Below are 224,743 nucleotides of genomic sequence, written 5' to 3'. Positions count from 1 at the left end.
CCGAGAGCAAATCGCTGTAATACCGGAGACCGCCACAGGATGGAGCCCGAGAATAAGGCGCGGTGATACGGGGGAACGCCACAGGATGGAGCCTGAGAGCAAATCGCTGTAATACTGAGGATCGCCACAGGATGGAGCCCGAGAGCAAGGCGCGGTGATACCGGGGAACGCCACAGGATGGAGCCCGAGAGCAAGGCGCGGTTATACCGGGGAACGCCACAGGATGGAGACCGAGAGCAAGGCGCTGTAATACCGGGGACCGCCACAGGATGGAGGCCGAGAGCAGTGCGCGGTAATACCGGGAATAGCCACAGGATGGAGGCCGAGAGCAGTGCGCGGTAATACCGGGAATAGCCACAGGATGGAGGCCGAGAGCAGGGCGGCGCATCATTGATGTGAAACAGCAAGAAAGCGCCACAAGAGGGAGGCTAATTTGTGCACAGCAAGCTCCCACAAACAGCAATGTGATAATGACCAAATAATCTGTTTTAGTGATGTTGGTTGAGGCATAAATATTGGCCCCAGGACACTGGGGATAACTCCCCTTCTTTTCTTCCAATAATTCAATGGAATCTTTTATGTCCATATGAGAGCAGACAGGCCTCAGTTTAATGTCTCATCTGAAAGGCGGCACCTCTGACAATGCAGCACTCCCTCAGCACTGCACTGGAGTGTCAGCCTGGATTATGTGCTCAAGTCTCTGGAGTGGGACTTGAACCGACAACAAAAACAACAAAAACTATAGCACCTTTAACGTAGTCAAATGTCCCAAGGCGCTGTACAGGAGTATTTTAAGACAAAAAATTTGACACCGAGCCACATCAGGATAAATTAGGGCAGGTGACCAAAAGCTTGGTCAAAGAGGTCGGTTTTAAGAAGCACCTTAAAGGAGGAAAGAGAGGTAGCGAGGTGGAGAGGTTTAGGCAGGGAATTCCAGAGCTTGGGGCCTAGGCACCAAAGGTTGAGCGATTATAAATCAGGGATGCTCAAGAGGCCAGAATTAGAGGAGCGCAGATATCTCGGGGGGGTTGTGGGGCTTCGGACCCAGCGGCGAGAGTGCTGCCCACTGGCTGACTGATCTTCCAAAATTCCCTATATTCTGGAATGGTCCCAGCGGATTGGAAGGTCACAAATGTAACCCCGCTATTCAAGAAAGGAGGAAGAGAAAAAACAGGGCAACTCCAGGCCAGTTAGCCTGACATCAGTCGTCGGGAAAATGCTGGAATCTATCCGCCCAATCACCCAACCTGTCCAAATCATCCTGGAGTTTCTCGGCATCCTCCTCACAGCACAAACGCCCACCCAGCTTTGTGTCGTCTGCAAACTTGGAGACATTACATCTAGTTCCCTCGTCTAGATCATTAATATATATTGTGAATAGCTGGGGTCCTAGGGCCGATCCTTGCGGTACCCCACTAGGCACTGCCTGCCACTCGGAAAAAGACCCGTTTATTCCAACTCTTTGCTTCCTGTCTACCAACCAGTTCTCTATCTAAGTCAGTACCTTACCCCCAATCCCATGTGCTTTAACTTTACACGCTAATCTCTTATGCGGGACCTTATCGAAAGCCTTCTGAAAGTCCAAATATACCACATCCACTGGTTCTCCCTTATCTATTCTACCAGTTACATCCTCAAAAAATTCCAGTAGATTAGTCAAGCACGATTTACCTTTTGTAAATCCATGTTGAGTTTGTCCGATCCTGTCACTGTTTTCCAAGTGCTCTGCTATTACATCTTTTATAATGGACTCTAGCATTTTCCCCACTACCGATGTCAGGCTTACCGGTCTATAATTCCCCATTTTCTCTCTACTGTATGAATGTCTATTTCCTATCAAGAGACTGAGGTCGACTCAGGCAATCAAACAAACGATGTTTAATGTAAAACTAATTGAGTTTAACAAACAGATGCAAGAAAATACGAATACAGGTCTAGTCAGTTTGGAGGCTCCACGAGGACTGCTTGGGTGGTCCCGTGGCTGGCGTCACGACGTCATGACATTTTTCCCACCGGTGGGGGATCACGTGATGAACGGCATGACGTCATCGCATTTGCCCGCGCACTTAAAGGGACCGCGCTCTGTACATGCAAACAGTATATACAAAGATACAGACTCAGGCTGTAGTTAACATATTGTTAAAGGGAATTATATATATTTGATCAGAGTCCCTTTGTGGCTCCACCACATGCGCCCCCCCAGAATTGTCTTTAGCAGAAAAGGTGAAACGGCAAGGAGGTCTGACAAGCCTGTCAGAGCGACTTCTGTACACTTGGAGCGGAAGCTGATGGACGGCGGGCGAGCTGGCGGGCAGCTGCGCTTGATCTGGCACGGCGACTGTGGGCGGTCGGCCACGTTTTGGCGGCTGTGCGGCCTCGACCGGGCGGTCAAGGTCCAAGTGTGCCGGCTTCAACCGGTCAACCGAAATGTGGTCCAGTTACCCCCGATATCCACCGAGAAAGTTTTGTCTCCCGGCTCTAGCACGCGGAAAGGACCAGTGGAAGGGGCCTTGAGTGGATCCCGATGAGCGTCGTGGCGGATGAACACATATTCGGCGTTCTTCAGCTCTGCTGGGATGTGGGAGCTCTGAAAGCCGTGATGCGACGTAGGTACTGGTGCAAAACACCTGGCTGCCTCCTGGTGGCTGATGAGTTGATTGGATGCGAACCATGGCTCTGTTGGAGTCGGAAGGAAATCCCCTGGTACGCGTAGCGGCTGGCCATAGACGAGCTCTGCCGAGGACGAGCGAAGATCTTCCTTGGGCGCCGTGCGAAGACCCAACAGGACCCATGGTAGCCTGTCCACCCATCCAGTGCCTTGGAGGCTGGCCCTCAGTGCAGCTTTGAGCGACCTGTGAAACCGTTTGCACAGGCCGTTCGCCTGTGGATGGTAGGCTGTGGTGCAATGTAGCTTGATGCCGAGCCCCTGAGCCACTGCGATCCAGAGCTCAGAGGAAAATTGCGGTCCACGATCAGAAGAGATGTCCGCCGGTACCCCGAAACGGGCGACCCAAGAGGAGATGAATGCCCTGGCTACATCTGCCGAAGTGGTGGATGACAAGGGAACTGCCTCTGGCCATCTAGTGGTGCAGTCTACCATCATAAGGATATGTGTAAACCCATGAGAAGGTGGAAGTGGCCCCACCAGGTCCACATTCACGTGATTGAACCGTCGCTCCGGAACAGCGAAGGTGGCCAATGGAGCTTTGACGTGATGCTGCACCTTGGCCTTTTGGCAGACCACGCAGGTGTTGGCCCAGTCGCGGACATCCATATGCATGCCCCGCCAAACGAACTTGGATGACATCAGCCTTTGCGAGGCCTTCATGCCAGGGTGTGACAACCCGTGTATGGCGTCAAACACTTTTCGGCGCCAGGCGACCGGCACGATAGGGCGAGGATCTCCTACAGAGACGTCACAAAGTAGCGTGCTGCCTGCGGCGTGGAATTTGACGTCGGCCGCTTGGAGGCTAGAGGGGCTGGTTCGGTAAGCTTGCACCTCTGGATCTGAGGCTTGATCCGCAGCCATGAGGGCATAGTCGATGCCGAGCTGGACTGCCTGAACGGTCGCGCGGGAGAGGCAATCCGCCACCAGGTTGTCTTTACCGGCCACGTGCTGAATATCAGTAATGAATTCAGAGATAAACGTTAAATGACGCTGTTGTCGGGCTGACCACGGTTCGGCAGTCTTGGCCATAGCGAACGTTAGTGGCTTATGGTCTACAAAAGCAGTGAAAGGACGTCCTTCCAGCAAGAACCGGAAATGGCGGATGGCCAGAAAAAGAGCCAGCAACTCCCGGTCGAAGGTACTGTATTTCCGCTCGTTTCGCCGTAGTTGATGGCTGAAGAATGCCAGCGGTTGCCACGTTCCATTTACCCACGGTTCCTGCACTGCGCGGATGGCGTAGTCTGACGCGTCGGTGGTGAGGGCGATGGTGGCACCGGGCAGTGGGTGCGCCAGCATGGTCGCATTGGCGAGGGTGCTTTTTGTGTCAACGAACGCCCGGTCCATGTTGACCGTTCAGCTTACCGGGTCCTTGCCAGACTTGCCCTTGAGGGCCTCGTACAGGGGCTGCATGAGCAGAGCTACCTTAGGCACGAAGCGGTGGTAAAAATTTACCATCCCGAGGAACTCCTGCAGGGCCTTGATGGTCTGCGGGCGCAGAAAGGATGTCACTGCCTCTACCTTTGCTTGCAAAGGCACCGCTCCCTCCGATGTAATGCGATGTCCCAGGAAATCAATGTGGGGCAGACCAAACTGACACTTGGCCGGGTTGAGAATCAGGCCGTGTTGGCTGAGGCGACGAAAGGGGATGCGTAGGTGCGCGATGTGTTCCTCCTTATTTCGACTGGCCACGAGGATGTCGTCTAAATAGATGAAAAGGAACTTGAGGTCCCGCAGCACGGAGTCCATGAGGCGCTGGAAGGCCTGGGCAGCATTCTTCAACCCAAAAGGCATCCTCAAAAATTCAAAAAGGCCGAATGGGGTGATGACTGCGGTCTTCTGCATGTCCTGCGGGTGTACCGGGACCTGGTGGTAGCCTCGGACCAGATCCACCTTGGAAAACATGGTGTTCCCAGCCAAATGGGCAGAGAAATCCTGAATGTGGGGGATTGGGTATCGATCAGGAGTGGTAGCGTCGTTAAGTCGCCGATAGTCGCCTCATGGCCGCCAACCGCCGCCAGGTTTCGGTACTATGTGGAGAGGCGAAGACCAGGGACTATTGGACCGGCGAATAATCCCCAGGCGTTCCATCGTAGCAAACTCCGCCTTCGCGACCGCCAGCTTGCCGGGTTCGAGGCGCCGGGCCCGCGCATGGACCGGGGGGCCAGTGGTGGTGATGTGGTGTTCCACACCATGCTTCATGGCCGTAGAGGAGAACGTAGGTCTGGTCAGGTCCGGAAATTCACCGAGCAGGCGAGTGAACTCGTCCGGAGTTGGGAAAGCTCAGGAGACGGTGCGCGACATGGTGGTACCATGGTGGCAAGGAATGGAGTGAAACGTGGCCGCGTTGATCAGCCGCCAGTTCCGCACATCGACCAGGAGGCTGTTGGCGCACAGGAAATCCGCGCCGAGGATGGCTTGTGAAACCCTGGCCGTAACAAATTCCCAAACAAATTGCTGGCCGCCGAAGCACACCTGGACCCGCCGTTTGCCGAAGGTCCGGATAGCACCGCCATTAGCCGCTTCGAGGGAGAGGCCGTGCCTCCCAGCTTGAATATCAATAGCGGACGTGGGTATAATGCTGCACTGTGCGCCGGTGTCGCATAGGAATCATCGACCAGAGATGGAATCGGTGATGAACAGTAGCTTGCCAGAATTTCCGATTGCCATCGCAGCCGTGGGGCACCCGTCAAACCCGTTCTTCTTTTGTCGGAGTTGCAGTTGTTTTTTTTTGGGAGAGAAGCTGCAGGGAGGGCGGCAACATCTGGCTTTCGCGCCAAACCGCGCGTGGTAGGAGCACAGCCCCGAAGGTGGAGGAGCTGGTGTGGCGTCTGTGGGGGATGGGCACCTCGTGGCAGCGCAGTACTGCTGCATCACCGTGAAAATCTTGTCCGCTTCGGCAGCAAGCGCTGCGCAGTCTGAGACTTCGGACCTGGCCAGGGCAGCTTGTACTTGCTCCGGTGACTGACTGAGGAAGAGCTCCCTAAAGAGGAAGCATTCTGGTTCAGAGCCCAGGAGCGTGAGCATTTGGCTCATGAGCTCAGACGGCTTGGAGTCCCCGAGGCTGGGCATAGCGAGCAGTCAGCGGGCGCGCTCCGACTTCGTGAGCCCGAAGACCTGTAACAACCGCGCCTTGATTGTTTCATACTTGCGGTCGTCCGGGGGGTTCTCAAGCAGGCTGACGATCCGCGACGCGGTGGAGTTGTCAAGTGCGGAGACCACGTAAAAATATCGGGTCTGATCCGAAACGATGTTCCGTAATGCAAACTGGGCTTCGACCTGGATGAACCAGGCGGTCGCTTGTTGCTCCCAGAATTGCGGTAGCTTCAATGCAACGGCGTTCGTTTCCATGCTTCGTTCCTTCTGCGAAAACCGTTCGCAAAAGTCGGGGTCACCAATGTAGGAATGTCTAGTTCCTATCAAGAGACTGAGGTCGACTCAGGCGATCAAACAAACGATGTTTAATGTAAAACTAATTGAGTTTAACAAACAGATGCAAGAAAACTACGAATACAGGTCTAGTCAGTTCGGAGGCTTCACGAGGACTGCTTGGGCGGTCCTGTGGCAGGTGTCATGACGTCATCATGTTTTTCCCGCTGGTGGGGATCACGTGATGAACGGCATGACGTCGTCGCGTTTGCCCGCGCTCTTAAAGGGACCGCGCTCTGTACATGCAAACAGTATATACAAAGATACAGACTCAGGCTGTAGTTAACATATTGTTAAAGGGAATTATATACATTTGATCGGAGTCCCTTAGTGGCTCCGCCACACTACCATCTTTTTTGAATAGTGGGGTTACATTAGCTACCCTCCAATCCATGGGAACTGTTCCAGAGTCTATAGAATTTTGGAAGATAAAAGGGAAATTGTGTTTGACACATTTATTAGAGTTTTTTGAGGATGTAACTAGCAGGGTAGATAAAGGGGAACCAGTGGGTGTAGTATATTTGGATTTCCAAAAGGCATTCGATAAGGTGCCACATAAAAGGTTATTACACAAGATTAGGGCTCATGGGGTTGGGGGTAATATAGTAGCATGGATAGAGGATTGGTTAACGAGCAGAAAACAGAGAGTAGGGATAAATGGATCTTTTTCAGGTTGGCAGGCTGTAACTAGTGGGGTGCCGCAAGGAACAGTGTTGGGGCCTCAGCTATTTACAATCTGTATTAATGACCTAGATGAAGGGACCGCGTGTAATGTATCCAAGTTTGCTGATGATACAAAGCTAGGTGGGCTGTGGTTGTTGGAGGTCATTCATCTCAATCACATGACATCACTGCAGGAGTTCCTCAGGGCAGTGTCCTAGGCCCAACCATCTTCAGCTGTTTCATCAATGACCTTCCCTCCATCATAAGGTCAGAAGTGGGGATGTTCACTGATGATTGCACACTGTTCAGCACCATTCGAGACTCATCAGATACTGACGCAGTCCATGTCCATATGTAGCAAGACCTGGACAACATTCAGACTTGGGCTGACAAGTGGCAAGTAACATTCGCACCACACAAGTGCCAGGCAATGGCCATCTCCAACAAGCGAGACTCTAACCATCTCCCCTTGACATTCAATGGCATTACCATCGCTGAATCCCCCACTATCAACATCCTGGGGGTTACCATTGATCAGAAACTGAACTGGACCAGCCATATAAATACTGTGGCTACAAGAGCAGGCCAGAGGCTGGGAATTCTGCGGCGAGTGTCTCACTCCTGGCTCCCCAAAGCCTTTCCACCATCTACAAGGCACAAGTCAGGAGTGTGATGGAATACTCTCCACTTGCCTGGATGAGAGCAGCTCCAACAACACTCAAGAAGCTTGACACCATTCAGGATAAAGCAGCCCACTTGATTGGCACTCCATCCACCACCTTCAACATTCACTCCCTCCACCACCGGCGCACTGTGGCTGCAGTGTGTACCATCTACAAGATGCACTGCAGCAACTCACCAAAGCTCCTTCAACAGCACCTTCCAAACCCGCGACCTCTACCACTTAGAAGGACAAGGGCAGCAGATGCATGGGAACATCACCACCTACAAGTTCCCCTCCAAGCCACACACCATCCTGACTTGGACCTGTATCGCCGTTCCTTCACTGTTGCTGGGCCAAAATCCTGGAACTCCCTTCCTAACAGCATTGTGGGTGTACCTACACCATATGGACTGCAGCGGTTCAAGAAGGCGGCTCACCACCATCTTCTCAAGGGCAATTTGGGATGGGCACTAAATGCAGGCCTAGCCAACCAGTGACGCCCACATCCCATCAATGAATTTTTAAAAAAGCTGCGAGGAGAACACAAAGGGCCAGATTTTCACTGTGCCGTGAGGCAGGCTTTCAGGCATGCGGGGGGCAAAAATCCTGAATTCGGGGGTCCCGACACCATCCCACCTCCACGTAAGTTTCAAGGGAGGCGGGTACCCGCCCCGCACTGGGACCCGCTGACCCGAGGCGGGAAGGGATTAGTGCCAATTAACTGCCTGTTAACAGGTAGTTAACAGGCAGTTTTTAGCCTAATCCCTATTTTGAGGGGTGTTGTATGGGATTCCCGATGGCTCCAAACCACGCCAGGTTAGAGCAGGCGGGCCGTCGGGTTGAAGGAGCTGGAGGGGTCACGATGTCGGTGTTCAGGTGAGTGATGGGTGCATGAGTGCAAAGGTAGTGTGTCTAAAGCATGTAAAGAAGTTTTACTTACCTGTACTTACCTTAACAGCCTTTCTAGGCATCGGGAGTCCATCACTCAGCCGGAACTGAAAGCTGAACGGCTGCGATCTGTCAAAAGTGACAGCCTTCAGCTTTCAATGCTGGTGACAGTTCTAACTGAGTCTGCGTAGAAGGACTCAGGTTAGAAGTCAGTCTGACAGTGTTTGACAGCTTCAAACAGCTGTGAAACGCTGATATTTCATCTGTCAAAAACTCTTGACAGATGAAATTTCAGTCTGTGATGTCACCTGTTGCCGGGTGGCCCTTAATTGGCCTGCTGAGCCCGCTGGGCGGGCTCAACAAGGTCAATCAAGGGAAAATCACGTCGATTGGCCGGACGTCGATGGAGGCGGGACTAAAACCCGAAAGTTGCAGTCCCGCCTCCTTCCCGACAGCTTAAGGAAAATCCAGCCCAAAGAGTCTGCAAAGGTATAGATAGACTGAGTGAGTGGGCAGTGAGGTGGATGCTAAGATGTAGGGAAATGTGAGGGTATTCACATTGGTAGGAAGAATAGAAAAACAGAATATTTTTTAAATGGTGAGAAACTTTCAAATGTTGGTGTTCAGAGAAATTTGGGTGTCCTCGTGCAAGAAACACAGAAAGCTGGCATGCAGGTACAGCAAGCAATAAGGAAGGCAAATGGCATGTTAGCCTTTATTGCAAGGGGGTTGAAGTATAAGAGTAAGGAAGTCTTGCTACAATTGTACAGGGCCTTGGTGAGACCACACCTGGAGTACTGTGCACAGTTTTGGTCTCCTTATCTAAGGAAGGATATACTTGCCATAGAGGTGGTGCAACGAAGGTTCACTAGATTGATTCCTGGGATGAGAGGGCTGTCCAATGATGAGAGATTGTGTAGAATGGGCCGATACTCTCTGGAGTTTAGAAGAATGAGAGGTGATCTCATTGAAACTGTAACGTCCGTGTGTAATTGAGACACGGACTGCAGGAGTTGGTTATAACAGGTGTTTACTGAATGGAGACAAAACTGGAACTACTATGCAAGGTTACTACACAGGCTTATAGACAGGGGTGGTCACTACTGGTACTGCAGTATACAGGGGCTGCAGAATATAGTTCCTTCTTCAGGTTACATACACTACAATTCCTCCCCTTTTAGCTAAACAGTACATAACATTCGATTAATAATTAAATAACATATTTACAATTACAGTTGCTATATACATTAGCTGAAGTTAAGCAATTATAAATTCAGTCTTTGAGGAGGCTTCCTGATTCTGTCCGGATAACGCCTCTTTGGGGTATCAGGTTCTTCTGGCAAAGTTGATTCGGAATCAACGTCGTTGTTTGGTTCGTCTACTTCCAATATCACCGATTCTGAGGTAGATGCAATTGGTACTTCGGTTTCATCACCAGGTGTATCGGATCGTGGTGTGGATTTGACGTTTTCCAGTGACTCTAGAATCTGGTCAGCATGGCCGTGTGCATATCGTTCCTGGCTGCCATTTCACTGTGCGGTCGTCCCGGGCCAAAACTGGTTGACCTATCTTAAAACTCCTGGTTGGCCTTTCATTCATATTCTGAAACTGCCTGTTCTCCACATCTCTTCTGATGTTTGGCTTAACCAAATCCAAGCGGCATCTTAGTCTTCGATTGAAGAACATCATGGCTGGAGTTTGGTTGGTAACCGCATGTGTCGCATTCCGGTAGGCAAACAAGAAGTTATCCACCTTGTGTTGTAGGGGTATGTCTTCATTACACATTGCCTTGATAGCCTTCTTGAATGTTTGAACGAACCTCTCAGCCAATCCATTGGTGGCTGATATGGGGCAGATGTGTAATGCTTAACACCATTGTTCTTTAAGAACCTCCGGAACTCTTCAGACACAAACTGTGGTCCATTGTCAGAGCAAATCTGTTCAGGCAGCCCATTTCTGGTGAATATGGTTCGTAAGACTGTGATAGTTTTTTCTGTGGTGGTTGAGGACATTTTTATTACCTCTGGCCACTTTGAATGTGCATCCACCGCAATTAAAAACATCGAGTTCATAAATGGACCAGCAAAATCAATGTGCACCCTTTGCCATGGAGATGAGGGCCACTCCCATGGATGTAGAGGGGCTTGTGGTGGGGCATTTTGGACCTTCTGGCATCCTGTACAGCTCTTGGTCATCTCTTCGATTTCTCTATCGATTCCCGGCCACCACACAAATGCTGTGGCTAAGTTCTTCATTTTTACCCCTCCCAGATGACCCTCATGAAGCTCATTGAGCACTCTATCCTTCAATTTGGGTGGAATTACTACTCTGGATCCACACATCAAGGTTCCTTGGCACACTGACAGCTGTTCTCTTCTCGGCGAGAATGCTGGCAACAGTGGTTCGCCATGTGCTGGCCATCCCTTCACCGTTAAATCATAGACCCTGGAGAGTGTCGGGTCATTTCGTGTTTCCTTTTCTATGTTTGCATTCATCACAGGTAGACATTCGACTATGGTCGAGTGGAATATCTCCACAGGATCCACTGCAGGTGCTTCTTCCACCGTTGGCAACGGTAGGCGCGACAATCCATCAGCATTACCATGCTGTTTAGTTCCTTTGTACTCGATGTCATATTGGTGTGCCCCTAGGAAAAGGGACCACCTCTGTAGCCGTTGTGCTGTCATTATCGGGACACCCTTCTGAGGGTTGAAAATGGAGACAAGAGGTTGATGATCAGTTAGTAGAGTAAATTTCTGACCGTGCAGGTAGTGATTGAACTTCTTCACCCCCCACACCAGGCTGAGGGCCTCTCTGTCAATCTGGGCGTAGTTACGCTCGGCTGAAGTTAACGAGCGTGACGCAAAATCTATCGGCCTCTCTGAACCATCAAGGAATTTATGTGACAGTACCGCTCCAATGCCGTAGGGAGACGCATCACACGCCAGTCTTATCGGTAGTGATGGGTTGTAGTGAGCCAATACTTCTCTTGAAGTGATCAGGTCTTTACACTTCTGAAAGGCCCGCTTACATTCATCGCTCCATTTCCATGCTACTCCAGTTTGTAGTAGGGCGTTCAGTGGGTGCAGAATTGTCGACAAATTCAGCAAAAACTTATGGTAGTAATTCACCAATCCGAGGAATGACCTCAGTTGCGACACATTTTCAGGCACTGGAGCCTTAGCTACCGCTTCAATTTTGTCAGGGGACTTATGTAACCCCTCTTCATCAATCACGTGGCCACAATACGATATCTGTTTCTTAAAAAACTCGCACTTGGGGCGATTGGCTCATAGCCCATGTTCTCTTAGTCTAGTGAGCACCTGCTCTAGGTTGGCAAGGTGTTCACTGTCATTTTCACTTGTCACTAGGATGTCGTCCAAGTAACACTGAGTCCCCGGAATCCCTTGCAGGACTTGTTCCATCGCTCTTTGCCATATCGCCGGAGCTGATGCTACTCCGAATACCAGTCGATTATACTGGTAAAGACCTTTGTGAGTGTTTATTGTAAGATATTTCCTAGAGGATTCTTCAACCTCCATCTGCAAATATGCTTGTGCTAGGTCAATTTTTGTAAAACGCTTCCCTCCAGATAGTGAGGCGAAAATATCTTCTATCCTCGAGGATACTGTAGTGTGAAGGACTGGGTTCACAGTCACCTTGAAGTCCCCACAGATGCGAACCTTCCTTGGCTCCTCAGACTTATTGTTTAACGTTTTCTTCATGACAGGAATGATGGGTGTCGCCCACTCGCTCCAGTCTACCTTAGATAACACGCCTGCATTCTCCAGATTCTCCAGCTCTGCCTCGACGGCTGGGCGAATTGCATACGGTACCGGTCTTGCTTTGAAAAACTTGGGAATTGCATTCTCTTCTATTTTTATCGAGGCGGTTACGCCTTTAAGAGTTCCCAGTCCTTGTTGAAATACCTCTTTAGCGTTAGCTAAGATTGTTGACAATCGTCCAGGTGTGACGTCGTCATCCTTTTTACCAGCCACAGTCAGTGCCTGAATGGAGTGCCAGTCTAAACTTATCTTTCTGATCCATTCACGTCCCAATAACGGTGGTCCACCATCTTGCAGTATGTACAGATACAATTTCTGTATTTCCTTGCCGTTGTATTCGACAGGCACCCTTATTTTCCCTCTGGGGTATACTTTCTGCCCCATATACGTCTTCAAGACAATGGATGTGTCTTTCAAGGGTATGTGTGAGAATAGCCGCTCATAGTCTCGTCGATTCATGATGGTCAGGGCTGATCCTGTATCCAATTCCATTTTGTCTTGGGACCCTGCTATCGTGAGGGTGACCCAAATGGTTCGGTGATCCTCTTTTGTGATTACGTTGTGTAGTTTGAGACAGCTTAGTCTCTTGTTCCCGGATTCACTATCGCTCTTCTGGTCTTTGGAACTACTGTCCGTCATCTTTTGTACTTTCCTGTACTGTTCCTTAGTAGCCTTTTTGTTGTCGTTAGTTTTCTTCCCGGACCTGCAAACTCGTGCAATGTGTCCCATCTTTCCGCATTGCCTGCATGTTTTGTCCTTGGACCAGCAGTCCTTCTGGTCATGGGTTGTTCTGCCGCAGCAATAACATTTTTCAAATCCCCGTGTCATTTCATGGGTGCCGTATTCCTGTGGCTTTTGCTGTATTTCCGCAGCTCCCCTTGCTGCTGCTTTGTACGATACTGCCACGCTGAAAGCCTTATCTAGCGACAGCTCTTTCTCTGAGAGTAACCTCTTCTGGGTTCCTTCACTCAGGAGTCCACAGACAAGTTTGTCTCGTAGGGTATCTGCCAGTCCTGCTCCGAACTGGCAGTGCTTCGATAGCCCGCGTAGTTCCGTAAGGTAATCAGCATTGCTCTCATCTTTATGCTGATTTCTCTTGTGGAATTTAAATCTTTCTGCTATCAGCAGCGGTGTAGGATTTAGGTGTTCCTGTAGGATATCAACAATTTTGTTAAAACTCTTCGCCATCAGTTTGACTGGAGTGATCAGGTTCCGCAATAGGCCGTACGTTCTTGCGCCCATTAAGTTTAGTGGTACCGATGCCTTTTTCGCATCGGCTACTTCATTTGCCTTGTAATATACTTCGACTCTTTCCACATGGTCCACGTGGTCCAGTCTTCTATTGCATTATCGAAGGCAGTGATATTGCCAGTCTTCGGCATCTTGGAGATCTAAGATGGCGCCTCCCGCGCTTTGCCTTCTTCCCCAATTGAACAAAATGGCACCTCCCGCACTTTGCCTTCTTCCCCGCTGGATTAAGATGGCGCCTCCCGCGCTTTCTGTCTTTTCCGCTGCTGCTAGCGCTGTTGCTGGCGTTTTTATGCCTTGATGGCGACGCCCTATGGTCTTCGCGCACTTCCCCCCCGCGCTGCTGCCAACGCCGCTCTCCACGGTCCCCGTGGCAAACTGCAGCTCCTCGCGGCTTTCTGCGCTTCTAATTTCTTTTATTTTAATTACTGTTCCCGTCGTCAGAGCAGACCCTATGGGACACTTTCCTCCCTCTTCTCGGGTCTGTACGCTGCCCGGCTTCGTAGCACCGGCCGCGCCCTGTGTGCTCCACCCTCTCTCTCCTCTTCCCGACAATGCTGCTCGGCCCCGTTGAAAAGCCACCCGATCGAGCTCTAGCCCGCTGCAGCCCAGGAAGGATCAGTGTACTACCTGCCACCAGCCCGATTAGCTGGAACACCATAGACTGGATAACCAAGCCCAGCTCTCGACAGCCTCTCCTGCAAATCTTCGAATTCGATGAATCAGAGGGCGGTTGCCCACGGTCGACGCCCATTTCTTCTGTTTGTTTTTTTTTCTTTTTGGATTTCTTCCTTCTGGCCTCGATCTCTAACAACTTCGCTTCAGGGATGGATCCCCGTGAGGTGGTGCAGAACTGTAGGTAAGTTCGGATCTGTTCGTCGCCAGTGTAACGTCCGTGTGTAATTGAGACACGGACTGCAGGAGTTGGTTATAACAGGTGTTTACTGAATGGAGACAAAACTGGAACTACTATGCAAGGTTACTACACAGGCTTATATACAGGGGTGGTCACTACTGGTACTGCAGTATACAGGGGCTGCAGAATATAGTTCCTTCTTCAGGTTACATACACTACAGAAACTTACAAGATTCTGAAGGGGATTGACAGGGTAGATGCTGAGAGGTTGTTTCCCCTGGCTGGAGTGTCTAGAACTAGGGGCATAGTCTCAGGATAAGGGGTCGACCATTTAAGACTGAGATGAGGAGGAATTTCTTCACTCAGAGGGTTGTGAATCTTTGGAATTCTCTACCCCAGAGGGCTGTGAATGCTGAGTCTTTGAGTATATTCAAGGCTGAGATTGATAGATTTTTGGACTCTAGGGGAATCAAGGGATATGGAGATCGGGCGGGAAAGTGGAGTTGAGGTCGATGATCAGCCATGATCTTATTGAATGGCAGAGCAGGCTCGAGGGGACGTATGGTCTGCTCCTGCTCTTATTTCTTATGTTCTTAAAGAGAATGGGACCAGACCGGACCTGGGCTAAAATGTCGATACTTTAAAGTGGAAGCAGAAACCACCAAACATAAACCAAAAGAAATGTCTCGTGTTTACTGTTTGAGTTGAGATATTTAATGAGCAGCCTGATGTCAGCAACAGGTTTCTTCAGTGTGTTTTTATGCTTCAATTTTTTCTGTCTGCTTTTGTGTAGCTCATTAAAGAAAAGCCAGCAGTATTTTCAGAGGCCCCAAAATTATTACCAGAGACTGATTTCTCTGATGTTGTGGGAATGTTGTGTGATGCAGCAGCTCACAGATTAGAAATGTTGGCTACCATGACTGTCTTATTTTGGATAGTGAACCATAGGAAAATTCATTGCTCAGAATATATTAATTATCATTACAAATATTTATAGCAGTGAATTGACCACACTGGTACATCCTGCTGAAACTTCCTGATGTAAATCTTTTCAGCAGCACAATTGGAAAAGAACATCTTTGGAAATATATATGAAGGAAACAAAGGAACACCTTCCATTTATACAGTGCCTTTCAAGAGCTCAGGACGTCCTAAAGTGCTTCACAGCCAATGAATATAGTCACCATATCACATCAAAAATGGTTTAAACAGCTTATACCATGAATTATTTTTGGAGTGTAGGAACTGTTGTACAGATTGGGAGATCTGCCACAATTTGAGCTTTAAACTAAGTTTAGAAAAGAAAGACTTGCAATTCTATAGCGCTTTTCACGACCACCGGATGTCTCAAAGCACTTTACAGTCAATGAAGTACTTTTGGAGTGTAGTCACTGTTGTAATGTGGGAAACACAGCAGCCAATTTGCACACAGCAAGCTCCCACAAACAGCAATGTGATAATGACCAGATAATCTGCTTATCTGTTGATTGAGGGATGAATATTGGCCTGCTCTTCTTCAAAATAGTGCCGTGGAATCTTTCACATCCACCTGGGAGAGCAGACGGGGCCTCGGTTTAACATCCCATCCGAAAGACAGCACCTCCGACAGTGCGGCACTCCCTCAGCACTGCACTGGAGTGTCAGCCTGGATTTTTGTGCTCAAGTCTCTGGAGTGGGACTTGAACCCACAACCTTCTGACTCAGAGTTTGGATAATTTAGTTAAACCCTGGAACAACTTAACAAACAATGCTTTGCTGGGGGACTGTCGGATCTTTCTAGGATGAGGTAAGGTGGGCTGAATGACCTTCCACATCTCTAACTTGTGATCTTGAAGTCTCCTCAAAATCTTTCTTTTTAACCATGCCATCAGTGACCCCTGTGAACTCTTCTAACTGCTGGATATACATTGCCCCCTGGCCCCTGTAGTGAAGTGCTTGGGGACATTTTGATCTACTAAAACATGCTATATAGACCCAAGCTGTTGGTGTGTTGGAATGAGACCAGTTTCTGCCTCAGTACTTGCGACAGTACAGCACCGGTTAGAAATTAGAGATCGCAATTCCAAATACTTGTAAGTGAAAGACAGCAGCAAATTAAGGTGTGTTATATCTGCTCTTTTATTTAAAAGAAACACTACAAAAAGTAGAAAACAGCTTTTGCACCAGGACTAAACACTCTTACAAATGCTTACATATCACCCCAAGCTGAATGACAACATTAAACATCGCAGTCTCAAACACTGCTTCCTTCTCTTAAGGTTCATAGTTCAGCACAAGCTGATCAAAGCACCCAGTTTACAACAAAACTAAGCTTTTTTTTGTTTATACAAAATACAATATTTACTTTTCCGATACAGAACGGCGTACAACTATATATCACAGATGTATCTCAAGACTAAAGTTTCAACAAATAAGGCCATAATGGTTCAGAAACAAATATATCAAATAATCATTTTCTTTTCACAACTCACCCAATATTAATGCAACGTGTAATAAAGATTATAATTACATACAAAAGCACAAATTTTTGTTTTGTTTTTCAAAACTATATGTCATTTTGAGTTACAAACTGGTACAACAAATATATTACAAGTGCCTCAATTAACTGCAAAATACATTAATCACATCACACACTCTTTATCTGGAAAAGGAAAAACAAAAATCCTACAAATGATTTTAATTTAATATTGAGGGTTAACAAAAGGCAACGAACTGCTCTGCCATCAGGCTGGTCATGTCGGCCAGAATTCTGTGAAGGAAAGTGAATCATCGCATTGGTGCCATACAAGCAATGAAAGGAGCATGGTTCCTGTTAACACCATGTCTGCGCATCATCTTCCCACGGACATACCTTCAGATGGTTTGACAGAGGCACTTATCTTAGTTTGAGGCGGTATTCTTTAGTCATTCTCTAACATACTAGAACTATGAGGCATCAACTAAGTTCTGCAGTGCAGGAAGAGGTTGAGAGAATACACCCCTCACAACAGAGGTAAGGGTCCTCTCAATGAACATAGTAGAGCTTCGTAAAATCAGCAATTTCTTGCTAAAAGGAAAGACAAATGCAGTGATGCCCATTTCTCAAATACTTATTCATAATTTAGATTTTTATATGATGCAGAGTAATATTCCCCTAAATATGAGTGGGCTAAGCAGGGTACTGAAAAGTGCCTCAGTATAAAGGCTGCTTGCATTTAATGGTTTGCTATCTGAATCAAATATACGGGAAGTGATATCTGTTATAAATGAATACCTGGGTTGGGAATTTCCTTGGAGTTGGTACCGTTCCACCGCTGTAACTGCTGGAAGTGCATGGAAAATCCCGTTTGCACAGGTAATCCCGTTGCACTTCCAGCAAAGTTACATTAGCAGAGCGGGAGCAGTTCCAAGGAAATTCCCAGCTCTGGTCTCTTAAGAGCTCTGTGCTTACAGACTTCACTCCTGGGAAACTTAATTCTGCCAGCTCTATGGGTGGAGGGAACACCAGTCATCAGATCAGGCCGATAGGGGATGAACTGTGGCCATGAAGTTGTGATCACAGCGAGACCCAGAGATTGACTCACATCCCACCTTGACTGAAAAAGGATGTGCAAAGGTGATAATACAATTTGCATAATTATGAATGTGGGATATGAAAAGAATCTGGCAACAGATTTGAATAAATCATTGGATCATTAACCAGATAATAATTTTGTACAGAACATAAGCTTCCAGCTACAGTCTATTCCTATAATTCACAAAATTGTTTTATGGGCTAAAAAAATTTGAATTATTAGATAATTTAATCATCAGGAGTAAACTGTATTATCCAGGTCATTGTATATACCGAGAGCTGTGTTCCTTTGATAAAGAAGGGGTTTTAGTTCAAGAGTTTTACCCTTTGTGCATATACTGCATCGTGTTTGCTTCTCCGGTTCATTCACTGGGTAGTAAAAGTGGAATTCTTGGTACAGTCTAATGGCCCGCCTAATTGGGAAATCGGTAAAAAGTGCACACAACTTTGTTTGATACAGAATTGTTTACAGCCACCGTGGGAGGGAGGGTTTCACCTACTGTCCGAGATGGTTCACACCCAACTCATAGGAGCTGCACATATCCATGCTTGACTGTACAAATCACAAATGGCTCACTCACAAATGGAATTTTCTACTTACCAGATGAGCCAAGTGCAAACTGAGCCATCTGTAAAACTGCTTCCTTGTGCAACATGCATTAGGGATGGTTTGATATTTGTACATTTGCACTTGGATCGCAGAGCGTACATTAACGGTTTTAAAGTCGTTCACCATGACGCAATTTCATTGGTAATTTTTTGCGAAACACCATATTCAATTATCCAGTGGGGTTTAAGATATAAAGCGCCTCAGTAACTACCAAAAAGAGCTACTTCTTCCTGTGAATTTAATATGTTGACTTCCAAAATGTTGCTGACATTTTCCTGTTCTCAAACTTTACCTGAACTCTGAAGACAAGGCCTCCACTAGCCGTGACACTCAATCAATATGGCCAACACTCAGTATGCCCATCGCAGGTATGTGATCTGACTACAGCCAGAGATCGCCCGACATATGTCATTTATAAGGGCTGTGGATGCTGAATCGTTGAGTATATTCAAGGCCGAGATCAATAGATTTTTGGACTGTAGGGGAATCAGGGGATATGGGGATCGGGCGGGAAAGTGGAGTTGAGATCAAAGATCAGCCATGATCTTATTGAATGGCGGAGCAGGCTCGAGAGTCCATATGGCCGACTCCTGCTCCTATTTCTTATGTTATGTTGATCAGAAGACACCTTCAATGCTGTGGGAAAACAACCCCCTTCCTTCCCAAGAAAAGCTAGCCCAAATTGGAAAAGTGCATACTTTAGGGAACAACAAAGTGTGAATTCAAGGTCTTGAACTTGCTTTTGCCAGTGGCGATCTATCGATGTGAATCACACATGGTAGCTGTCTGGCATAGTGTTCTTGAATGCACTTTATTTAAAAGGCACATGCAGCATGTTCTCCTTTCCACAGGACAGGGGAGATCTCAATTCCAGAAATTCTTTCTCACCAAAAAGTTAAAAGTGACATAATTGCCATTTTATAAATTAAAAATCTCTTACACCATCACAAGTGAGATAGCCATTAACATTCCAACCTGGGAATGAACAGTTTCCTTTTTATGATCAAACAGTCCAATCAGACAATTGAATTTTGGGCAGTCACTGTCAGATTGAACTATTCAATTCGATAATGAGACGTTTACACACTGACTGTCAGGATAAGCTGCTAAGAGTGTACAGAAAGTGTAAAACTGATGGCTGGCTCACAGTGTGTAACAGAAAAATATTCCCAAAACACTGAACGAATAAAAGACAGTTCTACTGACAAGTAACTGATTGCCGACCTTTCTAGTATTTATAGTAGGACTATAGTTTAATTCAACCTTTTCACTCATAGTACAGATGTTGGAAAGCCCACTCTCCTATTAGAGTACCTTTGCTTCCTTTCAAGAGACAGTAAGATGGAGATACATGACTGTATTCTGAGACTGGTGATTGGCATCATCAGCTGAACAGCCGAGGCAACACAGCAGGAGCACAGAAGGCAACTACATCCAAATATAACTTCCTTATAAATACCTACAACTGTATTGGAGATGATGTGATTCACATGGGATTTCAGGACAAACAGGATTTGTATACTGGGAGCCTTCACTGGTTTGTGCCATGTGCAATGTTCTGAAACCATTTTAAACCTCACCCATCAATGCAACTACTTAAGTTGCAAGTAATGGTGATTCTCCTGGAGAATAGAACTGCTGTATCCGATACATAACGTTTTCAGTTACGGAGGGCCATTGAATTACAACACACCTAGAATTATTTTAGCTCTTCCAATGGCTCCATGACTTTAATCACGGAGTAGTTGAGTCATACAGACATCAGGTGAGAGCGGGCTTGGGCTCTGCTGTGATGCCTCCTGCAGTCAAATGCCCAGCCAACACTAACAGTGAAGGTTCACACATGAATAATGGCCATTTGGCTGGAGTATTGGAGGTCGCTATTACCGTGGAATTTGGGCTAGTTTTACGTCCATTCACAATCAGTACACGGGAAATCTAGCCCCATCTCCGAGTCAACACATTCAGAAGAAGTAGAAGAACTGGTAGAGAAATTAAACAAGTAAAAGGCATGGGGGGATAATTTTTAGCAGCTTATTTTTAGATATTTTAAGCTTAACACTTAAGTTAGAATCCAAATAGCAGCAATTATTTGGCTCACACTTTACAAGCACTACATGGCAAATGTAGCAACTAAGTATAACCTGATTAGGGTGCTCGGAGATGTAGTCCAATTCCAATCTGATGGACAATTCAAACTGGAGAGTAGCTCATGAGTATATGCCTCTTACTGGCTCACTGGCAAGAAGCACAGTGAATCCAGTTATAGTGATTGACTTGGCCAGTAACCCAACTGATCACTGAAACCAAGTGATAAGAAAAGCAATCCATGTGTGGTGTGCTAGCTGAATAGTGCTCATTTACACTTTAAACAGCACAGCAGAGGGAACTGGCCCATAGAGGCCTTGTGGCAAGCAATGATTCCGAGTCACTGCTGGGGTATAGCAGTGGAAGGGGGTCACTCCTGATGTCCTTATCTGGGCCTTTTGAACCTAGGTTCAACACTTGTTGCTTTGAAAGGTATTCAGCACTGAAACCAATGGGCACTGAAGATTTATGAGGAGAGCTGGAGAAGTTGTATGAATAGCAGAGGTTCTAACACCAACTCTTCAACCCTATGTCCACACAGAATGCGACTTGGTTGGTGCTTTAGGGTAGCATGGTCCAAGGAGTGGCCACAATGTCCTATGGGTGACTCTATCCGACCTGGCGTGCTAATGTTTTTGCCTTTTGAGTTCAAAACTAATTCCATTTCTCACCTGCATTGTGTGCAGGACCAGGCAAAACTATCATTTGTTTCAACATCACTTTTCAGTATTTCAAGAGTTCATAATGAGTCCTCTTGAGAATTTCAAGGAAAAGTCTATGCAAGACGAGAAGACAAGTCTAGTACCACTGGTGGGTGCAGGCTACTAGAAAAGCTGGTTGCAAAAACATACAGGTTTTAAAAGGCAGCTGTTGACACCAACTGACGCCAAGGTAACTTCAAATGCAGCAGCAACAACAAAAAAAATAGGGGCACAGCTAGACTAAAAAATAACTTGACAGGAAATAAAGCATGCTCCAAAATCATTGTACCAAGACTGCAAGGACAGAAACAACCACAAAAAGACTTAAAAGAACATATTTAAAGAGTTGCAAGATTAAGTAGGTAACTAATTGATGATTAACCATTGCAAAAGACCCAAATTAACAGTGAAATGGAGAGCTTTTATCCTAGTGTTGGAAAAGAAGCACAGATCTCAAGTTAATAAGATGTTATATGCAAGAGGGGTTGGGGATGATCACAGGACTTCCATGTCTGCTTCAAGATAAAAAAGGCTTAAGGTGAAAGTGTTCAATTGGGTAGCAGCCTTTTAATTTGTATGTGTAGTATACATGAATGAGGGAAAACCTTTTATAGGTCTTCAAATACCTGTTTCCAGGGATTTAGACTTCAAGCAGGATGCCAAACAAATACTAATTTATTGAATTACAGGAAAATTCTTAGCGCCTGCTCTGTAGCCTTGCCTCCTTTATTTTACATGTAAGTAAAGTGTGGAGGAGAGGGAAACAACTATCTCTGTCTCATTATTTAAATGCTCACCTTCTTAGTAGGCTTTCTTGGTGTTCTAGATTTGAATCCAGAATAGCTTTTTTAAACTATGTATTTGGATAAAGGCTTTGATGCTGGTGATAGGGATCCAATGTGAAATAACTTGTTCAATCTCAGCCCAATTCGCTAATGGGTATGGGCCCCAAAGCACAAAAATACCCAGAATTTGACACAAATTTGTCATCTCACAAAGAGGCCACAATGATGGATAGTGCAGGAAATGGAGAATTTTATACATTTACAAGGTTCTGTTCCAAGGATGGGAAGAGGGTTTGTTAAGGGAGATTACTGCTGTACATCTAATCCATGATAAACCTCAAGTGCGTGTTTGGTTTTAAAAATGGTCTCAAAAGTGGAGAAAAGTGTTCCATTCCCCAGGACTGGCAATCTATACCTTGATGAGCACATTCTTTCTCCAACCCCACCCCCAGTAATTTAAGAAAAAACAGGCTGTCTAGACACGACATACAAAGCAGAATTGGCAGATGAGGGGGCTTCACTGTATTTGAAATTGGACAATAATTATGCGTCAATGGATAGGATATAAGATAGCTGAAATCTGACCCAAATCAGGCCAACGATAGGTGTGGTGTACGGTATGTGATTTGGTGGGAGGGTGTGGTAACTTCACAGCTGCTGCTCTTAAGGTAGTTCAAAAATCAGAGTCTTCAAAAATCTTAGCAAGTTCAATTTTGTACACTAGTAATCCAATTCAAACATATAACCAATAATACCGTCCCTAAGTTTTGAACAAAGGTATAGGGGTAGAAATTCATCATGGGCGGTGGAGCAAAACAGGCAGTAATACACAGTCCGTTATACACAGCCCGAGGGAACGGAGTATCAGATGCTGCGTACAACGGGCGGCTGATCCGATACCACCCGCGTTGCGCCACCTCCCGAGACGAATTTCTACCCCATAATATACCGCAAATTGCTACCAAGTGGCTTTATACTGCAGTTTAATAGAAAGTTTCTAATTCAATTGGTTTCCTTTTATTGAATCTGGCCACAGTTCTCACACTTTATCCGCCTGAAAACCACCTTTTTGTGACACTCTGCTGATCTAAATGGACATCATACACACAAAAAGAAAATTCTCTAATGCGAAGAGCTCATTTAAAAACAGATAGTGAAACTGTTTAATTGCACTTAGAAAAGAACAAGACACACAAAATAAAAGAATGAATTCCAATACATACGAAAATAGCCGGTCCAGCTTTCTCCGGCGTTGCCTTATTAAAGTTTGTACAGACAAAAATAGATATATAATTAGTCACAAGAGATTTGAGGGAACTCTATTTCTGAATGAATTAACAAAGTTGAATGGCCAGTTGCTTATCTGATTATCTTCTCAGCTTTTGTTGGAGTTTGGCTGTGTACTGTGGGCAGTGCCAGGATTTCCAAGCTGAAACTGACACCTGCCCACATTGGCTTCTTTAGATATGACCAAACTATGGAAAAGAATAGTCAAGCAATCTTGTACTCATGGGGGAGCTTTCTTCCTGAATTACATCATCATATTGAAAGAAGCCAATAAGATTCAGCCTTGAGATGGATTTTGGAAACAACACTGTAAACCAGACTGGAAGAGAAAATCACAGCACTAAGTGTTTTTTCAGCTCATCCACAATATAAATTAAAACCAAGTTTACTTGGGTATATCTTTTATCTGAAAATAACTGATCTAAAAAAAATGTAATATAAACTTTTTTCCCCAAATTAAACTCTATTAAAGGTTTACTAAAGATTTAAAGAAATGTTTTGGTCATTTCTTTATATTGTCAAACATCTGATTATACCAGAAAATGATCTGTTGTTTATAACTTATTGCACCTCTTTTTCATTAGTTTAAAGGGGAACTCCAGTCACTTTACTCGAACTGCCACTCACCAACTTATAATTCCCCTTTCATCGTCAAGGCCACTGGTTTATGCTAATGATAGAAAAAAGACAGCACTGTAGAATGCGAACCCTGAACTCTAGTTAAAAATCCTCAAAAATAATATATAAAAACAGAATTTGATCTATTCAGTCACTGTATACCAGCAGTCCTGCCCATAATAGGCCTTCAAGTAAAAAGGCTAAAGGGGTTGACATTTTTCAAATAGGTTTCCCAGAATCAAACACATACGCTACTGTTCAGGGGTGAGGCCACCTGCGATTGTGCGGTTAAAAAAAGAGAAAGTATTTTCGTGAAAGTTAATTATATGTATTGGGGATATAGTTTAATGGCATCAACAGAAATGAAGTTAATATCTTATGATTTGCCTTTCCAACACAAAGTAGAGGAATCGTTTGTGGAAACAGATAAAGTTGGCTTTGTATTTAATATTATTGGATATAAGATTCTGAAGGGGATTGACAGGGTAGATGCTGAGAGGTTGTTTCCCCTGGCTGGAGAGTCTAGAACTAGGGGGCATAGTCTCAGGATAAGGGGTCGGCCATTTAAGACCGAGATGATGAGGAATTTCTTCGCTCAGAGGGTTGTGAATCTTTGGAATTCTCTGCCCCAGAGGGCTGTGGATGCTGAATTGTTGAGTATATTCAAGGCCGAGACGGATAGATTTTTGGACTCCAGGGGAATCAAGGGATATGGAGATAGGGTGAAAGTGGAGTTGAGGTCGAAGATCAGCCATGATCTTATTGAATGGTGGAGCAGGCTCGAGGGGCCGAATGGCCGACTCCTGCTCCTAATTCTTATGTTCTTACAATACAAGCACCTTGAATAATTTACTTTTTGGGTCGTTTTCCTGAAGGGTCCCTTTAAGAAAAGGCAGACCACCAAAGTACAGTGTAAAACCATGTTTATATGAGCCACCTTTACTCTGCAGGATCCAACATACTAGTGCAAACGTTTCAGAATTGAATTAGTCATGTACTTTACTGCTTCACAATTTTGCACTCAAGTCTCAACTGACCAAACTGACAACTGCAGTACGCAGCGATCTAGGATCCATTCGGAATCACTGTGAATGGCTTCAGCATCAGCAGACGGACTGTTTCTACAGCACAGATCATTGCCAAGATTCTGACTTTTAGCACGCAAGGGTGTTCAGCACTGTATCAACTGGGATGTTTCATACAGAGCTTGGGCTCAGATCGCTGACACCCCTGCAAAACTGGCAAGAAATAATTGCAGGCTTCTAATGTTACAGCCGCAAATAGTTTAGATTGGTCTGAAAATCTGCAATCCTTTTTTTAAATTTTTTTTTTAACTATTACGTGGCCTGAAAACAGTGCAGTACTTCATAATTATCATCAGGGTCAATAAGACTCACCTTAGAGAGAGACTTTGGGGGTCATTTTAACTTTGGTGATAGTGGAAAACAGGCGATATTGGATTGGCCATTCACTGTACACTCCGCCCGATCTACATTTCTACTGAAGCAATGGAAAGGAAGAATCGGGCAGGGCCAGTCAGATAGCGCCCGTGTTACGCCATTGCCGAAAGTTAAAATTACCCCCCTATCCCCAGGCTGAGTTAGAGGCATACAGTTATCCTGTTGCCACTTTCCATCCATCTACTGCAAACTGTTCCCACTGCTAAAATAAAATAAATTCAACATTTTAAAGAAAAAAGTGCTTTATTTTAGTAGAGGGAACTGCCCACTGCAACATGAGGTGTTAACTTTGAGTACTGAGCTCAGGCAACTATCACCAGTATGAACAGGGTATCAAAGCATCCACATGCAGTGCTTCACAATATGGCGGTCAGATGAATCAATTGCAGGGAGCAAAGCATGCCCAGAGAATTGTATCTCATGGCACTGGTAGTACGTTTGGAACGTTGCAGTTGGGCTCCTGTTTAATCACTAATCTTAAAGAGGAAGCAAAGTTGAGGGGAGGGTTTTTTCCAAAGTACTCTCCCTTTTTATAGAAGAAAAGGACAAACGCATCAATTTTTTTTTGTTGAGAATGAAACTTTTTCCTCCCTTGTGTGGAGTTTCCATCCCTATTACAGCGAACTACTCCAAGCATCCAGGAGTGATTGCATTAGAGGCAGCATGGGAAGGACTTCAAAGCAGGCCAAGAGCTGCCTGCTCCCAGTAAACCCTGCTGCAGGGTGGGAATTGTGCATTCTCAGAGTCAAGCAGCTGTGGAATGGCCCTCACGCTGGACTGAAGTTTGGGCCTCCGCTGTTTCTAATGGAGTCGCTCAGGGATCCCTTCAACTGACATCACTAGAGAGTAGTCTAGCAGAGGGAGATGGTGCATTCTGGCAGGTAAATGGACATTTTCTAAGTGGCATCAAGTAAGTTTGAGGTAGGTTTGTTTTCTTCTTTAAAAAGTGGAGATGCTTTGAATAAAAGGTAATGTTCCCGAGACCTTCCTTCCACTTTTAGTAAATGCTCTAATCATTTAACATTATTTATGAACATGTGAAAAGGCAAGAAGATAGTCATGCCCCACATGCTTACCCTCCCCAACTATTGGTAATGGTAACTGCCAGAGGGCTACACAAAAGAAAACAGTGAAAGAAGAAAGCAATGATGCCAGCTATTAAAATGATGTGCACCTTCTCAGGCCAGTCATATTGCAGGAACTAATTCATCACAGTACAACCAAGACCCAGCATTACCTCTTACCTCTGAAACCAAAAACAGTTTCGTTTCCAGAGTCACCGGCATTACAGTTGTTGAATACTTAAACGTCCTCCAACATTTTATGTAGATTTTAAAGGTAGAAAATCCTCGGCACAAATTGTAATAACATTTCCTGCTAGCAGCTAATCAAGGCACAGGTACATGTCACACAGTTTCCTTGCTTCTCCTGACATTTTCTGTTCACTGAAGTATTAGCATTATTATGGCTATAATTTACACTGATCTAGACATATTGGTCAATGAGTGCATCGTGACCGCTGGAAAATTCTACACAACGACACCTGGGACTGAGATTATATCCTTTTCAATTTTGATGAGCAAACTTGCCCAATGTGTAAGTGGCTTCAGTGTATCTCCTCCTCTAATTGGTCTGTTTGTTTCCCATTGCCCATCTTTCCCTGGCCCTCCAAAACATAGCTAGTCACTTCTCTTCATTCCTGACTTGTAGCCAGTTTCCATTTTTTCACTGTCGTTTTTCAGAAGTAATTTTCAGAGTTCTGGCTTGTGCCAGATGAAAAGTTAATTTAGGTGAGGTAAAGTAACTTACTTTTAATGGTTATTAAAATTGCTAGGATTTATAAGAAACTAACTCTTGGTTAACTCTTTGGGAACTGGTGTACTACTTCTGCATCCAAATACAAAAATATAAAGTGATTCAAAGCCCTGCAGATTATTCTATTCAGCATTTATGTCCTTACAGACTACATTGGAGACTGCTGCAGCATTCAAGCACTGTGCTCTAAAATAGGAAATCCTAGTCTGAATTTATACTCTGGCTTCTCTAAGAAGATACATTTCTGTAAGGGAACAAACACTAGTTCAGGGTGGGACTGCTCATTTAATGGAGGGAAAGTAGAGCGAGAGAAAAAAGCCAAGACTTAAAAAAGCAAGCTAATGATCAACGGATTGTGACAGCGCAGGGCCTGAAGAAATCGATGGAACTGACAGAGGTTATGTGAAAGTCTTGCAAAGTGAAAAAGCTGGCTGATTACTATCAAGTGACTCCTGCTAGAAAAAGTGTGTGTGTGTACACATTGGGCTAGGACAGCATCAGGTTCAATTGTGATGCCACACATGGTCAAGTGGCCTGTTGACACTCACTGTCTAGGCTCACACATGAAGAATGGCCACACGGGCGAGGCATCGCAGCACTACCAGCACCGACTGTAGTCCAGCACGGGTCAGTATCTTCAGCAGAGGAGGGCAGAAACTGCAAAAAAAATTAAGAAAAAATATAATTTTCTTTAAAATGTATGTATTTTTTTCAATAGGCAGGAGTCCCAAAGAGTAAAAATGGTTATTCACCATACACTTTTGATTGACAGTTTGATAGAGCTTGGAGGACACACATTGTCCACTTTAGCTGAGAGTTCCGAATCTTCCGCGGACAAACACAAGGATCCAAATTAACACAAGGAAGCCAGACAAATAGCAAGCTCACAGTTCCTTGCAATACAATTTCTCTATTAACAGTGTTTCCTAGACCACTGGGCTGTTTGTAGTTTTGGTAATTACACAGGGCAGCAGTGCTCGATGAATCACCACACCGTGCTTCTACAATTCACCCACACGCAAGAAAACAGAGCCTGAAGTTAGTTTTGGATTGGCACAGGTGAACTAAAAAAAGCAGCACAAGCTCAGATTTGTGGTCCGGAATTATGATTTTCCCTTGTACTGTATTATGATTGTGTTTTGTCCCTTAGCAAAGAGGTCAATAACCAGGGGCATAGAGTTAAAGTAATTGGTGGAAGGATTAGAGGGGAGTTGAGGAGAAATGTTTTCACCCAGAGGGTGGTGGGGGTCTGGAACTCACTGCCTGAAAGGGTGGTAGAGGCAGAAATTCTCATCACATTTAAAAAGTACTTGGATATGCACGTGAAGTACCGTAACCTACAGGGCTACAGACCAAGAGCTGGAAAGGGGGATTAGGCTGGATCGCTCTTTTTGGCCGGCACAGACATGATAGGCCGAATGGCCTCCTTCTGTGCCATAAATTTCTATGATTCTAAGATGGTGCTCAAATATATTCACAGGTAGATTGAAAAGCTTAATATTTTGCACCGATGTGAATACAGTTGGTGTCATTATCAATTTCAACATAATATATAGCATTAGGAATGGCAGTGTTACACAGGACTCTTCACAATGATCGCTTACAATCTCACAATTCATTGATTTACAAGGCATGGCAAGTCCAAACAGAGCAAAGGTCATCAGGACTGTGGCAGAGAAGGCAATGAAAGACAGTGATGTTAGACCTAATGCTCTATTCCATTTTACTGTAACCTTTTAACGGGACATCCATGCGGAACAGAACAGTAATGAATCTGTACTTCAAATGGAAAGCAGAAACTCAAAATTCCATTAATGACATTGCACAACGACATAAATAATGAAATGATGTCTAGAAATCATACAGGAAGATATAGCAGCTCCTGAACCTTGTGTCAGTAGAACAGCAAAATGGTGTTAGTTGTTGAATTTTGCTATTCACCGATTATATCATGTCACTGGCAAAGCTACGACCCAATGGATTTGCAACCTAATATTTTTTTCCTGTTGCCTAGCAGTCTTGTTTTTATTCCAATCAGGTTTTATAGTGGATAACAAATTCCTATAAAAGCTCTAGTTTGCAATCTGTGAATTAATATAGCATGACTAACATTTTCAGTGAGCTTACCTCCTATTTTCGAGCCCTCTCTGAGAGACTCCAGGTTCATGCCCTGTGAATTGTATATGGACTGTATAATAAGGAGCGCCTTTAGATTATCTGAACTCACAATTCTGGCATATTCTGAAGTTGCCAGCCTAGATAATGGGGGCCTTACTGTATTTAATAACACTTTTATAGTATGATAAATAAAAAAATAAGAGGAGTTTCTTGTTACATCAGGGAAACAACTGTTTTGGGTGTCTTCCCATGAAAGGTTAAGGAAAGGAAATGAGCATGCATCACTCTTTCACCCAGAATTCCTCATTTTTTGGGATAGTGCTCCATTGTGCTCTAAGTGGTCAATTCTTCAAGCCCATCAGCAGTAACTCAGGCCACCAGAAGAGGGACACAGAGTCAAAGGACAAAACAGTAACATGGAAAAATGTATCATATCTGTTAGGTTTCACTTGAAATAAAAGCTCATTCTATGAGCAGTAAAGGTAAATAAATACACCATTAAATGGTTAGTAATTTACCTGTGTGAAATTCAAACAACTCATGTGTGAAGTCAGTATTTCTGTTTCACATACCGCCTACTGCCACTGCAGGAAATACTACTTAGCCTTTCAAAAAATGCCTAATAAAGATGTATAGCTTTTAAAATAAACTAATGTAATAAAAACAAAAGTTCATACAATAAGCAGAAGAGCTCCTCCAAGATTGGCTTACCTGAGGGCCGTTCATTAGTGTGCAAGTACCATCATGTTCGTCAATCTGGGATGAGTTATCTTTGATTCAATTCATCCCTGCGTCCCCTAACTAACCTGCGCTTTCCTGGCAGTAGGCTAATTGATGATTATTTTACCTGGATTAAGCTGCTTGTGTGACCAAGCAGCTTGTAATTTGAATATTCAAAGTAACATGTATAAGCTGACCTAGTAGGTTCCACAATTCATCTTAACCAAGGGTGCATCAGAGGCCCAAGGGCCAAACACCCTAGTTCCTATTACAGTATTGTACAATATTTAGTAACGCACTTAGAAACGTGCCTCATTTCATTTGAAATCTTCCCAGTATTTTCATTAGAAATTCTAATGGGATTTTCAATTTTCTCTTTTGTGTTATTCCAGTGGCAGCAAACAATATTCGCTGATACTTTTATTTCCCTAACAAAAACAACATACACGCTGCTGAATGAGATGAAATTGTGGTGTTTGGGCAATAGGTTACTGTCCTACTTGGCTCCCATGGTTTTCAAAGAAAGAATGTAAATAGCAGGATGCAAAGTGTGCAGCACAATACTGAGCTTGATAAAGCTTCAGTTCTATATAATCTGTGAGCGGAGTATCTTTAAAGTTGGTAATTGTGTAAAGAGCAGTCATTTACCAATGTACTCTACTCCTAGTGCCCAATTTTTTTTTTAAGGAAATTTTTTCTTTTATTTTTTTTAATAAAACTCATAAATAAATGTTGAACTAAAATAATTTTGGTAGATCTTTGAGATTCATGATAACTATAGACAATGTCTTTCTATGCGATGGCCATTAAATGCCAAGGATGGTGAGTGAACTGTGTGAAATTCAAGCGAAAGCGTTCCTCTTTTTGTCCTACGTTTTATTCTCAGTTGGTTGGTGGTGCTTGGACGAACACTCCCCTCGAATCTGTCCGCGGCAGTTTGGCTGGTGGCTCCATGGAGTCTGTCACTAATGTGGGTTCATTGTCCATTGGAATTTCTTGTTGGCTGTCATCATCACTTTCTTCTTCCTCCTCTTCCTCATCTGATTTAAACAGAACAGAGGGTCAAAAGGAAAAGTAATGCAAATTCAGGCTTATCATACACAAATCTTATTATAATTTGATTCTTCCTCTATCAAAATGGATTTCTTTCATTCAGGACACTTTTTCTTCATTCTTTCTGATGGCTGTAATCCCCTTCCCGCCTCCAAGGAGACGGGACCCGGCGCGGAACGGCTACCCGCCTCCTGGCAAGATGGCACGGAGGCGGGTTGGGGGCAGGTTGGACACCCGCCTCCAAGTTCTGCCATTTTCCCAGCAGTCCTGCCTCCAAACTCGCCTCCCAGGGCTGGCAAGATCGCGCCCAACGTGTTCAAGGACTTTAGACAGTAAACGGTGATTGGAGATGAGGAGTACGTGCTTAAAAAAATGCAGGCTCAGTGCTAATTACATATAGACAGAAATTACAACACAGAAACCGGCCATTCAGCCCAACCAGTCTATGTTGGTGTTTATTCTCCACACGATCAGTAGTCCTAATCCCAAAGGTAACATTGGGATAAACATTATCTGACTGGGTCCTGTACATAGTCCCAAACAGCAGGGTTAATTAGATGGGGTGACAGGCCTGTTTCATTCCTATCTTCTCATGCTTTTAGGTATTTTCACAAATATCTTCCACATGGAACCACAGGCCATGCTATAGAAACATAGAAGATAGGAGCAGGAGTAGGCCATTCGGCCCCTCGAGCCTGCTCCGTCATTCAATAAGATCATGGCTGATCATCCAAATTCAGTACCCTGTTCCTGCCTTCTCCCCATATCCCTTGATCCCTTTAGCCTTAAGAAATATATCCAACTCCTTCTTGAATATATTTAATGAATTGGCCTCTACTGCCTTCTTTGGCAAAGAATTCCACAGGTTCACCACTCTCTGGGTGAAGAAATTCCTCCTCATCTCTGTCCTAAATGGCTTACCCCTTATCCTTAGACTGTGACCCCTGGTTCTGGACTCCCCGACCATCGGGAACATCCTTCCAGCATCTAGTCTGTCTAGTCCTGTTAGAATTTTATAAGTTTCGATGACATCCCCTCTCATTCTTCTAAACTCCAGCGAGTACAAGCCTAATCGACCCAATCTCTCCTCATACGTCATTCCTGCCATCCCAGGTATCAGCCTGGTGAATCTTCGCTGCACTCCTTCCATGGCAAGAACATCCTTCCTCAGATAAGGCGACCAAAACTGCACACAATACTCCAGATGTGGTCTCACCAAGGCCCTGTACAACTGCAACAAGACATCCTTGTTCCTGTACTCAAACCCTCTCGTTACGAAGGCCAACATACCATTTGCCTTCTTAACCGCTTGCTGCACCTGCATGCTTACCTGCAGCGACTGGTGCACAAGGACGCCCAGGTCTCGTTGCACTTCCCCTTCTCCCAATCTATTGCCATTCAGATAATAATCTGCCTTCCTGTTTTTGACAGCAAAGTGGATAACCTCGCATTTATCCACGTTATATTGCATCTGCCATGCTTCTGCCCAATCACCCAACCTGTCCAAATCATCCTGGAGTTTTTCGGCATCCTCCTCACAGCACACACTATTCCAAAGGACTCGCTTGCACATAGATATTTTAAGGAGTTTGAAGGACGTTGTGGACATTAGGGATAAATAACTGGCACTTAGCAGTGATGACCAGTCAGCGTGCAGTACCAATACACAAATGAAATAGGCAATCATCATTCTCAATCGGGTGGTTGTGTTCCCGAGTCCACACAGATGCCCAAATCAGAGTAAGGATACAAGGCAATCTGTGGACTGAAAATAAGAGACTCGCAGTCCAAATGAGGATCACTTGTGCATCCCCGCTGTACAACAATGTGCCTTTCATCCTCCAGATTTGCAGAAATAATTAATCTGACCCCAAAGTATTGGCTTAGAAATCTTCCAATGCTACAAACGCAACTGTAAAATAAACAGAGGTGTTCATTATTTTGTGTCCAAGTACATTACCTACCTTTGTCAGGGTCCAGAGGGTTTAAAGCCCGTCCAAGATCAGCAAACTACAATACAAGAGAAGAAAAAGTTTTATTTTGCCTTTAACTCATTGCAATACAAAACTGGAAGAGAGCTGGAGCAGCAGCTCAAGTAGCTGAGTGCTTGACCAACAACCAGGTGTTTAAGAGTGCAAGTTCCACAGCCGCCTATTTCTTGCAGCCATGTGGTGCACAGAATTGGGATGGGTTTTGTTGGCTCTTAATCAGGCTATCAGATGGGACTGAGGGGCTCTATTGGGTGAAGGAGAAATCTGACGACCAACTTAAATAGGTCAGAATGACATAATGGAGGAACCAACAGCCAGCTACAGAAGGGTGTACAGTGGTGAGAAACCTCCATGGAGAGAGAAACAATGGGAGGGGGAAAATTAAGTGAATTCTACCGATAAGATCTGTCATAGATGCTCAGCCAGAGGACATCACAGTGACATTGTTACAGAACACTGACTGAATCCCAATGGTCAAGTTAAAACTTGGTTACAGCCCAAAATAAATAGGCATCAATAGCACATACCAGTTAATGGGAGCATGTAAAAGAATGACTTTTTCAAGCACTGGCTATTTTTCCATCTACAGTGTTTTCTTTTTTAGGAAGAGTTGAGTAAAGGGAATCTTTTGGTCAGTACAAGGTGCTGCCATTAAGAGGTTTTTGCTGCATGCTGAATTTATTTGAAGAATTCCATTTTTATTCCAGATTTCCAGCTTTAGTTTTAGTGTTAATGTATGTTATTTTAGACACAATGGGGGAGAAATTGGGTGAGTAGCGCCACCTGTTAGCGCCTAAAGAGGCAGTCAGTGGCTGTAGCGCCACTGGCTGCGTCTGCGGCGATATTCAGTAGGGGCGCTAATGGTGGCGTTAGGCATTTGCGCTGCGCCGCCACCGATGACGTCATCAGTGTGCGCAGCGCCCCAATCGTGCCCCGTTCGCGATATTTGGTAGCGAACGCCGCAGTTGCGCCACTCGCTACCCGCGCCCGGTTCACGGGGCCTTACTGTGCCGGCAGCGGCGCAAGTTAAGGTGGAGGTGCGGGGCGGCCGCCTGCCAGCACCTCCGTCCCCGGCCTCCTAACCCCCCCACCGCGGCATTGCTGGCTGTTTCCCGAGAGCCCGGCACTTCTCCTTGGTGCCGGGCTCATTTGCCGGCACTCGCGATCGGGGCTCGCGCTGTTGCAGGCACCTCCCCCTTAACAGTGGGAGGAAGGCCTGCAGTACCGCAGCGTGCCGTGCCGCAGCGTGTGGCGCTGCGGCACGTTGCGCTGCGATAATCAGTTTCAGCGCCCTAAGAGGGACGCGGAGCGCCTCGAGCCTCGCCCCGTGTCCCTCGAGCGGCACTGAAACTGAATTTCTGGCGATCGGTATCACTCCGATCGCTGCGCTAAATCCTGCGCTCAGGCGACTTTTGCCCCACTTTGGCGCCCCAACCCAATTTCTAGGCCAATGAATATAGACCATTCCTTTCACACAGTCTCAACTGCTGGTTGAACTTATAGTATTATTCCAGCTCATAACAGAGTGAGGTGGGAAAAGAGTGAAAACAGTTCTTCCAAAATGGGGATTTGGCTAGAGTGGAAATTTAGGCGCACAGGGGAAAGGAGTATAGTAGTTTAAGTGAAATTATAAGTGGATAAAGAATATTAAACTTAACTACAGCTAAAATTCATAAATATACATAGAAATTGCAACATGGAAACATGCCGTTTGGCCCAATCACTCCACATGAGCAGTCACCCTAATCCCATGTGCCTGCCCTGTTCCCATATCTCTTCATTCCCCTTTCCTTCAACCATCTTTCAAAGCTATTCTTAATTGTTTGCATTGTCTCTTCTTCAATCTCTAACCCACTATGAAAAAGGTTTCTCCTGCTCTGTCTTAAATCTCTTACATTTAATCATATATCTATGTCTCCTTGTTCAAACCCCCCAGCCATTGGAAACAGACAGCTTCTATTAACTATGCCCTATCCTTTCATAATTTTAAGCACTTCTATTAACTCACCCCAAAACCTCCTCGGTTCTACTAAATACTGACGCAGTTTTTCAAGTCTTTCTTCATATTTGTAGTTTCTCACACCAGGCAACATCCTAGCGAGTCTACACTATATCCTCTCTATTGCCTCAACATGAAGTGGAGCCTAAAACTGTACTCCAACGTGGTCTTACAAAGATTCACCATTATATTAGTGTTTGCTCAGAATTAGTTAAATGTTGGAATAATTGCTCAAAGAGTGAAATAAAAATGTGCTTTCAATAAAAGTATTGTTTAAATAAAGTAATTGTAAAATGTTAGAAAAATAAGTCTTAAAACACACGCATGCACACAAACACATCATCATATATTATGGGTCCCATGAGCTGTTTTTGAAGGGAACGTGGATCCCTGCTGAGAGCACAGAATCAGTGGCCTAGAAATTGAGTGGGGTTAGCGCCCAATTAGAGGTGCTAGAGGGCCTTGCGCCGGAATTATAGCCGCTTCGGAAATTGATTTGGGCCCTACCATCGGCGTTAGCCGGTAGCGCTGCGCCGGCACCGATGACGTCATCGGTGTGCGCAGCGTCCCGGTTGCCGTGGTAACGCGGCCGGACGCCGAAATTCAGTTGCGGCCGCCTCGCCCGTGGCAGCCGCAACCAACGATTTTTCAAAAGTTTCTTGCTGGACTTAGCGCCGACGCATTAAGGTGGCGCGGCGGCCGGCCGCTTTCCCGGCGGCCGCCTGCCCGCACCTCCCTCCCCGGACTCCTCCACCACCCCCCCGCGGCACAGATGTGTGTGGGCCTCGAGCCCGGCACTTCTCCGAGGTGCCGGGCTCATTTTTCGTGCGATTCCACCGGCCAGCGGTCGGCTGCAGGCAGCTCCTCCTTAACAGAAGGAGGAGGCCTGCAGTACCCCAGCCTGCCGCACCGCATCGGGTGCCGCAGCGGGGGATTAGCGCCGCAATCCTGCATTCAGCGCCCATTGCGAGGCGCTGACACCCTCCATTAGCGCCCGCAGCCGTCTGGGCGCGGCGCAGCTGAATTTTTGGCGGGCGCAGTGGCAATTAACGCTGGCGCTAAATTTCGGGTGCTACAGCCCTGGCGGAGGCAAACTCAATTTCTAGGCCAGTGAATTTACCCGGAGCTTTTTAATTTCAAAAAGAAACTCTCAAAATGGTAAATTTAATGCTTTACTTACAAAATCTGCTGCCACGTATCTAGACCTATAAGACATGTTCTGGAAAAACTCATCTTCTAACACTGTTTTTAAACTACCTGGGAAAGCTATTAGCCTTGCCTACAGTGCATTCTGAATGGGTGGTCCTAATCGCAGCCAGCTTTCGGTCTTTGGCCAAAGTTTATAACTTTCCACTAATTAAAAATATCTTATTTATGAGCCAAAATTCTGCATACAATTAAAAATGTAACTGTTTAAATAAGACAGTTTTCCCCTGTAAATATTCAAATTATTGCACTGTGCTCTATGAGTCTATTCCTGTCTGTCCTGTACAGGTCCTGAATTTAGCAGGAATGTGATTAACCATTGATTGTCACAATAAATACTTTTACCATGTTTTACAAAATCAAATTATGAATTAAAAACATTTTGTTGATTGCATGAATTTGTCATTTTGTACAAATATACACAGATGGATACTTTTCACAAATTTACAAATGCATTTACTAATATTTTTTAATTAGATTTTTCACTATTTTTACATATTTAAATTAGTAGTTATTTATTATTGTACTTGGAAAAGTGCACAGTATTTCAACAACTGCGGGCAGCTGCACAAGGTTTAGCAAACAACATTTACATTGGCCAGACTTCAGCACACAGATAAAAATTAGTACAAAGCCATATGAAATAATGAGCAATGTTCCCTGTAGGCTGCACTATGTCCTGTGCGGCCGGTTTCTTTCAATGCGCGGTCCCTTTAAATTTGTGTGTGCGCGCGGTATTTCTGATGTAAAAGCTTGTGAGTGGCCTGCGCGGGACCTTCCAGATTACTGCGTGACCGCACACACGCACAGCTTAGAGGGAACATTGATAATGAGAACCAGATGGATGCAGGAGAATATATGCGACTTACCTCACCCATGACAGCAATGGGTGTTTCTCCCTTTGCCTGTGCCACTCGGTGTTCTATCAAATAGTACATGTATTCATCATATAGAAGTCGAATGAGATGAAAGGACCCAAAACTTGCTGCACTCCTCAAAGTCAAATCCCGAATCACCATTGAACTGAAATAAAAAGAGAAGCTGTTTCTGAAGTCCCTTTAAATATGTTTTTAATGAAAGTTCCTTGCTGCCTGCTCTGTAAAGGTATGTGTTTATTCTTGAAACCTTCAAGTATCCCACATCATTTCTTGGCTTGGAAAGAAGACAAAGTGCTATAGAGCAGTAGATGAATGGCAATAGCTTTTATAGCTGATTTCCATTTGCCACCTACTCCTCAATTATCTAACTATGATGTGAACTTGAGTCATATGATCATGGTGTAGCATCTTGCTGTAATTATTTATGCAATTGTTCATTGTCCTTAATGTAGTTATATTCACAACATTCAACTCCAGGAAGTTAAGGCATTAATATATTGCCCAATAAATATACTTACAGAATTGATTTGGACAGAAGATAGATCATTCACAAATCCTGCCTATTTTATACTTGAAGTTTAAATCTGGTGTAAACAGGCTTCATGCCAATAAACAATCTGTGATTTGCTATCATCCCAAGATCTGGAATAGTTAATGAGAGATTAGGCTTGGGCACCAGACCAAGGGGTTCACTTAGCACATTTTTGATTGTTTTTAGAAAGATCTTCTAGTTACTACTATTCCTCACCTCTGCAAAATCATTTCAAAACTGTATATTTGGATAAATGAAAATGTAATGACTTGAGTGAATTTAGTGCTCAAGTGCTGATATTTTCCCTGTTCCACCTAAAGGGGAGGATGCCACGGGTGGACGGAGATGGTCTTATACAGGAGCATGTCTTGGACTTACTTCAGTCGACTTTATAATCTGAGAAGGAGCCAAATAGCTTAATCACTGTCAATATGAACACCATTTTGGGAGAAAGAATTATTCATAGTTATTTACCAGGAGACATGCGAGGAAGTGTACGGAGTGGATACAGTTTAATGGGGAGCGAGACAAGAAACCAACTAGTTCAATTTGAAGTGCTCCACAGAATCGAATAGACCCCTCCACATCTACATAAGGCAGGACATGAAAATTTGAATAACTATTGGTGTCGATGATCTCATGTAAGTACACTCATACATATGCCATGAAGTTGCTTTAAAGCAAAACTCTCTGGATTAAAAGATTAGACAATGTGTTATCCTAGCACTGATAAATGTCCAGGAGGCCACAGAATTTTCTTTTTGGCAAAGAGGGATCCAAGACTCCCAGTGCTGGTTACCCTAACCAATACAGTCACAATATTAGTGTGGATAAAAAAAAGTTTTGTGGGGTACATTAATACATGGGGATGTATTAATATATTGCCCAATAAATATACTTACAGAATTGATTTGGACAGAAGATAGATCATTCACAAATCCTGCCTATTTAATACTTGAAGTTTAAATCTGGTGTAAATAGGCTTAATGCCAATAAACAATCTGTGACATCGTGAGGACATGAATGGGGGTTTTCTAATGCAGCTATCTTTCCTCCTTCATCTTTCTTTAAACCACATACTTGTGTCCAGAAATGACACCAGACAAATCTGAGGAAGCAGATCTGCAGCTGAGGGATGGCGTTATGCAAAGTGAGGTAACACATTGGATGCTACAGGTAGAGAGGTGGTCCCTTCATAAACAACCCGTGCATGGCTAAGAATAGCTGATGTTGCTGCAGCACAAACTTTTCACTCTGAAAGACATGTGTACAAACCTAAATGCTCCTGGTTAATATTGTACAAAGGCGTTGACATTTACGCATCAATATTCCCCACATGAAGCTGAGGCTGCCTTGAATGTCTAAGTATATGAAATAGAACTATACAGTGTAACAATAACTGTTTACTTCAAGTGAGTGAAATGCATTGATGCCATCTCACAATTCAAATAACGCACATAAACCTCCTGTGCTTCATGACACATGGACCCTCTCAATTAGATTACCATTTAATAATGCCCTCCTACCTATGGAGGACGATACTATAAGACCTACCTGTAGAAGGACCACTTGAGCAGGAACTGTTTGGCTGCCTTGGGGAAACTGGGACTGCCATGATATGGTTTGAGGACCTGGGTTACCACACTGTCTAACCAAGATGCCCATTGCTCCAGGGAGTTCTGCTGCTGCAAAGTCATCTTAAAGTCCTGCTCCAGCCTTTGCACCACACCATCCTCACAACGACACACCCACGAGGCTTGCTCCTGAGAAAACCAATGTGTTACTATTACATGTAAATCTGCTCATCAAATGTTAACAGATTTTCAAATGGCTTGGCATACAGCCAGGGACCCCTCTCACTGCAATAATGTCACTATCTGCAGGCTGATTTAGCTCTGCTGATTAGTTTCACACTACACGAACTCATAATCAATGTAGCATCAGCTCCCGAGTGGACCTGGTGGTGTAAATCTGACCCAAGTCACAAGTCACAGTTTGGCTCTGTTGATAGCATCCTCTCCTCCGAGTCAGGAGTATGTAGATTCAAGCTCTGCTCCAGGACTTCAGATAAGCCTGACACTTCAGTACTGTACTAAAAGAATACTGGCATTGGTCACATGAGAAATTACTACAAGGCTCCATCTGCTTGCTTTGGTGGTTGAGATGGATGTTAAAGATTCCATGACATGACTCTAAGAACAGAGTTTTCCCACGGCTCTGGCCAACATTCTTCCCCGAGTCCACACCACCAAAAGCAGATTATTGATTTCATTGCTATTTGTGGGATCTTGCATTAGCACAGTATAAACAGCAGATGCCATGTGTACGGGACTGTCACCACACTGCCTGCCATCTGTCCTGTTCACCTTGGATTCTGAGGACTCATAGTTCTGGTCTTTTGTTCCCTCCCAATGTTTTTTTCTTCCCCTCCCTCTCTTGAAAGCATGTCATGCTGGGGTATAGCTTCCCAAATGTTGGGAGGGCTCTAGATCCTTCCCCAAATGACCATTCTCCATCTACAAGTATGGACAGCTACTGTTCTGAGGCTATTCTACCATGAGATATCAGAGTCAAGACCGATCCTGGCCTTACCCGACTTCTACACAATGTCACTTCCAGCAGGGGTCAACTAACGGATAATGATTAGATGAGGTAACCCTGGTCAATCCTTCTTCTCCCCAAACCAGGGACACTAAGTCCACATAATTGTCCCTTAACACTGCCTGGTTAAGATCAGCTAACTTACAATGGCCAGGGGTGAATGTGAAACTTTCCTTTGGCACAGTGCTAGTTACCTGAACATTTGCAAAATCTACCCGGTTTAAATCACTCAGCATCTGGTTAATCTGTGCAGTATTCTGCAGCACAGCACGGGCTGCCTGAGCAAGATGGTTTAAGGATGTGTAACGTCTCAAAGTCTGTGCAAAGGCACTTGCTGCTGCCACCTATAGGAGTTAGAAATGAACAGCAATGAGTATTTAAGGTGCAAATACATCTTCGAATTTATTAACAATGGGCCAATGGTGTGTGAAAAAGAAACAGTTAAGGACAAATTTATATTCTGGTAGAGGGCTGTAAAACGTAAAGAGTACAATTAATTTAAAAGTGCTACAATTCTAAAAGGAACTACACTTCGAATAAGCCCTTGTCCTGCAGATCTTGAAACAATGTGCAATAGAGCAGGGTGTCTTGCTCAAAGGGCAAGTGGAGCTCATGTTCTGTATCAAAGTTGGCACAAACAAAATGACCTCTAGGTCAAATGGATGGTCATATTTGAGATGATGGAGTGAATAAGTGCTATTTGCTGCAGCTACCTGCAGGAGTTATAGTTGCTTCAACAGGGCCTGCTGAATCCTAGTGGCCAGTGGTGATATTCACTTCTTGTTTAACATTTTACTTGCAGTTGATGGTTTTTGCAGAAATACAATCATATAAAAGTGTTAAAGCTGTATTTGTAGTAATATGCATTTCTTTTTAGGGATCAAAAGCATATCCTTCAACTGTCCTGATTTTGTGGGTCAATTTCAAGGCTGTCCCACTATCCTGACTTAGAATTTTAAATGTTCCTGACACTATTCCAACTTTCAAGACTTCCTTTTAGAGTTACAGGAGTCAGATGAAGAAAATATGTACTTAATTATTTCTCAGAGGGATTGATACCTCATTGTACTTTGATGGGCTGTAACCTAAACGATGTACCAAAATACAGTAATATGTCAATCATCTGATGAGGAATGCCAAACAAACAAACGAATCAGATTCCAGGTAAAAACTTGAACACACAAATCCAAATCAAAAATCAGGATTTGGATCTGCGCAAACCATAACAATGCATTAGAAACACAAAAATAATACCAAACTGAAACTATTAGGTTATTTAATCCATCTCAACTCACATTGCCCCCTTTCATCTGATGTCATTGCCCCCCTGTCCTCCCTAAAGCCCTCCCTCCAATATAAACTCTCCTAACCATATTCATGGCCACTCCCTCGACCTGGCCATCTCACATGGCTTATCCATTCCCATGGTCTTGATCACATACAAGGCCATCTCCAACCACTTCCTTGTATCTCTTACCATTAGACTGTTTGCTACCCTAGATTCCTATTCGGCCCGGAACTGAGTTTCTAATCCCATATCCTCTCCATCACAAAGACCGCCTACTTCCATCTCCATAATATCACTAACATCCACCCTGCTTCAGCAAACCTGTTCCTGAAACTCTTCTCCATGCCTTTGCTACCTCTAGACTCAATTAGTCCAATGCTCTCCTGGCCACCCTCTGCCCTCCATAAACTTCAGCACATCCAAAACACAGCTGCCCCTAACCTATCCCACACCAAGTCCCGCTCACCCATCACCCCTGTCCTTGTTGACTTCACTGGCTCCTGGTGCCTCCAATTTAAATTTCTCATCCTTGTGTTTAAACTTCATGGCCTTGCCTCTCTCTATCTCTGTAGCTCTTCCAGCCCGACAACCCTGCCAGAACTCACCATTCCTCAGACTCTGGCCTCTTGTGCATCCCATTGTTCCTTTGGCGGCCGTGCCTTCAGCCATCTAGGCCCTCCCTAAACCGGTCACCTCTCTTTTAAGACCCTCCTTAAAACCTACCACTTCGACTAAGCTTCTCATTACTCCTAATAACTCCTTCTTTGGCTTGGCACCCATTTTTATCTGATTACACCTCTGTGAAGTGCCTTGGGATGTTAGAAATTCAAGCTATTGGTGTAGTTTAAATATTCACGTCCTTACACATGGTAACATTTGGCTCATTTCAGTCATTTTTTCCTGACATTTAGGGTTGTGTTCCTGATTTTCAGGTTTGCCAGTTATAAAGGTACAAGTGATATGACTCCATCTTGTGTAGTAGTATTGATTTTGACTGATATCAAGCCACAAACCTTTAATTAGATTAGGCTGATAAAATGACCATGGTCATGTTTATATTTGTCTCTCCCAAATCTATACTGCATTTGCCTTGTGTCAGATTGCACAGCAGAGAACTGAGAAACCCATCCTACCTTCACACGAACCATTTCTTCAGGAACGTTCATCATAGCATTGGTTAACCAGCTTTCCAAACTTTTTGCAAAATTCCGAATTGCTTGAGTCAAGGCACCTGGAGAGCGATTAATTGCAGTCAGTAGCTGTGGATAATGATTCACAGTGCAAACTGGCGCCAAAATACACATCTACAAAGTGGATCTAGTCATAATCCTAAATAATTACTGATGAACTATTTAACTTTCCTGGAAATACTCACTCGGGATAGGCCGCAAGACATCTGGGATAAGGATCTCCACCAGACCTTGGTAAAGCATGTTATCACAGTATTTCGTCCACTTCAGGGAAGGCTCATACTTACAGAGAACAACCAGGCATGACTTAGGGAGGCGTTTCTCAGCTTCATCATGACTGCAAAAAACAAACAACAATGAGTTGACAACACTCTGGGATATTGCCAGTGACCACAATTTTTTTAGTTTCCTTTTCAATTCCTAAAGGGGGGCCTGGCAAAAAATATTAAACATTTTCTAAAAACTAATCTAAGATGCCATACTGTTGGAATTAGAGCTCAGGTTTATTATTTTCCTCCAGCTCCCCCCCCCCAACCTCATCTGTAGCTTACCCAGTCTCCTTCCCACCCTCACTTTTAGAATTCCTTTCTCCTGCAAGATGTTTTGTTAATCACTCACACTGACAATCCTGAGCCATCACTGGACTGGGAAGAGTTGTATCGCCAAAACGTCTTCCATAAGGTTTCAACCAGAGTAAACTGTAGGTTCACCATCACATCCAGGATTGCCTACAGAGACAAAAGGGAGAATACATTTGAAGAGGTTATTGCTATTTTAGTGCTAATTCAGGTTGTGATGCCATTAATAAATAAAAAGGGAATATGAATTAAGAATGCATTAATTCTAGTAGATTCACTGGTTAACTTCAGTATAAATGAAACCCATTATGAACTCTAGGGTAAGTAAAGCTTGACTAAATTAAAGGTTTAGGATAAAGATTGAGAGGACATAAGTAAGACAAAGACCAAAGTAATAAATTGGAATAAAGCTAATTTTAGTGGGATGAGAATGGAACTAGGGAAAGTAAACTGTCAAACAAAGAAATAGAACAGCAGTGGGAAACATTTAAAACAGTGGTCAATAAATTCCTGGAGAAATATATCTAAAATGCAAGAACAAACTAGCCAGTAATGACTCACCATGGAAGAGTAAAGAAATAAGGGCAAAATTACAACTAAAGAAAAAGGCATACGCTAAGTACATAGACAACAAAGGAGAGGATGACAAAAGGGAATACAAAAAGATTAGAAAAGAAGTCAAAAACTAATTAGGAAGGCAAAGAGAAACTACAAAATTAAATGATCAAGGAATATAAAAAGAAATAGTAAAGTATTCTATGGACACATAAATAAAAAAATAAAAACCAGATCAGGCCACTAAGGGACACACACGATAAACTCACAGTTAATGACAGTGAAATGGCAGAAATATTAAATAATTACATTGCCTCGGTATTTACTAGGGAGGCTAACAAGGTGAACATGACATTAGATGAAGATCAAAAGAGATATAAAGACATTTAAAATAGAAAGGAGATAGAGGAGATAATTGAAAAATGAATTAAACTTAGAGAGGATAAAACCCTGGTCCGGATGGACTGCATCCGTGCATATTAAAAGAAGTTAGGGAAGAGATAGCAGAGGCACTATTACATATATATATAAACATTCATTAGAAAAGGGAATAGTGCCAGAGGACTGGCAGACAGCTAATGTGATTCCTATATTTAAAAAGGGAGATAGAACAAGTCCAGGGAACTATAGATCAATTAGCTTAATGTCAGGGGTAAGAAAAATAAAGGAATCCTTACTCAAAGATGTAATAGAAAATATTTAGAAACTGAAAATATAAGAGTAGTCAGCACGGATTTCAAAAGGGAAGGTCAGGCTTGACCAACCTTATTGAATTCTTTGAAGAAGTAACAGAAAGGGTAGATAAGGGTAATGCAGTAGATGTAATATATTTAGATTTTTCAAAAGGCCTTTGATAAGGTACCACATAGTAGACTCATGACTACGGTCAGACATGTGGAGTCAGAGGATAAGTAGCAGAATGGATAGCAAGCTGGCTACAGAACAGAAAACAGAATAGGGGTTAAAGGTAGTTATTCGGACTGACAAAAGGTGGGGAGTGGTGTTCCACAAGAATTGGTGCCGGGACCACTGTTGTTCGCCATTTACATAAACGATTTGGACTTGGAAATCGAAAGTATAATTTCAAAATTTGCAGACACCACCAAATTGGGTGCTTTAGTTAATACAGTGGAGGACTGCGATAAATACAGGAAGACATTAATAAACTTGCAGAATGGGCATATAATTGGCAAATGAATTTCAATATAGAGAAGTATGATGTAGTACATTTTGGTAGGAAGAATAAGGAGGCCAAATACTTCTTGGAAAATATGTGTCTAAATAGGGTAGAGGAACAGAGGGATACAGATACACAAATCACTAAAAATAGGGACGCAGGTTAATAAGCCCACAAAAAAAACAAAGGACTGGGGTTCATTTCTAGAGGGATAGAATGGAAAAGCAGAGAAGTTATGTTAAATAACTGATGAAGGGTCACAGACCTCTGTTTTTCTCTCTCCACGGATGCTGCCTGACCTGCTGAGTGTTTCCAGCAATTTCTGTTGTTATTTCAGACTCCCAGCATCCGCAGTATTTTGCTATTGTGAAGTTATGTTAAATTTGTACAGAAACTTGGTTAGACCACACTTGGAGTACTGTGAATAGAGAGGCACTGGAGAAGGTGCAAAAAAGATTTACTTGAATGATACCAGAACTTAGAAGGTTATACCTATCAGGAAAGAATAAACAGGCTGGGGCTCTTTTCTCTAGAAAAGGGAAGGCTAAGGGGGTGACCTGATAGAGGTCTTCAAGATTATGAAAGGGTTTGATAGGGTAGACATAGAGGTGTTTTCACTTGCAGGGGAAGACCAGAACTAGGGGCCATAAATATAAGATAGTCACTAATAAATCCAATAGGGAATTTACGAGAAGCTTCTTTACCCAGAGAGCGGTTAGAATGTGGAACTCATTACCACAAGGAGTAGTTGAGGCAACTAGCATAGATGCATTTAAGGGGAAGCTAGATAAACACATGAGGGAGAAAGGAATAGAAGGATGTGTTAATGGGGGTAGATGAAGAAGGGTGGGTGGAGGCTCATGTGGAGCATAAACACCAGCATGGACCTGTTGGGCCGGATGGCCTGTTTTTGCGTTGTAAATACTACATAAATTCAGGATTTGAGGGTTAGAAGATACAGTTTATGTTAAGGGTGCCAAGGAAAAATAAGAAATTTAGTCAACTTTTCTTTTCGTAAGGGGGTAATAGAATTGTGCAACAGATTATCAATAAGGTGGAGCAGAAAACCACAGCAGATTTTAAAAAGGACTGGATGAATTCCTCTTGCGTAAAGGAGAAATAGCGCTCTTTTTACTTATTCATTCACGGGATGTCGGCATCACTGGCAAGGCGAGCATTTATTTCCCCTCCCTAATTACCCTCGAGAAGGCGGTGGTGAGCCGCCTTCTTGAACCACTGCAATCCGCATGGTGTAGGTACTTCCCACAGTACCGTTAGGGAGGGAGTTCCAGGATTTTGACCCAGCGATGACGAAGGAACGGCGATATACAAGTCAGGATGGTGTGTGACTTGGAGGGGAACTTGGAGGTGATGATGTTCCCATGCGCTTGCTGCCCTTGTCCTTCTAGGTGGTAGAGGTCGTGGGTTTGGGAGGTGCTGTCGAAGAAGCCTTGGTTGAGTTGCTGCAGTGCATCTTTTAGACGGTACACACTGCAGCCACGTTGTGCCGGTGATGAAGGGAGTGAATGCTTAAAGTGGTAGGTGGGGTAACGATCACGCGGACTGCTTTGTCGAGCTTCTCGAGTGTTGTTGGAGCTGCACTCATCCAGACAACTTGAGAGTATTCCATCACACTTCTGACTTATGCCTTGTAGGTGGTGGAAAGGCTTTGGGGAGTCGGGAGGTGAGTCACTCGCCGCAGAATACCCAGCCTCTGACCTGTTTATGTAGCCACAGTATTTATGTGGCTGGTCCAGTTAAGTTTCTGGTCAATGGTGACCCCATGATGTTGATGGTGGGGAAATCAACGATGGTAATGCCATTGAATGTCATGAGGAGGTGGTTAGACTCTCTCTTGCTGGAGATAGTCATTGCCTGGCACTTCTGTGGCATGAATGTTACTTGTCACTTATCAGCCCAAGCCTGGATGTTGTCCAGGTCTTGCTGCATACAGGCATGCACTGCTCCATTATCTGAGGAATTGCAAATGGAACTGAACACTGCAATCATCAGCAAACATCCCCACTTCTGACCTTCTGATGGAAGGAGTCATTGATGAAGCAGATGAAGATTTCTGGGCCTAGGACACTGCCCTGAGGAACTCTTGCAGCAATGTCCTAGGTTGAGATGCTTAGCCTCCAACAACCACAAGCATTTTTCTTTGTGTTGGTATGACTCCAGCCAGTGGGGTGTTTTCCCCTGATCCCTATTGACATCAATTTTACTACGGCTCCTCGGTCAAATGCTGCCTTGAGATCAAGGGCAGTCACTCCCACCTCACCTCTGGAATTCAGCTCTTTTGTCCATGTTTGGACCAAGGCTGTAATGAGGTCTGGAGCTGAGTGGTCCTGGCGGAACCCAAACTGAGCATCAGTGAGCAGGTTATTGGTGAGTAAGTGCCGCTTAATAGCACTGTTGACAACATCTTCCATCCAACTGATGCTTGAGAGTAGGCTGATGGGGCGGTAATTGGCCAGATTGGATTTGTCCTGCATTTTGTGGACAGGACATACCTGGGCAGTTTTCCATTTTGTTGGGTAGATGCCAGTGTTGTAGCTGTACTGGAACAGCTTGGCTAGAGGCACGGCTAGTACTGGAGCACAGGTCTTCAGCACTACAGCCGGAATGTTGTCGGGGCCCATAGCCTTGTTCTAGAATCATGTTAGGGAACCTGCGAAAAGTCTGGAAAGGCAGGCTTGATAGACCAATGATTTTCTCCTGCCCAAACATTATTATGTTACTAAATAAAAGTTTTAACTTTTATGCTTGGTGTTTAAATTGGAGATTTTAATTGGATGCGTCAGGAAGATATCACAATACCTCACAGTGCTCCCGATAGAGTAGCTGGAAAGCCTTGACGTGTTCCATGGTAATACCGTCTGGCAATGTCTTTCCCTGCATGTCTATTTCAATAAATTCTGGTAGAGCCCGAGAGGCATCTGTAATATATTATACAATGAAGAATGCAATCACAAGATAGTTTGCTGGCAATAAAGGTTTCAAACACTGAAAAGTGAATCTGCCGTAGTCTTGATTAATAGTCAGGCCACTTGTGTTGGTTGAAAGTGCTTATTTTATCGTTCAGTGGTCACACATTTGAGTTCTAAAGCTAGCCAACAATGGAATCTGTCAACTTCAAATGCACAAAATTTAGCAGACCATCAGCATCTAACTGGAAGGAGATGGGGAGAATTGGCACTAATCGTCAATCTGCTACATTTGTTTGGTCAGTTACTGAAAAGTCTTGGTGATGGTCAGGGCGATGGTAACCACTACACTGCTGACTGGAAGTCTTGTAGGCTGGAGATGGCTGTGTAAAGTTGGTCTACTTTTTCAAAGAAAAATATTGATAATGCTCCCTCAAAAAAACACAAATTCATATTTTGTAATAGTGTGCAGTAATATTTAACCCTGGATAATTGATACTTTGATAACCAGAACAGGTTAAGTTGTGAGGAGAACAGGAGATGGTCTTCAGAATCAAAAATAATAGAGCATCACATAATTCATTGCGTTTGATGTTTCCAACACAAATTCCACACTTCTGTGTGACCATTAGCCCTGTGAGGCAGTTTTTTGTTTTGCTTGCTCGATCAAGTTACAGACTCTAGACTTTTCACCTTGAACAGCTCCCAATGGGAGTACAAATGATGCCCAACATTAATTCATAGGCATATGAAGAAATGATTTTCAACAATATATACATTTTACAAAAGTTCAGTAAGGCCATCGCAAATACTTCACTCAGATTTTCCACAGTCATTTATTCACGTACATTGTCATTACTTTCTGTAACGCTCAGATGCATGCCTAATAATGAAATAAAAGATGTGTTCTAACAGTGGGAAGAATGAGACACCGCAATATCCAGAGAAGCCACTAAAAGTAAAATTGTATAAAGAAATATTTTGTTTAATCTATTTCACTGATGAGGTGAAGAGAGATGAAATAGTCAATATCAATACGTTACCATTCATGACTACCTTAGTTTGCAATGCAAAATATATCTATCTGCATCGGTTACAGTGGAATTGAAAATCCAGGTTAGTGAAACTGTTCTGGTAACTTACCCAAGAATTGCTGATACTGCTGGACCTGCGCGCTGATGTCTGACAGGCCACCACCCTGCTGTTGCCCAACTCCCATACCATTTGTCATCCCCTCCACCTTCTGGATGGGCTTGAGTCTGCAGCAGGAAGGAGAAAACGGACTGAAATACAGTCCATTCCTTAATGGTCAAAGTAGCATTTTCAAAAACAAAAAATGAAATATAGAATAAAGCTTACTTTTTCATTGCTGCCATTTGATCCCAGAATTGTTATGCAGGGATAATGAATGCTCTGAAAGGAGCATTCCATCATAAATGGTCTCCCAAACACTGACATTGGTGCAATAGTGATTTGGAAGACTATATCAAACATAACCCCACAGTGCCATTACTAGGTGTGCCATGTGCTGTATTTACAATAAAATTTAAATAGAAATCACGCAGCTTCTCACCTTATATTATAGTAAGTTTACCATTGCGACTACAACAGCAGTGGGCAGCAAATTGCAGGACACCATAATGCCCAACATGCTACTGACACTGCAAATAATCAAGAAATTGGAATTCTTCATTCAGGATTGGCGGGATGTGACACGTGGTGTTCCCCAAGGATCTGAACTGGGGCCTCAGTTTTTCACCATATACCTGAATGACTTGGATGAAGGAATAGAGAGTTGTATATCCAAGTTAGGAGGCACAGTAAGTCATATGGATGGGAGCAGGAAGTTACAAAAGAACTTAGACAGACTAAGTGAGTGGGCAAAACTATGGCAGATGGAGTACAATGTGGGGAATTGTGAGGCCAATCGGAATAGTTTCTTAATAGTGAGAGACTAGTATCTGCAAAGGAGTAAAGGGATTTAGGAATCCATTTACACAAATCACTAAAAGCTAGTACACAGGTTCAATAATGTAATCTAAAGGCTAATGGAATGTTGGCCTTTATTTCAAGTGGGTTGGAATTCATGCTTCAGTTATACAGAGCCTGGATCAGACCCCACCTGGAGTATTGTGTTCAGTTTGGGCACCAAACCTCAGGAAATACATATTGGCCTTGGAATAGGTACAGCACAGATTCACCAGAATGATACCAGGGCTTAAATTATGAGAAATAACAGAAAGTGCTGGAAACACTCAGCAGGTCAGGGAGCATCGAGGAGAGGAGAAAGAGTCGTTTCAGGTCGAGGACCCTTCGTCAGAGCTGGAAAAAGTTAGAGAGGAGAGATTTTTAAGCAGGGGCAGGGAGGAGGGGAGGAAAGAATAAAGGGAAGGTCTGTGATAGGATGGAAGGCAGGAGAGATTGAATGGCAAAAGGGATGATAGTGCGAGGCAAAAGGAGAGGTAATGGGACAAGTTAAGAAACAAAAGATGGGGATAGGTTGCATAAACTTAGCTTGTATTCCTGAGTTTAGAAGGTTGAGGGGTGATCTAATCGAGATGTTTAAAATGATAAAGGGATTAGTTAGGGTAGATATGGAGAAACTATTCCTCTGGTGGGGGAATCCAGAACAAAACAGCATAATCTTACATTCAGAGCTAGGCCATTTAGGAGGGAAATCAGAAAGCACCGTTTCGCACAAAGGATAGTAGAAATCTGGAATGCGCTCCCTAAAAAGGCTGTGGAAGCTGTGCCAATTGTAATTTTCAAACTTGATCGATATATTTTTGTTAGGTAAGGGTATCAAAGAATATCGACAAAGGTAGGTAAATGGAGTCGAGATACAGATCAGTCATGGGTTTGGGTGGAGGTAAGGAATAATAAGGGGGAAAAAACACTAGTGGGCGTCGTCTATAGGCCTCCGAACAGTGGCAACTCTGTTGGACGGAGTATCAATCAGGAAATAGTTGAGGCTTGTAATCAGGGAACATCTATAATTATGGGGGATTTTAACTATCATATTAATTGGACAAATCAAATTGGGCAGGGCTGCCTTGAGGATGAGTTCATTGAGTGTATTAGGGATGGGTTTCTTGAGCAGTATGTAACTGAACCGACCAGGGGGCAAGCAACCTTAGATCTGGTCCTGTGTAACGAGACAGGATTAATTAAAAATGTCCTAGTAAAGGATCCCCTTGGAATGAGTGACCATAACATGGTTGAATTCCATATTCAATTAGAGGGTGAGAAGGTTGGATCTCAAACAAGCGTGCTAAGCTTGAATAAAGGAGACTATGAAGGTATGAGAGCGGAATTGAGTAGAGTGGATTGGGAAAATAGATTAAAGGGTAAGAAGATACATGATCAGTGGTGTACATTTAAGGAGTTATTTTACAACTTCCAAAAAAAATATATTCCACTGAGAAGAAAAGGGTGTAAAAGAAAAGGCAGCCATCCGTGGCTAAGTAAAGAAATTAAGGATAGTATTCGACTAAAAACAAGGGCATATAAGGTAGCCAAATCTAGTGGGAGGATAGAGGATTGGGAAAACTTTAAAAGACAGCAAAATATAACAAAAAGATTGATTAAGAAAGGGAAGATAGATTATGCAAGTAAATTAGCAAAAAATATAAAAACAGATAGTAAGAGTTTTTATAGTTATATAAAAAGAAAAAGGGTGGCTAAAGTAAATGTTGGTCCCTTAGAGGATGAGACCGGGAAATTAATGGTGGGAAATATGGAGATGGCAAAAACACTGAATGAATATTTTATATCAGTCTTTACAGTAGAAGACACTAAGAATATCCCAACACTGGACAAACAGGGGGCCAAAGGGGGGGGGAGGAGCTAAACACGATCAAAATCACTAAGGAAGTGGTACTCGGTAAAATAATGGGACACAAGGCAGATAAATCACCTGGACCTGATGGCTTACATCCTAGGGTCATGAGGGAAGTGGCGGTAGGGATTGTGGATGCATTGGTAATAATTTTCCAAAACTCCCTGGACTCGGCAATGGTCCCGGCAGACTGGAAAACTGCTAATGTAACACCCTTATTTGAAAAGGGCAGTAGACAGAAGGCTGGAAACTATAGACCGGTTAGCCTAACATCTGTGGTAGGTAAAATTTTGGAGTCCATTATTAAGGAGACAGTAACAGGACATTTGGATAATCATAATTTAATAGGACAAAGTCAGCATGGTTTTATGAAGGGGAAGTCATGTTTGACAAATTTGCTGGAGTTCTTTGAGGAAGTAACATATAGGGTGGATAAAGGGGAACCAGTGGACGTAGTGTATTTAGACTTCCAAAAGGCATTTGACAAGGTGCCACACAAAAGATTATTGCTTAAGATAAAAAATCACGGGATTGGGGGTAATATTCTGGCATGGATAGAGGATTGGCTATCTAACAGAAGGCAGAGAGTTGGGATAAATGGTTAATTCTCAGACTGGCAATCAGTAACTAGTGGTGTTCCACAGGGGTCAGTGCTGGGTCCCCAACTCTTTACAATCTATATTAACGATTTGGAGGAGGGGACCGAGTGTAACATATCAAAGTTTGCAGATGATGCTAAGATGGGGGGGAAAGTAGTGAGTGAGGAGGACATAAAAAACCTTCAAGGGGACATAGACAGGCTAAGTAAGTGGGCAGAGATTTGGCAGATGGAATACAATACTGGAAAGTGTAAGGTTATGCACTTTGGCAGGAAAAATCATAGAGCAAGTTATTATCTTAATGGCAAGAAACTGGAAAGTATTGAAGTACAAAGGGATCTGGGGGTCCTGGTGCACGAAACTCAAAAGGTTAGTATGCAGGTGCAGCAAGTGATTAAGAAGGCCAATGGAATGTTGGCTTTCATTGCTAGGGGGATAGAATATAAAAATAGGGAGGTATTGCTTCAGTTGTACAAGGTATTGGTGAGACCGCACCTGGAATACTGCGTACAGTTTTGGTGTCCATACTTAAGAAAGGACATACTTGCTCTCGAGTCAGTACAAAGAAGGTTCACTCGGTTAATCCCGGGGATGAGGGGATGGACATATGAGGAGAGGTTGAGTAGATTGGGACTCTACTCATTGGAGTTCAGAAGAATGAGAGGCGATCTTATTGAAACATATAAGATTGTGAAGGGGTTGGATCGGGTGGATGCGGGGAGGATGTTCCCGATGATGGGTGAAACTAGAACTAGGGGGCATAGTCTTAGAATAAGGGGCTGCTCTTTCAAAACTGAGATGAGGAGGAACTACTTCACTCAGAGGGTGGTAGGTCCATGGATTATGCTGCCCCAAAAAGCTGTAGAAGCTACATCATTACATAAATTTAAAACAGAAATAGACAGTTTCCTAGAAGTAAAGGGAATTAAGGGTTACGGGGAGCGGGCAGGAATTTGGACATGAGTCTAGGTTCGGATCGGTCATGGGCCTGTGGGTAGCGGAGCGGGCCCAGGGGCCGTGTAGCCTGATCCTGCTCCTATTTCATGTGTCTAATTCTGTTAGATTCAGGAGATGGTTCTGTGATAGTGGATTGGCGGTTAGGATCAGATCAGCCATGATCTTATTGAATGGCGGAGCAGGCTCGAGGGGCCGATTGGCCTACTCCTGCTCCTATTTCTTATGTTCTTATGATCCAATTGAACTGGCTTGAGGGGCTGAATGGCTGACTCCTGTTCCTATGTAGGATCCATCAAATAGCCTGGTAAGTAGGAAATATCATGCAATATTTCTTAGATTGGGATAGTCAAGAAGCAACGTTCCTTTAAGATGAAAACTGCGGTCAAGCGATTTGCTCTTAACTGCCTTGCTCACTGTCTTTACTGTATTTTAAAAAATCACCTGAAGCAAATTTGAGCAAATACAAAGTGCAGATACAGGGAGCCAATGGGTTATTTGACTCTGGAATAAGGATTGTTGGATCGTTTCATAAGCTTTTCTTCTCATTAGTCAATAGCAGAGATTTACTGGAAACCGTTTTGGCAAATGTTAAGCAATACCAGATCTTTGTGTAGCTTGGAAGCTCTAATGGATACCACTATAAAAAGAGCAAATACATCCTTTATTCTGGAAATTGAAGAGTTGGCTTCAAGGTATATACTTCCCTAATCTGAATCAGCTGTTGATTCAGAATTGATGCAAATCATCAGCGGGCAGCGTGAATGGGATCCTTCTCTCGCTCACTCACCTCTGTTTCTGTGTGAATGGCTGTTGCCTTATGGCCAGGTGCTGCTGATCCTCTATCAGTCGAATAAGTGGTGAGTTTGCTTTAATGCGAAGCCCATAATAGTGATACTTTGAGTTTCCCCTATAAATGGAGGAAAACAGTTGATACACAGTACAGTAGCTTGAGGTAATTTCCTAGAAAATGCATACATGGTATTTACATCTACATTCTCTATAATAAATGAATCCTTCCTGTTGATTCCACCGTCAAACACTCCGAGTCATAAATTGATTGATTCTATTGGCCAATATTTGTACTGAAGCTTCAAGGTATTGCTTAAAAACAGCATAAAATGTATTTTGTTACACAGCAGCTCTGAGGCATCCCTCAGAAATCAATCCAGAACTAACCTGACGATTCCAACTGAAAACGAGGAATAAAAGGAAAAATGGCTGCAAATAAATCACAATTCTATGCTGCTACTCCTATTCGCAGTTGTTCAATGTATTTCTTTTACTTTGCCTTTCTTTTCCTTGCCTCCTTCTTGTAATTGTTAGAACTATATAGTCTTTAATTTATATTTGTTCTTCCAATTTAATAGTTCTAGTCCTACTCATTTCTTCCGCAAGTCTTGCTTAATGTCACAACCTTGTTCAGTACTACACATTTGTTAAAACTTGACAGAAAACAGCGTTACTGATTATGCTAAGATTTAGTCTTATCCTTTTTCGGTTTCTGCAGAATTCTTCCCCCCCACTGTTCTTAACTACTTTTTAGACATGCCAGTCTTTAGGTGCAGTACCTATTCTGGCCACACAGTGGTGCTACCACACAATGCCAAAATTATATATTTAAAGGCAACATTAAAATACAGAATCTCTTGTTTCAGCTCTATTATCACTCATGCTATCATCCTCAGAGTTACATAAAGTTAGTTTTTGTGGGAAAAATGGTAATACGATAATCTGTTTTAGTGATGTTGGTTGAGGGATAAATATTGACCAGGACACTGGATAACTCCCCTGCTCTTCTTCGAAATAGTGCCGTGGGATCTTTTACATCCACCTGAGAGAGCAGACAGGGCCTGGGTTTAACGTCTCATCTGAAAGACGGCACCTCCGGCAGTGCAGCACTTCCTCAGTACTGCACTGGGAGTGTCAGCCTAGATTTTTGTGCTCAAGTCTCTGGAGGCGAGAGTGCTACCAACAGAGCCACAACCGACACTGTTATCACAAATTTACATAAAAACATTATTACAATGTTAGCTCATGGAAATTTGTTCTGAAAGTTGCAAAGGACAGGTCCTCAAAAAGTTTAATTTGGAACAGGAGCAGACCTGTAGGTAACTTACATTTGAGCAATGGAATATTTCCTAATGTTAGTCCATCCATTTCAAGTTTAATTAATGACTTCTGAAACTCCCATTAAGCAGTGATTCTGAATTGCGCTGAACTCCCTGTTAGAAGGATAAAAGGGAAAGCTAACCGTGTGCCAAGTCTCCGGGTCCGGAGTCCCATGAATACTGATCGTATCAGTTTGCCAAATGAGGCAGCATTTACAGGCTCCAGTTTCTGCTCCTGACAGTGCAGCAGGTAGTGGCAGTATAGAGTGCTTCGGGGCAAACTCACTCCTTCCGCTGTTTCATAGTTATCTAATAACCACTGAACCTGTGCAAGAACAAGAAGAATGGTTTTTCATCATTTTTATTCATTATTTTCTTGCAACACTATTTTATTGTGAATTTAAATTAAGGAAATCTCTGGTTTGTCAGACTTTATATTTGTTTAGGGTTACTGGTAAAAAGGGCTACATCAACAGTACAATGTTAACTTTACAATGTAACAGGCTGAAAGTCCACAGGAGAGGAACAAAAGACAATAATTCATGCATGATAATATTTCTTTAACATTCACTCAGAGAGAGTGGCATTCCACAAGTAATTTAAAAACTAATTGATCTGCTGTTGCAATGCTCATGGATAAAAATAAAATAAATTGAGGTAGATTTTCAACTCGCTGCCTGGGCGCAAAATTGGCGTTGCAGATCAGCTGCTGTTATAGAAACCGTCCTATTTTCATTGATTTCAGTGGAAATGAAAATTGGGTGGTTTCTAAAACAGAAGGCTGATCGGCAACACCATTTTCATGGCCGAGTGGAGAAAATTGAAAATTGACCCCATTGTCTGCACTTTATAATTCTGTCTCCCTCTGTCTTTCTGTTTGTTTTGCAACCGTTCTCTCTGCATCTCTATTTTTCCCACTCTTTTTGGCTCTTTTCTCCCTCTTCCTCTCTCCCTCTTTCTGTAAGTCTTTCCACTCATTGTCTTTCTTCTGTATATCTCCCTCTGACTGCTCTGTCTGAAGGTATAAGATCCACACACACATTAATAACGTGTCACTGTTTCTAACAACATTAGTTTCACAGGCATGGGTGATTCCTGTGTGTTTAATGAGAATAATTTAAAAAAGGAAAAGAATTGTGACAAAGCTCTCTGGAGCGGATCTGTCCAGTAGAGAAAACAGTCCGGTATTTTTATAAAGCACTCCAGTTTATTTTGAATCAAATGCGAGGCTTTGCACACAAAAATATTAGTACCTTGTACACTGTTTTTTGTGTCACAGTTTGCTGCAATATGTCCTAAAATGTCTAATTCACTGTCTGTTACAAAATCCTGCACAAGGTAATATTCTATTACTTCTACAAGATGTTCCAATGCAATAAATGGGTGTGATGAAGTGGTATTAATGCTGTTATACAGCCACAATTAAATAGCAACATTGGTACACTATATCCACCGTGCCTGTTTTTATAATGTACAGAAGAAAGTGTATAGTCTTGTAATGCTCGGGAAAAAGTTCCCCTGCATCACTGGCACCTGCACTCACATTCCCATGAGGAGGTTCGCCATAATTCGTCACATTCTATCACATTACTCGACTCAATACTAAATATGGAAGACAGACAGCAAACCATTAATTATTAAAATATTCGTGATTTTGTATATTATGTTTTATGGGAGTATCTTAGTGGCTATAACACAATCTGAGGGTTCAAATGACTACATAAAGCATTGAGGTATCACTTTTGCAATTTACAATATCATGAGAACTGTCAATTGGGATACAGCCACATAATGCTCCAAGCAGTTATTGTTCTACATATTAAATGCACAACAAACATGAATAATAAAACTCTCATTTGTTTACTTCATATTTATTCCCAATTTTATCCCAGGTGCTGCTCGCCCACAGATAGCATCCTTCAGCCAGGAGACTAGGATGGTCTGGTGCGCAGATTTCTCCACGACTACTGTCAATGCTTTTCCATGACACAACAACAGAAAATACACTTGCTGTGCAGCAAGCTTATTATCTGTTTTTTTTTCCAAAAGAGCATCCCAAATTAGAAATACATTCCATCCAGCAAAAATTGATTAAATTTGGTCTCAAAAGTGGCATGCAATTTAGAGCGACAGGCAGTCCTGTGACCCAGACCGTTGACCATCTGGTTGGGAGGCAGGTGTTCTAACATTTGTGCTACTGGACCACCCTTATTGAACAATACAAAACAGAAACCCCAGGGGAGTCAGCACTTGGAAGAGTTGACCAGTGACTCACTGTGGCTGGAGAGGCACGCATGGTGTGACTGAAAGACTGACTGGAGCTCCCCAGCATGTAACCTCCCTGGATGACATAGGTCCCTCCTCCTGGGTTGGCCACAATCTGCCCTCCCGTGACATACATTGGCACCGTTCCACTACTGACCACGTTCTGCGAAGTCACCGGCGTGGCAACCTGGTTTGGCGTCCCCTGAGATTCATAGTAACTCCCGCCTGTGTTCTGGCTGTACAGCTGAGTTTCTGAATAAGGGTAGGTGTTTGAACGTCTGAAATGATAAAGTATGGCAGCGGTTCCACAAAGATGACTTTAGTGACAGTTTGCCCACTTATATTTAGAAGTGTTATATTACAAACCTGTTGTGACTATAAAAGATAAACAAAGCACATTATGGGCCTTATGTTAAACATCTTATTTTGGTTACCCAGGAGGGGCATGCAGTTCATCAAACTAATTTGTTCCACAGATCTTCACTTTCCTCCAAAACACGGCAGACATTTATTATGATAACAATATAAAATGCATGCATCAGGCACATCAAATGAATTTGGAGTTACGAAATGTGCTCATTCAGAACATTAAACATAATATTTCATGTAATTTATGTATGTGAAACATTTTGGAATGTCCTGAGTGATGTTATAATGCACCATATAAATGCAAACTCCTTCTATAAATAAGAAGCAAATTTAAAAAAAGCAAATAACAGGAAAATATTTTTTTGAAACAAAAATAAAACAAGAGTCATAAGTTTAAATACTATATAGCCCATTTGCTATAATAATCTGAAATTCCGAGATGAATGCTTAGATGATGGATAGAATAAAGCTTTTTTTTAAAAAAAAACCTGATGACTTTCCAAAATGTATTTAAACAGAAGGAAGTTTGCTATATTGGTCAGCCAATATATTATAATGCAAACTTACTCTATAGCATTCGCGCGGATATTCAACCAGCAAGTATTAATGTTACGCCAGCAGCTGCAACCTCGAAAATCAGTCTTCCAAACAAGAATTTAGATTAAACATTTAGAGGTGTTCAAATACCCCACAGCAAATCCTGCTGGTTGGTCAGCGGTAGTGAATTTCTAATTGAAAGTCACTTTAAAAAAAAAACAATACAAACTAATGCAGTTTGCTTTAAAATGCAACCACTGTTACTAAAATCAGCACCCGACACCTCGTTTGTGGCTTTGGTTATTGTCCTCACTCATTGAAATTTAAATGGCTATTCATAATTACCCACTGTATAACCACAGAAGCCACTTTATTTGTAGACTTCATTCAACCCCGAATCTTTGTGAGATTACTGATTTTTAAATACGGTCGTCTTTGTTGGCATTTTTCTTTTACTTCTATTCTGATGTTTTCCCTCCCTTCAAGTAATTTTGACCACTTTGTGATGAAGCTATTGTTCTCTGATGCAATTTGTGCGCTGTGATGGGATAATGATCAACAGTATATTCACTCACATGGATCAACAATTACCCATTAGTGGAGCTCTGGTTCCATGCTGTGAAAGCCCTTTAATTCCATCATAAACTTACAGCTTTAAAAATAACACAAATTCTGTGATCATGCACGTTCCTTTACCAGTTCTTGAAGTATTCTGACAGGCATTCTTTCTACTCACATTGTGCTTCCTGTATAGCTGGCATCACCCCCTTCTACATACTGCACCTGGTTCGAGTAGACATGTTGAACCGGCTGCACTGGGACCTGTTGTAACTGCTGAACCTAAATAAGGAGGTCATCAGGAAGAAAAAGTTAATTAGGGTGTACTATTTATTAGTTAAGAAACCAAAATATCAACAGCAAGATTTTATTCCATTTGTGTTGAAGCAAAATGTTAGATCACCTTCTTTAATATGGCCTTCCCATTCAATTAATATGACTCAACTTCTACATTCAATGGTGTTGGTGGGAGGAACCATTTTAAATTTCTGGCACTATTATTTGAAGCCTGCAAAGCACCAAATACCATAATGGCAATTGTGCCTCCACTAATCAGTGTGTAAATATATAGCGTGGTGTGGTACTGGGCCGTACAAACCAGTGAGGTCTCGCATTCCCTCCTCCGATCACTATTCAGCAGCCGGTGTGGATGCCGGGGAAGGGAAGAGTCAGGCTCAGCTGTGATGGCCCCACAGATTGAATAGTCCACCAACATCACTGTTGAGGTTCACACATAAAGGATGGCCACTTGCCTTGTACTAGAGGACCACCATATAACTGTACCCATGCATGAGTTACCATTTCGAGGAAAGGAAAGTGAAGGGACAAAATCAGAAAAAAATCTGTATCAAAATAGAAAGCATAATAGCAAATTGAATAAAAGTACTGCAAGGCACCAACTAACATCTCAGCTCTGATGCTGTTAATTAATATTGGCATTTAAAATAATGCTATTATTCTACCATGTACGCAAGTGCGTAATTTTGAAAACACACCATTTTCACCATTCATCTCTATGGGAGACTGTTTCATTTTAATGGAGTATATAACAAAACAAATTCCTTGCAGCCAGCAGTTCTGATTCTAATCACTGCAGGCGCCAATTTCCCTATTTTTACAATTATCAGTCTCGTGAATTCTGCACTCACAGAAACTTCTGCACAACTATAGATCTGTTGCAGAATCAGTTTTCTTCTGGAGAATTAGTCTGTGTGCATCAAAATATGGCAGATCTTAAGCATGCAGTTTAGTCCATAAATGAGCGATGAGTTATATTGAGGACATTAGTTAAGAACTACTGCCATTTGGGATGACACGAAAAACAGATCGAAAGAATGGATGAATTCCAAGCAGTTAAAATACATTTTGAAGAACCTGGCTTATCATAAGGTTTCTGGAAATAATTCTTAAAAATTATTCAAATCACAGTAAGCATGTATTTTGCTGGGCCATGTAGCAGAATTTACAAAATACTGTAGTGCCACTGAATTTCATTAAGCCCTACTGAAGAATGTACCCTTTTTTACTGCCAATTCCCAGTGGGTCTGACTAGAGTCTAACCACTACAACACATTGTGAGCTTAGCCCTAATATATGCTATTTTAAAAATATTAAAATTACTCTGGATAACATTACAATTCTGAGCTGCCTCGCCTGTTGGCAATGCGCATCAGAAATTGAGCCATGATTTTCTGACCTTTCAACATATTAGTACTTCCAATGTGACCAATATAAAATGTTTTCTTAAATTCAGATGAGGCAGGTACAATAAATTGATCCATTAAAAAACGTGATCAGGTTTTACCATTTTAAGATGTAATTTCAAAAACTGAAGTGAATTTTTAGGAACTCCTGAATATGCTGAAATAATGAATATTGATAGCTTAAATTGTATACCAGATGTATTCAAATAGAGATCAATGGACCCTGAGGGTTCCACCACATCATCAGACTTCTGTCTGTCTGGGGCCAGGAATACTGTGCACCTTAGCACAGAGTCAAGAATTCTGTGTTCTATATTATTCTATATTTGTTGGCTAACACATTGGGCTGGATTTTGTTACTGGGGCGGGCTGGGATCATGTAATCCGCTTTTCGTGTTAGTCACCTGATTCTAAATCGATGTGGGAGAATGATGCGATTTTAACTTAAGTGGGCAATTGAGTTCCAGCGTGTGGGAACCCATGGCCCAATTAGTTTTTTCAGTCTGAAACTCGCCTCCGATGACGTCATCATTGCTGCTGCATTTAAGGTCTGCAAAAAGCCTGGCTTCTTCTGCAGACTGCCAACCTTTTGGCCTTTCATGTTAGAGGGACCTGGAGGCAGAATGACCAGCGGGAGACCTAGGTTTGATGACGTTGCCCTGCAAGCTTTAGTGGAGGGAGCAAGAGCCAATAAAGAGGTGCTCTTCCCTTCTTCAGGAAGGAAGAAGCCTCCCCAGCAAACCAAGGCTGTGTGGGTCCAGGTGGCCCAGGAGGTCAACTCTTTGTCGATAACCCGCAGAACCTGGCTTCAGTGCAGGAAGAGGTTTCATGACCTTCTGCGCACTGAAAAAGTGAGTATGACTTTCCCATCACCCTCAATCTGATCCCCATTGCCTCTCCTCACCAGCACTCAGCTTTAGCAATCTCTTCCTCCACATCCCACTTGACACTGACATCCATACACCCTTACCCATTCCCTCTCTCTCTATGGTCACATTCACCTAACTATTTGACTATGCAGCCCTCACACTCCCTATCACTGTGATGCTATGAAAACTTACAAAACACAGGGAGGGCCCTTGGTCTTGCCACCTCACTCCATCTTTGTCTCCTTTTAAGCATTTATGCTATGGATTCTCTACACTCACTCCTTCATTCTCACTCAAAATCCACTTGTCTCCCTCATTGCAGGAAAAAAGAGCTCACAATAAGAGTGAAAGGGCAAGGACAGGAAGAGGGCCACCCTCAGTAGCCCAGCTCACCCCCTGGGAGGAGGCGGTCCTGGAGATCGTGGGAGTGGAGGACGATGCGCTGGTGGGGGACAGACAGACGGGTGCATCACAGCAAGCTGGTGACAGAATAGTTTTCCATCTCTCTCATTGACATTGCAGGAGTCGCTGATAATGATTCTGAAGCTCTAACAGATGGACTTATGATCATCGGCAATATGCAATGTGCATGTAACCTTGGCATCACATCTCTGACTCTTTCCTTTACTCCCCCACAGAACCATCGACAGCACCCATCCCACTAGCCAGGAGGAAGAGCCTGAGCATCCAGACCCCTCAGAGGAAGCTGCAACCTCTGAGGGCGCAGCGTCAGCAGAATTTAGCGCACCCAGCACCAGCGCAGACACTCGCACCTCAGTGGGACCTTTGCGAGATAGAGTAGTGTTGTCACCTGGTGTATCACAGCTCACAAGTGAGCATTAGCAGATGGTGGAGACAGGGACAGCAGTGGAGAGTCCTCGCCGGAGGGCACAGGACTCTGCCAGCTCGGCTCAGCTGCATGTCGACCCTCTGCCTCTGGGTCCATCCACAAGATCAGCGGTGCTGGAACTCCAGGAACAGATGCAGGAGTCTCTGGCAGGTTTTGTCTCCAGGGTCGCTGCGAGTGTGGAGCGAATGGAGGAGTCCATTGCGAACATGAGCAGAGCCTTTGTGGAGTCATTGGCGCATGAACGCATTACCATGGAAAGGATGGCAACCTCCATGGAGGTGATAAGTCGCCAGAGTGCAGAAAACATGGTGAGTGTTCTGAATAGAATGACATCTCTGGAGGAGCGATGGTCATCTATTGAACAGAGAAACCAGACCTTCATGGAAGTCCTTCTGAGTAGGACTGCCAGTGCAGATACGGGTCCCCATGGCCCCCCTGATGTGCAGCAAGGTGCTCTCAAGCCACTTGCAAGTGCTGAGGGGGACCTGACCCATGAGAGGGAAGTTGGTGGCAGACATCAAGGAAGTGGGGGCTCCTCTCCAAGCACTCACACTTCCATGCCACTGCAGAGCCCTTGGTCAGAGTCCAATCAGAGTCCACACCCAACTGAGATCGGCGTCTCAACCCCTGCACAGCCGCAGGAGCAGCAGACTGTTGACGAGCCCTCACAGGTTCGCAACCCCAGAGGACGCCCGCCAAAGGTGTCGAGACAGGAGCAGCAAGAAACTGAGCAAGGGGCCTCCACATCTGCTGAAGCCACAGGGGAAGCACCACATAGGAGCACGCGTAAGAGAAAGATACTGCACAAATAGTCACAAGGGTAGTCACTTGGGTGAAATTTGATGTTTAATATTAAAAAGCCATCAGATGGTTACTGTAAATAAAAAATCTGATGGCTACTGCTGCAGCTGTGGCGTGTGTCATTTCGCTAATGGGACTTCCACATTAAGGGCTTAGGATTACTTGGTATATGCCTCAGTTGAGGAAGCGCTCAGTGAAGGTGGCGAGAGGGGTTTCCTAGGAGGTCACACTGGAGATGGGTGTCAGGCTCCAAACTTCCACAGCTGTGGTTATGCCTTCTAAAAGTTCCCCCAGACCTGAGACAACAAAGTCTTGCCAGCTGCAAATGATGGCTGATCAAATATCCTATTTAATGGTGGAGCTGCAGCTAATAGTCAGCAATCCAATTGTGCTCCCGCCAGGTTTTACCGTCGTGTTTCAGAGCAGGCGTGCTTCACGTCGGAAAAGGGTTAAAATCACCAAGGCCTTTCAAAATGGGATAATAGAGGCAATTTAGTGCTTGTTAGGGGCCTATCCCGCCTCTTGGAGGCGGGAGCAGTAAACACGATTTCTTGAAAATTGCTTGGAGGTGGGATGGAGGCGGGGTTGGGCCTTCCCGCCACATTTTGCAATTTTAACACCCCACACGCCTCCATTCCCGCCTCCACGGCCCTGTGAAATTCGAGCCCATTACCTCTGTTCCTGTTTACAAAAAAAAGTGCTTAAGGCAACGAAAACAGTTTTTCTTTGGGCTGCTGACACGGTTTTCAAAAATTAGGACAGAGGTCCTAGACAATGTGGGAATATTTTCAAGGGTCCCACACACACAGTAAAGTTTTAAAATCACTACTACTTCAGGAAAATTAGTTATCTCCTTAACAGAAATAAACTGTGCTATTACTAAAATACAATATTTAAAAGGCAAACAGAAATCAGCACAACTTGCAAACAGTAAACATTCCTTAAAGGAACTTGAATAATTCAGCCTTCTGTTCATCCTTATGGTTATTTCCTATTTGACCTACTTTAAGAGCAGTTGGTCCTGTTCCAAAAACTAGTGCCTGAGGGACTCGCTGGACCTTGACTCGCTGCTCAGGGCTGGCTGGTAACATGGAGAAAAATGGAACCTGCTCAATAATCACTTTCTGCTCTGTGCTGGGAAGATGCTGGGGAGTAAATCGAATCACTTCGACTCTTGGTGCTGAGGTAGAGGGCATCATGTGTAAGACGTGCACTTTATGTTCTGGACTCAATGCTTGAGAGTTTCCTAACTGATGTTCTTCATGAATACTGTTCTTTGAGCAGGGAGAATCGGCAACTAGCAGCTTCTGATCTTTCTCTATCAAACTGGAAATCTCAATCCCCGTGCTCTAGTGTATAATATAAGCAAATTATTCTTACTCAATCAATGACTCTATCAGAATACAGTCACAAGGGTGGACGATGGATGAACATGCCAGCACTGAATGGAATTGGACCAATAAAGCAGGATATAGGATGATCTTTCTAATGGTTCCTAAAGGTCATAAGTATTAACTTTGGGCTATCTCAACCCAGCTCCTAAGGGCCTCAGGTGTACTGTATAAAATTATTCATAATTTAAAAATTGGAAAAATCTAATTTGGAAGCATAGCTGATATGGGAAGTAGAAAAGAAACAAGCTGGTGCTCTTGAGGTTGATGGGGAATAGGGTTAAGGTACATAATCTGTGCTATGTAACCTGGAACAGTTTACTGGTAATACTGGATACAAAAATAATTCCATTCCCCAGCATGGTCATCCCTCACCTTGGACACAAAATTCACTAAATAGTTCACAAGAATTCTTGAAACCACCTAATATGTACATTTTATAATACTATCATATCTACATGGGTTATGGGGACATACATTATCTAGTTTGTAAAAATGAAGCAAAAAATACAAACTGTATGTTGGTCCAATATAAGCACTCATACTATAATTTGACTGTTTCCCTCAATTTAAGTTCTTTCATTCCTACGAGAAGGATTTGGTGATTCTGGGTGCCAGACACACCAAAAAGCTGGTGAACTACTACAGAACAAACTTTAGCAGATCAAAGAGCTATTATTTAAATAATAGTCAATACAGGTTACGTTAAGAGTCTTGATAAAGGGTTTTGACCCGAAACATTGACTCTAATTTCTCTCCACGGATGTTGCCTGACCTGCTGAGTTTTTCCAGCATTTTCTGTTGTTATTTCAGGTTATGTTAAACATTGTCTGGTGAAAAGCAAAATGGATACTAAGAGATGGGGGCCTAGAAATTCGTATTGGGCGGTGGCACAAAACAGGCGGTATTGAATCGGCTGCCCGTTATACACAGTGCCTGATACTCAGTTCGATTGACTGAAATGGATCTGAATATTAGGCGCTGCGTACAATGGGCGACTGACCCGATACCACCCGTTTCACACTACCGCCCAATATGAATTTTTAGGTCGTGATACTTCAAAACAGTAATTTAACTTATAGATTTTTTTGCTACTTGCAGAGCTAATGTACAATACTTGTTTGTGTTTCGTTTTAAGAGGTGCAAGGAACAGACCAGTGGTATGTTCTAAGAGATTGAGGACAAGACATTTTAAATTCAGATAGTCTCTTCATTTCAAACCAAACAAATCCTGAGACCATCAAGCTAAGAGCTAGATTTGGCCCATTAGAATAAATGTCAGAAAGCTATTTAAGTGAAAATATGGCCTAGCTCCGATAATTTTGATTTGTTTTTGTTCATTTCAGGTTCAATGTTCATGCAAAATCTATGCTTGCAATAAAATGATGAATTTGCTCATTTTATAAGAAATCTAATCCTGACTGACTAAATGCAGATTATCTAGGATTTGTGCCCTGGATTAATGGTGAAATGTTAAATTACCGTCTGTGGGCACGGTCTACCTCAGCTTTTGAAAGCAATTCATGCAAATTAATAGGTAATCATTCAACAAGTAAAACCATTGGGACTGTGTCCCTTCACAGCAATGTTATCAAACAAAATTTGACACTGACCACAAAAGGAGATATTAGGAAAGAAAAGAAATAGGTTTTATGGAGCATCTCAAAGGAGAATAGAGAGGCGGAGAGGTTTAGGGAGGGGATTCCAGAGCTTAGGGCCGAGGCAGCTGAAGACACGGCCACCAATGGTGGAGTGAGTAGAATTGGGGATGTGCAAGAGGTCAGAATTGCGCAAAAGGTTCTGTAGTTAAATGTAAGAGTTGTGTGGTACTGTGCTATGCGGATCAATAGTCTCATATTTGATCGCTGGTCTATGCTGTGTTAACTTAACTCACTAAGGACAATGCCAGGAGAACAACACTGGCGGTTTCCAAGCTCAGAAATGGGAAAAATTTCAGCTATAGTTCTTTTCCTGATGCAGTAACTACAGCTGAAAAAGTGCATGTCTGATATCAGGTGAGAACTGCTTCAAGCTCGGTTGTGATGCCGCCATCCATCTCGCCCCCCCCGCAACCCCTCTGGTTAAATAGCTAACCGTCAGCATCTTGGCTGCACATGAAGAATGACATATTTGTGTAGGATAAGCAGAAAGATGCCTTTAGAACTTTCAGCATTAGTTACTGTCTTCAGCAGAGGGGAAGAAAAATGGGGAGAAACTTATAAAGTGAGCAAAATTAGTTAAGTCTTGTCCCCACCAGATCAGGATGCAACTGTTTGCTTGCCTTATAATAAAGAATATACATATAATACTGTATACACACACATACATATATATATATATTCTTTATTATAATATATATACACACAATATATATAATTCCACCTACATTTTCTGTTCTGGGTCAGATGTCTATTAGTTAAAACATGATTTAAGTGAATGGCCATATCTAGCAGAAAATAACTGTAATGCAGACACAGAATTATTTTGCCGTGGGGTAAGAGATCATTGTGTTCCTTCTTTATCTCATAGTTTATGAAAGTCATAATTGTTCATATTTCGGAGTGGAGTCATAATTAACGATTAACAAAATTGGTAGTGCCCATAATTTGGTTCATGAGTTAATTTGAGCAGAGAAAACACAAAAATGGAGATAAAAAATTAAACAACAATGCATACCTCCTGAGAAACATGAACTTGCTGCAGCGCTTGTACTGATAGCTGTTGAACTTGGCTGGTTTTCGCAGCCTGGGGTGTTGTTTGCACAACAGATCTCTGTAGAGGCAAAATAAAAATCAATTAATTCTGCTTTGAGCTTGACCTACAGCTTTCAAAGGATCAACTTTCTTTCTAACTTTATTTTCTGCAATGTCTAATGTTTAATATTTCAATAGCTACTCTGTCATGTGGAGACCCAAAGGGATTGATGAACAAAGAATCTCGTTCAGTGTTTCCAAACTGCTGCACATGGTTCCTCCTCCCTAGCACAGCAGAAATAAAACTGAGAACATGATAAAACTAGAAAAGTCTTCTTCTGATCTGAACTATGGGAGTGTCAGTAATGGCTCCATAGGGAATTTCATAGATTCCCATCCCAATTGTATCTGAGCTGGGAGAAGCCAGGATCAGTTGAAATGCTGAGCATTAGGATTCCTTATGGTGCCATTCTCCGATGCTCCTCTGAGTGACATCAGGGAGCAGTTCTCTGCAGAGAGGAGATATGGGATGGTGGGTCCAAGCAGAGCTGAAAAACAGAAATTAAAGTACGAGCATATCCTAAGCAGCAGATGATTTGCAAAATGAATTTTCAGAGGGGGATAGAAGCACTTTATATTGAAAGTTCTCTCCCTTACACTTTGCTTTTCTTTTAACTTTACTGAACACTTTCAAACTGTTGAGATGACAAATAGATGTACAAGAACAGACCAAATGGCCTATGCATAGGTACTCTGATGTTTCCCATTTTCTTTGATGTTTGCAAAAAGACCATTTTGGCAACCATTGTTAGACAAAGATCTGGACACAAGTATTGCTTTAACATAGATTCAAGAACAACAATTAGTCGGACTGTGAGGGGAAAGCCTTGCCCCAGAAGTATAATTATGTACCACACCACATTAGCAAAACAGAAAATATTTCCAATATTCTGCATTATTTACCTTTGTCAAAACACTTTTAAAACACATGATGGTATTCCTATTTTTGAAACTGGGCCAAAAGTGTTTTAATTAACACACTGGGCAAGAATCATCAAATCGAAATGGCCCAGAATAAATCTACGTGTGTGAGACAAGCTATATAGAAACCTATAGCTAGATACATAGCTTTTCACCCTGCTCTTTCAAATTTTTAAAAAAGCTTTGAACTTCTAGATAACAAATGTACAAAATAAAACATTACTGGGGTTGTTGACTAATCAATCTCTAACAATTAGTCTACAGCAGACCCAAACATGAGGTGAGAAAAGCACCAGTGGTGGAAGCTTCGGGAATCTTGGCCTATAAATTCAGGCCCTAACTGGCCTACTAATGCCAGGCAGGAAGCACACGCACATTTCCGGCAGGAAAAGAAAAAAATTGTCATGCAGTGCCCACGCCTTAAATAGTTGTTAATCCTTTGCATATGCAAATAAGAGGCCCAATACCTGCTTGAGGCCCCCACTGCCCAGCTCCACTCAGGAGAACCAGACCACGAGACTACCGACAAGGTAAATTTTGGAACTATACTTACCTGATTGTGGAGCTAGGAGGAGCAGGAAGATATTAAACAAAAGATGTCCCCAAGCAGACCCCTGTGAGACCCCACTGATAACAAAGATGGCAATCCCTGTACCACCACCCTCTGGGTTCTATCCGTCAACCAATGATGCATCCATTGTACAATGTTTCCACTGATCCCTGCTTTCTTTATTTCCAGTAACAGCCTTTCCAGAGGAGCTGTATCAAAGGCCTTGCTAAAATCCAAGTGCACAACATCCATTGCCTTACCCCTAGCAAGCTCCTTTGTCACATCCTCAAAGAAAACTAATAAATTACATTGGCAAGACCTCTCCTTCGTGAATCCATTTGGCTATCTTTTGTAATTTTATTTCTAGCGAGATACTCCATGACCTTATCTTTAGTAAAGGTTTTCATGACTTTACCCACGATGAACGTCAAACTCACTGGTCTGTAGTTTCCTGGGTCACCTATTTTAAAAATAGGATTATCATCTGCCTTTCTTTTCCCCAGGCACCTCCCCTTCAGTGATTTCTGAAAGATTTGTGCCAGGTTCCTGCAATTTCCTTTCTTAGTTCTTTAAGGATCCTCGATGCATCTTCTTCAGCCCGAGATTTATTTACTTTCAGTTTGCACAACTGTTGGGCAACCATGCCGGCAGTAATGTGAATAGTGCCACAACTTACCTCTGCAACACCCTATTGTTCCCTTTCCAGATCAAATAAGTAACCTGACTCCTCCTTGGTTAAAAACTGAGGTAAAATATTTATTCTCCAGAGACTTGAGCATATAATCCACCAGGCTGACACGGAGTTCTGAGGGAATGCTGCACTGTCACAGCACTGATTAGACCTCAGCTAGAGTATTGTGGCCAATTCTGGGTCCCATACTTTAGGAAGGATGTCAAGCCCTTGGAGAGGGTGCAGAGGAGATTTACCAGATAGATACGAAGGAGAAGGGTTCTCAGTTACGTGGAGAGACTAGGGAAGCTGGGATTATTCTCCTTAGAGCAGAGAAGGTTATGGAGGTGTTCAAAATGATGATAGAGTAAATAAGGAAAACTGTTTGCATTGCTGGATGAGTTGGTGACCAGGGGACACAGAATTAAAGATAATTGCAAAAGAACCAGAGGGGAGATGAGGAGAAATGTATTTACACAGCGAGTTATGATCTGGAATGTACTGCTGAAAGGGTGGTGGAAGCAGATTAAATAGTGATTTTCAAAAGGAAATTAAATATGTGCTAAAAAAGGAAAAATTTTGCAGGGCTGTGGGGAGAGCGGAGCACGATGGGCCGAATGGCCTCCTTCTGTAAAAAAGTGCACACTGTACAGCACTCCCTTAAACTATTGATGCTATCTGAAGTAGCTTGGTTACTGCCAATCAAACAGCAATCTTCAGAATTTAATAAACTGAAGCTCCTAAAGGGTTTTTTGTTGTTCTGTTTTCATTAGATGGGTAACTGCAATAAATTCAAATGAATTAGAAAAACATATTTGGATCATTCCTCAATGATGGTATTTGGTCTTTAGGAGTTACAGTACTTATGTGTAGACACTGAATAAAACGGTTTTGAATCACTTGTACACCTAAGATGAGAGCACTGTTTCTTTGCACATGCTAGTTATATGTTAATATTAATACTGTTAGATATAATTTTAGGAATCCACTTAACAAACAAATAATTAAACCTTTGAAGAACTATCAGGCATAAAAAAAGCTATTCACAGAAAATGTAATCTACTGCATTAACCTTTGACAAATTGATTCAATAGGTTTAGTTACATTTTATCAAGGAGTCAACTCTTAAAGTCCTCAGAGTTCAAGGTTTAGCCCAGAAGTTATTAATATTCAATTCACCAGTTTCCCTATTAAGCCACTTCTTTTCTAGGAAGTTAGGAAAACAAGTTATTGCTTTCCATCGTTTGAAGATTACACAGGATTCACCCAATGTGTTAAGAAAAAATTGTAATGAATAGTTAATTACTTGTATTGTAAATCCTGCAGTGCCATGATGGTACTAAATTCAACAGCCTCCATTGGAACTGTACAATAAACATGTTTTAAAGCGGGAGTTTTAATGTGAACTCTCCATCTGTCATAAGATACAAAATATGCACAGCATTTGAACTAATGATTATTGCTCAATACTGGTTTCCATCACCAAACACAAAGTCTTTTGGTGGCATAATGCACAGTCGCTAAATTCACTAAGCACATCAACATGATGATGGAAAACATATTTCCAAGAAAGCGCTGGGAAACACAATGTTCAAAGCCACAAACAACATAAAAAATAATTTAAAAGCACTAATCTGCTCAAGATTTCCCTCATGCAATGAATAAAGTCAATATTAATAAACAGCACAATTAAAACAACAAAACAATGGTTTGCACAGTAAACGTTTACATTAAATATATCTGTGATATCAAAGTTAAATGAATTCACAATCAACATAGAACACTCAGGAATTCAAAAAATGTTACAAAAAAACTTTTGTAGTGTATGTACTTTGAAGAAGGAACTATATTCTGCAGCCCCTGTATACTGGAGTACCAGTAGTGACCACCCCTGTATATAAGCCTGTGTAGTAACTTTGTATAGTAGTTCCAGTTTTGTCTCCATTCAGTAAACACCTGTTATAACCAACTCCTGCAGTCCGTGTCTCAATTACACACGGACGTTACACTGGCGACGAACAGATCCGAACTTACCTACAGTTCTGCACCACCTCACAGGGATCCATCCCTGAAGCGAAGTTGTTAGAGGTCGAGGCCAGAAGGAAGAATTCCAAAAAGAAAAAAAAACAAACAGAAGAAACGGGTGTCGACCGTGGGCAACCGCCCTCTGATTCATCGAATTCGAAGATTTGCAGGAGAGGCTGTCGAGAGCTGGGCTTGGTTATCCAGTCTATGGTGTTCCAGCTAATCGGGCTGGTGGCAGGTAGTACACTGATCCTTCCTGGGCTGCGGCGGGCTGGAGCTCGATCGGGTGGCTTTTCAACGGGGCCGAGCAGCATTGTCGGGGAGAGGAGAGAGAGAGGGTGGAGCACACAGGGCGCGGCCGGTGCTACGAAGCCGGGCAGCGTACAGACCCGAGAAGAGGGAGGGAAGTGTCCCATAGGGTCTGCTCTGACGACGGGAACAGTAATTAAAATAAAAGAAATTAGAAGCGCAGAAACTCGCGAGGAGCTGCAGTTTGCCACGGGGACCGCAGAGAGCGGCGTTGGTAGCAGCGCGGGGGGGGGGAAGTGTGTGAAGACCATAGGGTGTCGCCATCAAGGCATAAAAATGCCAGCAACAGCGCTAGCAGCAGCGGAAAAGACAAAGCGCGGGAGGCGCCATTTTGTTCAATCGGGGAAGAAGGCAAAGTGCGGGAGGCGCCATCTTAGATCTTCAAGATGCCGAAGACTGGCAATATCACTGCCTTCGATAATGCAATAGAAGACTGGACCACGTATGTGGAAAGAGTCGAAGTATATTGCAAGGCAAATGAAGTAGCCGATGAGAAAAAGGCATCGGTGCTACTAAACTTAATGGGCGCAAGAACGTATGGCCTATTGCGGAACCTGATCACTTCAGTCAAACCGATGGCGAAGAGTTTTAACAAAATTTTTGATATCCTACAGGAACACCTAAATCCTACACCGCTGCTGATAGCAGAAAGATTTAAATTCCACAAGAGAAATCAGCATAAAGATGAGAGCAATGCTGATTACCTTACGGAACTACGCAAGCTATCAAAGTACTGCCAGTTCGGAGCAGGACTGGCAGATACCCTATGGGACAAATTTATCTGTGGACTCCTGAGTGAAGGAACCCAGAAGAGGTTACTCTCAGAGAAAGAGCTGACGCTAGATAAGGCTTTCAGCGTGGCAGTATCGTACGAAGCAGCAGCAAGGGGAGCTGCGGAAATACAGCAAAAGCCACAGGAATACGGCACCCATGAAATGACACGGGGATTTGAAGAATGTTATCGCTGCGGCAGAACAACCCTTGACCAGAAGGACTGCTGGTCCAAGGACAAAACATGCAGGCAATGCGGAAAGATGGGACACATTGCACGAGTTTGCAGGTCCGGGAAGAAGACTAACGACAACAAAAAGACTACTAAGGAAAAGTACAGGAAAGTACAAAAGATGACGGACAGTAGTTCCGAAGACCAGAAGAGCGATAGTGAATCCGGGAACAAGAGACTAAGCTGTCTCAAACTACACAACGTAATCACAAAAGAGGATCACCGAACCATTTGGGTCACCCTCACGATAGCAGGGTCCCAAGTCAAAATGGAATTGGATACAGGATCAGCCCTGACCGTCATGAATTGACGAGACTACGAGCGGCTATTCTCACACATACCCTTGAAAGACACATCCATTGTCTTAAAGACATATACGGGGCAGAAAGTATACCCCAGAGGGAGAATAAGGGTGCCTGTCGAATACAACGGCAAGGAAATACAGAAATTGTATCTGTACATACTGCAAGATGGTGGACCACCGTTATTGGGACGTGAATGGATCAGAAAGATAAGTTTAGACTGGCACTCCATTTAGGCACTGACAGTGGCTGGTAAAAAGGATGACGACGTCACACCTGGACGATTGTCAAAAATCTTGGCTAACGCTAAAGAGGTATTTCAACAAGAACTGGGAACTCAAAGGCGTAACCGCCTCGATAAAAATAGAAGAGAATGCAATTCCCAAGTTTTTCAAAGCAAGACCGGTACCGTATGCAATTCGCCCAGCCGTCGAGGCAGAGCTGGAGAATCTGGAGAATGCAGGCGTGCTAACTAAGGTAGACTGGAGTGAGTGGGCGACACCCATCGTTCCTGTCATGAAGAAAACGTTAAACAATAAGTCTGAGGAGCCAAGGAAGGTTCGCATCTGTGGGGACTTCAAAGTGACTGTGAACCCAGTCCTTCACACAGTACAGTATCCTCTTCCGAGGATAGAAGATATTTTCGCCTCACTATCTGGAGGGAAACGTTTTACAAAAATTCACCTAGCGCAAGCATATTTGCAGATGGAGGTTGAAGAATCCTCTAGGAAATATCTCACAATAAAGACTCATAAAGGTTTTTACCAGTATAATCGACTGGTATTCGGAGTTGCATCAGCTTCGGCTATATGGCAAAGAGCGATGGAACAAGTCCTGCAAGGGATTCCGGGGACTCAGTGTTACTTGGACGACATCCTAGTGACAGGTGAAAATGACAGTGAACACCTTGCCAACCTAGAGCAGGTGCTCACTAGACTAAGAGAACATGGGCTACGAGCCAATCGCCCCAAGTGCGAGTTTTTTAAGAAACAAATATCGTATTGTGGCCACGTGATTGATGAAGAGGGGTTACATAAGTCCCCTGACAAAATTGAAGCGGTAGTTAAGGCTCCAGCGCCTGGAAATGTGTCGCAACTGAGGTCATTCCTCGGATTGGTGAATTACTACCATAAGTTTTTGCCCAATTTGTCCACAATTCTGCACCCACTGAAGGCCCTGCTACAAACTGGAGTAGCATGGAAATGGAGCGATGAATGTAAGCGGGCCTTTCAGACGTGTAAAGGCCTGATCACTTCAAGAGAAGTATTGGCTCACTACAACCCATCACTACCGATAAGACTGGCGTGTGATGCGTCTCCCTACGGCGTTGGAGCGGTACTGTCACATAAATCCCTTGATGGTTCAGAGAGGCCGATAGCTTTTGCGTCACGCTCGTTAACTGCAGCCGAGCGTAACTACGCCCAGATTGACAGAGAGGCCCTCAGCCTGGTGTGGGGGGTGAAGAAGTTCAATCACTACCTGCACGGACAGAAATTTACTCTACTAACTGATCATCAACCTCTTGTCTCCATTTTCAACCCTCAGAAGGGCGTCCCGATAATGACAGCACAACAGCTACAGAGGTGGTCCCTTTTCCTAGGGGCACACCAATATGACATCGAGTACAAAGGAACTAAACAGCATGGGAATGCTGATGGATTGTTGCGCCTACCGTTGCCGACGGTGGAAGAAGCACCTGCAGTGGATCCTGTGGAGATATTCCACTCGACCATAGTCGAATGTCTACTTGTGACGAATGCAAACATAGCAAAGGAAACACAAAATGACCCGACACTCTCCAGGGTCTATGATTTAACGGTGAAGGGATGGCCAGCACATGGCGAACCACTGCTGCCAGCATTCTCGCCGAGAAGAGAACAGCTGTCAGTGTGCCGAGGAACCTTGATGTGTGGATCCAGAGTAGTAATTCCACCCAAATTGAAGGATAGAGTGCTCAATGAGCTTCATGAGGGTCATCTGGGAGGGGTAAAAATGAAGAACTTAGCCAGAGCGTTTGTGTGGTGGCCGGGAATCGATAGAGAAATCGAAGAGATGACCAAGAGCTGTACAGGATGCCAGAAGGTCCAAAATGCCCCACCACAAGCCCCTCTACATCCATGGGAGTGGCCCTCATCTCCATGGCAAAGGGTACACATTGATTTTGCTGGTCCATTTATGGACTCGATGTTTTTAATTGCGGTGGATGCACATTCAAAGTGGCCAGAGGTAATAAAAATGTCCTCAACCACCACAGAAAAAAACCATCACAGTCTTACGAACCATATTCACCAGAAATGGGCTGCCTGAACAGATTTGCTCTGACAATGGACCACAGTTTGTGTCTGAAGAGTTCCGGAGGTTCTTAAAGAACAATGGTGTTAAGCATTACACATCCGCCCCATATCATCCAGCCACCAATGGATTGGCTGAGAGGTTCGTTCAAACATTCAAGAAGGCCATCAAGGCAATGTGTAATGAAGACATACCCCTACAACACAAGGTGGATAACTTCTTGTTTGCCTGCCGGAATGCGACACATGAGGTTACCAACCAAACTCCAGCCATGATGTTCTTCAATCGAAGACTAAGATGCCGCTTGGATTTGGTTAAGCCAAACATCAGAAGAGATGTGGAGAACAGGCAGTTTCAGAATATGAATGAAAGGCCAACCAGGAGTTTTAAGATAGGTCAACCAGTTTTGGCCCGGGACTACCGCACAGAGAAATGGCAGCCAGGAACGATCTGCACACGGCAAGGACCTCTAATGTATACCATGGACGTTGGAGAGAGCATTGTAAGACACCATGCTGACCAGATTCTAGAGTCACTGGAAAACGTCAAATCCACACCACGATCCGATACACCTGGTGATGAAACCGAAGTACCAATTGCATCTACCTCAGAATCGGTGATATTGGAAGCAGATGAACCAAACAACGACGTTGATCCCGAATCAACTTTGCCAGAAGAACCTGATGCCCCAAAGAGGCGTTATCCGGACAGAATCAGGAAGCCTCCTCAAAGACTGAATTTATAATTGCTTAACTTCAGCTAATGTATATAGCAACTGTAATTGTAAATATGTTATTTAATTATTAATCGAATGTTATGTACTGTTTAGCTAAAAGGGGAGGAATTGTAGTGTATGTACTTTGAAGAAGGAACTATATTCTGCAGCCCCTGTATACTGCAGTACCAGTAGTGACCACCCCGGTATATAAGCCTGTGCAGTAACTTTGTATAGTAGTTCCAGTTTTGTCTCCATTCAGTAAAGACCTGTTATAACCCACTCCTGCAGTCCGTGTCTCAATTACACACGGACATTACAACTTTCACAGGAAAATGTTTTCAAAGATTGACACGAAACCACAGATCACTAAAAATACCTACATTTTACACTACACCAGAACAAAACATTTCAATTACAGACTTTGAAGAATATAGATCGTTTTCTTGATAACAATCAAAATAAAAAACATCCTAAGAGAAAATGAAGATTGACACAACATTTCTCAGTGACTACTTTCAACGAAGAACTGTGAACAGACAAGAGTACAGAATACCCCAACAATCAGGCTCAATGGAAATTTGACAAAATTCTTCCACTGAATAAAAGGGAAAGAGATAGCATAATTTCAACGTACTGCATTACATTCAGTTTTACTCCGAACTGACCGACATCCCTGAATCCACAGTCACAAATAGACACTAGAGAGAAGCCTTAAACTTTCAAAATCCAAAGATTTAATTAAATAAAAATAGAACAAACAAGACAACTACTTAAATTATTACGGACAAGACACATTTTAAAATCGACGAAACAGGACCAATAGGATATCATAATTTCCTAATCGAGGAACAATGTCCAAAGAGAGGTTGCTGAAGAAATTCACTAAGATTGTACCAGGAACTGAATGACACCAGAAGTATTTTACAATTTACTGTCCACCAAACCGACTGATTATTACCTTATAAAGCACAGCCAAGGAAGCAGAGCTTTCAGTTGTACTTTCCAAATTGCCTGACTTCAACACATCACCACAATGCCACTAAACATGCGCCAACACAAAACAATGATCAAAATAGATAGTGACTTCTAATTGTGTAGCAATGACGGAACACTGGGTGTGAACAACCAATTCAAACACGTATACACAAACCCACTAAAGAGGATCATGTATTCTGAATCAACATTAACCAAATTTTTAAAAAGTTGGATTACAAACAACTTAAAAAAAACAAAGAAAAAGCTATTTTTTTTAACTGGGAAGGTAACTACTACAAAATAAGGTATTTCACACTTAGATGAACATATCACAATCTATAAATAATCAAAAATGTGCAGGATCCCATCACGTAACCTTGCCTTAACCTTTTGGCTCTTTTCGATTTATTTTCCATGGACCACTGGTCTCTAGTACGCATCTTCTATATATATCAAAAAGCCTGATGTTGCCGTTTTACTTGCCTTGTAGTGCAAATCCCAACTGATGGCTGTGAAATTTTTCCACTGTGTTTTGGTTGTACTGGTCAAATTATACTGGCCAAACATAGAGGGACACTAGCTTCCTCTGAAACTTACAGCATCACTACACGTGCACAGGCAATCCAAACTGAATGTTATTATGTAACATAGGTGTGGGTACTAGAACCGTAGTACAGTGCTGGAGAAAGCCAGGGTATTCAGTATAAACTGGCCACATAAGTTAAAGCTATCTGATGGAACAGATGAAGCAGACTTTGCACTGGTAGGTATAAATGATAACAATGATGTGCAATGGATTCTGGAGCTCTGGAATCAACACAATGCAAATCCACAGCAAGCCAAGCACATTGAGCAGGTATCATTCCCGCTGGCAGTTAACATCAGTACTGTACCAGCCGACCTACAATTTATAGTGTTGCATTGAGTGGAGTAGGGTCGAGGGCCCATTTGGCCTACTCCTGCTCCTAATTCTTATGTTATGTTCCTAATTCTTATTCATCATTATAAGTACGTAAATTTAGCATTGTAAATGGAGTCCAAGGTCTTCACTGTAATTGATCTTTTTATTCTCATTGTACTCATTATCCATAACTTGAAAATTCCTCACAGCACCTAGCCATTACTGGTAAGCAGCATTATTCATTGCTGCTCCATTAAATTGTTATAGTTCCATAATATTTGCCTATTATTTAAAATGCCTTTTCTCCTGTTAATATTTAAACAGTTACTTCCTATATGATCATCAATTTATTGTTTTGCATCCTTTTCCAATATTATGGAATTATTGCAGTTCTTACCTCATTGAGTATACCATTGATCATCCCTAACCTGAGTAATTTGTTGCCTTTTTACTGGAAATAAAAACCATACCCACTATTGCTAGAATAAATTTAAATAAATGTAAAGTTCTTACAATTATATTTTCACCTCAGTTTGCTAGCATATACAAAACAGTCAACTGAAGCACCCAATGCAATGCAAAATTTTCTCAATGTTAAATTTTTCCTACAGGTGAGAAAGTTTCTACCTGCCTGGCAATTAAATGAAAGCTAGCGAGACCTTTTTCTGTTAAAATTATGTCAAGCACATGTTATAACTGAAGCATCATAAAGCCACTAAGAAATTAATACAGTGACTGTGGGTTCAAATATTATCTGTGGATTGGACTTTAAGACCACCAGAGTGAGGGGAGCGTCTACATAGAGTCATAGAGTTTTACAGCACAGAAAGAGGCCCTTCGGCCCATCGTGTCCACGCCGCCCATCCACCCCTGTCCTGTCTAATCCCATTTTCCAGCATTTGGTCCATAGCCTTGTATGCAATGGCATTTCAAGTGCTCATCCAAATGCTTCTTGAATGTTGTGAGGGTTCCTGCCTCTACCGCCCTTTCAGGCAGTGAGTTCCAGATTCCAACCACCCTCTGGGTGAAAAAGTTCCTCCTCAAATCCCCTCTAAATCTCCTGCCCCTTACCCTGAATCTATGCCCCCTTGTTATTGACCCCCCTACTAAGGGGAAAAGTTCCTCTTTATCTACCCTATCTATGCCCCTCATCATTTTGTACACCTCAATCAGGTCCCCCCTCAGCCTTCTTTGCTCCAAGGAAAACAACCCCAGCCTGTTTAGTCTTTCTTCATAGCTGAGGCGCTCCATCCCAGGTAACATCCTGGTGAATCTTCTCTGCACCCTCTCCAAAGCAATCACATCCTTCCTATAGTGAGGCGACCAGAACTGCACACAGTACTCCAGCTGTGGCCTCACCAGCGTTTTGTACAGCTCCATCATAACCTCCCTGCTCTTATATTCTATGCCTCGGCTAATGAAGGCAAGTATCCCATATGCCTTTTTAACCACCTTATCTACCTGTTCCGCTGCCTTCAGAGATCTATGTACATGTACACCAAGGTCCCTCTGACCCTCTGTACTTCCTAGGGTCCTACCACTCATTGTGTATTCCCTTGCCTTATTTGTCCGTCCAAAATGCATCACCTCGCACTTTTCAGGGTTAAATTCCATTTGCCACTTTTCAGCCCATCTGACCAACCCGTTTATATCGTCCTGTAGCCTGAGGCTTTCCTCCTCGCAATTTACCACCCCACCAATTTTCGTGTCATCTGCGAACTTACTGATCATACCTTTTACATTCTCATCCAAATCATTTATGTAGATCACAAACAACAAGGGACCCAGCACCGATCCCCGAGGTACCCCACTGGACACAGGCTTCCAGTCACAAAAGCATCCTTCGACCATCACCCTCTGCCTCCTGCCACTCAGCCAGTTTAGGATCCAACGCGCCAAGGCACCCTGGATCCCATGGGCTCTTACCTTCTTGACCAGTCTCCTATGCAGGACTTTGTCAAAAGCTTTACTGAAGTCCATGTAAACCACATCCACAGCATTTCCCTCATCCACCCCCCTAGTCACCCCCTCGAAAAATTCAATCAGATTTGTCAGACATGATTTACCCTTGACAAAGCCATGCTGACTATCCCCGATTAATCCTTGCCTCTCCAAGTGGAGACTAATTTTGTCCCTCAGAATCTTTTCCAATAATTTCCCTACCACAGATGTTAGGCTCACTGGCCTGTAATTCCCTGGTTTATCCCTGCTACCCTTCTTGTATAGTGGTACTACATTAGCTGTTCTCCAGTCCTCTGGTACATCCCCGGTGGCCAGAGAGGTTCTGAAAATTTGTGTCAGAGCCCCTGCAATCTCCTCCTTTGCCTCCCACAGCAGCCTGGGATACATCTCGTCCGGGCCTGGGGATTTATCCACTTTTTGGCCTGCTAAAACCGCTAGCACCTCCTCCCTCTCGATGCTAATATGTTCAAGTATGTCACAGTCCCCTTGCCCGATTTCTATGTCTGCATCGTCTCTCTCCATAGTGAACACAGATGCAAAAAATTCATTTAAAACCCCGCCTACATCATCTGGCTCTACACACAGATTGCCACTTTGGTCCCTAATGGGCCCTACCCTTTCCCTGGTTATCCTCTTGCCCTTAATATACTTATAAAACATCTTAGGATGTTTCTGAAAGAATTTCTAGGGGACAGTGCTCATGCAAAAGTTTGGCAAACAAAAAGGTTGGGCAAGCACATGACACAATGATGCAAATTACACTGAAGTAGATCATTGCACTGACCTCTTTAAGAAAAGAAAATATAATGGAGTGATTCCAGGACTAGTTGAGTATGTGAAGACTCTGGTATACTTGAAACTGGGCAACATTCTACTGTGCTGGTCGAACACTAACCAGATCCCCCTAATAGTATTACTCCACCTCTGTGGAAGCAAGTTCCCATACAAAAGTTAATACATTTTTTTTCTTACATTATTTCTGCCAATTTTTTCCCCCTTTTCATTCTCTCCAGAAGGCATCAATTTCTTGATGAGTGCGGTTCTATAAGCACCAGGCACCTCTAGTGCGTCATTCAAATGGCTGTTGGTCACATGTAAGCCTATACAGTGAATGTCTGCAAGTGAACAGTGACCTAATGACAATTCACTGATTGTTTAATGCTATGAAGAAATGTGTCAGGGAACCATTAAATATAATTTTATGAGACAGCCAATTCACGGGCAACAGTTATTCACTTGCAGAAAACCTTTGGTATTCAACAGTTCCCCAATTCATTTCCTCCGTTAAACTATATTTGTATTACTGTAATATACAAAGATATCCAATTAGGATTGGCTTAATATTGGAACTGCACAAGAACCATACCAATTATTCTGCTCCTTTCATTGTAATAACAGTAATATCAGGATTATAGTAATAGTAACTATGATAAATATGACACAAAATGGTTTTGTAAGATCATTCTGAAATCTATTCACTAACATTATGATATTTCACTGTATCAGTATTAGCCATAGATCAAGAATATTCTTCAATAAAATTACTATCAGAATTTGTGGCATCCCTATCAATAGACTAAGTAACATTGCTAAAACTGTTACCTGATGCATTACTGCTACCTGCTGGACTCCCGGCAGCTGGAGCTGCGGGAACTGGTCCACTTTCGACTGCACAGCATTCTGTACTAGAAGCCTCTGCTCAGGAGAAAAGTAATACATTATAGAGAATCCAACTTTTAAAAGCACTCTGAAACTATTGCAATGTGATGTAGGGAAACTCAGTCAACATTTATACCCAACCCAAGTCTGAACTTCCCATTCAACATGAACAATTGCTTTCTGTCATTGAAAAAAGCAGCTACACCTTATTAACTCTCTGAGGTAGACATACTGCTGCACTTAGGGTAATGAATGACGGATGTATGCTTACAATATATTCTAAAAATGGGGCAATTTGATGCAGGTTAATGCACAAAAACATAACTTAATTTGCGGAAGTACGATTACAATTTAGATATTCTACCACTATGAGTTCTATTGAGGCACACTGCTCCTTGAAGCAAATTGGTGACTATTCTGATTCAACAATGTCTATAATATATCTAATATAAGCTAGTTTTGTCCTGTCTGGTGACTTACAAGCTGGTGGACTTACATTTGCCTTCCCAATATCCCCACTTCTATTCCAATCACAGAAACTCATCACCAAGCATTCTTATTTGGCAAGAGGAGCAAAGAAGTAACTGACAAAGCCTTAATCAGTGGTGCTCTGTGCAGTCACCGAGAGACACATTTGCTTTTGGTGCAGAAATGTTACTGCAGTCCTCAAAGAGCTAATTTATCATTGAGTAATCGGCTGCTAGCTAAAATTGTTTGCAGACTAAAATTTCATGAAGTCATCCAAATTTTGAGTGGCTAACCACAGAAGCCAAACCAAATTTTGGGTGGCCAATAAATAAAAGGCTTTATTTTTGATTGTAATTTTTTAAAAATTACATATAAATTTGCGGTAACAGCTCTTGGAGCACTTGGCTCCTACAAGCAACATTTAGGGCTCTCCACAGTGTTTAACAGAAAAATAGATTAAATGGTGAGCCAAGCCATTAGAAAGCACTAATGGACTTTTCTTTCATTTTTACTCCAGTTCAGCTTTGCTCTGGTGCTGAAATGTGTTAATGGAAATGATCATCATAAAAACTTTGCTTCCTAAGGATATTTAGAACCCTATTAAAGGCCAATCTACATAGAATCCTTGAAAAATGCTTGGCTTGCACCGACAAATAAAGATAAGCTATGTACTCATATCCAGGCCTGTGATTTAGTTATGCAAAAGATGAAATTAAATCACTTGCTGGATGCAGTTGCGATGTGCAAGGGGGTGGAGGGTGGGGCGGGTGGAGTCACCTTCCTTATTAGCTCAACCGTGGTGGTCAGCCCGGATCTGAGCCCTGCTGTTGACGCAGAACCATTCCAGCCCCTGAACCTGACTCTCAGCAGTAAATCACACACTCAAATGAAAAGTTAAAGCTGAATTGTCAGTCATTGCTAAAGTGGAAAATGTGGCCAAATAATTAAACACTTATACAAATCCTAGAAATTTATGGAACAGAAGGAGACCATTTGTGTCTGTGCTGGCTGAAAAAGAGCTACCCAGCCGAATCCCACTTTCCAGCTCTGGGTCCGTAGCCTTGTAGATTATGACATTTCAAGTGCATTATAATGAAGTTATAGATGTTAGTTTTGTAAAAATATGAATGAAATAAAAAGAAATTCACAGACTCAGATGAATGTACTTATAGTTGACTTGTCAGCTACTGCAAATAATGTGGGGCTCAGTTTCCAGGGGGTCATTTTGACTTTGTGTGATGGTGTAAAACGGATGATGGCTAATTGGCAGCCTGTACTTTAGTAGTAGTGATCGGTAGACGGTGATACTCTGGCAGGGTCAGCGCTGGAGGGCCACAGCATGCGCGATCCTGTCATTCTGCCTGGATTGCTGCCCATGGATTTTCAGGCATCTTTATGACATCACTAGAGCTATGCACAGCTAGCAGTAAACAGCTGAAAAACTTAGATTGCCAAAGGCTCTCGCAATGCACTAAATTGTTTTTTGTCCTCTTTAATACACAACAGTAGCATAGTGGTAATGTTACTGGGCTAGTAATCCAGAGGCCTGGACTATTGATCCAGAGACTGTGGCCTAGAAATTCAGTATAGCCACGTTTGGGGCGCTACAGCCGGGCGGCCGCTAAAGTTTGCGCCCGGCGCAACTTCGCGCCACCTTCGCCGATATTCAGTGGCATCGCCCCAAGAGGTTGCTGCAGCGCTAAAACAGGCGATGCACGACTATCATTAGGCGCTAAGCCGGCGGCCCGGGGCGAAACCCCCGAGGGCGGGCGCAGCGCAGGTGCGGCGAGTTGCTGATTGACGGCAGACACTCTGGCGCCGGTGAGCTCTTAAAGGGGGAGGGTGGATTTGTTTGCCTGCCACGCCCTGCACACTGCAGCCCTGAAGCTAGGCCTGACCACTGCTGCTTGATCTGTACAACGCCCAGGACTATGGAGAAGGCCAGGGAGAGAGCGCAGCGCTTCAGCGACGGTGACCTGAGGGTGCTGGTTGGCGCAGTGGAGCGCAGGCGCGATGTTCTGTTCCCTGAAGGTGGCAGGAGGCCGCTGCCCAGCGCCCATCGGAAAGCCTGGAGGGAGGTGTCAAACAGGGTGACCTCCAACAGCGTGGTTGCCAGGACTCCTGTGCAATGCCGAAAAAAGTTCAACGACCTCACTCGGGTTGTCAGGGTGAGTACCCTTTCCAGTGTCCTCCTCATCCCTGCATGTGCACCTCAGTTTATGGGCTAAGGGACCTGAAAGCCCTAATGCCCAGCCCTCATCCAGCAGCTATGGGACTGTCATGAAAATCACTTGCACATTCAGCACTTTACACACTGTAAAAGCTATTCGACCATGGGAGGCAGTACAGCCCAGATCAGGGCTTCACACTGTCAGGGCTAGTCCACCATGGGAGGCAGTGCAGACAAGATCAGGGCTTCACACTGTACTTAGAGGCCGTCCTTTCTCTTGCAGGGCAAGGTGGCGCACAACCGAAGGCAGCAGCTTGAGACCGGGGGAGGCCATCCTGACCTCAAACAGCTCTCCGACCTGGACCAGCGTGTGGAGCGCATTATGTCAGGCCGGCTGATTGGCCCCGTCGCCAGTGGAGATGCCGACCCTGTTGTGGGCCCCAATGGTAAGGGCATCACCTTTCTGACCTATCTCTTTCCACTTGCGCCTCAGAACAGCATCCTTTGCCACTGTCGGCCCAATGCAGTGCATAGCAGCACTCATGCCTCCCTCGCTGCCGCCCTGTCCTCACTCTAAAGCAACTCTTGTGCCTCCCTGCTTTCAGATGGTGAATCGCCAGGTGAGGAGGCGGGCCCTCAACCTGGCACTGAGTGAATCGGAGGGCGAGGAGGAGGAAGAGGAAGAGGAAGCCGTACCATCAGTGCCACCCTCAGCCGAGGCAGCCCATGGCGATGATGGGGACACGTCTTCCCTGGAGGGGAGCCGGGGGGAAGGGACGGAGGAGAGTGAAGCTCTGGGGCCCAGCGGCCTGCAGCAACGCAGGAGGGGTGGGGAAGCTCGGCGGCCTTCTCCCCGGAGGGTGAGTGCGGCCTCCAGTCCTGCTACGGTGAGCGCAGAGGAGGTGCGGCTCCTAGAGGAAATGGCCGCCCAGGCTGAGCGCAGGCACACTGAGCTCATGGCTGCAGTGGCAAGGATGCCTGACTCCATAGAGTCACTGTCAAGGAGTGTGCAGGAATTCGGGGCAGCACAGGCCAGGAGTCTGCAGGACTTCGCGGCAGCACAGGTGGCTTCTAGCCAAGTGCTCAGTCGTGCCGTCCATTCACTGGCTGGTGTCATGCGGACACAGACCAGGGCCACAAGGGCACTAACTGCTGCCACCCTCGCTGGATCAGCCAGGCATCGCCAGGGCACTCGCCGCGCCGCAGCAGCCCAGCAGTCTGTGCTTCAGCAGTTTGCTGCGCATGCTGCAGTGCTGGCCCGTGCGAGTGCCAATGTCTCAGGCGACCAGGGAGTACCTGTGATCTGTCAGGTTGGCAGCATTCCTGCAGCCGACACTGCCACTCCTCCATTGCAGCTGCCACCAGCCGCTGGACAGACTGCTGCCGCCCAAGCAGAGTTGGAGCAGTCAGCAGCCGGCCCCTCCAGGGCCAGAGCTGGTCCAGGCCGACCCCCAAGGGCATCTGCCGTCTCGCCATCTGACCCTCAGCAGCCTTCCCCCAGCCTTGCTGCAGCCACTGGGGTCCCATTGAGGAGGAGCTGCAGGGCGGGCAGGGGCCAGTCACGGATGCGAAAGGCATCACCCTCGCAGGGCAAAAAGTAGAAGGTGTGGCCAAATGTTTTGTTTCACTTGTAAAGGCCGAGACTGGTGTATTTGTTTTTTTGGAAAGGCCAAGACTGGTCGATTTGTGCTTTTTGAAAGGCCGAGACTGGTCGATTTGTGTTTTTTGAATGGCCGAGACTGTTCGATTTGTGTTTTTTGAAAGGCCGAGACTGTTCGATTTGTGTTTTTGGGGGGGGGCTTCTCTCCATTAGTTTGTTATGTGGGAAGGGCACAGAGGTATCAAAGTAATAAATGTTCTTAAATCGCACTGTCCATGCTTTCTTTTGGAAGTCCTGGTTGCCCTGCTCGGCTGAGGGCTTGTGGAGCGGCTACATTCATCTTGTGCCATTGGCACAAGCCATTCCCTGAGAGGGGGCCTAGAACCGACGTGCAATAAGCTGCCGACGGGCGGCCCTTGCACTTTCTGCCTCCCTCCTGTGCTGGTCCTCCTCCTCCTCCTCCTCCTCCTCTGGTGGTCCTCCAATGTCTGGTGGCAGTGGCGGAGTCCTGCGGATAGCCAGGCTGTGCCGCATGCAGCACACGACCACGAAATGGGAGACTCGCTCAGGCGAGTACTGTAGGGCTCCTCCGGAACGATCCAGACAGCGGAACCGTTGCTTCAGGACGCCGATTGTTTGCTCAATGATGTTCCTGGTTGCTTGATGGCTGTCATTGTATCCCTCTTCAGCAGGGGTGCTGGGCGCACGGAGCGGGGTCGTCAGCCAGGTGCACAAAGGATAGCCTTTGTCCCCGAGAAGCCATTCTCGTGGGTGAGGCTGGGCCTGGAACATGTCTGCCACAGAAGTCTGGCGCAGGATGAAGGCATCGTGGCTGCTGCCTGGAAAGCGGGCATTGACAGCTAGGATGATCTGCTTGTGGTCACACACCAACTGCACGTTGAGCGAATGGTAGCCCTTCCGGTTGCGGTAATCCTCGGCATTCTCTAGAGGTGCCCGCAAAGCCACATGCGTGCAGTCAATGGCGCCCTGCACCATGGGGAAGCCCGCTAATGCTGCAAAGCCCATTGCACGCTGTTGCTGCTTGACAACGGCCATGGAGAAGGAGATGAACTGACGTTTCCTTCTGAAAAGGGCATTGGTCACCTGGCGGATGCAGCAATGTACGGCAAACTGGGAGATGTTGGAAATGTCCCCAGCAGCGGATTGGAATGGGCCGGTGGCATAGAAGTTGAGAGACACGGTCACCTTCACTGCCACCGACAGAGACGTCCTGCTCCTCAGCTGTGGCTGCAGATCTCCGCGAAGCAGGTGGCAGATCTCAGCGAAGCAGGTGGCAGATCTCAGTGACCACCGCCCTTCGGAATCGCAGCCTCCGAACACACTGCTCGTCAGACATGTTCAGATATGAGAACTGCTGGCGGTATACCCTGGGTGGGTAAGGCCTCCTTAGCCGACGCCTGTTGCCCCTTCTCCGTCTGGCCATGACTGCCACTCTCTCACGGCGTCTCTGAGCCCTTTGAATGCAATGGAGAAGGCCAACGTTTGCACCCATTGCAGCCCCCATTATATGTTTCCAATCAATGCTATGACACTGAAGTTAAAGACAAGTGCAAAGCTGTGGCCTGAAGCCACAAGTGCCTGTGCGAGTGTTGAGCCAAACCAGAAAGCTCTCTACCTTTGTCTCTCTGCAAAGATGGAGTGTTGCAAAATGGCTGCCATTTGTACTGCAGGAGGAGTGCCCTTTAATTTGCGCCCCCCGCGCCCCGCAGCGACTGGGAACCGTTCCCCTCTACCAGTCGCTAGGGGCGCCAGGCGCACAATAGGCCGGCGCCACTGAATTTCCGGTTTGGGGCGCACAAAGGGCATTGCACGATGAAATGACGTCAGGATTTGCGCGCGCAGCTGAGTGCGCGCAAAGGCTGCGCCGCCGCTAAATCTTTACTGAAGTTGGGGAGAGGCGCAGATCGCGCTGCGCCCGGCCGCTAGCCGCCTAGCGGCCCACATCTCCTCCTCCTAAGGCGCTAGCGGCTGGCGCAAACAACTGAATTTCTAGGCCTGAGAGTTCAAATCCCACCACGGCAGCTGGGGAATTAAAATTCAATTAATTAAATAAATCTGGAATAAAATAGCCAGGACCAGTAATGGTAACCATGAAACTATCGGATTGTCATAAAAACCCATCTGGTTCACTAATGTCCTTTAGGGAAGGAAATCTGCCGTCCTTACTCGGTCTGGCCTATATGTGACTCCAGACCCACAGCAATGTGGTTGACTCTTAACTGCCCTCTGAAATGGCCCAGCAAGTTACTCAGTTGTAACAAACCGCCATGAAAAAAATAATAAAAATGAAACCGGACGGACCTCGGCACCGGCTACGGACACGACAACGGCACACCCAGCCCAGTCAACCCTGCAAAGTCCTCCTCGCCAACATCTGGGGACTTGTGTCAAAATTGGGAGAGCTGTCCCACAGACTAGTCAAACAACAGCCTGACATAATCATACTCACAGAATCATACCTTTCAGCCAATGTCCCGAACTCCTCCATCACCATCCCTGGGTATGTCCTGTCCCAATGGCAGGACAAGCCCACCAGGGGTGGCGGCACAGTGGTATACAGTCAGGAAGGAGTGGCTCAGGGAGTCCTCAACATTGACTCCGGACACCATGAAGTCTCATGGCTTCAGGCCAAGCATGGGCAAGGAAACCACCTGCTGATTACCACCTACCGCCCTCCCTCAGCTGATGAATCAGTACTCCTCCATGTTGAACACCACTTGGAAGAAGCACTGAGAGTAGCAAGGGCACAGAATGTACTCTGGGTGGGGGACTTCAATGTCCACCAACAGTGGCTCAGTAGCCCCACTACTGACCGAGCTGGCTGAGTCCTGAAGGACATAGCTGCCAGTCTGGGCTTGCGACAGGTGGTGAGAGAACCAACACGAGGGAAAACCTGCTTGACCTTGTCCTCACCAATCTACCTGTCGCAGATGCATCTGTCCGTGACAGCATTGGTAGCAGTGACCACCGCACAGTCCTTGTGGAGACAAAGTCCCATCTTCACACTGAGGACACCCTCCATAGTGTTGTGTGGCACTACCACCGTGCTAAATGGGATAAATTCAGGACAGATCTAACAGCTCAATACTGGGCATCCATGAGGCGCTGTGGGCCATCAGCAGCAGCAGAATTGTATTCCACCACAATCTGTAACCTCATGGCCCGGCATATCCCTCACTCGACCATTACCATCAACCCTGGTCCAATAAGGAGTGTAGAAGAGCATGCCAGGAGCAGCAACAGGTGTACCTAAAAATTAGGTGCCAACCTGGGGAAGCTGCAACACAGGACTACATGCATGCTAAAACGCGGAAGCAGCATGCTATAGACAGGGCTAAGCGATCCCACAATCAACGGATCAGATCAAAGCTCTGAGTCCTGCCACATCCAGTCGTGAATGGTGGTGGACCATTAAACAACTAACGGGAGGAGGAGGCTCCATGAATATCCCCATCCTCAATGATGGTGGAGCCCAGCACGAGTGCAAAAGACAAGGCTGAAACGTTTGCAACCATCTTCAACCAGAAGTGCTGAGTGGATGATCCATATCGGCCTCCTCCTGAGGTCCCCACCATCACAGAAGGCAGTTTTCAGCCAATTCGATTCACTCCATGTGATATCAACGGCTGAGCGCACTGGATACAGCAAAGGCTATGGGCCCTGATAACATCCCAGCTATCGTGCTGAAGACTTGTGCTCCAGAACTAGCCGTGCCCCTAGCCAAGCTGTTCCAGTACAGCTACAACGCTGGCATCTATCCGACAATGTGGAAAACTGCCCAGGTATGTCCTGTCCACAAAAAGCAGGACAAATCCAATCCGGCCAATTACCGTCCCATCAGTCTACTGATCACTACTACGAAATTCAGCGGGAGTTTAGTGGCAGCGGTAACCTGGAGATCAGGTATTTTAGTCGCCCCACCATTAGCGGCCGTGCCTTCAATTGCCTTGGCCCCCAAGCTCTGGAATTCCCTCCCTAAACCTCTCCGCCTCTCTCTCCTCCTTTAAGGTGCTCCTTAAAACCTACCTCTTTGACCAAGCTTTTGGTCATCTGTCCTAATATCTCCTTATGTGGCTCGGTGTCAAATTTTGTTTTATAAAGCTGCTGTGAAGCACCTTGGGACGTTATACTACGTTAAAGGCGCTATATAAATTCAAGTTGTTGTTGCCGCCTCCAGTGTATCTCCTTTGTTTCTCTGCTACCAGAATGACACAGTATTGAGGTGTGGTCTGACTAGAGCACTGTAAGGTTTGATCCCGAGTTTTGGCTACGTACTTCAACATTCTATCAGCTTTATTGATTGCTGCTCTGCATTGGTTGGACATGTTGAACACTTAGCCCATCAAGACCTCTTTCAACCTCATCCTTAGCTATTTCAACACCATTCATAGAGTACTTGGGTTGCCCAATTTTCCTTCCTACGTGCAGTACTTTAAACTCGTCTACATTAATGTTCACCTGTCATTGTTTGGCCCACTCAAATATTTTGTCTAACTCATTCTGCAATTGCTGGGCTGCTTCATTCGATACTACTGCCCCTCCAAGTTTGGTATCAACTGCAAATTTGACCAATTTACTTTGATTTTCAGAATCCAAGTCATTGATGTAACTTAGAAACAGCAGTGATCCTTGAGCCCTAAAGCACGACACTCAGTACACCCACTCCGTCCCCAACATCATCCCTCAAACCCTGGTACCCATTTTTTCTACCTGTTAGCCAATTTCTTAATTCATAACCTTTTGTCTGGAACTTTATCAAATGTCTTTTATAAATCGAAATAGATTTACCACTTGGATTGTTATTCCCTTAAGGAAATTGATGAGGTTCGTCGAACAGTATCTTGCCCATATAAAGCTGTTTATTAGATTGTTTTTGTACAGATTATCCTCAAGTTTACTCCTGATAGTTCAATGCCATGAAAAGTAATGGAATTTGTTAAGACTAATGGATCTGTAGTTGACTGTTTTGTCACTTTTTTTGAATATGGGCACTAAATTAGTCCGTTTCCAAACTACTGGTACCACTCCAGTGTCCACTGACTCCCTCATAATGATCATCAGTGCCTCACAAATCTCTTTGCTAGTCTCTCTCAACACTCTGGGATAAATACCATCAATCCTAACTTGCACCAAGTCCTGTTTACCCATCATCCGTGCTCACCGACCGACATTGACTCCCAGTCCAGCAATGCCTCGATTATAAACTTCTCATCCTTGTTTTCAAATCCCTCCAGGGCCTCACCCCTCCCTATGCCGAACCTCCTCCAACATCTCTGCACTCCTCCAATTCTAGCCTCTAATGCATCCCCGCTTTTAATCACTTCACCATTTGCGGCTGTGCCTTCAGCTGCCTAGGCTGTAAGCTCTGGAAATCCCTCTCTAAACCTCTCCATCGCCATCTCTACTCTTTTAGGAAGCTTCTTAAAACCTACCTCTTTGACCAAGCTTTTGGTCACCTGTCCTAATATCTCCTTATGTGGCTTGGTGTCAAATTTTGTTTGATAACGCTCCTGTGAAGCATCTTGGGATGTTTAACACTTTAAAGGTGCTATATAAATGCAAGTTGTGGTTATATCTTGGGATTTCTTTGTTTTAAGCCCTTTCAGCTAGTCCAGAACTTTTATCAGTGATGAATTATGCAACTGTATTCTTTTAGGGGGTGGGCCTGTGCTTAAGCTAACACTCAGAGCCACATATTCCAACAGTAGGCCAGCATCTGGCTTGCTGTTCATTGATGTATGTCCATAGGAACAGGAGCAGGCCATTCAGCCCCTCAAGCCTGTATTTGCTGTATTTGTTGACTGTGTAACAGGTTATTCCTGTTTAATTAAAAAATAAATTTCCACAATGATAGCCGATGCTGTATTTTGGAACATAAAGCAAAAAAAAAGCAAAACAAACGATGCTGAAAACAACAGGTCAGTCAGCATCTGCAGGAAGAACACACAAGTTAATATTTCAGGTGTCATTTTGGAAGTTGGGATGGGGGGGGGGGGGTGTGTGGAGACTCCTTAGATGTTTTCAGGGTTGTTAGAAGTGTGTTAATATTTCCAGTGGACCGCCAACAAACAAAAGTGGTTGGCTGAGATTTTCTGAAGCTCATTCCAAAGGGGTACGTCTGATGATCGCAACCAACTCCCAAAAGCTATGAAGTAAACATTTTAATCATCACAAAATGACAGTACAGCTGTCGCAAACACCTGAGGATACGTGATAATCTCTTGGCACGCCCTGTGCCTAGTTCTAAGTTTTTGAAGACACTTGGAGACGAGAATTCCTGCAGTTCTGCTGGCGTGTTTGATTAATATTACACTTTTGGAGGACTGCAAAAGAAGTCTTATTTTAAAAGAAACCAAATCCAACACTGGAAATAAAAGCGTTAAAATAAAATATTATTTTTGGCCATGGCATTTTCATAGATGTTGAATGGATTCTATTTCTCATTTTGTGTGGTCAGACATGCCTTATCTAGAAATAAGGCTGATTCATTAAAGGGATTGTTATCAATAAAGTTCAAACAAATTTTCTGCAGTCCAACTACCAAGCCCCACATCCTGTAGGGAATATTATTCTTAATATATCAGTGTATCACTGTTTTTTTTATCCTATTGTGCACACTAGAGACAGGCTGAGTCCCTTGTAATTAGCCTGCATGAGGTTTCGCTGTTAACAATGTAAGTCTCTGCAAAGTTGTAAACTTTATCTGCAGACTACAACAGTCTGAATCTTTGCTACCACATATGACACATTTCCAGCATCATGTATAGAAATGATTAATTATACCAGAAATAAGTGTGTGGGTAGAAATGAGTTCAGACTGTTCATGCTGGCTCCTCTAAGTTTTGCAGTTTGGATTTATCACTATCTATTTATGTATTTTTTTGTAAACTACGGTCCATCAAGTTGAGGGAGGTTAAGCCCTTGAAATGGAACATTTCTCCGGCAGTGTGCATTTCTAGGCCAGGCATGAGTTAGATATAATACATTAACAGTACATTTCAACCTCAACCACAGTAAAGCTCCCAGTTTACACCAGTTAAATTTCTCACATATAGTCTGTCTGTGGAAATTTACAGAGAGATTTCAGAATTAATGTCACGTTTAAATCAGCCATTTTCTATAAACAATATTTTATAATTCCCAACTGCCAAGAACAACCCTACTGTGCCTCCATATTGGGGCATACTGTACATGCTGCAGTGATGCCATGCTTGTAAAGCACACAGATTTCTGGGCTCAATTGTCTTCATAAAAGGCTGTGCAATTTCCTGGATACTCTCCAAACAGCTTCTTTCTGAGTTGCTGCAAAATGTTAAATTGTAGTTTAAATGGGGAGGGGAGGGGAAGGTGTTGGAAGAAAAATCTGTACGTGCAGTAACACAGTCTAAAGATGGATTCTATTTATTCCCAAATGGTCCAAATTCACTGTATTCACCACTTATAGTGCCAATGGGAGGAAAATTGCCTGTTTTGTTTATTAAAGTTAGTAAGCACTTTGAAAACACCTCTACACATATAGGGCTAGACATTTGGTGCACTTGTGCCTCTCGTTTGCAACCCCGGTCGCAAACGACTTTTCGCCCTGGGCACGGTGTCACTAACGACTCCCGCTAAATTCACCGGGAGTTCAGTGGCGGCAGTAACCGGTCGCGCCCCGCTCTGCTCACAACGTCATCACCGTGCGCAACGCCTCGTTTTTGCCCCGCCTGCAAAATTGGCCCGGAGATGGGAAGTAGCAAATGTTAGTTATATGAACGGCGTTGCTTCTCACATCCCTAGTTGCCCATTCTGGCTCAGCTGATGCTTAGAAAATATTTTCAGCCTCGGCTATATCCAAGATTCCCGGTGAGCAAAGCTTGGCTATTGAGCCCATAAAAATGGTGTCTATGAATTGTGAAAATAATTGAGGATTGCCATTTATCTTAACTGTGCCTGTTTTTTTTTTTTAACTCCCTTGTTTGTTTTTGTGATGTTCCAAATATATGCTGATTTTTACTGAATTTCTCCAAATTTACTCGGGTCTTTTGGTTCCTATTTATCCCATGATTTTATCTCAATTTTTGACGATAAAATAGTCCTTGAAAAACATGAGTTATTAAATTGCCAATCAAAACTAACTTTAATGCTCTTTATCTAAGTGATCTAGACAAATTTTATTGTTACACCTGCTTATGCTATTCTTAACTTGTGTTGTTTGTGTTCGTAAACAGAGCAGCACATCTCAAGAAGGTGTTAAAATATTTGTCTGTAAAATATTATTTACCGTCTTATATCTACTTTAATCAGGGCTAATTTTATCCATTCTGGATTGAGACTGCCCAAATTGTTCCAGTTACCCTTCACAAACATTTGACAAAAGAGATATGCGCCACATTCACCCTATAGAAGTACAGTTTGCTGTGAAATAAGAAGGTTGATGCCTCAGTTCTCTCCTAGAGCAGATGCTCATTTTCTATAAGATGGATGTCCTCTAAAGTTGCCTGGCTGAAATATGATGCCACTCGCCATACGTGTGGCAGCAGAATCTTGAGCGTCAGCCACAGGTGTTTCCTACATATCAAAATCTTGATCTGCTTAGGTATTTTTTTTAATTAAAAAAAAAAATATTACCACATGCTTAAAAGACTAATCTATAAAAGAAACTGCAACCACTTCAGTCTTCCCCCAGAAGGGCTTTGCAAATCCACACAATTTTTCCATATAACACTGCTCGAATATTCATTTCACAGAATTACGACTACCTGTACTAAAAATTATCACGTAGAATTACAGAAAAAAACAATTTTCTTCCTCAAAATTTTCTTGCAGCAAATAAAAATGTTTTAAAACTTTTTTGTGAACTTTGGAGTGCAGAGGATCACACCACATATTTTATGTACAAAACTTTGGGAGAATTGCACTATTTCATGCAAGTGGGTTTTCCAGTTTTTCATTTCATTAACATTTAAGACAATATTGAGACCTCATATTTATATGAAACCGCAGCAATTCCTTGGTGGTTGGAACCATGTTCCCACCCAACCTTCCTTTTACTCTTTCATACACGCTACCATCCTTGGAAAAATGTTGTTATACTTAAATGGTTAATCCTAATAAAGGAGGTTTTTTTCAATTTAATATTGGGCTTTTCCATTTGATTCTGCAGGAACGTGCCTTGAAGCAGGTCTCAGTGAGAGGTTATGAATAGGACAAAGAGTTTGTGGCCAAAATAATTCTGACTTGCAAATTACAATCCAAGTATAAGCCCACAGGAAACAGGACTTTTCATACAGTTAGCTTATAAAGCAACAGGAAAGTCAAAATATTCTCAAAGTATAAAATACTTACTCTATTTAAAGCAACATGTATATTAATTTGCAAAATTAACCAAGTACTGTACCAGAAGACCTGGCTTAAAATAAAGGCACAGAATTTGCTGGAGTGGGGCATCTCCCGACGTGCCCTGTTTGTTCAGATTTTTTCCCTCACCGTTCAGCTCAAAAAAAATTGCGCTGCAAATTGCTGGAAGTGCGAGCTGATAACAGCGTGCGTGGCGAGGTCAACGGGATGTCTGGGACCTTGGAGATTTAAGGATAAAGAAAGGAACAGAGGGAGCAATGGAGGAGAAAATAGGGTGAATTAGAGTCAGAAAAATTAGAGTCAAATTAGATACAGAAAGAGAAATAAAGATGGGGAAAGAAAGATTGGAATAAGACAGCGGGAAAAGATACTGAAAGGGAAAGAAAAAAACTTTAGAAATTTTACATTTAAAATTCAAAAAACTTCTAGAACAATTTACTACCTGTAGGAATGAAACTCCACAGTTTCAATTGTTCCCTTTTTGGGCTCCTGAGGTTGAGTGGCATTGTAGGAATATAAAACTCATCATTAAACAGGTCAAGTACCAGCCCTAACTTTCTGCGTCGAGTTTAATTCGTTTGAAAAACGCAAATGCAGCAAACTCTTGAAACTCACAGGGAAGTTGACAGTGAGCTCCCGTTTTTACAAAGCTAATGGCGGGCAAATCGTCCAGCAGTTGTGGCAATTCGTAACTCACAGCCCATCCCTTCCTCATCACAAATTACTGGGTTATTTACACACTAATAACGAAGTTCGCATTAAACTCGAGTTAGTTTTAGTTTTCCTCATACCTCTGGTACTTTATCCTCTTCCTCTACTGTGAAGACCGATACAAAGTAAATATTTAGCAAGTCTGCCATTTCCTGTTTTCGATCACCTCCACCTGTCTTTAAGGGATCCACATTACTCTTAGCCACCCTCTTTCTCTTAATTTTTTGCAGCTCTAACTACTTTCTTTGCATCCCTTTACTGTTCTTTATATCTCTCCCAATCTGTGGGATTTCTATTGTTCTTTGCACTTGTATAAGCCCTTTCATTTAGTTTTATACTATCCCTCACTTCTTTTGTTGACCAGGGTTGTTTAATTACACAAGTCAGCCGTACCTAAATTTAAAAGCTTGGTCCGTGACTCACCCTTCTCCCTCTCAAATCTAGTATCAAATGCAATCATGTTATGGTGACTTTTTTTTTATTCGTTCCTGGGATGTGGGCGTCGCTGGCAAGGCCAGCATTTATTGCCCATCCCTAGTTGCCCTCAAGAAAGTGGTGGTGATCCGCCTTCTTGAACCGCTGCAGTCCGTGTGGTGAAGGTACTCCCACAGTGCTGTTAGGGAGGGAGTTCCAGGATTTTGACCCAGCGACGATGAAGGATTGGCGATATACTTCCAAGTCAGGATGGTATGTGACTTGGAGGGAACTTGGAGGTGGTGGTGTTCCCATTCGCCTGCTGCCCTTGTCCTTCTAGGTGGTAGAGGTAGCAGGTTTGGGAGGTGCTGTCGAAGAAGCCTTAGTGAGTTAGCTAGGTGTTCCCTTATCATTAGATGGTTGACTAATTTTGGCTCATTATTCATCACTAAATCTAGTATGGCCTGTTCTCTTGTTGGTTCAAGAACATATTGTTCCAGAAAAACTGTTGAGTACACTCAAGAAATTTGCTGCCATTGGGACTTGAGCTGTTTCGCTTCTCCCAGTCTATGTGAAAATTATAGTCTCCCATTATAATCACTCTGTTTTTACAACAAGCTTCTCGGATCTCCATATTTATGCACTCCACTAGTTTATTAATGCTATTTGGAGGTCTGTAGACAACTCCTACCAAAGTTTTGCATCTTTTTCTATTCCTCCATTCTAGCCAGAGCATTTCTATCGATTGCTCATCCTTACTGATAGCCACTCTTTCTAATGCTGAAATAGTGTTCATCATCAATATTGCTACTCCTCCTCCTGTTCCAATTTCCCTGTTCTTTCCAAAATTATAACCTGGAATATTTATCTCCCAGTTAGACCTCCGTAATGGCCATTACATCATACCCTTTAAGCTGGAATTGCACTTCTAATTTGTTCGTTTTATGCCCTAGGCTACGTGTATTTGTGTATACAACTCTTATTTGGGCAACAGATCCTACCCTTCCCTTTCGCCCTGGTGCTGTTTTTCTCACACTTTTTGTTTTTCATCACTCCTGTTGTATCTTGTTATTTTCTATTTTTTTAATATTTATATTACCTTTAATACTAATTATGATCTGGACTTTGCCCTCATCCCTCTTTCTTATCTTTAGGCTATTTTTACTTTTATTATTATTTCTGCCTGAGCCCTTCTCCCCCCACTCATTATTAGTTTATTACAGCTCATGACGTCTTGCAAAAAACTCCTTTTCAAGAGGTTTCCTTATTAAGACAAGCTCCATTCTAATTTTAAAGGAGCTTCAGCTCGGCGAACCCAAAACAATATCATAAAATGTAATTATAGTTCAGGTTGAACTATTTTTCATATTGGGTACGGTAGCATAGTGGTTAAGTTACTGGACTAGTAATTCAGAGGCCTGGACTCATGATCCACAACAGCTGGGGAATTTAAATTCAGTTAATTAAATAAAATCCAGAATAAAAAGCTAATATCAGTAATGGTGACCATGAAACTACCGGATTGTCGTAAAACCCATCTGGTTCACTAATGTCCTTTAGGGAAGGAAATCTGCCGTCCTTACCTGGTCTGGTTTATATGTGACTCCAGACCCACAGCAATGTGGTTGACTCTTAACTGCCCTCTGAAATGGCCTAGCAAGCCACTCAGTTTTCTGATGGGCAATAAATGCTGGCCTTGCCAGCGATGCCCACAAATTAAAAAAATGTTAAAAATCAAAGCAAATGAGCCATTAGGTTCCTTTCAAAAATAAAACAAAGTGAAGTATCCCACCAGTTCAAGTGATTAAGCTCTGGACTTTTAAACTAGAAGGTCACAAATTCAAGTCCCAACACTACCTCTCATTTAAACTTAGTTAGCTCCATTGTTTTATCAGTTCTCAGCCAGACTGCTAGAGGAATAGAGGATGAGGATCAAAAGTGATGCAGTGAGAGATATTTTTATTTACCATTTGGATTAGTGATCCAATCAGCTGTACCATGGGGCTGGATTTTCCAAGCCCCGAGGAGGCAGGCATGGAGGCGGGACTGCCAGTAAAATAGCAGAAAGTGGGGGCGGATGGCAAACCCGCCCCCATCCCGCCTCTGTGCCCTTTTGCCAGGAGGCGGGAAGATGTGCTGCTTCGGGTCCCGTCTCCTGGAGACGGGAAAGGCATTAAATACTTTTAACTGCCTGTTAACAGGTAGTTAAAAGGCAGAAAAAAGGATTAGTGCCATTTTACCTTCACAGGTGAAGGCTTCCCGACCTCAGAGAACCCCGCCGGATTGGATGAGACGTGAAGGAGGTCTGCGGCGGTCGGAGGTGTAAGATGTAGAGGTGAGTGATGGGTGCAAGTGTGGAGTGGTAAGTATGTAAGGTGAGTGATAAGTGTAAAAAAATGTTCACTTACCTTGTTTTCTTCCTACAGCCTTCATCCTCTCTGGATCGGGAGACCCGACATCCTCCTTGTCGATTTCACAGACTGGCTGTTGGATCCTCCGAACCAACAGCCATGTGAAATCGACAAAGTTGAAAGGTTCGATGAGCCTGAACATCAAGCTTCACAGAACTGTCAAACACTTACATTTCTTCTTTCAAGAAGTCTTTACAGATAGTCTGACGTTGACGTGCTCTGTCAGTGACTTCCTCCCTAATTGGCCTGCTGAGCTCGCAGGGCGGGCTTAACAAGGTCAATCAGGGGAAAACCCCTCTGGTTGGTCAGACAAGGATGGAGGTGGGACATTGACACGGCAAGCAGCAGTTCCGCCTCCAACTCGTCTCCATTGAGAAAATCCAGCCCAAGGTATGGTAGGATAGAGGTTTACATGCACTATAGGCCTGGTGGTGACTTTGCATTTTTAGCTGTGCCATGATGGGGAAATAAGAGTTGAGACAAACTGTTTCTCCATAGACAGAGAACACAAATGAGAGTATAAATCACCCTGGGCTGCTCTCATGCAACTCCTAGTGGCTATTTACAAGGTTGAACAGACAGCAACTGCAATTTGGTCTCCTGCTTAACTTCTCAGCTAGGGAATGGTACAGAGAACAGATAGTACAATGGCAAAAATAAAACATCAAGTGATTTACTAAAGAAGTAAAAACCAGTTGTGGAGCACATTACAATGAACAAGTTGTTAATCCATCAAAAACATTTACTAGAAATGCAGCTCATGCTAGATTGCTTATAATCCTATTTATACAGAGATGTATTGTTATTTTAATGAATTAAAGGTACAAAGTACGAGAATTGTATGGCTCACTCTGGTCTGAATTGTGCCTCCTACCATTCAACAGCATTGACGGCAGTCTTCAAAAGTCCACAGCCAAAGGCATTCCACACTAATGACATAAAACAATAATGGCAAATCCCTTACAAGGGCAGAATATAATCTTTAAGAAGAAGAAAAATACATAAAAATACTTTTTGATTGCTCTGTTGGCTGAGTAGGGGGGGATTCATAAGTTACACAAAATATTCAACAATATGTATAAACTTACTATGTGAAGATTCACTGCACTGTTCCCTACTGTTCACTCACCTGCTGCGATGCCTGAACCTGCTGTACCACCTGCGTCGGCACTCCAGACTGCGCGCCAGCTGAAGAGGAGCTGGAATCTGAGCCTGTCTCGGTTGGTCTCATGTTTGCTTCTAAACAAAAACAGTAACAACTCTTAATAACACATTAATAATTTCTGTTCTTACTTGTGAAAAACTGACATTGGATTTAAAAAAATTTAAAATAACAATGATTTTATAACTTTATATTTTAGGTCTTTATAATATTACAGGAACATCTTCAGTTCTACTGCTAATTTTATTTTATACATTCTACTCGCAATTCACTGTTCCAATGAGGTCTCATTCTGAACCTTAGCCATGCTTTTTGCTTTACCTATTCAAGCTAGGATATCATTTACTAAAAGAGTTAATTTGAAGACAGCAGCAGCATGATTTTTATCAATGAGGTCTAAGGTACAAATTTGAGACTTTAAAAAAATACACACAGTTTTAACAGGATGCCAATAGGCAAGAGATTTACTTTAAATGCATAACATTTATCGAGTGTGGTCTACCTTCTTAAAACAAAGTAAAACTGCATCAACTTAAGGAAGTTAGCTCCTACTATGATGTCATTAAATTTCAAGAATATTATTACATAATTTTAATTTATTTGAAATCATGAACTCAATCTATAGTTTTTTAAAAATTCAGCAATCACGTTGGCCAACAGTAATCATGTGACAACTCTGTTTGTTTCAAACAAACTGATTGGCTGCTGCTAAGCACATGACCAATCTGATTATTTTAGTTTGATTGACCAGACTCTGAATCACGGTCTGCAAGGACTGGCTGGGGGAAATCAGGACTCGCTAGGTTTCAGATTATATAATAATGGCAGCAACATTACAGATTCCAGCTCCATGGACACTCCCCGATATAGACACTGCCAGGCCCCAGACAATTGCTGTGCTCAATCTCTGTTGTAAATTCTCTGGTCAACTACACAGATGGGTATTCAAAGCACCTTCGTAAAGACTATGGCTGCCCAATTCCCTCCTAGCTAGGAACCAGACAGGGGAGTATTACTAGCATCTACTTGGCCATTTTGGGGATCATTCTTCAAAGCAGTAGCAGGATTTTACATGGGAGCAGAGGTTTGCTTAGTAACAGAATTGAAAGATCACATCGTTTGTCTAGTGCTCACCTGCTGAAGAAATCAACTGATCTGCAAGGCCCAACACTGAGTGAGCCTGTATGTCTGCTTAAACATTCACTCTCATTCTGAAGCAACAGAGATTCTGAAATTCTGTAGAAGCCACTCGAGAGATCAAGCAATAGGAGCCAGCTCAGCTGTGTAAGATGTGCAAGGAGCCTTGAACAGCAACTCAAACTTCAACAACCTAAACTACACCTATATTAATACTGCTAAAAGGTAAGGGACATTGAAATCCATATACACGATTAGTATTATTTCATATCTAGAGATTATAAAGTATTCACAAGGAATCTGTCTTAAAGCAAATCATTTCAATTATGTTTGTAAAACTATTGTTTTCAGTTATTTGGCATGTTCTGTATTTAAAACTAATCTAAATCAGTTCAAATCTTACATTACAGTAATTATGTTATACAGTGACTGCAGCCTGGGCCGAGTGTCAATTCCCAAACTCCAGGGATATCAGCAGGGGCTCAGCAAACAACGACAGCAGTGGTCAAGCGTCCATCCAGGAGCTCAGAGGATGGTCAAGGTAAACATCACAAACTGTACTCCAGGCCTTAGATTATCAATCAGTAACACAATGGGAGACATCATAGTACTTAAATAATAAACTGGCTTACAATTTGCAAATTTCTGATGTCTTTCTTTTGCTATTATGAATAAAATCTCTATGATTTTATTTGCTTCAGTAAATCCTTGGGGGAAAAATTCGTGATCACCAGCAAAGTTGCCAACCCTGGAAATGGCCGCAATGCTACCCGAGTCAAATTGGTCTAGGGAGCATGGAAATAGGTGGCGCAGCGCTCACCTTCCGTGCAATGCTATCCTGGTGGCGTTGCTGGAGGGATCTGGGGTGAGGTTTCTGTCCAGGTGCGACATTGCAGCTTCCCACAGCCTCTGTGAGCAAAGCTGTGGAGCTCGCAAGGAATTGTGGGCAATGAAGAAGGGCCATGCACACTGATGCAATACAAAATAAAATGCAGTAAATCAATACATTTTTCAGCCCTTTCTACCTTTTAAAAAATATTCAACATTTAAAAGAAGTTCCAAATGTGAATATTCAGCTGTTAAAGCTAAATTACCTTCCTAACATCAACAAATGGGAAAACTGCCTCAGTATTAACACAAATGGCTCAGCAAGCCAGGGAAGTGGCAGAGGGTCTCACACACAGCACTCCAGCTTTGTGCAGGGGGTCTACACTGCAAGCGCGGCCCTCTACCCACAGGGGCCAGGAGGCCCTCCAGAAAAAACGATGTGGGTGTACATCACTAAGGCCGTCACAGCCAGCAGTGTCGTCCCCACCACCTGGCTCCAGTGCCCAAAGAAGCTTCATGACCTCAGACCACTGGTCAAGGTCAGTGATTGCATCTTCAAAAGCCGTCTCCTACCAACTGCACCACTAGTCTCACACACTGCTCAATGCACGACCCCCAATCACTCACCTACCAATAATCTGAACCAATGATGAGGCACAGCTCGCATTCCTAGCCTCACCTCACCCCCTTGGAGGAGACAGTGCAGGTCATTCTTGGCAGGGGCATAGTTCAGCCTTTGGCCAGCGGTGGGGCTGAAAGGATACAAAATGCGGTATCCTCTTACGTTATCCTCCTTCTGACATGTACATCTTGCTTTCCCACCCTCCCGTCTGCACAACTCCACCCTTGTGCCTTCCTCGTTTCACACACCCAAGAAATGCAGCCTGCCCAGCCAATGGGTCAACAAGAAGAGGCAGCCTGCCCAGCCAGTGGGACCGCAGGTGGATGATTCCATCCCGGATATCCCGACCACAAAGGGGCTGTCTGGGATGCATCCTTCCGTCTAATTCCTCCTCTTCGGCTTCCTCCTCTTCTGTGTCTTCCTCTTCCCTCTGCAAGCGGATGCTGTAAATGTGAAATGACAGCATAAAATGCTAGAAATACTCAGCTGGTCAGGCAGCATGTCGACCTGAGACGCGAACTCTGTTTTTCTCTCCACAGATGTTGCGTGACTTGCTGAGTATTTGCAGTATGTTCTGTCTCCTCAAAGGTCTTCATTTACCATCCGAGTCCTTGCAAGTGTCCAGCAGCACTCCCTACACACTTAAAAAAACTTCACATCTATTGCAGCAAGCCACCATTTCAATAAAATCAAAAAACAGTCCAAATCCTTAAATTCAAACTTACCTGAATGATGTGTGTGTCTCTTTAAGAGCTGCAGACATTGCCACTGCTTAACCTGGCATGTTTAGGACCCTGCGCTGAATTCGGCGCTAGGATTGAAGTTCGCGTTAGTGATGTTAAGTCGGCGTTGCATGCCAATTGACGTCACCACACCATTTTTTTCTCAGGGCACTGCCAGTTACCGGCAGCGCAAAGGGCCAGAGCAATATGGCGTCCGTCACGGGACCCGCCACCAGTTGGCAAAAGAGTGGTGGCCGCCATTTCATGGCGCTACGGCATGTCGGTAAGGAGCTGAATTATTTTCATTTCACTTCCTATGTCATACTTCTATCCCTGGATTAAGAGAAGACAACCTGCTCAGTTATTTATTCTTGATCTAGCTCTTAGGATGTGTAGAAGAACAGCCTGGGGCAAATCATCTTATGATTTTCACTCCCTTTATGTAAGGAAACATCTAAATTCCACTTGACAAGATAATTGATGTCTACAAACCACTATATGGGAAAATCATGACCTAGCCTCACATCCCATCAACTCATGGTTTGCCTGCTGGAACAGCAACGTGTCATCCTCTTGTGTTGTTTCTTTATTCCAGTTATTCATAAAGAATCTGTGTCAGAAACTGAACCCAACCTCCTTGAAATAGTTTTGATAACATTTTATAGATATAATAGATTGGTACTAATACAATAAAAAAAGACTTGCATTTATATAGCACCTCAGTCCCTCAGTACTGCACTGGAGTGTCAGCCTGGATTATGTGCTCAAGTCTCTGGAATGGGACTCTGGAATTCAATCCACACCCTTCTAACTCAGACCAGAGCGCTCTTATTAATCTTTCAATTCATTATACAGAATTTGCAGAATAAAATCAGTGAAGTACAGCTTTAAACATTATTACTTGCATGCAGCCAATATCAGATATACAATTTAAAATGTAGAGGGTGTAATTACCAGGAAAGATCTCTCACAAATGGTAAAACTAAAATCCCAAGTTTGGGAATATTGAATATTGTATAATAAACTATGAACAGAGCTTGCCAAATTAAAAAAAAATCCTCTTTCCAGTCACTAATGTAACTTAACACTGCACAAAAATATACAGCATCTGTGTCTGGGCTTGATATAGTGCCAATAGAAACTAATGGCCAGAATTTTGCTGTAATAATAACGGCGAGACTCAGCGCTTACCGTCATTACAGGGTAAATTCACACTCGCCTTTGAGTCAGAAAGTTGTGGGTTCAAGTCCGACTCCCTGGACTTGAGCACATAAATCTAGGTTGACAGGGTGTGTTGTTACAGTCCTTGCCGATAGACTCGGAACTGAAATCACTGTAATGGCATGAACTTGGGGTAATTACCCACTATTTCCACACTAAAAATGGCCGAAAAAGTTAGGGCTGGTACATTTAGGAGCGAGTGAGTCTTTAACAGCGTAATAAATGATAATTACTGCTGAAAAACCTCTCTGGACCCAAAAAGTTAATTTTACAAGTGTGGAGTCTCATTCGCTCAGAAGAAAATTAGTGTTGCAGATTTTTTTTTAAATTAAAAATTAATTTTTGTTGTACTTTTCTGTTTGTCTCCCTTTTATCTCTCTCCCTTAATCCAATCTGAATTTCCCAATATTTACTTTGCTTCCTGTATATGATTTTAAATGTAATTTATATTTCCTGGTTTTTACTTCCTGGTTTAGACTCAGTGAGGATACTTTAATCTGATTGGTTGAAGAACCTTGTCGTTGCCTTTCCTGTAGCGGTCACCGCATTGAAACAGACGGCAGATTAGTGGAAATCCCCACTGACAAGCCCGCGAAAAGTCCGTGGGCAGTTGTACACGAGGTGAACGGCAAAAGCCGTTCCTTTGCCGCTGAGAAAAATCCAGGCCATAATTTAAGCTCTTCCCAATTGCTCAGTAAGTTTAGCCAGCAAATTGCTGAGCTGTACAAAGTCCCTGGTTTGATACCCAATTTATGATGACATAGCCTATCGTAGCTGGGGCAGACATAGAAGGATTTCAATTGGTATTAGCATTCCTGGATTAGGGTAGAGAGAAATGAGCCAGAGCTCTTGCTCTTCCCTCTCAGATGGACGTAAGAGATCCCATGGTACTATTTCAAAGAAGAGCAGGGAAGTTCTCCCCAGTGTCCTGGCCAATATTTATACCTCAACCAGCATCACTAAAACAGATTATCTGGTCAATATCTCATTGCTGTTTGTGGGACATTGCTGCCTGCAAATTGGCTGCCCATTACTTTGCAGATTGCATTTCTTGCATTACAACAGTGACTACACTTCAAAAATACTTAATTGGATGTAAAAGCGCTTTGGGATGTCCAGAGGTCATGAAAGGCACTATATAAATGCAAGTTCTTTCTTTACTGAGTTTTAACACCTCTTTTCATGAAAAATCTATATTACCATGCTGGCAAAATACATGTTGGTAAAGTCATTATTGCTAATTTTGAATCACTAATCACAGTTTCTGTTTTGTATAGTATAATAAAGATTACAATGTTTAATGCACATCAGATCAATTATATGGGCTATCCAGTAGTAAATATTTTAAATATATAGTAAGCCTTAGGTTGGAAGCCACAAGAAAATCCAGCTAGCCAGCAATTAATTTTTAACTGCAATTTTTTTCTTTCAGTGAGTATCTCTCTTTTTCCTCTATTTTGGTTTTCTTGAATTATTTTTTTTCTTTGTGTTACTTCCTCTTCCTTGAAAACCATGCAGTTGTTATTCTGTAAACAAATGGATATTCTGTGAACAAATGTATTTTCAACTTGAGTACGTTACTATACACATCTTTAACACCTCTTATCGAGTATTGATCTCAAATTCATTTGTTAGCCAAAAATGTACCCAATCTGCTACGAGAAGCAGTTTCTTCTAAATTGGAGCTGTATTTGTTAAGCTGTTTACCTATTTGTTCTTCGCCCTGTTGTAGACGTGCATCTAGTAGGGAGGGTGATCATACTACTTTCTGACTTCCAAAGCCACAGTTGTCTGTGACTCATCTGGCAAGAGACATACTTACATCAGGGCTTCATAGGCAAACTGGTAGCAGGCCTATAGCCACACAAGAATTGCAGCAATAACCACAGAGTCTAAATATTCTTCTTCCGCATAACATGATTCAGTATTCTTGCCTTGTATGTTACTAAAGATCTTGTGTAAAGCATACAATTACTGTGCAAAATCCTTACTTTCGTTATCATGGTTTTGATCACACTTTCTGTCAAGATTTACCATTGTAAATTGCCATGTCAATATTTCCCACTCAATTTTGCTATATCAATTGTCACAATGTAATTGCAGGTTCTCGCCACTATTTGGCTCAGTGGAGTGAGTTTCTGAATAAATATATATCTCAACTGACTGTTTACAACACAATGGGTAATTTACTAGTGTTAAAGAATTGTACAGTGTAGGATCAAATGTTTAAATACACAAACTTCTATTTGTAACAAACTAGTTGTACACTTGAATGTTAGCCTTGACTGAGTGGTAGCACTCTCACCTCGAGTCAGATTGTGGGTTCAAGTCCCATTACAGAGACTTCAGCGCATACTCTAAACTGACACTTCAGCGCAGTACTGGTGGCACCATCTTTCGGATGGGACATTAAACCGAGGCCCCATCTGCCCTCTCGGGTGGATGTAAAAGATCCCGCGGCACTATTTGATGATGAGCTGGGAGATCTCCCAGTGTCCTGGCCAATATTTATTCGTCAACCAACATTACTAAAACAGATAATCTAGTCATTTGTTGTTTGTGGGACTTTGCAAGTTGGCTGCCGAGTTTCCCTACAGTAACTGAACTTCAAAAAGTACTTCATTGGCCGTAAAGCATTTTAGGGCCGCCAGAGGTCATGAAAGGTGCTATATAAATGCAAGTTCTTCTTCTTCCACCCACCTAAATAGATGTTGATTTAAAAAGAATTTCACTGAAAAAGGGACTGTCCATGAATTTACTATAAAGTTATTATCTGCTTTGTAAACATCGAGTTGCCAGTCTCAGTCAGAGACAATGACTAGAAGTGCCATACTTTCCCAAGGGGAGGGATACAAAAATCAGAAACTGAACCTAACTGGATTGTCTTGCTCACCTCCCCTACTGGCAATTTTCAAGAAGCATTGACAGAAGCCTGGGAGCTAGTTACTTACCCACCTTCAGTGGTAGAGAACAAAATAAAAATGGGTTGAACATTTTAAAATAGGGTTTGGGAATTTAAAAGAAATCCAAGAAGACACAACTTGAGATTAGAGCTGTTTAAGGCAAGGAAAAAATAGAACTCTGCTAAATTTACACTTTCTAGCATATATATATATTAATAAAACTGAATCATAAGTTACAGCTGGATTCACCTTTTTAAATAGTAATTTAGTTTGTAAGTGATATATTTTATATTTCACTTTTTAAGGAGATTATTTTAACACTTCTGGAGCTACAGTAATTGATACATTTATTTACGGTAAAATGCAGCCTCCTAGAATCGGAAATAAAAATAGTAAATGTACCACAGGTCCATCAGCATTTGTTTTGATTATAAACCTTTTGTCAGAACCCAAAACCTAACCTGTTTTTTTTTTTTAATTTTCAAATATTGATGGATCTGCTGTGTCGTTTCAGAATGTTTTGTTTCTTATTTCAGATTTTAAGCATTTGCAATGTTTTTTCTTTTTAATGTCATAGAACCTGTATTAGTTGCAGCTTGGCTCAGTTGTTAGCACTCTTGTCTTGGAGTCAGAAGTTTCTGGGTTCAAGGCCCACTCCAGAACTGCGGGCACATCTAGGCGGATACTCCAGTGCAGAACTGAGGGAGTGCTGCATGGTCGGAGGTACTGTCCTTTAACCGAGATCCCACCTGCCTACTCCGGTGAATATTAAAAGATGCCACGCTAATATTTAAAGAAGAGCAAGAAGTTCTCCAGGTTGCCTTGCCAACCTTTTTTCCTCAATCAACAATACAAAAAAAGAGATTAATTGTTCATTCATCCCATTGTTTGTGCTGTGCTTTCTGGAGCTCCCTCCCGAAAATCCTTTTCTCTCTACTTCTTTCTCCTCCTTTAAAAACCCATCTTTTCGCTCAAGCCTTCAAATTTCCCCTTCTAAACCTCTCTCCAGCCCTAAACTACAAAGTGCATTGGGACATTTTGTAGAGGCAGAAACTCTCATCACATTTAAAAAGTACTTGGATATGCACTTGAAGTGCCCTAACCTACAGGGCTACGGACCAAGAGCTGGAAAGTGGGATTAGGCTGGATAGCTCTTTTTCGGCTGGCGCAGATACGATGGGCCGAATGGCCTCCTTCTATGCCATAAACATCTATGGTTCTACATGAAAGGCATTATATAAGTGCAGGCTTTTATCGTAGGCTCTTGCTGTGTGTAAAATGCCTACCCTATTTGCCTATATAATAACAGTACCAGAAAACCCCCCACAAAAGCTGCCAGATTGATATAAAAACCCACTGCTTCACTAATGTTCTTCGAGGAAGGGAGCCAACTACCCCTACCCGGTCTGGTGTACCTATGACTCCAGTCCCACACTACAGAGTTGACTCTTAAAATGCCCTCAGGGCAACTAGGGATGGACAATAAACATTGTCTTGCCAGTGTCAGCCACATACCAAGAACAAATTAAAAGTCACTGTACGTCAGGTGCTTTGAGTTTTTTTATTTTCGTTTTTAGGATAGCAATGATAATCATTAAATAAAACAAAATGACACTCCCTGTTCCATAAAGGTGCATATATGAAGAACTGTTGGGAAATGAGTTTCCAGAGACAATGTCTGAATGACTTATTTTTCCAAATCTAGCTTTCTTTTATACCAATACAGATTAAACAATGTGCGAAGACCATTGTCGCAAAGTGAAATGTCCACCACCAGAACTGATTAACAATTTCCATCAACAGAAATCAAAATAACCACTTTCTTTGTCTTCTACTCGCGAGCCAATGCTGGCCTGGTATCGTATGGAACTGGACAAATATTTAATCTCATCATTCAGAACATGTTCTCTGTAAATCAAAGCGGTTCAAAATAATTCATTCTGCTAAAAAGAACTAAACATACATACATAAATAGATATATTGATTATATAATGTACTCCAAAACATCTATCACAGTAACAGGTCACAAAATAAAATCCTAATAGTCAGTGCAATATCCAACTGCAACAAAGTATGGATGTCCTACATACAAAACTCACTGGAAAAATAAAGGTTGCTGCCATTATTTTAATGAACTGATTTTGAAAGTCAGTGACTTTTGATTTAGTTATTAAATTGAGAATTGTATTTGCTTTAAAAAAAATCGTAAACACAAAAATAAGATTGCTTTAAAGGAATACCTAAAATTTTCACAAACAGAAAGCAAAGTCTTCATATTTTGACATGCACGGTGTCATAATATACCAGCTACAGTATATTCTGGGAAGACACAAGTTACAAATACAAACGCTTTACTTACGTGGAGACATGATCATGATACAAAAATGATCACGATTGGACATTGATTTCTTCACTGACGAGGGCTCCATTACTCCACAGGTTGTTGCTGTGCTTCATGCAACTTCACTGCCTATTCACAAAGCTTCAGCTTATGTATCCAAGACAGACCTTGGAAACCCAACCTCACAGTATGACTCAGAGGTTTGTCTTATTTCTTATCACAAACATCACATTTTCAAACTCTACGGAATAATCATGTTTTTCATTTAATGAGGTGTTCAAGGGCTGTGTGGATTTGGTTATTCTGATAGGTTCTTACTGTGCATTGTTTTCTTTAAAATTTAGGATTTGTAGAGTTTTAATAAATCTACTTTGGAGAATAGATATTATTCATCATACCTATAATGTGATGATCCGATTCTCTGTAGGAGAGTACAACTGTTGTGGTTATGGGGTTGAACATTGGAAATACAAGGATGGAAGATTATTCTTCAATTTTCCTTGATTATCTATGGGGATCAAGGAGTATTCATACAGAAATTTTCTCAGGAAATTGAATGGTTAAGTAGAGTGTATGGTAGGATAGATTGTACATGGTTTGTATGATGGCATGATGGGCCATGTGGTTTCTTTTTGTTCCAATACTTCCAATACTAAGATCAAAGAAAGGCCAATTCTAAGTCTGGTATTCATCATAAATGCCAATGCAATGGTCCTCCAATGTTCCCCTTTAACATAAGTGCAAATGACAGGAAGCACCAACCAGGGTTTTGATAGAGTAAATAAAGAGAAACTGTTTCCACTGGCAGGATGGTCAGTAACCAGAGGACACAGATTTAGAATAATTGGCAAAGAACTAGAGGCAAGGTGAGGAGAATTATTTTTATGCAACGAGTTGTTATGATCAGAAATGCACTGACTGAAAAGGTGGTGGAAGCAGATACAATATTTACTTTCATAAGGGAATTGGATATATACTTGAAAAGAAAAAAATTGCAGGGCCATGGGCAAAGAACAGGGAAGTGGGACTAATTGGACAGCTCTTTCAAAGAGCTGGCACAGGCACGATGGGCTGAATGGCCTCCTTCTGTGCTGTATGATTCTATGATTTCTCTCCTCTGCTGCCAGAATCACAATGGCAAAGTTAAATGCTTTTGAAGCTGGTCTTATCCCCACCACAGTAACATTTCCACCTAGATGCTTTTCTATGTTAATACTGTTATGGAGGCCTTTCATTGGAGGGACAGAACTCCAGGATTGCTATTAGATAACTTCTATTAACCAAAATCCTCCCGCAGCTCCGGATGGTGAATGTGCCATCACTTCAGCTCTTAATTCGTACTGTGTGTCCATGCTGTCTGTCCTCTTTCAGTTTCAAGATTTTTGTCAGTTTCACTGCTGTGTGTGATCTATGAATTTGGGCCATTCCAAGTCACTATACTGTATTATAAATTAATAAAATCCTATTGTTTTACTCTTTCCAACAGTAATACCTTTTAACAAGTGGGTGTTTAAACACAGTCTTGGAGCAATAAATCATGCTGCTGCTAGGCCACGTAGACCATTACTTTAAGTCTAAGTGACATGAAAACTGACTTAAATGCAGGAAAATTGTGTTCGCCATTGATATTAATTGGAGCTGAGCTATGATAATTACCTTCTATGTTTTTGGTGAAGGTAATGGCAGAGCTGTGCAAAAGTCTCAGGAAAATATGGAATGGCATAATTAGTGGCGTAAATCACTTACCCCAAAATTAAATAATTCTTTTATTATAAAAGATGTAATAGCAGAGCACTTGGAAAGCAGTGACTGGATCGGACAAAGTCAACATGGATTTACAAAAGGTAAATCATGCTTGACTAATCTACTGGAATTTTTTGAGGATGGAACTGGTAAAATAGATAAGGGAGAACCAGTGGATGTGGTGTATTTGGACTTTCAGAAGGCTTTCGATAAGGTCCCGCATAAGAGATTAGCGTGCAAAATTAAGGCACAAGGGAGTGGGGGCAAGGTATTGACTTGGATAGAGAACTGGTTGGCGGACAGAAAGCAAAGAGTTGGAATAAACGGGTCGTTTTCCGAGTGGCAGGCAGTGACTAGTGGTGTACCGCAAGGATCGGTCCTAGGACCACAGCTGTTCACAATATATATTAATGATCTGGACGAGGGAATTGGATGTAATATCTCCAAATTTGCAGACGACACAAAGCTGGGCGGGAGGGTAAGCTGCGAGGAGGATGTCGGGAAACTTCAGTACGATTTGGACAGGTTGGGTGATTGGGCAGAAACATGGCAAATGCACTGTAATGTGGATAAATGTGAGGTTATCCACTTTGGTGGCAAAAACAGGAAGGCAGATTATTATTTGAATGGCAATAGATTGGGAGAAGGGGAAGTGCAAAGAGACCTGGGTGTCCTTGTGCACCAGTCGCTGAAGGTAAGCATGCAGGTGCAGCAGGCGGTTAAGAAGGCAAATGGTATGTTGGCCTTCGTAGCAAGAGGGTTCGAGTACAGGAACAAGGATGTCTTGCTACAGTTGTACAGGGCCTTGGTGAGACCGCACCTTGAGTATTGTGTGCAGTTTTGGTCACCTTACCAGAGGAAGGACGTTCTTGCCATGGAGGGAGTGCAGCGAAGATTCACCAGGCTGATACCTGGGATGGCAGGAATGACGTATGAGGAGAGATTGTGTCGATTGGGTTTATACTCACTGGAGTTTAGAAGATTGAGAGGGGATCTCATCGAAACCTATAAAATTCTGTCAGGTCTGGACAGACTAGATGCAGGAAGGATGTTTCTGATGGCCGGGGAGTCCAGAACCAGGGGTCATAGTCTAAGGATAAGGGGTAAGCCATTTAGGACTGAAATGAGGAGGAATTTCTTCACCCAGAGAGTGGTGAACCTGTGGAATTCTCTGCCACAGAGGGCAGTGGAGGCCAGTTCATTAAATATATTCAAGAAAGAGTTGGATATGTTTCTTGAGGCTGAAGGGATCAAGGGATACGGGGAAAAGGCAGGGACAGGGTACTGAATTTGGATGATCAGCCATGATCACATTGAATGGCGGAGCAGGCTCGAAGGGCCGAATGGCCTACTCCTGCTCCTATCTTCTATGTTTCTATGTTTTGAGCCATTCAAGGGTCCCAACGATATAGATGTGCCATTACAATGACACAAGTCCCAGGAAAATCTGGGTCAATATGAAAGATGGGCGCTCAGTGATTGATTATGAAATGCTAGCATTAGAAATAGGAACATTTATATACATGTTCCAAAACTTTACAGATTTTACACTCATTTTAAAATGGAATATAATATTGGAAAGTGTGAGATTATGCACTTTGGCAGAAAAATCTATTATCTAAATGGAGAGAAACTGCAAAGTGCTACAGTACAAAGGGATCTGGGGGTCCTGGTGCATGAAACACAAAAAGTTAGTATGCAGGTGCAGCAGGTGATCAGGAAGGCCAATGGAATCTTGGCTTTTATTGCAAGGGAGATGGAGTATAAAAACAGGGAAGTCTTGCTGCAGTTATACAGGGTATTGGTGAGGCCACACCTGGAATACTGCGTGCAGTTTTGGTTTCCATATTTAAGAAAAGATATACTTGCTCTCGAGGCGGTTCAGAGAAGGTTCACTCTGTGGCGGTACCACTGGTTGTCCCTTACATTGAGACACATAATTCCCTTTAACTTACCTTACTGTATGTTTGACTTACCTTTTGGGGCCGTTGCCCTTTTAACTTACCTGTTGGGGCCATTGCCCCTTTAAGACGCGCCCTAGCGCGCTGACGTCACGTCACGTACAACGTGATGTGCGTGTGCCGGCACAGCCCGGTCTAGCGTCTTCGGCCTCAACGGCCAGCCGACGGGAGCGACGCGATCTTCCGCTCCCGCGGCAAGCACCGGCACAGCCCGGCCTCCCAACTTCGGCCTCAACGGCCAGCGACGCAATGACGCGCATCACGTGACGCCCTAAGCGCGGGAAACGCGAGCAACGTGATGACGTCACAACACAAACGCGATGACGTCATCACGCTCCCCACAGGACTGCGAACTCAGTCCTCGTGGAGTCCCCGCTGGGACAAGACCTACACCACGGTGCTCCTACAGTCAGCCATCGTACCTGCTATCTTACCTGCTGTAATTAGCCTGTTCCTGTAAATAAACAACTTATTTATAGTTCGTCGAAGTCAAACTCTCTTATTTAGTGGCGATCTACACGAACCGCTACAACTCGGTTGATTCCAGAGATGAGGGGGTTGACGTATGAGGAAAGGTTGAGACTCTACTCATTGGAGTTCAGAAGAATGAGAGGCGATCTTATCGAAACATATAAGATTGTGAGGGGGCTTGATCGGGTGGATGCGGTGAGGATGTTTCCACTGATGGGTGAGACTAGAACTAGGGGGCATAATCTTAGAATAAGGGGCTGCCCTTTCAAAACTGAGATGAGGAGAAACTTCTTCACTCAGAGGGTAGTAAATCTATGGAATTTGCTACCCCAGAGAGCTGTGGAAGCTGCAACATTAAATAAATTTAAAACGGAGATAGACATTTTCCTAGCAGATAAGGGAATTAGGGGTTACAGGGAGAGGGCAGGGAAGTGGACGTGAGTCTAGATTCGGATCAGCCATGATCCTATTGAATGGCGGAGCAGGCCCGAGGGGCCGTATGACCTACTCCTGCTCCTACTTCTTATGTTATGTTCTTATGTTCATTTTAAAAAAGCACCTTCTTTCATAGAGAAATTTGGTCACTTGCACAGTTGACTATTTCCTCATTTGACAACCACTGCATTGTGACACCATATACCCCATCCTGAATATATTCTACACAGATAGAATTAAAAACACAACAAGGCTTCTTGGTAATACAAACTCTGGTGAATGAGTTAAAAGTGACTGAATAGACTCAGGCATACTTAAATATGAAGGAAAATAGTAGAACAACAATTAAGTCCCACAATCTCCTACTCGAAATTCAAATCATTCCCAGAACCTCCATACTGTGGGACTGCTTACCTTCCCGTTACAATCCTGCCTTTTAAATCTAGTTGGGCATCAACTAATTGTCACATTTCTCCTAATTGTCTTTTCTCCTAAGCTTTTCAACCTAAGTGATGTCTTGCACTAAGTGCTTGGCCCTCCACTTAGATTTCTAAATAATAAAAAAGGATTTTTCCTGTTCCTACCTTTCTCTCAAATGCCAGCAGGAATTAGAAGCTATCGGTCTACAGACCCTTATATAGTTTTATTTTATAACTACCTCCATTCCCTCAATCTATTAAGACCATGTAACGACAAATAGGTCATATTGCCTAACATACACTCAAAGCACAAATCTCTTCTTCATTTTACCACACTGAACTATTATTATATAATATAGTTACTGCTGGTTAATGACAGACAACAATCTTACATAGTTGTGTTCACAATGTACTGTTTTGCCCAAATCCACAGTAATAACAGTTCTACTTTCCTTTTGAAACTGCCAGATTCATCCAGTGCTGAACAGCACATCAGAAGTTATGATGCCGAGTGCTGCCACCAGACACTACAATAAACTAACAGTAATTTTCATCAATTAAAATGAATGAAACAAGGTTAATATGACCTGAAAGTTTCTGATCCAAATGGGATAAGTGAAACCAAACACCAACCTGGATTAAGTGGATTATAGATGTTCCCTACACATCCAAAACAAGCATCTAGGTCACGGAGGTATACAAACATAAAAACGGAAGCTTTCTTTGTACATTTCTCATTACTCTAATTAAAGTCCCCAAAATTTGGATACAGGTATACTGCAGCTATAAACCTTCAGAGAAAGATATTTCTGAAGAAAGAAAGACTTGCATTTATATAGCACCTTTCACGACCACCGGACGTCTCAAAGCGCTTTACAGCCAATGAAGTACTTTTGAAGTGTAGTCACTGTTGTAATGTGGGAAACGTGGCAGCCAATTTGCACAGACAGCAATGTGATAATGTCCAGATAATCCGTTTTTGTTATGTGGATTGAGGGATAAATATTGGCCAGGACACCAGGGAGAACTCCCCCGCTCCCCCTCCTCTTCGAAATAGTGCCATGGGATCTTTTATGTCCAACTGAGAGAGCAGACGGGGCCTCAGTTTAACGTCTCATCCGAAAGACGGCAACTCCGACACTGCAGCACTCCCTCAGCACTGCACTGGAGTGTCAGCCTAGCTTTATGTGCACAAGCCCCTGGAGTGGGACTTGAACCCACAACCTTCTGACTCAGAGGCAAGTGTGCGCTACCCACTGAGCCACAGCTGACACTTTGATTTTGAGTACCACTACAAACTGACGCACAGAACAAAGTAGCACCTCAGTTTCACTTCTATTAACTTAGTCAAAAAACCCACATGTTCCCCAAACAAAACATTATTTGTAAAGTATAACATTTGTGCACAGGTATTTGCTACATTTACTTTCTGATGCACTATTCAATTATGAGTTTACCTTTTGCACCAATGAGTAGAAAATTTTAATCAGCAACATACTATTTCAATCTAAAATGATCAGCAGCATCCAATTAAATATCAGTCATTAACCTAGAAATTCGGTTGGTAGCGCCAGCGATTAGCGCCTAAAGAGCCCGAGAATTGGGGTGTTACCCAATTTTCGGGTGGGCGCAGTGAATATAGCGCCACCTCCCATATTGAGTATCCTTTTAGTGCCGGCGCTAACTCTTTGCGCGCGCCCGCGGGCACAGGCAGATCATGACGTCATTTCAGTGTGCAACACCTTTTTGGCACCCCGGACCAGATATTCGGTGGCGCCCGCAACCTTTCCGCCTGGCGCTATTAGTGACAGTTGGATGGAGCATTCCCAGGCCCTTCTCGGACTTGGGGGGCGCTATTTAAACGGGACAGCACTAGTATAAAAGCTGCAGCCATTTGGGCTGGCCATTCTGATCGTTGCTGGAGAGAGTTGCTGACCTTCTGTTGGACAGTACTTTTCTCATTGAGCCTTCGGAGGCACTGGCACTGGCAGCTTGAGGGCCCGGCTCCCGAGCTGGTGATGCAGCATCTGAAAGCAGGGAGGTGGAAGAGTGGCTTTAGCAAAAGGACAGCTTGGCAGCAAGGGATGCCAGATTGCGGCAAGGCTATGACATGGGTCCACAGTGAGAAAGCATGCTGGCGGGGGGAACAAGTGGAAGGAGACAGTTGTAAAAGGTGAGAACCTTACCATCGCTGTCGACAATGGGGTCGGCAGCTGCAGTGGTCACAGGACCACTCAGACGTCCTCCAAGAATCTGGTGGACTCTCTCCTCGAGATCCGTGAGAGTGACCATTTGTGGAGGTCCCCCACCGGTGCGAAGCTGGTCTTTGCCAATCCTCGCCAGCTTGGACTGCAGGGGAAAGGAGGGGAAGTTACGTTACCTGATGCCCTGAGTGATCATCTCATGCCCCCCATGGTGCAAGAGCCCTTACATGACGCCTTGAGTCAAATGTGCATATGTGTGCCCAGAAAGGGCCATGGGTGCTTGCTGGCAGATGGTCAATGGGGCACAGGCCACCCTGTAGCCATAAAGTCAGGTGCAAATGAAGGGATGCAGAAGTTTGCAGAAACAACACCCACCCTCACGACCTGAGTGAGGTTGTTGAATTTCTTTCTGCATTGGACAGGGCTCCTGGTCACCATGCTGCTGGAGTTGACCCTCTGGCATACATCCCTCCAAGCTCGTCGGTAGTCCTTCTGATTCGGCCTCCTGCCATTGTCTGGGTAGAGAACATCTCGCCGGCGCTCCACTGCAGCCACCAATTGCTCCAGAGCCTCACTGGTGAAGCGCTCTGCTCTCTGTCTCACCTTCTCCATCTGGTCCAAGTTTTTAGCGCCAGAGAAGGGCCTGCGCCGATTCTGAGGCCTGCAAGGCGCAGAGTGTGGATGCTGAAGCTGATTGGCCCACCCCTTTACGAGCTGGCCGGCGCCTGGAAGTCTCGTGGTCATTGGTAATTGAGAGCACCTGCGCTGCGCCCGTCCGCTCCGATATTGGGTTGCGCCGGAAGTTTAGCGCCTTAGGAGTCCCGTGTAACGCCTGAATTCGCGCCTCAATCACCTTTAGGGGCGATGCAACCCAATATCGCGCCAGGTGGCGATAAGTTGCGTCTGGCTATAAACTTAGCGCTGCGCCAATTCTAACGCCCCAAGCGGGGCTATACCCAATTTCTGGGCCATTGAGTCATAGGGGGAAAAATTGGGTGAGTAGCGCCACCTGTTAGCGCCTAAAGAGGCAGTCAGTGGCTGTAGCGCCACTGGCTGCGCCTCCCGCGATATTCAGCAGGGGCGCTAATGGTGGCGTTAGCCATTTGCGCTGCGCTGCGCTGCCACCGATGATGTCATCGGTGTGCGCAGCGCCCCATTCGCGCCCCGAACGCGCTATTTGGTAGCGAACGCTGCTGTAGCGCCGTTCGCTACCCGCGCCCGGTTCACGGGGCCTTGCTGCGCCGGCAGAGGCGCAAGTTAAGGTGGAGGTGCGGGGCGGCCGCCTGCCAGCACCTCCGTCCCCGGCCTCCTGGTTCCCCCCCCCCGCGGCATTGCCGGCTGTTTCCCGAGGGCCCGGCACTTCTCCTTGGTGCCGGGCTCTTTTGCCGGCACTCGCGATCGGGGTTCGCGCTGTTGCAGGCCCCTCCCCCTTAACAGTGGGAGGAAGGCCTGCAGTACCGCAGTGTGCCGTGCCGCAGTGTGTGGCGCTGCGGCACGTTGCGCTGCGATATTCAGTTTCAGCGCCCTAAGAGGGACGCGGAGCGCCTCGAGCCTCGCCCAGTCTCCCTCTAGGGGCACTTCAACTGAATTTCTGACGATCGCTACAGCTTCGAACGCTGCACAAAAACCAGCGCCCAGGTGAACTTGGCGCCTCAACCCAATTTCTAGGCCACAGAGTCATAATGCCACAGAAGGAGGCCATTCGGCCCATCGAGTCCATGCCGGCTCTCTGTAGAGCAATCCAGTCAGTCCCATTCCCCCGCTCTATCCCCGTAGTCCTGCAAGTTTATTTCCCTCCAGTGCCTATCCAGTCTCCCCTTGAAAACATTGAGTGTCTCCGCTTCCACCACTTCCGTCGGCAGCGAATTCCAGGTCATCACCACTTGCTGTGTAAAAAAGATCTTCCTCACATCCCCCCTGTATCTCTTGCCCAAAACCTTAAATTTGTGTCCCCTACTCCTTGTACCATCAACAAGTGGGAACAGCCTTTCCCCATCTAGCCTATCCAAACCCGTCATAATCTTGTACACCTCTATCAAATCAACCCTCAACCTCCTTTGCTCTAATGAAAACAAATCCAGCTTCTCCAACCTGTCCTTGTAGCTAAGATCCCCCTATCCCCGGAACCATTCTGGTAAATCTCCTCTGCACCCTCTCAAGGGCCTTCACATCCTTCCTAAAGTGTGGTGACCAGAACTGGACACAATACTCCAATTGTGGCCTAACCAGTGCTTTCAGCATAACTTCTCTACTTTTGTACTCAATACCTCTACTTATGAAGCCCAAGATCCCATATGCTTTGCTAACCACTCTCTCAATATGTCCTGCCACCTTCATGGACCTATGCACATTAACTCCCAGGTCCCTCTGTCCCTGCACACTCTTTAAAACTGTGCCATTAAGTGTATATTGCCTCTCCCTGTTCCTTCTGCCAAAATACATCACCTCACACTTCTCTGTATTAAATTCCATCTGCCACTTGTCTGCCCATTCTGCTAGCCTTTCTATGTCCTGTTGCAGTTGATTGGTATCATCCTCACTGTTTGCCACACCCCCAAGTTTGGTGTCATCGGCAAATTTAGAATTTCTACTCTGGATTCCAATATCTGTTTTCTGTCCTCAAGCCAATTCCTTATCCAAGCTGCCACTGACCCACCTATTCCATGAGCCTCAATTTTGTTAACCAGCCTTCTATGTGGTACTTTGTCAAACGCCTTCCAAAAATCCATGTAGATAACATCCATTGCATTCCCTTCATCAATCCTCCCTGTTACTTCGTCAAAAAATTCAATTAGATTAGTCAAACACGATCTGCCTTTTACAAATCCGTGTTGGTTCTCCTTAATTAGCTTAAACCTTTCCAAGTGCCTGTTAATTTTTTCCTTGATTATTGTTTCTAAAACTTTACCCACCACTGATGTTAAACTAACTGGCCTGTAGTCACTAGGATCATCCTTACACCCTTTCTTGAACAATGGTGTCACATTTGCCACTTTCCAATTCTCAGGCACCTCCCCCGCATCTAGGGAAGATTGAAAAATTATGGCAAGCCCTTCCGCTATCTCCTCCCCCAATTCCCTTAGCAACCTGGGATGCAAGCCATCTGGATCAGGCGACTTATCCACTCTAAGCATACCCAGCCTTTCTAGTACATCCTGTCTATCAATTTTCACCCCTTCCATTGCTTCTACCGATAGTTTGTCAGCATCCACCTCCTTAGTAAACACCGATACAAAGTACTCATTGAGTATTCTAGCCTTGCCTGCGCCTCTAAGCATATATGTCCCTAACAGGCCCCACCCCACCTCTTACTACCTGCTAACTGCTTACATGCCGGTAGAAGATTTTTGGGTTCCCTTTTATGTTAACTGCCATTCTACTCTGATATTCTCTTTGCCAATCTTATTTTCATCTTCACTTCCCCTCTCAACCTATTGTATTTGGTCTGGTTCTCCCTTGAAGAATTCACCTGACATTCATCATACACCCTCTTTTTTTGCTTTGTCATCTTCTCTATCTCCCTCGTCATCCAAGGAGACCTTGCTTTGGTTCGCTTACCCTTCTCTCTTGTTGGAATGTACCTAGCCTGTACTTGGAACATCTCCTCCTTAAAGATCACCCATTGTTCCGTTACAGTTTTTCCTGTCAGTCTTTGGTTCCATTTTACCCTGGCTAGATCCTTTCGCATCCCATTGAAGTTAGCCCTATTCCAGTTTAGAAGTTCCACGCTCCTCTCCATTGCTAATTAAAATCTTATGATACGATGATCACTCATACCCAAGTGTTCTCCCACAGACACTTGGTCGACCTGGCCCACCTCATTCCCCAGAACCAGATCCAGCAATGCCTCCTTCCTAGTTGGGCCAAGAACACACTGGTCGAGGAAATTCTCCTGAACACATTTCAGAAATTCCTCCACCTCCTTTCCCTAGCATTATCCCAAACGATATTTGGGTAATTAAAGTCCCCCAATATGACCACTCTATAGCTCTTGCATATCTCTGCGATTTCCCTGCAGTATTGCTCCTCTACCTCCCTCTAACTATTTGGAGGCCTGTAGAATACCCCTAATAGCGTGATCATACCCTTTTTGCTCATCAACTCTAACCAACTGGATTCTGTCCTTGTCCCCTCAGGAACATCCTCCCTTTCCAACACTACAATGTCTTCCTTAATCAACTTTGCCAGCCCACCTCCTTTTTTTCCCTTCCCTATCTTTTCTGAACACCTTGTACCCTTGAATATTAAGTGCCCAGTCCTCACCATGTATAAGCCACGTTTCTGTTATTGCCACAACATCATATTGCCACACGGCTAATTGTGCTTGTAGCTCACCAACCTTATTCACCACACTTTATGCGTTTACATACATGTACTGTAAACCCATTTTTGAATTTTTCGTAGTCTTTCTTAGTCTGCTCATATCTAATATGGTACTACTTCCGCCTTTAGTACTACTTCCTTCTCTAGTACTATCCAACACACTCACTCTTTTATGCACCTTATTCCTCTTTTCTACTCATATATGCTGGTGCCCATCCTCCTGCCAAGCGAGTTTAAACCCTCCCCAACAGCACCAGCAAACCTCCCCGCGAGAATACTGGTCCCGGCTCTGTTGAGGTGTAACCCGTCCGGCTTGTACAGGTCCCACCTTCCCCAGAAATGGTCCCAATGCCTCAGGAATCTAAAGCCCTCCCTCCTGCACCATCTCTCCAGCCACACATTCATCTGTTCTATCCTCCTATTCCTGTACTCACTAGCATGTGGCACCGGGAGTAATCCGGAGATTACTACCTTTGAGGTCCTGCTTTTTAATCTCTTTCCATGCTCCCTATAGTCTGCTTGCAGGACCTCATCCCTCTTTCTGCCTATGTTGTTAGTACCGATATGTACAATGACCTCTGGCTGTTCACCCTCCCCCCCCCCCCTCAGAGTGTCCTGCAGCCGCTCAGTGACATCCTTGACCCTGGCACCAGGGAGGCAACATACCATCCTGGAGTCACATCTGCATCCACAGAAACGCCTATCTGTTCCCCAAACCAATGAATCCCCTATCACTATTGCTCTTCCACTTTTCTTCCTCCACCCACCCCCCCCCCCCGTGCAGCTGAACCTCCCGTGGTGCCGTGGCATTGGCTCTGGCTGCTCTCCCCAGAGGAGCTATCAGCCCCACCAGTTTCCAGAACTGTGAACTGGTTAGCCAGCGAGATGCACTCTGGGGATTCCTGCCCTACCTACCTGGTCCTCCTTCTCTGTCTGGTGGTCACCTATTCCCTCTCTGCCTGCACACTCTGAGGCTGCGGGATGACCACTTCTAGAAACTTGCTTTCCAAGTATTTCTCAGCCTCGCGGATGCACTGTAGTGACTCCAGCTGCCGTTCAAGCTCCAAAGCCCGGAGCTCGAGTTGCTGCAGTTGGCGACACTTCCTGCACATGTGGTCGTCCAGGCCACAAGAAGAGTCCAGGATTTCCCACATGGCACAGTATGTGCAAATCACTGGACTGAGGTGGCCTGCCATGCCTCTATTTACCAGACTATGGAGGTAATTTGGCAGAAATAAACTTAAAACTTAACAAGAAACACTCAACAGCTACCCACCAATCAGCACTTCCCTTTATTAGATAGGCTATGAACTACTTAACAGAAATATACTCAAAACAGAACAAAAAAAAACTTACCACCTATACTCACCTCTCAGCTCCCTTGTGCCAGCGACACCTTTGAATTCTGACACCACTCCTTCGTTGTGTTGCTTGCCAACTGTCTCCCTCGCAGGTAGTCTGCTCACTCTGACTCCCAGGCCTCTGCTCCGCGTTGCCTTTATCCCCAGTCTCCGACTCCGTTCCTCGCGCAGGTCCGCTCACTCTGACTCCCAGGCTTCTGCTCTGCGCTGCCTTTATCCCCGGTCTCCGACTCCGTTCCTCCCGCAGGTCCGCTCACTCAGACTCCCAGGCCTCTGCTCTGCGCTGCCTTTATCCCCAGTCTCCGACTCCGTTCCTCGCGCAGGTCCGCTCACTCAGACTCCCAGGCCTCTGCTCCGCGCTGCCTTTATCCCCGATCTCCGACTCCGTTCCTCGCGCAGGTCCGCTCACTCAGACTCCCAGGCCTCTGCTCCGCGCTGCCTTTATTCCCGGTCTCCGACTCCGTTCCTCCCGCAGGTCCGCTCACTCAGACTGTACTGCTGCCCTGTCACGTCACACTTATTTTTTGGAAATCGTGGAAGGTCCCGCCGCCACCTCTGGTGTCTCCAATTAGGTCCGCTCTTTTTAAAGTACTCTGCCGCTCTGGCTCTCTGCTCCTGCTCTTTTTAAAGTACTCAGATCATCTTGTGCAGGCAGAGGGCAAGGCCGAGGTGCTAAATGAGTACTTTGATCTGCCTTCCTATAGAAGAGGATGCTGCTAATATCACAGTAAAGCAGGAGGTAGTAGAGAAATTGGATAGGATAAAAATAAAGAGGTTTAAAAGGTTGGCAGCCCTCAAAGTAGAAAAACAACCCATTCCGAATGGGATGCATCCTAGGTTGCTGAGGGAAGTAAGAGTGGAGATAGCAGAGGCTCTCGCCACAATCTTCCCATCCTCCTTAGATATGAGAGCGGTGCCAGAGGACTGCAAATGTTACACCCCGTTCAAAAAAGGGGGGGAGAGGTAAATCCAGCAACTACAGGGCAGTCAGCCCAATGTTGGTGGTGGGGAAACTTTTAGAGACAATAATCCAAGACAAAAGCAAAGATGTTATGCTAAACCTTTATAAATATTGGTTAGGCCCCAGTTGCAGTATTGTGCCCAGTTCTGGGTACCACACGTTAGGAAGGATGCCAAGGCCTTACAGAGGGTGCAGAGGAGATTTATTAAAATGGTACCAGGAATGCGGGACTTCAGTTATGTGGAGAGACTAGAGAAGCTGAGGTTGTTCTCCTTAGAGCAGAGACGGTTAAGGGGAGATTTACTAGAGGTGTTCAAAATAATGAAGTGTTTTGATAGAGTAAATAAGGAGAAACTGTTTCCAGTGGCAGGAGGGTCGGTAACCAGAGGACACAGATTTAAGGTAATTGGCAAAAAAACAGAGGCGTGGAGAAAAGTATTTACGCAGTGAGTTGCTATGAGCTGGAATGCACTGGCTGAAAGGGTGGTGGAAGCAGATTCAATAATATTTTTCGAAAGGGAATTGGATAAATACTTGAAGGGGAAGAAATTGCAGGGCTATGGGGAAAGGACAGGGAAGAGGGACTAATTGTGTAGTGTATGTAACGTTCCACCTTTAAGAGAACTATTTTAAGGGTTGCACTACTTTATCTTGGCTACTGTATACTGTAATACCGGTGGTGACCACACCGGTATATAAGTGCTGTGTAAGGATTTATTGGGCAGATTCGCCCTGACCTTCGAATAGTAAAGTCCTGTTAAAGTTACTCTTGTAGTCTGTGTATTAATTCGCCATATAACACACAGACTTTACAGTGGCGACGAGTTCGATCTTACCCTGCGGCAGCGATACATCCGAAGCAGTTAACGAGCGTCGAGAAGAGGCATCCGCCCTCGTCGTTCTGCTGAGAGAAGACTCGAGTCTGCAGAGCAAGGAAGAAGGAAGAATTCAAACACGAAGCCTTCCATCAGCAACAGGCAGTGATCGTCCCTTCTGCCACGGTGGTGAGTGAGCCGATCAGCCACGAGAAGCAAGTTGGCCACGTTGACTGTGAGTAGGGGGAAAATAAAAAGAAACGGAGGATAAGGGCGGTGAACTCGACCACGGTCGGGGGAAAGGAGCCGGACAGAAGTCAGGGCCAGAGACGCTGAGACTGGGGCAGCATAGGGCACGGAAGCCGCGGTACAAGCGGGAACGCAGCCGGTGTGAGAGACCGGGCTACAAGCGGGAACGCAGCCGGTGTGAGAGACCGGGCTACAAGCGGGCTGGGAGACGCAACAGCGTCGGGAGACAGCTCGACCGCGACCGGCGAAAAAGGCCGGGCAGCTACCGAGGCCGCGAGGCGCTGCGACCGGGATCGTAAGGCGTGGGAAGAAATAAATAAATAAAACCGCGGAGAACTCAGCCGCAGCCGGGGAGGAAAGGACCGGACTGCGAGAGGGCTGGGGAGGTGCGATTGAAAGCCGCTGAGGGAGAGACAGAGCCCGAGCGAGCGGGAGAGCTTCAGAATAAACTGAAGCCGGCGCGCAGGCTGCGAAACCCGAAAGCCAGCGGTCGTCGCCCGAGGGCAAAGCTTACCCCCCGCCAGAGGAAGACAAGCGCGGGAAACCGCCATCCTCGGAGGCGGGGAAGAAGATAAGCGCGGGAAACCGCCATTTTTGGAAAAAAAAAAGTTAAAAAAGTAAAGAAAAATTTTGTTGTTGTTCTCAGAAAGATTGTGAAGATGCCTAAGCGTGGTAACATCAACGATTTCGATTCTGATGTGGAAGATTGGGCCACGTATGTAGAACGCATCGAGATATATTGTAAGGTCAATAAGATAGCAAATTATGATAAAGCTCTAACCTTACTAAACTCAATGGGTGCGAAGACATACGGGCTATTGAAGCATCTTCTATCACCAGCTAAACCGGCGGATCAGTCTTTCGCTAATATTGTTGCTGTCCTGAAGGGTCATTTGAACCCCACACCGCTGATGTTAGCGGAACGATCTAAATTTTACGTGAGAACGCAACTAAAAGAGGAAAGCAACGCGGAGTACTTGGTTGAACTGAGTAGGCTAGCAAAATACTGTCAGTTTGGGGAAAATCTGACAGAGGCACTGAGAGACAAGTTCGTGTGTGGGATGTCGAAGGAAGAAACACAAAAGCGACTGCTCGAAGAGAACGATCTTACACTTGATAAGGCTGTCCTTATTGCAGCATCGCACGAAGCCGCAGCGAGAGGCACGGCGGAAATGCAGCTGAAGACAGCGGTACTCAGCGTGGATCAAATGACTTCGGGTACAACGAAATGTTATCGTTGTGGGAAGACAACACACGACCAGAACCAATGCTGGTTTAAAAACCAGGAATGTAGAAAATGTGGCAAGCTTGGTCACATTGCTAAAGTATGCCGGTCAGGAAAGAAGACCAGCAACAATAAGTCACCGCAGAAGAAGTACAGAAAGGTACATAAGGTGACTGTGAAGAGTTCAGATGAACAGAATTCGGATTCAGACTCCAACAGCAAGGAACTGGGTAGTCTGAGGATTCACAATGTGAGTAAGGAAACTGACCGACAAACTATCTGGGTCACACTACAGATTGCAAAAGTCCAAGTGAAGATGGAAGTGGACACTGGATCGGCGTTGACGGTCATGAATAAGCAAGATTACAAAAAGTTATTCAAACATATTCCCCTACGGGATACAGAGATAGTATTGCAGACATACACGGGGCATAAAGTATACCCCATCGGGAAGATAAAAGTCAAGGTGAGACACAAGGGCAAACACCACCAAGGAATGGACATATATGTACTACCCGAGGGAGGTCCACCACTTCTGGGGCGGGAGTGGATCAGGAAAATAAAGATAGACTGGCACTCCCTAAACACAATGACGGTAGATTCCGGAAAGAAAGATGTCAAACCTGAACGATTGTCCAGAATATTGGACGAGGCTAAAGAGGTATTCCAGCAGGGACTGGGAATACTGAGAGGAATTAAGGCAAAAATCAAGATTGCAGAACATGCAAGCCCAAAGTTTTTCAAAGCCAGATCGGTACCTTACGCGATACGACCTGCTGTGGAGGCAGAACTGGAAGAGCTTGAACGTTCAGGGGTACTGTCTAAGGTGGACTGGAGTGAGTGGGCCACGCCCATTGTTCCCGTCATGAAGCCTTCGTCGAGTAACAAGCCAGGGGGACCGGGAAAGGTCCGCATCTGCGGAGACTTCAAGATCACAGTTAATCCAGTGCTTCACACGGTACAATACCCGCTTCCACGGATTGAGGATATCTTTGCTTCATTGTCTGGCGGGAAACACTTCACCAAGATAGACCTGGCGCAAGCATACTTACAGATGGAAGTCGAGGAAGAGTCGCGCCAGTATCTCACAATCAACACGCACAGAGGCTTGTATCGATATAATAGACTGGTTTTTGGAGTGGCTTCGGCTCCAGCAATTTGGCAGAGGGCCATGGAGCAGGTCTTACAGGGTATTCCAAGCACTCGGTGTTACTTGGACGATATACTGATTACGGGAGAGGACGAGGAGGAACACCTCACAAATTTGAAACTGGTGCTCACCAGGTTGAAGGAATATGGCCTTCGAGCTAACCGCCAGAAATGTGAGTTCTTCCAGAAACGGATCCCGTACTGTGGTCATGTCATTGACCAAGAGGGGCTGCACAAGTCACCTGACAAGATCGAAGCTGTCGTGAAGGCCCCCGCTCCGGAAAATGTATCACAGTTGAGGTCGTTTCTGGGGTTGATTAACTATTACCATAAGTTTCTGCCAAATCTATCCACGGTGCTGCACCCGCTGAATGCTCTGTTGCGGAAAGAAGTACCATGGAAGTGGAGCGAGGACTGTAAGAAGGCCTTTCGCAAAAGCAAGGCATTGATCACCTCTGAGGAAGTGTTGGCTCACTTCAATCCAACGCTACCTCTTCGTCTAGCTTGTGATACTTCCCCTTATGGTATTGGAGCAGTACTCTCACACAAGTTGCCAAATGGCTCGGAAAGGCCAGTCGCATTTGCATCCCGATCATTGACCTCCGCTGAGCGCAATTATGCTCAGATAGATAGGGAGGCTCTCAGCCTTGTGTGGGGAGTAAAGAAATTCAATCATTACCTGCAGGGCAAGAAGTTTACATTGCTGACAGACCACCAGCCGTTGGTATCCATATTCAACCCTAACAAGGCCGTTTCCACTATGACAGCGCAAAGGCTACAGAGGTGGTCCGTTTTACTAGGGGCACACCAATATGACATCGAATACAAAAGGTCCAAACAGCATGGAAATGCTGATGGGTTATTGCGCCTACCGTTGCCAGTGGTAGAAGAGGCGACTACAGTGGACCCAGTGGAGATGTTCCACTCAACCATAGTGGAATGTCTACCAGTAACAAATACTATGATCGAAAAGGAAACAAGAAATGACCCGACTCTCTCACGAGTCTACGATTTAACGGTGGAGGGATGGCCAGCACATGGCGAACCAATGTTGCCAGCATTTTCGCAAAGAAGAGAACAGCTGTCAGTGTGCCGAGGAACCTTGATGTGTGGATCTAGAGTGGTGATTCCACCCAAACTCCAGCATAAAGTGCTAAAGGAGCTTCACGAGGGGCATCTGGGTGGAGTGAAAATGAAGAACCTAGCCAGAGCGTTTGTGTGGTGGCTGGGTATTGATGGAGACATCGAAGAAATAACCAAGAGCTGTCTAGGATGCCAGAAGGTCCAAAACGCCCCACCACAAGCTCCTCTGCATCCATGGGAGTGGCCCTCATCTCCATGGCAAAGGGTACATATCGACTTTGCTGGTCCATTTATGGACTCAATGTTTTTAATCGCGGTGGATGCACACTCCAAGTGGCCGGAGGTAATAAAGATGTCCTCCACCACCACGGAAAAAACCATCACAGTATTAAGGACCATATTTGCCAGGAATGGGCTGCCGGAACAGATCTGTTCTGATAATGGACCGCAATTTGTGTCCGAAGAATTCAGGAAGTTCTTAAAAAGCAATGGGGTTAAGCACTACACGTCCGCCCCATACCATCCCGCCACCAATGGATTAGCTGAACGGTTTGTCCAGACCTTCAAGAAGGCCATAAAGGCCATGGGTAATGAAGACATAAATCTACAACATAAGGTAGATAACTTCTTGTTGGCGTACAGGAATGCAACACATGCGGTCACAAACCAAACTCCCGCCATGATGTTTTTCAATAGAAGACTAAGATGCCGGCTGGATTTGATTAAGCCAAACGTCAGAAGGGACGTAGAGAACCGGCAATTTCAAGGCATGAATGAAAGGCCAACTAGAACCTTCCAGATAGGTCAACAAGTTTTGGCCCGGGACTACCGTACCGAGAAATGGCAGCCTGGAACTATTGGAAAAAGGCTAGGACCGCTGATGTATACCGTGGACATTGGTGAAAGCATAATAAGGCGCCATGTTGACCAGATCATAGAGTCATCCACAAAGGGCCAACCTACTCCACAACTCTATACGCCTAATGTTGAAGCAGAGATACCCAGAGCATCTACCTCCGATCCGGTAATACTGGAATCAGATGAACCTGACACTGTCCTTCAAGCAGAATCGACCTTGCCAGAAGAACCTACTACACCACCGAAAACTACTACACCACCGAGGCGTTATCCGGACAGAGTCAGGAAGCCTCCAGAGAGACTGAATCTGTGAACTGTTTTACATAAAGTTGTATATATGTTATGATGTTATATTAATGGGAATATATATATATACTGTTACACTACAATCCTCCCTTTTTAGGTTATGTAACGTTCCACCTTTAAGAGAACTATTTTAAGGGTTGCACTACTTTATCTTGGCTACTGTATACTGTAATACCGGTGGTGACCACACCGGTATATAAGTGCTGTGTAAGGATTTATTGGGCAGATTCGCCCTGACCTTCGAATAGTAAAGTCCTGTTAAAGTTACTCTTGTAGTCTGTGTATTAATTCGCCATATAACACACAGACTTTACAAATTGGATAGCTCTACCAAAGAGCCGGCAGAGGCACAATGGGCTGAATAGAATGCTGTATCATTCTATGATCAGGTTGGTCTCATTCCAAGCTGTACTTAGAGCTGTAGCAAAGCTGCCAATGCTATAAAAAGTTATTCCTGGTGGTAAACTAATATTATAAATCCTTCCCTTTAAGTTTGCAATGGCTGTCATACAGGGGGTAGGAAAAATCTGAAAAGGTGCATGTATCTTTTCATGGGTCAATAACTAGACAATATTCAAACTCCAGTAATAAAAACAGAAAATGCTGGAGATACTCAGCAGGTCAGGCAGCATCTGTGAAGAGAGAAACAAGAGTTAACGTTTCAGGTCGATGACCTTTCGTCAGAACTGTCATCGACCTGGAACGTTAACTCTGTTTCTCTCTTCACAGATGCTGCCTGACCTGCTGAGTATCTCCAGCATTTTCTGTTTTTATTTCAGATTTCCAGCATCTGCAGTATTTTCTTTTTTGTATTCAAACTCCAGTATTCTGCTTGTCCAAGTTGCAACTCAAATCAAGCCAATATACAGGTACATACCGAACAATTCAATTTCTCATTTGCATTGTGGCGCTCAACAACAATATTTTGCAAGTACAGGAAACTTTCGATTTACCGGCACCTAAATAACCGGAAATCTCGGTTAACCGGCAAAATTCAGGAGTAGGTTCATACTTCATATTACTTGCCTTCATCGATCTGTTGCTGTGCAAGGGTGTGGCTGCAGCTGTTGCTAAGCTACAGAGATACTTGCAACTTGTGGCCATTGTTCTGAACCTGTTGCTAAGCTCTCAGCTCTCCCTATCTTTTACTATAGCGCTCGGTTATCCGGAATTTTTGATGAACCGGCACCACGTCGGTCCCATCGGTGCCGGATAAAAAAAAAAGTTTCCTGTACCTTGAACATTGACCAGGAAAACTAAACCAAAATACCATTTTCTAGTCCAACAATATTAAATTTCAGAACTGACCGAGAAAGGTTAATCTGTAGCACAACAGGTGCTGTGCATTCCCCTAGGTATCTCAAGAGTCCAGCAGCTCCAAATGAGCTCTCAGACCATTCCAAAGCTGCAGCCACAAATCAAAGGAGCTGCTCCAGGACACACAAGGTTGCTCCTGACAGTGAAGTCTCTTGCCTGGCAAAAGGGAAGGCCCAACCCAGCAGCTCTCTGTGGAAGTCAGAAAATTGGCCTTTTTAAAAAAAAAAAAATCTAAAATACATATGTATCATTTTCAATATACTTTGAACAAAAAGTACTCCAGCTACATTTTTTTCCCCTTTTAAGCAACAAGTCACAATTTCAGTTTTGCTAAATATGAGACTTTGTTAATCAAGAGCTGACATGAACCAAAGATGTCAAGTGCATATCTAACCAAAGATGTGCTAATAATGTACTTTCTCCACCTGATAACTTGGTCTGAGCAAATAAAATCAAAGGCTAACCAACCTCATTAAGCATGTCTTTTTCTTTAATAAAATTCTATAAGCTCTTGGCTCTTTTAGATACAGATCAAGGAGTTCAAGATGCCCAGACAATACATGACAAATAAACACTTAGAGGTCATTTAAACAGATATTTGTCTGAAGTTCTTAACTCCATTCCCAGTTGTGAAATATTATGACTCAGAGCTCCAAAGCAAAAACAAGAACAGGATTCAGCAAAACTATTTATTGATGTATCATCAGGATATTATAGAAAAAAAGTGAATGAGGCACAAAAATAAGGAAAGACATGCAAAGGCCTGAGGCAGTTTTAGCAGCAGTTGCTGATGCCGTTTGTTATGGTACTTTGGTAGTTCAGAGTTCAAATTGCTAAAGAGTATATATAAAAGTTGAATCATTCTCAGTAATGACAATTTCACATTTACTGTAATTCCATTGTGTATTAAATGACATGTAAACCTCCTTAATTTAGGAAGCTGGGTGATCAAAGCCTCTATTGATATAACTGGGGTAGAAGCAACATCTTCCTGAGAGAACTCTTAAAAGCTTGTGGAAACAGACAGTAAAATAAATCAACGTAGCTGTCACTGACCTATTGACTGTGAAGCCCAAATATCTGTCAAACATGGCATAATGGTTCCCACAATATGCAACAAACAGGTAAATGTAGTTTTGCTACAGCTGCCATCTTACTTAGTTCCAGCTGTCTTCTGGGACTAATTGTAGATTAAAGGATCACCTGCTAGCTGCCAGATCACTTTATTTTCTAATTATAGGAGCTGCAGTCTTAATTTACTCTTTTTGTCTGTCAAATTGCTAATATTGGCAATTAAATGAAATTTTTCTGAACGCTTTTTTTAAGTTTACAGAAGCAATGAGAGTTTAATATTCTCTCAGTAACAATAAAATAATACTCACCAATCCTTGAATAATGTAGACCAATGTACAAAATCTCGTCAGTTTTTTTTGTTTGACTGTGCTGGTCAAATACTTGACAATGTTAAACTGTTCAGGCACACAGGATCATTTCCCCCAGTGAGACTCTACTGTCATGATGTAGCTACAAGCCTCTACCCCTAAAAGTCCTGTGTGAGCAATAGAAATAGTGAAATGCCCCTTTGGTTAAAAAAGAATTCTGTAGCACTATGACTTACTCGGCTGGTCCCACAGGTCTGATACTAATGTTTTTTGCAGACCCTAATCTCGTGAAAAATAGGTCCTAAGGTTCAGATTGAAGGAGTCTTCCACCCTTCTGAGGGTATACGAGAGGGTATAATTATTAGCTTTAAAACAGAGAACAGTTATACAGCCAGAGACAGCAATAACAAGGACAGCACACTTACGACATTTCCCTTGGATAATTGCAGTGAGGCACCAACGGGTAATAGATTACCCACAGCTATTTATTGTACATGTCGTATGCTGTACTCACCTGACACTGTAACCACAATGTACTGCTGTGGTGCGGTTACTGGTGACAACTGGGCAGAAGGCTGTTGTTGCTGTTGCTGCGATACCTGTAGCTCACTGACATACTGTTTCTGGGATGGTGGTGTCTGCTGCTGCTGCTGTTGTTGTTGTTGCTGTGATGGTTGTGCAGCAGTCTGCAGGTCCGCGACATACTGTTGCTGGGTTGGTTGTTGCTGCTGTTGCTGTTGAGGCTGTTGCTGCTGTTGAGGCTGTTGCTGAGCTGGTGGGAGTTCTGTAACGTAGGCCTGTGTTGCCATACCAACCTCTGCAGGTGGTAGTGTTAAATGGCACTCTCCACTTTGTCCACTAAGAAAACAAGAAAAGAAAAAACAGCAGATAATTTATCAAAACTCCGCAATCTGATTGGCTGCCATCAGCTCATTCTCACTACCATCCTGCATTATGTTTTAACAATAGCAATGGCAATGTTGTGCGAACCCTACCATATTTAAAATTTAAGTTGGCACATGTGTTTGAACCCATCTATGCACAATGGATATGGTTTATGATTGAGCAATCCATGCTGAAAAAGAAGGCATCGAGTTAATTAATGCAATCTACAATTGCCGCACGCTTTGATCAGAAAGAATTGCTATGATCTGTAGTCGGTCACAGGATAAATTAGTTAAACCAGTCTTGCTCTGCAGAATTGCACCTCTATCAGCTGATTAAGGCAATGGACCAAATGCTCCTGTTCTCCCATCTGAAGGAAGAAATGTGGGTGGCAGTAGTTGGGACCTAAAGGGGCAAAAAATGGGAGAAGAGGTGGAAAGGAAATATTTTTTTAAAAGCATGCTCACCCTCTGATTTTTGCTATTTTTTTCTTCTTTGCTGTCTCCTAGCCACATAGCACCTGTCCCTGAAGGGGCAAGTGGGTAACTTGCTTACTGGTCTCCTTCAGAGGCATTTCAACCACCCAACAGGAGGCAACAAAGCAGCCCAGGGATTACTCTCGGGTCAATTTCCCTCCATTCGATTGTCAGGCGTGACTCAGTGGGTAGCACTCTGTCCTCTGAGGCAGAAGGTTGTGGGATCAAGTCCCAATCCAGACACTTGAGCACAAAAAACTCCAGTGCCGCACTGTCGGAGGTGCCGTCTTTCAGATGAGACGTTAAACCGAGGCTCCATCTGCTCTCAGGTGGACACACAAGATCCCATGGTGCTATCTTGAAGAAGAGTGGGGGAGTTTTCCCCGGTGTCCTGGCCAATATTTACCCCTCAACCAACAGCACTAAACAGATGATTTGGTCAATATCACATTGCTATTCATCTGCTGCGTTTCCTACATTACAATAGTGACTACACTTCAAAAAGTACTTCATTGGCTGTAAGGCGCTTTAGGACGTCTGGTGGTCATGAAAGGCGCTATATAATTGCAAGTCTTTCTTTTCTTTTTCATTCCTACAAATAATAATAGTCTACACTCAGCCTCTCCCACAGTAAAGTATGTAAAATGAGAGAGGAAGTGACTGAACCCTGTGCTTATCTTTTGAGGTCTACACAGAGCAGGATTAAACGGAGTGGACTTGAACAGCGTTTTATTTGGGAATTTGGAAAGAGTGGGAATTTCTGAGAAGAGGGAGAAGGAGTTGCTGCTTTTTGCCTACACTACTTGTAGTGATTTGTGTTATAGGTAGATATTTAATTTGAGTACCCTTTACTTAATCTAGATCAAGTAAGTAGTCAAGAAACTATACTGTAAACTAAGTTATCTAATTACAAATTTAATTAAATTTAATTAAATAAAAAAGGTCATATAGGGATGGCAGTGCAGGTGGTGTGCCGCAATTGTAGCATGTGGGAGTTTGCGGAGAGCATTGTGATCCCGGACAACCACGTTTGCAGTAAGTGCCTGCATCTTGAGGAACTTCAGCTCAGTTTTTGAGCAGGAGTCTGAGGTGCAGACATTGCGGGGCCTCAGGGATGGGGAGAGTTACCTGGACACTTTGCTCCAGGAGGGAGTCACACCCCTTAGGTTAGGTATCGGTACAGGTCTGGTTAGTGGTCAGGGATGGGAGGGTGTGACTGCAACTCAGGCAGGTAAGGGGACCCCAGGTGCAGTGCTGGTGGAGCCTCAGCCTTTGCCCTTGTCCAACAGGTATGAGGTTCTTGCTGCCTGTGTGGATGAGGGAAAAGCCTGCAGGATGGATGAGCAAGCTGACCATGGCACCATAGCGCAGGAGGCCATTCAAGTGGGGGGAGTGAAAGGGAATGTAGTTGTGGTAGGGGACAGTATAGTCAGGGGGATAGATACTGTTCTCTGCAGCCATGACCGAGAGTTCCGAAGGTTGTGTTGCCTGCCCAGTGCCAGGGTTAAAGACATCTCCTCGCGGCTGGAGAAGAACTTGGAGTGGGAGGGGGAGCATCCAGTTGTCGTGGTCCACGTAGGAACCAACGACATAGGTAGAACTAGGAATAAGGTTCTGCTGAGGGAGTTTAAGGAACTAGGATCCAAATTAAAAAGCGGAACCTCAAAGATAATAATCTCTGGATTGTGACCATAATATGATAGAATTTTATATTGAGTTTGAAAGTGATTTAGTTAAATCCGGATCTAGGGTCTTAAATCTAAACAAAGCAAATTACGTAGGTACGAGGGGCGAGTTGGCTAAGGAAGATTGCGAAACTACATTAAAAGGTACGATGGTAGAGAAGCAATGGCTAGCATTTAAAGAATTAATACATAATTTACAACAAATATACATTTCTTTAAAGCACAAAAACCCCACAGGAAAAGTGGTTCAACCGTGGCTAACAAGGCTTATGGTGTTGCCAAAAAGAGTAGTAAGCCTGAGGATTGGGAAGATTTTAGAATTCAACAAGAAATTGATAAAGAAAGGGAAAATAGAGAGTAAATTAGCAAGAGACATAAAAACAGACTGTAAAAGCTTCTATAGGTATGTAAAAAGGAAAAGATTAGTAAAAGTAAACGTGGGTCCCTTACTGGCTGAGACAGGAGAAATAATATCGGGGAATAAGGAAATGGCAGAGAAATTAAACAAATACTTTGGGCTGGATTTTCCTAAGCCCCTGGAGTCGGGTTGGAGGCTTGCGGGCGATAAAAATCGGAGATCCGGGGGTCCCGACCCCATCCCGCCTCCAACCCGCCTCCATGTCAATTTCATAGGAGTCGGGTTGCCGACAAGTGCTGGAACCCGACTCCCAGAGGCGGGAAGGGATTAAAGGCAATTAAACTGCCTGTTAACAGGTAGTTAACAGGTAGTTTTTTGCCTATTCGCGATTTTTATTGCTGGTTTGTGGGCTTCCCGACAGCTCCAAACCACGAAAAGTTTTCGAGGCGGGACGTGGGTCTGAGGTCTTGGAGGGGTCGAGATGCCCAGTGTTCAGGTGAGTGAGGGGTGCAGGAGTGCAAAGGTAAGTGTTTTGCAAGTGTTTGAAGTGTTTAAATAAGTTTAACTTACTTTTACTTACCTTTTACAGGAGTCCTGCATTCCGGTGTCGGGAGTCGGCTGCAAGAACCACAGAAGCGCCGATTTAAAAAAAAAAAATCAGCTTCTTGGTTTCTGCAGCAAAATGATTTTAAAGTTATCCTGAGAAAGGACGGAGGCTGAATTAGCAGTTTTTCAGTGCTTGACAGCTTCAAACAGCTGTTAAACACTGATATTTCATTTGCCAAAAGCTTTTGACAGATGAAATGTCAATCTCTGACGTCACCTGTTGCCGGGTGGCCCTTAATTGGCCTGCTGAGCCCACAGGGCGGGCTCAACAAGGTCAATCAGAGGAAAATCCAGTGGGTTGGCCACATCTCCATGGAGGCGGGACAACAAGCCCGAATGTGGGTTTCCCACCTCCAACCCGCCCCCGTAGCAAAATCCAGCCCTTTGTGTCTGTCTTCATGGAAGAAGATGCAAAAAACTTCCCAGAAATAGTGGAAAACTAAGGGTCTAATGAGGAACTGAAAGAAATTAGTATTGGTAAAAAAAATAGCACTGGAGAAATTAATGGGACTGAAAGCAGATAAATCCCCTGGACCTGATGGCCTACATCCTAGGGTTTTGAAAGAGGTGGCTATAGAGATAATGGATGCATTGGTTGTCATTTTCCAAAATTCCATAGATTCTAGAACGGTTCCTGCAGATTGGGAGGTAGCAAATATAACCCCACTATTTAAGAAAGGAGGGAGAGAGAAAACGGAGAACTACAGATCAGTTAGCCTGGCGTCAGTAGTAGGGAAAATGCTAGAATCTATTATTAAGGACGTGGTAACAGGGCACTTAGACAATAATAATAGGATTGGGCAGAGTCAACACGGATTTATGAAAGGGAAATCATGTTTGACAAATCTGTTAGTTTTTTGAGGTTGTAACTAGCAGAATAGATAAGGAGGAACCAGTGGATGTGGTGCATTTGGATTTTCAGAAGGCATTCGATAAGGTGCCACACAAGAGGGTATGAAACAAAATTAGGGCTCATGGGATTGGGGGTAATATACTAGCATGGATTGAGGATTGGTTAATGGACAGAAGAGAGAGAATAGGAATAAACGGGTCATTTTCGGGTTGGCAGGCTGTAACTAGTGGGTTACTGCAAGAATCAATGCTTGGGCCTCAGCTATTCACAATCTATATCAATGAATTGGATGAGGGGACCAAATGCAATATATCCAAGTTTATTGATGAATGTAAGTTGTGAGGAGGATGCAAAGAGGCGTCAAGGGAATATAGACAGGCTAAGTGAATGGGCAAGTACATGGCAAATGGAATATAATGTGGAGAAATGTGAAGTTATTCCCTTTGGTAGGAAAAATAGAAAAACAGAGTATTTTTTAAATGGTGAGAGATTGGGAAATGTTGGTGTTCAGAGGGACCTGGGTGTCCTTGTACACGAATCACTGAAAGTTAACATGCAGGTACAGCAAGCAATTAGGAAAGCAAATGGTATGATAGCAAAATACTGCAGATGTTGGAAATCCGAAATAACAACAGAAAATGCTGTAAAACTCAGCAGATCAGGCAACATCCGTGGAGAGAAATTTAAGTTGACGTTTCGGGTCGAACCCTTCTTCAAAATGGTATGGTATGTTGGCCTTTATTACAAGAGGATTTGAGTATAAGAGTAAAGACGTCTTCCTGCAATTATATAGGGCCCTGGTGAGACCACACCTGAAGTATTGTGTACAGTTTTCGTCTCCTTACCTAAGGAAGGATATACTTGCCATAGCGGGAGTGCAACGAAGGTTCACCAGACTGATTCCTGGGATGGGGGGATTGTCCTATGAGGAGAGATTGAGTAGACTAGGCCTATATTCTCTAGAGTTTAGAAGAATGAGAGGTGATCACATTGAAACGTACAAAATTCTTACAGGGTTTGACAGGGTAGATGCAGGGAGGATGTTTTCCCCTGGCTGGGGAGTCTAGAACCAGGGGTCACAGTCTCAGAATAAGGGGTCGGCCATTTAGGACTGAGATGAGGAGAAATTTCTTCACTCAGAGGGTGGTGAATCTTTGGAATTCTGTACCCCAGAGGGCTGTGGAGGCTCAGTCGTTGAGTATATTCAAGACAGATCGATAGATTTTTGAATATTAAGGGAATCAAGGGATATGGGGATAGTGCAGGAAAGTGGAGATGAGGTAGAAGATCAGTCGATCTTATTGAATGGGGGAGCAGGCTCGAAGGGCCAAATGGCCGACTCCTGCTCCTATTTCTTATGTTGTTATGTACCCCATATTAGTGTTTCAACATACAGCATTGCTGTGAATAAATAAACTTTTAAAAAGGCACGTTAATTTTTGGAGGAGATGAAGAGCAAAGCACATGCAGTATAAATACACTATAATTTAATACTACAGCTCCAATTCATGGTTAGCTAACCTTGCTGCTGGCTCAGGTAAGTACATAAAAAGTACAGCTGATCTCTGCAAATCTTAGCCACAGGTCGACAGAAATAAGGCTTCTACTCATGTTGTACCCAAAACCATGACCTTCATGTTACAATAACACAACCCAGAATGAAAACTCTTATAAACACACCACCTGTTCAATGGTTTATGTAAAAATACCACGTGTAGGGGTCACATGCATACTTACTGGGACTCATGTTATGGCAAGTGTCAAAATTTTTTTTGCAGTTAAACAATAATAAAGCAAGCTAGAGATTTATTGTGGCGCAACATTCAATCAACAAATCACGATTTTTATCCTATAGGGAAACTTTCCCTTTCAGTGTTGCCCTCACCTATACTTCAATTTTAATCAACAACACGTTTTAATACAGGAAAAGTTCTGATATCCGGCACCGACGGGACCGGCGTGTTGCCGATCTATCAAAAGTGCCGGACATGCAAAGTCAACGTTGAAGCATACGGAGATGAAAATCTCCGTATTTGACAACAAACACTGTTGCTCAGCAACAGCTCGTAAACACTCGGCCCGTACCTTGAAGCGTCTCTGAAGCTGTTGCTAAGCTACAAAGACGCTTTCCAGAGCCTGCCTGTTAACAGAATGCTAGGAGAAGAAAAAAAAACTAACTAAAACGGCTGCTGATTTCTGCCGTTAGAGCAAAGTTTCCGGCCATACAACCTCCGGATAAACCAAAGTTTCCTGTAGTGTGCCTCGGTTAGAGTGAGGTTTCCAGCTGCTTACTGGAATAGCTGATCATACAGCTGACACCGGTTCATTCACCAAAATTGTTCAAAATTAAAGTTTGAGTTTAAAATCTAATGAGCGGAGTGGAACTGAGTGCAAGCCTGTTCAAGCAGTTTTGCACCCAGCAGCTATTACAGATTTAACGTGTGTTCCGCTCCACTCCTTGGCAGTTTAATTCCAACTCTAATGTGAAGCAGAGCTGGTGAGTGAGATACTGCTGACTGTACAACCAGCTGTTGTAGTAACCAGCTGGAGACTTCCTTCACTCACAGCACTTTAAAACATGCTGCCAATTCAAATTAAAAGAGCTGGTGAGGGAAAAGGCTGACTGGGACTGCCAAAAATTATCACCCATAACTGCTCAGGAGTTTAGGCATTTTCCTGCAATTTGACTTGCCAACAGTAATTGTATTGACAGATTAAGACAAATTCATTTTGAAAGACATACATGTATTAGCAGATATTCCATAGTATTTATCAATGAATCAGAGGATAAACTATTTTTTAGTAATAGGGGTGAAATGTCAAATAATGCAGGGTCATTTATTTACAGACTGAATAAATCAATTTCATTTTATTACCTGGTATTCAGGATGTTTATTGGGGCTTTGGGGATTAAACGCTATGATCTGTCCATTATTCTGTAAAAACTGCCATGGAATGGCCTTTACCCACATGTTTAATTTTGATCCCTACCTCACAGCAAGATTGTATGAAGATGTACAGGCAAGAGGTAGGCACCTGGTGTTTAGCAATACTGGGGGCAGGGGTGGCATCGGGCTTAGCAACACTGATAGCGGTTCTGCAATCTGGTAGCACCAGGTAAGTGATCCAAGGGTTTGGCAGAACTAGGGTGGTGGTCCTGGAGTTCAGTCATGCTGGATGGTGGTGTTGGGAGTTTGGCAACACAGGGAGAGGTAGCTTGACAGCAGCGGGGGAGGGGAACCTGGAGTTTGCCAGAACCGAGGGGTGGAAGGCGCTGTTTGGCTCATTTGTGGATTCCTGGGATCTGTCAGCAATGGAGATGGCAGGAAAACCACGGGTGGGTCTGGCACCACTGGTTTGTAAGTTTCTAGGAGATCTCGGAAGATGTTGAATTGCTTTGATTGGCTCCTCGAAAGTAAGTATTTTCCTCAAATAAATAACTAGAAACCACAAATGCATACATAAATATACAGATTCCACCCTTTGTTTCTGCCTCTCTGGACCAGTAAACACATGGTTGCCTTAACAAAATTGGTTTTTATTTTCAAACAGCAATATTTAGTCCACAATTTTTGCATCTTCTGAAAATTAGTGGGAGGGGAAGGCTTGCAACCACCATCGTTTGTGAATGGCTACTCTGTCTGTCATAAACACTTTCAGACAGTACCCCAGACAACATTTACCCAAGATAAGTGTCCAAATTTTTGCAGTAAAAAGTTAACAACAATAACCCACTGTTATCAGATTAATACACAAAATTACCTAACGCAGCTCAGTAGACTTTCTGCTCAACAGAAAATAAATGAGTTTTCCCACCCACTTATTTCAGTTGGATAAACAAATCATCTAGAAACAGAAATTTGTTTCCATAGGACAGTGTGTCTGGTCTCAATCCCTCAGCTTGAAAATTCTTGAAGTAAAACCTGAAGTTAATACAGTAGGTTTCATTTAAATGTTTAGTTGAAAACGTGTTCAAATTCATAACCCAGGATGGATTCAAATCATTTTCAAAAACATATCTGGTGATATGGAGAAAAATAATAACTTGTTTGAAATTCAAAGGTAAATAAAATCTCCCACGGGTATAATTAATACTATCTGTCATTTTCATAAAAGAGCAACTAATTGCAATTGGAAAAGTAGGTAACATAGGAATCAAGAGTGAAGACTGTGGCTAGAAAAACTACCAATGAGGAATCAAACGTGAACAGTCAGCAGAATCTATTAAGAAAAAAAGAGAAAAAGAGGCAGTAAAATCACTCCAGATCTTTTTGAAAAATACTGTTGGTCACAATTGTGGTTTCTCCACTATGCTGATGACTTACTGCTGAAAATATATTTACAAGCATCTGCTCATCTGCAAACTTCCTTACCAGTACAAAAATTGAACTCAGTCTGCACATTTGCAGAAATTAGAATTTGTGAATTTAAAGAGACAGGCCATATTAAAAACACCTCCACACTATTAGCAGAATGATACATTGTGTGTTGCATGTTAGAACAGCCCTGTCACTATTAATCAGCATATCATGCAATTTGTGAGCCGTTCCATGGGAAATTTGCTAATGTTGATTTAAATGTTTAAAGCCATCCTTAGAAAAGCACTGGAAATAGGAAAAAATGGCTGTACTATTTTCAAGTGCTTTCCCTCATATTCAATCCAGCTGAAGAAATACTATAGTACACAGCACTACTTAAAAAATGCACTGCAAACAAAGTGTTCTGAAACATTACTGAGAGACATGATAAGTCACTATATAAAAGGTAAGTCCTTTCTCTTACAATGAGTATTTACATTATATGGACGTTTGGAGTTGCATCAAACAAGATAAATGAGGCATACTAACATAAATACTCCATTAGAAATATAGGCCCCGATATTTGTTCAGAGGCAGGGTGGGGGGGCGGGGGTGGTTGTGGGGGTGTGGCTGGTTTGAGGTCAGGAAACCCAGAAGAACGAGTTACCTTCAGGTCTGGACGAATTTAACGGCAGGTCCTGCTAACATTTTTTGTCTCCGTTTCCCGGCCGCAGCCAGCCAGATTGAGTGGCTGGCTGGCTGCCGGGAGGATAGGTCTTCAGCACCAGGCCGTAGCCAGGGAGCAGAGAGGAAGGAGGGAAAGACCGAAGGCCTCGGAGGGAGATCGGAAGGGTCAGGGGGGGGGGGTGGGTGAAGTAGGTAAACTGGATCCCGCAGGCAAGTGGAAAGGCTCCTGGATCCAGCAGTTCTCGCCTCCCTTTAGCAGATGGGTTTCCCGGGGCCAGTGAAACCTGGCCGGCCAGGGTTAAATTTAAAATGGTGGTTAATTCTGAGGCATGCAGCCCCAGTTAAATGACCAACCCGCCTCCTGCGAGCGGATTGGTTGCCTGCCCCCACCCCACCACCCCGTCTCCGTTAAAATCGGAAACGGGTTTCAGATTTTTTATATTTTTACATGCCACCCAACCCAAACCCACCTGTTTTTGGGGGTTAAAATTCCCCCCATAGTGTTACATTGGACACGGAGAGCTAGGCTGCAATACTGTGGGAACAAAACATACATATTTTTGATGTAGTAAAATCCAAGTCACCATCTGCAGGATAAAGTACCACCTGGAGGATCCACTGGATAAAAGAAGTGTCTCCTCTGAAAAGAGATTTTGAGAAGTATTTTGGAAAGGAAAGCTATAGTGTTGCAATTTTTTCTGCCAATTTTCTCCCGTCATCACCTACTAAAACAAGAGTACAATTTCACAGGTGCCAGCTACCCTCCAGCACCTTACCCAAGTAGATATTATTCATACGTGAGCCTATACAATGCGTGTTTGTATGTTATTCAGCTGCAAGGGGCATCACAGCTGCTTCCAACCTTGTTCTCCTCCAATGTCCACACAAATGCACACAATTGGACAGCGAGCTGGACAGGGAATCATGGAAGACTTTCCCCTCTCTAACAAATATGGGGCAACTGTTACGTTAACTCAGTTCAGCCTGGGATTGAACCTGGCACCTTCTTTGTCTACCTAGCTCAGTTACTCACTGCATTAACCAGCTGAGCCATTGGGGCGATCCCCAGCAAAATTCTTAAAAACAGTCACTTTCTCTGCAGTCTCAACTAGACTACCTTACCTGACTCACAAGTTCCTTCTGCATAAGAGCCTGCTCTTTTTTATTTATTCGTTCACGGGATGTGGGTGTCGTTGGCAAGTTCGGTATTTATTACCTACCCATGATTGCCCTCGAGAAGGTGGTGGTGAGCTGCCTTCTTGAACCGCTGCAGTCCATGTGGTGACTTCCACAGTGCTGTTAGGTCGATGCCGGGTGGTCTGTCCAGTTTTATTCTTATTATAGTTTTTTGTAGCAGTTTTGATATAACGGAGTGGCTTTCAGAGGGCAATTAAGAGTCAACCACATTGCTGTGGGTCTGGAGTCACATATAGGCCAGACCGGGTAAGGGCAGCAGATTTCCTTCCCTAAAGGACATTAGTGAACCAGGTGGATTTTTACGATAATCGGTAATTTCATGGTCACCATTACTGATACTAGCTTTTTATTCCGGATTAATTAACTGAATTTAAATTCCCCAGCTGCTGTGGTGGGATTTGAACTCCCGTTTCATTAGTCCAGGCCTCTGGATTACTAATCCAGATTACTACCGTACCCCGTTCTGCATAACCGCGAGCCACAGTGAATTAGCATAGAAGAAATAACAGCAGTACAGATTAGATTGCTGTGCTTAGATTGCAGTGAGGCAGAATACAAAGAGCTTTACTCTGTATTTGACCAGTTCAATACTCACCCGAGAGTGCTTTCTGCTGACACTGGGTATGCAAAGTGATCCATTTCCTAGCAATGACATGCCTCATCTTGATCAGCATAAAAATTTCAAGTTAAAAAAAAAAAAAATCCGTCCAGTAACACATCGCGCCCAATAGAAGTTATGTTACTTATATAATTTATGAATTGGACTTCACCTGCTCCTTGGCTAAAGAATTTGGTTTACTCATTCATGGCATATACCAGAGTTCAGGTACTCTTTAATTCATAAAAAAGTCTGTCATAACTACCTTTCTGATTCATGAAAGAACTGCTGTAACAAATCACCACTTGGAAGAGAATCTCTCTACGTGGTACATTACAGAGACATGTTGCAAGGTGGCCAAAGTTGGGAACTAAATGTTAGAAACATAGAAACATAGGAGCAGGAGTAGGCCATTTGGCCCTTCGAGCCTGCTCCATCATTCAATGTGATCATGGCTGATCCTCCATCTCAATACCATATTCCCGCTCTCTCCCAATACCCCTTGATGCCTTTTGTGTCTAGAAATCTATCTCCTTCTTAAATATATTCAGTGGCTTGGCCTCCACAGCCTTCTGTGGTAGAGAATTCCACAGGTTCACCACCCTCTAAGTGAAGAAATTTCTCCTCATCTCAGTCCTAAATGTACTTGATGTTTCAAAAAGACAGGCAGAATGGAAAAGGAGGGGGAGTAGTCCTGATAATAAAGGATGACATAAGGACAGTAGCGAGAAAGGATCTCGGCTCGGAAGATCAGGATATAGAATCAGTATGGGTGGAGATAAGGAATAACAAGGGGCAGAAAACACTGGTAGTAGTACATCAGCCCCCTAACAGTAGCTATACCATTGAACAGGATATTAATCAAGAAATAGTAGGAGCTTGCAACAAAGGTAATTCAATAATCTTGGGGGACTTTAATCTTCATATAGACTGGACAAATCAAATTGGCAAAGATAGTCTGGAGGACGAGTTCATGGAATGCATTCGGGACAGTTTCCTCGAACAATATGTCATGGAACCAACCAAGACTATTTTAGATCTTGTATTGTGAGACAGAGTTAATTAGCAATCTCATAGTAAAGGATCCTCTGGGGCAGACTGATCATAATATGATAGAATTTCACATTAAGTTTGAGAGTGACTTGCCTAAGTCCAAAACTGGAGTCTTAAACTTAAATAAAGCCAATTATATAGGTATGAGGGGTGAGTTGGCTAAGGTAGATTGGAAAAATAGATTAAAAGGTATGGTGGTAGATAAACAGTGGCTAGCATTTAAAGAAATATTTCATAATTCTCAACAAAAATACATTCCATTGAGAAACAAAAACTCCATGGGAAAAGTGATCCAACTGTGGCTAACAAAAGAAGTTAAGGATAGCATTGGATTGAAAGAAGCAGCTTATAATGTTGCAAAGAATAATAGTAAGCCTGAGGATTGGGAGAGTTTCAGAAACCAGAAAAGGTTGACCAAAAAATTGATAAAAGGGGATAAAATAGAATATGAAAGAAAACTAGCAAGAAATATAAAAGCAGATTGTAAGAGTTTCTACAAGTATGTAAAAAGGAAAAGAGTAGCAAAAGTAAACGTTGGTTCCTTAGAGGCTGAGACAGGAAAAATTATTATGGAGAATAAGGACATTGCAGAAACGTGAAACAAATATTTTGTATCTGTCTTCACAGTAGAAGACACAAAAAGCATACAAAAATGGTGAGAAACCAAGGGTCTAATGAGGGTGAGGAACTTAACGTAATTAATATAAGTAGAGAAAATGTACTAGAGAAACTAATGGGACTAAAAGCTGACAAATCCCCGGGACCTGACGGCCTACATCCTAGAGTTCTAAAAGAGGTGGCTGAAGAGATAGTGGATTTATTGGTTTTGATCTTCCAAAATTCCCTAGATTCTGGAATGGTCCCAGCGGATTGGAAGGTCGCAAATGTAACACCGCTATTCAAGAAAGGAGTGGTGAAAAAACAGGGAACTACACGCCAGTTAGCCTGACATCAGCTGTCGGGAAAATGCTGGAATTCATTGTTAAGGAAGTGGTATCAAGTCACTTAGAAAATCATAACATGATTAGGCAGAGTCAACATGGTTTTATGAAAGGGAAATCATGTTTGACAAATTTATTAGAGTATTTTGAGGATGTAACTAGCAGGGTAGATAAAAGGGGAACCGGTGGATGTAGTATATTTGGATTTCCAAAAGGCATCGATAAGGTGCCACATAAAAGGTTATTACACAAGATTAGGGTTCATGGGGTTGGGGGTAATATAGTAGCTTGGATAGAGGATTGGTTAACGGACAGAAAACAGAGAGTAGGGATAAAGGAATCTTTTTCAGGTTGGCAGTGTTCTGCCTTATAATTGCAGGAGTTTCGTTTTGTTGCCGCCAGTAGGTGGCAGTAAATGGAAATGGCCAGTAGGGTCACTCAACAGGAAGTAGTATAGTGATAGCAAACAAAGAGGTCACATCAGCATGGAGCGTGCTGCAAGTTAATCCGCTGTAATCTTACATTGTTACGCCTTCGAAAGCATTGCCTGTGAGTTGAATGGTTTCATTACATATTCATGTTTAGATGTTAGTTATATCTCATGTATGTAACAAGGTGCATTTCTTTCTTTTTTCTTTCTCAGTTTTACTCCAACCCAATGCAACTGATTTGTATTGTTTCATTGACCTCATGCAAGTGTGGCATTATTAAACACCAGAGCTTGGATGCTACATCCTGACTCCCATGTCATTATTGAAAGGAGTTTGGCTGGCTGTCTAACTGCGTACAGACACATACACGTAGGGAGGACAGGCAGGCTGTAACTAGATAAATATATCAAAAGGAAAAGACTGGTGAAAACCAAAGTTGGTCCATTGCAGTCAGATACGGGGGAATATATAATGGGAAATAAGGAAATGGCAGATCAACTAAATGCATACTTTGGGTCAGTCTTTACGAAGGAAGACACAAAAAACCTCCCTGGGATATCGGGAAAAATAGGAACATTGGCAAAGGAGGAACTGACGCAAATCAATATCTCTAAGGATATGGTGTTAAGGAAGCTAAAGGGATTGAAGGTGGACAAATCCCCAGGGCCTGATAACATGCATCCTAGGGTACTGAAGGAGGTGGCCCTAGAGATAGCGGATGCACTAAGGATGATTTTTCAGAATTCATTAGACTCGGGAACAGTGCCGATGGATTGGAGGGTAGCTAACGTTACCCCACTATTCAAAAAGGGGGGTAGGGAAAAAGCAGGTAATTACAGACCTGTAAGCCTTACATCAGTTGTGGGCAAAATGCTGGAGTCCATCATTAAGGATGAAATAGCGGAGCACTTAGCAAATGGGGACAGGATAGGACAGAGTCAACATGGATTTACAAAGGGTAAATCGTGCTTGACTAATCTATTGGAATTTTTTGAGGGAGTAACTGGTAGAATAGATGGGGGAGAGCCAGTAGATGTGGTGTACCTGGACTTCCAAAAGGCCTTCGATAAGGTCCCACATAAAAGATTAGCATGGAAAATTGAGGCTCATGGGATAAAGGGGAAAGTTTTGGCGTGGATAGGGAACTGGCTGTCAGATAGAAAACAGAGAGTTGGAATAAACGGCTCATTTTCTGAATGGCAGGCAGTAACAAGTGGGGTACCACAGGGATCTGTCCTGGGCCCCCAGCTGTTCACAATTTACATTAATGACCTGGATCAGGGAGTCGGATGCAGCATTTCCAAATTTGCAGACGACACTAAACTAGGAGGGGGGGTGGGCTCAGAGGAAGAGACCAGGAAGCTCCAGAGCGATTTGGACAGACTGGGCGATTGGGCGGATAAATGGCAGATGCACTATAATGTGGACAAGTGCGAAGTTATCCACCTTGGGTGCAGGAACGGGAGGGCAAATTATTATTTAAATGGCAATAGATTGGGAGAGGGGGAAGTACAGAAAGACCTGGGTGTTCTTGTACACCAGTCACTGAAGGCGAGCATGCAGGTGCAACAGGCGGTCAAGAAGGCAAACGGTATGCTGGCCTTCATAGCAAAAGGGTTAGAATACAGGAACAGGGATACCTTGCTGCAGCTGTACAGGGCACTGGTGAGACCACACCTCGAGTACTGTGTACAGTTTTGGTCGCCTCATCTGAGGAAGGATGTTCTTGCCATGGAGGGGGTGCAGCGGCGATTCACCAGGCTGATACCAGGAATGGCGGGAATGACCTATGAGGAGAGACTATGTAGTTTAGGGATGTACACACTGGAGTTTAGAAGATTGAGAGGGGACCTCATAGAAGTGTATAAAATTCTGACAGGTCTAGACAGACTGGATGCAGAAGGAATGTTTCCCTTGGCGGGTGAGAACAGAACTAGAGGACATAATTTAAGGATAAGGGCTAAACCATTTAGGACAGAGATGAGGGGGAATTTCTTCACTCAGAGAGTGGTGAACCTGTGGAACTCATTGCCACAGAGGGCAGTGTACGCCAGCTCATTAAATATATTTAAGAGGGAATTAGATATATTTCTACGGGCAAAAGGGGTTAAGGGTTACGGAGAGAAGGCGGGGACGGGATACTGAATTAAAGGATCAGCCATGATCTCATCGAATGGCGGAGCAGGCACGAAGGGCCGAATGGCCTACTCCTGCTCCTATCTTCTATGTATCTATGTATCTAAGTGTAGTGTATGTACCTTTAAGAGGAACTATGTTTTTTTGAAGCCCCTGTGTACTGTAGTACCGGTAGTGACCACTGGGGTATATAAGCCTGTATAGCGTCTTGTATAGTTAGTTCACCTCCAGACTTTGTTCAGTAAACACTTGTTAAATCAACTCCTGCATTCCGTGTCTCCATTAACACACGGATTCAAGTGGCGACGAGTTAGAAACGAACTTACCTGCAATTCGGCAGCACCTCAAGGAGATCGATTCCTCAGACGAAGGTAGAAGGAAAAAAAACAAAAAAAAACTGTGGTTTCACCAGCTAAACGGGCTGGTGGCAGGTAGTGCACTGATCCTTCCTGGGCGGCGGGCTGGGGCTCGATCGGGTGGCTCTGCAGTGGGGCCGGGCAGCGAGTCGGAAAGCAGAAGCAAACAGAGTCAGAGGGTGGAGCACTCAGGAGACGGCCGGCGCTGCAAAGCAGGTCGGCGTTCGGACCGAGCAGAGGGAGGGGAAAGTCCCAGAGGGTCCGACGGGAACGATTCTCCAAGTGACGGAGAAACTGTTTAAAATATATGTGCAAATAAAAAAGTAAAAAAATAGAAATACCGCGAAAAGCTGCAGGTCGCAGCGGGAACCGCGGAGAACAGCGTTGGCAGCAGCGGCAGCGGCGGGAAAGCGCGGGAGGCGCCATCTTGACTCAGCAGGGAAGAAGGAAAAGCGCGGGAGGCGCCATTTTTGATTTTCAGGCTGCCTAAGACTGGCAATATTACTGCTTTCGATAGTGATATAGAAGATTGGACCACATATGTGGAAAGAGTGGAGGTATATTGCAAGGCGAATGAAGTAGCGGATGATAAAAAGGCAACGGTACTTCTCAATCTGATGGGTGCAAGGACATACGGGCTGTTACGAAACTTGATCACTCCAGCCAAACCAATGGACAAGAATTTTAAGGAGATTGTTGATACCCTACAGGAGCACTTAAACCCAACACCGCTGCTGATAGCGGAACGATTCAAATTCTTCAGGAGGAATCAGCACAAGAATGAAAGTAACGCTGATTACCTCACCGAATTATGAAAGCTGTCAAAGCACTGCCAATTCGGGGCAGGACTGGCAGATTCTCTACGAGACAAATTCGTCTGCGGTCTCCTAAGCGAAGGAACACAGAAAAGACTACTTTCTGAGAAAGATTTGACACTGGACAAGGCTTTCAGTGTGGCTGTATCATACGAAGCAGCAGCAAGAGGAGCTGCACAGATACAGCAAAAGCCACAGGACTTCGGCACCCTTGAAATGACACGGGGTTTCGAGAAATGTTATCGCTGTGGCAGATCCACCCATGACCAGAGGGACTGCTGGTTCAAGGACAAAGCATGCAGGCAATGCGGAAAGATGGGACACATTGCACGTGTATGCAGATCTGGAAAAAATCCGCTGACAGTAAAAAGGTCAATAAGGAAAAGTACAGAAAGGTACAAATGATGACGGACAGTAGCTCCGAAGACCAGAAGAGCGATAGCGACTCCGGAAACAAGAGACTAAGCTGTCTCAAATTACATAATGTAATTGCCAAAGAAGATTACCAGACCATTTGGGTTACCCTCACGATAGCGGGGTCCCCAGATAAAATCGAGCTAGATACAGGATCAGCTCTGACCGTCATAAGTCGACGGGATTACGAGCGGCTATTTCCGCATATACCTTTGAAAGACACAGCCATTATCTTGAAGACATATACGGGGCAGAAAGTATACCCCAGAGGAAAAATAAGGGTGCCTGTTGTATACAACGGCAAGGAAATACAGAAGTTTTATTTATACGTTCTGCAAGATGGTGGTCCACCATTGTTGGGACGTGAATGGATCAGAAAGATACGTTTAGACTGGCACTCCATTCAGGCACTGACGGTGGCCAGTAAGAAAAAAAATGATGATGACGTCATACCTAGACAATTAAAAGAAATCTTGGCTAACGCCAAAGAAGTGTTTCAACAGGAACTAGGAACCCTGAAAGGCGCCACCGCCTCAATAAAAGTGGAAGATGCGGCAATTCCCAAGTTTTTTAAGGCAAGGCCGGTGCCATGCGCAATTCGTCCAGCAGTCGAGGCAGAGCTGGAGAATTTGGAAAAAGCAGGCGTGTTATCCAAGGTAGATTGGAGCGAGTGGGCAACACCCATCGTCCCGGTCATGAAGAAAACGTTGAATAATGATAAATCTGAAGAACAGAGAAAAATTCGCATCTGTGGGGACTTCAAGGTGGCTGTAAACCCGGTTCTTCACACGGTACAGTATCCTCTTCCGAGGATAGAAGATATTTTCACCTCACTATCCGGAGGGAAACGTTTCACCAAAATTGACTTGGCACAGGCATATCTACAGATGGAGGTTGAGGAGGCCTCTAAAAGGTATCTCACGATAAACACACACAAAGGCCTGTACCAGTACAATCGACTGGTTTTCGGAGTAGCATCAGCTCCAGCTATCTGGCAAAGAGCTATGGAGCAAGTCCTGCAGGGGATTCCGGGGACTGAATGCTACCTAGACGACATCCTTGTAACAGGAGAAAACGACAACGAGCAACTTGCCAATTTGGAGCAGGTGCTCACGAGGCTGAGAGAACGGGGCCTACGAGCAAATCGCCCCAAGTGCGAATTTTTCCAGAAACAAATATCATATTGTGGCCATGTCATTAACGAAGAAGGGTTGCATAAGTCACCTGAAAAAATTGAAGCGGTCGTAAAAGCCCCCGTGCCTGAAAATGTCTCACAATTAAGGTCGTTCCTGGGATTAATAAATTACTATCATAAATTTTTACCGAACTTGTCAACGGTTCTGCACCCTCTTAACGCACTGCTACAAACAGGAGTAATTTGGAAATGGAGCGAAGACTGTAAACGTGCCTTCGATAAATGCAAAGGCTTGATCACGTCCAAGGAAGTGTTGGCTCATTACAACCCATCACTGCCAATCAGACTGGCGTGCGATGCATCCCCTTACGGCGTGGGAGCGGTATTATCGCATAGATTCCCTGATGGCTCGGAGCGGCCGATAGCTTTTGCGTCACGCTCATTTAGCTCAGCTGAGCGTAACTATGCCCAGATTGACAGGGAGGCACTCAGCCTGGTGTGGGGGGGTGAAGAAATTCAACCATTACCTACACGGACAAAAATTTACCTTGTTGACTGACCATCAACCCCTCGTCTCCATATTCAACCCTAAAAAGGGCGTTTCCATTATGACAGCGCAAAGGCTACAGAGGTGGTCCCTTTTCCTAGGGGCACACCAATATGACATAGAATACAAAGGAACAAAACAGCATGGGAATGCTGACGGGTTATCGCGCCTACCGTTGCCAACGGTAGAAGAGGCGCCTACAGTGGACCCAGTGGAGATGTTCCACTCGACCATAGTGGAATGTCTACCAGTGACAAATTCTACCATTGAAAAGGAAACGAGAAATGACCCGACTCTCTCACGAGTCTACGATTTAACGGTGAAGGGATGGCCAGCACATGGCGAACCACTGTTGCCAGCATTCTCGCAAAGAAGAGACCAGCTGTCAGTGTGCCGAGGAACCTTGATGTGTGGATCCAGAGTGGTGATTCCACCCAAACTCCAGGATAAAGTGCTAAAGGAGCTTCACGAGGGGCATCTGGGTGGAGTGAAAATGAAGAACTTAGCCAGAGCATTTGTGTGGTGGCCAGGTATCGATGGAGACATCGAAGAAATGACCAAGAGCTGTCTAGGATGCCAGAAGGTCCAAAACGCCACACCACAAGCCCCTCTACATCCATGGGAGTGGCCCTTATCTCCATGGCAAAGGGTACATATCGACTTTGCTGGTCCATTTATGGACTCAATGTTCTTAATCGCGGTGGATGCACATTCCAAGTGGCCGGAGGTAATAAAGATGTCCTCCACCACCACGGAAAAAACCATCACAGTATTAAGGACCATATTCGCCAGGAATGGGCTGCCTGAACAGATCTGTTCTGATAATGGACCGCAATTTGTATCCGAAGAATTCAGGAAGTTCTTAAAAAACAATGGGGTTAAGCACTACACGTCCGCCCCATACCATCCCGCCACCAATGGATTAGCTGAAAGGTTTGTCCAGACCTTCAAGAAGGCCATAAAGGCCATGGGTAATGAAGGCATAAATCTACAACATAAGGTAGATAACTTCTTGTTTGTGTACAGGAATGCAACACATGTGGTTACAAACCAAACCCCCACCATGATGTTTTTCAATAGAAGACTAAGATGCCGGCTGGATTTGATCAAGCCAAACATCAGAAGGGACGTAGAGAACCGGCAATTTCAAAGCATGAATGAAAGGCCAACTAGAACCTTCCAGTAGGTCAACAAGTTTTGGCCCGGGACTACCGTACCGAGAAATGGCAGCCTGGAACTATTTGCACACGACTAGGACCGCTGATGTATACCGTGGACATTGGAGAAAGCATAATAAGGCGCCATGCTGACCAGATCATAGAGTCATCCGAAAAGGGACAACCTACACCACAACTCTATATGCCTAGTGATGAAGCAGAGATACCCATAGTATCTACCTCCGATCCGGTGATACTGGAACTAGATGAACCCGACACTGGCATTCAAGCTGAATCGACCTTGCCAAAAGAACCTACTACACCACCGAAACCTACTACAGCACCGAGGCGTTATCCGGACCGAGTCAGGAAGCCTCCAGAGAGACTGAATTTGTAATTGATTAACTTCAGCAAATGTGTAGATTATTGTTCTTGTAAAAATGTTATTTAATGATTACTTAAAATATTATGTACTATTTATCTAAAAGGGGAGGAATTGTAGTGTATGTACCTTTAAGAGGAACTATGTTTTTTTGAAGCCCCTGTGTACTGTAGTACCGGTAGTGACCACTCGGGTATATAAGCCTGTATAGCGTCTTGTATAGTTAGTTCACCTCCAGACTTTGTTCAGTAAACACTTGTTAAATCAACTCCTGCATTCCGTGTCTCCATTAACACACGGATTCAACAGTAAGGATCAGTGTTGGGGCCTCAGCTATTTACAATCTATATTAATGACCTAGATGAAGGGACCGAGTGTAATGTATCCAAGTTTGCTGATGATACAAAGCTGGTTGGGACAGTAAGCTGTGAGGAGAACACAAAAGGGTCGATTTTCAGTGTGCCGTGAGATGGGCTTTTCGGCGTGTGGGGGGCAAAAATCCCGAATTCGGGGGTCCCGACACCATCCCGCCCAAAACCCGCCTCCACGTAAGTTTCAAAGGCGGGTACCTGCCCCACACTGTGACCCGCTGACCCGAGGCGGGAAGGGATTAGTGCCAATTAACTGCCTGTTAACAGGTAGTTAACAGGCAGTTTTTAGCCTAATCCCTATTTTGAAGGGTGTCGTGTGGGATTCCCGACGGCTCCAAACCATGCCAGGTTACAGCAGGCGGGCCGTCGGGTTGAAGGACTTGGAGGGGTCGAGATGTCGGTGTTCAGGTGAGTGATGGGTGCATGAGTGCAAAGGTAAGTGTGTTTGGTGTGTCTAAAGTGTGTAAAGAAGTTTACATTACCTGTACTTACCTTAACAGCCTTTCTTCCTCTAGGCTTCGGGAGTCCATCATTCAGCCGGCACAGAAAGCAGAATGGCCGCGAGCTGTCAAAAGTGACAGCCTGCAGCTTTCAGTGCCGGTGAGACTTCTAACTGAGTCTGCGTAGAAGGACTCAGGTTAGAAGTAAGACTGTCAGTGTTTGACAGCTTCAAACAGCTGTGAAACGCTGATATTTCATCTGTCAACACGTCTTGACAGATGAAATTTCAGTCTGTGACGTCACCTGTTGCCGAGTGGCCCTTAATTGGCCTGCTGAGCCCGCTGGGTGGGCTCAACAAGATCAAGGGAAAATCGCGTCGATTGGCCACATCTTGATAGAGGCGGGACTAAAACCCGAAAGTTGTAGTCCCACCTCCTTCCCGACTTCTGAATGAAAATCCAGCCCAAAGAGTCTGAAAAGGGATATAGATAGACTAAGTGAGTGGGCAGTAAGGTGGCAGATGGAGCATAATGTAGGGAAATGTGAGGTTATTCACTTTGGTAGGAAGAATAGAAAAACAGAATATTTTTTAAATGGTGAGAAACTTTCAAATGTTGGTGTTGAGTGAGATTTGGGTGTCCTTGTGCAAGAAACACAGAAAGCTAGCATGCAGGTACAGCAAGCAATAAGGAAGGCAAATGGCACATTGGCCTTTATTGCAAGGGGGTTGGAGTATAAGAGTAAGGAAGTCTTGCTACAATTGTACAGGGCCTTGGTGAGACCACACCTGGAGTACTGGGCACAGTTTTGGTCTCCTTATCTAAGGAAGGATATACTTGCCTTGGAGGCGGTGCAACGAAGGTTCACTAGATTGATTCCTGGGCTGAGAGGGCTGTCCAATGATGAGAGATTGTGTAGAATGGGCCGATACTCTCTGGAGTTTAGAAGAATGAGAGGTGATCTCATTGAAACATACAAGATTCTGAAGGGGATTGACAGGGTAGATGCTGAGAGGTTGTTTCACCTGGCTGGAGTGTCTAGATCTAGGGGGCAAAGTCTCAGGATAAGGGGTAGGCCATTTAAGACTGAGATGAGGAATTTCTTCACTCAGAGGGTTGTGAATCTTTGGAATTCTCTGCCCCAGAGGGCTGTGAATGCTGAGTCTTTGAGTATATTCAAGTCTGAGATAGATGGATTTTTGGACTCTAGGGGAATCAAGGGATATGGAGATCGGGGGGGAAAGTGGAGTTGAGGTCGATGATCAGCCATGATCTTATTGAATGGCGGAGCAGGCTCGAGGGGCCGTATGGCCGACTCCTGCTCCTATTTCTTATGTTCTTATGGTAAACTGTAGGAAAATACTTTTAAAATCTACAAAGTTTGTACTTGCATTGGAAATATTTACCTGTATTATTTGTTAAAAAACTAAATGTGTTCAAGTGTCCTCTCCTAGCAAGCCAATTGTTCTGTGGTGTGGTGTCCCTTTCTCACAACCCAATTAGTCATGGGAACCACAACTATAAGCTCTTCCTTCATGGGTCACAGATAAACCTCTTTTGACTGGCTGCTGCTAAGAGTGTTTAGAAGGGACTAACAGAGAATCATTCCAGAAGAAATTGAAAACACGTCTATTACACTTGTGTGTTGTATCTCCTCTCCTCTTATAATTACTTGTCTGGTATGCAAACAGATACAACAACATTTAGTACTGATGAATCCAGAGTCTCCAGTCTGGTTGCCAGTTGGTCTACCTCTTCCTATTCTCATTTACTTCTCTACTGTGCAACGTCAACATACTATCTCTCACAGTGGCACCATCTTGATGAATGGCATTCTGCCATCTGACTTAATAGGAAGCTGCTCTCAGGATTCCACACTGGTCTTACAGTTCTTTAGGTTCCTTTTCAGTATGCCCTTGTAACACTTGAAGATTTCCCCCCATCAGCTGGGAGTTGAAGACAAGCTTGGGCGGCCTGTCATCCTCAATAGATGCCTAGACCATCACAGCTAAGGCTTGATGAGTGTGACCTTGAGACCGGACACATTAGCACGAGTTGTGTGAGCCATGTGTTTGGAATCTTGTGTTGCATTTCTAATGTTCATGATGATGCAAGGATGTTGAGATGAAAAGTTTCAAGATCTTTGTTGTGGCCTCTGTAAAATGCGCAAGGTTCACATACATCAAGTAGAGACAACAGTTCCACCACCTTATCCAATTTAACTTTTGTTTTGATTTGAGCAAACCAGCCAATTAGTCTCTTCAGTGACCCTCCTTCTGGACAATTCTTTCCTGTAAATAGCAGTATCACTCATCTTAGTCTTCTCATGGTCCCTTTTCTCTAGGCATTTCCTGCTTGGAACATTACTTATAGGTATATTGGGGTAACCCAATTACTCAATCACCACAATGAAGGCTGCAGAACCACGATGCACAACTAAAAGATGATAAGCATTGGAGATAACACTGGTCTACAGGTACTGATCCATCAACGCCATAGCAACTAAAAATATACTGACAGTGTCTAATATACGCAATGCTTGTTGAAAGTGAACTGTAAAAAAAATTGGAAAAAGTAGCTTTCTGTGTGTTGCGAATGTATATTGGTGCTAAAATGCATTCCTTGGAATGCTGGATCAGTCTCAATTTAACAGACTAGCTTTAGTTTCATGTCCTTTAAGTACATGACGTTATCCAAAGATCTCAGTCTTTTTTCCAGAAAACAGCAACAAGGAAAATCTATACATCACAAAAATGACTGTAATAGAAATAATGGGCTGAATTTCAATGGGAAAGGCGGGTTGGGAGCCAGGACCAGCACAGGAGGAGGAGTTTGGGTGAAGTTTGGGGGCCGGGACCAGCATAGGAGGGGGGGGGCGTGGGCGAGTGAGGATCGGGGGTCGAAGGGTGGGTTAGGGAATGATCGGCGGCCGGAGGAGGGGCCGGGTGAAAATTGGGGGCCTGGACCAGCAATTGGAGGCTTCGTGGGGGGTCTTCGATCACAGGGGGTAGGTTAGGTAGGGACGCTGGATTCAGGAAGTAAGTGTAAAGCCACTTACCTTCTGGATCCAGTAGTCCTCACCTTGCTTTAGCTGGCGGGTTTCATGAGGCGTGCAAAACCCGATCAGCTAAAGTTAAATTCAAAATGGAGGTTAAAGCAGAGGCTTCCAGCCTCATTATAATATTTAAATAGTCAACCCGCCTCGTGGGAGTGGCTTGGCTGCCCGCCCACCTCTGTTAAAACTGGAAGTGGGCAGGCTGAGGTCAGGATTCTGATTTTTAACATTTACATTTTCCACACAACCCCAGCCCACCCATTTTATTAGGTTAAAATTACCCCCCAATGTGAGTACCTTAGGCTGTTTTTCTCCCACATTTCCGAATGGCCAGGATTTCTAACTCTCACTAAAGTTGACAGCTAGCGTTTCTCTCTCACTTTCCAATGTTCCAAATTTCTAACACTCACATGGTTTCCATCACTGAAGCACCACATGTACATGTGGCATCCAATAGTGTTTATACAACTTGCAAACGTGGAGTTTCAATCATAGTTTAAAAGTTTCACTTTTTTGAATATTTTTTATAAAACAATGGCCTTGATATAACCGCCCCCACCCTGCCCCCAACAACAGGCAGGACAGTGTCAGGTGGTTAAAAATGAAAAAATAGGGAATACGACTCTAACCCACCTGTTGCCGTTTTACGATGGCAGGTTTCGTGGCATCAGAGTGTCGCTTCATATCTTTGGAATTCTCTACCCCAGAGGGCTGTGAATGCTCAGTCAATGAGTATATTCAAGACTGAGCTGGATAGATTTTTTGGCACTAAGGGAATCAAGGGATATGGAGATCGGGCGGAAAAGTGGAGATGGTGTAGAAGTTCAGCCATGGTCTTATTGAATGGCATAGCAGGCTACTCCTGCTCCTATTTCTTATGTTATGTTCTTATCTTAACATATTTAAATCGGTCTGCCACAGTGCAATTGGGAGCCCAATTTAAATTTACAGATGCTGCATGGGTTTCCCAGGGGTTGGGAATCCCGGCAGAGAAAGGGAGACAGGAACATAGGAACAGGAGGAGGCCATTCAGTCCTCGAGCCTGTTCCACTATTCAATTAAATCATGGCTGATCTGTATCTTAACTCCATCTACCTGCCTTGCTTCCTTAACCCTTAATACCCTTGTCTAACAAAAATCTATCAATCTCAGTTGTTAAGTTTTCAATTGACCCACAGCCTCAACAGCTTTTGGGGGAAGAGGGTTCCAGATTTCCACTCCCCTTTGTGTGAAGAAGTGACCCCGGAATTGTCGAGCTCTAATTTTAAGGTTGTTCTGGCCTCCCCCACCACTGGAAATAGTTTCTCTTTTTCGACCCTATCAACTCCTTTGATCATCTTAATCACCTCCAATTGGATCACCTCTTAATATTCTATATTCAAAGGAACACAAGCCTAGTCTATACAACATATCATCATTTAATCCTTTTAGACCCTGCATCGTTCTGGTGAATCTGTGATGCGCCTCCTTCCTGAGGTGCGATGCCCAGAACTGAACGAGTACTCCAGATGGGGTCCAACCAGAGCTCTGTCCAGCTGTAACATAACTCCCATCCCATTGTATTCCAGCTCTTGAGATAAAGGCCAACATTCCAGCAGCCTTTTTAACTATTTTTTGTACCTGCCCACTAGCTTTTAGTGATTTCTGTACTGGACTCCTAAGTCTCTCTGCTCCTCCACAGTTCCCAGCTTCTCGCCATTTAGAAAATAGTCTGATCTATCTTTCTTAGGTCCAAAGTGGATGGCCACATACTTTCCCGCATTGAACTCCATCTGCCAGTTTTGCCCACTCACTTAATCCCTTTGCAACTTTCTGCTCCCACCTACACTATTTACAGTGCCACCTAACTAAGTGTCGTCAGCAAACTTAGATATACAGCTCTGTATTCCTTCATTCAAGTCATTTACAAATAGTGAAAAGCTGAGAATCCCAGTACAGATCTCTGCAGGACACCACTTGTCATATCCTGCCAATTTGAGTACCCTACCCATAATTTCTATTCTCTGTCTCCTCCCTCCTAAACAATTCCCTGCCCAAGCCTACGATTCCATGCGTTCTTATTTTTGTGACCAAGCTTTTAGTCACCTGTCCTAATATCTCCTTATGTGGCTCGGTGTCAACTTTTTACTATGTTAAAGCTAGTGGGCAGGTACAAAAAATAGCAAGTTGTTGTTAACATTTGTGAAACCTTGTCGAAGACCTTCTGGAGTCTATATAAATAACATCACATACACTCCCTTATCTACCACGTTTGTTACCTCCTCAAAAAATTCAACTACGTTTGTTAGACATGACTTACCCTTTACAAATCCATCCTGACTCTCTCTGATCAGCTCACATTTGTCCAAATTCTCAGTCATTCTGTCCCTAATAACAGATTTTAGCTGCCGGCTCCACAAGGTAAGTGCCTTGTGGGTCAGGAGGAGCAGGAGTGCTTCCCCTGCCCCTCAAGGAAGCCTATGGCCTCCCCTGTGCCGATTGTAGCCACTCTCTTCCCACTATTGCGATCGCCAGACCATTCCCCCGCCCCCCCCAGCCCCGATGGCCTCTCTTCCTCCAGCCAATCGTGACCGATTCCACCCCCCCAATCCCTGACCATCCCCTCCCCCTCCCCTCCCCTCCCCCCCCCCCCACCCCCGCGGTGGCCTCTCTCCTCTTCTTAGCCCCGAACAACGACCTCCCCTCCCACCACAATTGCCAGGGACCATCCCCAAGGGTGCGATCTCCTGTCGCTGGTTTTCTCACCTGGCAGCTTGCCAGGCTGGATACAGAATAAAATAATGATAATGAGGCCTTGTCATTAAATTCAGCAGGATCTCCGCGTCCCTGGCCTTACTGGGCTCTTCCGCTTCCCCCGCACCCTCCCCATCTCCCCACAAATATTGGGGCAAATAAATCAGTGGTATACTAAAAGTTGACACAGGTAGGCGACAATGTGTGCGATCACCTGTTGGTTCGTTTGAAATAAACATAGTTCTCCTGTTTCAAACAGTAGTTTTTCTATATGATAAATCAGTATAAAACGGGAAAAAAGTTTCAACTTATAAAATGTACTCAAATCACACCAGATCACCTGTGTCTCAAGAACTACCTAGGAGTGACATTTTATATTTTCAAATCATCATTCATGTTACTGTGTTAATATGACATAAGCATAGATGCACACCTGACAAACATGCAAATGAGAATCCTTTACAGAAAGCTCACTTAGAAGCTACATAACCGAAACCCAGTCTCCCTAATCTGGTCATCTCCATATCAATAGTCACTTATCTACTAAATTTGGAGTTATTAAGCTCTGTTTCCATCCTGCTCCAATAACAAGAACTAGTCTATAAATATATACATACATACAGATGCACTGAGATTTTACTGACCTTCTGCTACAGTAGGTGCACTAAAAAGTATTATACTATACCGATGATCCAATATTGTGGTAGTCCATTAAATTGCCATTTTCCCAGACCTTACACGATTTCCAAAAAAATAAGGTGTGACGTGACAGGGCAGCAGTACAATCTGAGTGAGCGGACCTGCGGGAGGAACGGAGTCGGAGACCGGGGATAAAGGCAGCGTGGAGCAGAGGCCTGGGAGTCTGAGTGAGCGGACCTGCGGGAGGAACGGAGTCGGAGACCGGGGATAAAGGCAGCGCGGAGCAGAGGCCTGGGAGTCTGAGTGAGTGGACCTGCGGGAGGAACGGAGTTGAAGACCGGGGATAAAGGCAGCGCGGAGCAGAGGCCTGGGAGTCAAAGTGAGCAGACCTGCGGGAGGAACGGAGTCGGAGATCGGGGATAAAGGCAGCGTGGAGCAGAGGCCTGGGAGTCTGAGTGAGCGGACCTGCGCGAGGAACGTAGTCGGAGATCGGGGATAAAGGCAGCATGGAGCAGAGGCCTGGGAGTCTGAGTGAGCGGACCTGCGCGAGGAACGTAGTCGGAGATCGGGGATAAAGGCAGCATGGAGCAGAGGCCTGGGAGTCTGAGTGAGCGGACCTGCGCGAGGAACGTAGTCGGAGATCGGGGATAAAGGCAGCATGGAGCAGAGGCCTGGGAGTCTGAGTGAGCGGACCTGCGCGAGGAACGGAGCCGGAGATCGGGGATAAAGGCAGCGCGGAGCAGAGGCCTGGGAGTCAGAGTGAGCGGACCTGTGGGAGGAACGGAGTCGGAGACCGGGGATAAAGGCAGCGCGGGGCAGAGGCCTGGGAGTCTGAGTGAGCGGACCTGCGCGAGGAACGTAGTCGGAGATCGGGGATAAAGGCAGCATGGAGCAGAGGCCTGGGAGTCAGAGTGAGTGGACCTGCGGGAGGAACGGAGTCGGAGACCGGGGATAAAGGCAGCGTGGAGCAGAAGCCTGGGAGTCTGAGTGAGCAGACTACCTGCGAGGGAGACAGTCGCCAAGCAACACAACGAAGGAATGGTGTCAGAATTCAAAGGTGTCGCTGGCACAAGGGAGCTGAGGTGAGTATCGGGTGAGTATTTGTGGTAATTTTTTATTTTGTTCTGTTTTGAGTATATTTCTGCTAAGTAGTCCATAGCCTATCTAATAGAGTGAAGTGCTGATTGGTGGGTAGCTGTTGAGTGTTTCTTGTTAAGTTTTAAGTTTATTTCTGCTAAATTACCTCCATAGTCTGGTAAATAGAGGCATGGCAGGGCAGCTCAGTCCTGTGATTTGCACATCCTGTGTCATGTGGGAAATCCTGGATGCCTCTTGCGGCCTGGACGGCCACATGTGCAGGAAGTGTCGCCAACTGCAGCAACTCGAGCTCCGGGTTTCGGAGCTTGACCAGCAGCTGGAGTCACTACAGTGCATCCGCAAGGCTGAGAAATACTTGGAAAGCACGTTTCTGGAAGTGATCACCCCGCAACCTCAGAATGAGCAGGCACAGAGGGAATGGATGACCACCAGACAGGTAGGGCAGGAATCGCCAGAGTGCATCTCGCTCTCTAACCAGTTCACAGTTCTGGAAACTGGTGGGGGTGATAGCTCCTCTGGGGAGAGCAGCCAGAGCCAAGGCACCACGGGTTGGGGGGGAGGAAGAAGAGTGGAAGAGCAATAGTAATAGGGGATTCATTGGTTTGGGGAACAGATAGGCGTTTCTGTGGACGCAGACGTGACTCCAGGATGGTATGTTGCCTCCCTGCTTCCAGGGTCAAGGATGTCGCTGAGCGGCTGCAGGACACTCTGAGGCAGCGGGGGGGGGGCAGGGTGAACAGCCAGAGGTCATTGTACATATCGGTACTAACAACATAGGCAGAAAGAGGGATGAGGTCCTGCAAGCAGACTATAGGGAGCTTGGAAAGAGATTAAAAAGCAGGACCTCAAAGGTAGTAATCTCCGGATTACTCCCGGTGCCACGTGCTAGTGAGTACTGGGATACGAGAATAGAACAGATGAATGCGTGGCTGGAGAGATGGTGCAGGAGGGAGGGCTTTAGATTCCTGAGGCATTGGGACCATTTCTGGGGAAGGTGGGACCTGTACAAGCCGGACGGGTTACACCGGGTGTCTAGAACGAGGGGTCACAGTCTCAGGATACGGGGTAGGACATTTAGGACTGAGATGAGGAGAAATTTCTTCACTCAGAGGGTGGTGAACCTGTGGAATTCTCTACCACAGAAGGCTGTGGAGGCCAAGTCACTGAATATATTTAAGAAGGAGATAGATAGATATCTAGACGCAAAAGACGTCAAGGGGTATGGGGAGAGAGCGGGAATATGGTATTGAGATAGAGGATCAGCCATGATCATATTGAATGGCGGAGCAGGCTTGAAGGGCCGAATGGCCTACTCCTGCTCCTATTTTTCTATGTTTCTAGCTGGGACCAATATTCTCACGGGGAGGTTTGCTAGTGCTGTTGGGGAGGGTTTAAACTAGCTTGGCAAGGGGATGGGCATCAGCATATTGGAGTAGAAAAGAGGAATAAGGTGCATAAAAGAGTGAGTGTGTTGGATAGTACTAGAGAAGAAAGTAGTACTAGAGGCAGTAGTAGTACCATATTAGATAGGAGCAGACTAAGAAAGACTACGAAAAATTCAAAAATGGGGTTAGAATGCATGTTCGTAAACGCACAAAGTGTGGTGAATAAGGTTGATGAGCTACAAGCACAATTAGCCATATGGCAATATGATGTTGTGGCAATAACGGAAACGTGGCTTTAAAATGGTGAGGACTGGGCACTTAATATTTAAGGGTACAAGGTGTTCAGAAAAGATAGGGAAGGAAAAAAGGGAAGTGGGGTGGCAGTGCTGATTAAGGAAGACATTGTAGTGTTGGTAAGGGAGGATGTTCTTGAAGGGACAAGGATAGAATCCATTTGGTTAGAGTTGAGGAGCAGAAAGGGTATGATCACGCTATTGGGGGTATTCTAATTACCCAAATATCGATTGGGATAATGCTAGGGTAAAGGGAAAGGAGGGGGAGGAATTCCTGAAATGTGTTCAGGAGAATTTCCTTGACCAGTATGTTCTTGGCCCAACTAGGAAGGAGGCATTGCTGGATCTGGTGCTGGGGAATGAGGTGGGCCTGGTCGACCAAGTGTCTGTGGGAGAACACTTGGGTACGAGTGATCATCGTATCATAAGATTTAGATTAGCAATGGAGAGGAGCAAGGAACAATCTAGAGTGGAACTTCTAAACTGGAATAGGGCTAACTTCAATGGGATGCGAAAGGATCTAGCCAGGGTAAAATGGGATCTAGCCAGGGTAAAATGGAATCAAAGACTGACAGGAGAAACTGTAACGGAACAATGGGTGATCTTTAAAGAGATGTTCCAAGTACAGGCTAGGTACATTCCAACAAGAGCGAAGGGTAAGTGAACCAAAGCAAGGGCTCCTTGGATGACGAGGGAGATAGCGAAGATGACGAAGCAAAAAAAGAGGGTGTATGATGAATGTCAGGTGAATTCTTCAAGGGAGAACCAGACCAAATACAATAGGTTGAGAGGGGAAGTGAAGATGAAAATAAGATTGGCAGAGAGAATATGAGAGTAGAATGGCAGTTAACATAAAAGGGAACCCAAAAATCTTCTACCGACATGTAAACAGTTAGCGGGTAGTAAGAGGTGGGGTGGGGCCTATTAGGGACAAAGAAGGTGATATATGTTTAGAGGCACCGGGCAAGGCTAGAATACTCAATGAGTACTTTGTATCGGTGTTTACTAAGGAGGTGGATGCTGACAAACTATCGGTAGAAGTGGAAAAGGTAGAAGCAATGGAAAGGGTGAAAATTGATAGACAGGATGTACTAGAAAGGCTGGGTATGCTTAGAGTGGATAAGTCGCCTGGTCCAGATGGCTTGCATCCCAGGTTGCTAAGGGAATTGGGGGAGGAGACCACGGAAGGGCTTGCCATAATTTTCCAGTCTTCCCTAGATGCGGGGGAGGTTCCTGAGGATTGAAAAGTGGCAAATGTGACACCATTGTTCAAGAAAGGGTGTAAGGTCAATCCTAGTAACTACAGGCTGGTCAGTTTAACATCATTGGTATGTAAAGTTTTAGAAACAATAATGAAGGAAAAAATTAACGGGCACTTGGAAAGGTTTAAGCTAATTAAGGAAAGCCAACATGGATTTGTAAAAGGCAGATCGTGTTTGACTAATCTAATTGAATTTTTTGATGAGGTAACAGGGAGGATTGATGAATAGAATGCAATGGATGTTGTCTACATGGATTTTAGGAAGGCGTTTGACAAAGTACCACATATAAATGACCTGGATATTGGAATAGAGAGTAGAATTTCTAAATTTGCCGATGACATCAAACTTGGGGGTGTGGCAAACAGTGAGGATGATACCAATTGACTGCAACAGGACATAGAAAGGCTAGCAGAATGGGCAGACAAGTGGCAGATGGAATTTAATACAGAGAAGTGTGAGGTGATGCATTTTGGCAGAAGGAACAGGGAGAGGCAATATACACTTAATGGCACAGTTTTAAAGAGTGTGCAGGGACAGAGGGACCTGGGAGTTAATGTGCATAGGTGGCAGGGCATATTGAGTGGTTAGCAAAGCATATGAGATCTTGGGCTTCATAAATAGAAGTATTAAGTACAAAAGTAGAGAAGTAATGCTGAACCTTTATAAAGCGCTGGTTAGGCCACAACTGGAGTATTGTGTACAGTTCTGGTCACCACACTTTAGGAAGGATGTGAAGGCCCTTGAGAGGGTGCAGAGGAGATTTACCAGAATGGTTCCGGGGATAGGGGATCTTAACTACAAGGACAGGTTGGAGAAGCTGGATTTGTTTTCATTAGAGCAAAGGAGGTTGCGGGGTGATTTGATAGAGGTGTACAAGATTATGACGGGTTTGGATAGGCTAGACTGGGAAAGGCTGTTCCCACTAGTTGATGGTACAAGGACTAGGGGACACAGATTTAAGGTTTGGGCAAGTGATATGGGGGGATGTGAAGAAAAACCTTTTTACACAGCGAGTGGTGAGGACCTGGAACTCGCACCGACAGGAATGGTGGAAGTGGAGACACTCAATGTTTTCAAGGGGAGACTGGATAGGCACTTGAGGGAAATAAACTTGCAGGGCTACGGGGATAGAGCGGGGGAATGGGACTGACTGGATTGCTCTACAGAGAGCCGGCACGGACTCGATGGGCCGAATGGCCTCCTTCTGTGCCTTTATGTCTCTATAATTGTTCAACTAAAAATACCTGGTTATAGCTGTCTTACCTACTTTTCCTGGTGATGCATAATGAATGATTACCAGAATCACCATGGTTTATCACCAGTCATAAAAAGAGATATGGGGGGAAAAATTTGGTTGCTTTGCGCCTCCCGTTAGCGCCCTAAGAGGGTGCTAACGGGGCGCAAAACAACTAGCGCCCGGGTGCGGCACCCCCAACGCCTTCTGCGAAATTCATTGGGAGGTTAGCAGTGGTGCTAACCATTAGCGCTGAAGTCATCGCAGTGCGCAGCGCCCCGGCCACAATCGTCGGTAGCGCCCCCTGACTTACCGTCGGATGCTGTGTCCGACGGGGTCAGTGGGGCCTACCTGCGGCCGGGGCGGTGCTATTTAAAGGCGAGGTGCTGGGCGGCCATTTTTGTTGCTGGCTGCCTGCCAGCACCTGCCTCCGCTGCCGTCCCTGGCCTCCTGACTCGCCCCTGCGGAGTGCCAGCTACGCTCCATGAGCCCGGCACTTCTCTTGAGTGCTGGGCTCTTTTGTTGGCACTCCCAATCTCCAGTGGCCCAGCTGGGCCCCGGGTCGCACTGCGCAAGGCCCCTCCCCTTTAAGGGGAGGAAGGCCTGCAGTACCGCGGTGCGACATTCCCTCGCAGCGCCCCAAGAGGAAGGCGAGGCGCTTCCAGTAGCGCCCCGCTTCCCTCTTGGGGCGCTATCACTCAATTTTGGCCGCGGGAGCGCTAAATTTTCCAGGGCGCGACTCAATTCCGCCCCCCCCGCCCCCCCCCCCAGGACTTTTATGTTACATCACAACAGTTTATTCTATTCAATTGACTGGTAGTTCACTACCCACAGGACTGGAAACCATTCTGATGAGGAGTACTTTTTGCAACTTACTCCACCAATATCACCACCAAATCTTAAAACAGAGTATTACCATAGTAAACAAAATAATTCAGTATAGTTTTCAATGCAATAACAAACAGAAACAATAATATGCATTGTAAACCAGTAAAAGGCAAGGTGCCTTGAATGTGCTCCTTCCCTCAACAGCTGATCACAGCAGTGTTCCCTTTAAAGGCATGCTTAATATTCTACCAGCAGCCATATGCCAATAGGATATTCAGATTCCCTCACCTCTGATAGTATGTTCCAGATATTCTTTAGCTTAGTGCTCATCAGCAATATGCCTTTCAAACTAGAGAAGCAGGGTTACTTCCCATAGGATAGTGCAGTTGAGATCGAAGGTCAGGGTTCACATTTGCATTAAGGGTACTGTATGGCCAAATTCTTGTATCATCAGCAAACTAAATCTCGAATAATTGCCAAGAACAGGACTAGGCTGCAGTTTTAGGCCCTCCTTTCCCCTCCCTCCAATTCTATTGTATGTTTCTCTTTGCCCAGGCCCATTGTAGGAATGTCTAGTTCCTATCAAGAGACTGAGGTCGACTCAGGCGATCAAACAAACAATGTTTAATGTAAAACAAACTGAGTTTAACAAATAAATGCACGAGAACTACAAATACAGGTCTAGTCAGTTCGGAGGCTCCACGAGGACTGCTTGGGCGGTCCCGTGGCTGGCGTCATGACATCATCACATTTTTCCCGCCGGTGGGGGATCACGTGATGATCGGCGTGATGTCATCGCGTTTGCCCACGCTCTTAAAGGGACCGCTCTCTGTACATGCAAACCGTATATACAAAGATACAGACTCAGGCTGTAGTTAACATATTGTTAAAGGGAATTATATACATCTGATCAGAGTCCCTTAGTGGCTCCGCCACACCATGGTCTTTTGACAACACGGTAGGAGGCAGCTGCTTTCAGCTGTGTCCTCAAAATGAGTAAACTTTTAGCCAATTTAGAATGTGCTTCTTTGAAAATTATGAAAATACTTTGACCTTGCATTGCCAAATTGCAGTATTGTTAATCCCTAATGTGTTGAAGCGGTGGGACTTAAAAGTTTCCGAATTCTGCTCATAGTATATAGTAACTCAGCGATTGAAATAACGATCTATGTGGTAGAACAGTCACAAGTCACTGGGGACAGACATGGATTTTTTTGAATACCTTTATCTGGCACAAGGACAACAGATTATCATCACAACAGATTAAAACACACCACAGAAAACAGAATCTGTACTAATGTGGGAAAGATCAGCGCAATTACCATTTTACATCTCAACATTTTACACAAATTGCAGCCAGACAGAATTTCACTTATTTTAAGAGAAAGTAAACAGCAACAGGTCTGTCAGCATCTGAAAAGAGAAGAAAAAGGGCAACATTTTGTGTGGGGACCAGGGTGTGTGGGAATGTAAGTTCTGAGTCCCTAACCAAAACACGAACTTTATCGCTTCTCTTATTATAGATGCTGATTGACCCAGTGCATTTTCTGCACTAATAGTTTTTTTCTGTTTCTATCCCGATTGTTTTCTCATACCTGTCCCCAGCAGCAACAAATTCTAGACAATTTCTGTCCCTCTATTAGCGTACTGCAAAATTGTTTTGGGGATGTTTCACTCCAGAATTTATTTCTATGACAGATTTTGATGAAGGCTCTAGCGAATCTGAGATACAAATCAGAGATGCAAAGCTTCCCCCTCCAACACTAAATGAGTCTCAGTATTCCTGGGCTAGGAATGCAAAGATTATATAAGGTTCCTATTTATCACTGCTATCCAGTAGCTTCTGCTGGAAAGTGGGTAAGAGGTTAAGTGCCATTGTAGGCTTGATCTATGAGGCATGGGTCAGATGAGACAGGATTACGTTTGATTCCAATGCTTCCAGGGGTGGTGTTTGAACCGTGCAACCTGTGCAATTGCACGGGGCCATGAATGGATCCAGTGAAAGGGCACCTGCGCAATGGTATTAATAGCAAGCATGCCTTTTCATGAACGTACGTTTGCGGATTTGACACTAGATTAAGTAGGTAGAATTTAGTATCATTGTCTAGTAAAATGTAGAGGCTCCAAACTGAACCATTGCACGGGGCACTCGAATGGCAGATGCCGCTCCTGGATACTTCCTACCACACTCGCTGTCTGTGCTTACATATGAAGAATAACCAAATGGGCAAGGTACCAAAGGGCAAACAGTATCCATGGATCTATATCCCAGTGGGATCAATACCTTTAGAAGAGAAGGACAGAAAACGGACAGGAAAATTATAATTGTAAATTTTTCCTAAGTTTTCTGTGATTTTCCCAATTACGCTAAAAGATGATCCTGGAGTCATAGGAGGAATATAATTTATTTATTTTTCTAAAAGTAATTAGATAGTTGCTTGAAAATTTTAATATTAAATGATATATATTGGCAGTGAACAAGAATGGCATTAGACTAGGTGGCTCATTAGGGGAAATATACTGGCACAGACTTGACGGCTGAATAGTCCATTTCATATTGAAACATTCTACAATTATATAAACTCATCCTCTCCATGTGGTACTTACTATAGAACAGTGTCATAGTAATTGTCCCACCTTGAAATTCATGAATACAGATTTCACTGTCTCGTTCAGGGAGTACTAGTCAAGAAGTGCAATGTAGCAGATGAGGTAGCAAGGTTTGGGCCACAGTGAAACATTGCGAAGTTCAAGCACAGTCAGGATGTGCTCAAACTTCTTAGCAATTTGGGGCCACTAAGTTGCAACAATCAGTTAGGACAGAGTTAATACAGGTAGCTTTATGCGATCTGACCAGTTTCTATGTTTGAGTGTTTCACAGGCAGCGAACCATATTTGAAAATTCATAAATTGATGTAGTGTATTCTAACTTGTTTTACTTGCTCAGACTAGAAATATCTTAACATTAGCAGCAAAGAAGGAATGAACAAACAACCAAGTAACAAGACTAGGCAGATCTTGGAATAAATCAACTTTAAGATGTAATGGACCATGAAATGTTATATTATGATCATTGTTGCATTCTCCCAAATGGCAAAATTGCCTGTAAGTTGCTGAAAGCCATGTTATTCCAATAATTATAAACTAGTTTACAGGCCTTGACAGGGTAGATGCTGGGAGGATGTTTCCCCTGGCTGAGGAGTCTAGAACTTGGGGTCACAGTCTCAGAATAAGGGGTCGGCCATTTAGGACTGAGACGAGGAGAAATTTCTTCACTCAAAGGATTCTGAAACTTTGGAATTCTCTACCCCAGAGGCCGTGGCTGCTCAGTCGTTGAGTATATTCAAGACAGAGATAAATAGATATTTGGATATTAAGGAAATCAAGGGGTATGGGGATACTGCGGGAACGTGGAGTTGAGGTAGAGGATCAGCCATGATCTTATTGAACGGTGGAACAAACTCGAGGGGCCAAATGGCCTACTCCTGCTCCTGTTTCTTATGTTTTTATGATCTCCTGTGTCGATCTGTGTTTCTCTCCCATTGTCTATTTCTTTGTCACCTCTACATCTTTCTTCACTTTCTCGCACTGTGTGGCCATTATACTTTCTCTTGTTTCTATATATTTGTTAAACTTCCATTCTTTTTCTATCAATCCTTCCTACATCTCCTTTCTCTTTCTATTTCTCACCATGTCTGCCCGCACTTAAATACATTGCCTGATTCATTGAATTTTTTGAAGGCGAGAGCACGCAGGAAGATGAGAGCCAAAATGTCTAGGTAGGAGATGGGGATTTAAGCCAGGCAAGGTGAGGCTGCCAGGAGATACCGCAACATACATAGATGTGAAGGAAACTGGGCATGGTGAGGAGGGAAGGAAGTTTCTGATGCTAGCCTGTTTGCAGTTGAGGGTCAGTGGAGTGCTGCCAGCATCTCAATCAGGTGCACAGCAGGGTGTTCCTGTGAATTAGCAGTCACAATTTTAATAAGGTTTAAAGGCTTAGTCAGTGTTGGGATCAGATGATCAGCTAACTTCCCAACTGATGATCCTGCCAATTCTGTGCTTTAATTTTTAGCAGCAGTAGGTGTAGCACTTGGCGGTTCAGCTCAGCTGATGGTCTTGAAATTGTGTAGGCCTGTCCATCTCTTTAGAATTCATACATCTGGTGGGTGAGCCTAACCTGGAAACCAGACTTTGAGCCAGGGGGGAATAGCAAAGAGCAGACCTGTTCCCAAAACTTCAGCAAATGCGGGAGCGCAGCGGGGCTGGAGCACTGAGGATAGGCCTGGGAGGTACCAAAACAGAACAAACACTTTGGACAGGTATGGGAGGCTGTACAGCAGACGTGAGGCAAAGTGGGTACAATGCCCAGAGTGGAGGATTAAACAGAAGGGGAATACTGGTTCCATTTTTTCCAATGATCTGATTGGTCCATGGTGTCATGTAGTTAAAATGGATCAATGCGTGGGATTCGATTGGTTGTTTATGCCATTGACCAGTCAGTAGCACTACCAGCTCAATGCAGTATTACAGACATAAAATATTATAGTACAACATTTTTAATTAGCCATGATGTATCTATTTTCATCAATAGTGATATAAAAAATCTCCATAATTTCCATACCAGATGCATGGTGAAAATATAGAATGACTGATGAGAAGGCAGTACAGTAATGTACCATACTCTCTGTTTTGGCATAGTCTTTCCACACCAGTATGAACACCAAAGTACATTCAGTACACTGAAATTACATCAGAGTAAGATACCTTCATCACAGCAGCAATGCTCATTTGCAGACAATGCCAATATGCAACGGTTTTATTGCAAGTTTTCCTGAGGCCTGAATACTTAGCACATTGTGCATTGACCTGGGAAGTAACTTGCAAATTGAAGCTTGTACATATACCATCTGATCTGTTCACTCCTCATTTTAGCTTAGCACGTCTCAGACTCAAACACACACGCCAGCCTTGTAGAGAACACAGTACCGTGTGTCTTCCCATTCATCAGATCAGCATAAACAAAATAACAAGCAAGCGGCACTCTAAATCTCTCACCCACTACGAAGACCACACGATTAGGCACTTTACAGCCTTCCGGACTCAACATTGAGTTCAACAATTTCAGATCATAACCTCTGCCCTCATTATTTTGGACGGCAGCTATTGATTCTGCTATTCCCATTTACACCTCTTCTAGACCCATCTTTCGATCCTTTACTTGTCCCATTACCATCTCCTTTTGCCTCGCACCATCATCCCTTTTGTCTTTTAATTTCTCCTGCCTATCGCTGACCTTCCCTTTTGTTCTTTCCTCCCCTCCCCCCTTTCCCTGCCTCTACGTTTGCTTAAAACCTGTTATATTTCTATCTTTTTCCAGTTCTGATGAAATGTCATCGACCTGAAACGTTAACTCTGTTTCTCTCTCCACAGATGCTGCCCGACCTGCTGAGTATTTCCAGCATTTTCTGTTATTATTTATCTAAGACCACGCTGTTCATGTATGGCTACAGTGTATGCATGTCTTTTCACACCCATGGCAGTCAGCTCCCTCATATCTGGTTATGTGCAACTTGCTTGCTCCTGTCTGATCTGTCAGTTCTGTCAGCTGTGGCTCAGTGGGAAGCACCCCTGCCTCCTGAGTCAGAAGGTTGTGGGTTCAAGTCCCACTCCAGGACATAAAAATCCAGACTGACACTCCAGTGCAGTACTGAGGAAGCGCTGCACTGTCGGAGGTGCTGTCTTTCAGATGAGATGATAAACCCAGGTCCTGTCTGCTTTCTCAGGTGGACGTAAAAGATCCCACGGCACTATTTCCAAGAAAAGCAGGGGAGTTATCCCCGGTGTCCTGGCCAATATTTATCCCTCAATCAACATCACTAAAAACAGATGATCACATCGCTATTGTGGGAGCTTGCTGTGTGCAAATCCCACGTTTCCTACATTAAGACAGTGACTACACTTCAAAAAAGGACTTCACTGGCTGTAAAGCACTTTAGGGACATCAGGTGCTCTATAAATGCAAGTCTTTCTTTGATCTACACCACCAGCTAAACCTGACCATGATGGTGCCCCAATGGCGGCAAGCAAGAGCCTGAACCAGGAAGTGGGGAGAGGGAGGCCTCGATGACGTCACGCCCAGCCACCATATTTCGAGCCCTGCCTCGTGCCCAACCGCAGCCCGCTTCCCGCGCAGACAAACCCGGCCCCGCGCTGATTGGCTCACTCTCGGGGGGGGGGAACAGATACCATCTCCCGATTGGTCAATTCTACCACCCCCCCCCCCCCTCCGTCAATCAGCACCCTTGGAGGGCCCGACACCATCTCACGATTGGTCAATTCCACCACCCCCCCCCCCCCGTCAATCAGCACCCTTGGAGGGCCCGACACCATCTCATGATTGGTCTATCCCCCCCGTCAATCAATCAAAACTCCCCGCTTCCTGCCCATCCACTTAGGCTGCGCCGCACCAAAAAAGCGGAGCTCGCCTCCTTCCCGTTCACTCGATTTAAGCCATCCAAATTGTAATCGTTTTACAATATCAAGCATTCTTTGTCTTTGGTTTACCCCAAATGAAATCCACGCAAAATTATATACACATCCTAGCAATTCCACAATGTTTACCTCAGATTGCTTCTGACACGGCCTACTCTACTTCTGACAATAATCAATCACCACGAAAAATGATTACAATTTTTATAAAAAGTTCAATTTACTTCACAACTACTTAAAAAAGAGAGAATAAGGCGTCGATATTTTCCCGTAAATGAATAGTTAGAGTGGTCTTTGGACTCTAACAACCGCCATTTTGTGCCTGAAAAATCTTTCATATTAAAATTATTTTATCTTTTTAATCACTTTGACTGAGAATTTTGCTTCGTATTTTATCATCTCCTGTCAGGATAAAAAGTGTTTTTGTTTATCGTACGAAGTTTTTTTTTCGATGAGCAGAGAAGAGAGAAAAAAAGAATCACCTTTGTGGCGTAAGTTGTTGTTTGACGGGGTAACAGTCGCCAGGACTACGGTGGCTATGGCGCTCGTCCTCAAGGCAACAGTTGCTAGCCTCCGGAATCAACCCAGGCAACGCAACACCGGAAATCCTGCCCCCCTCCACGCTTCTGACTGGCTTGCTGCCGATAGCCTGGCCCATCATCTCCCCGCCGATTGGCCGACTGCCTGTCACTCGACGGGCGCCCGCCTTTTCCTCGGGTGCGATTGGTCGAGCGCTACGTCAGTCAGCGTCCTCTTCCCCGCCCTTCCGCGCGACGGTGACGATGGCGGCGGGTCGCGGAGGCGGGGCCGTGCGCACACTGCGCATGTGCCCGCGGTAGCCTGGAGCGAGGCACTGTGGGAAATGTAGTTCATTGACTGGGCCCACTGTGCCCTGCAATGGTCTGATGGAGAGGTAAATTGAACCAGGGAGAATCTTGTCAACCATTGCTCGCTAACAGCCTTTCCTACTGCAATAGCTTCTATTCACATCACAAGTCGACATTTAATGTTGCTTTTTTACCAAAGCACTTTACAGCCAATGAATGTTGTAATATAGGAAGTATGGCAGCCAATTTGTGCACAGCAAGCCCCCACAAACAGCAATGTGATCATGGCCAGATAATCTGTTTTAGTGATGTTGATTGAGGGATAAATATTGGCCAGCACACCGGGGATAACTCAGGTGGACGTAAAAGATCCCATGGCACAATTTCAAAGAACAGCTGGAGTACACTATTAAGGGAGTAGTAGCAGGACATTTAGAAAATCATAATACAATCAAGCAGAGTCAACATGGTTTTATGAAAGGGAAATCATGTTTGACAAATTTATTAGAGTTCTTTGAGGATGTAACGAGCAAGGTGGATCAAGGGGAACCAGTAGATGTAATGTATTTGGATTTCCTCCCAAACCCGCGACCTCTTCCACCTAGAAGGTCAAGGGCAGCAGGCACATGGGAACAGCACCACCTCCAAGTTCCCCTCCAAGTCACACACCATCCTGACGTGGAAGTATATCACCGATCCTTCATCATCGCTGGGTCAAAATCCTGGAACTTCCTACCTAACAGCACTGTGGGAGCACCTTCACCACATGGACTGCAGCGGTTCAAGAAGGCGGCTCACCACCACCTTCTCAAGGGCAATTAGAGGTGGGCAATAAATGCTGGCCTTGCCAGCGATGCCCACATCCCATAAACGAATAAAAAAAAAGGTACAGCAAGTAATTAGGAAGGCAACTGGAATGTTGGCCTTTATTGCAAGGGGGATGGAGTATAAAAGTAGGGAAGTCTTGCTACAACTGTACAGGGCATTGGTGAGACCACACCTGGAGTACTGCGTACAGTTTTGGTCTCCTTATTTGAGGAGGGATATACTTGCATTGGAAGCAGTTCAGAGAAGGTTCACTAGGTTGATTCCTGAGATCAAAGGGTTGTCTTATGAGGAAAGGTTGAGCAGGTTGGGCCTATACTCATTGGAGTTTAGAAGAATGAGAGGTGATCTTATTGAAACATATAAGATTCTGAAGGGGCTTGACAGGGTAGATGCTGAGTGAATGTTTCCCCTCGTGGGGGAATCTAGAACTGGACGGCATAGTTTCAGGATAAGGTGTCGCCCATTTAAGATGGAGATGAGGAGGAATTTCTTCTCAGAGGGTTGTGAATCTTTGGAATTCTCCATCCCAGAGAGCTGTGGAGGCGGAGTCAGTGAATATATTCAAGGTGGAGATAGACAGATATTTGAGATACAGGGGAGTCCAGGGTTATGAGGAACAGGCAGGAAAGTGGAGTTGAGGCCAAGATCAGATCAGCCATGATCATACTGAATGGCGGAGCAGGCTCGAGGGGCCGAATGGCCTGCTCCTGCTCCTATTTCTTATGTTCTTATGTTATTACAATTGTTGTTATCATTTAAAAATACAGATGTGGATGCGGAAAGCCAATGATCCCATTTTAGTTCATCCATCCAAAAAGAATCCACAGCCCCCATCAAAGTATTGGGGGGGGAAAATTCAGTATCGTCCATTTTGGGGCGCTAATATCGACCAGCACAAAGTTTAGTGCCTGGTGCTAATTATTGCCTTCGACTGCAAAATTCGCCTCTGTCATCTCTGGAGGTGATTTGAGCACCAAATCAGGCATCTCTTAAGGCGCTAACGTCAGGGAGTGAGGCGCTACCTCAGAGCGCTACCAAAGCTCAGGCGATGTCCGTTACCATGGAAGCCAGACAGACTGGCGCGTCCAGTTCTTAAAGGGGAGGGGCCATCTTGCTGGCCAGCCACTCCCTGCTCAGTGCAGCCTTGAATCTCGGCCTGGAGAGACCTCAAAAGCAATTGTGTCGGTGATGTGCCTCAATAATTCCGAGACTCGAAGTTAGCAGAACAAAAACAAGGCTTTTATTAACTTAGAACGTAACACGTAAGAGAGAGAGATGTCTTCCTTCTGGAGACTGAGGCCAGACTGAGCCAGCCTACAAACGGGGCCAGGTATGGGCGGAGCCCTACACACAGCACATTCCAGCACATTCCAGTATACAATACAGCACATTCCAGTACACAATACAATGAGGTCTGGGGGAAGGGAAATGACACTGAAACCGATCTCAGTCACAGGCAGTGATGATGATGAATATTTCATCACAGTCGGCAGCTCTAATGGATAGGCCCAGGGAAAGAGCTCGGCGCTTAGGAACCTCAAAAGTGGTGCTGAGGGCCAAAACTCCTTAGGACAGCATCGAATCTCTCCAGACGTCTCTCTCCCTCTCAACTCTGCGTGTCCCAAAAATTCTGCCGACAAGAAAAGGCATGAAGCGCCCGCCTTTAAATAGCGCTCCCCCAGCCCCGTCCCGACTTGAAAACGTTCCTCTCTACCTGTCGTTCCTAGTGGCAGGCGCTAAGGCAGGGGGCGCGACTCAATTTCTGGTCCGGAGCGCTACCGGAGCATTGCACGATCTGACGTCATGATCTGCGGGCGCAGGAGATCGTGGCGGTAGTGTTTAGTGCCGCCGCAAAACGACTGGTCAATTTCACGAGCGGCGCTAAAATCGCCGCACTCGGGCGCTAGGAAGCGCCCCCTATGGAGGCGCTAATGGGAGGTGCTAACCAACCAAATTTTCCCCCCCAGGTGTTTTTTAGGGATTGTTGCCTCCATTACCCTATCTCAAAGTTCATTTCAAATGTTGATCACTCTTTGTGTGAAGGACTTCCTGTCACCCATCTAAATTTGCTTCTTGCTATTTTTAATCTGTATCCCCTTGTTAATTTATCCCCCAGTTTAATTTGAAGCAGCGTTCTGGATATACTTTTCCTATATCATTTATACTAATTTAAACAAATGTTACGCCTTTCCAAGCCCAAGTTTTTCCATCTTTCTGACTACTTTTGGTTTCCTATGGCTTGCAATGACTGAAAGTGCAGTGTAGTTGGGACTTGCCATATTTAAGGTACAGGTATACATGACATAGCAGCACTTATATAGGAAGAAGATTGCAGCAAGAATTGAAGGGATTTTCCTGCAGAACTACAGGCTATTGTGGATATGGATTGGTTCTGTTGCTACATCTGATTGTCACAGATACTTTTCTTCCCACTTATACATGGAGGCGCTTTTCTTCTTCACCCTTCCCCTGGATCAGATTGGCATTTATTCTTCTTTCTGCCAGCAATTAATGCTGCATTCTTCTCCCCACCTTGCATACTTCATGCTCTCCCACTTCTCAGTTCACATTTGCAGCACTCCCCCCCACCAGTTCATGCTGGCACTTGCCTTCCCTTCTAGTTCACTTTAACGTTCTTCTTCTTCTCCCTCCCCAATTCTCATCTGTCCCTTCACCTTCTCAGTTAAGAGCATAAGAAATAAGAGCAGGAGTAGGCCATACGGCCCCTCGATCCTGCTCCACCATTCAATAAGATCATGGCTGATCATTGACCTCAACTCCACTTTCCCGCCCGATCCCCATATCCCTTGATTCCCAGAGAGTCCAAAAATCTATCAATGGTCTTGAATATACTCATCGATTAAGCATCCACAGCCCTCTGGGGTAGAGAATTCCAAAAATTCACCACCCTCTGAGTGAAGAAATTTCGCCTCATCTCAGTCCTAAATGGCCGACCCCTTATCCTGAGACTGTGACCCCTAGATCGTGACTCTCCAGCCAGGGGAAACAGCCTCTCAGCATCTACCCTGTCAATCCCTCTCAGAATCTTCATTCTGATGCTCCTCTCTAATTCTCTCCTTTCCCCCTCCCATTTCACAGAGGCACTCTTTTCCAATTCTACCCCCTTTCCCAGTTCTCGGAGGCACCATTCTCCAATGCTCGCAATATCAGGAATCCCAGCCCTTAGCAGGTAGCAAAGTTTTGATCTCCCTGAAGAACAGCTTCAGGTAGGCGCGAGGAGAGAATTGGGGAGCTGAGCTCATCTTCATTCTCAATTGCAGACAAGCAGATCCTAAGCCCAAATCTATGTCTGTGTAAAACGTGAACAGTTAACATGTACTAGCGTTATTAGCTCTGACCTGCATGCTATGCTTTTGGCTATATAGTTCAGCAATGTAATTGGATTTTTGATTGCTGTTCCACTGTGAGCAGAATCCTAAATGGAATAAGCACCTGGATCCTATAATGCCACTTTTTATTTGACAGGATGTTTTATATTCCAGCCAATGAAGCAAGCAACTTAAATCTAATCCTAAAATGCAGAATTTATTTAACAAAAAACTTAATTCAAGTAAGTATTTAGGTGTTTGATATTGTATAAGTACAATAAATTTAACAAAATTTTGAAAACAGCATTTCCCTTGTATTGTAGTTTATTCCAGGCTGCATTACTTAGCCTATGAGATAACACCTATCCATGATTTTCAGAGAACTCCTTCTGTCTTTGCATGGACTTAATAGAACACTGAGCGTTTAAACTATCAATTTGCATGTAATAGAATATCAGCTCTAAACAATTGTTACCTTAGCAACCGCACTCCCACCAACAGGGCACTTCAGCTAACCAATTAATTAGTGCCTCCTGTCGCAGTCGTTACAAGCATAGAGGCATTGATTTCTTTTGGCGATTTGACTTGATGCCAGGCCTTTACGACATCACTATGTGCTACATTGCCTTAATCGGCCGCCCTTTTATTCCTATCTACCTACCTGTCCTAAACCACAGCATTTGTCTGTATTTACGTATTTCAGCATGTCACAAACTAATACTGAGTTTGTGGACCCGAGATCATGACTTCTTTGCTCACAGAGTCCTCGGTGACTCCACTTGCTGGGGAATATTGTATTCAATGGGTCTCCAAGATGCTTCTTTTACACTTATAGTAAGACATATCGGCATACTGCAACACAGCTGGCAATGGGTCCAAATATTCTTCTCTTCTTAGGCAGTCCCTCGGAACCGAGGATGACTTGCTTCTACACTAAAAATGAGTTCTCAGGGGACCGATGAGTCCAATGCGGGACCTACAGTCTCTGTCACAGGTGGGGCAGATGGTGGTTAAAGGGGCGGGTGGGTGGAGTTCTTGGGTTGACGTGCGCTCCTTGTGCTGCCTGTGCTTGGCTTCCGCTTTCTCCCAGTGAAGAGACTTGAGGTGTTCGGCGCCTTCCCGGATGCTTCTCCTCCACTTTGTGCGGGCTTGGGCTAGGGATTCCCAGGTGTTGGTGGGGATGTTGCACTTTTTCAAGGAGGCTTTGAGGGTGTCCTTGAAGTGTTTCCTCTGTCCACCTGGGGCTCTCTTGCCGTGTCGGAGCTCCGAGTAGAGCGCTTGTTTTGGGAGTCTCGTATCGGGCATGCGGACGATGTGACCCGTCCATCGGAGCTGATCGAGCGTGGTCAAAGCTTTGATGCTGGGGATGTTGGCCAGAGCGAAAACACTGACGTTGGTGTGCCTATCCTGCCAATGGATTTGCAGGATCTTGCGGAGGCAGCGTTGGTGGTACCTCTCCAGTGCTTTGAGGTGCCTGCTGTACATGGTCCATGTCTCTAATATTCACCTGATAGCACAGATGTATGTTTAATTTCTTTAACTTCAACCCAGGAGCAATTGATTAGATTGCTAATTGTTCTTCGATTGGACTGTTTGCATCGCTAATTGGTGTAAATTGGCCATCTTCTGTAGAATGCTAGTGTAGTTCTACAGAAGTAGTACTGTACCTATTAACTTACATTTTAATAGTACTTCATCACACCCTCACGGTATCCCAAAGTACTTCACAGCTAATGAATTTACACAGTTCGGCTATTTGCAATGTAGAGAAACATGGGAACCAATGTGCACACAATTCAAGGTACCACAAACATTAATTCTTCTGTTTCTTGTGGTGTTAAGTGAGGAATGTTGGCTGGGACACTGGGAGACCTCCCTGCTTTTCTTTGAAAAAGGACCATGGAATCTTTACACACCGGGCCTCATTTTAGCATCTTGTCCAAAAGGCAGCATTTCCAACAATGCAGCACTCTCTCAGTACTACACTGAAGTGTTAGCCTAGAGTATGTGGTCAAGTCCATAGTGGGTCTTAAACCCCCACCTCCTAATTCAAAAGCAGGAGTGCTACTAACTTGAGTCAAATTGACACTTTGGTAGTGTAAGTGGGTCAATTAGAAGGCCTGGGAGCCCACACATCCTGTAATTTCTCCATTTGTCCTGATCTTAAACATAGAAACATAGAAACATAGAAGATAGGAGCAGGAGTAGGCCATTCGGCCCTTCGAGCCTGCTCCGCCATTCAATGAGATCATGGCTGATCATCCAAATTCAGTACCCTGTCCCTGCCTTCTCCCCATATCCCTTGATCACTTTAGCCTCAAGAAATATATCCAACTCTTTCTTGAATATATTTAATGAACTGGCCTCCACCGCCCTCTGTGGTAGAGAATTCCACAGGTTCACCACTCTTGGTGAAGAAATTCCTCCTCATCTCAGTCCTAAATGGCTTACCCCTTATCCTTAGACTATGACCCCTGGTTCTGGACTCCCCGGCCATCAGAAACATCCTTCCTGCATCTAGTCTGTCCAGACCTAACAGAATTTTATACGTTTCGATGAGATCCCCTCTCAATCTTCTAAACTCCAGTGAGTATAAGCCCAATCGACACAATCTCTCCTCATACGTCATTCCTGCCATCCCAGGTATCAGCCTGGTGAATCTTCGCTGCACTCCCTCCATGGCAAGAACGTCCTTCCTCAGGTAAGGCGACCAAAACTGCACACAATACTCAAGGTGCGGCCTCACCAAGGCCCTGTACAACTGTAGCAAGACATCCTTGTTCCTGTACTCGAACCCTCTTGCTATGAAGGCCAACATACCATTTGCCTTCTTAACCGCCTGCTGCACCTGCATGCTTACCTTCAGCGACTGGTGCACAATAACACCCAGGTCTCTTTGCACTTCCCCTTCTCCCAATCTATTGCCATTCAAATAATAATCTGCCTTCCTGTTTTTGCCACCAAAGTGGATAACCTCACATTTATTCACATTATAGTGCATTTGCCATGTTTCTACCCAATCACCCAACCTGTCCAAATCATACTGGAGTTTCACGACCTCCTCCTCACAGCTTACCCTCCCACCCAGCTTTGTGTCGTCTGCAAATTTGGAGATATTACATCCAATTCCCTCGTCCAGATCATTAATATATATTGTGAACAGCTGGGGTCCTAGGACCGATCCTTGCGGTACCCCACTAGTCACTGCCTGCCACTCGGAAAACAACCCGTTTATTCCAACTCTTTGCTTTCTGTAGCTACCAGTTGCAAACCAACAGCAGCAGAATTGGTTCCAGCCAGGCAGTACAGGAAACTTGCGATTAACCGGCCCCTAAATAACCAGAAATGTCGGTTAACCAGCAAAATTCAGGAGTAGGTTCAGGTAACTTTTATTACTTTTTTTACTCCATTTGTTGCTGTGCAAGGGTGTAGCTGCAGCTGTTGCTAAGCTACAGAGACGCTTGCAACTTGTGCCGATTGTTCTGAAGCTGAACAGGGTTTGTTGCTTTATACGGAGCTCTCAGCTCCGTATCTTTCACTGTAGCGTTCGGTTAGCTGGAGTTTTTGATGAACCGGCACCACGTCGGTCCCGTCCGTGCCGGATACCAGAAAGTTTCCTGTATCTTGTATCTGAAATAAAAAGAGAAAATGCTGGAAATACTCGGCAGGTCAGGCAGCATCTGTGGAGAGAGAAACAGAGTTAACGTTTCAGGTCTGTGACCTTTCATCAGAGATATTGGAGGAGAAATTCATTATAGGCCCATTTGGGGGGCTAACTTTTAAAATTGAAAAAATTAGCACCAGGCGCTAATGCTTTTCAACTTGTAAAAAATTCAGTTTTACGCTCCAGGATGTGGAGCACTAAATCAAGTGTCCACTTCCTTCCTGGAGCGCAACAGGCAGCAGGCGGGGGCGGTAGGCGTGCAGCGCAGCACACTGGGCCGGGCAGCGCTGCCGCATTGGAAGGCTCCTTCCCTCCCTTAAAGGGAAGGGCCATCGCTGCAGGATCTGCAAGGAAATGAACCCCTGATCGCCGATTGCACCTCCGATCGGCGCCGATCAGCCCCAAGCACTCTAACAAAGTGCAGGGCTGATCAAGCACGTCACCTGACAAATAGAAATAAAAAGCACAGAGCCTTGATGAAACATTTTTCGCCTACCTCACCGGCCATCCCATTAACTACCGCTCCCCAAGCAGCCATCTGCGGTGACGCGCCTCCCGCAGCTGCCGGTGTTGACGCCCGGCGATGCAGCAGGGGGCGGAAGCCAAGTTCGCCTCCGGGGCGGTACCGGGGCGCTGCGCACCGGATGATGTCACGATCTCCGGGGCGTAGGAGATGGTGCCGTTAGGGTTTACCGCCGCCACTAACCTGCAGTAGTTCGCGGGCGTCAGTACTTTCGCCGCGCCCGGTCACAAAGCCGGTAGCCTCCCGTTAACGCCCCCGGAGGTGCTAATGGGAGGTGCAAAGGAGGCCAATTTGTATCTACTGTCTGGCTCCCAATCAAGTTCAGTATGAAGAGAGAACGCTGTAAATGCGCAGCGCTCTGCTCCTAGGCTTAAATTCCAGATGTTTTGAGAATGTAGACAGGACTGCCCACCTTCTCAAAGCAATTAAAACAACTCTGTGTAACATTATAATGTGCCTACTGGGTCCAAGGGATCCACTGAGTATTGTTTCAAGAAAGAAAGACGTGCATTTCTATAGCACCTTTCATGGCCTCATGTAAGGGTTTGGGGGCTTCTTTAAACTGGTTTAAAGTAATTTTCCTGGTCTTGTAGGACCAATTCCAATAAAACCAATTTTATTACAGCGGTTACGAATTGCTACCCCTCCTTTAGTTCTGAGTGGAGGAACTTATAATTAATGATATTAAAACGGAACAAGTGGTTTGGATGAGAGAAAAAAATCAAGTTTTATTACCTAAATAAACTACAATCCAAAGAATAAACTATACCACACGAACACAGTAATTACATTAAAACTATATAACAGGGGGTTGCAGACGGCAAAAATGAGGGATACAATGGCTACAATGTTATTTAAACAATCTTAGCGATACCCTTAAATCACCACCCCAAACTCCTGCTAGGTTGCCTTGTTGAGGGGTCAGAACACCCTGCTCACCTGTGGTCCAGCGAAGTAAGAGAGCGAGAGATAGCTTCTCAGTTGCTATCTTTATACCTGGTGAGGCCCCTGCCATTCTGCCTTGCAAGGGCTGTGTGCAAAATTCCCCACCCAAAGGGTCCAATACACAAGAGAAAGCTGTGATTGGCTAACTCAAAGTGGTTAGACTGGGTTAATGTGTCTTCCGGAGCTCCCTGGGCTGAAACAAAAGAATGCAACAGCCCTATTGTCCAGTGCTGGGTGATTTAAAACCCATTCAATTGTTAAACGTTTCCCATTCAAGGTACAAAAGTCTCTTGTGCAGTTTAGATGTATCCACTCGATATACAAACAAATGCTAATAGCATTCAATTGCTTTGTAAACAAAGCATTGTCCTTTGTCTTCGGCCATGTGGTGACAGCCATTTTTATCCCTGGAAATTTAAAAGCACATCGCCCAGGGATTCTTTAATCAAAAAAATTGATCTTCAGAACTGTAAATTATCGCGAATTCTTACAGTCCGCCCTTGGATACTTCCAGCTTGCTTGTAGTATCCTCTTGAAGAAATGAGCAATAATTTCTGACCCCCCACAAACAACCACCCCCTGTATTTGCCTAATAGCTATCTGCCACTGATCCCCATCCTGTCTATTCCCCTTAAATTCAAGAAAAAAAAACATGGTACGGTAGGCATCTTACAGATACTTCAGTTTTCAATAAGGGGTCTCATACCCCTACACGCTTGTAAAATTCAACAGTGTAAACCAAATTTACAATCACTTTTTTTTTTACATCGTAAGTTATTACAAAAATGTTGCAATCTTAGTTACACAATGTAATCAAAATGATCCCAAGCACGGAGAGGGTCCTACGCCTCTGCTCAACTTGGAGTTGTCACAAACTGGTCCCAAGCACGGAGAGGACCTTACGTCTCTGCTCAACTTGGGGCTGCAACACAAAATACAAAAAATCATTAAACAACATGCTTAAATGAACCCCGATCATCACGTGCCGATGATGGGTCGCGAAATTCGAGTGGGCATTGCTCCTCCCACTCGGGCAGTAAAAGTACCTTCCACTCCCCTTTGATCGTCTTAAACTTTAAAACAGGCAGAATGGATTTACCGACCAGCCTGCTCCGCCAGCCCCGAACCGTTCCCTTGTCCCTTTGTGGAGGCAGGGTACCCCTCACGTTTAAAATTACCTTGGCACAGACCGAGACCGGGGAGTATGGGATCTCATGACTCCCAGTCCCTCCCCCTCCCGTCTTCCCTCGACTGGCTGCAGAAAATGATGGGTGCCTGTGTGGCAGCTCTCCCTGGCCCCACACTGATCCGGCCACCCACTCATCCTTCCCAGCCACACTTATCCTCTTTGCCCGTGGGCCCCTGGGTGAGTTCCTCCCTCCCCCGACCGCACCCACGCGACTCTTGGGTCTCCCCCTCCTCTATACAATCTTTCCCAGGCCATCACCACCCACCCCCGAGGAACGCGTCCCTATCACAAGGCGCCCGCGCTTCCCCATCGTGACTCCTCAACAGTGAGGCCTCCCGCAAGTGAACTTCGGTCAGGATAGTGCTGGGTTGGGGGCTGTGCCCCACCCAGCTGGGGCCATCTCCTCCCCGTAGGAGGAGTAGGCAAGTTCCTCTGGACCCTGTCCGGTTTTTCCCGAAGATCGCTGTGAGGTCTCCTGGATTCGTCCGGTGGCGAGGTGATCCCCAACATTCTGTATCTGTATCTTCATTCGATGCCCAGCTCGGGCTGGGCGAACATGGCTGCTTCATTTTCCAATCTCCTGCAAAAACTTAAAAGGACATGCAGCCAGGTCTCACTGACCTGCTGCCTTAGGTGGAGACATGGTCGGGTCCCTCGACCTCGGACCAAAAATACAAACATTTGGCACACATGTTAACTTAAACTCTTTAAACTTAAACTTAAAACTGGTTATATGAAAACTCAAATTTGAAATACACCTTAAAGCAAGCTATATACACACACATAGCTATAATACAGATGCCGCCCATCTCCGGACGGCCAGACTAATCTCTGGCACTGTCGCAGATTGCTGCTGGCTGCAGCGAAGCTGGACTGCCCCCTGTCTCTAGTCCCCCGCAGCTTATGGCTGTTGAGTGGGGACCCCTGTTCTTTGGCTTCTCCCTGGTTCGGGAGACCGCCTTACTCCACTGTAAAGTGGGTGACCATGCTTTCTTAGGCTGGGGCACCCGCTGAGACCTTCTGAGGGGTGTCTCTATGGGGGAAACTTTGGCTGGCGGACCCTGAGCTTGGGTCACAGCCCCAGCTGGCTGGGAACCTTCTCCCCCATGTCCAAATAGCCCGCACTGTATAATGTACCTGGCAGCCTGCCGGTGCAAGTCTCTCTCTGGGTTTGTCTGCTTTTCCCTGGAAACAAGTCACAGTTCCTGTTTTTGTAGGCTGTGAACTTGAACTTGCATGGACAGCAAACTCATGTTCCCTCACCCAGGTGGCTTTAACTGGGGAATTTTGGACCTGCCTTTTTCCTGGGGCCAAAACTATCCCCTGTGTGCCTCCCTTGTCCCAGATTTCTGCTACTGGACCTGCTCTACAGGGGTCCCAGAACTCTCCTTTCCTGTTCCCTGGCTTAAACAGCTTACTCTGAATATGAATGACTCCTCCCCCCACACAAGCCACAGTGCTTGCCTGTGAACTCGAACATGCTGTGGGCTGAGGATTCCTATTCTCAGGCTCACTCCTCACGGGCGGACCGTACCTCCGTTGTTGGAGGGGGTACACTGGTCCTGGTCCCCGCCTGCCTAGCGGGACCTGCTGGTGTTCTCCTACCACCCCATTGTCCACCCCTTCTCGCTGCCAGAGCTCCTCAAGACTCGGAGCTGTGGGCTGCGGTCTTGGGGTCTCTAATTCTCAATCCAGCACCGTTCTGGGTGTTGCCTGTGGGATGGTTCTACTTGGGCTGCCAGTAAAGTCCGGCTGACCTGCCTTCAGGCTGATCATGCAAATCATCCCCTTTGATGCATTTAAAGCCATGTTAAGGCTTTCTATCTCTGCCCTACAGGGGCCATGATCTGCTTCCTCAAACCTTAGGGCGCAGGCCAGCTTATAAGCTGCCTTTGCTTCCCTAAACCTTTCCTCCTGCTCTCTCTTCACACCCTTCCTAACCCAGCCACCTATACCCCAATAGGTCAGCCTACACGCTGCTGCTAACATCCGCAGGGCTACCCACATACTGAAAACGAGAGAAACAAGAGCTGGTACTTTCTCCAGATCCAGACCACTTATTAAATCAAAAACTGCCTCCACTCCTACCTGGCTCGCCATTGTAAGGGTTTGGGGGCTTCTTTAAACTGGTTTAAAGTAATTTTCCTGGTCTTGCAGCCTTTCGTCTGCACTCAGACCAATTCCAATAAAACCAATTTTAAAACAGCGGTTTCGAATCACTACCCCACCTTCCAGTTCTGACTGCAGGGCTTATAATTATTGATATTAAAACAGACACGTAGTTTGGATGAGAGAAAAAAATCAAGTTTTATTAACTAAAAGAAACTATAATCAAAATATCAAACTATCCCACACGAACACAGTAATTACATTAAAACTATATAACAGGGGGTTGCAGACAGCGAAAACGAGGGATACAATGGCTACAATGTTATTTAAACAATCTTAGCAATTCCCTTAAATCACCACCCCAAACTCCTGCTAGGTTGCCTTGTTGAGGAGTCAGAACACTCTGCTCACCTGTGGTCCAGCGAAGTAAGAGAGAGAGAGATAGCTTCTCAGCATCTATCTTTATACCTGGTGAGGCCCCTGCCGTTCTGCCTTGCAAGGGCTGTGTGCAAAATTCCCCACCCAAAGGGTCCAATACACAAGAGAAAGCTGTGATTGGCTAACTCAAAGTGGTTCGACTGGGTTAATGTGTCTTCCGGAGCTCCCTGGGCTGAAACAAAAGAATGCAACAGCCCTATTGTCCAGTGCTGGGTGATTTAAAACCCATTCAATTGTTAAACGTTTCCCATTCAAGGTACAAAAGTCTCTTGTGCAGTTTAGATGTATCCACTCGATATACAAACAAATGCTAATAGCATTCAATTGCTTTGTAAACAAAGCATTGTCCTTTGTCTTTGGCCATGTGGTGACAGCCATTTTTATCCCTGGAAATTTAAAAGCCCATCGCCCAGGGATTCTTTAATCAAAAAAATTGATCTTCAGAACTGTAAATTATTGCGAATTCTTACACTCAGGGCAACCCAAAGCGCTTTACAGCCAATGAAGTACTTTCAAAGTATAGTCACTGTTGTAATGTAGAAAACGTGGCAGCCAGTTTGCGCACAGCAAGCTCCCACAAACAGCAATGTGATAATGACCAGATAATCTGTTTTTGTTATGTTGATTGAGGGATAAATATTGGCCCCAGGACACCGGGGGAATAACTCCCCTGCTCTTCTTCAAAATAGTGCCATGGGATCTTTTACGTCCACCTGAGAGAACAGACATCGGTTTAACGTATCATCTGAAAGACAGCACCTCCGACAGTGCGGCACTCCCTCAGCACTGCACTGGGAGTGTCAGCCTGGATTTTTGTGCTCAAGTCTCTGAGGAGCGGGACTTGAACCCACGACCTTCTGACTCAGAGGCGAGAGCGTGCTGCCCACTGAGCCACAGCTGACACTAAACCCACTTCAACATCACATTGCAGCCCTGCTCCAGATGGTGTCAAACCCGATCGGTGTGAGACTCCTCCAGGGATTTCCCATTGCTTCCCATTGGAGTCTGGAATTATAAAGCTACTTCACTGCAATACACAAGTAGGAATATAACTGCACCCTCAGTATATATGTGCTGCTCCTGAAATGACTCCATCTCACTGCATTAACATCTCTGTAATGTCCTCCAGCCCCACAACCCTCCGAGATCTCTGTGCTCCTCCAATCTGGCCTCTTGAGCATCCCCGATTTTCATCACTCCACCATTCGCGGCCGTGCCTTCAGCTGCCTAGGCCCTAAGCTCTGGAATTCTCTCCCTAAACCTCTCCGCCTCTCTTTCCCCCTTAAAACCTACCTCTTTGACCAAGCTTTTGGTCATTTTTTAAAAATTCATTGATGGGATGTGGGTGTCGCTGGCTAGGCCTGCGTTTAGTGCCCATCCCTAATTGCCCTTGAGAAGATGGTGGTGAGCCGCCTTCTTGAACCGCTGCAGTCCATATGGTGTAGGTACACCCACAATGTTGTTAGGAAGGGAGTTCCAGGATTTTGGCCCAGCGACAGTGAAGGAACGACGATACAGGTCCAACTCAGGATGGTGTGTGGCTTGGAAGGGAACTTGTAGGTGGTGATGTTCCCATGCGTCTGCTGCCCTTGTCCTTCTAAGTGGTAGAGGTCGCGGGTTTGGAAGGTGCTGTTGAAGGAGCTTTGGTGAGTTGCTGCAGTGCATCTTGTAGATGGTACACACTGCAGCCACAGTGCGCCGGTGGTGGAGGGAGTGAATGTTAAAGGTGGTGGATGAAGTGCCAATCAAGCGGGCTGCTTTATCCTGAATGGTCACCTGCCCTAATATCTCCTTATGTGGCTCGGTGTCAAATTTTGTTTGATAATTGCTCCTGTGAAGCGCCTTGGGACGTTTTACTACGTTAAAGGCGTTATATAAATACAAGTTGTTGTTGTTGATTGTTTGGGTGTCAGTAAACTCTGTAATGAGAGATCGAGATTGCAGGCACCAAAAATGGTCACCCTATTTGTGAGGCACTGTGTGATCTTAGTTGCAGTTAGAAACATAACCATGGAGTTACACAAAATTCTGTTTACAGGCTAAAAGGAGATTAATAGGATCAATTCCATCTGTACAGAGGTTCTAACAGGGTTCTATCAAAGATGCTTTTTGGCGAATGCTCGGACATTCCTGTAAGCATTCCAGGCATACTCGTTGAGTAGGAGTAACTTTTTACTCCACTAAATACTCATTCCCTTCCATAAAAAAACCCCACCAAAATTGTAACTTGGGTAAAATCGATTATACAAAATAAATCTTTGAACAAATATTTAAAAAGTAAACGATTTAAAGTGAAATGAGGTCAGAAAAGTTTCAAAAAAGCTTTACTGCCAAACTTAAATTGTTTGGCCGACTGACTTCTCCAGAGGTATTTTATAACGCAACTCTGCATGAACTAAGATTCTGCAGAGAAGTTTTCCCTGACAAGTGTGCAATACAGTTTATCGACACTGTCTACTAATGTTCTGTTATAGAGCTAGATTACCTGAGGACAACTAGGTACGCTGCCGTTGAGCTGTGGTGAGATTCAGATTCAGGTAATATTTGCTGTGCATCCAGGCATGGCACAGCAGGGAACAATAAAGCACTAAAAAGCTGCCAAGCAGGTTAACATGAGAAATAGGAGCAGGAGTCAGCCATATGGCCCCCCCGAGCCTGCTCCGCCATTCAATAAGATCATGGCTGAACTTCTACATCATCTCCAGTTTCCCGTACAATCCCGCTTGATTCCCTTAGTGCCCAAGAATCTATTGAACATACTCAACAACTGAGCATCCGCAGCCCTCTGGGGTAGAGAATTCCAAAGATTCACCACCCTCTGAGTGAAGAACTGTCTCCTCATCTCAGTCCTAAATGTCCGACCCCTTACCCTGAGACTATGCCCTCTAGTTCTAGACTCTCCAGCCAGGGGAAACATCCTCTCGGCATCTACTCTGTCAAGCCTTCTAAGAATTTTATACGTTTCAATGAGATCACACCTCATTCTAAACTCCAGAGAGTATCGGCCCATTCTACTCAATCTCTCCTCATAGGACAGCCCCCTCATCCCAGGAATCAATCCAGTGAACCTTCATTGCACCCTCTCTAAGGCAAGCATATGAAAACTCTTGCTATATGTCACTTAGCTCCCCCGATAGCTCAGTTGGTCAAGACAATGGGCAATTAAGTCATACAACAAAGGAGGTCCTAAGTCCTATGCAGAGTCTGTGCTGAATTAGGTGATCTCAGTCGGGGTAGCAGTAGAAGTGCTATCATTGGCTTCAGCCTCCTAGGGTTAGGGAGGGGGATGATCAGCCAGATTCCTGCTTACGATTGCTGTTCAGTGGACAGCTCAGCTGGAAAATCCCCAGGCCTGGACATCTGCAGTCCGTGATCACGTGGGCAAGGCACTAGAGGTCAGCTCACAGCCCTGTAAAAGGTCAGCCTATGATGTGCCAAATAACTGCCTGAATCCATGAGGTTAAAGCTTAAAACTAAAGGCTTTTATTAAGTAAGAACATGGCATCAAGTTAACACAGGGCAGCCATCATTCATCACTGACCCAGCCCTTGGTAGAACATTCCAGAAGAGGGGCGGGGCTAGGGAGTAGCATTAGTGGTTACACCGGTGGAACATTCCAGACATTAACAAGTACAACAACAACAATATAAATGCCAGAACACAGAGTTATTTCATCACATTCACCCCCTGCTATAGATTCCGTCTGTCAGGAGGTCTGATAATCCTCTGGGAACGACGTAACTCTTGCTGAGGCCCCTCCCGGAGTACTAACTCCGGTTCATTCGAATTCCCAGAATCATCAGTATTTTCCACACTGAGGGTTTGTGTCTCTGAAGGTCCAATACCACGATTGAAAACTCTACTCTCAGAGTCGAACTCTTTTCGCGCTCCAGCAGGTGCAAGATCTTTAATAGAGACCGTATCCTCTCGCCCATCTGGATATTGAATATACGCATACTGGGGATTAGCATAGAGGAGTTGTACTTCCTCCACCAGTGGATCAGTCTTGTGGCCTCTCACATGTCTGCGCAACAACACAGGGCCCGTGGTCGTCAACCATGTGGGTAACATTACTCCATTAGTAGCTTTTCTTGGAAAACTAAACATCTTTTCATGAGGGGTGGCATTCGTCGCTGTACACAAAAGAGACCTTCTGGAATGCAGCACGTCTGGCAGGACATCCTGCCAGCGAGAGGTCGGCAGGCCTCGCGACTTCAGAGACAGTACGATAGCCTTCCACACTGTCGCATTTTCTTTCTCGACCTGCCCATTACCACGAGGGTTATAGCTGGTAGTTCTACTCGTTGCAATCCCTTTCGATAGCAAAAACTGTCGCAATTCTTCGCTCATAAAGGAAGAACCCCTATCACTATGTATATAGTTAGGCATGCCAAACAAGGAAAACAGTTGGCAGAGGCATTTAATTAAAACAGCACTAGTCACATCCGGACAGGGGATAACAAAAGGGAACCGAGAGTACTCGTCTATAATATTAAGAAAATAGACATTACAGTCGCTCGATGGAAGGGGACCTTTAAAATCGAGACTCAAACGCTCAAATGGTCGAGTTGCTTTAATAAGATGAGCTGGCTTGTGTAAAGTCTGTGGGTTGTGCAGTTAATAAATACACAGACTTCAGAAGTAACAAACAAACAGGTCTTTACTATTCGAAGGTCCGGGCGAATCTGCCCCAGAAATCCTGCTACAACACTTATATACTGGTGTGGTCACTATCGGTATTACAGTATACAGAAGCCAAACAAATAGTGCCACACCTAAAGTAGTTCCCTTAAAGGTGAACGGTTACATTCAATAGTTCCCTTAAAGGTAGACGGGTACATACACTACAATCCTCCCTTTTTAGCTTATTACTTACAGAGTCCCCGTTAAACATACATATCTTCAACTTCCTATAAAACAAATTACAGCTATAATCTCGGTGGAGTCAATGTCATATAAAACAATTTACAAATATAATCTCGGTGGAAACAGTTCACAGGTTCTGTCTCTGCGGAAACAGTTCATAGATTCAGTCTCTGATCTTGACTCGTTCCGAACAACATTTCTTTGGGGTAGCCGGTTCACCTGGCTAGCGTGACTCCTCCATAGCCTTTTTCTTGACGTAGCAGCTTGAACTTTCATCCTGTTGAACCAGCAGTGCGGACTTTGACAACCAACTGGCTGTCTTGATATTTTCCAGTTTTTCAACTAATTTAGCTCCTTTCGTAATGTCCCGCCTGGAATGGTAGAAGTGCTAATATTTTAGACAGTTATTATCTTCTGCTTCTTCTTTTTCTTTTCTGCCTTTTTGAAACTCTCAGAGCTCCTTTCTCGGCTGCCAGCTGTAGCGCCACCAACTCTCTATGTTCCTTAGACCTTAAGTGCTTCCTCCGGATTTCAGCACTTTGGGAGTTTTCATCACAAGCTGGGCAGACCACATCCTCGTAATATTCAGTGTCACTCAACAGGTCATGGTAATATTCGGGTTCGTCCTGAGTTAGGCCAGCGAGAGAGCCTTCTTCTTCCTCCTCACCCGTCTGGACGTTAGCTGACGGTGGTTCCTTCCCTAGACATCTTTCTTGAAAAGACTTCTTCATGCATTCATATTCATCCCGCTCTTCCTGGGTTGTCTGCCATTCCTTCACTACTGACCTCATTTGTGAGTTCAATACCTTCCCTTCCACCGGGGATTGCGGTATCAGGCTATTTAATCCTTCTACTGAAGCAGCTGTTTCAACATTTTTCTGTTCACATTGACGTGATTCAACGAACTCTTCATAGAGTAAACTGTAACACAAAATCTGTGTTGCCACCTCAGTTATTTCCGTAACTTTTGGGAGCTCCGAATTCCTTCCCTTTGCAGATTGAAGCTCGTGTTCCCATTGTGGAGTCTTGTCTCTCAGCATGTGAAGGAGTTGGCTGACCGTTAACTCTTCCACGGGGACTCTGTGGATCAGAGTCTTCACCATTTCATCCACCTTTCCCTCCAATGCTTTCACCTTCCTTTCCTCTTGTACTTTGGTTTCAAGCGCTCGAAGAAGTTGCGCCTTGATGCTCCCAAGCTCATGTTCAGAGCCCATTCTTACAGTCTCTGTGTTTCTTACAGTTTCCTTCCCTTCCACTGAAAGGATTCCCAGTTGACTCTGCTCTTCAAGTCGTTGAACCTCGGTCATTGCCGCCTCATATTTGTCTTGGGTTTCCTTCAATATTTTTATGAGTTCTTGGACATCTTGTCTTCATGTTCTGCCATGTCTTTCACCTCTAAATTCTCCTCTATGGATGGAACTTCTACCGATGAGTCTGTCTTGGCCTTGAGCTCATCAAGAATTTCCTGCAGCCTTTGGACTTCTTGCTCATGTTCAACCTTTAGTTGTTCATATGCTTCTACTGAAACTAGCTTTTCGGAGGTTGCCGAGTTAATCCCCTCCAGAATTGTAGCCTGGGCCTGTTCATACTGTTCTTTCAACTTCTCACACTCTGCTTGTAAGGAGTCGTAGAGAAGAACTGGAATAAAATCCAGGCTTCCTGAAGATTCCTCTTCATTTGCTTCTTTCGCAATTTCCTGTTGGAGTTCAGCCAAGGCTGCTATGCTATCTGCCTCTTGAAGTCTCACTGCCATCAAATCTTCTTTATTCTTGCAGTCTATCTCAGTCATTTTCCGTTTATTTTCATTTAACTGAGTGATAAGCTCCTCTTGCAACATGGCCACATTATTCACATCAGGTAAAGAAGCGTTTCTCTTTTCCATGTCCAAGATTTTTTTCTGCATCTCTTTAAGTGCACACTGCGATTCAGCTTCTCTTAACCTTGCCTGCACTAGCTCCGTCTCCAATTGCAGAACAAAATCCTCAGTGTAGCGTGGTTTGCCTTTATGCTGTATCTCTAGATCATGCAAATATTCTAACTCCTGAACATCATAAGGGAGGTGTGATCGGTAATTGGTCACGATGGCTCTATGGTCGCTCTCTGCTTGAGCCAGCAGGTTCTGTTGTCTTTCCAGACTCTCCCATTCGGTGTCATAGAACTTTTTCATTGTTTTCATCTCTTGTACGAGACGGTAACTTAATTGTTCGAATTGTTGTCGTACTTTGAAATAACGTTGAGTTCGAGCTCGGTGTTCCTCCGTAATGCATATGTCTGTGACTTGAACAGACTCAGAATTCTCTGTCTTTATGCACGCCATCGTTTTTCCAACCTTAGTCAGTGAGTTCATGTTAACCTTGTTTTTCATACGTGGGCTGGACTTATCGTCTTCCGGCTCAGAGTCTGAGCTGCTTGTCTGCACCGAGTCCTCACTCGTCATTGCTTGTAGGTAGTGCCATTCCATGTCTATTTTCTTGATCCACTCCCGTCCTAGAAGTGGTGGTCCTCCCTCATGTAGTACATACAAGTTCATTCTTGGGTGTTCTTTACCCCTATCTCTCACCTTGACTCTTATTTTTCCCATGGGGTATACTTTATGCCCCGTGTATGTCTGCAATACGAACTTGGTATCTCTTAAGGGTATGTGTGAGAATAGCCGGTGGTAATCCCCTCGATTTATGACTGATACAGCTGATCCAGTGTCCAACTCCATTTTCACTTGGACTCCAGCTATTTTTAGCATGACCCAGATAGTTTGTAGGTCAGCTTCCTTACTCACATGGTGGATACTCAGACTACCCAGCTCCTGGCCGTTTGGATCTGAGTCTGGATTCTGTTCGTCTGAACTCTTCTCAGCCCCCTTGTATACCTTGTTGTACTTTTCTTGTGATGGCTTCCTTTGGTTGTTGGTCTTCTTCCCTGACCGGCATACCTTAGCGATGTGACCCAGTTTGCCACATTTCCTACATTCTTGGTTCTTAAACCAGCATTGATTCTGGTCGTGTGTTGTCTTCCCACAACGATAGCATTTTGTTGTACTCGAGGTAATTTGGTCCACCCCGAGCGCCGCCGCCTTTAGTTGCATTTCCGCCGTTCCTTTCGCTGCGGCTTCGTGTGATGTGGCTATAAGGACAGCCCTGTCAAGTGTAAGGTCGTTCTCTTCGAGTAGGCGCTTTTGCGTCCCTTCCTTGGACAATCCGCCTACGAACTTGTCTCGCAGTGCCTCTGTCAGATTCCCTCCGAACTGGCAGTATTTCGCTAGCCTACGCAGTTCGACCAAGTATTCTGCGTTGTTTTCGTCTTCCCGTTGCGTTCTTGCATAGAATTTGAATCGTTCAGCCAACATCAACGGTGTGGGGTTCAAGTGGTCCTTCAGAACAACCACAATCTCTTCGAAAGACTGATCCGCTGGTTTAGCTGGTGCTAGTAAATCCTTCAAGAGCCCGTATGTCTTTGCGCCCATCGAGTTTAACAATGTTATCGCCTTGTCGTCTTCCTCTATTTTGTTGGCTTCACAATAGATCTCGATGCGTTCCACGTACGTGGCCCAGTCTTCTATCTCAGAATTAAAATCATTAATATTCCCTCGCTTAGGCATCTTTCTTCCCTTGGGAGCAGCACCAGTATTTCTTTAAGTATTCTTATTTATTTATTTATTTTGTTTGTTTCTAAGATGGCGGTTTTCCCGCGAAATCGGCGGTTTCCCGCTCTTTCCTTCTCTCCCCGCCCACTTCAATGGCGGTATGTCAATCAAGATGGCGGTTTTCCCGCTTCTGGCGTCTTCTCCGCCTAATGGCGGCTTCCCGCGTTTCTTCCCGGTGGAAGGGGTACGCTTCCCCCACAGCGGACAGGTTCAGCCGCTGGCTGGCTACCGCACAGCTCCCCTTACTCGGCTATGTCTTTTCCTCCCGCCTGCACGGCTCTACCGGCGCTGGGTACACCCCGTTAACGGAGGACAGTTCAGCCGCTGGACTGGCTCTCGCGCAGTCTCTCTCTCCGTACCCGGCTCTGTCGCTCTCTCACCCGCACGTTCGGTGTTACCGGCCCTGGGTACCCCGTTGGTGGAGAACAGCTCAGCCGCTGGACTGGCTCTCGCGCAGTCTCTCACCCCGTTTTCGGCTGTGTCTCTCACCCACTCCCGCACGTTCGGTTTTGCCGGCTCTGAGTACCCCGTTGGTGGAGAACAGCTCAGCCGCTGGACTGGCTCCTCGCAGTCTCTCTCTCCGCACCCGGCTCTCACCCGCACGGTTCCCGTTCGCCTCCCCAGCCCTCTCGCAGACCGGTGTTTCCCTCCCCGGCTGCGGCTGGGTTTCTCTTCCCGCGCCTACTCGCAGGCTCAGCGCTTCGTGGCTGCGGTCGCTGCCCGGAGTTTTCCCGCCGATCGCGGTCCGGCTGTCACCCGACGCCGTTGAACCCGACTTTTGGCCGGCACAGCTCCCCCTCGACCGAGGTCGAGTGCTCTGCCTTTATCCTCCGGATACTTCTACACCTTCCCCTACTCACAGTCTCTTCGGCCGCCTTGTTTCTTGCTGGTCGGCTCACTCCGCACCGTGGCAGAAGGGTAGTCAGTGCCTGTTGCTGATACAGCTTTTGTTGTTAGTCTTCCTGCTTTTCTCCTGCTGCAGCCTCGTGTTTTCTTCCGGCAGCACGACGAGGGCGGTTGCCTCTCTTCGACGCTCTTCTTGCTTTGGTAATCTTGCCGCAGGGTACGATCGGACTCGTCGCCACTGTAAAGTCTGTGGGTTGTGCAGTTAATAAATACACAGACTTCAGAAGTAACAAACAAACAGGTCTTTACTATTCGAAGGTCCGGGCGAATCTGCCCCAGAAATCCTGCTACAACACTTATATACTGGTGTGGTCACTATCGGTATTACAGTATACAGAAGCCAAACAAATAGTGCCACACCTAAAGTAGTTCCCTTAAAGGTGAACGGTTACATTCAATAGTTCCCTTAAAGGTAGACGGGTACATACACTACAGCTTGGACGGCTTATAGAAGCGGGGTTTGCATTCAGCACAAACACGACAGGTTCTGGTCATTGTCCGGACCTCCTCAATAGAGTAGGGTAGATTGTGGGACTTAATGAAGTGGTTCATTCTGGTAACCCCAGGGTGGCAGAGTGCGCCGTGGAGACTTTGAAGCTTATCTATACCTAGACTAGCACATGCTCCTCGTGACAAAGCATCCGATGGCTCATTAAATACTCCAGGCCTGTACTGAATATCATAGTCATATGTTGACAGTTCTATTCGCCACCTTAAAATCTTATCATTTTTGATCTTGCCTCTCTGCTTAGTGTTGAACATAAAGGCCACGGATCGCTGGTCAGTAATGAGCGTAAAACGTTGGCCAGCGAGATAATGTCTCCAATACCTGACTGCTTCGATAATTGCCTGTGCCTCCTTTTCCACTGAAGAATGTCGAACTTCTGGTCCTTGCAATGTACGAGAGAAGAAAGCTACTGGTCTACCAGCTTGGTTAAGAGTTGCTGCCAACGCAAAATCAGATGCATCACTTTCCACTTGAAAAGGGATCTTCTCATCCACGGCACATACCACTGCCTTCTCAATGTCCCGTTTGATATTAAGGAAAGCCTCCTGAGCTTCCGCCGATAGCGGAAAAGACGTCAACTTAATAAGAGGTCGGACTTTATCTGAGTAGTTAGCCACCCGCTGGGCATAGTACGAGAAGAATCCCAGACACCTTCTTAAAGCTTTTACAGTGTGAGGTAAAGGTAATTCCTTAAGTGGGCGTAATCTTTCAGGATCTGGCCCGATTACCCCATTCTCCACAACGCAACCAAGAATACACAAACGTGTAGTATTGAAGGTACACTTGTTTTCGTTGTAGGTCAGGTTTAACCTCTTTGCAGTCTCTGGAACTTCGCGAGATTTTGATCATGCTCCCGTTGGTCGCGCCCACAGATAGTAACATTGTCCAGGTAGGGGAATGTTGCTTCCAACGCGTATTCATCCACCATACGATCCATCTCCCGTTGGAAGACGGATACCCCATTCGTCACTCCAAAGGGCACCCTAAGGAATTGGTACAGGCGCCCATTAGCTTCGAAGACCGTATAAGGTCGGTCTTCTATTTTAATGGGGAGTTGATGGTAGGCAGACTTTAAATCAATGGTGGAGAACACGCGGTACTGAGCTATCTGGTTCACCATCTCAGAAATACGAGGCAAAGGATAGGCATCTAATTGGGTATACAAGTTTATAATCTGGCTATAATCGACCACAAGTCTTTTCTTTTCATTAGTTTTAACCACCACCACCTGGGCACGCCACGGGCTATTACTGTGTTCGATGATTCCCTCCCGTTGAAGCCTTTCCACTTCCTCTTTTATAAATGTTTTATCTTCTGAACTATACCGTCGACTCTTAGTCGCTATAGGTCTACAATTAGGAGCAAGGTTCGCGAACAAAGAAGGCGGACTTACTTTTAAAGTAGAAAGGCCGCAGACTGTGAGTGGAGGCTGAGATCCACCATACTTAAGGGTAATGCTCTCATGCTGACACTGGAAGTCCAAGCCTAAAATTAAGTTCACACACAACTGAGGTAATATGAGGAATTTAAAGTCCTTATACTCCGTATCCTTAACGGTCAATGTGACTTTACAATATCCAGTTACCTCCGAAGTAAGGGACTTGGACGCCATCACAATTTCACTTCGAGTAGGATACACCTTCAATGAACAGGAGTTAACAAGGTTGGGGTGTATAAAACTTTCAGTACTGCCACAGTCTATCAAACACCCAGTAGGACGACCATTAATCTTGATGTCCATCATAGATTTCGACAAGGAACACAGTATGATCTGGTCAAACGTAGCCGAGGCTAGAGTAAAACGATAGGCGGCAGCAGAGAAGACATCGGGTACAGAATTACCCTTACACACTTTACTAAAATGTCCCCGTTTTCTTACATTTAAAACAGGTAGCCTCTCTGGCTGGGCATCTTTGCCTGGGGTGTTTAGATTGGCCACAAAAATAACACTTAGACCCATGGGGTACAGCCGCAACAATAGGATTAAGTGGAGACTCCATTGGTGTTATGGATGCCTCCATACTCGGAACACACGCGGCTGAGAGAGACGCATGGGCTGATGCATACACTTCTAAATTCTTTTGGGCTACATCTAACGATCGAGCAGTAGCGACGACCGTTTTTTAAAACTAACGAGTCGTTCTCGAGGAGTCTCTGTCTAATATAATTAGATCGGAGGCCAGATATGAAAGAATCATGGATGGCTTCTTCCTGATACACTATGGCAGAGACAGCCTTGTAGTTGCAATCCTTAGCCAAAGCCTTAAGGTCCTGCAGGAAATCGTCCAGAGATTCCTCGGGTAATTGCCTGCGAGTAGAAAAAAGATACCTGGCGTATACTTCGTTAACCGACTTAAGGTACTGGGCCTTAAGTGCTGCGAGGGCCTCTTCATATGTAGTAATATCTTCAATTATCGAGTAAGTTTGATGACTTACCAAGTTGGTTAGAAGACCAAACTTGTTAACCGTCGAATCGACCGATGCGATGAAGTGTTCAAAACATCGAAGCCAATGCGTAAATTTCTTCAACGCGTCTGCCGAATGGGGATCGATATCCAGATGCTCTGGTTTCAAAAATCGATCCATCTTCCAAAAGTTGTTACTTAATAAAATTGATGTGCCAAATAACTGCCTGAATCCATGAGGTTAAAGCTTAAAACTAAAGGCTTTTATTAAGTAAGAACATGGCATCAAGTTAACACAGGGCAGCCATCATTCGTCACTGACCCAGCCCTTGGTAGAACATTCCAGAAGAGGGGCGGGGCTAGGGAGGAGCATTAGTGGTTACACTGGTGGAACATTCCAGACATTAACAAGAACAACAACAACAATAATACAAATGCCAGAACACAGAGTTATTTCATCACAGTCTACAGGAAAGGAGGGGGAGAAATTAGGAGGAAAAAAATTGTAACTCAGATTAAAACTCTGCACAATTAATTTGTTTCTTGACTCACAGTATATTAGATACAAAATTGGATATAAGGTTGAACTGCAATCTCGATTTTTTTTTCAGTTGCTCTTTAAGTGAAAAATACAGTAGACATGTATCAATAATTCTTCACTGAAATAATATTCCGTAATAACACATTGAAGCCCATCTGTACAGTAATGGACTTTACTGGCAAGTAACTACAAACAGTTAAGTGCTTGCAAGTTTTCTTGCATCATTTGGATTCAGCCACATTTTCATTGCTCATTTAATACCACAAATTGTAAAAAGGTCACAGTAAAATCCACTTGGAAAAAGAAAGACTTGCATTTCTATAGCACCTTTCACACCCTCAGGATGTCCCAAATCGCTTTACAGCCAATGAAGCACTTTTGAAGTGTGGTCACTGTTGTAATGTGGGAAATGCGGCAGCCAATTTGCGCACAGCAAGCTCCCACAAACAGTAATGTGATAATGACCTGATAATCTGTTTTAGTGATGTTGATTGAAGGATAAATATTGACCAGGACACCGGGGATAACTCCCCTTGCTCATCTTCAAAATAGTGCCATGGGATCTTTTACGTCCACCTGAGAGAGCAGACAAGGCCTCGGTTTAACGTTTCATCCGAAAGACGGCACCTCTGACAGTGCAGCGCTCCCTCAGTACTGCACTGGAGTGTCAGCCTAGATTTTTGTGCTCAAGTCCCTGGAGTGGGACTGTGAACCCACAACCTTCTGACTCCGAGGTGAGAGTGCTGCCCACTGAGCCACGACTGACACAACTTGGAGTAAAGTTGTTTATAGTTGCCATGTACAAACATTGACCTATTGTTTAATTGGTTGAAAAAACCCCTCAAAACAAAAGTAGTCAAGATGGAATTTGTCTACTGAAGATCAACTGACAGAGCTAAAGGTGCTTTCATGTAACAAATTTCGACTGCTTCACATATTCGCTGCACACTGATGCTATAGTTATAATGTAAATACAGTTAGAATCTGGAGTAGGGCTGACCTCACACCAAAGCAAAGAGTGATACTCCCTAGAGGAGTTAATGTCACTTCAGCTTTACCTCAGTCAGTTCACACCACGACAGCCAATTTACACTCCACGAGCTTCACGCTGACACTAAGCTTGTGGCGTGAGATACTGGGACCGGCCGTTTAAGGGCATATTCACACTGGAGCTGGTACCATCATTGTGAAGTAGTCTGGCTTTGCACAAATGTTGGAGTTGTGCTCTAAATGCAGCCTAGATCCAGCTTTATGTCCCAACTTGAAGCTAGCGGGAGGCCGAGTGAGGCCCCCAGGAAAAGGTAGTTTACTTTACCTCACTTCAGAGTCATTGTAGCCCTTGGCACCAATACTCCTTGGAATTTCTTTTGGTGCCATGCGGCCCCTTTAAGGGGCTGCGCAGCCGATTCAAAATACTGTGCATGCGCGGTTTTTGCATTGAAAAGCTGGCTGCGCGGGATCCCTGGAGCGCGGCCGCACAGCTTAAAGGAAACATTGCTTGGCACCCAATTTACACTCCTCCAAGTTTAGCATCAGAAGGTTAACAACCCTCCAGGACTGTCCTGGAGTCTCCAGGAATTAAAGGCTAATCTCCTGGACACTGTTGGGAGCAAACTCAAGAGAAAGATCACAGGGGCAGTCAAAAAAACTGGTGTTTTTTCATTTACTTTGAACACTTTTGTTTATTATAAAAACATATTAGAGATGGGGGGGGAAGGCTTTTTGATTGACAGTCACGAATCATCCAATCAGGTAATCAAGAGACTGTTCGCTTTCCAATTGGCTTGGGAAGGTGGGGCACTGTGAGGATGGACCAATCGCAGGAGGGTGGGGGGGGTGGGCGTTTGGAGGTCAGGTGATGAAACCTCCAGAAAGACGTCCAACCAGATTTGACGACCCTTTAGTGTCAGTGCCACTGCTAAACTTGTGGAGCATGAAACGCTCCCCCAAAGTTTAACGCGCATCAGCTGCTGACAGTGATAGCTGCTAACTTCTTCCAGTGCACTGGGACTGTGGTGGATGCAGCGCCGTCAGGCGGAAGGGTTAGAAGCAGCAGCAGATTGGCTGCCATGTTATGGGAATAAAATATAGCTGGTTTAACAAGAATTGCATCGAAAGTAATAATGTCACTGGCTACGGCAACTTCACTAGAAGCACTTCCCACTGTCCAGATAGAGAGGAGGAAAATCTTCTCTGCAATTGCTACGGTCCTAGATTAAATGAGTTTGCAGCCATGTTGAATCACTTCCTATGTGGCTGGAAGCTGCCCATAATCTGCGCACATTTGCAGTCTCAATGACCGTGAATAGTTGGTGTGAGAAGTAGGGAATTCACTCTTGGGGGATGTGTTCGATTGAGATGAGACTTGAGGCACATTTAGTGCAGAGCGAACATTATCATGACCTTATCAGCCGTGACTCAGTGGGCAGCACCCTCGCCTCTGAGTCAGAAGGTTGTGGGTCTGAGTCCCACTCCAGAGACTTGAGCACAATAAATCTAGGCTGACACTCCAGCGCCGTGCTGAGGGAGTGCTGCACTGTCAGAGGTGCCGTCTTTCAGATGAGACATAAAACAAAGGCCCTGTCTGCTCTCTCAGGTTTCTTTTTATTCGTACATGGGATGTGGGCGTCGCTGCCAAGGCCAGCATTTATTGCCCATCCCTAATTGCCCTTGAGATGGTGGTGGTGAGCAGCCTTCTTGAACTGCTGCAGTCCGTGTGGTGAGGTGTACGTAAAAGATCCCAGGGCACTATTTCGAAGAAGAGCAGGGCAGTTCTCCCCAGTGTCCTGGCCAATATTTATCCCTCAATCAACATCACTAAAACAGATTATCTGGTCATTATCACATTGCTGTTTGTGGGAGCTTGCTGTGCGCAAATTAGCTGCCGTGTTTCCTACATTACAACAGTGACTACACTTCAGAAAGTACTTAATTGGCTGTAAAGCGCTTTGGGACATCCGGTGGTTGTGAAAGGTGCTATAGAAATGCAAGTCTTTCTTTTATTCAGTGTCTGGCCACACGATTGTTTACCTGGGAGTTTTTGATTCTACCACTAGGTGGCAGAAGCACTTTGTTTCCCTGACACGGAAATCTCTCACCTTGTTGAACAAAAAAAGTGCTACCAGTGCCATGTGCTAGTCAGAGTAGAAATAGAAGGATATTTCAGATGAATACGTGGCTAGAAGAATGGTGCAAGGGGGAGGGATTCAAATTCCTGTGATATTCGAACTGGTTCTGGGGGAGGTGGGACCAGTACAAACTGGACGGTTTGCACCTGGGCAGGACTGGGACCGATGTCCTAGGGGGAGTGTTTGCTAGTGTTGTTGGGGAGGGTTTAAACTAAAATGGCAGGGGGTTGGGAACCTATGCAGGGAGACAGAGGAAAGGGAAGCAAGGATAGAAGCAAAAGACAGGAAGGAGAAAAGCAAAAGTGGAAGTCAGAGAAATCAAGGGTGTAAATCAAACATGGCCGCAGTAAACAATAATTCTAAAAGGTCTAAGAGTGTTAAAAAAACAAGCCTGAAGGCTTTGTGTCTTAATGCGAGGAGCATTCATAATAAGGTGGATGAATTAGCTGTGCAAATAGATGTAAACAGATATGATATAATTGGGATTATGGAGACATGGCTCCAGGGTGACCAAGGCTGGGAATTCAACATCCAGGGGTATTCAATATTCAGGAAGGACAGGCAAAAAGGAAAAGGCGGTGGGGTAGCATTGCTGGTTAAAGAGGAAATTAACACAATAGATGATGTGGAATCTGTAAGGGTAGAGCTGAGAAGTACCAAGGGGCAGAAAACGTTAGTGGGAGTTGTATACAGACCCCCAAACAGTAATGCTGAGGTTGGGGATGGCATTAAACGGGAAATTAGAGAAGCGTGCAATAAGGGCACAGCAGTTATCATGGGTGACTTTAATCTACATATAGATTGGGCTAACCAAATTAGTAACAATACTGTGCAGGAGGAATTCCTAGAGTGTATACGGGATGGTTTCCTGGACCAATATGTCGAGGAACCAACTGGAGATCAGGCCATCTTAGATTGGGTATTATGTAATGAGAAAGGATTAATTAGCAATCTTGTTGTGCAAGGCCCCTTGGGGAGGAGCGACCATAATATGATAGAATTCTTCATTAAGATGGAGAGTGAAGTAGTTGACTCAGAGACTAGGGTCCTGAATTTAAATAAAGGAGACTATGAGGCGCAAGTTGGCTAGGATGGATTGGGGAATGTTACTTAAAGGGTTGACGGTGAATAGGCAATGGCAAACATTTAAAGATCGCATGGATGAACTACAGAATTTGTACATCCCTGTTTGGCATAAAAATAAAACAGAAACAGTGACTCAACATTGGCTAACAAGGGAAATTAGGGATCGCAAAAGATCCAAGGAGAGGACATAAATTGGCCAGAAAAAGCAGAAAACCTGAGGACTGGGAGCAGTTTAGGATTCAGCAAAGGAGGACAAAGGGATTAATTAAGAGGGGGGAAATAGAGTATGAGAGTAAGCTTTCAGGGAACATAAAAACTGACTGTAAAAGCTTCTATAGATATGTAAAGAGAAAAAGATTGGTGAAATCAAGCGTAGGTCCCTTGCAGTCAGAATCAGGGGAATTTATAATGGGGAACAAAGGCATGGAGGACCAATTAAATACATACTTTGGTTCTGTCTTCACAAAGGAGGACACAAATAAAATCCCAGAGATGTCGGGGAACATAGGGTCTAATGAGAGGGAAGAACAGAATGAAATCAGTATTTGTAGGGAAATTGTGTTAGGGAAATTGACGGGATTGAAGGCCGATTAATCCCCAGGGCCTGATAATCTACATCCCAGGGTACTTAAGGAAGTGGCCCTAGAAATAGTAGATGCATTGCTGATCATCTTCCAGAACTCGATAGATTCTGGAACAGTACCCATGGATTGGAGGGTAGCTAATGTAACCCCACTATTCAAAAAAGGTGGTAGAGATAAAAGCGGGGAATTATAGACCGGTAAGCCTGACATCGGTAGTGGGGAAAATGCTAGAGTCCATTATAGAAGATGTAATAGCAGAGCACTTGGAAAACAGTGACTGGATCGGACAAAGTCAACATGGATTTACAAAAGGTAAATCGTGCTTGACTAATCTACTGGAATTTTTTGAGGATGTAACTGGTAAAATAGATAAGGGAGAACCAGTGGATGTGGTGTATTTGGACTTTCAGAAGGCTTTCGATAAGGTCCCGCAAAAGAGATTAGCGTGCAAAATTAAGGCACATGGGATTGGGGGCAAGGTATTGACTTGGATAGAGAACTAGTTGGCGGACAGAAAGCAAAGAGTTGGAATAAATGGGTCGTTTTCCGAGTGGCAGGCAGTGACTAGTGGGGTACCGCAAGGATCGGTCCTAGGACCCCAGCTGTTCGCAATATATATATATGATCTGGACGAGGGAATTGGATGTAATATCTCCAAATTTGCAGATGACACAAAGCTGGGTAGGAGGGTATGCTGTGAGGAGGATGTCGTGAAACTCCAGTACGATTTGGACAGGTTGGGTGACTGGGCAAAAACATGGCAAATGCACTATAATGTGGATAAATGTGAGATTATCCACTTTGGTGGCAAAAACAGGAAGGCAGATTATTATTTGAATGGCAATAGATTGGGAGAAGGAGAAGTGCAAAGAGACCTGGGTGTTCTTGTGCACCAGTCGCTGAAGGTAAGCATGCAGGTGCAGCAGGCGGTTAAGAAGGCAAATGGTATGTTGGCCTTCGTAGCAAGAGGGTTCGAGTACAGGAACAAGGATGTCTTGCTACAGTTGTACAGAGCCTTGGTGAGACCACACCTTGAGTATTGTGTGCAGTTTTGGTCACCTTACCTGAGGAAGGACGTTCTTGCCATGGAAGGAGTGCAGCGAAAATTCACCAGGCTGATACCTGGGATGGCAGGAATGACGTATGAGGAGAGATTGTGTCGATTGGGCTTATACTCACTGGAGTTTAGAAGATTGAGAGGGGATCTCATCGAAACCTATAAAATTCTGACAGGACTGGACAGACTAGATGCAGGAAAGATGTTCCCGATGGCGGGGGAGTCCAGAACCAGGGGTCATAGTCTAAGGATAAGGGGTAAGCCATTTAGGACTGAAATGAGGAGGAATTTCTTCACCCAGAGTGTGGTGAACCTGTGGAATTCTCTGCCACAGAGGGTAGTGGAGGTCAGTTCATTAAATATATTCAAGAAAGAGTTGGATATATTTCTTAAGGCTAAAGGGATCAAGGGATATGGGGAGAAGGCAGGGACAGGGTACTGAATTTGGATGATCAACCATGATCTCATTGAATGGCGGAGCAGGCTCAAAGGGCCGAATGGCCTACTCCTGCTCCTATCTTCTATGTTTCTATGTATATATTAATGATCTAGACGAGGGAACTAGATGTAATATCTCCAAATTTGCAGACAACACAAAGCTGGGTGGGCGTGTGTGCTGTGAGGAGGATGCCGAGAAACTCCAGTATGATTTGGACAGGTTGGGTGATTGGGCAGATGCATGGCAGATGCACTATAATGTGGATAAATGTGAGGTTATCCACTTTGGTGGCAAAAACAGGAAGGCAGATTATTATCTGAATGGCAATAGATTGGGAAAAGGGGAAGTGCAATGAGACCTGGGTGTCCTTGTGCACCAGTCGCTGAAGGTAAGCATGCAGGTGCAGCAGGCGGTTAAGAAGGCAAATGGTATGTTGGCTTTCATAGCGAGAGGATTCGAGTACAGGAGCAAGGATGTCTTGCTGCAGTTGTACAGGGCCTTGATGAGACCACACCTTGAGTATTGTGTGCAGTTTTGGTCGCCTTATCTGAGGAAGGATGTTCTTGCCATGGAGGGAGTGCAGCGAAGATTCACCAGACTGATACCTGGGATGGCAGGAATGACGTATGAAGAGAGATTGGGTCGATTAGGCTTATATTCGCTAGAGTTTAGAAGAATGAGAGGGGATCTCATTGAAACTTATAAAATTCTAACAGGACTAGACAGACTAGATGCAGGAAGGCTGTTCCTGATGGCCGGGGAGTCCAGAACCAGGGGTCATAGTCTAAGGATAAGGGGTAAGCCATTTAGGACTGAGATGAGGAGGAATTTCTTCACCCAGAGAGTGGTGAACCTGTGGAATTCTCTACCGCAGAAGACAGTTGAGGCCAATTCATTAAATATATTCAAGAAGGAGTTAGATATATTTCTTAAGGCTAAGGGGATCAAGGGATATGGGGAGAAAGCAGGGACAGGGTACTGAGTTTGGATGATCAGCCACGATCGCATTGAATGGCGGAGCAGGCTTGAGGGGCTGAATGGCCTACTCCTGCTCCTATCTTCTATGTTTCTATGTTAATCCTCCATGATATATTTTTACTAAATATTCTTTCAACAAATCAATTCAACTAGCAAATGCAAAGAGTTTTCAGTGTTAGGCCTAGGGCATCTTGTGAGGGATGAATCATGCACTTATCCTTATTGATTAATAAAGAGTTATTTTAGGCAAACCCAGCCTTTAAATATTTATAGATTTAGAAGCATTTGTGAATGGAATGATTTGTTGCTCATTACATAACTGAACTCGAGTGTTGACGGTGAATGAAGCTGTTTGTTCGCACACTATACTCTCTGGAGTTTAGAAGAATGAGAGGTGATGTCATTGAAACATATAAGATTCTGAGTGGGATTGACAGGGTAGATGCTGAGAGGTTGTTTCCCCTGGCTGGAGTGTCTAGAACCAGGGGGCATAGTCTCAGGATAAGGGGTCGGCCATTCCAGTCTCAGATGAGGAGGAATTTCTTCACTCAGAGGGTTGTGAATCTTTGGAATTCTCTGCCCCAGAGGGCTGTGAATGCTGAGTTGTTGAGTATATTGAAGGCTGAGATCGATAGATTTTTGGACTCTATGGGACTCGAGGGATATGAAGATCGGGCGGGAAAGTGGAGTTGAGGTCGAAGATCAGCCATGATAGTGAATGGCGGAGCAGGCTCGAGGGGCCGTATCACCTACTCCTGCTCCTAATTCCTATGTTCTTATTTTCTTACGACAAATGGAAAGAAAACAAAGTTTACAATGGTGTTGTGAGTATGCTTTAGGGGGGCTTATGGAAGGGCAGTGGCTGAATCTTATCTCCGTGCTACGCTCTCTCAGATAGAACACGACAGGTCCTGAGTGGTCTCAGCCTCTTGATGGCCATCAGTGAACCTGCATATCAGCCAATAGTGGGGTTCAAGCTGTGGCCCCCGGCCCTGCGTGTCAACGGGGAACAATGACAAAAAAAGTGCAAATATTTCAGGAGATTGCTGACCATAGCAGTACTGATAAAAATAGAGAGAGTGACAAGAAAAATTGTGATGAAGAGGAAGAAGTTTCAGGATTAACAAAGAGCCCGCACCCCACGTTAATTTATCTTTTATCCATCAGGAGTCTGCACTTCCACCTTATGGTTTTGTTTCAGATTTCCAGCATTTACAGTTTATCCTTTGTAATCCTTTTTTGACGATATAAATCTACAGCTCCTAGCACGTACCTCCTGATGTTGCACACTGTGTGATTTCTCAAAGTATTGAAAACTTGCTCACCTGTCCGTGGAGTCTGTTATGTATTGTGTGTTCTCTTCCCACCTGCGGTGGCGCTGTCACAGCAGATAAATGGTTGGGTGTTCTCTTGGTTAAGTTTAGCTCTCTTTGTTCGGAACTTTCCAGAACTTCCTGTCCTTCCTGAATAAAGCACTTTATGTTTGAATCTCTGAGTTCTGAGTCCTAAATTGTGTCTAGGTAGAAAGGTACCGACACAACAAGTGGCGACGAGGATCGGATAAATCTGCGTTGTGGGAACTTTCTTATTTTCGACTGCAAAACACTCGGAACAGAGATTGCAGCATCACATTAACGTTACGGCAGTGAGTAAACAGAAATTTTAATTTGAAACATGAGATGGCTACTATATTAGGAAACATCGGTGATTTTTATGAAAATGTGGAGCAATGGAGCGCATATACGGAACGTTTTGACTATTTTGTATTGGCGAATGCGGTGGCAAATGAAAAGGTCGTGCCTACCTTTTTGAGTGTAATGGGATGGAAGACATTCAATTTACTTCGCAGCCTTGTGCAGCCAGATAAGCCAGGAACTAAAACATATAAGCAACTAGTGGAAATTCTTGGAGCACATTTTTCACCAAAACCTCTGGTTATTGCTGAGAGATTTAGATTTCACAAATGGAATCAAGAGGAGGGGGAATCAGTGACGATGTTTATTGCTGCTTTAAAAAGGTTGTCAGAACACTGCGAGTTCAAGGAGGTGCTGAAGGACACCATTAGAGACAGACTCGTGTGTAGTCTGCAAAATGCAGCCACACAGAGCGTCTTCTTACTGAGGACAACCTTACTCTTGAAAAGGCCATTGAAGTTAGTGTCTCCATGGAGATGGCAGAAAAGGAGGATCACCAGTTGAGTTCAACAGGGAGAGTTCACAAGGTGTCGTCTGAGCCTAAAGGTGTGCGGAACGGCACATGTTACCGTTGTGGGAAAACGGGCCATCACGCTAATGGCTGCTGGTGTATGGAGCTGGAATGCCGAAATTGTGGCAAAAAGGGTCACATTGAACGCGCCTGTAGAGGTAAAAAAAGAACAGACAGAGCTGGGAAGCATGAAAGCAAAATGTCTGTATTTGGACAAGAGAGGAAAAGGAGTGTTCATTCAGTGCAGTATGATGGAACAAGCAAAACAGAGGGGAGCGACACCTCTGAGGAGGAAGAGGTGCACATACTGACGGTTGCAGGTGGTTCAAATGGCTACAGGGTGTCACCACTGGTGGAGGGACAATCAGTGCGGATGGAGGTGGACATAGGCGCGGCTGTGTCCCTTGTTTCAGACACTGTCTACAACAAAATGCTAAAGCATCTTACCCTTCAGCCAACAAACATTGTGCTAAAGACGTATACCGGCGAACCTGTGGCCATGAGAGGCGCCATTGAGGTGACAGTTAAATTGAACGGACAAACTGCGAAACTGCCACTATATGTGGTAAAGGGAAATTACCCATCTCTACTGGGAAGTGTGTGGCTAGAGAAAATCACACTGGACTGGCCTGCAGTCCGCATGATGTCAAAAGGGGAGTCAGGTCTGACTGCAGTGTTAAACAAACATGCAGAACTCTTCAATGGGGAACTTGGGAGCATGAAAAAGATCAGCGTGAGACTGGACATTAAACCTGACAGCAAGCCGAAGTTTCACAAAGCCCGACCTGTACCCTATGCAATTAGGCCAAAAGTTGAAGCTAACTTGGAGGCCTTAGTCGAGAATGGAGTCCTGGAGCCTGTGAGCATGAACAAATGGGGCACACCCATTGTTCCTGTCCTGAAAAAGGATGGACCTGTTCGAATCTGCAGAGATTTTAAAGTAACTATTAACCCGGTGCTGTCTGCGGAACAGTACCCTCTTCCCCTCATTGATGATCTTTTTACAGGCCTGGCCGGAGGGCAAAAGTTCAGCAAAATAGACTTATGCCAGGCTTATCTACAAATGCATGTCGATGACAAATCAAAGGAGCTGCTGACAATTGTGACACACAAGGGGCTATACAGGTACTGCCGCCTTCCGTTTGGAATTACGTCGGCCCCTGCTCTATTCCAAAGGGCAATGGATCAGATTTTGAGTGGACTGCCAGGAGTCCAGTGCTACCTGGACGACATCCTTGTCACTGGGACAAATGAGGAGGATCATCTTCTGAACTTGGATGCGACGCTACAACGACTGAAAGAGTACGGTCTCAGAGTTCGTAAGGACAAATGTGAATTCTTTCAGTCTTCAGTTCAGTACCTGGGGCATGTGATTGACGCTACTGGCCTGCATAAGGCGCCGTCAAAGGTCAAGGCGATCGTGGAGGCCCCAGCACCCCAGAATGTGAGCCAGTTACGTTCATTTCTGGGGCTACTTAACTACTATGGGAAGTTTATTCCAGACTTAGCAACATTGCTGAAACCGTTACATCAGTTGCTATGTCAAGGCAAAACATGGAAATGGACTGAACTGTGCAACGAAGCTTTCGCCCAAGCAAAGAAAGCATTGCTGAAATCGGAGGTCCTGACACACTTCGACCCAAAGCTACCCGTGCAGCTAGCATGTGATGCGTCACCATATGGTGTGGGAGCAGTCATATCCCACATCATGCCCTCTGGTGAAGAGAAACCTATCGCCTTCGCATCACGCACCTTGAACAAGGCCGAGAGTAACTATGCACAGATTGAGCGCGAGGCCTTGGGAATCGTTTTTGGAATTCGAAAATTTCATCAGTACCTGTTTGTGAGAAGGTTCACACTCCTGACGGACCACCGTCCATTGACTTCAATCTTCGGGCCCCACACCGGAATTCCGTCTCTTGCTGCAAGCAGGATGCAAAGGTGGGCTTTACTGTTGTCAGGACACACATACGACATCAAATATCGCAAATCAGACTTGCACGGCAACGCAGACGGTCTCTCGAGGCTACCGTTGCCTGTTACTCCCCCAGAGCCTCGTCGGATAGACATCTTCTACTTTAGACAAGTGGAGGGAGCACCTGTCACGGCAGTTCAGGTGCGAACGTACACCCGCAACGATCCAGTCCTGTCTGAGGTAATGGACAATGTCATTCGAGGGAGAGCTATAGGAGATTCTCCTAGTTTGAAACCTTACGTTTCAAAAAGAAATGAGTTCTCCGTCCAGGCAGGTTGTCTTCTTTGGGGATGCCGTGTCATCATTCCGCCACCTTTGAGGGAACCTATACTGCAACAACTTCATACAGGCCACAGTGGGATGGTTCGGATGAAGGAAATGGCAAGAAGCTACTTCTGGTGGCCAGGTCTTGATGGAAATATTGAGGAGAAAGCCAAAACATGTTCCCCATGTCAAAGGGTCCAGAATGTTCCTCAGCTGGCAACCCTACACCCCTGGGATTGGCCTGCAGAAGTGTGGCAGCGAGTACATGTGGACTTTGCCGGTCCTTTCGAAGAGAAGATGTTTATGGTGGTTGTGGACGCTCGTAGCAAGTGGCCGGAGGTCGCTGTGATGAGGTCTACCACAGCAGAGAAAACAATTGAGAAACTTGGTGAGATGTTCAGCCGTTATGGCTCACCGGAACAACTCGTAAGTGACAACGGTCCACAATTTGTATCACAGGAGTTTGCAACCTTCCTGCATGTGAATGGTGTCCAACACATCAGGTCTGCGCCCTATCATCCCTCTACTAACGGCCCGGCAGAAAGGTTCGTGCAAACTTTGAAGCACGCCTTGAAGGCATTGCAAGGCCAGGGCTCCATCCACCAACGTCTGAACAGCTTCCTGTTGTCCTACAGGAACGAGCTGCATGCCACAACCAAAACTTCCCCCGCTTCGCTTATGATGAAGAGGCAGTTGCGGACAAGTTTTGACTTACTCAAACCTCCAAGGGCAGAACAGGTTGTCCATTGTCAACAACAAGCTCAAGTTAAAAAGAGAGAGAAAAGAGCCAAGGAGAGACGGTTTCACCCTAAAGAGCACGTCCTAGCTCGAAACTACAACACTGGACCGAAATGGGTTCCTGCTACGGTGATCGCGCAGACAGGCCCTGTGTCTTACACGGTTGAGACTGCTGAGGACGTTGTCTGGAGAAGACACACAGATCAACTGTTGCTAGCAGCAGAGACAGCCACAGAGGCTCCAATGGCTGGTTGACCTGAACTGTTTATGGATGATACCGCAAACCAACATCCTTTGCCACAGTGTTCTTCTCCAACACAGGAAGTCATAGAGACTGTTCCACCTGTGCAAACTCCTGACTTTCGACTGACACAGGCACCTTCTCCATCCAGGCCTGTGTCAATGCCTACTGCTGTGCAAGCAAGTGATGACCGCTGGTATCCTGTCAGGGAGCGGCGGCCTCCAAGACGCTTGGATCTGTAGGCTTAGTAACATACCTGTTGAGCAATAATGTGGACCTTTCATTTAAGAGGGGAGGAATATGTTATGTATTGTGTGTTCTCCTCCCACCTGCGGTGGCGCTGTCACAGCAGATAAATGGTTGGGTGTTCTCTTGGTTAAGTTTAGCTCTCTTTGTTCGGAACTTTCCAGAACTTCCTGTCCTTCCTGAATAAAGCACTTTATGTTTGAATCTCTGAGTTCTGAGTCCTAAATTGTGTCGAGGTAGAAAGGTACCGACACAACAGAGTCTGTATTTAATAGCTAGGAACACATTTAACTCCTTGCTTCTATTTCCCACTGAATTAAAACTTGAGTCAAAACTAAGAAAACACTTAGTATTAATTCTCCATATAGAGATGTAAATCCCACAGGAAGGAATTTGTATTTGAAGCTATTTCATTGTGACAGTGGTGAACATCGCCCCGTTGTGGCTGCATTAGATCACTGCATAATGCACACTCCTATTGATTTTGAATTCAAACACGACGCTTGAAATAAAACAGCACTGGAGGATATTTTTTTTTAGCCCAATTCAAATGTGAATTATCCAGCAGTTTGAACGAAGTGTCAGTTGTAGGCTGCAGCATAATCATCATCACTTCTCACACCAGGGAGAAACAGTCACAAGTGTTAATAACACAGTCTGTACACTGAATGGTGGTGGCAGATCTCAGTGTTAACTGTTGTACATCTAATATCTGTAATGCATAGCAAGTTGAATGCCCAGTTCAATATTCGGGACAGGAGCGGGCCAGATTTTCAGTGTGCCGTGAGGCGGGCTTTTAGGCGGGCGGGGGGCAAAAATCCTGAATTCGGGGGTCCCGACACCATCCCGCCCAAAACCCGCCTCCACGAAAGTTTCAGAGGAGGTTGGTACCCGCCCCGCACTGGGACCCGCCGACCCGAGGCGGGAAGGGATTCGTGCCAATTAACTGCCTGTTAATAGGTAGTTAACAGGCAGTTTTTAGCCTAATCCCTATTTTGAGGGGTGTCGTGTGGGATTCCCGACGGCTCCAAACCACGCCAGGTTAGAGCAGGCGGGCCATCGGGTTGAAGGACTTGGAGGGGTCGCGATGTCGGTGTTCAGGTGAGTGATGGGTGCATGTGTGCAAAGGTAAGTGTGTTTGGTGTGTCTAAAGTGTGTAAAGAAGTTTAAATTACCTGTACTTACCTTAACAGCCTTTCTTCCTCTAGGTGTCGGGAGTCCATCACTCAGCCGGTACTGAAAGCTGAATGGCTGCGATCTGTCAAAAGTGACAGCCTTCAGCTTTCAGTGCCGGTGAGATTTCTAACTGAGTCTGTGTAGAAGGACTCAGGTTAGAAGTCAGACTGTCAGTGTTGGACAGCTTCAAACAGCTGTGAAACGCTGATATTTCATCTGTCAAAAACTCTTGACAGATGAAATTTCAGTCTGTGACGTCACCTGTTGCCAGGTGGCCCTTAATTGGCCTGCTGAGCCAGCTGGGCGGGCTCAACAAGGTCAATCAAGGGAAAATCGTGTCGATTGGCCGGACGTTGATGGAGGCGGGACTAAAACCCAAAAGTTGTAGTCCCACCTCCTTCCCGACTGCCGAATGAAAATCCAGCCCGATGTGTTGCTGCCAGAGCAGACAGTGTTTGAGAATGGGACACGGTGTTGGTGATAGAGGAGACAGTACTCGAGAATGCACTGTTGATGGGAGATGATATTTGAGTGTGGGTGTATTGGTGAGAGGACCTATGGGTTTTACTACGTGAAAGGGGCTATATAAATGCAAGTTGTTGTTGCTTTGCCTAAATAATGGGTCACCCAGTCTAGTATCTCAGTGCGTGCATTTTCTGTTATTAAGAGGCTAAGGTGAAGGGCCGAGTTAATAGTGCAGGAACCGAGGCAGACTGGCTCCCCCAAAAGGGCTTGGGATTCTCACGGATTCTCAGGGGGTGCCGATAATACAGCGCAATGGAACATTCACAGGCGCGCTCAGGAAATCTCTGGATTTATCATACGGCCAGTCTGCCTCTGTGCAGGACCAAGGTTGGAGATGAGGTGAATAGAATAGTTAAATAGTTCTTAGGTGACACCAAACTATAAGAACATAAGAAACAGGAGCAGGAATAGGCCACTTGGCCCCTCGAGCCTGCTCTGCCATTCAATAAGATCAGGGCTGATCTTGGGCTCAAAGCCACTTCCCCGCCAGCTCCCCATAACCCTTCGCTCCCTTGTCTTGCATAAATCTGTCTATCTCCGCCTTAAATGTATTTAATGACCCAGCCTCCGCGGCTCTCTGGGGCAGAGAATTCCACAGATTTATGACCCTCTGAGAGAAGAAATTCCTCCTCATTTCAGTTTATTTTGAAACTGTGCCCCCGAGTTCTAGATTTCCCCACGAGGGGAAACATCCTCTCAGCATCTACCTTGTCGAGCCCCCTCAGTATCTAATATGTTTGGTGATCTAGTTTCCGCTAATGTTGCTCCTCTGTATGTAATGTGGCAGAGAGTTCACACGCAGGCTCTTCATTAACTTGGGATTTCCCCTGGCCTCTGTTCTCTTTTCCACCCGGTTTTGTGTCCATATTAATCACTTCCTTTACTCAAGATCCTTTATGATCATTTCTACTCTACATTCATCAACTTCCTTCTGATTGCACCCCCTCAGTGCAAAGTTCATTCCTCTTGCATCGCTGACTCACCACACACGGGGGTACGGTGCTGGACTAGTGATACAGAGTCCTAGACTTAATGATCTGCAGACAAGAGTTAAAATCTCACCACGGCAGCTGGGGAATAGGAAAATGCTAATGTCAGTAATGGTGATCATGAAACTACCAAATTGTCATAAAAACCCATCATGGCTCACTAATGCCCATAGATACAGAGTGAAGCTGCTTCTATACCAGCCCATTGTTCATTCCCTGCTGAGGTACATCACAGTATATACATATGGCCCAATAATGCACTCCTGTGCACCACATTATCAGGGGCAGAAGCCTGCTGTACTCGCACAGAGCAGTATAACACAGTGGGGAAGCACTTGTGGTGCTGGGGGCTTGTGCAGCGTGCACTACCCTGGACGTCATACAGGTGAGCATATAGCCCCTTCCTGGGGTATTTGTGCTGGTTTTACTCCTATTGCCTTCAGTGCTCATTTGGAATGGGGGCAGGCATTCTTACAGAGACAACATTGATTTTAATCTTTCAATGTTTTTAATACAATGTTCCACTTAAGTAGAATTTTCCCCCCCAAAATATTTTAATTTTTTTGTTGGGAGACCAAAATTTTTATGTTTTCATTCCTGAAGATAAGTTTGTTTCTAAAGGGCCGCAAATACAGTGATTTCATGGTTGAGGAGGATGGCATACCAGGGAGATCAGCTGCAGCCCCAGACCGTGGCTAGAGACTTTTTCACACCTACCTACCAATGGCTGAGGACAAATGCATAGGATTACATCGGATATACGGCACAGAAACAGGCCATTCGGCCCAACCAGTCCGTGCCGGCGTTTATGCTCCACACGAGCCTCCTCCCGTCTTTCCTCATCTAACTCTATCAGAGTAACCCTCTATTCCCTTCTCCCTCATCTGCTTGTCCAGCCTCCCCTTAAATGTATCGATACTATTCGCCTCAACCACTCCCTGTGGTAGCGAGTTCCACATTCTCACCACTCTCTGGGTAAAGAAGTTTCTTCTGAATTCCCTATTGGATTTCTTGGACTATCTTAAAATGCCTCAGCTTCCTCTAGTTGAGCAGGGTGAAATTTGCAGAGGCCTGGCATCTGCAGCAAGCGCACCCATATTGCAACATCAGGGTGGCACTGCCAGTGATTGGTTATCACTGCCCTCAACTGTTACGACAAAAGTACAGTAGGTGGTTGTCCCATACTCGGCACCCATTGTTTCAGGCAGTTTTTGTTGTTAACTTTCAGCTGAAGATGTTCTCACTTTCCCTGATTCTCAGTACAGGTGAGTACAGCAAACTCTTATTGCCCTCAATTGTTAAGTAGAAATAGAGTCATTGAGTCATAACGGCACAGAAGGAGGCCATTCGGCCCATCGAGTCCGTGCCAGCTCTCTGTAGAGCAATCCAGTCAGTCCCATTCCCCCGCTCTATCCCCGTAGCCCTGCAAGTTTATTTCCCTCAAGTGCCTATCCAGTCTCCCCTTGAAAACATTGAGGCCTAGAAATTGAGTTTTGGCGCAGCCAGGGCTTTAGCGCCGGAAGTTAGTGCCGGAGCTAAGTCGCGCTGGTCGGGCCCAAAATTCACCAATTCTGCGCCCAAACGGCTGCCGGCACTGCTGAGAGCTGTTTGCGCCTGAAAACTGGCGCTACGCGCTGAATATCGGCGCTATTCCGGCGCTGCGGCGCCCGCTGCGGTGTGGCAGGTTCGGGAAGTGCAGGCCTCCTCCTTCCCTTAAGGAGGAGCTGCCTGCACCCGGCCGCGGCCCGCGAAAATCTTTTTAAAAATGAGCCCGGCACCTCGGACAAGTGCCGGGCTTGCTTCTGTTCCGGGGGCGGGGGGGGGGGGGAAGTCCGGGGAGGGAGCTGCGGCCAGGCGGCCGGCGGGAAAGCGGCCGGCCGCCGCGGTGCCTTTAATGCGCCGGCGCAAAGTCATGTAAGACTCTGTTGCCAGAGTCTTAGTTGCGGCTGCCACGGGCGAGGCGGCCGCAACTGAATTTCGGCGCTGGGGCCCGTCGGCATGGCAACCGGGACGCTGCGCACACCGATGACGTCATCGGTGCCGGCGCAGCGCTACCGGTCTACCGCGGCGGAAGGGCCCCAGGCAATTTTGGCGCCGGCGCCAATTGCAGCGCTAGGCCCTCTAGCGCCGCAAAATCGGCGCTAAGGGCACTGAATTTCTAGGCCTGAGTGTCTCCGCTTCCACTACTTCCGTCAGCAGCGAGTTCCAGGTCCTCACCACTCGCTGCGTAAAAAAGCTTTTCCTCACATCCCCCCTGTATCTCTTGCCCAAAACCTTAAATCTGTGTCCCCTAGTCCTTGTACCATCAACTAGTGGGAACAGCCTGTCCCTGTCTAGCCTATCCACCCGTCATAATCTTGTACACCTCTACCAAATCACCCCTCAACCTCCTTTGCTCTAATGAAAATAAATCCAACTTCTCCAACCTGTCCTTGTAGCTAAGATCCCCCATCCCCGGAACCATTCTGGTAAATCTCCTCTGCACCCTCTCAAGGGCCTTCATATCCTTCCTAAAGTGTGGTGACCAGAACTGGATGCAATACTCCAGTTGTGGCCTAACCAGCACTTTATAAAGATTCAGCATAACTTCTCTACTTTTGTACTCAATACCTCTATTTAGCTTTGCTAACCACTCTCTCAATATGTCCTGCCACCTTCAGGGACCTATGCACGTTAACTCCCAGGTCCCTCTGTCCCTGCACACTCTTTAAAACTGTGCCATTAAGTGTGTGTTGCCTCTCTCTGTTCCTTCTGCAAAAATGCATCACCTCACACTTCTCTGTATTAAATTCCATCTGCCACTTGTCTGCCCATTCTGCTAGCCTTTCTGTGTCCTGTTGCAGTCGATTGGTTTCATCCTCACTGTTTGCCATTCCCCCAAGTTTGGGATATAGGAATAGGAGGAGGCCATTCAGCCCCTCAAGCCTGTTCTGCCATTCAATTAGATCATTGTTGACCTGTATCTCAACTCCATTTACCCACCTTGGTTACAATTCCCTTAATACTCTTGCCAATTAACAGAGTTCCAGATTTCCACTACCCTTTGTGTGAGGAACTGATATGGGGGAAGCGTTGGCCTGGTCACTATGTGTGGAGTTTGTGAGGGAATCAGGGGCATTTTTTACCCCAGATATTTGTTGAGAATAGGGGTATTTGGGATGGGCAGGAAAACATGGGAGGGGATGGTTGGAGCGAGACCACTATGTTATACACACTTTGAAAGTTTCAAGGCCTATCGTTCCGACAAGATTGGCCATATGTGTGGTTCGGAAAGTTGGTGTGGAGGGTGAGGTTGAAGGAGGCAAGGAGGAAAAGAAAATCAGTGGAGAAACGTGAGAGGGCGTTCAGCTTCAGATCGATATTACCATGGATGAGGAGTCACGGAGCAGAGACAGAGATGAAAAGAAGGAGGAGAAATCAGCGAGGAAGGCACCCGAGGATTGGTAGATTAGGAGGATCTTGAAGGAGAGGTGGTAGAGTTTAAATGTTGAGAAACAACTGGAGTAATAAGGAGAAGGACCAAGGTAGGATCTGGAGATGAAGACTACACTGCTAATTTGGCAAGGGATGTGATGGAAAGTGAAGCTGGATGGCATGTCCTTGTTAAAGAGGAAAGAGCACCATCAGTGAGCAAGGATATGGATATGGATGGAGAGGGCTTTGTTAATGCGAGAACAAACTCTTTACAAGGTGGTGTGGAGGGAAAGGGGCTGGGGCTGATATAAGATCCTGAGAGGGTGTTTTCCCCTGGCTGGAGAGACTAGAACTAGGGGGCACAGTCTCAGGATAAGGGGTCGGCCATTTAAGACTGAGATGAGGAGGAATTTCTTCACTCAGAGGGTTGTGAATCTTTGGAATTCTCTGCCCCAAAGAGCTGAGAATGCTGAATCATTGAGTATATTCAAGGCTGAGATCGATAGATTTTTGGACTCTAGGGGAATCAAGGGATATGGAGATCCGGCGGGAAAGTGCAGTTGAGGTCGAAGATCAGCCATGATCTTATTGAATGGCGGAGCAGGCTCGAGGGGCCATATGGCTGACTCCTGCTCCTAATTCTTATGTTCTTATTTGTTCTTCTGGGGCTGGGACTGGGGCTGGGGCTGGGGCTGGGGCTGGAGTAAGGGCCAGGGAATGAGGTAGTCCTGGAGTAATTCAGGCGCAAGGCCTGTGGGTTACATAGCTCTGGTGACTGTGGGCACATGTCTGTATAGAAAGGACTCTTATTCACACCTTCAGGTGCTCTCCATTACAGTTTAATCACGGAGGGCCTGATCTGGTGCCCACTACTGTATCACAGATGTGTGAGTTCAGAACTGTTGGGTAGTGTCTTTAGACTTCAATGCAAGGACTTCTTCAGTTACTCTGTGCTGGTCAGTCACTGGAAAAACTCAACTAGAGAGGGTGCAGAGGGGATTTACGAGGATGTTGCCTGGGCTGGAGAATTTTAGCTTTGAGGAAAGATTGGATCGGCTGAGGTTGTTTTCCTTGGAACAGAGGAGGCTGAGGGGAGATTTAAAGTAATTGGTAGAAGGATTAGAGGGAAGTCGAGGAGAACTTTTTTCACCCGGAGGGCGGTGGGGGTCTGGAACTCACTGCCTGAAAGGGTGGTAGAGGCAGAAACCCTCATCACATTTAAAAAGTACTTGGCTATGCACTTGAAGTGCCGTAACCTGCAGGGCTACGGACCAAGAGCTGGAAAGTGGGATTAGGATGGATAGCTTTTTCGGCCGGCACAGACACGATGGGCTGAATGGCCTCCTTCTGTGCTGTAAACTTCTATGATTCTATAATCAATGCGATTTGTGCCTGTTCAGATTTTTGCCCTGGTTTTGTGATCACGCAGTAATAAAATTCTGGGGCCTTTGCACTTAAATGGTTAAATTCAGAAATCAATCTGAGAAGTAGCTGAAGGAAAGATTTCTTAATTTCCTGTGATGAGATGACAAACCGTCATGTTATGTTATTAATAACTTCTGACTTCATCGCTAACTGTCAGCTGAAGATATTTTCGGTCTTGGTCTTTCTCTGCACTGGTGAGCACAGTTCTCTTTTGATTTGATTTGAGGGTTTTTTAGGATTTTGATTGGGATTCTCGCTGTAGATAGAGAGAAACGTTTCCCGTTGATGGGGGAGTCTCGGACAAGGGACATAACCTTAAAATCAGAGCCAGGCCATTCAGGAGGGAAGGTAGGAAACACTTCTTCATGCAAAGGGTGGTGGAAGTGTGGAACTCTCTCCCACACAAAGCAGTAGATCCTGGGGCTCAATTAACGCTTTTAAACCTGAGATCGATAGATTTTTGCTAGCTGAAGGTTTTTTTTTTATTCGTTCCTGGGATGTGGGCGTCGCTGGCAAGGCCAGCATTTATTGCCCATCCCTAGTTGCCCTTCCTGAACCGCTGCAGTCCGTGTGGTGAAGGTATTCCCACAGTGCTGTGAGGGAGGGAGTTCCAGGATTTTGACCCAGCGACAATGAAGGATCGGCTGATATACTTCTAAGTCAGGATGGTGTTTGTCTTGGAGGGGAACTTGGAGGTGGCGGTGTTCCCATACGCCTGCTGCCCTTGTCCTTCTAGGTGGTGGAGGTCGCGGGTTTGGGAGGTGCTGCCGAAGAAGCCTTGGCGAGTTGCTGCAGTGCATCTTGTAGATGGTACACACTGCAGACACGGTGCGCCGGTGGTGGAAGGAGTGAATGTTTAAGGTGGTAGATGTAGTGTCCGAGTATCAATAATACACGGACTGCAGGAGAACAATAATAACAGGTATTTACTGAACAGAGGGTAACTTAAGACTGAAGTACAGAAGCCTGCTATGGCTTTATATACAGGGGTGGTCACTGCCGGTACTGCAGTATAGAATCAGTTCTTTTTTTAAAGGTACATACACAACAATTCCTCCCCTTTTAGATAAACAGTACATAACATTCATTTAACAACTAAATAATAACTAATTACAATTACAATTTTCTCTGTACTATATACATCAACTGAAATAATCATTTATAAGTTCAGTCTTTGAGGAGGCTTCCTGATCCTGACTGGATAGCGCCTTTCTCGAGTATCCTGTTCTTGCGGCGGAGTTGATTCTGGCTCATTGTCATTGGTTGGTTCATCAGCTTCCAATACCACTGCTTCTGAGGTAGACGCAATCTGTACTTTGGGTTTATTACCAGGTGCACATGCTCGTGATATGGGTTTGGCTTGTTCCTGTGACTCTAGAATCTGGTCAGCATGGTGTCTCACGATACTCTCTCCAACGTCCACTGTGTACATTAGTGGTCCCTGCTGTGTGCATATCGTTCCTGGCTGCCATTTTTCTGTTCGGTAGTCGCGGGCCAAGACTGGTTGCCCTATCTTGAAGCTCCTGGTTGGCCTCTCATTGATGTGCTGGAATTGCTTATCCTCAACATCTCGTCTTATGTTTGGTTTGAGCAAATCCAGGTAACATCTTAGCCTTCGGTTGAAGAACATTATGGCTGGAGCTTGGTTAGTGAATGCATGTGTCGCATTCCGGTAAGCAAACAAGAAATTATCCACCTTGTGTTGTAGTGGTATGTTGTCATTATACATCGCCTTTATGGCCTTTTTAAAGGTCTGAACAAACCTCTCAGCCAATCCATTTGTGGCTGGATGATATGGGGCAGATGTGTAATGTTTCACCCCATTATTCCTCAGAAACCTCCGGAAATCCTCGGACACAAACTGTGGTATTGTCGGAGCAAATCTGTTCTGGCAAGCCATTCCTGGCGAAGCTGGTCCGTAGGACTGCAATAGTTTTCTCCGTGGTGGTGGAGGACATTTTGATGACCTCTGGCCATTTCGAATGGGCGTCCACAGCGATTAGGAACATTGAGTCCATAAATGGACCAGCAAAATCAATGTGTACCCGTTGCCATGGAGATGAGGGCCACTCCCATGGATGTAGCGGGGCCTGTGGTGGAGCGTTTTGGACCTTCTGGCATCCTGTGCAACTCTTGGTCATATCCTCGATTTCTTTATCGATTCCCGGCCACCACACAAACGCCCTGGCTAGGCTCTTCATTTTCACCCCTCCCAGATGACCCTCATGAAGCTCATTGAGCACTCTATCTCTCAACTTGGGTGGAATTACCACTCGGGATCCACACATCAAGGTCCCCCGGCACACTGACAGCTGTTCTCTCCTTGGCGAGAATGCCGGCAACAGTGAGTCACCATGTGCTGGCCATCCCTTCACCGTCAAATCATAGACCCGAGAGTGTCGGGTCATTTCGGGTTTCCTTCTCTATACTTGAGTTTGTAACAGGTAGACATTCGACTATGGTCGCATGGAATATCTCAACAGGGTCCACTGCAGGTGCTTCCTCTACCGTAGGCAACGGTAGGTGCGACAGCCCATCAGCGTTTCCATGCTGTTTCGTACCCTTGTACTCTATGTCGTACTGATGTGCCCCTAGAAAAAGTGACCATCTTTGCAGCCGTTGCGCCGTCATCACCGGAACGCCCTTCTTTGGGTTAAAAATGGAGACCAGGGGCTGATGATCAGTCAGTAGGGTGAATTTCTGCCCGTGCAGATAGTGATTGAACTTCTTCACCCCCCACACCAGGCTGAGGGCCTCCCTGTCAATCTGGGCGTAGTTACGCTCGGCTGAGGTTAACGAGCGCGACGCAAAGGCTATTGGCCTCTCTGAACCGTCAAGGAATTTGTGTGACAGCACCGCTCCGATGCCGTAGGGAGATGCATCACATGCTAACCGAATCGGTAGTGTTGGATTGTAGTGGGCCAATACTTCTTTTGAAGTGATTAGGCATTTACATTTCTGAAAGGCACGCTTACACTCATCACTCCATTTCCATGTTACTCCAGTTTGCAGCAGGGCGTTCAGTGGGTGCAGAATTGTAGATAAATTCGGCAAGAACTTATGGTAGTAGTTCACGAACCCGAGGAACGACCTCAGTTGCGACACATTTTCCGGTGCTGGAGCCTTGACTACAGCCTCAATCTTGTCCGGCGACTTATGCAACCCTTCCTCATCAATCATGTGGCCACAATACGAGATTTGTCTCCTGAAGAACTCGCATTTGGGGCGGTTGGCTCGTAGCCCATATTCCTGTAATCTAGTGAGCACCTGCTCCAGGTTGGCAAGGTGTTCACTGTCATTTTCGCCCGTAACCAGGATGTCGTCCAAATAACACTGGGTCCCCGGGATCCCTTGCAGGACTTGTTCCATCGTCCTCTGCCAAATAGCCGGGGCTGATGCTACCCCGAATACCAGTTGATTGTACTGGTAAAGGCCTTTGTGAGTGTTTATCGTGAGGTATTTCCTAGATGCTTCTTCCACCTCATTTTGTAGATACGCTTGGGCCAGATCAATCTTTGTAAAGTGTTTCCCTCCAGATAGTGAGGCGAAAATATCTTCTATCCGTGGAAGTGGATATTGTACTGTGTGCAGGACTGGGTTCACAGTTACCTTGAAGTCCCCACAGATGCGAACCTTCTTCGGCTCCCCAGGCATGCTGCTCAATGATTTCTTCATTACAGGAACGATGGGTGTGGCCCACTCGCTCCAGTCCACCTTGGACAGCACACCCAAATGCTCCAGACTCTCCAGCTCTGCTTCAATGGCTGGGCGGATCGCGTAACGTACTGGTCTGGCCTTAAAAAATTTTGGGTTTGCGTTATCTTCGATTTTTATCGTTGCCGTTACTCCTTTTAGAGTCCCAAGTCCTTGTTGAAACACCTCTTTCACGTCAGTTAGAATTTTTGACAGTCGTCCAGGTGTGACGTCATCATCCTTTTTGTCAGTCACAGTTAGTGCCTGAATGGAATGCCAATCCAATTGTATTTTTCGGATCCATTCACATCCCAATAATGGTGGTCCTCCATCTTGTAGTATATATAGATACAGTTTCTGTGTTTCCTTGCCGTTGTATTTAACTGGCACCCTTATTTTTCCTCTGGGGTAGACTTTTTGCCCTGTGTATGTCTTCAATACAATGGACGTGTCCTTCAAGGGTATGTGTGAGAATAGCCGCTCATAGTCTCGTCGATTCATGACAGTTAGGGCTGACCCTGTGTCCAATTCCATCTTTACTGGGGACCCTGCTATCATGAGGGTGACCCAAATGGTTCGGTGATCCTCCTTTGCGATCACGTTGTGTAACTTTAGATAACTTAGTCTCCTGATCCTGGAGTCATTATCACTCTCCTGATCTTCCAAACTACTGTCTGTCAATTTCTTTACTTTCTTGTACTTTTCCTTAGTAGTTCTTGTAGTGTTGGTTTTCTTTCCCGACCTGCAGACTCTTGCTATGTGTCCAATTTTCCCACATTGCCTGCATACTTTGTCCTTAAACCAGCAGTCCTTCTGATCATGGGTTGTTCTGCCGCAGCGATAGCACTTTTCTGTTCCATACGCCATTTCGTTAGCG

At 44.8% G+C, this 224,743-nt stretch overlaps 1 protein-coding gene across 3 annotated transcripts; it reads right to left on the bottom strand.

The window, feature by feature from the left end:
• Positions 1-16,297: 16,297 nt before the first annotated feature.
• Positions 16,298-173,578, bottom strand: rfx1a (regulatory factor X, 1a (influences HLA class II expression)). Of its 3 annotated transcripts, XM_085971644.1 has the most exons (20): positions 173,468-173,551; positions 132,660-133,003; positions 100,077-100,186; positions 67,450-67,545; positions 64,387-64,731; positions 59,338-59,441; positions 57,706-57,973; positions 55,574-55,755; positions 54,110-54,229; positions 49,072-49,211; positions 47,822-47,940; positions 43,310-43,419; positions 42,877-43,028; positions 42,635-42,732; positions 40,408-40,557; positions 39,167-39,375; positions 37,072-37,225; positions 32,971-33,016; positions 30,827-30,993; positions 16,298-27,772 (listed from the first exon to the last, which is right to left on the bottom strand). In XM_085971644.1, exons 2-19 carry the CDS (start codon positions 132,952-132,954, stop codon positions 30,836-30,838), a joined length of 2,856 nt encoding a protein of 951 aa, XP_085827770.1. In that variant the 5' UTR covers positions 132,955-133,003; positions 173,468-173,551; the 3' UTR covers positions 16,298-27,772; positions 30,827-30,835. The 3 variants fall into 3 exon arrangements, with proteins under 3 accessions (XP_085827770.1, XP_085827769.1, XP_085827768.1); XM_085971643.1 differs by lacking the exon at positions 64,387-64,731 and having other exon boundaries at positions 173,468-173,578; XM_085971642.1 differs by lacking the exon at positions 64,387-64,731 and having other exon boundaries at positions 57,853-57,973.
• Between the last annotated feature and the right edge of the window lie 51,165 nt (positions 173,579-224,743).

This window comes from Somniosus microcephalus, chromosome 31 (genome assembly GCF_052327205.1).
Source record: "Somniosus microcephalus isolate GS21.2 chromosome 31, FLI_Smic_1.0, whole genome shotgun sequence".
In the NCBI taxonomy this organism is placed as follows: Eukaryota; Metazoa; Chordata; class Chondrichthyes; order Squaliformes; family Somniosidae; genus Somniosus; species Somniosus microcephalus.
The sequence above is the reverse complement of the archived record's forward strand: the minus strand, read 5'-3'. Positions and strand labels throughout refer to the sequence as shown.

What these genes read in the sequence shown, in the direction of transcription:
- rfx1a (XM_085971644.1), bottom strand. Translation starts at nt 132,954, where the DNA reads ATGGCAACACAGGCCTACGTTACAGAACTCCCACCAGCTCAGCAACAG. An exon ending in TGTCTTGCGGCCTATCCCGA is followed by an intron (nt 42,733 to 42,876) that starts GTGAGTATTTCC and finishes ATCGCTCTCCAG; the next exon opens with GTGCCTTGACTCAAGCAATT. An exon ending in TAGATTTTGCAAATGTTCAG is followed by an intron (nt 39,376 to 40,407) that starts GTAACTAGCACT and finishes TGGTTTTCTCAG; the next exon opens with GAGCAAGCCTCGTGGGTGTG.